We start from the raw sequence: 288,358 nt of genomic DNA, 5'->3' as shown, positions 1-288,358 counted from the left end.
AATAGTGGAGCGATATTGAATGAGAAACAGGATATTTTTCTTAAAATAACTATCCCTAAATCAAAGAGAGAAAATCTTAGTATGCAGTGAAGATACCTAGCAGGTATTAATAGCACCTGTAAGAAGAATAATCATCTTGAATTTCCTGCTAGTGAACTGAGGTCATACAAACTGGATGGCATTCTACCCAACAGGACAGTGCAGTGTATAGGTATTGAACCAATTGTGAGAAAATATTGCATAATCACAAATTGAAGGGCAATTATAAAACACTGACCAGTAATCTTCAAAAGTAGCTAGATCTTGAAAGACAAACTGAGGAACTGTCACAATAAGGAGGAAACTAAGGAATCGCAGCATCTAAATGCAATGTGATATCTGAATTGGATACAGGAATAAAAAATATTAGTGAAAGAAACTGCTAAAATATGACCAAAGGCAATAACAGTTTTCTGGTAGCTATTTTAATTTTTGAAAATAGTTATTGTTATGTTGCTATTGTTTTACATTTTATCGTTATGTATACTTGAATTTTGATATTTATTAGATTATATATCTCATAATTGCATAAAGGCTTTCTCACCTTATTTTCATGTTCTGAACAAATTTTTGTGGAAAATATCATAGCTTTCTATTTAAGGGAACTTGGGATAAAGAACTTCATAAATTTCTGGAGGTACATTTGCTTTTGGCACAATTTGCAGCCAGCAACATAAACCTGCTTGGCCGTTGTTCAAATATATTAATGCCAGCATGCGTATGACTCATGAGACCAAGACATTCTACACACTGGTTACATTCAAACTCCTTAAAAAAGTATGGTAACAAATGTTCAATTGTTTGTGTTACAAATCTAAAACCTTTATTATTGTATTATACAGTGGAAAAGGTTGGTCACAGTTACAGTTTCTTTTGTATACCTTACCACATGCTTTTTTTCCAATATCATGGAAATGTTACAAAATCTGAAACCCATGCTACAATGTAAAATACAGAATATTCTAAGTATTCCCATAATTTTAAATATCCTATGATCTATAAGTTTATAAAATCCAAAATAAAATAAAAAGTGGAATATCCAAATTATGAAAATACACAAGTGCATTCAGAAACACACACACACACACACACACAGGGAGTTCCTGCATACTTCAGTATGATAAAGAAACATGACTAGTAAAAAGGCATGTTATTTTAAAGGAAGCTACGATCATAACTCTGATAAACTATAAAGTGAGCATGTGTTTGGGATTTAATCTAACATATTAATTAATAGTGGAGCTAATAAGTTATTTAAACCATTTCAAAAGAAAATCCAAATAACACATGTATATACTTAGGCAAATATATTGCAGGCAATTTAGTAAACCTACTGCAATGCTGACATGAATTTACAAAGAGATGTAAAACAGATCAATATCCACAGAGTGAAGTTCATTTGATTTTTCTCTGAATACAGAATCATATGCATTGCTATCAGTTTTCTGCACAGAATTATAAATAGCCCAAAGAAAAAAAAGTAGATAGCCAAGAAGGGTGGGTAGACAGGATATAAGTCATCTTTTTGGTTGGTTTCATTCTAATTCACAATTTTATAATACCAGGTGAGTCAACCAAGTGTTCCAGCTTTCAGCGACTGGTTCACTCTTTCATTCATTTAGTACATGTGAGGGACTAGGCCAAGCCATGACCTTAGCAAGTGAGAAGGGTTTAAGTTTTACCCTGCTGCAAGCTAACATGTTAGTCTGACACAGCTTCACCTATATATTGAGAAATACCAGATCCTAGGTCAAAAACACAGCTAGTTTATCACAGAAAAAAAGCAGCTGAAAGAACAGTATCTGTGTCCCAGTTCTCAGTGCTCCTTTCCCAGAACAAGGGGAGAAAAGCAGATGCTTACTCAGGGGAGGGACTCAGCTTTTATAAACTGCTGATGCACATGGCCACCCTGTCCTCCAGAGGGAGAGATTACTCCTTTAACAAATCTCTATGGGAGGAAGAGAAGCTATCTACATAGAAAGAGATTTTTGGAAGACATGATTTCTCTCTTCCAAGGCTTTCAGTTATACAAATATCCTTATCAGCATCTTTTGTTCCAAAGTCCTGGCATGTAATAAAATCATATAGAATCATCTCACATAATAAATGGCGAGAAATATAGATTTTCAATATCTGCATACTATAGTAAAACAATCACAAAAGAGATATACCTTTGGAATCTGTGGTAGATTGGTTCCAGAATCCCCACAAGTACCAAAATCTATGGATGAGCAAGACCCTGAGATGAAATTGTATAGTACCTGCATCTAACAACAAAATCCTCATTGTACTTTAAGTTATCTCTAGATTAATTATAATACTAACATGTAAATACTATGCAAACAGCTGTTGTGCTATAGTATTTAGGGAATAGTGACATGTTGGTATGGTTGCAGCCATCTTAAACGTAATTATATAACACACAACCCTTAGTTGAATATTCAGATGTCTGACAACCTACAGATATGGAAAGCCAACTATACTTACTTCTTTTTTTTTAAAGCTTTTATTTAATGAGTGCATTTTTCATAGGTACAATTTTAGGAATATAGTGGTTCTTTCCCCCATATCCACCCTCCCACCCCGACTCCCATTCCACCACCTACTCCCTTTCCCACCCCCTTCTTCATTATGGTTCATTTTTAGTTTAACTTTAGATACAGAGGACCAACTCTATGTTAAGTATATAGTTCAATAATTTGCACCCACACACCCACACAAAATATATAATACAGTTTGAGAACAAGTTTTGAGTTAATTCTCCTAGTATTACTCATTAAGGATGGAGGTCCTACATGGGGAGTAAGTGCACAGTGACTTCTGTTGTTCCTTTAACAATTAACATTCTTATTTATGACATCAGTGATCACCTGACGCTCTTGCCTTGAGCTTCCATGGCTATGAAAGCCTTTTATGACCGCAGACTCCATCAGTAATTGGACACAGTCATAAGCAAAGTGGAAGTTCTCGCCTCCCTTCAGAGAAAAGTACATCCTTCTTTGATGGACCCTTCTTTCCATTGAGGTCTCACAGAGATCCTTCATATAGGATATTTTTTGCCACAGTGTCTTGGCTTTCCATGCCTGAAATGCTCTCACAGGCCTTTCAGCCAGACCAGGTAGCCTTAAGGGTCAATACTGAGGTCAGAGTGTTATTTACAGCGAATTTCATTCTAGGAGTCTGCTGTGTGGATTTTCATTAAAAAATGAAATTCAGTCATTTGCAACAAAAGGTATCAAGCTGGAAAACTTCATACTAGTGAAATAACCCTGTCCTAAAGAGACAAATTCCATATACTCTCCCTGATCTGTGAGAATTAATAGCAATCCTAAAATGAATACTATAGAAGTGAAATAGACATTTTTAGAAACATTGACTTGAATAACACTCGTCCGGTCAAGGGACAGTTTTTTATTGTTACTTTTTATTTTGTATTTCCTTTTTTATTTGTTTTCTTTCTTTCCTTTTCTTTTCTCTTCTTCATACTAATGTTGAAATCTTTATGTAACACCGAGTTAATCATATGTAAAAAATAAGAGAGGGAGGAGGTAGTATATAACTATAAAGGTGTATAGTTCTGCATACAGTCCTACAGACTTACTTCAAAGGCTACAGCCTAAAAACTTGTCAGGGGACTCCAAAACCATGAAAATCGGTGGTACATATGCCATCTTAACTGTTAAAGTGACCATATTAAATGTTAAAGTCAACATATAGATAGGTTTAAGTGTAAAAGTGACCATATAAATAACATTAAGTGCCTGGAAATAATAACAGACAGAATTAAAAAGTAGGAAATGTCCAATACGGGAAGCAGTCAACTATACTTACTTCTAATGTCCCTTTGTACTGGGGTTATGGGAGCCAAGAAGAAAACAAACACCTAATCTATCAGTGGGAATCAGAGGCTCTCCCAAAGAAGCCAAAACATTTGAGCTGAAATGGAAAGAATGGTTTAAGAAATGGCTAAGCAGTCTCCAAAAGACAAATATCATATATTTTCCCTTGTCTGTGGTAATGAATAGAGTAAAAAATGTAATGCATATGAGCAAATTGACATTTTGAGATTTGATTATTGTTTACAGCCCTCGTCTCTACTGTTGAGGGACGTTTTTATTTTCTTCTTACTGTTTGTTGAATTCCTTACTTAGTAGGGGGTTACACTTATGAAAATAAAGTAAATTGAAAGTGTGTCATTGTAAAAATTAAAAGAAATAAGAAAGGAAGAAAGAAGGAAGGTAGGAGCATGGGCAGGAGGGAGTGTTGGGTGGGAAGAACCACTATGCTTCTAAATCTGTATATATGAAATTTATCCACCTTATATAAATAAAAAATGGAAAAAAATAAATGGCTAAGATGGTCAACACAGAAAACATTACCAGTGCAAGAAACATTATGGTCATTAGAAAAGAATATGGAAAGATCTTGTGAATGAGAAGCAGTTCAATGTCCATTCGTGAAGTACCAGGAGACAGAAAACTGTGGGAGAAGAGTATGAACACAGAAGTGTAATTCATATGGTGAAGTATGTTGTAAAATATGGGAAGTAATAGTGTATTATCACTCTGGCAATGTGCAAACACCAAAGAATATTGGTCAGAAGATAAAAAAAAATCATGTTTTCAGGTGTAAAGAATTTCCTATCAAAAAAAAATCATTGAGATTAGGGGAAGGCAGGCTGGCAAATAGTTCCTTTTTCTGATGAATACTATTAAATCTATAATATATTGGTACTTTGGTTGATGTGTTCTTATTATTTGCACTGATTATATTGAGAAATATCCAATATTCTTAGATTTAAACCTATATTTGATAGAATCATGAACGTTCTTATATTCATATTCTAAGTTATGCCAGCTTCTAGAATTAAAATTTCAGTCTCTTATAGCTGGGAAAATAAATGATATGTATAATAAGTTCATATTTTTATCAGAAATAGATTTGTATACTAAACTCAAGTTTTTTGTCATCTAATGAAAATATTATTTCATTTTCCCCATTGTGAAAAAATATATAAAGAATCAAAGCATGAAAAACATATTCCTGTTTGAACTGGATTATCAGACATGGAGGCCTCCTTTTCAGTGTATGTCTTAATGGAAACTACTGCAACAGATACTTATATTTTGTGATGGAGGAATAATCTCTGGAGAAAATTAAGTTGGACTGATGGTCCTATGTTTCACATAGCAGATAACAATAAGTTTAGGCCAAACCCAAAGCAAAAATCAAGAATATATTTGACTGAGATGAAATGGAAAACGGTATCTTTCAGCAAACTTTAATTCACTATAGTTTTAAGTTAATTTTTAAAATCACCACGCTGAGCAAGGTGGGTTTCATGATCAGATCAAGATGTGTGTGTCTGTGTGTGTGTGTGTGTGTACACACAAACCTTTAATATATTATATATATATTTAATGCTTAACACTGCCTCTCGTTCCACCAAAGTTGTAAGTGTCTTTAATGATTCAGAAGAGAAACGTATTTTCTTGCCTCTTTGAGGAAAGGGTGTATAGACAATAAAGTGTTTTCTCTGCTAAGTGAAGTCTAATAATCAACAAGGTTATATTAAAATGATGATGATTCCCAGAGCACCCCGCTTTGACTATTCTTCCTAACTCACAGGACCCCCTCAATACCATTTATTTCCTTGCAAATATTAACCCTTCTGTGTTGTATGAGTAATGATGCAGGCATACAGGAGCAATTCCTATAATGAATCCAACAGATGCATCCTCATTCCTAATTCCATTGTCTATACCCTAGTAATAATAATGTAGCAGAGAAGTTCCAATTCTCTCTTGCTAAATGCTGGTTCCATGTCTGTGTGCCTATTCTATTGATAAAACTCCATATGCCTGGGCTTTCTCAACCAGTCTATCCTTCAGTCTCAACAAGATCATCTCTGAAGCACAGACTCAAATCCTCCCTGTGGAATGGCAGGTTAAGCTGCCTGCAGCACCAGCATCCATTATAGGTGCTTTTTTGAGACCCAGCAGCTCTATTTCTGATCCAGCTCCCAGCTAATGCACCTGGGAAAGCAACTGAAGATGGTCTAAATGCTTGGGCCCCTGCAGCCACATGAGAGACCCGGAAAATTTTCTGTGCTCCTGGCTACAGCCTGGTATAGCCCTGGGCATTCTGTTATTCCTGTTATTTCTGCTCCTTGTTTGAATCCCATATGGGCTCCAGTTCAAGTCCAGGGTACACCACTTCCAATGTAGCTCCATGCTAATGTGCTTAGGAAAGCCCCTGTTACCCATGTGGGAGACCCAGAAGACGCTCCTGGATCTTGGCTTTGGCTTGGCCCTAGTTGATGCTGCCATTTGGATAGTCAACCAGTGGATGGAAAACGTTCTCTGTCTCTGTAACTCTATTTTTCAAATAAATAAGTAAATCATTTTTAAAAGAATTTATCTTATTTATTTGAGAGATAGAGTTACAGACAGTGAGAGGGAGAGACAGAGAAAAAGGTCTTCCTTCCACTGGTTCACTCCCCAAAGGGCCACAACAGCCAGAGCTGTGTTTACCTGAAGCCAGGAGCCAGGTGCTTCTTCCTGGTCTCCCATGCGGGTACAGGGGCCCAAGCTCTTGGGCCAACTTCTACTGCTTTCCCAGGGCACAGCAGAGAGCTGGATTGGAAGAGGAGCATCTGGGAGTAGAACCTGAGCCCATATGGGATGCCAGCATCACAGGCTAATGATTAACCCACTGCACCAGGGCGCCGGCCCCAGTAAATCATTTTAAAACTAAATACAAACATCAGTTTTAGTCAACAACTGATAACGTTCAAGGAACCTTGTAAATTATGATCAGCATGTTGATACCAAATAGCCATTAGTAGGGAATGCTGTAAGCAAATTGCATTAGAGGGTCTGATTCAGTTTGATACTAAAGTGTTTAACTTTCACTCTTCCCTCTTCTACTTCTGCCCCACGTTTGGACAAGTTGATGGGGGAACACTTGTGTTTCTTCTGTTAGGCCTGGTAAGAAGAAGAAACCACAAAAGCCCCTCTAGAATATGCTCTCAGGCAAATCCATCTGCCTTAATCCACGTGTCAAACCAAAGCTAATCTCATGATCTTGTTGTCTTGAGTCATTATGGACCTGCTTAAGAGATTCTCTGTTTTCCCAAGGACATTTATTTTGTGAGTACTGAACTTTTTCATATCTTGTTGGTGCATGTATAGCAGTGCCAGTATTGACATCTGAACTAAAGGGGGTGTTGGAAAATCTAATTTTGCAGAGTAACCAGGACACAAATTCAAACTTATTTTCCTTCAACTAAAAATAAATTCACAGTCACAACTTGAAAAGTCCTATCAAGAATTATAAACTTCTCTTGTAGCTTTCAGGCAAGATATATATATATATATATATATATATATATATATATATCTTATATATATACACATATATATACATATATCTTAAATAGATATATCTTAAATATGATATATCTATTTAAGATATATGTATATATAAGATATATGTATATCTATCTTATCTATCTATCTATATAAAATAGAATATTTGCCTTTATTTTGAAAGCATGCCCAGAAGCTGTATTCTCCCAGCAAGGAGATTCTACCACCTCAAGACCACTTTATTAAATATTTGTGCCACAGGGATTGAGAAATGACTACATGCACTAGAGAAGTTATTGTTCTAGTATCCATGATGCTATGAAACAACTGGGAGAAAACTAGTGCTAGTGGCAATATTCAGTAGCTAATTGTTCAACTCTCCAGTCCGCATTGCTTGTAGACATTGCATCTGGTTATGGGGTAAATCAAAATGAATAAAGCTCAGCTGGGATTTTCATACTAGCAATGCTTTCTTTTTCCTTTTGTGATGCTTCCTGGAAAATGTTAAAAATAACTCAAAATCCACAAAATGCCAAGGGAAAAACAAAACACCAAAATGAAAACTACACACAAAATAACTCATTTCAGAATGCCTCACATTATGGATATTTTGTTGCACTTTTCAATTGTTAGTTATAATTGACTTTAAAGCAAAAACCTCAGAAGAGAAATAGCATAGAAACCAATCCTCTGATGAGAACCAGACAACAATTTCAGACCTTATAGATAATAAAATATTTTAGTACCTCTTCCATTGTTTTTCAATATATTTTCTTTGCATTAATGGTGGTATAGTAGATTCAAGTGATTCATTTCCATCGTTTCTAACACGGCAAGGCAGCTGTTCAAGTTTTACCATTGAAACCAAATTTTGAATATTAAGCACTAGGGTGTTTGAATGCTATGAAACTCGTATCACAACACAGAGCCTAAATTCTTCAAATAGGCAATATATACTTCCATGAACACCTGGAAACCAGAAACTTAGCACTTGGACTTAGGTTCCACTGAAAAAAATTAGACATCAAATTGTTCTTTCACTCTTTGATTAACTCAAATCATAAAACAGAATATAGTTTGTTTAAAGATAATTTACCTAGGGGCCAGCATTGTGGCATAGCAGGTAAAACTCCCTAACACTCCTGCCTGCTACATTTGATGGAACAAAGACATATGCCTCAGCCATTCTTGCTCATTGCCCAAAAGATAAACACTGGAATGTTTCCTTGCCCTTGAAACTCAATTGGGTCTCACACCCTATTGCCTTCATACCCCACCCCCACAGCCACCTGAAAGACCACTTGCCCTGAACAACTGAAAGATCAGTTCCAGGAATTCCCTTCTACCTGCTGCCCCCTACCCCACCTCCATCCCCAGCCCTCCTAAAATATAAAAGGGCCCAGCCTCTGGGGTCAGGGCCTTCTGCCACGTGTCCCATCAGTGTGCACACCAGCAGTTGGTCACCTACCTTTATGAATTTATTTTCTCTGAATAAATTCGATCTGGCTGTAAACTCATACAACTGCCTCCTCTCTACTCTGGGCCTCTTTTCCTGACATTTTGGTGCCCCATGTGAGGAGGCACCAATCTGCAACTCTTTTCCTAACAACATTGGCATCCCATTTTGGCGCTTGTTCATTATCTGGATGCTCCACTTCTGATCCAGCTTCCTGCTAGAAGCCTGGGAAAAGCAGCAGAAGATGGCTCTAGCATTGAGGCTCCATTCACCAATGTGATAAACTGGGATGAAGCTCCTGGTTCCCGGCTTCTGTCTGACCCAGCGCTGGCCATTGCAGACAACTGGGGAGTCAATCAGCAAATGAAGACTCTCTACCTCCCTTCCACTCTCTCTGTCACTCTGACTTTCAAAATAAATAAGTCTTTTTTTTATTATTTAATAAATGTGAATTTACAAAGTGCAACTTTTGTATTGTTGTGGCTCCTCCCCCAACCTCCCTCCCTCCCACGGCCCTCCCCTCTCCCACTCCCTCTCCCATCCCGCCCTTCATCACGTTTCATTTTCAATTACCTTCATATACAGAAGATCAACTTAGTATACACTAAGCAAGGATTTCAACAGGCTGCACTCACACACCGCACAAGGTATAGGGCATTGTTTGGCTACTAGTGTTGTTTTTAAGTTTCATAGTAAAACACAATAAGGACAGAGAATTTACGTGGGGAGCCTGTACTCAGTGATTCCCGTTGTTGATTTAACAATTGGCACTCTTATTTATGACATCAGCAATCACCCGAGACTCTTGCTATGAGCTATCTAGGCTATGGAAGCCCCTTGAGTTCACCAACTCTGAACTTGTTTAGTCAAGGACATATCACAGTGGAGGTTCCTTCCTCCCTTCAGAGAAAGGCGCCTCCCTCTTTGATGGCCTGTTCCTTCTGCTGGGGTCTTGTTCACCAGGATCTTTTATTTAGATTGTTTTTTGCCACCGTGTCATGGCTTCCCATGCCTGTGAGACTCTCATGGACCTTTTAGTCAGATCCGAATGTCCCCAGGGTTGATTCAGAGGCAGGAGTGCTGTTTTGGGCATTTGCCATTCTATGAGTCTGCTGGTGTCCTGCTTCCCCTGCAGGATCATACTCTCCCTTTTAAATCTATCCTTCATTGTTTGCTTACACTGATCTAAAATAAATAAGTCTTAAAAAGAAATAATTTTTCCAAATGTCTAAGATAAATTCAGTATCAATGAGCTAAAAAAGACAAAATTTTAGATATAACAAAGCTTATATGTTTATAATCAGCAGTATCATTCAGACTGGTTAATTCACGTTTACGTCTAAATTATTCAGAAACTTAAGAAAGAGTCAAGAGAATAAAGTTAGTATAGGAGAGCTCTGTGTCATTGTAAAGAAAAATAGAACTGTGTTTAATCCACCATGTTTATTCTGAAATAGTCCATCAAAAATCAGCTTACAGGAAATTTTTCAGCAAAGGATTAAAGAGTTGAAGTTAGAGAAATGTGAGTGGTAATGATAGAACTATCAAAACCAAAGGATTTCCAGGAAGTAAGGGTGCTTAACAAGAAGAAAAGAGAAGAGAAGCTGCTTCAGAGGGCTCTAAATATTGTTGGAGAAACTATGATGTTTGCTTTAGAAGGAAGCTCTTAATAGATAATAAGCTCCTTAACAATTGCTTGATGTTTGAATATACAAGAAAGTACATACCGACCTAATTTAATAAACATGAAAGAGAAGTAATTTATCTCTCATTTGCTTGATAAGTAAATAAAGTAAGATCTTATTTCAGCATTGCTATCACTGCAGTTGAGACAATTATTATTAGAGGAGACCAAGGAATTACCCTATTTCTTAATTTTTATCATAATAGTCTATACACAAAAGAATATATGAATTACAACTATTTGGATGTTTTATTCTGCCATCTACCTTGCTTCTGTTGAGATGGATGGTTTCTTTGTTTTTCCATTACGTTTATTGGTGTCTGTCTTCTATGCTAGTGTCATTCCTCAAAATGTCAAGTTGTCCTTGGCTTTTGATTCATTTTTAAGAAATTAAGGTACTGTGGAAATTATTGGGAGCTTTTTGTGCAGAGGCTTTTACTGGGAATCATTCAGCAAATAACTCACTATTTTATTGGGTTTCTCTAAATTTCATTGCACTTTTATCTTGGGATTGTAAATTGATTTAAAGAAGTCTTCCACATTTTTTCCCAAGTGCTGAGGAGGAACATACCAGAAATCTTGGAGCTTCACTGGAGAAAGGGATGAGAAGGTGAGTGTAATTTGGTTGTTTGGACAATCCCCTTATTAACTATGTGATTATTCCCATCATTTCTACTGTCTGGCAACCATGGGCATTTTGGGTCTTTGGTTTCATTAACCTCGAGTCACTGGGTGGGCAGTTGACACAGAAGTTAAGGCTGCTTGGGATGCCCACATCCCATATAGGAGTGCCCAGGTTAGAGTCACAGCTTCATCCCCACTCCTGCCTTTCTGCCAATGTGCGCCTGGGAATCAGCCCCTGATACCCCAAGTGGTTGGGTCTCTGACACCCATTTGGGAGACCAGGACAGAGTCCCTTCCTGTTATCCTTTTTAATAAATTAAATGAAATTATTCCAGTTTTTTCTCCACCTCAAATGGGGGAGGAGAGTGGGGAGGCAATGACTTGGAAGGCAAGGGCTTTGGGGGGCGTGGTGGTGGTACCTGAGGCATCCTACTGTTCCTGATTCAGAACTTAATCCAACACTGCAGTGTGAAGCTCCTCTCCTCTAGGTATCTACTCCTCCAACTCCATCTTTAGTATGAGTCAACTTGTTTCTTGTGTTTTCCTAGGGTCAGCAGGCAGATCTTATTTTATCTCCAGTCTGTCCATTCAGAATTTACGGATTCATCTATCTTCTATTTCCAGTTTTCCAATGGCTCTCCCTTCTCCCATTCTCCTTCTCCTTTTAAATTCATATAATTTCAGTTTGGTGAGTTAAAGTACACTAGAAATAAAGATGTGTTCAATTTTCCAAATTAATTATAAATCATCAAATTACCTTTTATTCCTTAGCTTCTATCTCTCCCCTACAGATGTCATTTTTACTCTTTCCTAAACTCATGAAATCCAAACCATGCTTTTATCTCTTAATTTTTGCTACCCACTTTCCTCTGTTCTTCCAGAAAGATCTTTCTTCTTAGAGCTCAATATTCTGTTCATACTTAAAAGCTAAACTACACTGACATTTTGTGACGCTACTAATCTGTCTTGAATTAACTTCTATTTATTCTGTGTTTATCTAGCCTCCAACAGTGCCTGTAATAAAACCACAATTATTTTGTCTAAATACAGGCTTTATTTTCCTTTTAGATTTTATTCTTGAAAACTAAAACCAATTCATCTCAGTCATCTCTATAAAGTTTAAATAGCATAAGTTCTACAATACAGTTATCTAAATGCATTTTTGTTGAATTAAAACAAGTTCAAGAGGCAAATGTGGTTGCAAGCAGGACTAAGTAGCAGCTTGGGATACCTATATCCTATATTGGAGTGCCTGCTGCTTCAAATTCTGCCTCCACTTCCAATCCAGCTTTCTGGAATATGCACCCTGGGAAGCAGCAGATGATGGCCCAAGTACTTGGATCCCTGCCAGGCATGTGTTCTCAAGTTCTGAACTTGGCCTGGCCCAGCCCTGACTGTTGCGAACATTTGGTGAGCAAACTAGAAACAGATTTATTCATTCATTCTCATTCTCTCTCTCACTCTCTCTCTCTCTCTCTCTTTCTCTCTCTCTCTCTCTCTCCTCCCCTCCCTCCCACTCTATGCCTTTCAAATACATAAAAATGACCATTTCAAAAAAATTGAACTCTAAATCTTTACAAGATACAGTATTTTTATAACACACAACATCAAAAAAAAAACAACCCACTTAAGAGATGGGCCAAGGACCTCAATAGACATTTTTCAAAAAAAGGAAATCCAAATGGCCAACAGACACATGAAAAAATATTCAAGATCACTAGCAATCAGGGAAATGCAAATCAAAACCACAAGGAGGTTCCACCTCACCCCAGTTAGAATGGCTCACATTCAGAAATCTACCAAAAATAGATGCTGGAGAGGATGTGGGGAAAAGGGGACATTAACCCACTGTTTGTGGGAATGCAAACTGGTTAAGCCACTATGGAAGTCAGTCTGGAGATTCCTCAGAAACCTGAATATAACCCTACCATCCCACTCCTTGGAATTTACCCAAAGGAAATTAAATTGGCAAACAAAAAAGCAGTCAGCACATTAATGTTTATTGCAGCTCAATTCACAGTAGCTAAGACCTGGAACCAACCCAAATGCCCATCAACAGTAGACTGGATAAAGAGATTATGGAACATGTACTCTATAGAATACTATACAGCAGTCAAAAACAACAAAACCCGGTCATTTGCAACAAGATGGAGGAATTTGGAAAACATCATGCTGAGTGAATTAAGCCAGTCCCAAAGGGACAAATATCATATGTTCTCCCTGATTGGTGACAACTAACTGAGCACCAAAGGGGAAACTTGTTGAAGTGAAATGGACACTATGAGAAACAGTGACTTTATCAGCTCATGTCCTGACGGTTGATGTACAATGTAATACTTTATCCATTTTAGTATTTTTTTTTGTTCTAGTACCATTGGTTGAACTCTGTAATTAACACACAATTATTCTTAGGTGTTTAACTTTTAACTGAAAAGTGATCCCTGTTAGGAATTTGGAAAACATTATGCTGAGTGAAATAAGCCAATCCCAAAGGGACAAATACCACTTGTTCTCCCTGATAGGTGACAACTAACTGAGCACCAAAAAGGAAACCTGTTAAAGTGAAATGAACACTATGAGAAACGGTGACTTGATCAGCCCTCACCCTGACTGTTGATGAGCAACTTAATATGTTATCCCTCTTAGTATTTTTTTTTTGTTTGTTCTACTTAATACTTTTGGTTGAATACTGTAATCAATACACAATTCTTCTTAAGTGCTGAAACTTAACTGAAAAGTGATTGCTGTTAAATATAAGAGTGGGAATAAGAGAGGGAAGAGATGTGCAATTCGGGACATGCTCAAGCTGACTTACCTCAAACAGTAGAGTTAGAAACATACCAGGGGATTCCAATTCAATCCCATCAAGGTGGCATGTACCAATGCCATCTCACTAGTCCCAGTGATCAATTTCTGTTCACAATGGATCATAATGATAGGACTAAGAGCCAAAGGGATCATATAAACAAGAATAGTGTCTGCAAATACTAGCTGATAGAATAAAAAAGGGAGAGAATGATCCAACATGAGAAGTGAGATACACAGCAGACTCGTAGAATGGCAAATGTCCTAACAGCACTCTGGCCTCATAATCAGCCCTTAAGGCATGCGGATCCAGCTGAAATGCCCATGAGAGTATTTCAGGCATGGAAAGCCAAGACACTCTGGGGGAAAAAAAAAAAAAAAAAAACTAAATGAAAGATCTCCACGAGTGAGATCCCAGTGGAAAGAACGGGTCATCAAAGAAGGAGGTACCTTTCTCTGAAGGGAGGAAAGAACTTCCACTTTGACCATGGCCTTGTCTAAATATGATCAGAGTCAGTGAACTCAGGGGGCTTCCATAGCCTTGGCAGCTCATGACAAGAGCCTAGGGTGATTACTGAGGCCATAAACAAGAGTGTCAATTTGTTAAGTCAACAACAGGAGTCACTGTGCACTTACTCCTCATGTAGGATCTTTGTCCTTAGTGTGCTGTACATTGAGATTTAATGCTATAACTAGTACTCCAATAGTATTTTTCACTTTATGTTTCTGTGTGGGAGCAAACTGTTGAAATCTTTACTTAATGTATGCTGAACTGATCTTCTGTATATAAAGAGAATCAAAAATGAATCTTGATGTGAATGGAAGGGGAGAGGGAGTGGATAAGGGGAGGGTTGCAGGTTGGAGGGACGTTATGGGGGGGAAGCCATTGTAATCCATAAGCTGTACTTTGGAAATTTATATTCATTAAATAAAATTTTAAAAAATGAAATAAAAAAAGACTAAGTTTTCCTTTTCTTAAAAGATCATGCCTTATGAATGGCTGATTATCCATACCGTATGAAGCATCCATACAGGCTCTGAGTAAAGCCTGTGTCTGCTTCTCTTACATTTCTACCAGCTCACATATTTGTCTTTTCTTAAAGTTTTACCTTTTGTTTCAGTGAAAATGACCCAGGGGATGTGATATATTTCAATTTGATTTGAACTCAAAATGGCTAAGGGTAAGTAGGTGTTTGGGGAGTGTAGGTTTCAATAGGAGAAATGTGATGAAAATAAAATAAAAATCGGGATTTGGATAGCTGGCACAGGCACCAAGGAAAAAAGGAAAAAAGTATACAAAGCAATAAAGTAGCAGTATTTCTGCCAAAATCTAACTTTCTTCAATTTGCAGTTCCAGGTGGATCCAGTCAGAAGTTAATTACAAGACCAGATACTAGTCCATAATGATGGTAGCATTTTTATAAGGATATCTTCCTGAAACAGGAGATCCACTGCTTGTGTTCTTAACAGTTATGTCCTTTCTCTTACTTCCACTTCAATTTGATAATTTCATGTAAGCCTGCCAGGGACAGCCAGGCTAAATCCCTCCTGACATCGTTCCTGACTCAGAGATCACCATTCCCTGTCTCTGGGATCAGTGGTCTAGGATGACCTGTGATGTTAAAAATGAGACATTGCGCCAATTCCAAAGTTCAAGCAGAGGTTCACCTCTAAATCTATTTCAAAAGAAGCTTTTGATATTGGGGATATGATGTATCCTGAGTCCATTGCTTTTAATAATTACCCCATCTGCCTTAATCTCAATTCCCTTTATCATCATCAGCGAAAAAAGTCACACACTGGAAATGAGATCTGTCAGGTTGGAGGTCATAACCAAGTGAACCCTTATCACATCTTTAGGTTGGAATTACATTTCTTTAAATATTGCTTTAGGGGGGAATCAATAGGTATAAATAGAAAATGCTAAAGTATGAGAGAAACAGACTTTGAGTGAAGTCTTAAAGTATACAGATCATAGAGAAAACCTTTCAAACGGCCTTATTTCTGCTTCTGGGGACTGAAAAATATGAGCCATGAAGTTTAATTTCTTTATAGGAACATTTGCTTACATCTTCTTACATCCATAATTGCTTTAGCTAATGCAAGAGTTAAAATCTTAATGTGATTAGACATTTGTTTGGATGAACTGAAAAATGTGATATAAAGAAATGATAACACAAGGGTGCAAGAAATGTACTAGTTTAGAAATGACATCAAGAGTTATACATTCCAGCAGTGCTGTGATCCTTAATTTGCATATTAATAATTAATATGTATGCCCTAATAAAGCTAGCTTCTATGTACCACATTCAGTATGAATTATGCAGAAATACTTCAAAAATGTCATTAATAGCAAAGGGAATCACCACCCTCCCAAGATCATAGAAAATAAAAGTCATTTGCTTGAAAAATGAAAGAAAAATAGAAGATCTGATTAAAAAGTTCAGGAAAGGAAAGTTTTTTTTTTTTTATCAACTATCTTGTTTTTTGCCTTCTAGGGACAATATTAGCCTTTAAGAATATGAAAATGCGTATCAGTCCATGGAGAAAGAACACTGAGAAATCACACAAGTATCAAGACTGTGGACCAGGAAGTTGTAAGGGGCAAACTCAATGAGTCACACAGCTCCAAACAAGGAACACTTAAAGAAGTTAAGTAAGTACATCAAGAGAGGAAAATGGTCTGGCGTTGTGGCTTAGCAGATAAAATCACTGCCTACCATGCCAGCATCCCATATGGGTACTGGTTCATGTCCCAGCTGCTCCACTTCTGATCTACCTCCCTGCCAATGGCCTAGGAAAAGCAGCAGAAGATGGCCCAAGTTGGGCCCCTGCCAGCCATGTGGGTGACCTAGATAAAGCTCCTGGCTTCCAGCTCCTGGCTGTTGTGGCCATCTGGGAAGTGAACCAGCAGATGGACACTCTCCCTCCCTCTCTCTAACTCTTTCAACTAAATAAAGAAATCTTAGAAAAGATGAAGAGTGTGTCAGATCATAGAGAAAGAGTATTATGGTTTGAATAATGCCTTGGAGTACCCCAAAGGCCCACATATTGAAGGTATGGTCTACAGAGTCTTACATTAATGGCTAATACAATAATGTATTAATGTTTAAAATATCAATATACTTAATTCCATGTTTGCGTCTAGGAAATGAGCCCAGTAAACAATCATTAGGTCATTAAGGGCAAGCCTTTGGAAAGCAGCTGCTGTGAGATGGTTGGCTATAAAGACTCACTTGGCCCTAACAGGTCCCTATCTGCTTCCTGGCTCACATTATGATCATGTGTCCACCACTCTCTAGAATCATCATATGCTGAAACCAATGCGATTACCCAATCTGGACTCAAAATCCTAAGACGATAAACCATTTTATTATATTTATTAGTGAGTTGTATTCATTTTAAGCATGCAGAACTAAATTTTCACAGCAAAAAAAAATAATAATGTTGATCCTGAAGCTTTGCTTTGCATGACCACATGATTTTGGGAAAAATATGTATTTTTATTAATTAAATAAATATGCATGTAAAGAGACACTTAGAAAAAAAGTTATCCTACTGGCACTAACTATGAGTTTGTTTCAAGGGGAGCAAATACCTTGAAAACTCAGACCCTTGACAGACATGCAGAATGCAGAGGTAATCTCTCTACTGTATTGAAGACTGCAGTTAGTCAATCCATAACATTTATGCCTTGATATAACCTGCCAGATAGAGATCAATTTCAACATATGGAGGCAAAATCAAATCAGTTATGGTTCCTCCAGGTTTCATCTAGTGATTTAATGGTAATGGATGAGGTGCCAGTTAGTGATTCATATCAACAAGATTAGCCCCACTATGTTCTCAGCATACGAAAAGTTGCATTAAAGCCAAAAATGCTTATTTAGCACAACAAGATAAAGATGTAGTGCATATTGATTATCCTTTACCCAAAAGACTTAAAACCATGAGTGTTTTGATTTTTTTCAGATTTGGAAATATCTGCATGTACATATTGAGATACCTTGGAGATGAGATCCTTGTTTACATAGAAAATTCATTTATGTTTAGCTTTCATCTTATAAACACAATCTGAATGTAATTCTGTAACCTATTTTAGTGTTTCTGTGTTTTGACAACAATCCATCACATGAGGCCTCTTTGACATTATGTCAATGGTCAAAAAGATTAGGACTTTTAAGCATTTCAGGTTTTGGATTTTTGGGTTAGGGATGCACAACCTGATTAAGATTTCTAGTTTTCATATAAACAATATTACCTTCTGATATCTTCATTATTTTAGTAGATTATACAATGGCAAACACAACTACCCCAGAAGAATAATAGTTTATTCATTATCTTATCACTACCTAACATCTAATCATTACCTAATAGTATATTATTATCTAATAATCACCTAATGGGAAATACTGAAGGGTCATAGAATTGTATGATTGCATCTGTAGTTGATTACTATGTAGGGAAAGATACTAAATAATCTTTTACTCACAACCAGTGTGGACCTCCTACTGTATTGTCATAATCATAATATCATTTCAGCAACTCTCTTCTCATCATGTTTTTGGAAGAACTTTTGCATCAGCCTGGATGACCTGCTTAAACATGCTATGTGCAGTTTCCTATGTTTATGAAGTAATAATATATATTCCCTGTTAGTGCATGATTTGGTTTTTAAATTGAATTTTTTAAAATCAACCCAAAGGCCTCATGTGTATCTCAATTTTCTACATGAGGCTTCTTTCAATAACATCCCATAATTTTTATTCCTCATGGAAACCCATCCAATATTAAATGGTAGAAGATGAATAACATTCAATAATCAAATGACACTTCTACTTCTTTCTTTATCACTGAAAACTGAGGCAAGGGAAAGAGATATCCTTGCCCTTTTTGCTTCTTACATATTAAACCTAAAGGAAAACCCTTTAAAATAGTAGATGGCAAGCATACAGTTACCAGGCAGGAACAAACAACCATCAAAAGACCTCATTTACAATCTCCATCCTGTCTGGCCTGCTAAGGGTGGGAGCTCAGGAGGAGCTCCCTTGCTATTTGCATGGTAAACTGGAGATTCCTAAGGAAGGAGGGCAGCCTATTTGTTCTTGCTAATATTTTACACCCAAGTTCCATCATGATCCCCTGACTATTATGAACCCATCTGACTCTTCACATTCCCTCTTCTAGGAGATGGAAGCCCTAACACCTGTTAGAGGGAACTGGGCAATGATTGCTCTGGCTGCTTCATGTTGAAAAGTGGCATCTGGGAAGGGAAGTCAAGACAGGGTTGCAGCAGGAGGTGGCTTCTTCGCAGGAGGTGGCTTCTCCAGGGGGATATGATATTGATTTTAATAGGCAATTTATTATGTTAAAAGTCAGGAGAAGGTCATGTGCCATGTTTTTTGTTTTGCTCATCTCTGTTCTGAGCACACAAATGAACACACACACACACATACTGCTTCTATGTTTAAACTTCTGTGTTTGACCACCATAGAAAACATCAGCATTTGAGCCTCATTTACTCAATATCATCAAGGAATGAAATAAAGGTAAATGGTCTAGAATGAGGTTAGAAGGTTTGTGAAAGAGGAACCGTATTAAAAGGAAAGATGTTCCTCCCCATACCACACCATCCCCAGCCTATTATGTTCTCAAGTAGAAGAGAGCTGGTATCACCAGGTAGCTAGTGGCCTTCTCTTTTTTTTCTTCTTCTTAAATTAATTAATATATTTGAGATGCAGTGTTATAGAGAGTGAGAGGGAGATAGTGGGGTAGGGGAGAAAGAGGAAGAGAGAAGGAAATGGAAGGAGAGAGAGAGAGAGATCTTCTATCTGCTGGTTCACTTCCCAAATGGCCATAATGGTTGTTTCTGGGCTTGACCAAAGCCAAGAGCTAGGAAATGCAGAACTGTGTCCAGCTGTCTCACATGGGCGGCAGGGGCCCAGTTCCTGGGCCATCTTCTTCTGCTTTCCAGGGAACTTTATCTGGAAGCTGGATCAAAAGTGGAAAAGGGACTAGCATTGTGGCATAGCTGGTAGGACTACTACCTCTGATGCCCGCATCCCATATGGGCACTGATTTGAGCCCCAGCTGCTCCACTTCTGAACCAGCTCCCTGATGGTATGCCTGGGAAGGCAGCGGAGGATGGTCCAGGTCCTGGGACCCCTGCCACCCATCTGGGAGATCCTGATGGAGCAACTGGTTTCAACCTGGCCCAGCCCTGGCTGTTGTGGCCACTAGGAGAATGAACCAGTAGATACAGGATTTCTCTTTGTCTCTCTCTTTCTCTGTAACTTTCAAATAAATAAACATGTTTTTTAAGTGGAACAGCCAGGACTTACACCAGTGCTCACATGGGATGGTGGCATCTGAGGTGGCAACTTAACCCACTGTACTACAATGCTGGCCTTGGACCACTTGTTTCTATTTAGAGGAAATTTCCTGCATCTTAGGACAAATATGCAAAATGGTTTCACTACTAAGAAATCTGCAAAGCAATCTAAAAAGCCTAAAAGTATAAAGAAAAAAACTATCAGAGCATACTGAGATGCAGATAAACAGGGGCAAGTACTTAAACTTCTCAAAGCCATCATTGCCTTACTTGTGAAATCAGGAAAACAACATGTGCCTTGGCAAGTAGATTTGTTACCGGAGAAATTACAGGGTTCAGAGAGTAATGGGAGGTAAAATAGCAAGGTTTATTAGGGAAGGGACATCCATAAGGATGGATGGGCACCTCTCCAGACAGGACCTGAGAGATAGTGTGCAGTCGCTTGGACGGGAGGGGGGGAGCAAGGTTACATGGTTGAGTATAGAGATTACACCTGGCCAGACTGAGCCTACCCTCTGGCTGAGGCGGGGGGGGGGGGGGGGGGGGCGGTACGGAGATGGGTCTTTGTCTTCACACATCTCCTCCTGAAACAAAGGATTTTATGGCTGTAAATATTAAGAAGCTCCTGAGTTTTCCCCTGAAGGTATCAGACAGGAGGAAGCCTAGCTGGTGCCATCCTGGGTTCAGAGGAAGGGTGAGCAGGACCCCCTAGAGAATGGGGATCCGGAGCAGGGTGTTTGAAATGCAGATACTGGGCTGCATCTGGGAGATTGTGGAAGATTTGTCAGGGAGAAGGGGCAGGGACCTCCACCTGGCAGGTTATCAGGTAGAAGGGGGCAGGGCAGGATGTGAAGTCCAGGCTGCCTGTGAAACATTGTCAGGATGACTGAGATGCAGATGTATATGCTGGACACAGATGTCTTCTCTTTAGGCCTTTATGTTACACACACATAAGCTCATAACTGACTTCCTACCTAACAGATTTAATGATATAATACACATTGAATACTTATCCAATACCTGGAGATAAAGCATGGCTGCTTTTGTTATTAAAATAGCAGTATAAACTCATATTTTATAATTACTTGAAAGGGTAAATTTTAAAGACATATTAATTACTTTATTTGGCTTCTTAAATCTTTGAGATCATTAGTATCACATAGTCTGATGCCACTAAGATTTTTGAAAATCCTAAACAAGTGTTTGCCTAACATTTTGGTCCATAGCTCTGTCCAGAAGTGTGAAACTCCCAGAAATCTAACTTCCAAAGTAAGTAACCCTGACTTCGCTTCTTAGTGCTGATCCACATTTAGAGATGGATAAGGCAAAGTAGTTACTATTCTATGGCCTAAGTAGAGGAATATATTTATTCTGATAACTCCAATAAAAGATAAAAAGTGACAACACTGGGAATAGAGAAACAATCATGAGGAAATAATTATAGTGAAAGAAAGAACACTCAAATCCTGAGTTTTAATAAAAATATCGATCAGCCTGGGAAGTAAGAGATAGCCAGCAGCAAGTGACGTTGTTCAGCATATAAGGTTAACTGAAAAAAATAGGGGTCATAGACAAAACATCTGAGTTAAAGGCAGAAGATGTCAACCCTCCAGAAAGCCTTTCAGACAATAGATTTAATAGCTAGAAGGACAATGTATCAGACGGATTCAAAGTTGTTAGAAAGATAAAAGGCCTCAAGTAAAGTATTTTGGGCTCAAACTTGAGAAATTTCTTAGTTTGGGAGAAGAATTTAAACTAAGTGGAGTCAGACAATATCTAGTCATACTAGATAAAACAAACTAATCCTATAGTCTGGTTTCACATGGAGACATCTGGCAGGGAGTTCCCTCTCCTTCCTAATGTCAAGATGATGGAGCCACCAGGAAAGAGGAAAAAGGAAGCTCACATTTCAGTGGGAGGCAAGAGATTAAAAATATCTCAGGGAGTTTTATGCTTCCAACTGTTAGGAAAGAGGGTGGCAGGATTCAGGATAAGGTGAAACTGCAGGACCATTTTCCACAGATCACTGCAACAGGTTAATGCTGTCTGTTTTACCTAGCAAGAAGAGAGTGCTCAATTATCTTTGGAATCTGGTGGCAAAATAACTGTTCCAATGATAAAAACAGAATATGTCTGGCTAACCTAGAGCTTTGTATTAAAAACAACTTGTACCAAATTAACATTGTATTAAAAACAACTTGAAGAAATCCTTAAAAATAATCACAATTAGCATATATGTTACAACGAGTGCCTGGAGACTAAGGTAGAAACAGCATCATGCAAAGCTTGCTTAGAGTTCATGCTGGAGGAAGTGAGGGATCAAGTGAAATCCTCAGGAGTGAAGTGTTCAGGCAATGATTTATAATAATTACAGAGAAGACGAGCTCCTAGTGCTTAAATTATGAGTGTGTCCATCTCCTAGAATCTGTGAAGCAGTTTTCAGATAAAATAAGCCATTTGATTTCTCATTGGCAACACTCTCTTACATTACACAGGAAAGATTCTCTATCAACAGGTATTTCTGCAACATTGTTTATGCACCTGGACCCAAGATAAACAACAGGAGAGGTAAAGGATAACTGAGAAATAATGGCCTCTGAATTTTAATTGCTTATGGTCTGGCTGAGGAGTCAAAACTGGTGTTAGAAAATTATTGGAATACAGTAAAAATAACAAATAAATTCCAGTGGGTAGCAGATTATAAACCCAGAAGAAATTATAAACAAGAGTACATACAGGAGGTAGGAGTAGGCAGAAAGGGAAGACCTGCCTCCATTGAAGGGATAGACTTTGACTTGAGTGTTGTTGGCAGAGATATTCTAGGCAAAAGTGGCGTTGTGTGGAGTGAGAAAATACGTTGGAGAGGCCATAGGCAAAATAGAAGAACCTGACTAGAAATGCTATACAGAGTGATGACATGTAATACAGTCCATAGGCAAAATAAGAATGAAATGAAAATGGAATATATTGGGAAATGATTCTGAGTCTGCTACAGAAATCATTATCGGGAAATGTGCACTCTTAATATTAAAATATAAATTCATTCAAAAAAATGTAGTTAGAGCCAATATTATGTCCAAAACACATCTTTCAAAATCTGTGCTTCGTCTTTACTTTCCTGGTAATTTTCTTAATTCAGGTAGGAGTGGCTGTTCCATTACCGAGGGGCATAGTGAGTGCTTTTTCGCAACAATTTTCCTTTTGAGTTATATGGAAAGGATTTCTGGATCATTGCTTTTTCAAAGTTTCCAGGTAGAGTCAATTCACAAATAGTGAACCGACAGATTCTTGAATAATCATATTCACTCCCTCTTTCTGCCCTCCACACCCCCAGCATCATTTCAACTGTCTGTAGAACACCTGCTCAATAGAGGTGCCTTCCAGAGAGCCAGTCGGTTATCTGTGACCACTGAACTCTTTCAATTGACTGCAGATTATTTACTTTAGCTGTCACTTCTCAGCCTGCCCTCAATTCACATTACAAAAGTTCCGATCTGTTGTCCTCCAGTTAGAATGTCCAGTTCAGTCCTTATAGAGTGTGGTTACAAAGAAGCACTATTAAGTTTACTATTCTTCTAGCTTTGATCCTGAGGGTGTTTTTCTTACATCACACACTCCCCTGATATATTTCTTGGCTATTCAGTTAGGGTGGGCACTACTGGAGAAGAAAAGGAGGCAGAAAGCAGAAGAGGAATGGGAGATGGATGGAGAGGCAAAGAGATGGAAAGAGATCTCAACTGCTAAAATGAACAATTCAGAAAGTGTGCAAGACCACTGAGGCAGCCACATGTTTTACGGCCATCATTGACACATCAGAGTGTGCAAAGAATGGCACAACTCCTAGTTTATGGTCAGGCATTCCAAAACATATCAGGGACAGATATTCTAATAAATAAAATACTTATAAAGTGAGACTATATTTGTACAATTCTAAGCCATTTTACAGAATATTATAATACAAATAATAAGAAATCATTAATGGAAAAATAGTTTAGGAAGCAACTTCAAAAATTACAATTTATAGACTGTATCCAAGTGGCATTAAATTTATTCCAAAAAAAATATTTTCACATGTCAGATGAGATAGAAGGATATTTTCAAGATTGTCTGAGACATTATTCCAAAGACCAATGTCCTTTTGGCTTGGGAATTGTATCAGATCTGTACGAATTTTACATTGATTAAAAATAAATAAATAAAAATAAAAAACTTTTTTTATAATTCTCTCTGCTAGTCCTAATTACATAAAATGTTGAAATAATTTCTACAAAGGTTATACCTTTCTCACTAAATGAATATTTTTATGTCTCAAATATTTACTGAGCATTTGCATTGCTTCAGAAATTGCTATTCAATACCCTAAGATATTTCATTTGACATGAAATGTATGTGGGTAGATCAAGGTAAGTTCCCAGCAAGGTGGATTTCAATCATGTGGATTTTGTCCCAGCTCTATCACAGAGTAGCCTATAATCCTGGACAAGCTACGCAACTTTTAGGAGCCTTTTTCCAAAGGAACATGTAGAGCTAAATGACATTAAGAAAAATCAGTACATGAATCTTTTAAAATTGATTTGATATTTCTACTCAAGTAAACTAACATCTTAGTGCTGCATCATTGTTTTGAAATAAGTTCAATTCTGAATTCTTAAAGGTAACCACAAAATCCATCGAGGAAAAAAATAAGCAAAACATACTAATATTTTTGTATTTAAAAGCACAAAAGAGCACTAAAAGTTCTTTTAAAGTGGGAATATCTATTATATCACACCTGTAATTTGTTCAAAATGCTTACAAGAGATCATGTAAGGTCATGGGAGTAGAGGACAGTGTTCGGAGGTTTAGAAAGTATGTGTTACTCACTGTAAATCTAAAGTGTTCATCAAAATGGTTAATAAATCTGGAAACAATGAAAAGTATAGAAGTTAAAATATTAAAATAAGAAGAATAAGATCCAGAGCAAAAGCCTATATCAGAACAGAAAATGATTAACTTCAAAACAGAGGAATAATTGGGGCCTACACAGGCACATTAATTTAAGATGAGTTGATGAGTGAGCTCACAAAATGCCAGATATGATTTGGCTTGGAAATGCAGGAAGAATATTAATACATGGGAAGAAAAATCATTCCGAAAGGAGATACCATATTCTGTTGACAGTGGGGGAAAAAAATGAGCAACAGTATTTTGGTAGGATATGTAAGTCATTTCTGTTTTCCTCAGGAATTAGAGTCAGTGTACATGAGTGCCTCTCTGTTTACCAACGACGGACCACGTGCTGGAAACAGTCAAGGGGCTCCCGGGTTATCTCAGACCAAGTGAATAAGAGCCATACTCTGCACGCTCCTCCTCTACCACAAAAGGACACAGGGATCGCCTTAAGTGCCAATGGAAATTGCCTGTGAGCCCAGAAAACTGCACCTTTGTTGTTCTCCCTCCACCTGCTGTTTACCAGGAAATCGTTAGCACTCTCAGAATCAGTGCAATATCCAAGCCTCTAGCTCTCCTGAATAGCTCACTGTTGCAAATAAGGGAATGCAGCCTTTTAGGGGCTATCTGCCTGTAAGCTTAGTAAGTTTAACACCCTGGGACTTGCTCTGGGACAGGGTAGGGAGGTAGGTAAATTGACTCGACTTTAACCCCTGGATTTTAACAGAGGCCACAATCCAGGTGATACTCTTCACTTGAGGACTCAACAGCCTGAATACCTTTGTTTTCTTATTAAGATAACACATTAAGGTATTGTGATAACTTAATGGGATTTAGTACACTATTCATTCTAGTGCAGATGCATTTAACTAAACATATCTGCAAATAATTATTTTAAAGGATACATGAGTGTTTTGACAACAATAAGGCAAAGCTTTCCATAGTAGAGCAGCATTAAACTTGGGGTTTATAAAATGACCAAATGGGGCTTTGAAAGTGCCTATGATATTCAAGTCTACTACTGAAAGGCCTGCATGCCAAGTGGATTATTATCACCACTACTGAAGACACAGGGGTCAGATCCGCTCTTGCTTCATACGCTCATTTTAGTGGCATCATCCAGCACTACCACAGCTAATTTCCTGGGCTTATCTCCCTCTAGTCACTGCAGGAATCTCTGTGAGAAATGCCAATTCTTTTAGAAAGTGAAACAGCTATGAATATTTTTATGTGTAGATCCTTGTGTAAATGCCTTTCAAGAAAACAGATAAAAATCAACTCTAAGGAAAAGACATCTCATTCCATGGCCTTTCCAAGGCCAGCTGTGTAGCATGACCCACACAGCAGTTCTGTTACTGAAGAAGATGACTTAGGACAAAATGCATTCTGATAACTATTCTAAGCTAGAAGTAACAAACACAGTGTTGAGATAGTATCCACAAAGAATTATCACTTCTGCTCTTTCCCTCCAGGCAGGCAATGCTTCCTCTCATGCCTGCTGTCCTATAAAACAGTGTCCCTGCCTACTGCAACAACTAAGGGAGGACATGTTTATGAAACTCAGTCCTTTTTTTAGCTCAGTTACCATTTTGGAAAATCTAGGGCAGTCTATGCTTGGAACAGGGCCCATGTTAACTGCTTTTCTGTGACTCACTAGCCAAGATGAAAGGAAAGGATGTACCTTAAATCTTACTATGTCTGTCACAGGATGGGAAAGAATGACAGCCATAACAGTGTTAGCTGTAGAAACACCAGCTCTTATGGTGTTGGGAGATGTTACAGACTGCCTAACTATGCCCTCTTCAAATCCACCATAATATGATGGTCAAAGGTTAAGGCTTCAACATAAGAATTTGGGGCGTATAAATTTGAAGATGTGACCTGTGGGAGGTAACTAGGATTTTACTAGGTTGTGAGGACAAGATCTTCATGATGGGATTACTGACCTTATAGGACAAAGATCTCTATCTCTGTCTCTGTCTCTATCACTGTCTATCCCCCCTCCCATACCCCCACTTTCACCTCTGCACATTGAGGTAAGGCCATGTGAGGACACATGGAGAGGGTAGCCTTATGCAAGTCATGAAGTGACCTTCACCAAGGATAGAACAGGTCAGCAACTTCATCTGGGACTTCAGTCTTCAGAACTGCAAGAAATACATTTCTGCTGTTTAAGCCACCCAGTTTATGGTGATCTTTTTATAGCAGCCCAAGTGGACTAAGACAGGGAAAGAAGAATCCTGGCCTTCATTTTCTAGTAAAGAGGCATCAGCTGATACTTGTGGCCTTTCTCCATGACCTTCATTCCTCCCCAAAGGAAAATCTTTGCTGACTGAAGTCTGGAGAAAGGAACTGAGCAGGTGTGACTGGCAAATACCTGGGCTCTTTTCTTCAGAGCCTGCCCATTCACATAATGAGCACAGTCTCGTTCCATCTCTGCTCTGTGGTAGGAGACTGCCCCTTTGAAGGAAACTCTGGGGTCCACAGTTCTAGGTGGGGAATCAAATTAAATCAGGAATAAAATTTTACCACTATCACTTAGCTACAACTATAAAGCTATGTCTCCAATCAGTGTTTTAATAATACTCACATCTATGTCTGATATGCACACTTACCAAGTAACTGATTCAGAAATCATGAGGAGAACAGGGTTATTATTTATGGACCTGAAAAGGCTTACCAATTATGGCAACCAAGTCTCAAATTTATGACTCGTTTACTACATTATGGATACCATATTGAATTCTCAGTATTATAGCATACTGGTTAATCACCCAAACTCTGAAAACAGAACTTTGGGGTTCAAGTCTGATATTCATATGCTATATAATTTAGGACAAATTACTTAACTTCTCTGCCCCTCACTTTCATTATCTCATACAGGAATTATACTAGCTCCTACATCACAAGATTATTCTCAAAATTAAATGTGTTATAAGTAATATGCTTAAAACATTTTCCATTACACCTTATATACCTGATACATATTAACCATAACTCCTTACTATATGCAATAAAGAATTTATCATAATGATAGAACTTAAACATAGAAAAATTAAGTATATTTTTCAGGAAGTTCTCAGAGTTGGCAAATCACTGAAGCAGGATTTGAATCCAGATCTAGCTGTCTTTTCTTCCCAGATAGGATGTCTATCATGATGGACTTCCAGAGAATTAAAAGAAAAGGGGGAAAAGTAGCTGAAGCCCCTCATCTGCTTGATTCATCCTCACAGGAATAAATGTCCAGTGTATCATATTGTCACAACTTTCCTCCACTCTCTTTAATGAATGCCTCTCCTTTCTTATCATCAGTAAGCAAATACCCATAATTATGTTAGTACTCCCTTCAAGGTTGTCTCTGAAGTTAGATCTGAGTTGCCCTTCAGATATTTACCAAATGTTTCCATTCTTAACATAAAGACCTTTACTCCTCCCTTTCCTGTCAATATGAGATAACTCATACAGGCATTCTTTGTAGTTGGAAATTTTTGAATATGGCATTGCTATTTTTAATGAAAAATTTGAGTAATTTTAAATAAATCTTGGTGAACCCACGTATGGAATTTTCTCTGTGAATTCAAAGATCCTGTTGGGTCAGATTCCTTGGCAATGAGGGCATTTTCTGCCCGGCTTTACTTCTTGGTAGATCATTGTTTTAGTTTAGTGACATGCTTTAAGACTAAAATCAATCCATAGGGAAAGGAAATAACATGGGGATATGAAAAAATGAGGTATGTACACTTTCACTACATATTCCCTGTGTCCAACCCTGATTGACAATTTAATAGTTGGATTTACTATCAGTCTGCCAATTTGTACAACCAATAAAGAAAATTAAGAAAAGCTATATAATGCCTGGCAGCAAATTTGTCACCCAGCAATCAGAGGAAAAAATATATAGGTTGGCCTATGAAAGAAAGTACTGGTCTACTTCAGTCATAAGAAGACTCCTATGGAGTAGAAGGGACCAGGTACATACAGGTTAAGAAAATCAATTCAAAAAGATGAGATACCAGTAATCCCAATAACTCATGAATTGTCTTTGGTCTTGTGGGACATTTTGCCAACCCATTTACCAATGCATGTAAAAGACTTCACTTCCCCTCTTACATTTCCAGTAGTTTTGTGTAGCCCCCTCCAAAACAGAGAAGAATGAGGCCAACAAAGTTGCCTTGCTAAGGAAGGGCTTGGCAGAAAGCAACAGCTCTCCTAATTCTTGATGCTAACTTTCACCTGCATGAAAATTCTGAAGCTATAAGTAGGAGATTGTCACCAAGAGTAGACAGGTAGGTTGTCCAAGGTTATTAAATATGTCTACATGTGACAGTAATTGTTCCTATTATTTATCCTTACCTGAGTGATAAGGACTTCTTAATTAGTGCCTGAGAAAGTAAATGAGGATTTAACTGACAGCAACGGTATACATGGCTTTGCTATAGTGAAGTCAGTCATGTAATGAAGCATAAGCAATTTACTACTTTACTCAAACACAAACTATTAGATTGTTACAACACATACTCAGAATCTCACCCATCACCATTAAAAACAATGTGGGCCATCGGCAGGCATGTGATATATGAAATTTCCTTGGCACATCCTCACTTTCAGCTTATGCTTTCTTTTAATAAAGTTTTATGTAAGGTAACACTAAAAATGTCAATGAATAGGGAAAGAAATGTGCCTGCCTGCATCTAAAATGATTTTAATTCTTGCTAAGGAAATACGGCGGGCAAGACAGGTTATTCTGCAGTTATGAAAGACTATAAGCCATGTTATAGAAGACAGTAAGTGGGAGAAAAATAATGAATGTAAATTAGCAGCTACTAGAGATAAAAATATTTAAATAAAAAACCAACAGTGGGGACCGGCGCTGTGGCATAGAGAGTAAAGCTGCTGCCTATAGTGCCAGCATCCTATATGGGTGACAGCTCAAGTTCAGGCTGTACCACTTCTGATCCAGCTCTCTGCTGTGGCCTGGGAAAGCAGTAGAAGATGGCCCAAGTCCTTGGGCCCCTGCTCCCACGTGGGAGACCCAGAAGAAGCTCCTGGCTCCTGGCTTTGGATTGGCAAAGCTCCAGCAATTGTGGCCATCTGAGGAGTGAACCAGTGGATGGAAGACCTCTCTCTCTCTCTCTCCCTCTCTCTCTCTCTCTGCCTCTCTATAACTCTGCCTTTCAAATAAATAAATCTTAAAAAAAAAGACCAACAACGAAGGTTTTCTGTTTCAGTTCCAAGAAGCTCTCACTTCTTTGACGGAATTGTCTTCTTTCAACCTTCCTGCTCGAAGGCAAATTAAAACCAAACTGTCTCTATCATCTAAATTTCTCCAAACAACAAAGAATAAGATGGGCAGTTTCTCTGTTGATCCTTCTGAATGGAATAAGGAGGAAAATGTCAAGACATCTTAAGTAATCTTGTTATGAAACATAATTTCTTTAAGAAAATGTGTTAAGTAGAACAACTATTTTAACATTGGGATTGGTAGGCATATACCCCATGTGTGTTCCTGAACAATTTTTATTGAGTGATATTACTGGAGGAACAATCATAAAAAGTATCCACTTCAAAAAATATATACTTAATCATTTAAATATTTATCTATATCTTATATTCATGTCATTGAAAGAAAAAAGGCAGAGAGAGAGAGAGAGAGAGAGAGAGAGAGAGAGAGAAAGGAGAGAATTTGATTCCATCTGCTGGTTCACTCCCCAAATGGTTACAACATCCAAGGCTGGGCCAAGCCAAAGTTAGAAGCCTGGGATTCCAAGTGGGTGGCAGGGACCCAAGTAACTTGGCAATCAACTTCTGCCTCTGAGGATGCAGTAGCAAGAAGCTGGATTGGAAGTAGAGTAGCCAGGACTGGAACCAGTATCACAATGCCTGCCACACCACATTTTTTTTTTCCAATATCCACTCCTAAAACTTAATAAATTGACATTTGTTCTTGGGCAGAGAGTAAATGCTTTTATATATTTTTCCTACTTATTGACATAATTAGCCATATTTTTATCCTGTTTGCTCATCTACATCATCGTACAGAATACTATTTTCAACTCTTATTGCATTTATGATTCCTTATTAATCTGGTAGCATGACTTCCTTCTAAATTTATTATAAATTGCTTGTAGAGAAGTCCATATTACATTTATTTTGTACCACCAAGTGGACAGGACGACACTGAGCCCACAGAAGTCCTATTAAAATATCTGTACATTGATTGTCTGATTTATATTCAGAAATCTAGAGCTAAGGGATCACATGATATCTGCTTTATAGATGATTATTGATCTTCCAAGTGCTCTTGTAGAGCAATACATATTTGACACAACTGAATATGAAAGTTTCCACATTTTTACTAATATGATAGCATTCAAAACCTTTATCTGGAGGCCAACTTATAAATTTCTTACACTAAATATCTTAGGCATTTGAAAATCATAGATATTTGGTGACTAGATCAAGATTGCAGATTGCAGATTGCTGGTAGCAGATGCAAAATTGTTTACCTAGGCATCCTTAATCTTGCTACAAATATGAATCTCTGTCATCTTATTCTAATAATATGCCTCCCATATTATAGAAGTTATCACATTTGGAAAACTAAAATTTTTTCAAAAAATAAAACAAAGTTGTCATAATCATCTCCCAGAAGTAGTCAGCATTTCTATATATTGCTGTAGCCTTCTCTTTATATATTAAAATGTTTTTTTAAGTTTCTATTTTGTCTTATTAACATCATTTTTTTCTTGATTATGATAAAACTGAAGATAATAGCAAGACTTTTGCTTATATTGATGTGTTTAAAGTTATTTCTTAAAGGGCAAGTGTTTGGCCCCTTGTAAAATTCTACTTAGGATATCACATCTGATTGAAGAGTGCCTGAGTTTGAGTCCTGTTCTCTACTCCCAAAATGAGCTGCCTGTTAAGGCACATCCTGGCAGGCAGCAAGTAATGACTCAAGTAGTCATGGCAATCCACACGGGAAATCCAGATTGATTTCCCAGCTCCTGGCTTTGACCAAGCCCAGAAAGTTATGGGCATTTGGGGAATAAATCAGCAGATAAGAGATCTCTGTGCCTTTCTCTCTCTCTCTTTCTCTCTCTCTCTCTTTTTTAAGATTGATTTATTTATTTGAAACTCAGAGTTACACAAAGAGAGGAGAGGCGGGGTGGGGGGGGTGTCTTCCATCCACTGGTTCACTCCCTATTTGGCTGCAATGGCCTGAGCTGCGCAGATCAGAAGCCAGGAGCCAGGAGCTTCTTCCAGGTCTCCTATGTGGGTGCAGGGACCCAAGGACTTGGGCCATCTTCCACTGCTTTCCCAGGCCATAGCAGAGAGCTAGATAAGAAGAGGTCTCGAACCAGCACCCATATGGGATGCCGGCGCTTCAGGCCAGGGCATTAACCCACTGCACCACAGTGCTGGCCCCATCTGTGCCTTTCAAATAAATAAATAAATAAAGGAAAAACTTATTTTAAAAGCAATATTACATAAAAATATTCAAATAATGTTGCAATATGGTATTTTCTTAATTGGAAACTGAAGATATTTCATAGATTCAAGAACTGCTGTAACCTGAGCAGAAATGAGAAGTTTTGACCTCCACCCACTGCCACCTCTCACATTGAGCCATCAAAACATTTTAGAGTGACTCTGGGCTGTGGGCACTTGGTTTAAAAGCCTTTTCCTCACAGGGGTCTGTAGCTGATGCACTGTTCTGACCTTCCTCGGAGAGTTTCTCTCTTTCACTAGACTCACTTTGCGTGAAAAGGTGCTGCTAGAGCTGAGTTTGGCCGGTAGCCACAGCGTTCTGTTGCCAAGGACAGTGAGGCAGTTTCTCCCTCAGGGTGTGTGGCAGTGACAGAAAGAGAAAAAAAGAGGTTTCTGTGCAAGTAAGTCCTTCCGAGATAAAAGATGGAAAATTCCACAATTTTACCTGAAGTACTTCGCAATGGCATTCCATAAGAATTATAAAACAAAATGAAACATTTCACAGCCACTTCTGCCTGTCCTTAAAAATGGCATAGCCCTACAATGGATATGACAATTTTTAAAATTGCATAACTAAGTAATTATATCTTAATTAACTATTATAGTATAATTATATATTAAAATACCATAAAAATAAATTGTGTACAAATTATAAATAGTACATTATATATAAAATATAATTATCATATAACTAACTAATTATATCTTTTTTTTAATATTTCTTTTTTTTTATTTTTGATGGTAGGATCTTCCTTCACAAAATATTTAGAATATTTACAAGCAACGAATTATTTTTAAAAATATTTAAATCTTACTCTTGTTCTCTTGTCTTGTTCTCTTGTTCTCATATCTATTTCTTTAACATTTTTTCCATGAACTACTAATGCCTGATCAATACAGTTCAATATATGTAATTAAAAGCAAGAAAGAATTCAAATCTAGGCTGCCAAATTCTTTTCTGGCCATTAATCAAGAGTCATGGCCATTAATCAATTTTAAATTAAATACATTGATAATAAAACATATTTAAATTAAAAATCAATTTATAACTCTATTAGGAAAATAGATTCCATAGAACTGAGAGGTAAATAACATTTTTTAGTGGCTGGCATTGTGGTACAGGTGATTAAGCTACTGCTTTGGAAGTCCACATTGCACTTCTGAGTGCCTGGAGTTGAGTCCTGCCTCTGTTTCCCATCCAGCTTCCTGGGATGCAGCAGATAATGCCCCAAGTTCTTGGGTTCCAACCAACCACAAGGGAGACCTGGATGAATTTTCTAACTCTTGGCTTTGGGCTGGTCCAGCCTTGGCAGCTGTGGACATTTGGACAGTGAACCAGTAGATGAAAGATGCATATTCTCATTCATTCTCCCTCTCTCCCTCTCCCTCTCTTACCACCTCCTCCCTCCCTCTTACATAAATAAATATATATCTTTTAAACAAAACATTATTTAACTATGGAAGTAATCAATCAGTTTAGTTTAATGAAAGAAATTCTATATCTCAGGATGAAGGTACATATCTATATGTAACATTTATGTTAGGAAACAAAGAAAAAAGTATCTCTATAAAGATTCTGTGACTGACTCAACCAGTGTACTGATAATCTGACTTCCTTCTGAGAAAGTAAATACCTTGCTAACTTTATTTTAAACTCACCATCAAACCAAAGAGGAAAGATGCCTCCTAAATGAAGAAATTAGTGACTGCGAAGACTCTAGAATAAAAATCATACATTGTAAATCCAAGTAATTCTTAATAGACTTTTTCACACTACCTAAACCATCTAAACATTTTGAATCAAAAAAAGAAGCTGTTAAAAAGCAATTGAAATTCTCTCTGTCTCTCTCATAACTCTGTCAAAAAAAAAAAAAAGCAATTGAAAGTGGGGGTTGGGCTTAAAAGTCAGATCAACTTGGGACACCAGCATCCTGTATCAGAGTGCCTGGGTTTGAATCGTGGCTCTGTTCCATATTCCAATTGCACCTGAGAGGCAGGTGATGGCTTAAATAATTGCATCTCTGCCACTCAAATGGGAGACCATGATAGAGTACTCAGTTTCTTGTTTTGTCATGGTTCAGTCATGTCTCTCCGGCTGGCTTTGAAATAAGTGATGTAGATTTCAAAATTTAAATTTTAACTGCAAAGTGATCCCTGTTAGGAATTTGGAAAACATTATACTGAGTGAAATAAGCCAATCCCAAAGGGACAAATACCACTTGTTCTCCCTGATAGGTGACAACTAACTGAGCACCAAAAAGGAAACCTGTTAAAGTGAAATGAACACTATGAGAAATGGTGACTTGATCAGCCCTCACCCTGACTGTTGATGAACAACTTAATACGTTATCCCTCTTAGTATTTTTTTTTTGTTTGTTCTACTTAATACTTTTGGTTGAATACTGTAATCAATACACAATTCTTCTTAAGTGCTGAAACTTAACTGAAAAGTGATCGCTGTTAAATGTAAGAGTGGGAATAAGAGAGGGAAGAGATGTGCAATTCGGGACATGTTCAAGCTGACTTACCTCAAACAGTAGAGTTAGAAACATACCAGGGGATTCCAATTCAATCCCATCAAGGTGGCATGTACCAATGCCATCTCACTAGTCCCAGTGATCAATTTCTGTTCACAATTGATCATAATGATAGGACTAAGAACCAAAGGGATCACATAAACAAGAATAGTGTCTGCAAATACTAGCTGATAGAATAAAAAAGGGAGAGATGATCCAACATGGGAAGTGAGATACACAGCAGACCCATAGAATGGCAGATGTCCTAAACAGCCAAAGACACTAAAAAGCCAAGACACTCTGGCAAAAAAAAAAAAAAAAAAAAAAAAAAAAAAAAAAAAAAACACACACACAAACCTAAATGAAAGATCTCCGCGAGTGAGATCCCAGTGGAAAGAACGGGTCATCAAAGAAGGAGGTACCTTTCTCTGAAGGGAGGAGAGAACTTCCACTTTGACCATGGCCTTGTCTAAATATGATCAGAGTCGGTGAACTCAGGGGGCTTCCATAGCCTTGGCAGCTCATGACAAGAGCCTAGGGTGATTACTGATGCCATAAACAGGAGTGTCAATTTGTAAAGTCAACAACTGGAGTCACTGTGCACTTACTCCTCATGTAGGATCTTTGTCCTTAGTGTGCTGTACATTGAGATTTAATGCTATAACTAGTACTCCAACAGTATTTTTCACTTTATGTTTCTGTGTGGGAGCAAGCTGTTGAAATCTTTACTTAATGTATGCTGAACTGATCTTCTGTATATAAAGAGAAACGAAAATGAATCTTGATGTGAATGGAAGGGGAGAGGGAGTGGGAAAGGAGAGGGTTGCGAGTGGGAGGGACGTTATGGGGGGGAGGCCATTGTAATCCATAAGCTGTACTTTGGAAATTTATATTCATTAAATAAAAGTTTAAAAAAAGTATCAATTGGTTCAAAATAATGAGATATGACTTCTATTTTTTAACATGTCTTTCAAAATTAAAAAATCATTTGTATTTGAAACTTTGGAAAAATTTTAAAACTAAAATATAAATTATTGGTAATAATAACCTCTAAAATAACTGTAATCAAAACGGCAAACAAAAACAAATGTTGGCAAGGCTCTGCAGAATTTTTTTTTTTTTTTGACAGGCAGAGTGGACAGTGAGAGAGAGAGAGAGAGAGAGAGAGAGAGAAAGGTATTCCTTTTGCCGTTGGTTCACCCTCCAATGGCCGCCGCGGCCAGCGCACCGCGGCCGGCGCACCATGCTGATCCGATGGCAGGAGCCAGGTACTTCTCCTGGTCTCCCATGGGGTGCAGGGCCCAAGTACTCTGGCCATCCTCCACTGCACTCCCTGGCCACAGCAGAGAGCTGGCCTGGAAGAGGGGCACTGGGACAGAATCCGGTGCCCCGACCGGGACTAGAACCCGGTGTGCTGGCGCCGCAAGGTGGAGGATTAGCCTAGTGAGCCGCGGCGCAGGCTTCTGCAGAAATTTGAATCCTCATATATTGCTGGTAGAATTGAAAATGGTATAGCTGCTTTGGATATCGGTATCTACAAATGTAAAAAGAGAATGAGAGGAAGACTCACCAATCCATTCCAATATATGAGTATACTCAGGAGAAGTGAAAACATACCTTTACATAAAATCTTACACACAAATGTTCAAAGCCACATGATACATACAAAAGAGTGGAGTGCTGAAACATGCCACAACACAGACAAACCTTTGAAATATTCTACTAAGTCAATAAAGACAACATATGTTTCCATTTATGTGATAAGTTCAAAGTAGGAAATTCTGTACGGACAAAATATTAGCATTTGCCTGGGCCTGGAAGAGTTAGGGGAAAATGGAAAGTGATTGCTAATGCATATGGATATATTTTGAGGGAAATAAAAACATCATAAAATGGATTGTCATGGGGCCAGTACTGCAGTGGAGCCAGTAAAGCTGCAGCCAAGACCCTGGCATCCCCTATGGGTGCTGGTCATTTCTCAGCTGTGTCTCTTGTAGCTCCCTGCTGATGGTCTGGGCAAAGCTGTGTGAGATCGCCCATGTGTTTGGGCCCCTGACACCCATGTAGGATAGCAGAGGAAGCTCTGGCTTTGTCCTGGCCTAGCTCTGGCCATTATGGCCATTTGTGAAGTGAACCAGCTGATGGAAGATCAATCAATCTCTCTCTCTCTATCTCTCTCTCTTTCTCAATCTCTCTGTAGCTCTTTCATGTAAATCAATAAATCTTTAAAAAGTGCATAATGGTAATGACTATACTACTCTGAATGACTCCAAAAATCCACTAAAATGCATACTTTGACCAGGGACAATGTACAGAAAATCTAAATTTCATCAATTCTAAAGTCTCTGATAAAACTTTCATGTTCATTACTATGTCCCTAGTTATTGTCAAAACACTTGGAATTAAAAGACACCAATTTTATCAATACATCAGATTGATCCAGAAATTAACATGGTAACTATTTTGTACATAAAATGAAGAAATATACTGAACGATTGCATGGGCAGTTTATATATCCCAATGACTTAATGTCTACTACCATAAGGAATTAACAGGAATATTTTACAGAAATATAATGTGGATTTTTGTTTCTAAACTAGCATCAGAACCTGACATTGTTTGTATGTTATGTAATATTTAGGAGATATTTTTCTTTCCAAAGTCCTTTAAAGGAAATCCAACAAGAAGGAAAACAAAGCTATTTTGTTAGATGCCTGATTGATTTGTTCATAACCTTTAGACAATCTCCAAGGCTACACACTTGTGATTTAAAGTCCAAGTGCTTTGTGATTCAAAAGCCAAGTTTTCTTCTATATCCAGAGTCCATTGTCAATTTCTTTAAATAGCTGGAATATTTGAATTCATTAGGAGTTCTTCACAACAAATTATCACCAAAATCCTTTTGGAAAATGAGTAATTATTGGTTGGAACAACAATACAATAATTATTTTGTGAGTTCTTATCTGACTATTTTAAAATCATAAGTACTCTTATTTGACTTGAAGTTGAAAGTTAGCCACTGGTAAAGATATATTTCATTTTTCTATTGGGTTGAATGAAATAAATTCATGGAATTTTTGAGAGGTCACAAGACTCATATTTTTTAAAAAAGAAGTATAAAAGTAAATAGCACAGGATTTGAATATCAATTTTTGCCTATGCGACCTTGGACAAAGTAATCTTTATCCTAATCTTTACTTAAAAATAGGATTACTTACTGATAGAATGCCAAATGAAACTCAACAATCAATGTTAAATCTCTGTGATGGTCACTGAGACGAGTCCAACCTCCTTCCAGATTACACCAATGGTATCTGAGAAGGTTGGAGCTAATCAAATGGTACCTCGAGGACAGGTGCTTTGACCTGCTGACAGGCCTGTGCACCTACCGCAGGATCAAGCTCCCTCTGACCTTCCCTTATTCCTCCTCCCAGTTCAAGGGGTGGTTTTCTGCAAAGTCCCCTTATCTGCCTAAATGTCAGATCTGCCAAACAATTCATCAGTTACCTCTGGTCCCTCCCCTGAGTTTCCATGAACTAAATCCATATTGCAGGAAGAAGAATGAAGTGTGTCAATACATATAGGAATGTGTTTGTCACATGTCATTGTCCTCTTTTTCAATTTCAAAGAGAATCATTTGGCATTGGTCATTCCGCTGCTCCAACAGACTTTCTCTCAGGCAATTGTATGTTCCCCAAACCCACTGAGTTTCTTCCAAAATCATTTCCTGTTTCCTTAACAGTTGCTATACTTTATTTTATTTTTACTTTATAGCAAAGGAGTTATGTAAGTGTCCGCATAATTTTGGACTGGTGGGTAATCACACGTCAGTGATTTTTCCCTAGTGCTGTGAACCAGCCCCTTTTGCCTGTCAATAAATACATGTGCCTTTTCTCCTACCTGCTCTCTTCATGAGTTTATTCTAGCGAACTTTCCAAAGGTGGAGGGGCCATTTTTCTTTGATCTTTCAAAAGCAATGGTTGGGGACTGGCATTGTGGCATAGCAGATAAAGCTGTCGTCACTTGTGTTGCCAGCATCCTGTATGGAGTCCATGCTGCTCTACTTCCAATCCTGCTCCCTGATAATGGCCTGGAAAAGCAACAAAAGATGTCCCAAGTTTTTAGGACTCCTGCCACCCACGTGGGAGATGTGCAATAACCTTCTGGCTTTGGCCTGGCCCAGTCCTGGCTGTTATGGCCATCTGGGAAGTGAACCAATAGATGGAAGATCTCGGTCTCTCCCTTTCTCTCTGTAACTCATTCAAATAAATAAATAAATCTTTTTTTTTTAAAAAAAAGTTTGCTTTTCTTTTTATTCTAACATTAAAAGTTTGAAATAATAAGCTGAATTAAAAGAAAAATATCACAATTTAGAATAATAAAGACAATCTTAACAGTGTTAGATTAATATGAAAATGCAAAAAGTAGAAATGTTCATATCAATAATGGTCAAAAGTTTGTTGGGATCCATTGGCAGTTCATAATGATGGTAGGTAAACTGGTTCTTTTAAATCCTACTTAGTCCTTAGATACAATTTTTAATGGCAATAGAGTTGTAAAAGGATAACTTAAGGTCAGAGAGAACAGACTTTGAAGAAAGTTAAATTCAAAACCAAGACTGGTATTAAATACATTCACTCAAAATGGACATTTTGATATTCAATGACTGTTATAGCCCTTGTCTCTTCTGTTGGGAAATAGTGTTTTTTTTTCCTTCATACTATTCATTGAACTCTTACTGAGTGTAGGGTTAACCTTCTGATCATTAAACAAAATGAAAATGTACTTTTGTAAAAATTAAGAGCTGGAATAGGAAAGGGAGGAGTAAGAAGAGTTGGAGTGTGGACAGGAAGGTTGGTAGGGTGGGAAGTGTCACTATGTTCATATATATATATATATATATATGAAACACATGAAGCTTATATAACTCAAATAACATTTAAAAAAGAAAAAAGTACATTCACTCAAAACAATATACATTGCCTCCCAATTGTGTGTTTTTCTATCAAATAACATGTACCAACATTTTCATTGTGTAAATGAGGCTTTGGCAAGAATTGTTGATGACCAACAGTAAAAGAAAGACAATAAGATAAATTATAAGACATAAATTATATAAACAAAGTTTTCAAGTGTAGTTTTGCTGAAAAAAATGTACATCATCATCAAAATAAAATTTCAGTTTAGATTGTCAGTTTTTATTTTCTACCTTAGAAAGAGTTGAAAGAAAATGTAAACACATATTAAAGGTATATAAAAATCCTTTCTAAAAAGATAACAATATTTTACAAAAGATATTTTACTAATACATTTTCCATCTCTATAGATGACTCCATCCTGCACTTTCATATGAATAGAATCATGTAAGGTGGAGTCTTACTGTGATGATTTTTTTAGCTAGCATAAGGTTTTCAAGGTTCAACCACTTTGTAGCATGCATCAGTACTTCACTCCTTTTAATGGCAGAATAATATGAATCCTAAGAATATACTGCAGGCCGGCGCCGCGGCTCACTAGGCTAATCCTCCGCCTTGCGGCGCCAGCACACCGGGTTCTAGTCCCTGTCGGGGCGCCGGATTCTGTCCCGGTTGCCCCCCTTCCAGGCCAGCTCTCTGCTGTGGCCAGGGAGTGCAGTGGAGGATGGCCCAAGTGCTTGGGCCCTGCACCCGCATGGGAGACCAGGAGAAGCACCTGGCTCTTGCCATCAGATCAGCGAGGTGCGCCGGCCACAGCGGGCTGGACGCGGCAGCCATTGGAGGGTGAACCAATAGCAAAAGGAAGACCTTTCTCTCTGTCTCTCTCTCATTGTCCACTCTGCCTGTCAAAAAAATAAAAATAAAATAAAAAGAATATACTGCATTCATTTGTTGTGCAATATTTTTGCTGTATTGTCTCCATTAATTCTTTAATCTTTATAGGAATCTCCAATTCATTCATTGGAAAATTAAAATAACTTGATAAATCACAATGGATTATTAAACAGAATCTCTGGGACTTAAATATTGAACCTGTATTCCATAATATTAAGCTCCACTACTTTAAATATGTTTACTATATGTCGAGCAAAAATTTCACTTTCAGGAATTTCTAAGAAATAAGCAGATATTCATGAAAAATAATGGCATGTAATGATTATTTACTATATCATTTACAGAGGTAAAATTTTTAACATAACTTTACTAAACGTTAATTGTGGTTTTGCTAAATAAATTATGGTGCACAAATGTTAGAGAATATTGCAGAAATTACTGCTAGCAATTTGCTGTATGATAACTCTCCTGATGTTGGGAGAAAGATGCAACTCCCAGTCTACCACAAACCCACAAGGAGAAACAACTCATTCTTGAGAGTGCACCATGTTGCTAAGCTACGATGTTCAGAAGGTTAGGTGTATTTGATGAATTGTCAACTCCCAATATTTTCAACTTACAAGGGGTTTTTCTGGGTGTAACTTCACCACAAGCTAAGAAGCAACTGCCTACACACAAATATCAACGTATAGATAGATATACATAAAACTAATGGCAGAAATATTTTGGGTGTTCTTTATACTGTTTCAAAGTTTTCTCTGTATTTTACACCCACCTTACAAGAAAACCAAAAAGGTTAAAGTATGTGGAAATAAATGCTTTAAAAGAAAACAGTGACACAACAACGCAAAGAGGAACGTTTTGTCAAGCTTTATTTCCGTGGGGTTGTGGAGCAGTTGGAATCAGAGTAACCATTTCAGATTTATCCTAGAATGTGAAGCTGGTGACCTAAAAATCATTCTAAAACTCTATCTACTGAGTGTGAAAAAGTGATTTCTGTTTATAGACCTCGGCCTACTTTGAAAAGAAGAAAACCAAAATGATCCTAGAAAGAACCAGATGCTTAGCAATATTGAAATGCGATGGCTGGATATGGGTCAGAATCGTTTTGCCACTTTCAGATACTTATTTAACCTCCTCTCCACACACACACACACCTAGTTGAGCATGTAGTTAGAGTTGGGAAAGTCGGCAAAAACCACTCTCTTCCCAGGAGACAATTAATCAACACATCAGTTGCAAACAGTATTTCAAAATCACTCATATTGCATCTTCTTTGTAATAGCCTATACCTACTTAACAGTTCCTGTCCCCCAACTCTAGACAAAGTGAGACAATTATCAAGAGCTGACTTAACTTTCCATAAGCAATATTTCATTAGAAACTAAAAGCTTCTGGTGGCAAAAATGCCATGTTAATTGTTAAAGTGATCATATTAAGTGCTAAAGTGAACATAAAGATAGGATTGTTAAAATGATCATATAAATAGGATCAAATGCCTGGTAATAATATTAATAAAGAGAATTAAGGAGAGAATGTTCCAACATAGGAAGCAGTCCACACACAGATTCATAGCATGACAATTGCTTTAATAACACTCTGACCTCAGAATCAGTGCTTAAGGCTTCCTGGTCTGGCTGAAAGGCCCATGAGAGCATTACTGGTATGGAAAGCCAAGACACTGTGGCAAAAAGTGTTATACATGAAGGCTCTCTGTGAGTGAGACCCCAGCGGAAAGAAGTGGCCATCAAAGAAGGATGTGGTTTTTTCTAAAGGGAGAATTTCCACTCTGCTTATGGACTTGTCCAAATACTGACGGAGTTTGTGGACTCAAAAGGCTTCCATAACCTAGGCAGCTCATGTCAAGAGCCTTGGGTGGTCACTGACATTATACATAAGAGTGTTAATTGTTAAATTAACAACAGGAGTCACTGTGCACTAACTTCCCATGCAGGATCTCTGTCCTCAATGAGTTGTGTTATGAGAGTTAACCGTAAAACAAGTTCTCAAACTGTTTTGTTTGTGTGCGTGTGCGTGCACAAATTGTTGAAATCTTCACTTAGTATAGAGTTGGTCTTAGGTGTACAAAGTTAATTGAAAATGAATCTTGGCCGGCGCCGCGGCTCACTAGGCTAATCCTCCACCTTGCAGCCCCGGCACACCAGGTTCTAGTCCCGGTCGGGGCGCCGGATTCTGTCCTGGTTGCCCCTCTTCCAGGCCAGCTCTCTGCTGTGGCCAGGGAGTGCAGTGGAGGATGGCCCAAGTACTTGGGCCCTGCACCCCATGGGAGACCAGGAGAAGCACCTGGCTCCTGCCATCGGATCAGCGCGGTGCGCCGGCCGCAGCGCGCCGGCTGCGACGGCCATTGGAGGGTGAACAATGGCAAAGGAAGACCTTTCTCTCTGTCTCTCTCTCACTGTCCACTCTGCCTGTCCAAGAAAAAAAAATGAATCTTAATTGAGAGTGGGACTGGAAAGGGGAGAGGGAGGAAGAGGAGGAGGGGTAGGAGTGTGTCTGGGAGGGCATATAAGGTAGGAAAAATTACCAATTACTAAAGTTGTAGTTAAGAAATTTGTATTCCTTAAAAAATAAATTAAAAAAAGAATGTATTAGACATTAAAAAAGAAACTAAAAGCTTCTATATCTTCTGAATCATGCAGATACAGAAAAAGAGAAAGAACATCTCTAAGACAATTTCATTTTCACTTAGCAACCTCCTTACCAACTGGCATGCCACTGTTAGCAAGGGACTCACTTTAAAGATTCAGAACTAGAGCAACAGAATCCAGTGCTTATAAAGATATATATTATAGAATATCCTACAGATTATAAAATTAACACAATATATGGTTCTTTATCTGAAAATCCAAGAACTGACCCAAATGAAGACATTCTGCAACCACTCCTTTTGTGAGAAAAGCTAACTTGGCCTGAACTGACATGAAGCTGTATTAATAACACTTGTTAGGAACATTCCAGCTAAACAGTATTGTGCTTGCTTTCAGGACACTGTCTCAGATGCCACTGAAGGTGGAACCTGATGTAAAGAATACCTATTATGTAACTTCAAATAGAAAAGTTTTCTAATCCAAAACATAGTCATATTGTTTTTGTTTTAATTCTTACTTTCATTTTACTTGAAAGACAGAAAGACAAATGAAGAGAGATCTTCTATTTGGTGGTTCACTTCCCAAATGCCAGCAGCAGCCAGGTAAGGGCCAGGAGAAAGCCAGAATCACAGAACTCACACTCTCAGTCACCCATATCAGTGGCAGGTACACAAACACTTGATCCATCACCTGCTTCCTCTCAGGGTAAGCATCAGTGGAAAGGTGGATGGGAAGCAGAATAGCCAGGATTCAAACCAGGCACTTCCACATGGGATGTGGGCAACCCGAGTGGTTGTTTATACTGTTGCACCAAATGCCTGTTATGGTCACGTTCGTTTTGGAAAAGGAAATGAAGTACTGGGTATTCTCATTTCAAAAATGCTACACAAAAATATGAAAAATAAAAGTAAGGTGTTATACCACTGACCAGAACTAACAAGGGTGAACATTTTGATGTACAATTTTTACTAATTTTCCTATAGTTACACATGTCTAAAGAATATATAAACATATATAATTTTTTACTTCATTTAAGACTGTATCATGAACCTCTTTAGTTACAAATATAGAGCTACCTTATTATAATGAAATGTAAATTTATGACATATTTAACCAAACCTCTACTTTTTACATATTTAACCAAACCTCTACTTTTTAACATATCAAGGTTGATTCAAAGAAGTCACTGCTATAGACAACCTTGTAATCAACACACTTCTTAAATACAAATTATTTCAGTAGGATAGATTTCAAGTGAGATTGCTAGGAAAGAAAACATGATTGTATTAAATTTCGACACATTTTTTTCAAATTGTATTTCAGAAGCACAAGACCAATTTATATACCATATCCAATATGAAACAGTGTTCATTTCCCCACAGTATCATCAGCACTGATCACTTATCAAATAATTTTTTAATATTTATTTATTTATTTGAAAGTCAGAGTTACACAGAGAGGTCTTCTATCTGCTGGTTCACTCCCCAATTGGCCACAAAGGCCAGAGTTGTGCTGATCTGAAGCCAGGAGCCGGGAGCTTCCTCCAGGTCTCCCATGTGGGTTCAGGGGCCCAAGCATTTGGACCATCTTCCACTGCCTTTCCAGGCCAGAGCAGAGAGCTGGATCAGAAGTAGAGCAGCCATGTCTCGAACTGGTACCCATATAGGATGTTGGCACTGCAGACAGCAGCTTTACCTGCTACACCACAGCGCCAGTCCCCCTATTAAATAATTAACATAAGCCATACACACTGTGAAAAATTCAGCTTTAACTATACTGTTATCTACAGAGCTTAAATATGTTAGAAAACCAAGAAACCCAAGCAAAGAAATTTACTGAGATGACAACATGGCTTATTTCCTATTTCCTATTGTGCCTTTTATTTCCAAACAGAGACCACTTTAACAGATTATTAAAGAGCACATTACTTTCTACTGCCTTTTTTTCAAGTGAGAAAGCACTAAGAAATATTTGTGTGTCTAAACACTTTCAATAGCCAGGCTTCAAAATGAATTAATCTGGAAGTGTTTTATCAGATACAGTAAAAATACCACCTCCCTCGTCAGTCTTTTTAAAATAAAATTAATTTATTTTTTAAGACACAAAAGAATACAAAACTCACAGGAAAGGTACACAGAACTGTGTGTGTTCTGCGAGGAGCTGTAGTGTACTCAAAGGAGGGAGGACCAAGGGGTTAAAGAAACATCTGAAGAAGCTTGGTACCTAATTTTCCTATTATTTGATCTTAGTATATTTGCTTGACTTGTTCTGTGCTTCAGAGCATCTACAAGTAACATCATAGTAATTTAATCACCATCACAATGCGTTGTGAGGATTAAGTGAATCAGATAAGAAAATAATCAGGGGCTGGCACTGTGGGTAAAGCCGCCACCTGCCGTGCTAACATCCCACATGGGTGCTGGTTTGAGTCCCGGCTGTTCCACTTCCCATCCAGCTCTCTCCTATGGCCTGGGAAAGCAATAGAGGATGGCCTAGGTTCTTGGGCTCTTACACCCTCATGGGAGAGCTGGAAAAAGCTCCACAGCACTTAGCTTCAGATAGGCGCAGCTCCAGGCATTGTGGCCATCTGGGGAATGAACCAGCGGACGAAAGACCTCTCTCTCTGCCTCTGTCTCTCTGTAACTCTGCTTTTCAAATAAATAAATAATTATTTTAAAAAATAATCAGGAAGGTCCTAAAAAATACATGATAACTATTAGTTGATTGAGAATAAGGTGAGTTCTAGTGATTTTACCCTAATCTTTCTGTACGTATACTTATTACTGTTGTCGTATTCATCTCATTTGTTTCTGTTCTGCAAAAGCATGTGGACAAAAACAGGTTCTGTTCAAATTGCTGCTCTGTACTTAATGGTCTGTCCATCCTTTAAATTTCTCATGTGTAAAAGGCAGATTTTTCTGTCTACTTCACTGAGTGGTCGTAAGAGTTAAATGATGGAATTTAACATACTGAGCATGGCTCCCAGACCCAGTGTTCACTCTTTTCAGTATTGTTGATGTTGTGCAAAGTTTCTACCCAACTGCCTCACATGCAGCTGAGACCATTCAGTGTCAATTACTGTTTTGCTCTTCCTCACCAGCTCATGGTTACCTTAACTGGTCAGCTACTGCAAGAGGACAAGACCTAGTAGAAATATCAAAGGACAAAGTGGGAATTAGTCAGCCAAACTAGACTACACGCACATACAAACTTTTAAAAAATACATATCCTGGGGCAGGCGTTGTGGGACAGCACACTAAGACACTATCTGTGATGCCAGCATCCCATAGGGCACTGGCTAGAGTCCCAACTTCCAATCCAGCTCCCTGTGAATGTGCCTGGGAAAGCAGAAGAAGGTGACCCAAGCATTCAGACAGCTGCTTCTGGACTGAATTCCAGGCTCCTCTCTTTGGCCTGACCCAGCCCTGGCTGTTGCAGTCAACTGAAGGTCAACCACTGGATGGAAGACCTCTTTCCCCCATCTCTATCTCTCCCAAGAGCTCTTTAAGCCTACTTTTTAGATAAATGAAGAAATCTTTTAAAAAGTGTTTCTGGCCGGTGCTGCGGCTCACTAGGCTAATCCTCCGCCTTGCGGCACCGGCACACCGGGTTCTAGTCCCGGTTGGGGCGTCAGATTCTGTCCCGGTTGCCCCTCTTCCAGGCCAGCTCTCTGCTGTGGCCTGGGAGTGTAGTGGAGGATGGCCCAAGTGCTTGGGCCCTGCACCCCATGGGAGACTAGGATAAGTACCTGGCTCCTGCCATCGGATCAGCACGGTGCGCCGGCCTCAGCGCGCTGGTTGGGGCAGCCATTGGAGGGTGAACCAATGGCAAAAGGAAGACCTTCCTCTCTGTCTCTCTCTCACTGTCCACTCTGCCTGTCAAAAAAAAAAAAAAGAGTTTCTTACTGAGAACAATCTACTCCTAAGATACCTGCTAAACATACAGAATACAGTAGAATATAAATAGACTATTACAGAATTGCCACAATTATCAGGAAACCCCAAACAGAAATCTCACTGGAGTAATAAAGCAATTATTTCCAAATTAGCTAATGTTCACACCTACAAAAAAAGGAATTTTAAAAGTCCATGCTTTCAATAAAGTGCTTTACTCCCCAATGGAAATCTAAGATTCATAATTAAATAGTTATAATCTTGTTACTCTAAGTTCAAACCCATCAATTTCAAACATAACAAATATATAGCAATTTTATGCCTTTGCATCTCTTATGCATAATTACTATATATTTGCCAAACATTATTTGATACTCCAAAAGCACAGCCATTGATATTTAAAGAGCCATGACTGTATCATCAAATAAATCACACTTGTATTTGCTCAATTACCTGGAAAGCTTGAGTGCACAATGACATTCAATCTAAGTCATTACAGCAAAAGAACATTAAAGTGATTCTAGCATTCAAATATCTTTAAAGTTTGGATTAACTGTCTTCATGGAAAGGAAAAACAAAGCTCCAATTTATTTATGGAAATATTGCCCTTGTAAAAGTCAGGGGTAAATCTCTCAGGAATCAGTTTCTTAGCTAGTCCAATAAATCGTTTTCACCCTTTTACTTTCTCATTCTGAATCACAATGGCATGGGTGCATAGGACAAAAAGGCACTAATGAGCACTGTCTGTATGCTTTAGTTGAAGAAAGACAGACGACTGAGCAGAGCAGCAGTGGCATCACGAGCATTAACCAAACTGCACTGTGGGCCATGCTCCTACTTATAAGAATTGTTCCTGAGAAAGAAAGAGGTTTATTTTTCTGAAAGACCTCAGGTTTGCCTTGGTATAGATGGTCTCCCCTGCCCTCTCCTGACATTTTACCATTTGGATTTGCTCCTGTAACAGTGATATGATTTGTATAAAAAAATGCATTCTGAGTAACTGCTGAGTGCGATAAACAGCTTCAGTATTTTAAGACTATTAAGGTAGGAGTACTCAATTATTTCATCTAAGACATCAGTATGCAAAAGAATACCATGTAGTTATTATATTTGCTAAACTGGATAGAATACAAAATAAATTTTTTAGTTTATGAATATGAGGTCAAAACCTCTTTCCAATTTCTGCAGAACAGTTTTGGATCATGTTGTAAATGTAAGGATTCAGGAAGAGTTCAGTTCATCATTAATACTCTATTGTTAAAGGAGGGAATTTAACATAGGCATATAAGCAAAGCTTCATGTTTTCAAAAAATGTTTCCTAATGTGAAGCTGAAAACATTCAGCCCTAACTTCTTTCACCTGGATCACTAGACTTATTCATAACATCCAAATTATTAGGGATTCAGATTAGGGACAAGTGGGTTTACTCTAACTTCTCTGTTATGGTTCTCTTAACACAGCCATACGCAGAAAGCAAGGCAAGGAAATGGACTGGCATGTGAGGTTAGTGCTAGGGGCTATTCAGTGTCTGCATGGGCAAGGCTGAGATCAAGGGCTGAGACAAAAGATCTTCTTGCCTCCAAGTGGAAGGGAATAGTCCAGTACCCTGCATAATACTGGGTGGTAGTGAAAGTAGGGGTGTGGATGAGGTAGCAGGAGTATAAAAATGTGATCCTCAGGCCGGCGCCGCAGCTCACTAGGCTAATTCTCCGCCTTGCGGCGCTGGCACACCGGGTTCTAGTCCCGGTCGGGGCGCTGGATTCTGTCCCGGTTGCCCCTCTTCCAGGCCAGCTCTCTACTATGGCCCGGGAGCGCAGTGGAGGATGGCCCAAGTACTTGGACCCTGCACCTGCATGGGAGACCAGGAGAAGCACTTGGCTCCTGGCTTCAGATCAGTGCAGTGCGCCAGCCGCGGTGGCCATTGGAGGGTGAACCAACGGCAAAGGAAGACCTTTCTCTCTCTCTCTCTCTCTCACTGTCCACTCTGCCTGTCAAAAAAAAAAAAAAAATGTGATCCTCACACTAAAAGGAAAAATCCATTTCTGCTAAGTGCAAAAGACCCACACCCTCATTTTTTTATGTAGCAGAAAATGATTTTTATTATCTTGGAATTTTCTATACTGAATAGGTTTACAAACCTCATTGCTTGGGGCTTTGCAGCTCATTCTTTTTCCTAGGAACTCCAGAATACTATTTGAGAGAAGGGTTCACCTTCCTCTTTACGCTAACACTGATTTTCTAAGAGACATTCTCTCCAGTGTTGAAGTGAGGCACAACTGGGTAAGCTTTGTAATACACCACAAAATAACAGATCTTCTTACAATAGCATAAGAGACTAAAAATCATGATGTAATTGAGAAGAAATTGCATCCCAGTATTAGTAACTAGCCATCCTCCTCCCATCAACATGCTGTCTCTTATGAGCTATCCAAAACAATTGTTTCTAACATATGCTACTGAAGTAGGAAGAACTTCATTACTTCAAATTCAAAAAGATACTTATAACATCAAGGAGCAACTTACTATTATATTCCTTTTAGTATTTTTTGTTCTACTTAATACTATTGGTTGAACTCTTTAACACATAATTATTCTTAGTGAATTATTCTTAGTGAAAAGTGATCCCTGTTAAATATGAGTGGGAATAAGAGAGGGAGGAGATGTACAATTTGGGACATGCTCAGACTTACTCCTAATGGTAAGGGATAGAAATGTGCCAGGGGTTTCCAATTCAATCCCATCAAGGTGGCATGTACCAATGCCATCTCACTAGTCAAAGTGATCAGTTTCAGTTCACAATTGATCATGCTGATAGGTCTAAAAGTCAAAGGGATCACATAAACAAGACTAGTGTCTGCTAAAAATAACTGATAGAATTAAAAAGGAGAGAATGATTCAACAAGGGAAGTGAGATACACAGCAGACTCATAGAATGGCAGATGTTATAAACAGCACTCTGGCCTCAGAATCAGCCCTTAAGGCATTTGGATCTGGCTAAAAAGCCCATAAGAGTATTTGAGAGTATTTCAGGCATGGAAAGCCAAAACACTGGGGCAAAAAAAAAAAAAAAAAAAAAAAAAACAGCAACAAAAACACCTAAATGAAAGATCTCTGTGAGTGAGATCCCAGTGGAAAGAATGGGCCATCAAAGAAGGAGGTACCTTTCTCCGAAGGGAGGAGAGAACTTCCACTTTGATTACAGCCTTGTCTAAATAAGGCCAGAGTTTGTGAACTCAAGAGGCCTTCCACAGCCTTGGCAACTCATGATAAGAGCCTCGGGTGATTACTGACGTCATAAATAAGAGTGTCAATTGTTAAATCAACAATGGGATTCACTGTGCACTTGCCCCCCATGTAGGATCTTTGTCCTTAATGTATTATATTATGGGAATTAATGGTAAAACTAGTCTTCAAACAGTACTTTATACTGTGTTTCTGTGTGGGTGCAAACTCTTGAAATCTTTACTTAGTATATACCAAGTTGATCTTCTGTATATAGAGATAATTGAAAATGAATCTTGATGTGAATGGGATGGGAGAGGGAGTGGGAGATGGGATGGTTGCAGGTAGGAGGGAGGTTATGGGGGGAAAAGCCACTGTAATCCAAAAGTTGTACTTTGGAAATTTATATTTATTAAATAAAAGTTTAAAAAAGCTACATAGCAAAGCTAGATATGAGCCTATAGTTGTGTGACAACATTGCCAGTTTTTCCCCTTGCATTTGTGTTCTTACCAACCCCGTTTGTCATCAACAGTCTGACTTCTGAGCTTTGAGGTAGAATTAAGAAGGTGTTTCCTTTCTTCTTCTTCTTCTTCTTCTTCTTCTTCTTCTTCTTCTTCTTCTTCTTCTTCTTTTTGATAGGCAGAGTGGACAGTGAGAGAGAGACAGAGAGAAAGGTCTTCCTTTGCCGTTGGTTCACCCTCTAATGGATGCCGTGGCCGGCGCACCGCGCTGATCCGATGGCAGGAGCCAGGTACTTATCCTGGTCTCCCATGGGGTGCAGGGCCCAAGCACTTGGGCCATCCTCCACTGCAATCCTGGGCCATAGCAGAGAGCTGGACTGGAAGGGGGCAACTGGGACAGAATCCGGCACCTGGGGGTGCCGACCGGGACTAGAACCCAGTGTGCTGGCGCCACAGGCAGAGGATTAGCCTATTGAGCCACAGTGCCAGCCAAGGTGTTTCTTTCATGAGACATCAAACACATCCAAACACCCAACTCTGGCAATGTGCATGATTTATTTGATTAGATCAGTGTTAGAATTTTTAGGCAGCAAAGGATCCCTGTACCTTCAACTCCCTGGATCAAATGTTCACTCAAAGCACATGATACCTTCTTCATCTGCAGCTGTCGAGTAATAGGGGAGTAGTGAATGATTGGATCACAGGCCGAGAGGGAATTCTGGGATTAGCTGTTGCTACTGTTGGCAACTGATATCAGGGACCAATCATTGGAGGCAGGCAGTTAGAATAACCAAGAAGAGGATGGTCTGTGTAGAGCAAGAGACCTCTTTTGTTACAAATATACCACAAGGAGCAGGGCCCTTTATCTGCTGGCGGATATGTCTCCCCAGTCATTTACAACAAAATAATGGAAAGCTCTTGTATTTCTGCAGCTTCTCAGGTGAGTTTGAAGGAAATTATACTAAGGCAATGCCTGCCAAATCGGAATGATGATTCTAATTCAACTTGATTAACCAGTGATAGTAGGAATTACCAAATTTTACATGATATGACTCTTTGATAGTTTTAACACAGATAGCTTGTTCCTGTAGATGGATATAACAATGCATAGCAGGGGTTATAGCTCACAAGCAGCAATCACTTTAATTCTAGCTCTCTGTTTCCCCATTTCACTGCCCTCAAATCACAGTCTTCCATTCTGAACACGGCATGTTTCTTTTGCCATAAAATATGTCAGAAGCTTTTAGCCCAGTTACTGTTGTAGTATCAAGATCCCTTGCTGCCCACAATCCTTCCTTGTCTTTATTTTTGTAATTTCTCATTAACCAGTCTTCTATTTCATATTTTTAACTGATTACTCTCAATTTGCTTACCTGAGACTTAGATCCCTAGTCATCTGCTTTCATGTCTGACCTTTCCAAGTTAGTCTACTTGGCTGTGCTGCTTCTTTCAAAGAAATTCAATACTCAGTATTTCTACTAATTGAAGGAAGAATAAAGAAGTCTTATCAAGCAGTCCTTTCCCATGATCTACTTCCATCAGTGTTTCAGGAATTTGACACTACTCAAAATGAGATTAAATATTTTAATTTTATTTATTTAAAAATATTTATTTGGGTAGGAGAACATGAGCTTAGTTATTGGTGAAATTTGTCACCTAAACTCCAGAATTTCAAGAAAATAAGAGCTCAGCAAATTCCTGAAATAGTCTATGGCTTTTATACTTTCACAATACCACAAGCATCTAGTCTCCCTATAGTATTATGTAAGTACATGAGAGAGTGTTATCTGAATCTCTGTGTTACCACTTTCTCACAGGCAATTGAAATGGACAGTTAAAAATTATTATAAGAACTCAAGTATTCTTTTAAGTCTTTTTTATTAAAAAGAATGAAAATCTCACTATGGTTTAGGTCAAAAGCTAAAAATTACTTGAGGAAAAATTAGAACAAAGTATCTTTTCTTCTTGTTTAAACAAAATAATTGTTAAACAGACATACATAGACACAAGCAAACATTCATGTGCATCCTTTCTTTAGGGCAAGATGTAACCTGAGATTTTTATGTAACATTTCCATGTAATACCCACACTCCAGGTCCACCCTTTTTCAGTGGAGCTTTCAAGTATTGAATAATCTCATACTAGTACAGATCATTGGCCTGAATCTGCAGAAAAATGTATACCACCACCAGCAGCTAGAAGAACTCCCTAAGCTTCTAGAAGTTGTCCATGGGAGCATACTTCAAAAAGGCATTTGAATGCATCGTTCCAGAGTCTGCACCATCAGCATCCAGTTTGAATGTCAATGTGTTCTATCTGTCACTGTCACCTGTTACCTTCATCTAGGTATCCATTTTCTCCTTCATCAGTATTTTTGTTTTTATTAAACTTAAGTCTTCTTTTGTATGGCCTTCTGGGGACCTTATTTATACATGACTTTTTGTTACTGTTGTTGTAGTACACAAGGTGCAAATAAAGTAAGTGCAAATAGTAAATTATCATACACCCTCATTTATACAAAGTTATGCAAGGTGACAAAAAATCAGCGGACACAAAAATGATTTTATAAACTTTCAAACTCAAAGTTAAAACTGAAAAATGTTCGGTTTATATTCTAGCTCAAAGCTACATATTCCTTTAAACAACTGAGGCTTAGGGAGCTTCTACAGGAACACGCTTTTAATTCTGAAATCAAATATTTCCCTCTCCTCCAAAATCACTTAACTCCTACCCTTTTATGTCTTCTTTCAGTTAAGAACAACATAATTCTCCCAGTCACTCAGGATCGAAAACTACAGACTTAAATTTGAGTGCTAGTTTCTTGCCCCTCAATAGCTTGTCAAGTCCAATCAATTCTACTTATAAGAAATACATCCTACAATGTCTTCCTCTTTATTTCTTCTGCCCTATTTTGGGTTTGCCCAAATCTTAAGAACATGTCTAAAATTTAAGTGGCATCCAATGTTTTCCAGTCCTGCCCTTCCAATCTATTTGGCAAGCAAATGACAGTGTCATTTCTCTCACCTGGGCCTTTGCTTAACCTTGTATCCAGGATAGACTCCCATCTTTTCTGTTTCTGTTTCTCAATCATCCTTCAGATGGGATTACAGATACCACTATGTTGGTAGCCTTCCCCAATTTCCACAAATGACAATCACTTACTCCTCTGAGTTTCTCTGCACTTAATCATCACAGAAGGTTGGTGTCTCCCTCTCTGTCTCTCATTATTCATGTTTTTTTTTTTCCTGATAGACTGTAATACCCCTGAAGGCAAAAACAATGATTAATTCAACTTGGTTTTCCATCATGTTTTGGAATATAAATGGATACCTAATATATTTAAGTTAAAAAAATACATAACAATTTGGCACCAACACTTTAATAGATCAATTTGTCCTTGGTGCGGTCTAAGTAACAAATAGGTCCACATGAATAGGGAATGAATCAGCAGAGCCATGTGAGAGGATTTTTTTTAACCCTATTTTACATTATTGCCATTACCTGGTCACCTTTGTCATAAATGCTCTTGGCTCCACTCTGAATGGATCAGAAAGATGTATTCCCTCTGTTTAAATCCCTCTGTTTAAAAGGGACATTTAAAAGAGTCTGGCCTTGTATGAAATTCTAATAGGGTAAAGTGGCAGGGAAGGAAGCTTATTTCTTGTTCCACAAGTCTAGTCAATATGACAGTCCCATTAATGCAGTAAGTTAGCTTGAAACTGCTTTTTCAAGTGGAATGTTATTCACTACAGACCTTCAAAATCAGTATTCAAGTAGCCTGTTCACACACCTAGTTCACACCTGATGCAGCTTAGAAATAACCAGACAATTTAGCAGTGCATTAATAAACTAAGAGTTTAACAGATTTTTACATTCATTTGCAAGTTCAATGAAATCTGAAAAATCAATTACAGAAAAAGAACTTAAAGCAAAATTGGGGGTGGGAGGAGTACAGAATGGAGCCCTTCATGCTAAGTGCACATGAAAGCAGGGTTTAGGAAGCAAGCCCTTCACGTGGGGCAGGCGCTGCTCCTCTGCTAGCCCTGCGTTCTCAACCACACAACTTCCAATGGTTTGTTGACAAAGAAAAACAGGAAAAGTGGCTTTTTCACGGGAAAAAGCAAAATTTATAAAGCACAGTTTATTAACAAATGTAATTTCCAGATGACTGCCTTAGGCAGAGGAATACAAGTGGTTTAAAAAATAAAACAGAAACCTTGTATAGCGATATAAGACCTTTCTGTGGAGGCAAACTATCAAGAATCAGGGTTCACTTTCTCAAGGAGACAATCTGGAGGAAAACAAGAACCGCAGGAGAATTAAAAATATCAAAGCTCAGTGATTTCAGTGTCAAATACTGGAGGTTTAATGAGTACATGTTTGCGAATAATGAGTCAACATGAATTTCTGAGTCTTGCTTATATTTTTACACTTTTGTTGCCATCCTGCATGAGAACTTTAAATTCAAAGAAAACAACAGTGTTCAGAAAAGATTCTTATTTTCCTGAAAACTAAACACTAAGGAAGAAAGAGGGGAGAATCCATAGTGCAGCCCAAGTGAAAATTCTCTTATAAACTTGTTTGTTCACAGAAGAGGAAAGTGAAAAATGCAGAGTGAAAGTGAACATCTGATGGAAGACACTGAGAAAACTTCAGGTCAAACAAGTTTAAGCGAGTGGTACGGACTGAATTGTGCCCTTCCTCCTCACCTCTCAATTCACAGGATGAAGCTCGAGCTCCCAATGACTGTTTTGGGAGATAGGACTGGTGAGGCAGTGACAAAGATCAAATGAGTTCATACTTGGAGGTCCCTGATCCAACAGGATTCACGACAATGGTGGTTAATTTTCCATGTCAACTTGACTGGCTAAGACAGTCTCAGGTGACTGGTAAACAATATCTCAGAGTATCTGTAAAGACATTTTTAGAAGACTCTGGCATTTGAATTCATGAACTGAGCAGAGCGAAAGCCAACACTTACATGGGTGGAAATTATCCAATCAATTCAGAGTCCAAACAGAACAAAAATGCCGAGAGAGGGGAACTTCCCTTGCTCTGCTGAAGCCGGGATATCCATCATTTCCTACGCTGTGACATCAGCACTCTTGATCTAAAGCATCGTGGTATCAGCCTGTGTCCCCTAGTTTTATGGCCTTTGGCCTGGGAATTATATTGTTGGCTTCTCTGGTTTTCATTTCTTTGGGCTCACACTAAATTACACTGTTGACCTTCCTAGTTTACCAGCTTACAGTTAGCAGTTCATGGGGCTTTTCAGCTTCTATAATCACGTGAGCCATAACCATTATAAAGGTACAATATATTACATATTAAATTATTAAACATATATATCTTCTATTGATACTATTTCTGTGGGGGAATAATAACTGTTATTGTGGCCTTTTAAGAGAGAAGGCATTTGGTACAGTAATTAAGACCCTTCCTGGGACACCCACTTCCTATATCAGAATGTCTGGATTTGAGTCATGGCTATATTCCCGATTCCAGCTTCTTTAAAAAAAAAAAAAAAAGATTTAGTTAGTTATTTGAAAGGTAGAGCTACAGAGATGCAGAGGAAGAGAGAGAGAAGTCTTCCATCCGCTGGTTCACTTCCCAAATGGCCACAACAGCCAGAGGTGGGGTGCCCCAAAGCCAGGAGCAGCCCCTCATTCCAGCTTCATGCTAATGTACATCCTGGAAGGCAGCAGGGATGACTCAAGTACTTGGGTCCCTGGCATCCACATGGAAGACCTGGACTGAGTTCCTGGCTCCTGGCTTTGGCCTGGCCCAGCCTCAACCGTCATGGGCATTTTGGGGGTGACCCAACAGAAAAGATATCTTTCATCATCATCTCTCTGTATTTTAAATAAAGAATTAAAGGAAGAGGAGGAGAGATCCCCCCTACTCTTCCACCATGTGAGGGCACAGTAAAAAGGAAGCCATCTTAAAAGTAGCTACTATCTTCCTCCAGCTTGTATCTTTGACTGCAAATGAGCCATGGCTTGGAGTCTGTAAGTCAGAAATAGAGTCCTCATCAGGAACTGTATAAGCTTGCATGCTGATCTTGGACTTCTTAACTTCTAGAACTGTGAGACATAAATTCATGTTGTTCTAGGCATCCAGCCTATGGAATTGCATTATGGGATATTTTTTTTTTTTTTTTGACAGGCAGAGTTAGACAGTGAGAGAGAGAGAGACAGAAAGAAATGTCTTCCTTCCACTGGTTTACCCCCAAAATAGCTTCTGTGGCCAGCGCTGTGCCAATCTGAAGCCAGGAGCCAGGTGCTTCCTCCTGGTCTCCATGCAGGTGTAGGGCCCAAGCACTTGGGTCATCCTCCACTACCTTCCCGGGCCACAGCTTAGAGCTGGACTGGAAGAGGAGCAATCGAGAATCTGGTGCCCCAACTGGGACTAGAACCCAGGGGATGGCGCCGCAGGTGGAGGATTAGCCAAGTGAGCTGCAGCGCTGGCCGTATTAGGGGATCTCAAGCAGTCTAATGCACCCAGATAAACTGACAATTTGATTCCAGCTTAAGGAGAGAGAAATTAAAGATTCTTCCATTGCTCAAATAAATAAGTATTTATCAAATCTCTTACCTGTCAGTCATTGTGTGAAGTACTAGAATTCAAATGATAAGCCAAGAGCCAGTTTCCTTATCTTTAGGAGGTCAGAGACAGGTTAGGAAAAAATTAACTATTATTTAAGCAATCACAATGCAATACAATTAGCAGCTACAACAAATGTTTTGAAGAAGAATTAAAAAAACTGTGGGCAGATAAAGCCAGTGGGGTCTAATCCAGTGTGAATTCTCAGGCAGGACTCTGAGGAAGGGAAAAAGGAGCAATCAGTATAAACTGATATGGCTAAAGAAATGGAGACAAGCAAGAACAGTGCCAGAGAGAGGGCAAGCTGCTAAATTGGGGAAAAGACACATGTAAAGGTCCTGTGGAGGGAATACTGCACTCCAATCAATTCTCATCATCCAAGATTTTATAATTGACTATCGTGAACCCTAGCACGTGAAACAAAAGCTTCTTGAACCAGCATTTTGGCATAGCAGGTAAAGCTGCCATCTGTGATCCCGGCATCCCATGTGAGTGAAAGTTTGTGTCCTGGCTGTGCCACTTCTGATCCAGCTCTCTGCTAATTGCCTGGGAAAGGCAGTCAAGGATGGCTCAAGTGTTTGGGCTCCTGCCACCCATGTGGGAGACCCAGAGGAAGCACCTGGATTCTGGCTTTGGCATGGGCCAGTCTTGGCTGTTGCAGCCATCTAGGGAGCAAATCAGCTGATGAAAGATCTCTCTGTCTCATCAGCCCTTAAGGCATTCGGATATGGCTAAAGAGCCCATGAGAGTATTTTAGGCATGGAAAGCCAAGACACCCTGGAAAAAAAAAAAAAAAAAAGAAGACCTAAATGAAAGATATCTATGAGTGAGGTCCCAGTGGAAAGAACGGGGCCATCAAAGAAGGAGGTACCTTTCTCTGAAGGGAGGAGAGAACTTCCACTTTGACTATGACCCTGTCGGAATAAGATCAAAGTCGGCGGGGGAGGAGCCAAGATGGCAGAATAGTGAGGACACGCACTGATAGTCCAGGAAAAGATAGGTTGATAAAAGAGGAATTACAGTAATCACAGGGAAAGGCTCAGGGGAAAAATGCAGAGGAAACCCTTCCGGATCTAGTGGATGTGACACAGACAACCAGCGGGGAGAGCAGGGAAGCCCACAGCTCTGAGTACACACATCGGCACTGGAAGGGGAGGTGAGTTCAGTAACCTGAGACATTGGCTGGGAAACGGTGGACAGAGTCTAGAGGGAAGTGAGCATGAGGCGGGAAAGTTCACCAGACTGACTACAGGAGAGAAGAAAAAAAAAATTGTGAGGGGGGTACTGGTATGGGTGAGTTTCTCTCTCCACCGACCTTGCAAAGGCAAGCAAGAGACAAAGAGCAGGCATCATTCTGGATATACATAACAAAAGGGTAGAGCTAATGAACTGAGGCGGGGTGGGGGGAACAGTGGGTGAAAGAACTCACAGAGGTCACATGAGTACTCTCCAGAGACACTACAATTCAGTAACCTAGGCAACCCGGTGGAAGACCACAGGAGAAACTAAGCCTGCACAGATTCTTTGAGTGGTCTGTTGGAAAAAGCAGATGAATGATATACACATATAAGCCAGAGATCAGAAGCTAAATACCATGAATTCTGCTTAGCTGTGCGGTATTACTTCCCTCTTGAATATAGATAAATAAATAAATAAATAAAGAGAGATTTACCACACCTAACCTGAGGGTGTCACCTTTCGCATACCCTTAACCCTGAAGAACCAAGCAGGGCTCTCTGGCCACACCTATCTCAAGCCTCCAAGGCTCCTACAACAGCAGACAGTCCACTTAACACAGACATAGTATAAAAAAAAAAAAAAAAAACTCACAGTGAGGGAAGAAGAATTCACAATGCCAAGCAATAAATAAAAAAACTGAGGGAACAAGATCAACGAAGACACTATGACGCCTCCAAATAAATAAAAAACCTCAAGCCAAGATTATGAAGATGATGAGATAGGAGAAATGCAAGAAGCGGATCTCAAAAAATTTATGATAAGAACATTTAGAAGTTTTCAAAAGCAAATTCTTGAACTAGAGAAATCCTTATTGGACAGGATAGAAAATCTCTCTCATGAAAATGAAATTTTAAGGAAGAATCAAAATAAAATGCAGAAACTAGCAGAACAGGAAAAGTGTGATAGTGAAGCAAAATCAAAATGAAATGAAGAACTCAATAGATCAAATGAAAAACACATTAGAGAGTCTAAAAACAGAGTCAGTGAAGCAGAAGAGAGAATATCGGACTTAGAAGACAGAGCACAGGAAAACATACAGTCAAACCAAAGAAAAGAAGAGGAAATGAGAAATCTAAAAAATATTGTTGGGAATCTACAGGATACTATTAAAAAAACCAACATTCGAGTTCTAGGAGTTCCTGAAGGCATGGAGACAGAGAAAGGATTAGAAGGCCTTTTTAGTGAGATACTAGCAGAGAACTTTCCGGGTTTGGAGAAGGACAGAGACATCCTAGTACAGGAAGCTCATAGAACCCCTAGTAAACATGACCAAAAGAGATCCTCACCACGACACGTGGTAATTAAACTCACCACAGTGAAACATAAAGAAAAGATCCTAAAATGTGCAAGAGAGAAACGTCAGATTACTCTCAGGGGATCTCCAATTAGACTCACAGCAGACTTCTCATCAGAAACACTACAGGCTAGGAGGGAATGGCGAGACATAGCACAGGTGCTAAGAGAGAAAAATTGCTAGCCCAGAATATTATATCTTGCTAAGCTCTCATTTGTGAATGAAGGTTAAATAAAGACCTTTCATAGAAAACAGAAATTGAAAGAGTTTGCCGCCACTCATCCGGCCCTGCAAAAGATGCTTAAAGATGTGCTACGCTCAGAAACAGAGAAACACGGCCATCAATATGAAAGAAGGTAAAGGAAGTAAACCTACCAGTAAAAGAGCATAGGAAGCTCAAAGCATATACTAGAAAATATCTTTGGGAAAATGGCAGAGCAAAGTCATCACATATCAATAGTCACATTAAACGTTAATGGACTTAACTCTCCAGTAAAAAGGTACAGACTGGCTGAATGGATTAAGGAACAAAACCCAACTATTTGCTGCCTACAAGCAACACATCTTTCTAACAAAGATGCATGCAGACTGAAAGTGAAAGGCTGGAAAAAGATATTCCATGCCAACAGAAACCAAAAAAAGCACGTGTAGCCATACTAATATCAGACAAAATAAACTTTAATACAAAAACTGTTACAAGAGACAAAGAGGGACACTATATAATGATTAAGGGTTCAATTCAACAGGAAGATGTAACTATTATAAATGTTTGTGCACCTAATTACAGGGCACCAGTCTATTTAAAAGATTTGTTAAGGGACTTAAAGGGAGACTTAGATTCCAGTACAATAGTACTGGGGGACTTCAATACTCCACTCTCAGAAATAGACAGATCAACAGGACAGAAGATCAACAAGGAAACAGCAGATTTAATTGACACTATTGCCCAAATGGATCTAACAGATATCTACAGAACTTTCAACCCTACATCTAAAGACTTTACATTCTTCTCAGCAGTGCATGGAACCGTCTCTAGGATTGATCACATACTAGGTCATAAAGCAAGTCTCAGCAAATTTAAAAGAATTAGAATCATACGATGCAGCTTCTCAGAACACAGCAGAATGAAGTTGGAAATTAGCAACTCAGGAAACCCTAGAGAGTATGAAAACACATGGAGATTGAACAACATGCTCCTGAATGAACACTGGGTCATAGAAGAAATCAAAAGAGAAATCAAAAAGTTTCTGGAAGTAAATGAGGATAACAACACAACATATCAAAACTTATGGGATACAGCAAAAGCAGTATTAAGAGGCAAGTTTATAGCAATAGGTGCCTATATCAAGAAATTGGAAAGGTACCAAATAAATGAGCTTTAAGCACATCTCAAGGACCTAGAAAAACTGCAGCAAACCAGCCCCCAAAACTTGTAGGAGAAGAGAAATAATTAAAATCAGAGAAGAAATCAACAGGTTTGAATCCAAAAAAAAATTACAAAAAATCAGCCAAGCAAAGAGCTGTTTTTTTTGAAAAAATAAACAAAATTGACACCCCATTGGCCCAACTAATTAAAAAGGAAGAGAAAAGACCCAAATCAATAAAATCAGAGATGAAAAAGGAAATGTAACAACAGACACCACAGAAATAAAAAGAATATTCAGAAACTACTACAAAGAGTTGTATGCCAGCAAACAGGGAAACCTATCAGAAATGGATGGATTCCTGGACACATGCAACTACCTAATTGAACCATGAAGACATAGAAAACCTAAACAGACCCATAACTGAGACAGAAATTGAATCAGTAATGAATGCCCTCCCAAGAGAGAAAAGCCCAGGACCAGATGGATTCACTGCTGAATTCTACCAGACATTTAAAGGAGAACTGACTACAATTCTTCTCAAACTATTCAGAACAATTGAAAAAGATGTAATCCTCCCAAATTCTTTCTATGAAGCCAGCATCACCTTAATCCCTAAGCCAGAGAATGATGCAGCACTGAAAGAAAATTACAGACCAATATCTCTGATGAACATAGATGCAAAAATCCTCAATAAAATTCTTGCCAATAGAATAACAACACATCAGAAAAATCATCCACCCAGACCAAATGAGATTTATCCCTGATATACAGGGATGGTTCAACATTCGCAAATCACTCAATGTGATACACCACATTAACAGACTGCAGAAGGAATACCATATGATTATCTCCATAGATGCAGAGTAAGCATTTGATAAAATTCAACACCCTTTCATGATGAAAACTCTAAGAAAATTGGGTATAGAAGGAACATTCCTCAATATAATCAAAGCAATTTATGAAAAACCCATGGCCAGCATCCTATTGAATGGGAAAAATTGGAAGCATTTCCACTGAGATCTGGTACCAGACAGGGATGCGCACTCTCACCACTGCTATTTAACATAGTTCTGGAAGTTTTAGCCAGAGCCATCAGACAAGAAAAAGAAATTAAAGGGATACAAATTGAGAAGGAAGAACTCAAACTATCCCTCTTTGTAGATGATATGATTCTTTATTTAGGGGATCCAAAGAAACTCTAATAAGAGACTATGGGAACTCATAGAAGAGTTTGGCAAAGTGGTAGGATATAAAATCAATGCACAAAAATCAACAGCCTTTGTATACACAAGCAATGCCATGGCTGAGGAAGAACTTCTAAGATCAATCACATTCACAATAGCTACAAAAACAATCAAATACCTTGGAATAAACTTAACCAAGCACATTAAAGATCTCTACGATGAAAATTACAAAACCTTAAAGAAAGAAATAGAAGAGGATACCAAAAATTGGAAAAATCTTCCATGCTCATGCATTGGAAGAATCAACATCATCAAAATGTCCATTCTCCCAAAAGCAATTTATAGATTCAATGCAATGCCAATCAAGATACCAAAGACATTCTTCTCAGATCTAGAAAAAATGATGCTGAAATTCATATGGAGGCACAAGAGATCTCGAATAGCTAAAGCAATCTTGTACAACAAAAACAAAGCTAGAGGCATCACAATACCGGATTTCAGGACATAGTACAGGGCAGTTGTAATCAAAACAGCATGGTACTGGTACAGAAACAGATGGATAGACCAATGGAACAGAACAGAAACACCAGAAATCAACCCAAACATCTACAGCCAACTCATATTTGATCAAGGATTTAAACCAACGTCTGGAGCAAGGACAGTCTATTCAATAAATGGTTCTGGGAAAACTGGATTTCCACGTGCAGAAGCATGAAGCAAGACCCCTACCTTACACCTTACACAAAAATCCACTCAACATGGATTAAAGACCTAAATCTACGACCTGACAGCATCAAATTATTAGAGAACATTGGGGAAACCCTTCAAGATATTGGCACCAGGAAAGACTTCCTGGAAAAGACCCAAGAGGTGCAGGCAGTCAAAACCAAAATTAACATTTGGGATTGCATCAAATTGAGAAGTTTCTGTATGCAAAAGAAACAGTCAGGAGAATGAAGAGACAACCGACAGAATGGGAAAATATATTTGCAAACTATGCAACAGATAAAGGGTTAGTAACCAGAATCTACAAAGTGATCAAGAAACTCCACAACAACAAAACAAACAACCACTTAAGAGATGGGCCAAGGACCTCAATAGACATTTTTCAAAAGAGGAAATCCAAATGGCCAACAGGCACATGAAAAAATGTTCAAGATCACTAGCAATCAGGGAAATGCAAATCAAAACCACAATGAGGTTTCACCTCACCCCTGTTAGAATGGCACACATTCAGAAATCTACCAACAATAGATGCTGGAGAGGATGTGGGGAAAAGGGGACACTAACCCACTGTTGGCGGGAATGCAAACTGGTTAAGCCACTATGGAAGTCAGTCTGGAGATTCCTCAGAAACCTGAATATAACCCTACCATTCAACCCAGCCATCCCACTCCTTGGAATTTACCCAAAGGAATTTAAATTGGCAAACAAACAAGCTGTCTGCACCTTAATGTTTATTGCAGCTCAATTCACAGTAGCCAAGACCTGGAACCAACCCAAATGCCCATCAACAGTAGACTGGATAAAGAAATTATGGGACATGTACTCTATCGAATACTATACAGCAGTCAAAAACAACGAAACCCAGTCATTTGCAACAAGATGGAGGAATTTGGAAAACATCATGCTGAGTGAATTAAGCCAGTCCCAAAGGGACAAATATCATATGTTCTCCCTGATCGGCGACAACTTACTGAGCACCAAAGGGGAAACCTGTTGAAGTGAAATAGACACTATGAGAAACTGTGACTTGATCAGCCATAGCCCTGACTGTTGATGAACAACTTAATACGTTATCTCTCTTAGTATTTTTTTGTCTGTTCTATTTAATACTATTCATTTAATTCTATAATTAATACACAGTTATTCTTAAGTGTTGAAATTTACTGAAAAATGATCCCTGTTAAATATAACAATGGGAATAAGAGAGGGAAGAGATGTGCAATTTGGGACATGCTCAAGCTGACTTTCTCCAAACAGTAGAGTTAGAAACATACCAGGGTATTCCAATTCAATCCCATCAAGGTGGCATGTACCAATGCCATCTCACTTGTCCAAGTGACCAATTTCTGTTCAGAATTGTCATAATGAAAGGAATAAGAGTCAAAGGGATCACATAAACAAGACTAGTGTCTGCTAATACTAACTGGTAGAATCAAAAAGGGAGAGAACGATCCAACATGGGAAGTGAGATACACAGCAGACTCATAGAATGGCAGATGTCCTAAACAGCATGCTGGCCTCAGAATCAGCCCTTAAGGCATTCGGATCCGGCTGAAAAGCCCATAAGGGTATTTCAGGCATGGAAAGGCAAGACACTCTGGCAAAAAAAAAAAAAAAAATGACCTAAATGAAAGATCTCCGTGAGTGAGATCCCAGTGGAAAGAACAGGTCATCAAAGAAGGAGGTACCTTTCTCTGAAGGGAGGAGAGAACTTCCATTTTGACTATGACCTTGTCTAAATATATTGAGAGTTGGTGAACTTAAAACGCTTCCATAGCCTTGGAAATTCATGACTGGAGCCTAGGGAGATTACTGATGTCATAAACAGGAATGTCAATTTGTTAAGTCAGCAACAGGAGACACTGTGAACCTACTCCTCATGTAGGATCTCTGTCCTTAATGTGCTGTACATTCTGATTTAATGCTATAATGAGTACTCAAACAGTATTTTTCACTTTGTGTTTCTATGTGGTTGCAAACTGTTGAAATCTTAATGTATACTAAACTGATCTTCTGTATATAAAGGGAATTGAAAATGAATCTTGATATGAATGGAAGGGGAGAGAGAGCGGGAAAGGGGAGGGTTGCGGGTGGGAGGGAAGTTATGGGTGGCGGGAAGACATTGTAATCCATAAGCTGTACTTTGGAAATTTATAACCATTAAATAAAAGTTAAAAAAAAGATCTAAGTTGGCGAACTCAAAAGGCTTCCATAACCTTGGCAACTCATGACTAGAGCCTAGGGAGATTAATGATGCCATTAACAAGAGTGTCAAATTGTTAAGTCAACAACAGGAGTCACTGTGTACTTACTTCTCATGTGGGGTCTGTCCTTAGTGTGTTGTCCAATAGAAGTAATGCTATAACTAGTACTGAAACAGTATTTTACACTTTGTGTTTCTGTGTGGGTGCAAACTGATGGAATTTTTACTTAATATATACTAAATCGATCTTTTGTATATAAAGATAATTGAAAATGAATCTTGATGTGAATGGAATGGGAGAGGGAGCGGGAGATGGGAGGGGTGTGAGTGGGAGGAAAATTGTGGAGGGGGGAAGCCATTGTAATCCATAAACTGTACTTTGGAAATTTATATTTACTAAATAAAAAATAAATTAAAAAAAGGAAGATCTCTCTCCCTACCTTTTCTAACTCTTTCAAATAAATAAGTCAATCTTTTTTTGAAAAAAAAAGTAAAAGCTTTTGAGAAAATAGAATGATTTCCTATATCAGGAAAAAAAGTGCCTTTTGTTACCAAAAAAAAAATAAAATTATATTAAAATTTATCAGAGGCATCCCAAAGACTCAAATACTCAAAGCCAGTGTGGCACAGGAGACAGTGACTAGCATCTGAAATAATTACCAAGAGGAGATAAAAGCAAAGTGGACCTCCTCAACTTTTATTGGGGTCCTGAGCTTCCTAACCTAAGTGACTTGTGTTGTCATGGGAACAAATCTAGTGAAATAAATCAAGGAGTTAAAAATAAGCATGAGGATGCTGATAACAAACTTGACTTGCTCAAGAAAGGGACCAGTGTCAGGTTTATCTGGGACAGGTCTCTCTGGGACAGGTCTCTGTATTGCTAGAGGAAGTGAGAGAAGTTTCCTCTCCCAGAAAGCAATCTGCTTGTCTCAGCTCAATCTAGTTCACCAGGCCATATAGTCTGTTGTTGCTGTCAAGCTAATAAATGAAGTCTTGGAGCACTTTCCTTCTCAGGATTCAATTGGCTGTGATTACAGAGTGTAGTGGAATCATTCAATGGTTTCTTTGGTGAATGAAGAAGACGTCACCAGAATAATTTGTCAGGAAAAGCAATGATTCAAGTCCAGCAGTTTTTCACGAAAGCAACCATGTGATTTTCAGGACCTCTTAAAAATTCTGCCAAGTGGTGATTTAAAAATATAGCTCTGACTAGACCACTGAAGCATCATTCACTTAGCCCAAGGTTTTGTCTGTCATTCAAGATCAGACAGACCAAAGGGTTAACATTAAAAATCTGATCAGTCATTTAAACACTGATATAAGTTCTTAGATCCTTTAGTAAAAAGAGATTTTGAAGGGAATGTGGTAATTTGCAGGTCTGTGGCTAATGAGATTTAAAGGTATAAAATAAGAGGAGGCTGATGAGGTGTAGCATATCATACGTTACATGATTATAGATAGTCTTGATTCCATCCCTCAATATTCTCATTTTCTCCCATTTCTCGTCTTTCTTGCATATTCTTTAAAACGCAATCACAAAGCAGTTTTCACAGCAGATTTTTTTTTCAGAGACCGACTTTGAAATGTTAACTTCCTTTATTTTCAGCAGCAGGACTACAGTTCCTTTAAAAAAAAAAAAAATGAAAATCATTCTCATTGGAGACTCCAGTGCCTCTGAATCTGAAGCATCCGAGGAAGTGGTCTGGGAGAGAAATCAGGCTTCAGGAGTTTTGTTTACAGTTTATTGATTAACAGTAAAAAACAGAAGTGAACTGGGACCCTGTCTCTGAAAATGGACACCCAAGGAAAGCCAAGCAGAGGAGCTCCTGTTCACTAACACGGAGCGGCAACTCTGAGTGGAAAATCTGTTCCACGGTCCACTCTTTTCTGCCTGTGCAGCACAGAATGAGAAAATGAACTTTTTTTTTCTCCAACCCAATAGCCAGAAGATATTCACAAAGGCCTCTTCATTAGTACCAATGCTAAAGCTAAAGCAAATCAGCACGTAGAATGGCCTGGCAAACAGACGAGAACTACAAATGCAGATCTTAGACCCGACTTCTTACTAACATAGAGGTAACTCATTTCTTCTGAGAAGCCTTCAGCTGCCTGCTGGAAAAGAGTTAGGAAGAAGCACCTGATCAATGTGCGGGCATCATCCCAGGGCCACTCTCTGCTCTGGGGCTCTGGTTTCCCTTCCTTGCTCTGCGTTAGGCCACCGACATCAGCAGGTGACAGATTTCCTAGCTGTATGGGTCACTGAGCGTCCTATCTTACCTACTTAGCATATGACAATATTCACCTTTTACAAGAGATCATTCCTTAAGGTCTGGCTAATTCTTGACCTAGTAAATAGATCTTGATTTTTATAAACACTCTGAGCTGTCAGTCCTAGAGTTGTTTGTAGACAAACCATCTAAATGCCTTGGGACTCTGTAATCATGAAAGGGGAACAGCATCCATTCAGCCATAATGAGATGGAGATTGTAAGAAGTCCAGAAGCAGCTGATATGTACAGAATGAATACTGGGTTACTGCACCCACCCTGTGAGAGGTGTCCCCTTATTATTCTGGCTTGACAGATGAGAACATGAGGTTCAGATATGTGATTGGTTTATCCACAGTCACAAAACCAGTCAGAGGAAAAGACACAATTTTCTTTTGTCTACTTCTACTGCGTTCCTACAGGAGAATTCCTACAGGGGAACAGGGAATGACTTACTGGAATCAGAGCTGTACTAGAAAGAATAAATTAGGAGTCAGTCATGCAGAGGTGGCTGAAGAAACAGTTTCTCGTTTCACATCAATTTAACATGACGGAAAGCAAATTGGCTTTGGAAATAGGAACTCTTCATTCAAATTTCAGTTCTATAAGAAGCCACTCAAAGCAAAGTTGAAGAGAAGAGAACGGAAAATGTTATTTCCTTTTATCCTTGCCACCCAATATCTAAAGCAGGAGATAGTCAATTAATGTTACACAGGCACTGGAATAAGCACTTGAATTTTCTGAAAAACATAACATTCAGATATATAATGTCTCAGGTCTACTTTACATAAAGTATGGCCAAATTGCCTCTGAATCACAGCAAAGAAGGAAGTAGTAGTTGGTTACTGTCAAGAGTATAGTTTGTGATGCCTAATCTTTTCCTATGTATAAGTACAATTGTTACTATTAGAATCTACTCTAGACCGAGCCTTTATTTTTCTTAATACTTACTAACATCTCAAATGTATTATATATATTTGGTTAATTTGCTTTTGGAACACTAGCTCTAAAATAGTTTTGGGAATTAATTATGATAATCACACGTTGAATCTCCCCACGAACAGCATAAATATTTGCACTTAGCTCACTTTTGCTGTTTTCTTTGATACCGACATCATGAAGGAAAATGAAAGTACACCGAGTTATTAAGAGTTTTTCTGAGGCCTGCGCTGTGGCACAGCAGGTTAAAGCCCTGGCCAGAAGCACTGGCATCCCATATGGGTGCCAGTTCCAGACCCGCCTGCTCCACTTATGATCCAGCTCTCTGCTATGGCCTGGGAAAGCAGTAGAAGATGACCCAAGTCCTTGGGCCCTGCACCAACATGGGAGACCCAGATTAAGCTCCTGGCTCTTAGCTTTGGATTGGTACAGCTCCAGCTGTTGCAGCCAATTGGGGAGTGAACCAGCAGATGGAAGACTTTCTCCCTGCCCCCACCCCGCCTCTCCTCTCCCTCTCTCTGTTACTCTGAATTTCAAATAAATTTTTAAAAAAAGTTTTTTCTTCAGAAAGAATGTTTCTAGTCCATAAAAGAAATTACTCATCAGAAATAAAATTACAGTTTTTGAAGAACGTTTAGAAAGAACGTTATGAGAGCCTATTTTTTTGAAGATTCTATTTTTATTTATTTGAGAAGTAGATTTATAGACAGTGAGGGAGAGACAAGAGAGAGAGATCTTCCATCTGCTGGTTCACTCCCAAATGGCTGCAATGGCTGGAGCTAAGCCTATCAGAGGTCAGGAGCCAGGAGCTTCTTCCTGGTCTCCCACGTGGGTGCAGGGGTCCAAGCACTCAGACGATTTTCTACTTCTTCCCAGGCTATAACAGAGAGCTGGATTGGAAAAGGAGCAGCAGGTACTAGAAACAGAAAGCCTATTTAATCATGCCTATTTTATCAGGACAGAGAGTGGAAGGTAGGGAGGAAAAAGGCAGACATGAATTTATTATTTTTCCAGTAAGTTACTTTGGGAGCTGGTGTTACAGCACAGCAAGTTAAACTGCTGCCTGCCACCACAGCACCATATGACCAGCAGTTTGAGTTCAGGCTGCTCCACTTCTGACCCACATTCTTGCTGATGTGCCTGAGCAGGCACTGGAAGATGGCCCAAGTATTTGGGCCCCTGTCACCCACATGGGAGACCCAAATGGAATTAAGGGCTCTTGGCTTCAGCCTGGCCGTGTCCTGGCCATTGTGGACATTTGGGAAGTGAACCATTGGATGGAAGAACCATGGACTGCTCACTCGCTCTCTCTCTCTCTCTCTCTCTGTTTACATATTTCTATCTTTCAAATAAGTGAGTCTTTTTGAAAAATAAGTTAATTTGTACTTTAAAAGGGTGATTGTACAGTACCCAGGTTAAAAAAGGAAACACAAGTATTATTTTGAAACAATGTTCCAGATCTAAGAGAATAAATGCATACCGTTGCATACATCCAACGGAGGACTCTAAAAAACAAGTGCAGCAGGCAAACTGGGGAAGTAATTCAAAACTCAAAATACAAACATCTGGTGTCATGTCTGTATTTTACTTTTACTTTCATACTTCCAAGGCAATTTTCAAGGGCAATCAATATCTTAGATATATGCATGGACAGTAAGCAGAAGGTCTTAGAGGTGATCTCATCTAGGTCGTAACAAGTGTGTGTTTTGTGTGTAAGTGGTGGGGGAGGGAGCGGCAGTGGAACACAACGTGTAGGGAACATGCATTATTTCTTTTTCCTTTTCTTTCCAGCTCCTGTTACAAGAAGTGCTCGCAGAGTGGGGAGAAAGCTGCAGCGTGGATCTTAGAGATGGGGAGTGTTCAGAGAACAGCAAAGGAGAGGAGACTCAAGAAAGGAAGCCCATGAAGTGATGAAGAATTCATGATCCCACCACTGAGCTAATACACATGAGTCTGATCTTTAGGAGGCACACCGAAGTCTAAGAACAGAACCATGGGATACATAATCCTTCCTGTCTAAGACTTGCCTCGAGCTGCATACATTTTGGAACAGACATCGACAACATGGAAAAAGTTTTGAAAACAACTAACAGTGGAGTCAAAGTTCACAGAATGCAGTTGGGAACTTCTAGCCTGAACCTAACTAGGCCAACTACTTACTATAAAAATAAAATAACTATATCCTCAATAGGACTTAAACAAGATCCACATCTCATAACAAAATATTCAAAGTACCTGGGAAAACCAAGAAAGCCCAACAAATCAAAAAGCAATCCATGAACAAAGAACAAGGAGATACAAACAGAGTCTCACAGGAAATGACACTGACATTAGTCAACCCCAACCAGTTCTCCTAATCATTGTCTATGAATGAATGGTAAACACCCTGGAAACAAAGAGAAAAAAAATTCTATATTAAAGATAATCATTTTAGAACTGAACAATGTGATAAACAATGAAAAAATTCACTGGATGAGCTCAGTGGTAAAACAATTTGTAAATGAACTTGAAGACAGATCTACAAAAATTCCTGAATCTTAACAGGAGAGAAAATGTAATTTAAGAAAAAATTTGTTGCCTGTGGGAAAATATAACCTGGTCTAAATTTTATGTCATGTCAATCCTGGAAGACCAAAGGGAAGTCTGATGAAGAAAAAATTTTCAGTCCTAAAGGTGGTAAACATCTGACATTATAAATAAAGTTAAATTTAGAGATTCAAGATTCAGCATTTCCCAACCAGGAAAAAAAAAGAAATATATAACCAGATACATTGTAATTAGAATCCAAAAAACCAAACTCTAAAAAAATAAACCTTAACAGTGGGCAAAGAAAAATGTCACATTTTATACAGAAGAAATATTAGTACTACTGATTAATTAAAAGGAGCTATGGAGACCAGAAGGTGATGGAGCACTTTAAAAGAGCTAAAATAAAAGAATGTCAACACTGAATAATATAATAGTATAAACATCCTTCAGCAAAAGATGACAAAGAAAAGACACCTTTATCCTCTTATGAAAGAAAACTAAATTTTTCCCAGCTTTGATCCAAAAGAAATATTAAAAGAAGTCTCTCAGATTAAAAGAAGTAGCCCCAGAAAGGTACTTAGGCCTTCGGGCATGCAAGTAAAGTAACAGAAATGTTAAATTCTTGAGTATATTTATTAGACTATCTCCCCACCATAAATTCATTAAGTTAAACATCATAGCACAAAACTAAAATTGGAGTGTTATGTGGTGGGATGTCTAATGTATATAGTTGTAATTCATGTTAAAGGAAGGGAGAGGTAAAGAAACATGATTTTAAGGCATCCACATTCTATTTGAAGTGATAAAACATTAAGTTAAAGTAGACTTTGAAGAGTTCAAGTATGCATTTGGTAATGCCTTGACAAGCCACCTGAAAAACAAAATTATATAAAAACATAGCTCATAAACTTAAACAATATATGCAGAAAAGTTGATTTTACAAATAAAAGCAAGTACATAAAACCACCAGAAAGGTGGCTATAACTCTAAACATGGTTTATTAGTTTCAGATAAATGAAAATATTTAAAATTCTTTTACTTCTGAATTACTAGCTATTCAAATTCTAAACATAATTTCAGTTATGTTTTTGATTTTGAAAATAAATGCAGAATGAATTGTTTTATACCCTTTGTAAAAGCTCCAAAAGTTGGACATGGATTTGTGAGATAATGGGCTAATCTGCCCCTCGGTGATTCTAGCATTCCATATCAGAATGAGTCCCACTGCTATGCTTCTGATCCAGATTCCTGCTAATGCACCTGGGAAAACAGCCTGAGTACTTGGGCCCCTTCCACCCATGTGGGAGACCCTGATGGATTTCCCAACTCCAGGATGTGGTCTGGACCAACTCCATCCTTTTCGGACATTTAGGAAGTGAACCCATGGATGGGGGAGGGGAGGAGGAGTCAAGCAAGCAAGCTCTCTCTCTCATCAGTTTCTCCTGTCACTCTTCCTGTCAAATTAAGTAGTTAATTAATCTATCATCCATCTATCTTAAGAAGCTCCAAAAGTGTTCTTTATCTTCTTTATCTTCATTTTATATGACTTTTCCAGTTAGGAAAGCTAGATCTATTCAAAACAGTTTGAGTACCTAAAAACAGCAAAACAAAATGCTTTGGGTGATGCTTAAACTATTAAATTTTATCCTAATCTTTAGTAGTCTACAATGAATTTCAGATTTATGGTATGTGCATATTAGACATAAAAATAATAATAAAGAATTTCAAACTACAAATAAATAGAATGACATGGACTGCGAGTTTGCGTTTAGCTAGGAAAAATCCGTGAGTTTAGAATGGCGTAACAGAAGAGGCTACAAGGAGTTGTGTGGGCAGAGGCAAAGTGCCAGTGACTACACTGAAGTATTCTGGAGTCTCGGAAGAACTGTGACCAGAACTGAGTGTATAAAGCTTCCCAGACTGACAAAAAAGGAAAGACACCATCCTTTGAGCTTAGCAAAGGGAATCAAAATAATAACATTTGATGCAGCCAAACCATCTTCCATCCACTTCAAAATTGAAACCTGTATACCTTTAACTAAAAGTGATGACAAAGAACCCAAAATAAATTCAAAGATTTTTTATTGGATTCTATTCCATTACTACTATAGCACCTCGGGACTGAAGAAAACCTGTTTGTTGAGGATTTCTTGAAAAAATAAAGGCTCCTTTCTAATGCTACAATGCATAATGCAGGGGATGGGGATTATTTTGGCTTTCTTTCACTCTCAAGTGCAACAAAACAATTCCATGATATTAGCAAATGAATAATTTATTTAATGTAAATGCACACACCTGTTCTCAGAGTAAAGCTGACATTTTCGCTTACTGTGAAGTAAAGGCTTATAAACTAAATCTCCATAGATAACCCTAGCCCATGGGCTTTTTGTTTTGTTTCTGTTTAATTGAAAATGTCTGTTTATTCATCAGTCCACTATGTAAAAATTATTGCTTATATGTAAATTTAAAATGTAATATAATAAGAATAGAGGAAGAAATGGAGTTTCTGAGGGTTGCTCCCTTCCCTTTACCCCAACTCCAAATTAGTACCTTTTTTACCACTGGTTTCTGAACATACTAAGATGTAAAACAGAATGGCATTTGGAGGCCAAGATACTGTTAATTTTAATTTCAGTGCCAAGTTAAGGTTACAGCTTAGCTATGAGAACTAAGCAGACTTCCAACATTGAAACTGAAAATTAGATAAACTGACCCACCCAGTCTCTATTGTGGTCTGGGGAAGCAGAAAATCTCTTTGGAAAAACTGAACATGTGCACTTAGTGGCCAGCTGACTTCAGTCATCAGAGGAGACAAAAGTGATAGATTTTAGCTGAGCGATTCCATTTTTTTCTTCCTAATTTCATCAATCACATATGTTATTCTACTGCCACCAGTAACTGTAAGTGAAGGGACAGCCAGATTTCATAGACAGGAAACATGAAGAGTGAGCATTAAGCTTTCTCCCATAAAATTCTCTCTGTATTTTCTTCAAAACACACATGCTCCTCCACAAAGGCCGAAGTCAAGCAGGAGGAATTCGGTGTCCCATTTGGAAGGCAGAACCCTCAGCCTATCAGGAAATCCTGGACAACGTTCATTAGCCTGCATCCTCACTGCCAACCTCCGCTCTTTGGAAATCATCCTGGAAACACTGGTCGTCACTTTAGATTCTGCTACAATGGACAGGAATAATGTATTTTCCAAATCAGCTCCAAGGTCACTCTGTACCCAAGAGGGAAAATCCATTTCCTAGTCAATTTGCCATCCCAAATTGCAGCCAACCAATTAACCATGTAGTATTGCAGTTATTCTGCTCTGACATTAAACACATTCCAATAATAAAAATACAACGTCCCCAAGGAGGTAAAAAACACACACTTCATTATCCAATTTCAAGGGAAAATGAATACATCCTTTTGCAAGTCAAAGTCCCCAAAACATTAACACTCAAATGCCTAAGGCTTAGACATTAATAAAAACATGAGTTTATATTAATCATTTGAGTAAAAAGTATAAAACTCCAAGTTTGTAAAAGTGCAAACCCCATCTTTTACAGCAAAATTTTGGCCATGTGGAATTGGGGTTCTTCAAGCAACCTCAGAAAGGGGTGTATTTTCTTTGGGATCACAGTTTGCAATGCCTATTCTGATATATTCCAACTTCAAGCATCCCGATGAGGAAATAGGATATGCATGACTATTAAGCACCATTACCACAACTGCCAAATAGACAAAGCCAGTACTCGGGCCATAAGGACATTGTGCCAGGTAGCACCTTGTTCTCAGAACTTAGTGCGGAAAGGCCACATAGCAAAGGGAGATGTGGTCTGTCCAGTTTCAGCCTTTTTGAGATTGTGGGTCGCTATCTAAATGTCTAGACTCCAAAAGTCCCAGGATATAGGTTGGTCAGTGGCAGTGGACCTGGCACTCAGCACCTGCCTCCCTGCTACTTGAAGCCCTAGAGCTGGTCATGATGACCCCATTCCTCCAGGGCTCCACAGCACCACCAAATGCCCCTGAGGAAGCCCCACTCCGCCCCACTCTGCCTGCCCATACAATGCCTTGGCTGCAAGGCTGTGGCTTCCAAGATTCTCTTCCTGCATCTCATGAGAAAAAGGAACATACTGGAAAATCAGCAAAGCTGCAGAACCCAGGAAGTGACTGAATCAGGAAAAAGCAGCCTGCTAGGACAGCTGGCTCACACAGGGCAGTCATGTGAACTGGTACGGTCTCCAGTGTAGGACATGGATGGGGGCTTGCCCTCTTCTTCCGGTAAGTTGAACCAGATCATCTCTTAAAGTTCTGTCATTAGTATAGCACCATTCCTTCAGATGAAATACTTTGCTACCTCACCCTGACCTAAACAAACAGATTGAGAAATATGTAGAATACGATTTATTATTTCCCTATGTGTATGCCATAAGGTGGGCAGGTGGAGAGGGGTGGGATAAGAAAGATGGAGGAATGCTTCTTTCCCATGGAGTATTTATCTTAAATTTCTTAACATCCATTTCTTCGTGGAGTCAGATGACTTCTGAATCCTAGCACTTGAATATGAACATGACATGCTGGTGGACTGTGTTCTGTTTTCTGCTCTGCTTTCTTTTTGTTTTTTGTCACCACTGCTTGTGATAGATATCGAGGCCTAAGGCTTTCTCCTCATTTCCACACTTGATTTAACTGTAAATCACTTTAGTGAACTACAAAAATTACTGTTGTTGCTTCTGAAGCTTGCACCTAGGGAAATGGTTCTCAGAGTGGGGTCCTCATAACGGCAGCACCAGCATCACTGGAACACTGTTAGAAATGCAGAGGATTAGACCCTACTGAGACATCTGGATCAGAAACTTTGGGGATGTGGCCTAATAATTGATATGTTAACAAGCTCTCTAGATAATTCTAATGCATGGGCACGTTTGAGAATCATTATGCACTCTGCAACAGGAGCTGACAAACTTTTCCTATGAAAATCCAGAGGGCCATATGGTCTTTGTCACAACCACTCAAGTATACAACTGTGGAAAGAAAATGACCTTAGACAAATGGGTGTAGCTGTGTTCCAATAAAACTTTATTTACTAAAATAGCCAGCAGGCAGATTTGCTCTGCTGACTCTAGTTTGCTGACCTCCACCCTAGGGAATTAGAATAGAACAATACCTCTGCCTGTGTCACTCAACACACTGTCTTTATTCTACTTTTCAATACCATGAACTTGTGAAACATGTTCTCTCAGGGCAGAGGCATGCCACCGATAATAACTCAATCATCTTGACATAAATCTGTGAATTCTTTCAGAATTATTCATTTTTATTATATAAAAACGCTACATTCAAGATAAGATTAATTCCTTCCACAGTTTTTTCTTGGCTCTGTCACAGAATTTGGAGAAGTCATCTGGCAGTGGCTATTTGTGCCTGGCCCTAAGACTTGAAACTAGATTCTATGAACTATACATCATAGCACTATATGAACTTGGGTTCTATAATGTTTAAATAGTCTTTTTTTTTCTATAGTATAATCTTTGCCACAGATAAAACTGTTATAAAAAGTCCAGCCTATGCATTAAGCTGTGGTTATATACACCTGTTGAAATCCAATGAGGATCCAGTGTTTTGGCCCAGTGCTTATGCCACTGCCTGTAATGCTTATATCACATATCAGAGAGCTGGTTCAAGTCTTAGCTGCATTGTTTCTGATTCAGCTCCCTGCTAATGAGCCTAGAAAGTAGGGGAAGATTGCCCAAGTACTTGGGTCTCTGTCGCCCATTTGGGAGACCAGAATGGAGTTCCTGGCTCTTGACTTTGGCCTGGCCCAGCCCAGGCCATTGTAGCCATTTAGAGAGTGTACCAGAGGATGGAAGATCTCCTTCTCTCTTTGTCTCTTCCTTTATCTCTGTAACTCTGCCTTTCAAAAAATTTAATCTTAAAAAAGAAACCTATTCAACCATTGGTACAACTGAAAAATTTTGTAATTCCTGCACACCTTTGCTGATGCCAGCCATGTGAGTCATGTGCCTCTGCTGGGACTCTTGGTTTTGCTAGATTCTTTCATGTCCTTGTCTGAGGCCTTCATAGCCTTATAAAATTGAGCCACCCCGAGAATACCCTACAACGCAAATCAAGCTATAGCAGTTAAAAACTGTTTGTCTATAAACCTCTAAAAACTCCCAAATCAGAACACCTTGAAAGTCTGAAGTCCAAAACATAGTCATGATACCATCAAAATTGTTTCAATATATCCTTCCCTTTTTGAGAGGTGGAGAGACACAGAGATAAAGACAGACACCTCCCATTCACTAGTTACTCTCCAAATAGCTAAATGGCAGGAGTTGAGCTGGGCTGAAGCAAGGAACAAGGAAATCAGTTTGAGTCTCCCAGATGTGAGGCAGTAACCTGATCACTTCAGCCATTATCTGCTGCCTCCTGGGGTCCACATGAGCAGGAAACTGGGATGGGGAGTGGAGACAGGACTCAATCCCAGGTACTCTGATATGAGACACTGGTGGTCCTATTCAATTTCTTAAACATTAGGCCAAATGCCTGCCCTACTATGAAATTTTTTGCTCTAAAATTCAACTTACTTAATTCTCAGTGGCTGAAGCAATGTACTGAGTATTAAATTCTCTTGAGAGATTTAATAAATGGCTTGCTTCTTTCATATGCATGTTGTAAATGTATTGAAAATTAAAGAGTAGCTATCAATTTTATTGATAGAGTAGCTATCAAGTTTATTACTTATAAATTCCAAATTAGAAGAAATAATTTAAGTGTAAGAACACAGTGGGCTAACAAACCCAAAAATGGGTGGAATTATATAGTCTTAAGACCCAAAGACTCAGACCCTTCTAGACTCACACCAACTCCCTATAAAGGCAGAACCTCCCTTTGCTGGAACATTAGGAGATGTGGTCCCTCCAAAAGCCTCCTCTAAACAGAAGATCAAAGCTAAACTGTGTGTAGCTTGTTTACATCCAAGTTAACCTAACAAGCAAATCATTGCATGCCATTGGGACAGACTGAGTAAATGGATAGAGTAGAAAGAGATAGTATCAGTTGAGCTCCTTCCACATTGGAAAAAAAAAAAAGAATATATTAGGAGTAAGAAGCAATTATCCAGATTTTGTTTATACATTCACCTTTTGGATTTTCTTAAAACATTTTTATTTATACTGTTTATATTTCATATAAACAGTTTTAACAGCATAATGATACTTACCACTCTACCCTCCCTCCCTCCTTCACTCCCACGCCCATCCTCTTTCATTTTTTAGTTTTCTTTTAATTTTTACAATGATGTGCATTCAATTGATTTTATAATCACAAGCTTAACCCTCCACTAAATAAAGAATTCAATAAATAGTAAGTAGAAAAACCCCTGATGAGCATTTTAGTTGGTTTTATTTTTTGTTGCTATTATGACTAAAGCTGCTGTGAACAAATGTCCAATAGTTTTGTGGACACATTCTCTTGTGTAAATAACCAAGAGTAGAGTGTTGGATAATAGCATTAATATTTGTTTAACTTTGTAGAAAAAAATTTTTTAAAAATGATCAACATAATGAAGACATAACTGAGAGAAGAGGAGAAAATTCTGCAAACTGTGCATCTGATAAAGGATTAATATCTGGAATATGTAAGAGGCTGTAGAAATATAACAATCCTGTTAAAGAAACAGGTAAAAGACCTAAACGGACATTTTCACAGGAAATATAAATGATCCACAAGCACATGGACAAATGCTCACTATAAGTAGCCATCAGGGAAATAAATGCCAATCAATACCACAATAAGGTATCATCTAATTCTAGTTAGAATGGCTATTATTAAAGGTCAAAAACAGCAATTTCTGGTAAGAATGTGGAGACAAGGGAACTCTAACCTGTTAGTGAGAAGGCAAATTAGTACAGCCATTTCGAAAAAGAGATGGAGATTCTTCAACAAACTAAAAACAGATCTACCATATGACCCAACTATCTCACTTCTGGGAATATATCGATAGGATGAAGTCACCATACAAAAGAGATATCTGCACTCTCATGTTTATCATAGCATTATTCACAAAGATCAGCCTAGATGCCTATGAGTGGATGAAAGTAGAAAGAAAATGCAGTATAACATACACAGTGGGACACTAGTCAGTCATAGAAAGAATGAAATTCTGATATTTGCAACAAAATAGGTAGAACTGAAGATCATTATGCTGAATAAATTAAGCCAGACACAAAAAGAAAAAAAAATGTTTCCTTTCATATATGGAAGTTAATATCTATATCTGCATATATATACATATAAACCCAACATGATTGTATTATTTTACTCTTTCATTAGAACTGGATACGTGTGCCTTTTATAAATGACTTTGTTTATCCATTTGTCTATTTTTATATTAACAACATACTATCTTGTCATTTTACCAAGTTGTGAAGTAAGCATAGTTTCCCTCACTTCAATCTTTATTTTCAAGCTTGTTCTGGCTATATGAATCCTTTGTATTGACCTATAAATTTTAGAATCAACATCAATTTCTATTGAAACATGGTGTGAGCTTTCTATTGGGGCTTAATAATATTTATAAATCAATTTGAACAAAGCTGACTTTTTAACATTTTTCAGTATTATAAACAACAAACATGGTATTTCACTCCAGTTTTTAGATCTCATTTAATCTCTTGGAAAAAAATGTTTTATGGCTTTCAATGTAGATGTTTGTAGAATTTATACAGAATTTATCTCTCTATGTTTTGTGGCTTTTCCATGTTGGTATAAATCAGATCTCTTTCACCACTTATATAAAAGTCCAATTATCTTTATATATTTGTATTCCAACAATTTGTTAATATAACTAATCATTCTGGTTTTTTAACCAATTGTCTAAGGTTTTCTACATAGACAAGTGTTGTCTCTACAAACAATTGGTTTTAATTTTCCTTTATAGCTTCTATGGCTTATTTTACTTGCATTGTACCTCTAGTACATTGATGAATAAAAGGGATGAGAGTGGTTAAACCTTGCTTATTTTGAAAGTTTACAACTTCAGAGGAAACATGAGTTTTTCCTCTACTGATTTTAATTTAACCTTAAGTTTTACAAATAAATCTTATTTAATTTGTGTAAAATCACTCATATTTCTAGTTTGGTATGACTATGGATCACAAATCCTGACCTTTATGATCATTTTGCTTCTAGTGAAACCAGCTTTTCTACCTGTTTATCTATTTACCTACCTAGCTATCATATGGAGAGTGTTCTTCTTCTAATACCTGCGATACCTGGGAAAGGGCTGGGCCAAAGCCAGAAGTCAAGAACACAATCCAGTCTTCCATAGGAGTGGCAGGAGCCTATCACTTGAACCATCACTGCTCCTTCCAGGTGTCTACATCAGCAGAAACCCAGACTCAGAAGCTGGAGCTGGGATGAAACCCAGGTACTCCGATGCAGGACAGGGGCATCCTAACAAGAGTTTAATCACTAGGACAAACGAACACCGTGAGAGAGCTTTCTTAGCATGGTACATACTGCTCTTAGTATAGATATAAGAAGAATAAATTCAGACTTACTATTTTTATGCATATTTTGATAGACTTTGTTTTCTAAATTGAGTTTTGAGACTTCTTGCATTTAAATGGAACTTGTTGATAACTTAAAGGCCTTAGAATTGGAAAAGCAGTCAAATCAAAAAGAACGAAGCAAAATTGTGAAGTGTTAACACTCTATATGGAACAAATGACTAATCTTTTAAATGACATATTCTTCTTAATGTCAAATTTACATCACTTATTGTCAGTCACTCATTTCTTTACTCATTTTTTTATTGAAGATAAGTCTATCCAGTACTTGTTATATTTTAAGACTCAATAAATTCAGTTGTACATTAATATATACATGTACAGAGAAAGAAAATCCCAGAATATGAAACAAAACAATAATAATTTTCTCTAAATAGTATGATTAGGTATGGCTTATTTTATTCTCTAAATAACTGTGTTTTATGAATTTTCTTCAAGAGACTCTAATATTGTTATAACCCAGGGAAACTATGTTTAAAATCAAGCTAAGATAAAGACAGTATAACCCCTGAGTCGTCACTTGCCTGAGACAGGAGCTCATATACAGTTTGGCACATTGCTCTGGACTGATGCATAGTCTCTGTACTCTCTGGTCCAATATCATCTGGAGCATCATCCATCATGTTTCTGCTGGTTAGCACACAATAGTTTTCTCCCCTTTTTGCATTATACAAAGTAGTAAATTATACTAGGTATAACTATATCATACATAGTACTTCAGCATATGACAAAACACGTTGGGGGAGGGGAATTTGTTTCTACACTTGATCTTAGCCAAAAGGCCGAGAAGCAATTGGGAATTTGTTTCTAAGGATTAAGGCCAATTCCACTGAACACTTATCCTAAAGCACATTCAATCTTATGTATTCCAAAGCCAAAATGACTTCCAGTAGAGAACATCAGAATACCTGTTTACTAATTTCTAATTTTTCTAAACAGATTGCATCTTTCTTCCTTAGCGCCCTGCTCATCAGCTCAGTCCATTGGATCTACTGATGGTATTAGAAGGACCAGGGATATGTGATAATCATACATTCCTTTTTCAAGGATTTAACATCTTCCTGATGATATTCCAAGTACTGAAGATATACTGGGAAATGGCAAAGCAAAGCCTTGCTTTTATAGTTTCCTTTCTAGTTGAGGGGGGAGATAGAAAATAAACAAAGGAATACCTTGTAATTTATTATAAATACCCAAAAGGAAAGCAAACAAACATGTACCAGAAAGTGCTGTCCACCTAAGAAGGGGTAGAGTACTTATACTAAAGTTAAATAATAATTATTAGGAAAACCTGGGCAAGAGAAAGCTGGGCTAATGCAACATTAGGTAAGAAAGCATACTGAGGGGGCTGGCACTATGGCACAGTGGGTTAAAGCCCCAGCCTGCAGAGCCAGCATCCCGTATGGGTGCCGGTTTGAGTCCCGGCTGTTCCACTTCTAACCCAGCTCTCTGCTATGGCCTGGGAAAGCAGTGGAAGATGGCCCAAGTGCTAGGGCCCCGGCACCCACATGGGAGACCTAGAAGAAGCTCCTAGCTCCTGGCTTCAGATCTGTTTAGCTCTGGCAGTTGTGGCCATTTGGGGAGTGAGCCAGCTGTTGGAAGACCTCTCTCTCTCTCTCTCTCTCTCTCTCTCTGTTCTGTCTCTTGGGCTCTACCTCTCTATGTAAATCTGTCTTTCAAATAAATAAATCTCTAAAAAAAAAAAAAAGAAAGCACTGAGATAAGAGCTCAGTGGGTCAAGACACAGAAATCAGCTGGTAGACGGAAACACAATGGCAAAAGAAGAATAAGAGGAAATGTTTCAGAAGTAGACAATGGTGACCTTGTATGACTTGCGAAAATACTGTAGCACTTGGTATATTATTAATTTCCTTTTCCAGCTTTTAACATTCCTTATTGACATATCATCTTACACCTTCTAACTGTAACTCATAATTATGGGAATAAATTTTGGGAATAAGTATACAATTGTGGGAATAAATATACAATAGAATAAAAATATGATGGGGGTTATATTCATTCTAAGGTGGGTTAAAGGGCAAATGACATTTGAGGTTCCAGGAATTTGTTTCATTTCCTCCTGCTCTCAGTTTCAGACTGCACTATGTCTCCACTACTGGGTCATGAGAACAAGCTATTGACTCCTTGTACCCTAATTTGCTCATCAGTTAAATAGCAGGAGTGGACATTTGACCTAGTGGCCAAAATCCTAGTTAAAACGCCCATATCTCCTATGATCTAGGTTAGAAACCTGGCTGACTCCTGACCCCACCTTCCTGCTAATGCAGACCTGAGGAGGCAGTGCTAATGACTCAAGTGTTCGGTTTCTGTCCCCCACATGTGTGACCTGATTGAGTCTGCAGCTTCAGCCCAGATCAGGCCTGGCTGGTAATTGGATATATGTAGGTACTTGAAGAGCGAACCCATGGATGGGAACGGTCTCGGTCTATTTCTCTTTGTTGCTCAGATAAATTTAAATAAATAAATAAATAAATATAGATGGTGACCCATGGAATAGCAACTGGGCAATCATGATGTGAAGCTTTAGTGGAATAAAGGATGTCAAAGAAAGTTAAAGATGTAGAAGTGCTAACATGAGAATGAGGAGCTGGTGCCTACTTAGGCGATGCTAACCTACGAAAGACCTGCTACAAAACAGAAACTTGGGTTCTTTTTTTTTTTTTTTTTTTTTTCCCAGTTAGGAGACTGTCCAAAGTATCAATGATCTTACCACCTTTATTAGTTTTTAATTACCGCTGTGCCAATTACCACAAACTTAGTGACTTAAAATAACACAAACGTTTACTCTGACAGTTCTGGAGGTCACAAGCCAGGCAATCTCAGAGAGTTAAGATGATGGCGTTGGCAGGGCCATGTTTCATCCAGATGCATCAGAGGGCAACTTCCTGCCTTGCTTCTCCCGGCTTCCGGTGACAGGCAGTAGTCCTTGACTAGGATGATTCCTCCACCTTCAAAAGCAGCAGCAGCAGCAGGGTGGAACTTCCCCATGTTCCCAACTCTCTGGATCTCTCTCTGCTGCCTCCTTTATTCACCTGCAAGTATCCTTGTGATTTATACTAGGCACACCCAAATAAACACAGATCACCTTTCCATCTCAAGATTGACTGATAAGCTACCTTAATTCTAGCTCCAGTGTTAACTCCCCCTTTCGATGTCACCTAACACAATCACAAGTTTCAGGGATTGGCATGTAGACATTACTGGGAAGCCATTATTTCACACATCACACCGCACTAGAATGGTTTGTTGAGGAATTCTTACATAGGCACTCATAGATAAAATAGAGCAGCTGAGATTATCATGTCAAAGGAGAGAATATTCCATTTAAGCCTGATACGTATACATAGAGAAATAAATTGCCTCAAGGTGGAAAAGATCTACTCTTTATCTGAGAACAGCACAAACCCTCCAGTATTTAGGACCTCCTGAAAAAGCACACATAAGGTGAGAGTTAAAAACAAGAAAGCCTGAATTCTATCAATTAGAGGTTTTTCTTCATAGGATTTTCCAGTTTCTTGCTCTCCTATAATTGTTCTATAGCCTGAACCCAACCAAGTTCCACTGTTTTAATCTGTTCATTATAAGAAAAATTATTTTGGACCAAATATCTACAGTTGCTTTGCCTATGCTAACATATAGTCATGACAAATAAAAATCACTCCCTAATACCGAGAGTGTGACAGATCAGGGACTTAAGTGTAACGTATGATCTCTGCATAACTAAAATTTATTAAAATCATCAGCATCAAATATTAATCATAAGCACACTACCCACAGGGCTTTCTATTTTAGGCAATGAAGATAAATGGATACAAGACATGGTTTCTGCTTTTAAAGGCCCGACAAGCTCTTTGGGGTGACAGGATCCATACATAAAATGATAAGTAAAAGTGCAAGGCAAAATGCCAAGATAGTGGTTGAGGCAACGAATGCTACAGAGAAGGCACAATTTCAGGGAAGGCAAAAATGTCACTGAAATAGAGGGCATTTATTGCAGGCTTTAGGGAGCTCAAGCTCCGTTTGTATCATACATGTAGAGAGAAGCAAGTAAGTAATTCCAAACAAGAACAGAGTGATGGGCGAAAGGGCAGCTGGGTAAAATAGATTCTTCAGAGGGACGATGAGAAGTAATTGTGGAAACAACTCTTAAAAGACATTGCAAGGGGCCGGCACCATGACTCACTTGGTTAATCCTCTGCTCACTTGGTTAATCCTCTGCCTGTGGCGCCAGCATCCCATATGGGCACTGGGTTCTAGTCCTGGTTGCTCCTCTTCCAGTCCAGCTCTCTGCTGTGGTCTGGGAGGGCAGTGGAGGATGGCCCAAGTGCTTGGGCCCCTGTACCTGCATGGGAGACCAGGAAGAAGTATCTGCTCCTGGCTTTAGATTGTCACAGCTCTGGCGGTAGTGGCCATTTGGGGAATGAAAAACAGAAGGAAGACCTTTCTCTCTCTTTCTCACTGTCTGTAACTCTACCTGTAAAAAAAAAAAAAAAAAAGACATTGCAAGCAAAATAGGTAAAACTGAAGACTTGTGGGAAAGATGGGACCAGACTTGCCATATTACCTGAAACACTGGAAAAACAGAGAAGCCAAAAACAAACAATCAAAATAAGAAGTTGGTGAGTAGGTAACAAAGGGCAAGGATCCTTTAAATAAGGTAAATATCGGGTGAGATCAACTACTATAAAACAAAACAGAGATACACAGGTTACAAATATTAGAGATGGAAGCGGTGATATCAATACAGAGTCTATAAGTCAGCGCCGCGGCTCACTAGGCTAATCCTCCGCCTTGTGGTGCCAGCACACCAGGTTCTAGTCCCGGTCGGGGCACTGGATTCTGTCCAGGTTACCCCTCTTCCAGGCCAGCTCTCTGCTGTGGCCAGGGAGTGCAGTGGAGGATGGCCCAAGTGCTTGGGCCCTGCACCCGCATGGGAGACCAGGATAAGTACCTGGCTCCTGCCATCAGATCAGCGCGGTGCGCCGGCCGCGGCGGCCATTGGAGTGTGAACCAACAGGAAAGGAAGACCTTTCTCTCTGTCTCTCTCTCTCACTGTCTGCCTGTCAAAAAAAAAAAAAAATACAGAGTCTATAGATTACAAGAGGAAACATGAATAAATAATGCCAATAAATTTGACAAATTCCTTGAAAAACAAAATCTACCCAACCTCACTGAAGAAACTATACCTTATACTGTCCTACTAAAAATGAATTTGGGACCAGTGCTGTGATGTAGTCGGTTAAGTCGGCCTGCAGTGCTGGCATCCTATATGGGCACCAGTTCGAGTACATGATGCTCCACTTCTTTTTTTTTTTTTTTTTTTTTTAACAGGCAGAGTGGACAGTGAGAGAGAGAGACAGAGAGAAAGGTCTTCCTTTCCTGTTGGTTCACACTCCAATGGCCGCTGCAGCCAGTGCACTGCGCTGATCCGGAGCCAGGAGCCAGGTGCTTCTCCTGGTCTCCCATGTGGGTGCAGGGCCCAAGGACTTGGGCCATTATCCACTGCACTCCCGGGCCACAGCAGAGAGCTGGCCTGGAAGAAGGACAACCGGGACAGAATCCGGCACCCCGAGCGGGACTAGAACTCGGTGTGCCAGTGCCGCAGGAGGAGGATTAGCCTATGGAGCCACGGTGCCAGCCGATGCTCCACTTCTAATCCAGCTCCCTGCTAATGACCTGGGAAAGCAGTAGTAGATGACCCAAGTGCTTGGGTCCCTGCACCCATACGGGAGACCCAGAAGAAGCTCCTGGGTCCTGGGTCCTGGCTTCGGGTTGGCCCTGCTCTGGCCATTGTGGCCATTTGGGGAGGAAAACAGCAGATCAAAGAACTCTCTGTCTCTTCCTCTGTCTGTAACTCTGCCTCTCAAGTAAATAAATAAATCTTTAAGAAAAAAATTTGTAAGTTAAAAACCTTCCCACAAAGATAACTCCAGACATAATGCTACATTGAAGCATTCTATTAAACATTTAGGGAAGAAATAATAATAATTATATATAGTCTGTATAAGAAAAATTAAGAATAGGAAAATTTTTCAGCTAATTCTGTGGGACCAGACTTTTAAAAGGAAACAGGAAAAGACTGCAAAAATGGTGTAGATCCATAATCCTAATTAAAATGGATGTAAACATTCTACACAAATGTTAACATTACACAAAAATAAGAGAATGAGCAAGCAAGTTTTACCAGAAAAGCAATGTTGATTTAACATTCAAAAATATTAATCACTATAATTTATTACGTTAGCAAATTAAAAAGGTACAACTATATAATCTCAATAGACAAGAAGCATTTATCAAAATTCAACAGGTGGTATTGATAAAAAAATAAAAATGGAACAACATAAAAAACTTCTCAGCAAAACTAGACCTTCTTGACTTGCTAAAGCCCCACACTACAATGATGCTTTAGAGGCAGGCCTGTAGCCTAGAATGCATACAATGTCAGAGTGCCTAGACTTTATTCCTCACTCCAGCTCCCCACTAACACAGACCCTAGGAGAACAGTGGAGATGGCTTTAGTAATTGGGTTCCTACGACCTACAAAGGAGGTCTAAATTGAGTTCCCTAATCCCAAATGCACCCCAATGTAACCCCAGCCCTTGCCAATGTAGGCATTTGGGAATTGAACCAGCATATAAGAACTTTGTCTCTCTGTCTCTGTCTTTGTCTCTATCCTCTCTGTGTTGCAAATAAATTTTAATTTTAAAATATAATTTAAAAATTATATTTTATGGTAGAAAACTGAATTATTTCCCCCAAGAAAATGACAAGGGAGACTGGCATTTTGGCATAGCAGGTTGAACCACCACCTGCAATGTTAACATTACATTCTGGTGCTGTTTCCCATCCCAGCTGCTCTGCTTCTGATCCAGCTCCCTGCTAACTCTATTGGGAAAACAAGGGAAGATGGCCTAAATGTTTGGGTCCCTGATACCCAGGTGGGAGACTTGGAATTAACTCCTGGCTACTGGCTTCAGCCTGACCCAGCTCTGGCTACTGCAGCCATCTGGGGATGGCTCTCCACGTCTCCCTACCCTCTCCCATCCTAACTTTGACTTCAAAAAAATAAATATTTTTTTAAGAATGACAAGGATGTCCAAGAAAATCACAAGAATGTCAAGTCACCCCACTTCTATTCAATATTCTTGTGGAGGATTTATACATCAAAATAAAGAAAGAATAAAGAGCATCCATACAGAAAAGAAAGACACCATAGAGTTTTAATTAACAGACAATATGAAGAAAATCACTTAGGGTCTACAGAAATTACTAGAATTAATGAATTTAACAGTTCACTGCAAAAAAAGAACAAAAATCAATTTTATTTTTCTGTACTTCAAAGAACAATTAGAAATTAAATTTTTAAGTAGTTTTATAGACAACATGAAAACCCATGAAATTTTACATTCATCCAATTTCATCAAATACTTGTAGCTTATTGTCTATCAATTAAACTTCAAAAACTGTAAAAAAAATAAGCTACAGAAATTAAACATGCACATTTAGGTGATAAGACAATAAGCTAAATTATGATCATCTCCATAGAAATCAACATGTTGATTATCCTTACAGGGAGAGAGGAGTTATGATGGGGACATAGTTGATAGCTTCAGGAATTGCTGATAAATTTCTGTTTCCTAACAAAGTGGTGGCTACTAAGGTGTTTGTTTTATTTTTAGTTCATGCAGCTGTGTACTTTTGATGTAACTGTTGGTGCTATAAATATTTTAAAAATTCAAAATATGCAGAAATTGAATAAAACCAAAAGCGTATTTTGGAACTTTGATAGGAATTCAACCTAGGCCTTATTTGTCAGGTATTTTAAGAACACAACTTTCCCTCACAGTTATCTCAATATTTATACTATTCACATCACTAAGGTTTATTAAATTTACCATACTGTGAGGAACTCCTGTATCATGGGATATAATTTGCTTTGTTTAGAAACATGGATTTAGATAAGCTATCTTATTTATTTTTTCTCTATACTGCTTGCAATTTCTTTAATTATGTTTGTTCTACAGTCAATATTTTCTATTTAATTAAAAACTTTACTGTGTCACCAATAGTGGTTGAGTCAAAATAGAACTGTTTTTGATGTAGTATTTTATTTTTTCTTTACAGTTTTCACTGTTAAATTTAAAAATCACAAAAATATCAGTTTTCCTAAAAATTAATTAATTAATAACAAAATAAATCTTTCTTTGTAACTTCGAAATTTTCTACAAAGAGTATAACATTAAAAGCAATATTTTATGGAATCCATAAGGATGGTCACTATGGAATATTATGTAGTTTTCTAAAGACTACCAGTTGCTGACTACAAGTTAGATCTGTGCTATGACAACAAGTGTGCGCTGTGGAAGAAAAGCTTAGTCATTCTTATGGCTCCACATAAAGGAGCAGAGCTGGGGGGATGAAGACAACTCAAAGACACCGTTGGATGTCCAGCACAATACACTTGCCTTTAGTCCATAGCACGGAGCTGAGGCTGTGATATGGCTGAATGTTTTTGCACCAGAACTAATAGCGTCGATAGTGGAGAAGCAAGGAGTACATTCCCCCATAATCTCCAATTCCTCCACATCCAGAAATTTCCCTCAGAGCTTACTAGTAAGTTTCCCACAGCTTCTGTCACCCCAATCATAACCATAACCAATCCTTTCCTGGTCTCTTCAAGGATTTCCTCTTATTAGGAGAATACCCACAAGCTCAACACTGCCACCAAGTCAGTTGAGAAGGGTGTCTGACATAAACAAGACTAGTATCTGAAAATACTAACCGATAGAACAAAAAAGGGAGAGAACAATCCAACCTGGGAAACGAGATACACAGCAGACTCATAGAATGGCAGATGTCCTAAACAGCACTCTGGCCTCAGAATCAGCCCTTAAGGGATTCAGATCCGGCTGAAAAGCCCATGAGAGTATTTCAGGCATGGAAAGCCAAGACACTCTGGCAAAAAAAAAAAAAAAAAACACACAACAACAACAACAACAACAAAAAAAACCCACACCTAAATGAAAGATCTCTGCGAGTGAGATCCCAGTGGAAAGAATGGGTCTTCAAAGAAGGAGGTACCTTTCTCTGAAAGGAGGAGAGACCTTCCACTCTGACTACAACCTTGTCTAAATATGATAAGAGTCGGTGAACTCAAAAGGCTTCCATAGCCTTGGCAACCCATGACTGGAGCCTAGGGAGATTACTGATGTCATAAACAGGAATGTCAATTTGTTAAGTCAACAACAGGAGTCACTGTGCACTTACTCCTCATGTAGGATCTCTGTCCTTAATGTGTTGTACATTGTGATTTAATGCTATAACTAGTACTCAAACAGTATTTTTCACTTTGTGTTTCTATGTGGGTGCAAACTGTTGAAATCTTTACTTATACTAAACTGATCTTCTGTATATAAAAGAAATGAAAATGAATCTTGATGTGAATGGAAGGGGAGAGGGAGCGGGAAAGGGGAGGGTTGCGGGTGGGAGGGAAGTTATGGGGGGGGCAAGCCATTGTAATCCATAAGCTGTACTTTGGAAATTTATATTCATTAAATAAAAGTTTTTTAAAAAAGAGAAGGGTGTCTGAGAAAATAATTTGTGCAGATTGGAGATATTTATGATATTTATGTAAAAGCTGAGATCCGCAGGCCTAACCTGGAATGCTTGTGCTGTAACCCTGGGGTCAGACAGGGGGATGCTATCAGTGTTGTTTGAAGAACCTGACAGATGTTCTCAGAAATTTAGTGTCATATCTGAAGTTACAGTGTGGAACCTATTTCCTATCTGGAGATTTCTAAAGTTGAGAGAGGTTTAAGAAAGCAGCTCGGTGCATAGGGTCAAAAAGAGACTACAGTATTGTGTGTCCTCATATCCCGTGGAGGATATGGAAGATAGCTAAGTCACTCTCATGGCCCCACGTAAACAAGCACAGTGTTTGTGGAGGTGAAGACAATTGGAAGACGCCATTGACATACAGAAAAATATGCCTTCATTCAGTGCATAGCACAAAGCTGAGGCTTCGATATGGCTGACGCATTGCGGCTAGATTTTTCTAACTGCCCCGGAAGTAACCAGATAATCTTGTCAAAAATCTATGCCATAGAAAGAAGTCATAGCAATAAGAAGTATTAGAAATAAGATATAGAAATAAGTCAAAGCAAAGTGTGCAACCTCTGCCCAAGGTCCTTAAGAAATTTCTGAGACTAGTCCACAATTGTGTCCTTCTTGCTAATGATAAAGTGACAATACGCAGAAAAACCTTAGGTCAAATACAGATAAGACATCAATCAACTTGTCTAAATGACTTTGTGGAGTCAATCTATGCGACCTATAAAGCACTACTGGGTAAGAGGTAAATGAATTTTTGTTTGAACTATTTAATTTGGATTTTCCCTCATTAGAGCACATTTTAGCATTTGTCTACTTTAATTCAGACAGCGTAAACTGTAGGTCCAAATTTTGATATGATAATTGTTATTAGCAGGACACCAAAAAGCTATAACCAGTATCTCAAAGTGAGACACACTTCGCTATTCCTAACAAAGTGAAATTAAACCCTAAGATACGCATATCCTTTTGAATATTCAAGTGTGCTTTTGCCTCCAATTGACAAGATCATTATAAAATACATCAAACTCTTTAGAGAAATGCATACCAAGTTCTCACTTGATTTGCTCCACAAGGTTGTGGAAAATTCTAGAGCAGAGCAAGGAGGAGAATGAAAATCTCTAGGGAGGATACCAATCATTAAACTGAGATTTTGTGTTTGCAGAGCCAAGTCATAGCTACAGGGGAATACCACCGAGGAACATTAAAGAAACATCAGGCTGACTAATAATAAGAATTTCCACCGAAATCCATCTACCAAATCAAGTGAATCTGCAATAAATATAAACCCACATGCAGTAGTCTCTCTCCAGGGAAATCTAGCATTTTCCCACCAGACAGGATTGTTCTGCATAGCAGCTCTTTTGCAGGAAGGATGACAGCTTGTCTGTTTTGCCTATTGGGATCAGATCAGAATGTCAGCTGTGCTACCAGTCAAGGTTCCTCTTCAGGATAACTGAGGTGACAATTTGCCAAAAGGGAACATTTGCTCAGCCGTACCATCGAAGGGCTGGTCATTACTGGTCATGTATGGTTTATAATTCGTTGCCTCATGATCCTAGCTAACTTATGACCTACAAGCAATAAGTAATATGTTGATTCCTGAATATGAACTGAGAGAACTGAATGACATGAGCCCTAAAGACTCTGTCCAGTATAAAATAACACAGCTGTCTACTGCAATTCCTCTGTAAAACTATTATTCCATCTCTGAAGTTTCCGTTTTCTCTTTGTATTATTTTGATTGGACTAGCCTAGTGAAATGAGAAATGTGGGGTCTCAGAAACTCAATTGCATAGCATGCAGGGTCCTGTCATTTTCAAGAGAAATGAAGAAATTAAGTAATTCGAGCAGTTCTATTAAGCATATTACACACACACACACACACACACACAACCTGAACAAACTATTTGAACTACCCTTGTACTGACAGAAAGGCCATCCTTCCACTTCCTTGCTTCCAAAGATAGGGTTATCTTCTTTATCTTGGCCAGTGCCACATTTTACTACATGCCCTTTCCTAGCACATATAGAATATATTTTTAACACACTTTAGTTTAATGCAGGTGCTTGGCAGAGGCTGGGAGCTACCAAAGAAAAATTGCATAGGGCAAAGTTAAACAGGCAAGGAATATCTTATTCAAGACTTGTAATAGAGGGGAGATGTGGCCGGCACCATGGGTAAAGCCGCCGCCTGCAGTGCCAGCATCCCCTATGGGCGCTAGTTTGAGTCCTGGCAGCTCCACTTCCGATCCAGCTCTCTACCATGGCCTGGGAAAGCAGCAGCAGATGGCCCAAGTGCTTGGGCCCTTGCACTCATGTGGGAGACCTGGAAGAAGCTCCTGGCTCCTGGCTTTGGATCGGCACAGCTCCGGCCGTTGCGGCCATCTGTGGAGTGAACCAGCAGATGGAAGACTTCTCTTTCCCTTTCCCTTTCTCTGTCTCTGTCTCTCTCTGTCTCTCTGCCTCTGCCTCTGCCTCTCTGTAACTCTGTCTTTCAAGCAAATAAATAAATCTTTAAAAAAAAATAGAGGGGAGAGTTGGAACTGAACTCCATTAGCGGGAAAAAGGACATAAAGATGCTGAAACTCTGGAGTGAACCAATGGCAAGGTCCTGGAAGACACTGGAAAGCCTTGGGAACAGTTGATCAATAGGATGCATTGACTGTATTGCTTTATTCCTACATTCGCAAATGCTTGTCTCTATTATTAGGCCACCTGTGCTTACTAATTACCTCTTATACAGGCTAGACTTTCATCTTCTTTGAGATAATGTCTCTATCTTCCTTGATGATGATGTTTCAAAGGCATGGCTCCCTGGTCCTTGAGAAAAACATTCCTGGGTTGTAAAATTAGCTAGGGGCCTGGAGAAGATTTATATACATTTCAAAGGGTCTTAGAAAACGAATTTACAATTTTAAGTTTTCCAGAATAAATGATCTTAGAAAAAGGAAGTATTAGAATTAAAAAGAAGACTGTTTATTGTTTAGTCAAGCTGAGGAAAATATTAAAGCTCTCTTGACCAAATTATATTTCCACTTATTACTTCATGAGGAGTTATTAGGGCTTAACCATACATGCAATTCTCAGTGCGGAATTTATGTTTGTTACTTATAAAAACAAACAAAATAGCCATGTAACATGCTTTACATGTATTTTACCATAATCCACTGGTGATATTATCATTTCCATTTTTCAGAAGCAAGATGTGAGGAACAAAAGCAAACGTCTCAAACTACAGAGCAAATAAATGGAAAAAGCAAACTTTTAACCAGATATAATTCCATGTCTTCTCTCTTCACTACACTAAGCCATTTCTCATGGTAAAAAAACAATCCTTGTGTTCTTCTAGAAAATAAAAATCATATTATTGTAAAATCGATATTTTCCGGCTCTTCTGAAGAAAATTTAGAACTGTTACGAAAATCATAACTCTGTTGTAGAACTGGGTTTTTCAGGCACGACACTATTGACATTCTGGGGCAGGTAATTTGTGTTACATGGGACTTTCATGGCCTGTGTGTTGAAGGATGTTTAAAGGATCCCTGACCTCTACCAACCATATGCTGATAGCACCCCTAACAAGTGATGAGCAAAAAATATCTCCAGTTAGTGCCAACATCACTTGCAGGGTAAAATAGCCCCTACTGAGAACCAGTGGTTTAAAGGAATGAATTTGTACAATATTCTCAGTGGCAAAACACTCAAAAGAGAAATATTTTATAGGACATGATTTTTAGAACCTGGATGAAGGTCAGCCTTAGGTACTAGAGCTACACCCACTTGATCTTGCCCCCTCATCTATCTCTTCCTTATGCTTATACCAATCTCTAGGATTCCAACATTTCTATGTAGAAATGGCTGCTTAAACAGAACTTAGATCCTTCTCTCCAGATGTTGCCAAACATGGTTTACAATGCATTTCATTTGCCCTTCCTCTCATTAAACATAGACTTCACAGCTGTATTTTTGTCAAGGTAGGTAAGCAGAGCTATTATCAGGGGTTTTTTGTTTGTCTGATTGCTGGCTTGCTTTTGTTTTTAAAACCTCATTCAGGCCAGCAAAGGGACTCCCACAGTTCAGCAAAATGGCTGTTAGATCCACTGGGGTAAATCCAGTAACTCATTTGCCACAGAGCTATCTCCAGCATCCAGCAGTGATGCTCCCAGCATGCAATGGATTTGGCGCAGATTTCATTAATGGCAAGATGGACCCTTGGCTTGACTGTTCCCAAAATTAGTGTGCAGATTGTAATCATGTTAGAAGAAAAAGCTATCTTTTCTTTGGGGTTATTATTCTACAATGAATATTTCTTTTGTTATAATTACAATAGTCCATCACTCCCTGGTTTACAAAGGTAAAAAATTCACAGGGTAGGTTAGTCCCTGCGGAGAGCATGTTTTACATTTCACCATGCTTCAGGAATATTGGCAAAAATTAAATTTCATACTGACTGGCTAAATTCAAAAGATTTGGTTAATTTTTTTTTGTTTATTCACATCAGTACATCCATTTTGAACACTCCTGTTTTAAGAACAGATTACTTTTAAAACCTTGTATATAACAATAAGTGAATATTATTAGTATGTACCCCAGGCAGTGTATACTGCAGAGGATAAAATGCAGTGTATGTTGGTATAACTTGGAGGTTAATGAAATGTCTGTGTTAATCCCCCAAAACAGCTCTTAACTGTCAAAGTACTTGAAACCTCATCATTATTCATTAAGTTTCCTTTCTGGAATACACAATATCCTTAGTCACTAACAATCCATGGAGAATGAATTTATTAGTTTTTTGGTTTGGCTTTAAGTTTATGCAATACCTGAAAGAATACAACAAAGTCTAAAATAGGGTAATTTGTTTGGGGAATAAAGGGACATTATTAAGTTGTTTCAAAGCTTACATGCTTATATTGAATAAAATTTTAAATACTAGAATATTCTCTTCTAAATTCAACAATATTTAAAAGGAAAACTTTGGCCAATTTTCCTTTACCCTTTTCTTTTCATTTAAAAATAATGCCAACTCTTAAAACACAAAAGTTCTCAAGAATTTTTGTTGGTGTTGCTGTTAACATAGAAGAGAGGCAGAGGGAAAAAGAGAATGATGATCACCTGAACTTATGCATATTTATTGGTAAGCTGTTGTTATTATTTCTATTAAATTCCAGATTTGAATTAATCAATGAAATATAATCTGATCATAACTCAATAGAATCAATTACTGTTCTGTTTATATTAGCAAAGCAGATTCCTGGTAAGGTAAATTCAGATTCACAATCAAAATTGTTATTTTTCCTAATGACCTTTACTTCATATTTCAAATTTCAGTTGAATAAACTAAGAGTAACTTGGGTTATAATCATGGCTCTCATACAACTATAAAAGTAACACATCAAAGATTTTGTTTAACCTATGAATTAAGGAGTGAACCAATAAGTTAACTAAGTTCAAACAAGAATTCAAATTCCCACACATATTGGCAGATAAAGAATGAGAAAAAGGAGCATTCAATGGATTTAAAACAGATACATTCCACAGTGGGGCAAGGAAGTTTGTCCATTGTATTTCCATCAAGCATAATTTATTTGTACATCAGTGGACCCAGAGTTCCTGAACCCTGGCTTTGGCCTGGTCCAGCCCAAACTACTGCAAGCATTTGTGGAGTAACCTATGATTGGGAGATTTCTTTCTCTGAGTTCCTCTTACTCTCTGCCTTTCAAAAAGATTAGAAAAAAGTTTGAAAAATTTTAAACCCTAGGTGATAGCTATTGGCTTCAATGTCTATCCAAGTTTAAGAAGCACTGGTCTGAGGTGTCCTGGTGAGCAAAGTCCTCCCATTATTGTACAACATGGATCTGGAGGTGACAGGACCTCACAATCCAGCTCTGGTCAGAGAGATGGAAAGTTAATTCTTCTAAGAGAAAGATTCTGGGGAAACTGTTGCTTTCCTCCAGAAGGATATCAGACATGGCTGGTATTGCTCCTTAATCTCTTTCCTCTGCCTTAAATGCAGATGTAAGGGCTGCAGCTTTTGTAGCCATCTTGTCATTGTGATGAGACAAGCACAAGATAGAAACTAACAATCTAACAATGACAACGTAGTTATACCAAAGAACAGCAGCTTGATCGCAATGTTCAAAAGCCCAATCAGTGCAGAAATAGCTGCCAAAATGCTAATTTTTTCTTCAAGGAAACATTTCATTAAGCTATGTTTCTTTTGAGTTTAAATCACTAAGACCCACAACTTAAAACATTGCTAGGTGATACATGTTTTCTACAATGAATGACTTTTTGTACTCATTCTTACATGATAAAGTAAAAATCTGCAACCCAGTATTCTCTCTCTCTCTCTCTATATATATATATATATATACACACATAGAGATATATGTGTATATATATATATATACATACATAATATATATTTACACACAGGGAAATCATATTGATAAGTCAAATTTTAAGTATTATCCTGCAACTTGTTCTTTTTACCTTACATTTCGTATTTTTCTATAGTTACTTAAATTCTAAAATATAACTCTTTTTTAAAGATTTATTTCATTTATTTGAAGGACAGAGGTGAGAGAGAGAAAGAGGGAGAAAATTTCTTCTCTCTGCTGGTTCACTCCCCAAATGGCTGCAATGGCTTGGGATAGGGCAGGCAGAAGCCAAGAGCCTGGAACTCCATCCAGGTCTCCCATGTGGGTGGCGGGGGCCCCAAGTACTTTGGCCATCTTCTGCTGCCTTCCCTGAAGGCAGTAGCAAGGAGCTGGATCAGTAGTAGAGCAGACAAGACTCAACAAGAACTCACATGGGATGCCAGCATTGGCATCACAGTAAGTGGCTAAACTTGCTGCACCACAAAAAGCTCAAAGTATGCAATTCTTAGATGTCAATTAAAAATGTCAATCACGTGGCCAGTGTTGCAGCATAGCAGGTAAAGTTGCTGCCTATGACACCAGCATCCCATATGGGTGCCAGTTAATGTTCAGCTGCTCCACTTCTGATCTAGCTGGGAAAAGCAGCAGCAGAAGGCCCAAGTGTTTGGGTCCTGCTACCCACGTTAGAGAGATGGAAGAAGCTCCTGGATCCAACATGGCCCATATTTGGCCATTTCAGCCATCTGGGGAGTGAACCAGTGGATGGAAGATCTCTGTGTGTCTTCTCCTCTTTCTGTGACTTTAATTTTCAAATAAATAAACAAATCTTAAAACAAAACCACCAATCGTGAGTATCATGGCCATATCACCAGTCAACACCCTTCATACTCCAGAGATAAAGCCTGAAACCAGGAAAAAGGATGGCCATCTCTCCTCTCAACTGGCCCCTTCTTCCTGTGGAATCCACATCAACAAACTTTGCTTTACCCTTCCCATTTTTGTCTCTGAACTGTAATTCATAATCCATCAGCATAAAAGAATTCAGGCAATCTGGTGGCTGTCAGTGACATCTTTTATCCTTCTGTCTTATTTTATACTTCAGCATAAACTGTGTTTTGACATGAGCACTGATTTCTTCAATACCTTCCTATTTTCAAAAAACAGCCTCAGTTTTCCCTCTGATTGGCAACACAGGAGTTACTCTCCTGAATCCGCTCTCATATCTTACGAGAGAGGATTGATAATATAAATTCAAAATGACTGCACTTGATAGCATTTGTAGACATCACAGTCTCACCAGAAATAACTCTCATCACTGTCTGGTCTTCATGATTTGTCTTCCACTTCTCCTTTGTATTATGAAGCCATTACATTTGAAATATCTTTTAATCAATTTGTTTGCTTGTTTGATCTTTAATAATAATGGGTCTCTACTCCTAAGAATGTGTCCATTTCCTAAGCTCCCTAGATGAAGGTCAATGTCTGATCTTTGTTTTCAGAAATGAGATCTGTCACCAGAGGTTGAGTTGGACATGTTTGTTAACTTATGTTGTACTTCAAATCACTATAAATTTTCAGAAAGTTTGCCTATGTCGAGGCTCTAGTCTCTGTGCCCTTTCCAGAGCTAAGTAGTTTCTTATAATTTAAATTTTATCTTTAACATTATTGATAGAAGTGTTCTCTTACAGCAAACCCTCATGAATATTTAGCATGATTGATATTGTAATGGAAATTGACACTAAGGACTTGTCATCTACTTAACAGAGCTCACTTTAGGGCGTTCCTTTAAGAAAACATTCTCTATTGGCATAAAAATAGGGTAGATACAGAGGTTGATTCATTTGGGATTATTTTGATTTTTGTTTGTTTGTGTTACTGGATTTGAAACTAAAGCAAATATGACTGGGCATTGTGTATTCCCATTTTTGATCTTCCTCTTTATATTTACAGGTAAATGCAACTACAGCTAACACAGAGCAAATATGGAGTCAGCTTTTTGATAGTTGGGAAATAATTTAGCAATTGGTACTTTCCTCAATTTCCGCCATCAATCACCACAGTAAAAGCTGATGGTGATAATTAACTGCCCCATAAGCACCTCTACATTTACAAGACACTTAATAAAGAATTATCTAACTACACTTTGCCTTGCCATATTGCCTTGATTCTGAACACAATGCTTGAAAGCTATACCTTTTCTGGGTAACAAGCCTGCAGTTCAAGATAGATTATCTCTGTCTATGCTAAAGCAAATTGGAAAGAAGTCACATCGGTACTAAGTTTGATAGATGCTAATCAGCTAATTGTTGGTCAAGGTGTTTGCTGATTATCTCTCATGGAGTTTAGGCTCCTGTCCTCTTTCAGAGACTGGGACATAACAGACCCTTTCTTGGTGATCACATTTCAAAGAGATGGCTATCAGGGCTTTGAGAAAGATATTCTTTGTTGGAGATTTATGATTCAAGGGGCAGAGAAGAGATTTACAACCACTTACAAGTTTTTGTTTGTTCTTGTTTTAAATAACTGGGGCAAGGAAAGAATAGAAGCCTATAGTTCCAGAGAACCCTGTTAACTTATTCTAACTGAAGAGAATGTTAAGGCTTTCTTGGACACCCTCATGATTTCTATAATTCATTGTAGTCATATTTTTGACCAAATCAAAGTTGGCAAAGTTGGTAGAGAATAAGCGAGAGAAGTTATGTTAGTGCCCAGAAACAAAACTAAGTGCAATTTGAACCACTATCAATATCCTCCAATGTCAGGACCCTGAATTTCCCTGAGTAAAAGAATGCAAGGAGGAAGACTTAGGAAGCTAGCAGAGATATCTTTATTAAGTGATGGTAATGAACTAGCTTCCAGTTGATAGATCTTTTAATGAATAGCAAGTAATGACTCTGAGGCAAGAGACCTTACCCTATGTTTTCGTACCACTTATACAAGGAAAGCAGTTCATACTTGGCAGAGGCAGGATTGCCCTCAGAACTCACTAGGTCCACATAACAAATTATTCATCGCTTTTAAATGAGTCTGTCACAGATATCAATGGTTTAGTTTCAGTAGTTGGCAAATAGCTGCTCAAGTAATCTTCCCCACAGAGTTACTTTATAGTTAGTTCCTCAAATGCATGATTGCTTTCTATGTAACAAAGACAGTCACCTCAAAGAATGAACAGTCACTGATAAGCCAAAGGCTGCTGTTAGGAATGAGAAGATGAAAAAGATGTCTTAACAACCCTCAATTAACCTACAACTCCTAAAGAAATTGCATGTATTACCTTGGTGAGGCAATATGCAATATATGCCATGTGTTCCCCTGGAATCAGGAATGGGAAAATAGACTCCCTCTGTGTTGATCAGAAAAGTCGTAGAGGCAATCATCCTTGAGAAAAGGAAAGAACTCAAGAAAGATATAAGCAAAGGCCAATAGTCAGAGTTCATTTTGTTCAAGCAAAATTAATGGCGAATTTCCTCAAGTACATCACAGGGTGTTATCTTAGTCAGCTCAGGCTATTGGGACAGAACACCAGATTCCGGGTACCTTAAAAAACAAGAATTTCATACTCACCATTCTGGATGCTGCAAAGGTAAATATCAAGGTGCAGGTGGATCCAGTGTCTGTTGAAGGCCTTTCTTGTTTGAAATACAAATCCCACCAAGATTTAGGGTTGCACACTCATGACATTATTGCTTCCTAAGGATCTTCTCTCCAAATCTTTGGGAATTTAGGCTTCAACCTGTGAATTTTGAGGAGACACAAACATTCAGTCTATAGCAGGTATAGATAGATGGGATGTGCAAGGCAAAGGGTCACAGATTGGTACCTCTACACACAGGGCAGCAAATGCAAGAAAAAATGGGTGCAGAACAGAGAGGAGACAAAAATCAAACTCAAAGCCAGACCGAATTTACTCAGAGAAAATAAGCTTGTAGAGGTTGGACAACTGCCAGCGTGTACACAGATCAACCATGTGGCCAAGGGCTAGACCCCAGAAAGCTGGGCCTTTTTATATCTTAGGTGGGCTAGAGGTGTGGGCAGGGGCAGTAGGCGGAGGTGACCTCCATACTAGGTCTTCAAGTTTGGCCCACTGACTTCCAAACCTGGGGAAGAATGCAGGGGTGGGGTGGGGAACAATTCAGGGTGTGAGACTGAGCTGATCTCTTGAAAGAAGACAGGGGTAAGGAGAACCTAAAATGACTGAGGCTGAGTCCTTGTTCCATAAGGATGTAAGGGAATAAAATTAGAAAAATACATAGAACAAAAATGTTCAAAGATTGTGCTGTCAAGGTAAGAGTTAGGTGGATTTTTTTGTTTGTTTCTTTGTTGAATTATTCTTTGTTTACAAATAATAGGAAGTCTTTGAAGGCTTCTGACTAATGGTGCTAAAATAGTCAACAATGTATTTTTTTAAGACTTATTTATTTATTTGAAAGTCAAAGTCACACAGAGAGACAGGGAGAGGCAAAGAGAGAGAGGCAGAGACAGAGAGAGGTCTTCCATCTGCTGGTTCATTCCCCAATTGGCCGCAATGGCCAGAGCTGCGCCAATCCAAAGCCAGGAGCCAGGAGCTTCTTCCGGGTCTTTCTCATGGATTCAGGGGCACAAGGAATTGGACCATCTTCTACTGCTTTTCCAGGCCATAGCAGAGTTGGACCGGAAGTGTAGCAGCTGGGTCTTGAATCAGCGCCCATATGGGATGCCAGCACTACAGGCAGTGACTTTACCCACTGCATCACAGCGCCGGCCTCAATGATGTATTTCAAATTATCTGTTTGGGGCCAATGCTGTGGCATAGCAGGTAAAGCCATCTCCTATAATGCTGGCATCCAATATGGGAACTTGCTCATAGCCTGGCTAAACATTTCCAGTCCAGACCCCCACTGATGGCCTGGGAAAAGCAGCACAGGATGTTCCAAGTGTTTGGGACCCTGCCATCCATGTAGGAGGCCTGCAAGAAGCTCCTGGCTTTAGCCTAGCCCACCCGTGGCCATTGCAGCCAACTGGGGAGTAAACCAGCAGATGGAAGATCTTTCTCTGTTTCTTTCCCTCTCTTTGTAACTCTGATTTTCAAATAAGTGAATAAATCTTTTAAAATTTATCTGTTTTGCATATGAAAAAATGGATTATATGAGGCAATAAGGACCTTGTAGCATTAAAATTAAAAGGAGTAAACAAGTTATTTGAAAGATAGAATCCTCATGACCAAGGATAATCAAGTAGAAAACAGATCTTGAACTACAGAAAAATTTTATTTCATCATAAATGATTGCTAATAAAAGTTTTTAGTAAATTGAACTGCTTTGAAAAGTGATATAATTAGAACTTTGCATAACAATGTTTCTATAACTTTATGTGAAATAATATTATGACAAATCTTAAAAATCCTGTGTTCTAGATTCCTAACAGATATGGCTCTTTTTATTTACTGTTTTAGAAAATAAGAAAAACTAAGATATTCTTTCAAATAATACCAAGTCTTAAAATAATGAAACAATAATCCACATTTCAAATTTGATGTTTCTATATTTTGAAGACTCTTACAACTAACTTAAATGTCTCCATTTTAATACTGTCATCTGTTAAACTCTCTATATTTTGAACTTTTTCATATTCTGCACAGGAAAGAAAAATGGATTTTGAAAAACATGAACTTTAAGAAGAAAAATGAGACATTAAAGAGTTTGCCATGTGCTCTGCTTGGTGCAACATATTCAAACACAAATATAGATATATACTTTGTCTACATGCAAACATCTCCAAAATTCCAGCAAAGTGGTTTCAAGGAAAAAAATGAGACGAGCAGACCCATCTACTGGAATATCAGTCTATTTACAGCACGCACATGAAAAGTAGCCTGCTGCGGAATATTTTCAGGATATACTTGAACTGGAATAATGAATGACTATGATCAGTCTTTGTCCTTAGAAAGATTGAATCACTATGCTCTGTGAGCTTTTGTTACTTAAAATCAACAATTTTTGCTCTAAATTACATCCTAAAATTATGACACCAATCTATTGTAAAATTCAATTGGTTCAGCTAGCAGAAGTTTTAACAGTTATCTATGTATCAGCTAACGGCTTACAGGGATGTGCAGTAGCTAGAACAATCTTGTGATCAAATCAAGCAATAATCTGCTGAAACCAAAAATAACCAAGTAGGCAATCATATAAATTGCAAAATTGTCTTTCTTTGCACTGTGGCACTGATGCTTTTCCCAAAATGATTTGAAGTCCATGTCCCTCCCACCTCTTGAATCTAGCTTGTTGTTGGCATTTGCATTGGCCTTAAGAATACCGCAGATGTGAAGGTGAACCATTTCTGAGTCTATGATTCTACACAACTTGTATGCATACTCTTTTTACCCTCCACCAATCAAAGATATGCCAGCAATCCCAGCCTGGTTTCAGGAGATAAGAGACCATGTGGAACTAAGGTCAATATGGATCAGCCATTCTTAGTCAGACTGTTAGCTGAATGCTGAAGTTTGAGTTAACTCAAGCAGACACCAGAAGAAATCCATGGCTGGATGTAGCCTAATTCACTAATTTACAGAATTGTGAGATATGTAAATAGTTGTCTTAAATCAATAGGTTTGGGAATAGTTTCTTAGACAGAAATAGCTGAATGTAAAAGATACATTTTTAAGTAAGTATAGATTTTTAAAAATACAGTATTTTAAGATCCAAAATCTTTAACTCCGATAGTAACTAGAACAGCATTATAAATATACCTTGTAAATTTTACTAAGATTTCCTGTAACACCCCCCCAAAAAACACTAGAGCCATCTTGTTAAGTAACCTCAAAGTTATATTCACTGAAAATTATGTTTTTTCTGATTTCTTATTTACATAGAAAAATTTCCACGTAAAACATTTTTTACATCTCAGTAGTGATGGTTATTGATCCTGTATTAGTAGTTTAAGATTAAATAAATTAAGAATATGTATTTTTTTTTTTTTTTTACAGGCAGGGTAGACAGTGAGAGGGAGAGAGAAACAGAGAGAAAGGTCTTCCTTTTCCGTTGGTTCACCCCACAATGGCCACGCTGATCCAAAGCCCGGAGCCAGGTGCTTCTCTTGGTCTCTCATGCGGGTGCAGGGCCCAAGGACCTGGGCCATCCTCCATTGCCCTCCCAGGCCACAGCAGAGAGCTGGACTGGAAGAGGGGCAACCGGGACAGAATCTGGCGCCCCAACCAGGATTAGAACCCAGTGTGCCAGCGCCACAGGTGGAGGATTAGCCTATTGAGCAGCAGCACCGGCCATATTAAGAGTATATTTTTAAAATCACATAAACATGCAGACAGATTTTTTTTCCTTCATGTTAAATTATGTTCAACTTTTGTTTAGAACAAATTACAAATTCTTTCTTCACTTTAGATAACTTCACTTAATCAAATAGTAGATAAGAGAAGTAATATTGGAATAAAATAGCAGGTTGTAATCCTAGCAAGACAAATTTTGAAATAATTATCAACTTACTTCCCTGCTATTGTCCTATACATGAAGGAAAGAGATCAGTGTACCCAACCACTTTTCAGGTTCATAAGGTAAGTCGACAGGTCTGCAAGTATATCACAAAGCATACAGTATTACATAAATACAAGGCAATACCATCATCACATTAGGGGAGAGACTCTCATAAATAGAGAAACAGGACAAAGATGTACCTCCTAGTTAAAATTAATCACTTTGCTTTTTGAGATACAGAAAGCACTTTCTTGCCCTCCCCTGAGAAGCTGAGGGGAGGTCACTGGTGGGCCTTCCAAGTACTGCATTGTCAAGCCCACAGCCCATTAATCAACTATGAGATTTAAAAAGGCCACCTTTCCTCTTCGAGATGTCTTTTAAAATGAACACTGCTGCCCTGGATGACTATTTTCTGGTTAATCTGAATATTTACTGCACTATTTCTTACACTGTCATCAATCTTCCACAAATATATGAAGTCAAGAGAGGTTTATAATTATATTAGGTTCAGTAAAACCAACAAGAAAGAAAGGAGAGAAATGCAAGGGGGAAGAAACGGGGGGTGTGGGGAGAACAGTGAAAGGATAGATAAGTACATGCATTTTTTTTTCTGATAAATTGTGTTTAAGTTTAAAAAAAAAACACAGAATGTAACCCTTTATTAACTTTGTAGACTTATAATTACTGGATTTATTTTATTCTTTAGTAAAAGTATTTTCCTTAGAATAAAGACTGACAAAATCAGAGCTTTGGGTTCTATGTTCACGCTGGTCATTTTTCTCTAGGGTGGTTGTATGCTGAGCCAAGCCTCTAATCCCAACTATCTATAATGAAACTACGTGTTACGTTATGAATCCTAGTAGGAAGGTAGAGAATTAAGCTGTCACATAAACAGCTCAGCAGCCTGCAAGCTCACGAAGTTGCGCTCTCATTCCTACTTTTTCTCACTCCCTGGCTTCCCACAGCCTCCTTTCCCTCCCTCCCAGCTCAATTATGATCAAAACTTTTTCATTTCTTTAATAGAGCTAAACTTTTGAGAAGCAGTTAAAAACAACACTTCAAATTAAAATGCTCAGGGGCTGGTGGTATGACATCACGAGTAAAGTTGTAGCCTGTGATGCTGCCATCCCATGTGGGCACCAGTTCAAGTCCCAGATGCTCCACTTCCAATCCAGCTCTCTGCTAATGTGCCTGGGAAAGCAGTGGAAAATGCACCCATATAGGTAGCTCAGAAGCCTCTGGCTCCTGGCTTTGGCTTGGCCCAACCCTGGACATTGTGGCCATTTGAGGAGTGAACCAGTAGGTGGAAGATCTCTTTTTCTGTTTCCCCCTCTCTCTCTGACTCTTTCAAATAAATAAAATAAATCTTAAAAAAATTAAAATGTCCTTGAAAAAATTCATAGAAATTCTAATGGTTCCTTAAGTGACAGTTAACAAATCCTTTCTGAAAGCAGCATGTCATACACAAGAAGCAAACCGATGAGATCATTAGGCATCTTGATGGATAACTGAGAAGGACTATGATAGTAATATAATGCCACTGGTTTTGATTTCAAAAATGGACTTGATGGACTTCATAGTTTTGGCAAGGAGTTTCCATACTTCCCAGGTAATGTGGTTAAATTAAACAAAACAGTTTGCAATATAGCATCAAGTTCACAACCCAAAAGGAATAAGCTTTTATTAGTAAATTTGTCAACCATTTTGGTGGGGAGTACAATGTGGAGCTTAGTAACTTCTAGAATGTTCTTTATATCCCAGACATTGCATGGCATAGGCCCAGTCCTCAACCTTCAAACCCAATGGATTAAAAGTTTGCCTTCATATACATAGAGTATTGTCAATTTATTTCACAAAGATCAGAATTGGGGAAAGGAAAAGTCAAATTATAAATTGGTCTGAAAGGCTGAATCACCAGCAAAAGATTAAAAGGCAATAGAAAAGAAGGTCCTGGGAGGACAGTTGGTGTGAAATGACCTGGAACAGATCTTCTTACCCACAATAACCAATTACTGTCTACACTGCACTTTTTTCTAGCACATACCACAAGCACTTTCAGTTCTTGATAGATTCAGTCATTTCAGTGAGACACCAGGATGTGCAATGGATGCTGATTATGGCTGGTCTGAGAATGGAACATTATTCTCACACACATATGAAGACAAATTCTACATTCAAGGTCCACAGAAATAAGTCAAAACCAAACAAAAATTTCCATTTCTGTTCAAATTTTGATAGCTCGACCGTACTTATCCTTTTATGCAGCAGCTCTAATAGCAGCCAATTAGAAGCCAACTCTAGCTTCCCTATTGTATCTGAGCAGCAATCCACAGGGTAATTACATGAGCCCTGTGGAGAGAGTTTAGCTAACAAGCTTCTGTAGGGTGAAAACTTTATTATTTTGCTTGTGGCAAGGTCTCAATATGAAATTGAAAAATGTGGTTGAATTAATGTAACCATTTGAAACCATAACTCTGCTATATGAAGGGATTAGACCCATTTAATTCATATTTTGTGATGTTTTGCCAGTTTTTCATTTAAATTCGCACTACAATTTTATGTAAAGCAGAGACTTTATGGTAATATATTGACAGTCATGGCACTTCAAAAAGGAATGTTTAAAACAGTCCTGAAAGAATTAATCATCTCTTTAATAAAACCTTACATATACTATTCGGGGTATAGCTGACATACATTGAACCACAGCAGAGTTCACCAGGCAGAAAATAACAATTCTCATTAAATCAGTTTTTGAAAAACTTCGGGAGATGAAAATGGATTTACTTCATGCTTAGTCACTTTGATTCCATTACTTACTCTTCCTTATAATTCATAGGAAAAAATGGCTTCCCGTTTGATACATGGGTAACACTACTATCTGAACAGTTTTATAGCTGGACTGAAAGGTAAGCCAGAAATTAAATACAAAGTTTTAATTTAAAGTAACACAAGGGGGCCGGTGCCGCGGCTCACTAGGCTAATCCTCCACCTTGTGGCTCCAGCACACCGGGTTCTAGTCCCGGTCGGGGCGCCGGATTCTGTCCCGGTTGCCCCTCTTCCAGGCCAGCTCTCTGCTGTGGCCAGGGAGTGCAGTGGAGGCTGGCCCAAGTACTTGGGCCCTGCACCCCATGGGAGACCAGGAAAAGCACCTGGCTCCTGCCATTGGATCAGCGCAGTGTGCCGGCCGCAACGCACCGGCCACGCCGGTCATTGGAGGGTGAACCAACGGCAAAGGAAGACCTTTCTCTCTGTCTCTCTCTCACAGTCCACTCTGCCTGTCAAAAAAAAAAAAAAAAAAAATTAACACAAGGGGACAGCACTGTGGCATAGTGGGTAAAGCTTCCCTCAGCACCAGCATCCCATATGGGTGCTGGTTCGAGACTTGGCTGCTCCACTTCCGATCCAGCTCTCTGCTGGCCTGGGAAAGCAGTGGAGGATAGCCCAAGTCCTTGGGCCCCTGCACACATGTGGGAGACCTGGAAGAAGCTCCTGGCTCCTGGCTTCAAAAAAACATAGCATATCATAGAACATATCCAAATAAATCTGACTATACAAATTCTGCACTAACCCTTTGTTCGTCATTGATGTGTATCCTTCCTTTCCATATATTTAACAATAATCCCCATAAATTGAGGCAGTGTCACTATTCTTTCCAATCTCCAAATTCCTAGGTTGGTATAAGAGAAACTGGACAGTGACATTCACGTTCCTTAGCTCTGAACATAATTCATTCATAAATGACTCACACATCAGTGCACAGCTTTTCCAAGACTCTTACTTGTCTTTTCAGTTAAATTTAAAAATGTAATTGTAATCTTAACTTTCTTATCTAATAATATTTACTCTCAAATTCAGATTATGGTCCTGGCCCTTATTTTCTTTATTTTTCTATAAATTGAAGCCAGTCTACTATAAAGAGTGGCAGAACCAAACCAAAAGATCTAAGATTAAACCCAATTCCCTGTGCCATCAAGTTGACAATTATTCAGACGTAGTTTTCTTAGGGGCTTGAAATGGGCACCCAGGTAGAGGAAGATCATGGATTGTATCTTTAAGCTATTTTACTGTTTAACCATTCACACACACACACACACACACACACACACCATATATATGCTCACACATGCATTATTTTACCACATTTTAAACCAGCAAAGTGACAAATTGGGTTGCCTTTATTATCTGTTTTCAAATGAAGAAGCCTGAGAAGAGATTTAAGTATTTCTTTCAAGATCCCGGAACAAGGCCGGCGCAGAGGCTCACTAGGCTAATCCTCCGCCTGCGGCACCGGCACACTGGGTTCTAGTCCTGGTTGGGGCACCAGATTCTGTCCCGGTTGTCCCTCTTCCAGGCCAGCTCTCTGCTGTGGCCCGGGTATGCAGTGGAGGATGGCCCAAGTGCTTGGGCCCTGCACCCGCATGGGAGACCAGAAGCACCTGGCTCCTGGCTTTGGATCAGTGTGGTGCGCCAGCCGTGGCATGCCGGCTGCAGTGGCCATTGGGGGGTGAACCAATGGAAAAGGAAGACCTATCTCTCTGTCTCTCTCTCACTGTCCACTCTGCCTGTAAAATATATATATATATATATATATATATATATATATATATATATCCTGGAACAAGTCAGAAGAAGTGAAACTAAAATGTAGGTCTCTGAACTTGCAGTCCATTCCCCTTCATGTGGTAACACATCAGTCATTCCTGTTACAGCCATGAGAGCGTTGGAAGGATTTCAAATGTTAGTAGTGGCAGTATGCTTGGGATTTTGGAAAACAAGTGAGTAGAAACTCAACAGAAGATGTCAGAAAGAATGCTGCTCCCTGGGGAAGGAGATAAAAGGTTGTGGCCCCTTTGTAACACCTATTATGCTGTGGGCTGTCCATTCTTTAACGGATTAACCATCTAATTCTCAAAGGTTGTGGCCTTAATCTCAAGGCAGTTAATTTCTGGGCTAGAAACCCTCCCCTCTCTCCCAGTGCTTGCTTCCCATGGGTAGGAAAAGAAAACACTTTCATTCTCTTAATGAAAAGAGAATGGATGTTTTCTTTTCAAAAAGATATGACTGTGTAGATGTGGAACACTGCCTAGGAATCACAAGTAACTCATGTGAACTCATGATGAGAAATCTTATGAATCAAAATAAAATGCTAAGCTTACCATTCTAGGAGGGAAAAAAAAATCACAGAATAGTTTTTTAAAATAGCCACAATGCATGAATTTTTCATTACTTTTGAAAGCATCTGTATAGATTTTTTTAGCAGAGAAATTCTATTGTGATCATTTTGGTGTTTCAGATACATGAATGCAGTAAAGATTTCATATTTTGTAGCAGAATGGTAAACTCATATGAGATTACTACATGAACATTTGAATTCTAAAGATACCAGATCTTGAAATATTCCTCAAAATCAATGTGTGGTATGATGAACCTTTACTGAAACATATATGATCTTCAAATGTTTGTCCAGTAGAATTGATTGCTCTCCAGATATGCTATAAAGCTAATTTCAATCTTCCTTCATTATCAACTTGAAATTTGCCTTCATCTCTTTGGTATTGGATCTTGGCCCTTTTCTTTCATGGTTATTAACTTTTTAACTAAATAGTTTCTGAAATAAGATTCATAGAAGGTATGTTTTTAGATTTTTCACATCTGACAATAGCTTCTTCCTCTTGGCAACCATTGCTATTGGTAAGCATAGGCTACATATGTTAAGCTGTTACATGACAACAAAGTCTATTTAGATGTGGGCATTTCTACAGTGATTCTCTATTTTTTCTTCTATTTCTTTGCCTTTATTTACTACTTTCTTGGAGATTCCAAATTTATTTTCACACCATTAAATACTGTATGTTTATTAGTCTATTTTTATTCTTTATAGACCTTTTTATTTTCTTGTCAATAGTGTTTATTAGCTGCATATCAACCTATTCTTATTTCATGGATATATTATCTTCATTGCTCTGAGGATATTAATAATTTTTTTCTAAGTCATCTTACCGTATTTCTTTTAACTTATGTACTACTCTTCATGTTTGTTTTGGTATCCATGTGCATTTAATATTCCTTACTATTTTGTGATCCTTGGCTGCCTTGAAATTAAAAAGTTAACTAGAAATCAGTAGTGGCCCATACATTTCATCAACTGTATGTCTTTAGAGAGCAGAATTGAACTTTCAGGTTGGAAAAACATTATATGAGAAAACTTTGAAGTTTGTGGAAGCACAGAATTAAAAGATAAAATATACAAATTTTATTTCTCAACATAAACCATATTGAAGTTTCAGAAACTCTTTTAAAAATAATGGGTATTGCCTATTTAGTCTAGCCCTAATAAAAAGCATGGTCCTGAAAATTAATCATGTTAGTGTAGTCTTTTTGTACATTATTAACCAAAATGAAAAGGATTGCCTTTAAGCACTTTTTTAAGATTAGGAAACCACAAGATGTTAGGAGGAGACAACTCAGGACTCAAGAGTGGATGCCTAATGATTTTGCCATTGTTGACGTCAGAAATAAGCAAGAGCAATGTTGTGGTGGGGGATTTTCCTGGGAAGCTTTCCCAGGTGTTGTGTTGCTAGAGCTTGACGAAGCTGCTCAAACACCTTCGTAACAAACACTTGCTATTCATGTCTGAAAGTCAGTGAGTGACAAGTCTTGTGTATCCCAAAAGCTGTTGCCATGACCTTTGCTTTGACCAGTGTGCTTTCGTTTGGGCTGGATGATTCTACCTCCTGGTATCCATCACTTTCATTGAGATTTGCTTTCAGGATCAAACTGGTAAACACATGTTTACATTCTTGTTACAGTTCTTCACATAAATGCTTCAGGATCTTCATCTCACCAGTTTAAAATTCCCATTGAAAGCTCTTCTGTTTTCTGCAGCTGCTCTGGGTAGAACATTTTCGGCATCCACCAAGCAGAAAGTTTGTTAGATTTTAATTTCTCAGTTGAAATGGCTGTGATATTGGCTATGGCTTTGCAGTTGATATTTAGTTTTCTTTAATTAGGACAGGAATGAATTTTCCCTTGTCAACTAGTATGGATGGAATGTTGCTATGGACTTCATCTTCCTAAAATCTGCTATCCCTTGTAAACTGCCCATTTCTTTGGGGCACTGTCCCCATCAACGATTAGTCAATCATAAATCATTTCACCATTCTTTCACCAAAGCTTCATCATAAATTTGATGTTTTTCCTGTTTCAGTTTTAGCAGAATTCATGTTACTTTGACAAAGGCTCTTATCTTTCTACATGCCTTGAACCAGATCCTGTTCAGTCATGTGTTATAACAAGTTAGAAAGAGCATATTTTGGTGCTAAATTCTTTGAAACCTATGCATTGCTTTTTTTCCTATGAACTTGAAGAACATTCATGCGTATATTTAGGTTCTTTTCCTTGGGCTTATCTGATTAAAAATAATAATAAACATTTATCTAAGGCTTATACCAATAACAGTTGTAAGTACTTAGAAGGTAATATTTTAATTCATCTTTATGACCCCATAAGAAAGGTGTTGTTTTTAAACCTAGTGTTATCAATGAGAAACTGAGTAATTTGTGCTCGTAGTGTGCAAAAGGCTGCCTGGCCCAGGGTTCCCTACATCATGTTGCCTCTTGATTTCCCACGGAGAAGGGAACTTACTCGGACATTTACTGATGAAAGGGCTAGGATTTTAACATTCTCTGAGATTTCTGTGATTTTTACTTAATTTTCCTGCTTTTTTATAAAGTAATCCTGTCTTCACATTGGTTGGAATTATCTCCTGTACTCACCTGGTTCAGAGATCTTATGTTTTATTCTTTCTAGGGAATGGATCTTGAAGTTTCTGTAGGAATACAGAAAGACAGCTGTGCTACTGCTTGGAAAGGAGGGAAGATATCAAATCAAAGGCTCGTTCAATATAGTTTAAAATAACCCTTTCAGGATTACTCCTCTCATCCTCCCTTCCAGGGGTGCTGGTCCCTCCAGTTCATGACAGTTGGTGCATGTGTGTGCACATCATGGTGCTCCCGAGCGTTCATCATTCACAGCTCAGACTTCAGTTTTGTTAAGTCGCTAAAATATTTACCATATGTCATTTTGGTTTACAGTTCCTCAATTTTACTGTTATCATCTCCTTTCCCATTCTTGGCAATTTATGCTTTAAAACAATCTCTACTTTTTAAAATGGAGTTTTAGTAGGGAGAAGGAGCAAATATGATTTCAAATAGTTAATGTCAACTGCATTCAAAAGCACCTATTTTATTTTACTTAATGATTTATGTATGTATTTATTTGAAAGGCAGAGTGATAGAGAAGCACAGAAAGAATACACCACACACCCTCCACACAGATACACACACACACACACACACAGAGGGAGAGGAGGAGGAAGAAGGAGAGGGAGATGGAGGGAGAGGGGGAGGAAGAAGGAGAGGGAGAGGGAGGGACAGGGAAAGGAAGAAGGAGGGAGGGAGGGAGGGAGGAAGGGAGAGGAAGAGGGAGAGAAAAGGAAGAGGGAGAGGGAGAGAGAGAGAGAGAGAGAGAGAGGGACAGAGACAGAGAGATCTTACATCTGCTGGTTTACTCCCCAGATGTGTCAGGGCTGAGCCAGACTGAACCCAGGAGCCAGGAACTGCATGTGGGTCTCCCACAAGGATGCAGCACTTGTGCATTATCTCTGCCTTCCTAGGCACATTAGCAGGGAGCTAGATCAGCAGCAGACCAGCTGGGACCCAAACCAGCACTGGGGTGTGATCATTGCAAGGGGTGGCACAACAGTGGCCCTCCAAATCACCTATTTTAGATGAACTGTATTCCTAAATCAAGCACTGGAACTGATCTTATATAAGGAAAATTTAGCATAAGCTACCACACATGGAATTTAGAAGGGAGAATTTTAGTCACTGAACAGTCATTTCCTACTAGGCAATGGGATAGGCAATTTAATCAAATTCATTTTTTAATTTGTTCACCCAATAAATATTTATATGCCAGTCTTTATGCAAAGGTTCAAATAAGCAGGAGTTTCAATCATGGGAGGTCTTGTTCTCAGGGAGCACTGACAACATTTGGATAAATTTTGATTGTCACACTCGGTGGAAGAGGTGCTCCTGGCATCTAGTGGGTATAGGCTAGAGACGATACCAAACATTCCACAATGCACAGAACAGTCCCTACAACAGAGAGTTATCTAGCTCAAAGTGTCAATAGGACCAATGTTAAGAACAAAGTTTCCCCAAAATGAAAACCCTTTGAAATGATAAAGATCTGGTCTCTCATAGCAGCACTTCTTCAGCTCCTCTGATATTTGATTTCATCAAAAACAGTCTCAAATGCATTCTTTTGAACACTTCTCAATATTTTCTTTGTGTAAGAATATTGTAGATGATAGGAGTGAAGATCCACAAGGACAAGCCAGGTAATCTTCCCCATCCTTGAGAAAGAGTGGTCAGAATGTCTATGGTCAGCTTGCAAAGCAGGAGGCAGCTTATTCCCCTAACAAAAACTAGCTCATCATGGGAACCTGAAAGCCCACTCCATCTTTCCATCTTTTGTGAATTAAAGAACTGGCCTAAGGAGCAGCATCCTGACACTGCAGGCCAGCATCCCCTATCAGAGATCAGTTCCTGGCAGGGCGCTGCGGCTCACTAGGCTAATCCTCCACTTGAGGCGCCGGCACCCTGGGTTCTAGTCCTGGTTGGGGCGCCGGTTCTGTCCCTGCTGCTCCTCTTCCAGTCCAACTCTCTGCTGTGGCCCAGGAGTGCAGTGGAGGATGGCCCAAGTGCTTGGGCTCTGCACCCACATAGGAGACCAGGAGGAAGCACCTGGCTCCTGGCTTCTGATCAGCGCAGTGTGCCAGCTGCAATGCGCCGACCGTAGTAGTGGCCACTTGGGGGGTGAACCAAGAAAGGAAGACCTTTTTCTCTCTCTTTCACTGTCTAACTCTTCCTGTAAAAGAAAAAGGAGAGAAAGAGAGATCAATTCCTGTCCTGACTGCCCTGCCTCTGATCCAGTTCCCTGCTCATGTTCCTGGGAAAATCAGTGGAAGTTGGCCCAAGTGTTTAGGTTCCTGCCATGCATGTGGGAGACACAGATGGGGTTTTGGGTTCCTGACTTTGGCCTGAACCAGCTCTGGCCATTGTGGTCACTTGGGGAGTGAAATAGCAGATGGTGGAACTCTCCCAGCCCCTTCTCTCCCTCCCACACGCCTTCATTCTTTCTCTGTTGCTCTGCCTTTCAAATAAATCAGTCTTACAAAAAGGGCCTCAGTCTCATTATGCTGAAAAAATGCCACAACTGAAGGTTTCTAAAGTTGTGATACTTTCAGAAGAATGTCTCAGAAAAACAAAGTTTATTTAGAGAAGAACATATAGTTTTCTTGAGTCATAAAAGATTTATTGTGTGAGGGATTTGTTATACCAGAGACCAGAAATACTATAACAGAATCCATCTGCCATAAAATTGTACAACTACTTTCAAATATAATGAAAAATTCATAGCTCAGTGTTTTGTGGTGTTTTTTTTTTAGCAGAGTTGGTATCATTCTCAAACAGAGTGAGAAGTCATATGTTCCAACAATTTTTAGGATTAATGTGAACAAAAAGACATTTTATTTTCTTGTGAAACCTATGATTGTGTCATTTCTACCTAGGTATCTTTTACTGCTCATTCCTGACCAGCCTCATCCTCCTAGTTTACGTGAGTCCCAAAAGACTTTCACTGTTTTCCTATTATGCCCTTTAGGTTATGGGTCTTCATCACAAGCCGTGTGTGTGTTGTGTGTGTGTGTATACACACATGCACATGTGCACACATACTGGGGTAGGAAAAGGGATGTATTATTTCTCAGATTTTAAAAGAACCAGGAACTAAGTACTGAATTTCAGCCTTGCCCAAGTTGCCCTATTTCTATTAGATTTTAAAATATAGGCTCATTAAATTGACCAATTTTCACAAAACTGCCAGCAATTTTGAGAATAGTGTGATCACTTTTTTTTAGGAGACCTCAATTAAAGTCAATACTTTTATAATTATGTCATTCGCATTTTGGCCCATTTTCCAACATAACTATAAAAATGAACATGAAATTACCTTCTACTAGCTTGTCTAAATCTTTATCTTTCCCTCCTGAATATTCGATTAATACAGTAAGTCCTATTGCACATCAAAATATGATAAAAAGGAGTCGATTTCTCCTCCTCCAAATAGAAATTCAAAACAATACAATGGATAATTTGTGCAAAACCTGTAATGTTCTCCAAGCTGAACTAGAGTAAGTGTTGCCAGGCCAAGAAGGAAACAAGATTGGTAGGCATTTGTGGCTCACTTCAGAAATACTTAATCATTGCAAAAGTTTTAGCTAATCATTTGAAAAGCAAATCAATTTCCTGGGAAATTTTATAATTCAGGCTGTATACTTTTACTTAAGTCCATTTCATCCTTAAATGAACATGAATCTTTTTCTCAAACATATTGTACATTTCCATAAGATTCATTTAAAACTTTCCATAAAATTAATGAAAATGTGATTCTAAGAGGTCCATCTAATACAATCAAAGTGGTTTGCAGTCAGCTTTGAATGACAAGATATCTCATTTTATCTTTCCCAGAAAGTCTTCATCACTTCTCATCCCCACTCAGGTGGCAAGCACACCAATTGCCTTAAAATTCATAGGGACCATGACATGACAATTGAACTGCTGATCATGGCTTTGGTCTGATTAGTTTTTATAACTCTATTCCTTCTCAAAGTTTTGTGATGTTGAGCTCAGCATTTGTGAATACTTTATTTATTTAAGGGGGATTCTATAACACACTCTTTATGAACTCAGACAAAAACCAAAAAACTGCACAAGTATTCTGAAACAGAAACAAGATTTCAAGCTGAATTTTATCTTTCTCTGGAGATATAGTTCACTAAGTAAAAAGGAGAAGAAAATACATTTCCAAGGGTGATGATTTGAGCTGTCAGCAAAAGCTCTGTGATACAGCCCAGGGCTCTGCAAGAAATAACATGGAAGAAAGAGGGCATGTGCTTTCCTGCTAGCAGTATTGTAATGCTTAGCATTCGGGCTCTGGAACCAGATTTCCAGACTCAAATTCCAGCCCTACCATGCAACTAATTGTATCAAATAAGGTTATTTATTTAATGGCTCTTAGCTCAATTTCCTTATTTGAAATAGAGGAAAATAACTATAACTGCTTCAGAAGTTCTAATGAGAATTAAATGGGTTAAGATGTGTTAAGTGCATAGAATCATGACTGACACAAGCATGTGTCCCGTGGCTGTTTTCTGTCATTATTATATCAGTGAACAAGGCCTAAGCTGAGTGTAAAACACAAAAGGATCAAGTTCCTGGCTTATGCAATCTATACTGGACAGACCTGGGTATTTTAACCATCTGAAAGGTTTTCCAACTATGATGAGGGTAAAACAAAGAAATAAGAGCAGGCGCTGTGGTACAAAAGGTTGAGCCACTGCTTGGGACTCCCATACCCTGCATTAGGGTTCCCACTAATGCACTCAAGTCCCCACCCATGCACATGCAATCCAGCTTCCTGCTAATACATCTGATAAGGAAGTAGATGATGACTCAAATATTTGGGTTCCATGCTGCCCATGTGGGAAGACCCAGATGGAGTTCCTGGGTCCTTGGCTTTGGCCTGGCCCAGCCCCAGTTATTGCAGGCCTGTGGGAAGTAAGCTAGTGGATTGAAACTCTCTCTCTGGAATGTCTCTCTTTCTCTATATATCTATACCGCTATTTATAATATATGGCATATGTATCTATATATATAGATGAATTGTGTCTCTTATTATATATATATATTTTTTCTGTCTTTTAAGTAAATAAATAAATCTTGACAAGAAAGCAACATGAAGCCAATAGAGATTTGGAGAGCTGGAGGTGTGTCCATTGTTGAATCCCATCAAGGAGATGGCTTCTCCAAGAACAACATCCATTTCCAGCAAATCAATACTTCACTTCCTCTGGCTCAAGTCTGCATGTATCTAAATGCCTTACCAACATTCCTTCAACATGTGAGACTCTAGAAACTTGATTAATTTGATTTAGGTAGTGGGCTTTGGGGAATATTTTTGTTATTTATTTAAGCAGCAGATATTAAACAATGCCAATTGAAAAAAAAAATCAGACCATATTGGCCATAATTTCAGATTTGTCCTTGATTTTTGCGACCCAGGATAGCTACTTATCCTTGTTGAATTTCTCTTGCACCTGTGTCATAGTTTTGTTTGTGTACAGGATTAAATGGTTTTCTCCATGTGAAATGCTTACTATGTTTCTTTATAGTGCTCAGCACATGGGAAGTACTCAAATTATTGTTTGGTGTTTTTATTTTTTATCATTGTTGCTGTTGTTTTTCACTTCACTTATATCATGCCACAATGATAAAGGTATGCAAAATATCAACGTGTAGCCACCAGAAATAGTCCCACGACATGACTTGAACTTTTCTTTGGCAGTTCCTCCCCATGAATGAGAAAGATAAGAAAACTTTGGACATTATTTCCTGCACTGTGCTGAGCAGACTATGTCTGCAGGTCTACATATGCTTGATAAACTACGTGATTTTGCATATAGTATCCCACAATGTCTCAGAATAATCTGATGTGACATAGGTATTATTCTTCCCATTTGTGGAGACCAAGAAAAGTCACCTCTCTAAAATCATGGAGCTAGTCAAAGTTAGAACAGAGATTTCAAACTAAGGATCTATGGCCCTCAAATTTATTTTTTTTTAAGGTATAAATTTTGAGGCATTTAAAAACATACTCTCTGGTCAAACCTATTATCATTCATCATATTGTCTAAATTCTTTATACTATACACACATTCACATAACATCTTTGTACATTTACCCAGTTGCTATTTAATTTTTTTAATTTTCTCAAAATTGTCACATAAGCCTCAAAGCAGAAAAGTGAAGGCATTTGTCCACAAATTGTACAAAGATCAGTTTTGAAAAATTTCAGAAATATACCAGATATCAACTTTAGTGATATTTGTATCATCACTCCTCTCAGTACATAAGAGGCACTGAGGTAGCATTTGGAGGAGAGAAAAAAGCAAGAATTACTCTGAAGAAAATTTTCTCATACTAAATACAGAGTTTGTCCCATTTTCCTCATCTTGAACTAAATGACACAGCCCTTAAAATACTCTCCTGAAAAATCTGAGTTGTAATCCCTCAGCTTTGCAAATTACAGCAACCGATTTATGATCTTTATATAAAATGTCTAAAGGAAAGACTTGGGGTTGTCCATGATATCAAAGGCCAGAGATGGATACCTCAGGGGTAGCCTGAGTGTTCAGGATTTAGCATTTGGCATCTGGTAGTTTTCCACAGCCCGGAATAAACAGCATGGAAGTTTGTAAGGTTAGAGTATATCTAAAAAGATTATGCCTAATAGGTCTGCTAGTCAAGGAGATAACAACCACTGGGAGTGTCTTCCAGAGGAATTTCAGAGAAGTTGAAGACTGAGTAGCAAAAATACCCTGCAGAATGTATTTCTGCATCAGACACCATTGCAGTAGGAATTCAGAAATGCATTAGTTTCCAAAATGCCAAAATGACCCATGAAATGCCCTTGGGAGGAAATATAGCATTTTAAATTATTATGATCAAGGGCAGATTATGGTCACCCTCGCCATTAAATGGTTATTGGGAGACAGTTCTTCCAGGGATTCTATCGTGGCTACGTGAACTTTGAGAAGCAACACTGACAAGTTTTTATTCCAAATTAGATTTTCAAGGATACTTACAAAGTGAAAGCATGGAGAGATAGAGAAACTGTTTCTTTGGAGCATAGGACATGTTTATTTACTGCCCAACATGATGGAGATAATCTCTTTGTTCAGAAAATAGGTCAGGCAGGTTTGTTTGTAGCTCATTAGAAAAGATGGAGTTCCATAAAGTCTGCACTTCTTAACTGTGAACCTGCTCCCTGGAACAGCATCCCTTTTATTCCACTCTTTTTCACTCTTCTGGAAATTGGAGGTCAAGGAGAATCACCACAAACATGAAGTTAATGCTCATTGTTGTTCTGGCAATAATATGATACTTTGTTTCCAAAGCAGGCATTTCATGTCTTCTGAGGGTATCCATGAAGCAGTGGCAATCTAACCCCTTAGATCTAACTTAGTGCACAGTCTCTGACCAACCACAGTTCTTGACAACAATCTGCCCCTTTCTTCCCCAGAGCCCATCTGAGAGGAGACTGAAAACAGCTCCCAGTCCCTGAGAGAAGGAAGAAGATAAATAAATGAGGGGGGAGAAAACTGTCTTGTTTACTGTGAAGCTAAAAGCCTGGACCAAGCAGGGAGAAATTTTGGGTAGGGATAAAATATTGAAGTTGTGACATTACATGGAAATTCCTTTTTTTCTTAAATTATTTATATATTTCATTTGAAAAGCAGAGTTACTGAGAGAATAGGAGAGACAGAGAGAGATATTCTATCATTTGGTTCATTTGCCAAATTGCCACAATGATCAGGGCTGGACCAGGTTGAGACCAGGAGCCAGAACACCATCTGATTATTCTACTTGGGTCATCTTCCTCTGCTTTCTGAGGCGCACAAGCAGGAAGTTGGATTAGAAGTAGAGCAGCCAGGTCTCGAAATGATGCTCATATGCAATGTCTGAGTCGTAAGTGGCTTGACCAACTGTGCCACAATAATTTCACTTTTTAATACATTAGAAAATTCAGTACATTAATTTTTAATGTATTACAATTGTCAGGGGAAGCTAGTGAATCTGCCAGATATTCTAAGGGCAATAAAGGGAGATTTGACACATGATCATTGAAATCTATGCCAGGAAGATGAGAGAGCAGGCACATGCCAGCTCTCTATCTAGTTTAGTTTGTTCCAATATTAACACAAACTGATAAGTACAGATACATGTAGAAATATTTAATATTTGTTGAATGAAGAAAATATAGCAGGTACTCTTCTAAGACTTTTATACTTGATGATTCATTTAATGCAACCAAAGAATCTTGGTATCAATGAGGGACAGAGCAGTTAAAATAGGTGATCACAGTTATATAACCAATAGAAAATGGAGTCAGGGTTTGAACAATTCTATTAAAAATATTTTGTTCTACATATGCAACTCTACAATCAAGACATTTTCACTTTAAAGAATTACAACCCATCATCAGCAATGTTTTTATACTTAAAAATACTGTAACATGCATTATCAAATTATAATTTTCACTTCTAATATTTTTTGTCTAACCCATTTCCCAAGGATTTAAAAAAAAGCAATTGACCTGGGAGGGCTCCCCAAAATTCTCCCTGCAAAACTGTCCATAGTATCCTAAATAATACATTACAAAATGCTCAATAAATTGTGGATAAATGAATGAATGTTTCAGTTATCTATTGTTGCCTAACAAATTATTCCAAAGTTGGTGGCCTAACATAATACTTTATGACTATCTTATACAATTCTGACTAGGATAAGTTTGGAGGACTTTCCTTGATTTGTATCATGTGTTTGTGATCAGACAATGGCTAAAGTCACCTGCAGTTTCAATTAGTTTAAGTATTCAAAATAGGTCACACACTGGCTGTCAATTAATGCTAGGTGTTATCTAGAGATCATCTGGGGATGCTGAACAGAATGACCTATCCATGTAGTCTGGATTTTTGCAGCCTGATGGATGAATTCTGAGAGAGAAATGAAACAAGAGCCAGTTTCTCAAAGAGCAGGAAGCAGAAGCTGTCTGGCCAGTTAGAACTAAAACTATTTTACTTCCTCCAGGCCTGAGTTAGTCAGGAGCCCTGGGCACTTCTGCTTTTATGGAACCTTCCTTAATCAAATAAGCGAGTAAATAGATAAGTAAACCCAATAAATACATAAACTTAACTATATATTACGTGATAGTACTGATGCATACATTCAAACATATTTTAAAACAACATTCATTTTTTCTTCTGATTTTAGAATAAATGAGAACATTTTCATGGGTCCCTAAAAATATCACAGGTATTAGGCAAGATGCTAGCTGTATCTGATGGATTAAGTTGGCCCTGATCTTTGCCACAGTCTATTGTTCAAAGCAATCACAGGGTCCACTAGATTCAATAGGGTGGTGAGATAAACTCCAGTTTCTGATGGGAAGAACAAGGGAACCCTGCAAACAGTATATGGATGGGAAATACTGTCATAATCATTTCTGGAAAATAAGCCTATCGAAATGAACATGCTTCTGAGAAACACATGCCCTTTTGCCATCCTCTTGGAATGTAGGTACAGCAACTTAAGACCTACTATACCAAAAGGCACTGAAAATTCTTAAAGTAATATTTATGAGTATTCAGGGTTCTCAGAAACCCTGTAAATCAGACATTCCATTTTCAAAATTCTCATATGCAAAGATATAAACACATAAAACTGCTAAGTTTTTGATTATTAAGCAAATTGAAAGTATGTCCTTGCGAAAATTAAAAGAAAGGAAGGAGGGGAGAGGAGGGAAGTACTATTATATTCTTAAAATTGTGTATAGGAACACATGAAATTTGTTTCCTTTATATAAATAAAAATATTTTAAAATATTGTTATTGAAGCAACCATAACTTTGCAGATATGTTCAAGAAATTTAAATGGGTTCATGAAGAAATATCCACGTCCACGAGCAAGTCAAAAAACAAAGAAATTGATGTTATGCTAGATTGTTTCAATTTCAATGCAACATAGAAACTTAATGGGGTAAACACGTGTTTATACCATCAAAGAAAAGTTTCTGGTAACTATCCATGTTGTTTAATGGACCTGTTTTGTTCTACCTCAAAGACTGAAGACAATCCTTTCCATGTCCTCAGAAATTTAATTCTCTCTCTCTCTCTCTTCCCCCTCCAATACACATGAGTACTGTGTCCAGTTTGAGCTTCAGAAACATTTTCTAAATAATCCAAACTCCAGATGAAGGTGACAAAGTAGAAATTCAGTGCATTAAAGATTCAATACTGTCGCTCCCCCACTCGCGGAGGAACAACACCGGACCGGACGCTGTTTCCTTTCCCCGGTCCTTCCCGGATTTGCTGCCGCTCCCCCGCCTCCGCGGAGGAGCCGGAGGAGCGGCACTGGCAAGCTCTCCAACCCACTCTCTCAGAGGGGCGCGGCCGCGCACGTTGTCTCTCTCCCCCTTTCAAGGGGTTGGGTCAGGAATCAGCTAATTAATGAAGCAGCTGTGTAAGATTTGTTTACTCTCTCTCAGCGCCATATGATGGGAGATCAGATGCATAGAGTTAGTCTTAATAGTCTCAGTGGTCTAGTCTAGTCTCAGTAGTCTCAGTACTTATTTTGCCATGTTGCGGGAGACAGGCCCTGCTCCCCACAAATACCTTAAATGTATTTTTCTCTCTTTTCCTTAGATATACAAGGCCTAATTATTTTTTTTTACTGGTTAATATACTAGACTGTGACGTATCTTATAAGTTTACATACCCGTGTTATTTCAAAAATACCAATTATAATAGCACAGGGTAGATTGGAAGGCTACAAGGAACAAATTGTCTGGTCTGTGGAAGATTGGTTTTACAAGTATGAAACAAAAGCTATGGGGTTGGGTGCAGTGGGTTAAATCCCTGGCCTGTAGCACTGGCATTTCATATAGGTGACAGTTTGAGTCCCAGATGCTCCACTTCCAATCCAGCTCCCTGCTAATGAGCCTGGTTATGTAGCAGAGCATGGCCCAGGTACTTGAGCCCCTGCACCTTCATTGGAGATCCAGAGGAAGCTCCTGACTCCTGGCTTTGGATCGGCTCAGTTCTGGCCATTGTGGCCATTTAAAGAGTCTACCAGTGGATGGAAGACCTATTTCTCTGTCTCTATCTCTTTGTAACTCTTTCCAATAAATAAAATAAGTATTTAAAAAATCTATTTGAGACAAAGGAGACAGCAAAAAAAAAAATCATACAAAATAGTCATTTCCAAATTAGCATAAAAATGGAAGAGGCTCCTAAACAATTTCCAAAACATCACAGAAGTTAGACTAATGCTTAAGATGGTAGCAATGGGCCCTGCACCTGCATGGGAGACCAGGAGGAAGCACCTGGCTCCTGGCTTCGGATCGGTGTAGCTCCGGCCGTAGCAGCATTTTGGGGGGTGAACCAATGGAAGGAAGATGTTTCTCTCTGTCTCTCTCTCTCTCACTGTCTAACTCTGCCTGTCAAAAAAAAAAAAAAAAAAAAAAAGAAAATGGTAGCAAAAATTTCAACACTAATTTTGATATTCCAACTGTAGAAGAATTAGTCTTCTATCCATCTAGGATATATCCTTTCAGAAAACTTATTCCCACCATTGTTTGGGGGAAAATGACATCTCTACCAACTCCCTCACTCTCAAGATATGGTTCAGACTTCCATTTCCATCTTATCATCTTACCTCTACTGTCATAGATTCAATTTGTGTGTGGCTTTCATCAATTGATTAGACTTAGGGATTTTTCTGAAATAACTCTAAGAAAGGGGTAATAACAGCAGACATTTAGTGAGTACTTCATTATGTATCAACTACTTTCTTAGCATTTTGCATATATAAAATCATTTAATTTTCCAAAAATCCCTAAAAAGGAGTAACAGTATTAGCCACATTTTGTATATGAGGCAATTGAGGCACAAAGAGTTTATCTGTTTTATCTACTAAGTATAGTACTCTACTGGAATGAAAGCATTCTAACAACAGAGTCTTTGGACTTAACTACTATGCTTTCCCATCTTTGGGGTATGAAAACACAGAGTCACAGGAAAACTCCAAGAAGATCATCAGAAATGATTACTTTTAATTTGTCTAGGATGGCTAAGTTCATTATCAAAGATACAAACTTAATACTTATTATGATTAAGTCCATATAATTACAAGTATATTAATTGTGAAGTTCATCTTTTCAAATATTTAAAGACACACATTTTACTATTTTGAAGCTATTACCATATGCAAGCCCTAAGAACCTTGAATTAGACATTTATCCACTAAAAACCATCTTTTCATTTTACTGGAATTAGGATAGGGATCAGTTTCTCTCAGCTAATGAGAAATTTGTTTTTTCCTGGTATGAAAGTAACAAAGCAAAACTCACTGTTCATTAGCGGCAGACCTCTCTGTTTCCAGCCCTCACTATGCACTCCAGGATGGGATGCGGGTAACCCAAGAACCTTAACTTGTTGTGCCAAACATTTTGAATTTTGATTGTACCATTTCACATCTTCCATATTTTATAGCATTTATTTAGTTACTACTAGTTTTAATAGTTTTGCTCTTTAATCTTCATACTAAAGACATGAATAGCTTATCCACCACATTCTCTGTATTAAAATGTTCTGAACTGGATTTAGAGAATAGGCATCTTCAGTGATCCTCAAGGTTCTCCAGAGTAGAAGCAAGCTGGTTTTAAAGGTGTCACATTGAGAGTGGCTAAAAACCTATACTTGTTTTGTCAATAAATCAAAAGCTGCAGTCTCTTGGGCTGTCAGTGCTATCCCTTTCTTAGCTACTATATTCACCCTAAATGATAAATCAATAGGCCAATTCAAAAAGGTTTTGGCAGTTACAAAGAGCGATATATTTGTTGGTGCTAAACTTTGTACTTCTTGTGGGCTCTCTGGGCACAAATGCTAGTGCTCTCACCGATCTGTACAGTTAAGAGAGACTACTTTATAAGTGCATATGACACCTCAGGGTCTGTAAACAAAAGTTGCTTCTTGTCTGGAAATCAATCCTAAAACTCAAGTTGTGAAGTCACAGCGTAGAATGGTGTGGATCTTGAAGAGCCCAAGGTTGGTGCCGCCTTTGATCTTTTTATTTCAGAAGGCTACTTATATTTTGTATTTCACCTCCCATTTCCATTAAGGTCAAATTTTTAACTCTCAGGTAAGCTCTAAAGGTACCGACTAGGTTAAAAAAATATTTCATTGACGCATTCCTCTACATAGGCTTGTCACCTTTTAGTCCCTCCATGTATGCACTCCCCTTCTGCAGTCTCTTGCTATCTAAAATTACTAATGTCTCCACAAATACTCTTTTTCCTGGGATATCTCTACATGGAAGAAACCAGGAATTGTTATTCCTGAAAGGAATTGATAGTCACCAGAAACTTTTCTTTGAAGTTTCCTATCTAAATGTTCTGGTTTCCTATCTAAATGTTCACTTCCTTTCTGGCTGTAACATGTAGAGCTAAATACTCAAACCACCATAACAAGTACCAGGAGGATGTAGTGGTGCAGCATCAACGCATAAGCATCTTTGACCAGCATCTTGGCTTTGGATTTACTAATAAATGACAGTTCTTTGCTAACATTTATTTTTCCTCAGCTGTCTTCACACATTTCCTAAGCTTTTTGTAAAAATTGTAGCTTCTGTTGTTCACCCCTTACTAGCGCCAACTTTCAGATTCATTTTTCTAATTATTTGTATGGAGCAATGTGTGTAATTTTTTTTTCTGAATAACATGAGGTTTTGACATCTCAAAATCCTTTCTGAGAAAAGACGCCCAGGCATAGTCAATTGTTAGATGGCAGAGGGAGCATGCCTTTGATATGCAGACAAATCACTCCAGAACCATGCTTCCTCTAGATGGCCCTTGCTGTCCAAGAGGTAGCATTTTTCTACTTAATTATCTCAGCACCAGGTATCTGGCAACTTGGAACAACCCTGTAGCTTAGAGCCTGCTGAAATTCAATGCCGCCAGTTCTACACTGTGTCCTCTGTCCTGCCTCATGTTTCCTGTGGAAACCTAGTAAAAGCTTTGGCCAAGGCTTTCCTGCGTTGCTCCAGCCTCTTCTGCTTCCTGACCACACTGTTCCTTTTGCATGAGGCCCGCTCAGCTTCCTGTGCCTCCTGTGTCTAGGATCTGTGAGTATAATACATTTTTTCCCCAGATCTCTTCTCTTTCCTCTTGTGGTAGAACCTGACTGGTCATCAATTTCCACTGAAACCAACTTTCTCTTAGCTACCAGAAACATTACTTAAAAATAAGTACAGACTTCTATACTAAATGAAACTGACATTGGGGAGAATTGTTGTAATTATGGCAAATAATGCTAAGTACTATAATAAAATTATATTCAAATGGACCTGCGCCGCGGCTCACTAGGCTAATCCTCCACCTTGCGGCGCCGGCACACCGGGTTCTAGTCCAGGTCGGGGCGCCGGATTCTGTCCCGGTTGCCCCTCTTCCAGGCCAGCTCTCTGCTGTGGCCAGGGAGTGCAGTGGAGGCTGGCCCAAGTACTTGGGCCCTGCACCCCATGGGAGACCAGGTAAGTACCTGGCTCCTGCCATCGGATCAGTGCAGTGCGCCGGCCGCAGCGGCCATTGGTGGGTGCACCAATGGAAAAGGAAGACCTTTCTCTCTGTCTCTCTTTCTCACTGTCCACTCTGCCTGCCAAAAAAATTTAAAAAAATAAAAAAAGTATATTCAAATGAAGAAGATCCATTCCTGTGTCGAAAGAAAGCTTCCTGAAACTGATGCTATGTCAAGTTCACAGATTGGACGAAAAGACATTTTACGTAAGGACAACACAATAAGCAAAGCATGGAAACACAAAAGAACGCTTGCATTTGTGGACATTAGTAACTTTAGATGGCAAGAGACTGCAGTGGGGGAGTATATACAAGGAGGGACTAAAAGGTCCGAAGTGTATGTAGAGAAATGCTGTCATTCAAACCTTTGTTTTTTTGTTTTTTGTTTTTGTTTTGTTTTGTTTTTTGTTTGTTTGTTTGTTTTTTAAAGGCAGAATGAGAGGGGTCAGGGGAGGGAGGGAGAAAAAAAGAGACAAAGAGAGATCTTTCATCCACTGGTTCTCTCCCCAGATGGCTGTAACAGTCATGTCAGGGCCAAGCTGAAGCCAGGAGCCAGGAACTTTATCCTGGTCTTTGTCATGGGTGACAAAGATGGTCCAGGTACTTGGGCCATCAATCCATTGCCTTCACAGGCACAATAGCAGGGAGCTGCACTAGAAGTGAGGTAGCTGGGATGTGGGCAGGTACTCCAATATGGAATGCTGGTGTCCCCAGCAGTAACTAAACCCATAGTGCTGCAATGTCAGTCCCTCAAGTCCGTCTCTTGCTTTTTCCATCATAAGGACATGAGTGCTCATACCATGGTGCTCAGTCTTTTTCTGCTGTAACACATATGGTAGATCAAGTTCTCTTGAAAGAAAAAAATCTGGGGGCCAGTGCTGTGGCACAACAGGTAAGCTGTCCCATGAGATGCTAGCAGCCCATATGGGCACTGTTTGCAGCCTGGGTGCTCCACTTCCTATCTGGCTCCCTGTTAATGGCCTGGAAATCAGGGAAAGATGGCCCCTAGACCCATGTGGAAGACTGGGATGAAGCTCCTGGCTCCTGGCTCCAGCCTTACCCAGCCCTGGCTCTTGCAGCCACCTGACGGCGGGGAGGGGAGTGAAGCAGCAAATAGATTTTTTTCTCATGCTCTGTGTCTCTCCCTCTTTTTCTATGACTCTTTCAGATAAATAAATCAATCTTAAAAAAAGGAAAAACATCCCATGGAAATATTTAATACTATTATGATGCTAGCTAAATTTAACCCCTTTCCAATGCATAAAAAAGTACTGTAATGAATGTTGCGAAGCAAAACAGTATTAAAGAATTATTCTAGAATATTTTTTCTTATGCCAAGCATACAAATCATCAAAAAACTTTACACCTTGTCTTGAAATAAAGATCAATAATGCCTAAAAAAAAATGTGGGTTTGGGATAGGCAGCACATTTAAGGTAGACTACCGGCAGAAAATTATTGAAATTGTCCAGCTGAGATTTTATGAATATCAGTGGCAAGGGAGACAGAAAAAGGCTAAACATACTTTGGAGGCTGAGGTTTGTTCATGTGGAAGGAGAAGAACGAAATCATAGGATTATAAAGTTTAAGCTGATGTTTTGATGATTAAGTCATTGTTTCTTTTGAGAAATAGAGTAAATATGAAGGGACTTAGAAAAGTTAATGGGGAAAGTGGAATTAAAAGATAACATACATTTTCCATGAGCTTTTTGAGGACGCTTTACATCAATGGCAGATGTAGAGGTGGAAGAAGACTGTGGTAAAAGGTGGGTAAATGTATCACTTAGGAATGCATTTTGCTGCAACTCATACTCTCCAGACTAACAGTAGGCTAAGAAAATGTGGGTTTCTTTTGCTTTCATAAGTGAAGTCTGGATGCCGGCAGATGCTGGAGTTGGTCCTGCTTCTCAAGGATACCTTCAGAAATGCAGGCTCTTTTCTTTTACTCTTATGATTAAAACTTTTTGAATAACATTCTAATTTATATCACAAACAAAGGCTTAATGCTCCACTGAATAAAAAGCTCAACAAATAAGAAGACCATTGTGTACCAAGAGTGCAGGCAAAGGCAACAAACAATAAATAAAAAGATGGTCAGCTTCATCCATATGATTTTATAATAGTCACAGATCATTACAACTATAGTAATATTTAAGTTTTTTTTAACTTTTATTTAATGAATATAAATTTCCAAAGTACAGCTTATGGATTACAATGGCTTCCCGCCACCCATAACTTCCCTCCCACCCGCAACCCTCCCCTTTCTCTCTCCCTCCCCCCTTCCATTCACATCAAGATTAATTTTCAATTCTCTTTATATACAGAAGATCAGTTTAGCATATATTGAGTAAAGATTTCAACAGTTTGCACCCACATAGAAACACAAAGTGAAAAATGCTGTCTGAGTACTAGTTATAGCATTAAATCACAATGTACAGCACATTAAGGACAGAGATCCTACATGAGGAGTAAGTGCACAGTGACTCCTGTTGTTGACTTAACAAATTGACACTCTTGTTTATGGCATCAGTAATCACCCTAGGCTCTTGTCAAGAGTCGCCAAGGCTATGGAAGCCTTTTGAGTTCACCAACTCTGATCATATTTAGACAAGGTCGTAGTCAAAGTGGAAGTTCTCTCCTCCCTTCAGAGAAAGGTACCTCCTTCTTTGATGACCTGTTCTTTCCACTGGGATCTCACTCACGGATATCTTTCATTTAGTGTTGTGTGTGTGTGTGTGTGGTTTTTTTTTTCCCCAGAGTGTCTTGGCTTTCCATGCCTGAAATACTCTCATGGGCTTTTCAGCCGGATCTGAATGCCTTAAGGGCTGATTCTGAGGCCAGAGTCTTGTTTAGGACATCTGCCATTCTATGGGTCTGCTGTGTATCTCGCTTCCCGTGTTGGATCGTTCTCTCCCTTTTTGATTCTATCAGCTAGTATTTGTAGACACTAGTCTTGTTTATGTGCTCCCTTTGGCTCTTAGTCCTATCATTATGATTGATTGTGAACAGAAATTGATCACTGGGACTAGTGAGATGGCATTGCTACATGCCATCTTGATGGGATTGAATTGGAATCCCCTGGTATGTTTCTAACTCTACCGTTTGACATAAGTCAGCTTGAGCATGTCCTGAATTGCACATCTCTTCCCTCTCTTATTCCCACTCTTATATTTATATTTAACAGCGATCACTTTTCAGTTAAGTTTCAACACTTGAGAATAACTGTGTATTGATTACAATATTCAACCAAAAGTATTAAGTAGAACAAACAAAAAAAAATACTAAGAGGGATAACGAATTAAGTTGTTCATCAACAGTCAGGGCAAGGGCTGATCAAGTAAGTTTTAAGAATTTGACAAAGATTTAAAACAAAACACTGTACTTGCAGCAAAAATGATATACAAAGGCATTTCTTTCTTTTTTATTTTGGGCTTTTAAATTTTTTAAAAATTTTACCTCCCACATACAAGAAGAATATGTGGTATTTAAACCCACTATCCTTATTATGATTGTGTTTGATCAAAATATAGCAACTACATCTCCAGATAATCTTTCCCTTTTCAAAGCAAGAAGAAAGAAAAATGAGTTAGGATGGGTATTTGGGAAAGGAAGCTTAGAATGAACCAAAATAAAAATAACATGTTGGGAACATTAAGCATATTAGCTGTTCATTAAAAATCCACAAAAGAAATGTGCTTTTTCTAAGAGAATTCCAGAATAAAGATGGATGTTGGAGATGAGAACCATGGATGACATCAGTTGGAGTGAGACTCTGGAGATGAGAAAGGTGAAATGAGAGAACAAGAGGATGTACAAATGGATGCTTGCTCAGAAAAGGACCGGAGGTTTGGGGACTGAGGATCAGCGCTGGATGTTTTGGAAGGAGAACTAAAAGAAAGTGGAATCGAGAACCTCAAGGGAAATTTTCTCAGGACAAGTTGGTCAAGAGGATCACAGGCCAATAAGAGGCAAAGTAGGAGAGTGACCAAGAACTTAGCAGCAGTTCTACAGACTGGTAGTTTCATAAGAACAATTTTCATGGAATTTGTAACAGCTACTAGCTTTTTATGTATTGAGACATATATCAGAAGTATTAAATCAAAACCAGAGTTGGTAACAACCTCCAAAACTTGACAGGAAAGCAAAAGAAGAAAAAATTCAGAGATATATGGGCTTTTTAAACATGAAAGAAAAAACTACTGTAGTTGGGATATTAGAGAACTACGGAGGAGAGGGTAAAGGAGTAAAAATCAATGATTGAATCTAGAAAAGAGATTGATTTATCCAAGTCCCATTAGAAGTGACCATTTGGATCAAGAGCACAAGTGGGTTCAGAGTTTCAGAAAAAGCTGATTTTTAAAAAAAAATAATTTCTGAATTAATCTTCCTTAAATGATCACATATCACAATTATAATGGAAAAACCAACTGTCTTTATGTTTAGCTCATGTGAATCTCAGAATCAAGCACAGACAATGCCTGCAAGGAGCCAAGTGTGGTGTCTGGCATGCATTCACTTGCACGGCTCCTCTGAGATAAGAGGTAAGAATACAGGGTTGGGGGTTGATTTAGCTACATTTACAAATCAGCACAAGGAGATCTGAATGAATTCATTCATAAATTATTGTCGTGCTATCTCTCAAAATGACACTAGCTTAAGAATAACTCTAGGTAAAATCAAATAAGAAATTAATGCATGCTCTGATCCCTTTAAAGTGGGGGTGTATCTACAGAGCAACTTAAAGTAATGCGTAATATCTAGATCTTATGAAAGAACAGCTCATTTCAAAACATGAGGTGCTAGAAGTTCTGGCACATGGCTGAAATGGGAGTTTTCATCAAAGCTGCTCAGCCTCCAGCTTTGGAAGCCCAGAAATTACCATTTGAGAAGAGTGGCAAAGGCACTCATTTATTGTTTATTATCCTTCAATAGGACAAAAAAAATGAAAGTAACACTAAAATACTTTTTCTCTAGTGATACCATTTTCCCTGTTAGTCTGAGAGATACCATCTCTGGGTTCCTGGCAGGGAAAAAATAACTTCTAAATTTTCTAACTGTAGGTTTATTAAATTCTAAAAGCAAGCTTACACAAAAGATTTCAGAACATAAAGAATGTCACATATATAGTGCAAAATCCAGCCCAACCATTTCAAAATGACTCAATAGCCTTCCATTATACTTTATACTTTGGACTCCAATTATCATTTCATAGCTGCATGGGATAAGATAAGTGTCCATTTACTTGGGAGGTATGATGCCTTACATTACTCACATAATGCTATCCCTTGAGTGTGCTACAGGATTGCTAGCTGAAAATAGCTTTCTTTTAGCAAAAGAGGAGATAAATTTTCTTTCATTTTTCTACTTTGCAAGTATCTATTAAATAGACCAGGAAGGAAGATCCAAGTTTTGTCTTGGCCTTTTCTATATCAAATCTGTAGAGTACCAGTCCCTAAGTTGCTGGATGATAAGCAATATTTTATGAAAAAAAAATCCAAGTCTGATCTATTGCTTCCCCAGAGGTGATATCTTCACATCCTGGATGAACTGGCCCATACTACTCACACATCCCTCCTGTCTTCCTCTATTTCAAAATAAAAGAACCCCCATCTTTTCAATTAAAACTTAAGCAATTTCCCAAGACATTAAAGACTTTTGACACCACTAATGCGTATGTGATGAAATAAGTCTGAAAACATCACCCATTTCACCTATTCTGGCACTCTGTATTCAAGACCAGCTAGACTCTGGCCTCAGAATCATTCCTTAAGGCATTGGGATCTGGCTGAAGAGCCCATGAGAGTATTTTAGGCATTAAAAGCCAAGACACACTGGCAAAAAAAAAAAAAAAAAAAAAAACCAAAAACTCTAAATGAAAGATTTCCGCGAGTGAGATCCCAGCGGAAAGAACGTGCCATCAAAGAAGGAGGTAACTTTCTCTGAATGGAGGAGAGAACTTCCACTTTGACTATGACCTTGTCTAACTAAGATCAAAGTTGGTGAACTCAAAAGGCTTCCATAGCCTTGGCAACTCATGACAAGAGCCTAGGGTGATTACTGACGCCACAAACAAGTGTCAATTTGTTGAGTCAACAACAGGAGTCACTGTGCACTTACTCCTCATGCAGGATCTCTGTCCTTAATGTGTTGTACCATGTTAATTAATGCTATAGCTAGTACACAAACAGTACTTTACACTTTGTGTTTCTGTGTGGGTGCAACTGTTGAAATCTTTACTCAATATATGCTAAACTGATCTTCTGTATATAAAGAGAATTGAAAATAAATCTTGAGGCCGGCACCGCGGCTCAATAGGCTAATCCTCCGCCTTGCGGCGCCGGCACGCCGGGTTCTACTCCCAGTCGGGGCGCCGGATTCTTTCCCGGTTGCCCCTCTTCCAGGCAGCTCTCTGCTGTAGCCTGGGAAGGCAGTGGAGGATGGCCCAAGTGCTTGGGCCCTGCACCCCATGGGAGACCAGGAGAAGCACCTGGCTCCTGGCTTCGGATCAGCACAGTACGCCGGCTGCAGCATGCCAGCCGTGGCGGCCATTGGAGGGTGAACCAACGGCAAAAGGAAGACCTTTCTCTCTGTCTCTCTCTCTCTCTCTCTCACTATCCACTCTGCCTGTCAAAAAAAAAAAAAAAAAAAAAAAAGAGAGAGAGAGAGAAAATGAATCTCAGTGTGAATGGAATGGGAGAGGGAGCGGGAGATGGGAGGGTTGCGGGTGGGAGGGAAGTTATGGGGGGGGGGGGAAGCCACTGTAATCCAAAAGCTGTACTTTGGAAATTTATATTTATTAAATAAAAGTTAAAAAAAAATAAATAAAAAAAGACCAGCTAGAAAATCCAACAGCAACAGTGAGCTCTACTAGAAAGGATTTCCTGAGAGACACTGAAATGTAAAATAAATATCCACCTGTAACAGAAAGCTTTATGTACTTTTTCTAGTTATAAATATAACCAAAAATACTGATCTAAATATATATATAAAATAAATGGTAGGACAATATAATTGTCTCTTCTCATTGACTATACTGAGAAAAACAGAAGTAGTGACATCTTAATACAGTTATGATAAAGCATAACTGTATTATGCTTTATCACAGGTTCAAGCCGAGCCTTTTGGGTAGCAACTTTAATAAAACCAAATTATTTGTGAAGATAATGAGGAAAACATTATTTGAGAATAACGTGCACATATTTCTCAGGATAGCCATGAGGACATCCCGAAATCCTGTGACCATCCCTGGCCAACCCTGGTGGCTATCCATTTTCATAAACATACCTTTCTTTAAGTAGAATCCCGAGAGTATAATTCCCAGGACTCCTTGAGGTCAGGTGTAGCTTCCAACAGGAATGTTCACGTGCAGGTGACATGAAAACTAGATTGTGTGATGGGGAGTTCTTATGTTCTTTAGGGTGTGGGGTTTGCTGCACCAGTTATAGAAAAAGGGCTAGCTTTTGGTTTTTGACTTCATGGATTCAACTGACTAGCAAAAGCTGCAAGAAGTTTCCACGAAAGCAGTTTGGGGCCTTGATAGGCATTGCTCTTATTTCAAGTTGATATCATCCAGGCTTAGTACTGGATCTTCTCAGGAATTATGTAGGATACCAAATACTCTCTTCCATTTTCCACTCTGTCTGGAATGGATTTTCTTATTTGAACAAAACACTGCTGGTACATCTGTAATTTCTAGATGGAAAAGTGAAGACAAAATTGAGAAGTACTTACTTGATAGACATAGCTTATTACAGAAGTCCTTTACTATTTCAGAATTTATAAATTTGGCAATGAATCTTGCTGTTTTGTCAATGTTATATTGGCATCATTTGATTTGCCAATTGTGAGTAGACTTATTTTCATAATAAAAATGTATTAGTATAAGGCAGGCATTGTGGTATAGTGGGAAAAGATGCCACCTGCAGTACCAGCATCCCACATTGGCTCCAGTTCATGATCCGGTTGCTCCACTTCTTTTTTTTCTTTCTTTTTCTTTTTCTTTCTTTCTTTTTTTTTTTTTTTTTTGACAGGCAGAAGGACAGTGAGAGAGAGAGAGAGAGAGAGAAAAGTTCTTCCTTTTCCGTTGGTTCACCCTCCAATGGCCGCTTCGGCTGGCACACCGTGCTGATCCGAAGCCAGGAGCCAGGTGCTTCTCCTGGTCTCCCATGGGGTGCAGGGCCCAAGCACCTGGGCCATCCTCCACTGCATTCCCAGGCCACAGCAGAGAGCTGGACTGGAAGAGGCGCAACTGGGACAGAAACCGGCGCCCCGACCAGGACTAGAACCCGGTGTGCCGGGTCCGCAGGCAGAGGATTAGCCTAGTGAGCCACGGCGCTGGCCAGGTTGCTCCTCTTCTGACCCTGCTCCTTATTAATGGTCTGGAAAAGCAGCAGATGGCCCAAGTGCTAGGGCCCCATACCACTGGGAGACCTGGATGGAGTGACTGGCTCCTGGCTTGGATATGACTGGAGAGTGAACCTGCAGATTTCTCTCTCTCTCTCTCTCTCTCTCTCTCTGTAACTTTGCCTTTAAAAATAAATAAGTCTTTTAAATATGTATTAGCATACATATCAAAATATGTGATTTTCAATATGTCAATCTATTTTTCTCAGAGATATATTACCTCTGGATAATTTTATTTTTATTAATTTATGTTCAAAGACCTTGTAAGATAACTATACCCATTTCTATAATGATTTTACCATATCTCTAAAATTTTAATATTCTAAGTCTATATGAGCAGTTTCTCTGATTTCACTTCTAACACCACACTACCACCAAATGAAATTAAGAGTATCATAAGTGATAACCCTCGTAAAGAGCTAAATACCCCCTAAAAATTTATAGGGAGAGGCAAAACAGAGAATTCCAAATTACCTTCCTTATTACAATTCTACTTACAATTTGATTTATTACTTATGATGCTTAATTTCTGCCTCAGAAAAATGTTATTGCCACGAGGACGGAAGTCTTTTGTTTTGATCACTGATCTAACCCAAGCCCCTCGAGCAGTACTGGAACACCTTTAAATGAATATTAAGTAAATGAAAATTGTTGGCTGCACCGACCTTCCAAATAAGCGGAGAGCTGCTATCTCTGTGATTTACTTCTAGGTCATAATCCTCCACTTGATAAACCTTTTTTTTTTTTTTTTTCTTTTTGCCAGGCAGAGTTAGACAGTGAGAGAGAGGGACAGAGAGAAATCTTAATAAAAATTGATCTCTGATCCATGTAACATGAACAACGCTGAGCTTTCTCTCATTTTTACCCAATAACTTTTTCTTCCAAAATACTCAAAATAGTAGCTTTTACTATTTATTTCCATTTTAATTTTTACCCATATCCTTCCCCTCCAACTGTAATTCAATTGAACTAGGGGAAAAAGGCCGAGTAAAAAGAGAAAGAAGTCCATACACTCAATAAGCACTTCAGGATATTTTGCCCATCTAAAATATTTTCTGATTGAGAAGTTTCTATTACTAGTGTATGATGCCCCCCTTATCCATTGTGGTGAAGTCTACATAATGCTTGGCTTATTCTGTAGCCTGCAAGGCAAACTGTGGCAGAGTCAGAAGTGGGCTGACACATAAACACATACACACATACAAACACAGACATTTGAAGTGCTTTAGCAGTCCACTGGTATGGGTGTTAAAAGCCAAACTTTAGGAGATACAAATGGCAGCCTATCTTCCATTTTTAGATAACATTTTAAATTATATGTGTTCTAAAAAATAAGACCTTAATAGCAATATGGCATTTTATTTGCACTAAATTTGAATTAACTATCATTCACTGGTTTTGCAATCATAAAGCCAGCTTACAGTATTTCATGTGGCTTCATCAGGATGAACAAACTAGAACAGCTAATGAGAGATGACCCCAGCAAGATGGAATTTTTTTTCTTTGTGAACTTAATCATGGAAGTGGCATTCTATCACTTTTGCCACAATCAATTAATTAGAAGTGAGTCACTAGGTCCTGCTCATGCCCAAGAGAAAACTACACAGAATTTAATATCAGCAGTTGGGGCCACTGGGAGCATTTGGGAAGATCCTAGGACCCGTTGGGTGCTGTAGAGACTTGTGAAGTAGTATTTCAACTGTGGGTAACTATGTTCACAACCTACTTGAATTTCCTGCCTCTTAAAGGGAAATGTAGAAGTGGAACACAAATAAGATCTTCCTATCATGACCTCATGGCATTAACATGAGTCTGTTTCTTATATTTATTCCATTTCTTATTGCTCTACATCTCATTTTTAGGGGGTTAGTGTTGCAGTAGATGCTTCTACTTTGTACTCTACTCTCTACCCCATCTTGGGCCATTTATTCTTGTCTTCCATAGTACTATATTAGGAAACTGAGACACAAGAGAAATACACATTCTTCCACATAGTATTTTTTTTTGTCACGTGTTCTGGAGCTATTATTTAACATGATACTCACAACCTCTAATGGAAGTAGAGGTCAATCTCATTTCACAGACCAGAAAGCTGAGTCTCACAAAATGTAGATGAATGTCAACATCATGCCACTACTGAGTGAAAAAAACTGAATTTAATCTCATACCTATGGGAATTCAAACTCAGGCCCTTAAGTTCAGCCTTCTCAGAAAATCTTGACCTTGATATAATTTTCATATGCTCTTATTACATCTGACACACTGGAACATATGATTCACTTCTCTTATATTAAAAACAATTCCACTTTGGCAATAACTTGTACCAAGATGTGAGTAGTTCTTTATTTCTGACTCTCCATTATATTTGGTGTGGTGAAATCTTTACTCACAAATGAGAGAAAGGAAGACGCAGCATGGATAATCAGTCTCTTTACATAGTCATTTTGAGTAAACTCTCAGACTTTACTCAGACTTTGCTCTTTCCACTAACATATGCTACCTCTTGATTAGTTTCTTCTTGCCCGTGGAATATCTGTAATTAAATGACACAGGATAACTGTGGCAACTCTGATGTGTCACCTTCCAATCCATCCTTCATTCATTATCTCTTTAATTTGCTAAGCAATCACATATTTTCACTTACAACGTGGCAACATAATTCATGCCAATTTCTCTCCTTAGGGCTGATATGACCTCAGTGCTTAATACAGCTTCCATCTGTTACATTTCACCCACTATTCTCCAGACCAAAACCTCCTCAGCTATTACTGCTGACCTCAAGGCTCCTCACACAGGTCGTTTGCCACGTGCATTACCCACAAAGTCAAGGTTTGAAGTCTATGTCCAGTACTGTCCTTCCCCTGTGCTCTAACACGTCACTATTGCCTGGTAGTCAGGGAGCCTCTTATCTCTGAAATGTAAATGTCCAGAACAGAGGGTAAGCCATGCCTTTTCACTCTAGCTAGTCTTCCAGGGCCCAGATTCAAGTCATTAAAAACTCGGGTTCATCTATTGAATCTTTAAGACATAAGACACTGTGGGAGTCTTTAGAGAACATCTCACATTGACTCATCTGCTCCCCAGGCATCCAAAGAACGAGGGCAAAGTTATATATTATCACGGCATTTATTGAGCCTGAATCTGTCCTCTGTTTGTAGGAGAGTATCATCTATGGTTAAGTTGCCATTTATCTTATCCTTTCTCTAAGAATGCTCATTGCTTCTGCTGGAGTTTTGTGAAATTGTTACACTCTTTAAAAATCATTCCCAACTCTCCTGCATCTCCTTTGATTTTACACATCCACTGTTAATCACCAATTAGAACTGCACCCAGCACAACCAGGGCAACTGAGAAACACAGCTACTGCCAACCATGTCGTTCTGCAGCTAGCCATGCACACTTGAAATTCGCATTTATTGTCCTATTATTTCTTTATTCTGCTAACATTGAGCTTTATGTTTTAATAATATTCACGCTATCAATTCAGATAAAAGCTTGTGTAGTCACAGTTTTGTTTTTATTGTCAAGGAACAAATTTATATAGAGCTATATCCTCACATGGCTATTTCTTAGGACAACAAGCAGAGCACATAAACTCCTTTTAAGTAAAAGATTCTGTTTACTTCCATAAAGGAAGAAGCTCATACAATTCAATCATTATCATGTTCACCTGTAAATGCAAACAGCTATGTTTTCCTGAAGTGCAATGTGGAATAACTGGAAAAAGCACATGTTCCCAATAGTGTCTACTGCAAGAGGTCTTCAAAAAATTCACAGGAAATGTAGATTATAAAAAAAGCCAAGCATTTAAAAACATTTGTACCAAAAATAATAAGTTTTATTTTTTTCATGAACTCTTTGAAGTACTCTAATGTTGATTTCCATATACTTTATCAATTGATTTAATTTCATTTTCTCTCTTATTTATTGTCCTTCTATTGATGGGCAGAAGAGTAGATGGGAAGACTGTCTAGGTTTTCATATCTGGAATGGAACATCTTACTTCTTACTAGAAGTCATGGGTAAAATGAATAGTTTTTCTGACCTTCAGTTTACTCATGCAAGAAAACCATACTAATAATAATTTCCTCACATTGTTATTGGGAAGATTAAATGAACCAAATTGAACAAAGTGCCAGATAAAATCTCTAACACTAGAATGTGCCCCTTTGTGGGCCAGCGCTGTGACATAGTAGACTACACCTCCACCTGCGGCGTCTGCATCCCATATGGATACAGGTTGCTGTCCTGGCTGCTTCTCTTCGGGTCCAGATTTCTGCTAGTGCACCTGGACAATCAGTGGAAGATAGTCCAAGTGCCTGGGCCCCGACATCTGCATGGGAGACATAGAAGCTCCTGGTTCCTGACTTTGGATTGGCCCAGCTCCAGCCATTGTGGCCATTTGGGGGGTGAACCAGCAGATGGAAGACATTCTCTCTCTCTCTCCTTTTGTCTGTAACTCTACCTTTCAAATAAATAATTAAATATTTTAGAAAAAAAGAATATTCTCCTGTGGCATTATGATGAGACATCATCTCTACCTGCTCAAGTCTGTCCACAACTTAGAATCTGCCTGTCAGCTTCTTTTTCAGCCATGGGAATAGACCCACAAGTATAGAACAAACTAGAAGAGACTAAGTTAACATCCCTGGATCAGTTCATGACAAATTACAGAGAGGCTATAATGAATAAATCTTCCAGCTTCATCACCATTAGGTGAGTAAGTTCTGAGGCATGTTCTGTACCGAACCCCAGGATGCCTCAGTGGGAGTAAGTTCCATTTGTTCTCAATAGTAACTTTGTGGATGAACAATATCATCTCATTCTTTGTTTCACTTTTTCCCTCCCAAATGGTGTTTTCTGGGATCACCTCCTAAATGGGCAACTGTCACAATATTTGCTACCAGGAAAACCCATATGAAGACAACCACCTGCTATGATGAACAATACCCCCAGAATATACTGCTCTACTGATAGAGGTATGCAAAAATAAGTCTGGAATATCCTGAGATTATAAAGTTAGTTCAAATTCAGTTTCCACAATACCCAGTACCACCAACATTACAACAAATTAAAGCTAGTAAAAAGAAAATTTCCTTGTCAAATTTCTAAGTATCCTCTCAAACTCATGGGTCCTAAAAGAGCATGTAGCCGAGGCTATGTGATAGCAGTGCCACATGTCTGATACTTCTGCTTCTCATGAGTATACCCAGATAGTGGAGGGAGGTTGTAAAGTGAATTACAAGCAAAGTTTTATTGACACACAACATTGTGATCAGAGTGGAAGTCATCAGAGGCAATGACATAAAGACATAAAGATGAGAATAACAATTGTCTCATCTTTTTAACATAGATAATCATATTGAAGACAGCCTTTAATATCACTTATATTCCATTAATGATAACAAGAACCTGATATCAATTATTATAGATAATGACACAGAAGCTATCATTCTGAAGATAAGGACAAAGAAGGGACATTATAACCCACAGGTCACAGAAGTTACTTGGCATGAAGGAATCAATATTGGAAGCACAGTATCAGAGTTAGAAGACTCTGACCAATACTTCCACACTAGGACCTACCCATCCTAAAGCCAGCTTTTGGAGAACATCTGGAGCCATGAAGAGCTCACTGTTTCACTAATTCAGCCAAAATCTGCTTTTCTCCCTCTTCATTGGTTCTTACTCTACACTATAGCTAGAGATACAGTCAGTCATCTTTTATACCACTGCTTCCACATAAACAGGGGAAAGTAGCATCCTTCTATTTTAATAACTTGCTTCAAATTATAATTGCTGACCAAAGAAGCCTAGTTCTGTTCTTATATTAAGACTATTTCCTACTTCCCCCTAAATGAAAAGTAATATTTGATGGATAGCTTATTGTAATTTATGATTGTTGGTAGTATAATTTTAAATTATCATAGTGATTGGCACCCAATTTAAAGATTCCTAGAAAAGACAAAGATATCCTACAAATTCACTTAGTCACAGATTCTTAAGGAACTTAACTGAACTGTAGCAGGGTAAGTTTTCTGTAATTACCTAATTCAATAATTTGAAAATTAGGATTCTAACTAGGATATGGGAATTTTCACTAAGAGCTTATTGGAAATTGAATCTGCATAATGTTAACCAGGCATTTAAAACAGATGAGCTGACCCTCCACAAATTCTTTACTTAATTATGACCTTGATCCTGTAAGTTCCAATATACTAGGAAACATCGGTGCCAAGTATTGTGAGCAGGGGCATGGGAAGATCACCAAAACAGACAGTCAGTGACTCAATGTCCCTGATTCATGGATTTGAGCCAATAGTATATGAAATAAAGAGTATATATTTGGTGGAAAGAATTTAAAGACAGAAAATTTGGTTTCTATTTATAATATTACCCTTCAAAATATAAGTGATTTTGGAAGGAAAAAAGTGTGCATTTCAGTTTCCAGATTTGTAAAATAAAAATCTTTACTTAATATATACTAAATCAATCCTCTGTATATAAAGATAATTGAAAATGAATCTTAATGTGAATGGAATGGGAAAGGGAGCGGGAGATGGGAGGGATGCGAATGGGAGGGAAATTATGTGTGTGGGGGGGGAAGCCATTGTAATCCATAAACTGTACTTTGGAAATTTATATTTACTAAATAAAAAAAAGAAACCTGAAAAAAAAAAATAAAACAAGTCTTAAAAATAATTCTTATCTCAAAGCAATTTTTAATGCCTAAGTCACACAGAATACTTTAAAATCTTTTGCTTTGAAATGCTGTGCAAACTTGAGGTGTCTTCAAAAAATACACAGAATAAACTACACATGGATTTCAAAATGATTTTGCACCAAAATAATCTTACTTTTTAATTTTATATTATAGTAAAGAGACACAAATGTCATAACAATGGAGTAGAGAATGAAGAGGGAACTATTAGTAGAGGATATTTCAACATATTTTCAGATAGTAATGATCAGAAAGGAAAAAGGTAGCTGCTAAAGGAGGTGTAGGAAGATAAGCCTACACAGTACTTGTAGGAAGAATCAGTTAGTGGAAGACATAATCAGACTACTAAAACCATGGAGATGACTGATACTCATAAGTGTAAGGTGATTCGAAAGATTGGAGTAAAAATTGGTTTCTATGGAAAATTTGGTTCTACTGAAAATAAAGTATGCTATTAAAACTGAAAAGAGGGATTGCTATGAATTCAACCACAATTAAATACTTTAATTCTGCAGACATTTCTCACAGCTGTCTTCTTCTAAGTCAGGAAGCAAGGAAGAATAGGAGGAGGGAGGGAACAAAATTTTAAGGCATTGGGATTGGCCTACAAAGGAAACAATCTGGTACTGTTGGGTTTTATATCATAATTAACAGCTCCTAGCTGCACATACACTAAGACAAACTTAGCAAATGTAGAAACAACCTTCAGTCAGCTTCTATTTTTATTGTCTACTTCTAAAATATAAATAGACAAATGAGTATCCTCTGTAATTTGATGAAAGCCTACGTCTTAAAATATTTGGGATGAATAAAAAGAAAAATCCTTTAGAGAACTTAGACATAAAAATATCTAATACAGAGGAGAGCGGTTTGAGAAGATACTTCATCAATAAATTAAGTTCATGTTGCTATGTCCCATAAACAAGAAAATATTAAGAGTCTGAGTAAAAACAAAAATATTCACCAGTATAGCAAATTCATCACAGAGAATCAAGTAAGGCTAATTACTGAAAGGTTTGGAAGTTTTTTAGTTTTGTATTTTTAGGCTTTAAGATTTATTTATTTATTTGAAAATCAGAGTTACATACAGAAAGGACTTGGGCCATCCTCTACTGCTTTCCCAGGCCACAGCAGAGAGCTGGATCAGAAGTAGAGCAGCTGGGCCTCAAACTGGCACCCATATGGGAAGCCAGAGCTTCAGGCCGGGCGTTAACCCGCTGCACCACAGTGCTGGGCCTGGAAGTTTTTTTTTTTTTAAAAAAAAGGTATACAGTAGCATTCTAAGAGTTAACAGTTTCTACTAGAAATTCTAAAAAGGAGAACTAAAAGAAAAATGGAGACGAAAATATTATCATAGAAATAATGAGAGAACATTCTTTTCCAGATTAAAAGATTAGAAATGCCAAACATAATTAAAATATGCATATGTGAAAGACTATAACAATTTGGGTCATCCAAAGAAAAGAGAAACTTAACTTTGAAGGTGGAGAAGGTTAAGGCATAGAAGTTCATTTCTTAAAAGTAAAAATGGTGGTAACAATGTAACCATTTCTTCAAAGTACTAAGGAAGGAAATACTCTCCAACTATAATTTTATTTCTGTTCAAATTATTACTGAGTTGTACTGTTAGGAGATTCTGGAGTAAGTGGATTCAATGCAGAATACAGGGAGAAGAATTGGGAAGACTTTTCTTAGGGAAGAGAATTTTAGGGCAGGTCTAGAGAGAAACCAGGTCATGGCAGGAAGATTAATAGCTCTGGAGCAGTGGTCTCCTGAGTAAAGAGAGGGAAGATAAAGCCATATAGTGGTGTTTGAGGGAGTACGGGGTGTTAAGCAACTAAGGATAAGATGTAAGAAAAAATAAAAGCATATAGATCATCTAGCAAAACAAAAACTAGAAAGAGGAAGGAAGGACAGGAGAGGGGAGAGGAGACAAGAGGGGAGAGAGGAGCGAGGAGAGGAGAGAAGAGCCAGGAGAAGAGAGAGGAGAGTGTGGGGGAGAGGAGAGAGGGGAGGAGAGGAGAGAGGGGAGAGGGGAGAGGAGACAAGAGAGGAGAGAGGAACGATGAGAGAGGAGAGGAGAGGAGAGGAGAGGAGAGGAGAGGAGAGGAGAGGGGAGGGGAGGGGAGAGGGGAAAGGGGAGAGGGGAGAGGAAACAAGAGAGAGAGAGGAGAGAGGAGAGGAGAGAGGGGTGAAGGGTGAGGCAAGGGGAGAGGGGAGGAGAGGAGAGAGGAGAAGGGGAGAGGGGAGGGGAGCAAGGAGAGGGGAGCAAAGAGCGAGGGGAGGAGCGAGGAGAGAGGGGAGGAGCAGGGAGTGGGGAGCAGGGAGAGGAGGGGGAGAGGGGAGAAGAGAGGATAGGAGAGAGGAGCCAGGAGAGAGGAGCCAGGAGAGAGGGGTAAAGGGCGAGGGGAGGGGAGAGGGGAAAAGGGAGAGGGGAGAGGAGCGAGGAGCTAGGAGCAAGGGGAGGAGTGAGGAGAGAGGGGGAGGAGTGGGAGTGGGGAGCTGGGAGGGGGAGAGGGGAGGGGAGAGGAGCGAGGAGAGAGGAGAGAAGAGAGAGGAAAGAGGAGACAAGGGAGGAGAGGAGGGCTCTTGATTTAACCCTGAAGTGAACCACATAATCAGATAATATTCTTACCATGTTCATTGATTGAACTAGACAGGGATTTAATCCTTTTGGAATATAGAGGACGGTATATAAAAAGCTAAAAGAAATCTATTTATCAAGGTAATGAACTGAAAGATCTTTTGTAAAACCACTGCGATAAATATAGCTTAAGTCTTAGTATTTATGGCTAAGAAGGGACTACCTGTAGTAAGTTTAATAATAGTTAAAATGATTACATTTGAAAATAAAATCTAGGAAATCAATGAAACTTAGAGAGGAAGGCTGTTATCTTTTCATGAAAAGTCTGCAGTAGCCTTCAATTTTTAAAAATTATATATATTTTAATCACAGTTTAAAAACTACACTTTTTTTTTTTTTTGACAAGCAGAGTGGACAGTGAGAGAGAAAGAGAGAGAGAGAGAAAGGTCTTCCTTTTTGCAGTTGGTTCACCCTCCAATGGCCGCCACGGCCGGTGCACTGTGGCCAGTGCACTGCGCTGATCCGAAGCCAGGAGCCAGGTGCTTAATCCTGGTCTCCCATGGGGTGCAGGGCCCAAGCACTTGGGCCATCCTCCACTGCACTCCCAGGCTACAGCAGAGAGCTGGCCTGGAAGAGGGGTAACTGGGACAGAATCCGTCGCCCCGACCAGGACTAGAACCCGGTGTGCAGGCACCACAGGCGGAGGATTAGCCTATTGAGCCACGGCGCCGGCCTAAAAACTACACTTTGAGAATATTAAGTATATATGCAAACTCTAAAACAGTAGAGATGTGAAAATGCTTCCAGAAGGTATGCAGGCATAGGATGAATGGAGTTTTGGCATTAACACATGACAGATTTTTAAACATCATTAAAATCACACTTCCTCCCAACATTTTAGAAATATTCATTTTAGTTATACAATATATAATTTCTTTGTTTAGCCATGAAATTTATCTCTTTCTTATTTAGAATAATTTTAGGTTTACAAAAATGATAAAACATACTAGAGTCCCCACATATACTTCACCTAGCTTCTCTATATGTTAACATCTTATTTAACCACCATAAAATCATCAAAACCAGAAAACTAACATTGAATCAATAAAATATAATCCACATATCTTATTTGAGTTTCACCAATCTTCTCACTGATATTTATGTATTTTCATAATTGTGATACATCTAGTTTTCCAGTTACATTCACGTGTCATAGCCCCTTATTCTTTCTTTTTGTTTGAAACTTTCTCAGTCTTTTGTATTTCTTGAGCCTAATTCTCTTGAAAAGTCAACTATTCTCTACAATGTCCCTGAATTTGGGTTTCCTGGAGGTAATTGCAGGACTAGACTGAGATTATGCGTTTTTGGTAAGAGCACCCCCATAGTTATATTTGTTGCCTTTTCAGTGTGTCATATTGCAAGGAATGAGACATCTCTATGTCTGCTGGATAGTGATTTTACTTGGATAGATTAGTATCTGTTAGGTTTTCCACAAAAAGTTATAATTACTCCTTGCGTGATTCATGAATATTTGGAAGACAATGGTCCTCAGCCTTTCTGAAATACAACATTTGAACTGTTATTAAACGTGTGTCATACATAAAATGATATTCAACTATTTCTAAATTGAAGCATTTTGCAATCTTTTCTTAACATTTCTTCATTCACTAAGTATCTTTTCAAACATTTAGGATACTCTCCATAAAATCCTACCTTCAGTACGGTGGTCAATTATGTCGTTAACTGTAGGCTCACCCACGCTAATATAAACTTGACCCCATCCTGCATAATATCTGTAGATAGGAATAGTTAGCTCTAAAGGCCATTTGGCCTTCAACAAAATAGAGGATTTAGTTGATCTTCTTAGTTCTCAGTGGTGACTGTTGGGGAGAAGGGGGAGCATTTTGCTGCCCTCTGAGTGAGTTCTACATTATGAAATCTGTGCACAACAGAGCGGGCCAGAGATGTGCAAACTCTCCTTAGACAAAATATTCTCAGATCAGCCTTCCATGACTGCAAATTGATTGAATTTATTAACATACTTAAAGGAAGACTGTGTCAATCAGAAAGGGTCTAACAGTCTATGGAAGCACAGAGAAGAGTCACTTTGCAAACATTAGCAGCCTCAACCCAAGCAGCATCCAACGGAGAGTCTTGATCTCCTTTAGAATGGCTGCAATAGGCTTGTTACAATCAAAACTCCAAGTACCAGAATTAATTCCTCTTGCTTGAGCCTAGAGGGTAAATTGTGTATTTAGGACACAAATAAAGCAAATTGAAAAAAAAAAAAAAAGGTGTTGAAAGACTACTAGTTTGCTATTTTATGTTTCAGTAAATGTTTAAAAGTATGCAACTTGGGAAAAATAAAAACTGGTTTGGACTTTCATATTTTCATGGCTTTTATTTTTTACATTTTGAGTAAGATAAGGGCAGTTAGGAGGCACTTGAAGATGCTTATGGCCTCTAAAGGTCTTCATGTTGCCCTCCTCTGATCCCATGTTCACTAAGCCATCTTGGTGTTGTAATTTAGCTTGCCACGTAGGAGCTGTTATACGGTACCTGGAATAGAAGTTGACATTAGTATTCTAGTCCATGTTGTAGCTATTTTTCTCATTGTAAATCAATAAACAGGCATTCTGATATTATGCATTGGTCAGTGTGTGTCGCTCCCCCTCTTCGCGGAGGAACGACACAGGACCCTGCGCTGTTCTTTCGTCTGCTCGGCCCTTCCCGGGTTTGCTGCTGGTTCTTCCCAGGTTGGCTGCCGTCCCTCCACCTCCGTGGAGGGGCGGGCCCCCCTGCCACTTTCCCCACTTCCGCGGGGGAGCGGCACACCGCCAGCCGGCTCTCTCGGGGGCTGCTCAGGTGTTCCTTCAGATAGATGTTCCTGGTGCATGTTGTCTCTCTCCTCCTTTATAGTCCTCTTTCACCAATCCCAACTCTGCTACCCACACGCCGAGTACGCTGCTCTCCTCCAATCAGGAGCAGGATCAGCTCCTGCAGGTTATTGGTCGAACTGGAGGCAGCTGTGTCAAAGTTCTTTACTCCTCTCCCAGCGCCATATTGTGGGAGAGCAGATGCATAGAATAAGTCTTAATTCCAGTAACTTAGTCTAGTCCGAGTTGCTCCCCACAAGTGTGCTTGTTTCATTTGAGCCTGCCCCCTGAGAGATGGGGTGCTCTCAGTGAATGGCAATAGCAGGTCTCCAGGTCTGTCAATCTGAAATCCAGAGTCCAGTCAATGTAACAAACAAAGGGAGAATTGCTGCAGAAGTGTCATCTTCTTCCTCTTGGACACACTTTATAATTCAAATTTTATTTTTAGCTTCTATCTATGTTTGAGGATTACCTCTTCAAAATCAAAACTCTTTATCAAGAAAGTACCATATGTTCATCTTTGAGGAAATAGAAGAAATACGAATGCCTAACAAAACAAAATAATGTGGATTTCAAGTCCACATCTGCAAGGATGGATGAAGTCTTAACTAACCTCTTAGGAATAAGCTAAATGAGGAAAATCGGCTTAGAAACAAACAACATAGTTACTAAAGTTAAAACTCAGAATCATTCCCTGAATACCAATATGTAGTGGTCTTTCTGTATTTGATAATCTCTTGTTATAAGGAGTTTAACTTAGAGTGAACCAGATAACCATATGTGCAAAATTCTAACTGCAGAAATATTTTCTTATCCATTATGAACTATAGGCTAGGAGGTGTTAATTTCATGTAAAATAAGTTTCTTAATAGTAATATAGATATAAAGCAGAGTAAAGGTTTTTAAAGAAAGAGAGTTTAGTCAGAAAGAGTGACAGAACAGACTTGGAAAATACAGTTCAGAAGCGGGGTGAAATGTAGAAATGACCAAATGAAATTTGTATGTGAGAAAGCAAGAGATTGCAAACCCGACAATAATCTACAGGTAGATAATGAATAGGCTTGAAGTCACTTTTGTGATCTTGACATTTCTCAGCAGAGGTAAGTAGGGGACCTATAATTTTCAAGATAATGGATGCTTGATGTATCATAGGTACTGCCATCTTTTTCACAATGAAGTGAATGGTTTCTACTGTCTCAGAACAGGAGATTCTGAAGATACAGAGGCAAATTGAAGTTTGGTAGGTTTTAAAAATTTTAATAAGTCTTATTTGTTTTCCTGAGTGTCCCAAATTCCCCTTTAAGGGAAATGTAATCCATTAAAAATAAAGTCACCATGTTAATCAACCTACAATCATATATTGAGAATCAGGGAAATTAGTGAAGATTGGAGAGGGGAAAGTAGAACTCAACAGTCGGTTGGGAGTCAGTCTTTATCCTGGTTATAATCTAGTTCCAGGGACAAGACTTTCTCACATGAAACTCCACCTACAAGTGGATGACAGAAAGCTGAAAGCCCTCAGCTAGAGACTGCATCTCTCCAGGTCCTTTTTTCTTGAACTCTAACCCTAAAGGCTTACATAGAAGTGGAAAGGTTCTGAAGTACGGGAGTGTGTCACACAATTGGAAATTCAAAGAGAAGTCAGTTCCATGTGGGATACTCAGGGAAAACTTGAATGGACTAAGCCCTTAAGAACAAACAAGTGCACCAATGTTAAGGAAAATCAGGTGACCAGCATAGAGTTCAGCACAGTGCGTAACAGTAATCTTTTCTCCTGCTAAAAAAATGCAATGGCTTTTCAGCTTCACTCGTGTCATCTTTTGAACATCCTTTTTAAAGTAAACTTATGTCTACCACCTACTTTTCAAAAGCAGATGGGTCTTCAGGGTCACCTTCTGCAATTTCTCTCTTATCTACTTATTTCCTAAACTTCCTCTGCTCCTGCCATATTAAACTGTTCACTCTGTCTTGAACTCCAGATCTTTTCTGGTGCGTCCATAGCTCTTCCTTTTGTGCTTTGAATGTCTTGTCACTTCACCTTGCTTGTATGGCAAACACTTCAGAATCATCGTTCAGGTGACCAGCTTCCTCTGTGGAGTCTTTAATACCTTTTCTGTGGCTCCTTGGAAGCTTGATTACTCCTTCTTTGGACCATGACCATTTGGTGCACATACATATCTCTGTGGTCACATTTCTCATGCTGCATCCCAATCACTTCCCTGCATAGCTGCTTCTTTGTTTTCCTGTGGGTTTTCTGTGAGTTAGGTTTCTGTGAGTTAGATTTCATTTTTTAATCATTCCACCAGTACTTAGCAAATAATAGATGCTCACCAAAGCAAATAAATACCCACAAGTGAATAAGTAGGTGACTCCATAGGGTGCCTGTTAGGAAACTGGCTCAATTTTAGCCAGGTGGCCGCATTGCCCAGCTACCTGAGCCAGGCTCCACCCCCATCCTAATGGGAGATTCCCTGCTCCTGCTTCCCTGCCCGCCCTCAGGCAAAGTTTTAAAAGGGCCTGTTCCTGAACACGTGCTCTCTTGGCCCTTCTCTCCTGCTCTCTCTCGGTTCCTCTCTCTAGCCTCCTCCTCTGGTCTCTTGGCTCTTGGTTCTCTCTTGGCTCTGCTCTCCTCTCTCCTCTTCTCTGCTCTATCTTCCCTCCTTGCTAGCTCCTCTCCTCTCTGTCTCTCTCTTACAGTCTCCTTCTCTTTTTCCTTCGCTGCCCCTTCACTCCGGTCTGTAGGGTGTCCCCCAATAAGCCCTTTCCCTTACTCCGGTGTTCGGTGTGTTTTGCAACGGCTAACATTAATATATAACAGTGCCTATTATTTATCCCTCTCTCTTGCATTGAAAATTAAGACTGAGGGCTCATACAGAGTGATGCTCTTCTTTTGTTTGCTAAACTTACATATCTAGACACTATATTTGCCTTCAAAAACACGGTTCAATAATAGATTGCTAAGTAGGCATAAATGAAAACAAAATGAGAGCTCCATGAAACCATGGCCTTTTTACAAGAAACACATTTTATGAATCATTGCCATTTTGAATTTCTAGCTTGGCATTTTGTCCTAAGGGCTGTCGCTCACTAATGACTTGGATAAAAACTGCAAAAAGGAAGTTATCAGATCCATCAATTGTGCTTACCATGAAAGCTATTGTCACTCCTGTCCCCCCACTAACGTTAACGTTAAATAAAGGCCAAGTCAGATTGTGATTTTGTTAACATTTTTCCTTTTAGAATAAGCAAACAGTTGCCAAGTAGAGCAGAAAGTATTGCTTTTCACACTACTTAATGGCCTGATGACTGCCTGGGAGGGACAGACCAGCTTTTTGGAATCGACAGCCTTCTCTCTGCCCAGGACATGTCAGGCTTGATGCCATCCCTGCCATTTGAGAATAATGAACCAGCATCATTCGTTGGAAATAAGAAGTCACTTAATGAATAGGAAAGCAGGCAATCATAACCAAGAAAAGTGCTTCTGTAGCATTTCACAACATTAAAACACATCTAACTCGATTCCTTCTTGTCCTTTTGTTATATTCTTGCCATTTCTCTAAAGTTCGTAACTGACACTTCTTATTTCAATAAAAAATTTTTCATTTGCACAGTCATCTCATAGTCTCTCTTGGTCTATTTTAACTTCTCAACCATTATAATATCCATAATTATATGCATATGCACAGTATTCTAAATATTGGAATAAAGGCCATTTCATTCTCCTAAGTGGTCTATGCAATGATCTTAAAATTAATTTGAAAACAGTATTTTAAAATTATTTTACATAAATTCTGTTACCCTTAAAGAAGCAGTATAACTCCAACATTCAGATACTATTTTGAAACTTTTCCCTATTTAATTATCACTACTTACAGATAACAGTACTGACATTTTATCAGGATCTATTCATTAAAATGTTGAACAAAAACTTAAGGTAGGAAACCAAAAAAGAGGGGTTGGGTGGAGAGAAATTAGTATATAACTTAAAGGTTTTGAATTGTGGATTTTAGTATGACTTTATGTAATAACTTTTTGTGATCTAAATGGAATGTGATTGTTTACATAATTATTATTCTAAATGAACAATGCAGCAGCATACTTCCACAGTACTGAAAGAATTGAAATCAAATCCAAGATTCACTACACTTTAGATTCTAGGTTTTAATTTATTCATCTAAGGAAAAGAACAAAATCATTGAAGCCAGTTAGCTATAGTAGGACGTCTCATTTTTTAAAGAAAATTCTCACCCATATTTACCTAAAATAATGCCTTTCCCCTATATATTTTTTCTTTCTGTTACTCAAATATACATACACTGGATATTTTCACTTTATGCTCCATTTGTTTGAATCTGTCTTATATATTTTTTCCCAAAGAAACCTTTTATTTAATAAGTACAAATTTCATAAGTACAACTTTAGGATTATAGTGATCCACCGTACCCACCCTCCCACCCCCATTCCACCCCACCTCCTCCTCCCTCTCCCATTCCCAGTCGCATTCTCCATTAAGGAAAAAACAAACAAAAAACTGTTCATCAACAGTCAAGACAAAGGCTGTTCAACTATCTTTGTGTCCCTCTATGCTTCATTCTAGAGTTCAAACTGAAATTACATGTAAATTACTTATAACCTTGTACTCTGGCCTCAGAATCAGCCTTAAAGGCATTCCGATCTGGCTGAAAAGCCCATGAGAGTATTTCAGGCATGGAAAGCCAAGACACTCTGCGGGAAAAAAAAAAAAAAAAAAAAAAAAACCTAAATGAAAGATCTCCGTGAGTGAGATCCCAGTGGAAAGAACAGGTCTTCAAAGAAGGAGGTACCTTTCTCTGAAGGGAGCAGAGAACCTCCACTTTGGCCATGACCTTGTCTAAACAAGGTAAGAGTCAGAGAACTCAAGGGGCTTCCATAGCCTTGGAAACTCATGACTAGAGCATAGGGAGATTACTGATGCCATAGACAGGAGTGTCAATTGGTAAAGTCAACAACAGGAGTCACTGTGCACTTACTCCTCATGTAGGATCTCTGTCCTTAATGTGCTGTACATTGAGATTTAATGCAATAACGAGTACTCAAACAGTATATTTCACTTTGTGTTTCTATGGGGGTGCAAACTGTTGAAATCTTTACTTAATGTATACTAAACTGATCTTCTGTAAAAAAAAAAAAAAGAAGAAATTATCAATTCCCAACTTGACTCTCACTGGGATTAAACATGACAATAGGTCTGATCTGATTTCATCATCATTTAAAAAAAATCATCTATTATTTTTCACTTTATGTTTCTGTGTGGGAGCAAACTGTTGAAATCTTTACTTAATGTATGCTAAACTGATCTTCTGTATATAAAGAGAATTGAAAATGAATCCTCATGTGAATGGAAGGGGAGAGGGAATGGGAAAGGGGAGTGTTGTGGGTGGGAGGGACGTTATGGGGGGGAAGCCATTGTAATCCATAAGCCGTACTTTGGAAATTTATATTCATTAAATAAAAGTTAAAAAAAATAACCTTGTAAAATATAAATTCTGTCTTAGGTCTGGGTGAGGCCTGAATTTCTGCCTTCTTGACAAAGCCACCCGTTTGTGCTGCTGATCAATGAAAGTCTGAGTAGCAAGATTCTAAGTAACTACCTGATTTGTTTTTCTACTTGCTAAAGCTCTTTTCAGCAGTGTTTAATTTCATGGTAAATCCATCTATTAAGCTCTGGATTTTATCTTTGGGTTTTGGTTTTAGAGCCTCTACTTCATTATTTTCCAAAATTGGTATTTTATTTTTTATAGTTTCATGCAGATACTTAAAAATGTGTTCCTTATTTCTCTAAATGCGTGAGTAACATTATTGGTTTAATGGTTGGCTCATCTTTCCGTTATGTTTCTCTTCTTTTTGTTGCTTATCTTTTTTGTTTGTTATCTTAGTATTTGGAAAATTAAAGGAATAATTTGAGGCAGAATAAATCTCCATTTTAAAAAGCCTGACAGATTTACTGCTTATTTCTATGCTATTTGTCTGCCACTCCTTGCTATTTTCAGAGAATTTCCCAAATGAGCATCCTGGCTACACCCATATAAAAGGAAGTGTACTCCAATTCGTCTCCCCTGGAAGTATAAAGTGCAGTCATTCAATGGCACTTAAGTTTTATCCTCTTAGTCCCATTAAACTACAAAAATGAAGTCTTAATTTCTCAGGCTCCTCTTTACAAAATGGGAAAATGTTCAAATAAGACTTGACCATATCATTCTTTTAGCTGAAAAATTTCGTGCCTTTTTTTTCCTCTCATGATTTTTTTTCAGTTTTCCTGAACAGATGTTATAAATTTCATTATGTAAGAAGCAGAAATTTCAGCTCTATGCACTTTATCTATTTTTTTTAAAAAGTTCAGTATTACCTTCCGCTTAGAAATACACCATATTTTCCGTAAATACGTATCACTGGTGCTTTGCATTCAAAGAAGTAGCAAGCACATTGTAATAGTTAGCTTTTTATCACTACAACAAAATACCTGAAACAACATACTTAACAAAGAAAGAGGTTTAGTTTGGCAATCAATTTTGTAGATTCATGGTTCAAGATCAGGCATTCACTACTGATCCAACTTCTGGCGAAAGCTTGAAGAGTGAGCAAGAACATCCCTGCGACTTCATGATTTGGGCTCCACCCTAACAACCTAATCTAACTGAGTCACTTCCTAAAGTCTTATGTTCAAATATCTTAATTGGCTAAGTTTCTACCCTCTTTGTACCATTAACATGAGACTATAGAAACTGAACCTTTAAAACATCAGCAAAGGCATTCAATAACTACGCCAACATCCAAACCACAGCAGCCTTCCCCCGCACTTCAGTGCCTTCCTTGGCCCTTTTCTAGCTACTCTGCTTTAAAAAAAAAGAAAACCTTCCAGCAACTCTTTCAACTCAGGAAACTGAAAAACATTGATGGCTTTAAGGAGGAAGAGGGCCAGAGGCCTCATGACCTAAAGTCTCCTGAGTGCGAACTTTGGGGAAGCAGGTGAACATCATCAGTGTGACAGCATGCACCTGGACAGTACACCCATTCCCTGGCACCTGGCAGCACTGACGCTGGGTGTACACCTTTCGACTTCTGACTCAGTTCCAATCTTTAGATATTCTCCTCCCTCCCACCAGCACATTTCTCCATGTGTCAGGGAGAAGAGAAGTTGTCATTAATTTGGAGAAATCCAGATACTGAAAAGTTACTTTTATGATCAACCTAGCACTCGGGTTTTGACTCTTCATTTCCCTGGAACACAAAAACAGTAGTACAATTGTTTCTGTTTGCTTAGTTCACAAAAAATATTTAGCCATTTTATCAAGAGTCTATCTCATATTAGATAATTTAATTCCTGCTGTCTTGACTTAAAATAGCATGTTAGTAATACATCTACAAATGGGTTAAAAAGCAAAAGAAGCAGCAGAGCTTATATCCTGAACTTTGTTAGTTGATGATCCACCTTTTTAGATTTCATTTAGCAACTGCTCAAATTTAGGGCAATTTACATATCACATTATACAATCATCACTGATTAAATCAATTGTCCATTGATAAGAACAAAAGAGGAGAGCTAATGAAAATCACCCCAAAAGAAAGAATTAAATCAGTGTCTGAGAAATTTTGAGAATACTATCCAGAGACTTATTAACTAGTCAAATCCATACATTTTTGACCTGTTCATACATGGTCAACTTGCAAGCATACTCGATGCTATTTCACAAGGATTTACTGGACTGTAACACTGTGATCAGAGTACTGGAAATAAAGAAAAACACAAATGCATAGTACTGTCTTTAAAAGGTAAAATATGATTCATCTTGTTGGAAAACCAAGATAGCTATGCAGGTGAAGTGCAGAGAGGTAAGAGGTAGAGTAGATAAGGCAGGAGGGAAAAGGACTGGGAAAATCCATGTGGTGGATATGAGCTCAGTAAAAGCTCGCGGGGAAGACCAACACGACAAAGGCTAGGTGAAAAGGGAGAGCCAATGTTATTAAGGGCTGAACATTTTCAGCTCAGGGACTTGTGATTGATCATATATCTGGAACCATTCCAAATTTCTTAGATAAGAAAAAGGATAACAAAAGTTGGTGGTCATTAGAGATTTTTGGAATATATCGAATAGAAAGTAAAGAATGCATTGGTGTTTAGAAAGTATTAGAAAAGAAAATAAATTAAATAATTTTTTAAAGTATTTTTACTTAAACCACGTAAAAATGAGATGAAGATGTTTTCAGAAAAAGATTGCAAGGACAAATCCTTTGATGTTCAGATTTATTAAGTCAAGTGTAGTACTCGGATTATCAGAGAAACAAGTCTGCAACACACTAGTTGCAAGAGAAAATAAATGCCTAGTCCAGAATAATGACATGAGAAATGGAGAAGAAATTCATGAAAAATGATTTCACAGAAGGAGCCTCAGTAGTCTCTGGATTTTGAACATGGAGAGAGAAAGAGAGTTAGAGAGTGAGAGAGAAAAAGTACCATATTAAATATGACTTTGAAATTGATACCTAGCAAGTAGACAACAAATGCTGATTAACTGAATCAATGTCTTTAACATTTTCAAGTTGAATTAACATTTTCAAGTTGAACCTCAGTAATATAATATAAGGAAGAATTGAAGGAACTCAGGCTATTAGTCCTTCAACATATAGTGAAAATGTGCAAGAACAAAGTTACAATGAAATACCAAACTCCCAATGTCCCCTATGATGACTGGTAACTTAATTATCCCTAGTAATCAACTTCATAGAAAAAAAATACACAATCAGGTAGAAACTAATCACATCTAATTTCCCTAGATGCACAGTTAAAGCAGACATAGCCAGGTAATATTATCAAGTAGAAATTACACCTAGCCTGATTTTTGAAAGGTAATGTTTGCTTTCTAGAGGCAGTCTTTAGCTGTGTTAATCTTCAAAATGGGTCAATTCTGGAAGCAGTGAAAGTAAATAGAAAAATCCATGTGTAGTACATGACCATAATCCAGAGCACTCTGTTTTATTAACTCCTGAGTGAAATCCTTGATTGCAATGAGAAGGAATATATGAATACAACCTCACTGGGTTGCCCCAAGCATGTCTTTTATTCTACCTCAGTCTGTTTCTTTGCCTATAAAGTCAAGAAATTTGATTTAACAATCTCTACATCTATTCTGGTTCTAACCTTGCTGTGTATTTTTTTTTAATGAGATAATCAGTCAGGTGCAGCCAAGAGAAAAAAATCTCCGGAAAACAAAATTTATGATACTCACCAATCCTCCAGACAAGCACAGCAGGCCTCAGAGGCCACGGGGGAATCACTTCGGCAGTCAGGAGGCAGTAGAGATGTGAGGAGGAATTTGATGTAAGAGTTTTTATTTGGGGGCCAGTGCTGTGGCACAGCAGGTTAAGCCATGGCCTGCAGTTCTAGCATCCCATATGGGCACCACTTCATGTCCCTGCTGCACCGCTTCCAATCTAGTTCTCTGCTAACTTGCCTGGGTAAGCAGCTGAACATGGTCCAAGTCTTTGGGCCCCTGCACTTATGTGGGAGACCCAGAAGAAGCTCCTGGCTCCTTACTTTGGTCTGGTCCAGCCCTGGTGTTTGGAGCCTTTTGGGGAGTGAATCAGTAGATGGAAGATTTCTCTCTCTGTTGCTCCTTCTCTCTGTAACTCTCAATTTCAGATAAATAAATAAATCTTTTTTTAAAAGAGTTTTTATTTGGATACTTCTGGAAAGGCAAAGCCAAGAAGGTCAAACAACTTAGAATTGGCTAGTTTGGAAAAATTCAGTGAACTCTAAACCATAAGGGTGGTTCTTAGTTACCTGATACCTGGGGCTGGGATTACTAAAACAGAGAAATACCACCTCTTGGGTGTGAGGGTCACATTGAGGAAGTGTGGCTCTGGGGTAGTTTATTTTGCACATCAAAGGAACACTCCCATCTGAGCCTTTGCTATGTCCAAGAACTGGTTATTCTGGGAGGGGCAGTCTTCCCCAGAAAATTTTCTTTAGATATTGAAATATATTACCTTAAAGAATACACACAACGGGATCTTCAAAAAGTTCAAGGAAGAGGTGTATTATGAAAAATCTATGCATAAATGTACCAAATAAACAACTACAAATTCTATTTTTCATGAAGTTTTATAAAAACGATTTGAAAGACAGAGTTTCCAAGAGAAAGAGAGAGAGTGAGAGAGCGACACCTTCCATCCTTTTGTTCAGTCCCCAAATAGCAGTATTGGTCAGGGTTTGTACAGTCAGAAGCCAGGTCTTCTACATGGGTGCAGGATCCCAAGTACTTGAACCATCCTCTACTGCTTCTCCCAGGAGCATTAGCAGGAAGCTGGTTTAAATATGGTGCCGTTAAATCAACGCTCACATGGCATGCTGGCGTCATAGTTGGCCTAATGATCTCTACCACAATGTGGGCCCCTCCCTAACTTAGAAGCCCCCTTGTATATACAAAATATAACTTATTCATTCAGTGTCTGTACCAAATTATTAGATATTATAGGGAAATTCTATACCTGAGAAATCCCTACATTTCAAGACTTGTTCGTGTTAATGAAACTTACAGTATTTTTATTTTTTTTATTTTTTTATTTTTTTTTATTTTTTTTAAAACTTTTATTTAATGCATATAAATTTCCAAAGTACGACTTATGGATTACAATGGCTTCCCCCCATACCGTCCCTCCCACCCACAACCCTCCCCTTTCCCACTCCCTCTCCCCTTCCATTCACATCAAGATTCATTTTCGATTATCTTAATATACAGAAGATCAGCTTAGTATACATTAAGTATGGATTTCAACAGTTTGCTCCCACACAGAAACATAAAGTGAAAAATAATAGATGATTTTTTTAAATGATGATGAAATCAGAGCAGACCTATTGTCATGTTTAATCCCAGTGAGAGTCAAGTTGGGAATTGATAATTTCTTTTTTTTTTTTTTTTTTTTTTTTTTTTTACAGAGGATCAGTTTAGTATGCATTAAGTAAGGATTTCAACAGTTTGCACCCCCATAGAAACACAAAGTGAAATATATTGTTTGAGTACTCGTTATTGCATTAAATCTCAATGTACAGCACATTAAGGATAGAGATCCTACATGAGGAGTAAGTGCACAGTGACTCCTGTTGTTGACTTTACCAATTGACACTCCTGTCTATGGCATCAGTAATCTCCCTATGCTCCAGTCATGAGTTTCCAAGGCTATGGAAGCCCTCTGAGTTCTCCGACTCTTATCTTGTTTAGACAAGGTCATAGTTAAAGTGGAGGTTCTCTCCTCCCTTCAGAGAAAGGTACCTCCTTCTTTGATGACCTGGAACCAACCTAAATGCCCATCAACGATAGACTGGATAAAGAAATTATGGGATATGTACTCTTTAGAATACTATACCGCAGTAAGAAACAACGAAATCCAGTCATTTGCAACAAAATGGAGGAATCTGGAACACATCATGCTGAGTGTAATAAGCCAGTCCCAAAGGGACAAATACCATATGTTCTCCCTGATCGGTGACGACTGACTGAACACCAAGAGGGAAACCTGTTGGAGTGAGGTGGACACTATGGGAAATGGTGGCTTGATCAGCATAGCCCTGACTGTTAATGAATAACTAAATACATTATCCCTCTTAGTAGTTTTTTTTATCTGTTCTACTTAATATGACTGGTTTAGATCTGTAATTGATGCACAGTTATTCTTAAGTGTTGAAAATTAACTGAAATGTGATCCCTGTTGAACATGGTGGTGGGAATGGGAGAGGGAAGAGAAGTATAATTTGGGACATGCTCAGGCTGACTTGCCCCAAGTGGTGGAGTTGGAAGCATACCAGGGGATTCCAATTCAATCCCATCGAGGTGGCATGTACCAATGCCATCTCACTGTTCCAGGTGATCAGTTTCAGATCACAGTTGGTCATGGTGAAGGGACTGGGAGTCAAAGGGAGCACATAGACAAGTCTAGTACCTGCTAACGCTAACTGATGGAGTAAATAAAGGGGAGAGTGATCCAACATGGGAAGTGAGATACTCAGCAGACTCATAGAATGGCAGATGTCCTAAATAGCACTCTGGCCTCAGAATCAGCCCTAAAGGCATTCGGAGCTGGCTGAAAAGCTCATGAGAGTATTTCAGGCATGGAAAGCCAAGACACTCTGGCAAAAGATCTCTGCGAGTGAGATCCCAGTGGAAAGAACAGTATTTTTATTTTTTTAACTTTAAAAAATATTTATTAATTTTGGAAGTCAGAGTTACAGAAAGAAAGGGAGAGGCAGAGGGAGAGAGCTTCCATCTACTTGTTCTCTCCCCAGGCTGCAACATCCCGCACTGGGCAAAGCTGAAACCAAGATCCAGGAGACAGGAGCTTCTTTTGGGTCTCCCTTTAGGTGGCAGGAGCCCAAGCTATGACCCACCTTCTACTGCTTTCTGCAGGCCAACTCAGAGCAATATGGAACCTGAAATACAAGGAAATAATTTGCCCAAGATCACAAAGTTGCTAAGTGTGGAGATGAGATGTAGATCTACTGCTTTCTGCAGGGAGCTGGATTGGAAGTGGAGCAACTGGGACATGAACTGGCATGCATATGGAATGATGGTTTTGCTGGTTCACTCCCCACATGGCCCCAAGGCCCCAAAGCTTGCAGCTGGACTGCTCTGAAACCAGAAGTCTGGGGCTTCCTTCAGGTCTCCAATGAAGGTGCAGGGACATAAGGACTTGGGCCATTCTCTGCTGCTTTTCCAGGTTCCTTAACAGGAAGCTGGATTAGAAGTGGAGCATTAACCCTGCGGCGCCGGCACACCGGGTTCTAGTCCCGATCGGGGCACCGGATTCTGTCCCGGTTGCCCCTCTTCCAGGCCAGCTCTCTGCTGTGGCCAGGGAGTGCAGTGGAGGATGGCCCAAGTGCTTGGGCCCTGCACCCCATGGGAAACCAGGAGAAGCACCTGGCTCCTGGCTTTGGATCAGCGTGGTGCGCCAGCTGCAGCGCGCCAGCCACGGCGGCCATTGGAGGGTGAACTAACAGAAGGAAGACCTTTCTCTCTGTTTCTCTCTCTCACTGTCCACTCTGCCTGTCAAAAAAAAAAAAAAAGTGGCGCATTTAGGACTCAAACCAATGTCCTTAAGGGATGTTGGCAATGTGGGCAGAGTCTTAACCTGCTGTTCCACAGCGCCAGCCCCATTTTACCTGGATTATTTAATGCAATCTCAAGATTCAGTGTTCTCACTTCTGTGGAATGGGAATTGTCATTATTTTCTCAGGAAGTGTTTTAGTCCATTTAATGCTGCTGTGCCACAGCCCCTGAGACTGCATAATTCATAAAGAAAAGAGATGTGTTTCTTACATCTCTGCAGGCTGGTAAGTGCAATGGTGAGGAGTCTGTATCTGCCAAGGAGTTTCCTATTACATTATCCTATGGCAGAAGGGAGGGCAAAGAGAAAGCAATGGATGAAACTCATAGCCTCCAACCCTTTAAAAATAGCCATTAATCCATTCATGAGGCTGGAGCACTTAGGGCCTAACAACCTTCCATTAAGCCACATCTCCCTATACTGCTGGATGGGAATTAAGTTTCAAACGCTAGCCTTTTGAGGAAAAAATTCAACTCAGAGCAATATGGAACCTGAAATACAAGGAAATAATTTGCCCAAGACCACAAAGTTGCTAAGTGTGGAGATGAGATGTAAACCTGCACATCTTCAAATTATGAGTTATGTATATAATATCATACTGCCTTGACAGTCAATTGTTACCACTTCAAGTGAGAGAAGACATAAGAACTAACCCCCCAAGACCACCACTTTTGTCTGAAGGTCATATAGACCAAAGTAAATGCATTCTTTTATTTTTTTTCCAATTTCTTTTCCTCATTGTCCCTGTTATGTCTGTTCCTCCAATACACAATGAGCGTGATTGTGCATTGTATACTTCAAATGGCTTAGGCAGCAAGGTCAATGCTGGAGAAAGAAAATATACAATTATTTCATTGGAAAAGATTCAAATTGTCCATATTTAACAAGAGTCCTCTGTTTGCCATTATCTATTGCTGTTCCAAGACACCTGGCAGACGTTTTGAACTTGAAAATCACTCTTAATTCCTTCTAAAGGAGCTCTCAGGGCCATGGAATAAAATTGTCTCTTTTACAAGTAGTGTCCTTCTTTTCAAATAGCAGGTAATCCAGGAAGCAGTATGCTATACAATTTTATTCCCCAACTCTTCATCATACACTCACCTAGGCACACTCTTGCCACTATTGCTACCAAGCCAGACTAGAGCAGAAGCTAACATCAAATGACCTAAAAGATGACATAATCCCAGAATATGGCTCTCTGACACCATTTGCCCAAGGCCCAAACCCTTGGCAGAGAGGACACCCCATCATCTCAAGTCTTTTCTACCATACATGACTTTGGTGAGAACCATTGGACCCATCTTTGCTATTGTTACTTTGCCAGTTTCTTTGGATTCATTAAGATTACAGAAGACAAACTTCTACTTTTTGCAGTATATGCAAGTCCTACAGGGAAAAGGAATTAAGGAAATGCAAATCAAACCACAGTATAACGGTTTTCATTTTGCTTCCTCCATTTCTCCTCAGTAAACACTAATACTTTCATCATATATGAAATTTTAATTGAGGTAAGTGGGTGAATTAGAGTGCTATCTGCTACTTTATGTTGAAAATTGCTTCACACTCAGTGTGCATATCAATTATGCTTTAATGAGAATAATGAGCTCCCTGTTTACTTGCAGCAGAACAACATGAAATGTCAGTTTGCAGTTCAGAGGTGGTTTTGCCATTGGCTGCTGCCATATTCTTTTTTTAAGCCTTTTTTTTAAAGATATTTATTTATTTATTTGACAGGCAGAGTTAAAGACAGTGAGAGAAAGAGACAGAGAGAAAGGTCTTCCTTCCGTTGGTTCACTCCCCAAATGGCTGCCATGGCCAGAGCTGGGCCGATCCAAAGCCAGGAGCCAGGTGCTTCTTCCTGGTGTCCCATGCGGGTGCAGGGCCCAAGCACTTGGGCCATCCTCCACTGCCTTCCCAGGCCACAGCAGAGAGCTGGACTGGAAGAGGAGCAACTGGGACTAGAATCCAGTGCCCATATGGGATGCCAGTTCCACAGGCAGATGATTAACCTAGTGCGCTACAGCACTGGCCCTTGTCTGCTGCCATGTTCTTGAGTGGCACTGATGTATTAGAGAAGTTACTGATGCCTTGTTTCATGCCCTTATGTAGCTTTAACATGTGAATTGCATATACGTGTCAGGAAAAACCTCTTAAACACAAGGTAATAAAATTTTTGATATTGTTTTATTTATGATAGGGCAAGGCAATAAGGCTTTTATATTATTTTCCCAAATTCTGTGTTAACTATTCCAACTGTGTATGTTTTAGGTAAAAGACTACTACAGTATTTTCTTTTGAAAGGAATAGTTTCCTGTAAGTTATAGAATAGATCAAGATTTACATTTACCCAAAGGAGGGTGTTTTAAGTGCAATAGTGTTACTATAATCAGTAGCATGCAAATTGTGTACTCCAGGGACCTGAAGGTACAACTCTAACTTTAGAGATTTCCAAGTAAAGGAACAGAGCTATCCATTTGCTAAGGTTTACAGATAATATTACATAAAATTTGGAATAGTCTGTAATAGCACCAAATCCAAACTAGTAGCAAAGATATTGGAACATTGCTTTTCATTGTTAATAGAAAATATGTCTGTCTTAATGAGACAGATATAGTCCAGTATTGCTCACAACAACATATCCCACTCTACATTCTAATTGCACTCATTATATTTTTAGAGCATTTTTTTTGTATTTTTTCCTCTTCTGTCTTTGATATCGCTAAAGTAAATCATTTAGTGGGTGGGCATTTGATCTAATGGTTAGGATACTTGTGTCCCATATCAAGTGCCTGGGTTTGACTCTAAGCTCTGGCTCCTGATTCCAGCTTCTTGCTTATGCACACCATGGGAGGCAATAGTGATGGAGCTCAAGTAATAAAGGCCCTGCCTCCCACATGAGAGACCTGGATTGAGTCCCTGCCTCTCAGTGTCAACTTTTGGCCCAGATATGTTGCAAACATTTGGAGAATGACCTCATGAATGGGAGCATGATCTTTAATAATTTCTTAAAACCTTTTTTAAAAATTTGGATAAATTAAGTTCTCAGGACAATAGAAATCATTCTAATGAATGAGGCTTACAGACCATTTTCATTATATATGCTACAAGACCTTCTATTTTAGGTCTATGGTAATGGGCAGTGCTGAATGCCAGGTAGTGTGCCAGGAGCTTTCCATACTTTTGGTGACGTCTTGAGGTAGATATTATTACCACCCCCATTTAAAAAATTAGGAAACAGAGGCATGGACAAGTAAAATTACTCCTTCACACAGATAGCAAATAGGAAACATTCATTTTGATCCACAGAGTCTAAGGTTAAAGACTGTGTACTTTTAACTATGGTGGCCATATATAATGTAATACTGAAACTAAGATAATTTTAAGAGTTAAAGGGAGCCATTTTCATAATTATATTGGACAATTGGTCATATGAGAAATGATTCGAGACACACTGGAATATATTGTCATTCTTTCTTCTATGCTGACCCAAATTTATTGCCACATTTATTATGTTGCAAGATGGGACATACAAGTAGGGAATTATAACCCTGTAGTAAATATAGACATTTTATCACTTAGAAAAGCAGGATACAGATAATTAATAAGTGCATCCAGTAGTAATGAACCCATTTCTCAGTTTCTACCACAATGCAGAATACAAGACACTGTGATTCATGCCAGGTTAATTCCATATTTTCAAATGTCGCGTAACTTCTTTGTTAGAGAGAATTAGTTATATCCCATACACTTAGAAGCAATTTACTGCTGTGGAAATGAAAATCAGCTTCATAAATTCCTGTGCCATAGTTGCCCATTACAATAAAACGTTAATGGTGACAAGTCAAAACAAATTAAGCAGTGTCAGCTTTGTTACTCTTCCACCATATCAGCATTGTTTCCAGAATGCAGAAAAGGCTAAATGATCTTTAAGGTAACACCACAATGGTTCTTTTGATGAAAATATATCTAAAACTTATTTCTAGCTCATTGAATAGAGTTACATGCTAAGAGACTGATGGAGTTGTTTCCAAGGACAATGAGAATTTAACTGAGAAAAATCTCATTTATAGTGAATAACTAAATCTCAGTTGATGCCTGCAGAATTTAACTACTCAAGAATCAGAGCATTTCTCACACATGGGAAATTTTCTTTAAAGGAAACATATGAAGCAGCCATAAGTCAAATGTAGGGTTATTATGTGTGCAAATGAGCTCTTGTAATAAATGAGCTTAAAGAGACTGAGCTTTAAACAAGCCACTTGTAATAAATAGGAACATGAAAGGGCTGTAAGACTAATCAGAATGAAGGCTCTATACTAACCCACACAAATGCCCCTCTAAAAACCCATGTAAATTCAGTCATCCTTTGAGCTTGCGTGTCATGGACTATTATGTATCCTAGGTGAACTATAAAAAGTAGTCACTTCAGTAACTTTGCCACTTAAAAAAGGGAGGAAGGAAATATTGTTATTTTCTTAAGCAATTATGTGGCACATAGTCCTTTAATTAAAGGTAACTGTTGAAGAATAGTAGAGGATGTCAGAAGGATTGGTAGCATAGAGATCCATTAAAATCTCTCCATGAAATCAAAGGGAAAACTGATTTTTAAAAAATGTCCAAATTAACTGGAGATTGAGATACCCATAACAGGATTTTAAAAGCTCTGAACTAAACTTGGGAGTGTAGAGGACTATATGAAGGGGCAAAAGGGAATGTCCACAAAAAATGAAAGAGTTTACCCTCAACTCTTCCCTAACCATGAGACTTGTGCAAGTGTTGAAATCATGCCCCATTAATGTCCAGGACTTTATGTTCAGATTATCACAAATTACACCTATATAAATCCTCTGTGACTATCAACACAGATTTATAATTATAACCTTAAATAGTTTTATTTTGAATCTATGAGAGAAAAAAGAATTACAACCAAAATATACACTTATGCTGTCTTTTGTAGTACAAATTTAATTTCTATATATTAAGTATTAATTATAATCTTCTAGACAACTGCTAAAGATATAATTATTTCAAATGTAGCAAAATGAACAAGGAAATTTAAATGATGCACTAAAAAGTATGTAACATAAATAAAAGCATTAACAGAGGAGTTCAAAAACAAAACTTCATATTAGCCAACAAGGTCAATGATGCAAGTTCTATCTTATCAATGACTACTTTAAATAGAAATGGATTAAGTACTCCAATAAAAAGGCAAGGATAAGAAGAATGGAGTAAAAATGTATCCAATTGTAAAAGAGTGAAAACTATACCAAATAAATAAATAAAGAGAGCAGGACTGACTATTAGACAAAACAGACCTTGAGATAAAACATTCTACTGGAGATAAAGGATATTTCCTGATTATCAAAGTGTTAATCCATCAAGAAAACCTAATAGTCACAAACACACACAAGCTCCACAACACAGCTTCCAGACACATGCAGCAATATTTGACAGAACTGCAGGGAGAAAAAAAAAATAATTCAATAATAGTATTTTGAGAAGTCAATATATTATATTAACTAATGGATTGAACCACTAACCAGAAGGTCAACAACTTAAACAACAGTATTAGACACATACAGTATTAGACATATAAAGACATCTACACAACATTCCACACACACAAAATATATTTATGTATTTATGAATACATAATGCTTAAATGCATGTGAAATACTTAGATTCTTAGATCCTAAGTTATCCCATGAAATATGTCCAAGTATATTTTAGAATATTTAAATAATAACAAGTGTTGTCTAATAAAAATGCAAAGATTCTAGATATAGTATCAGAAGGAAATCGAACATATCAAAAATTTGTGGAAATGACACAACAGACTCCTAAATAATAAATAGACAAGGAGAAAACTGCCAGGAAAAGTAGAAATTACTTCAAGATAAATGAAAATAAATTGACAATAGTTGCATTTATAAAATATAACAAAAAGCTCCCTGCCCACAAACAGTTTCGATCTCAACAGATGAGACAAACAAAAACACCATCAATTTTTATACAAGCTAGTTCCCTTAGGGGTCACTACTCTTGTGAAAAATGTATTTCATCAGTGATACAAACTGCCTTTCATTACAGTTCAGGACAATTTTTGTATCATCATGTGATACAGTTTGACCAATAAACAATTTTGAGAAAGGAAACGTTCAAAACACTGTCAGCAAAACAATAGATGCTAGTTCTGCAGGCTCTCTCCTATACAGAGACAGACTAGGGCAAGTTTTTATGCTGGGCCTAAAGGATGCACCATATTCTGGGTGAAGAATGCTCCCCCTTGTTGTTGCTGTTGTTGTTGTTGTTATTTAATTTTAATGTGAGGAGACAGAGGGGAAATGAGGAAGAAAGGGAAAGACAGTGCTCCCATTTGCTGGCTTGCTCCCCAAATGCTTTCAATGGAGCAGAGCCAGGTTGGGGTGGAGACGGCGGGCAAGGCTGGGATCTGGAAACTTAAACCCAATATCCCATGTGGATGGTGGGGACTTGAGTACTTGAGCCATCACCTGCTACCTCCCAGGGTCCACACCAACAGGAAGCGAGAATCAGGAGCAGAGCTGGAACCTGAACCCAGGTGCTGTGATATGGGATTTGGGTAGCTTAATTGCTAGGCCAAACACCTGCCTCACAATTCTTTCTTTTCATATATCTGTGTGTGTGCATACGTGTGTGTGTGTGTAAAGTAATTGTTAGTAACTGCTAGAACACTTTGAGCAAAGACAATGTGCTTTGAGCCAAGAAAATCCACGTTTTCATACTTCCTGTACTGGGAACCCGAATCCTTGCCTGGTGCTAGGCCCATGGTCCCAGATAACCAGGATTTCTAACTACACCACTCCTTTCTTCCTTTTCCTATCTGAAAGAGGAAGTAATTTAACCCTGGGAGGCTGACATGGGTATAAAGTCCAAGACTGAATCCTGCTAGCTCATTGTTCAGCCAACATGGTGAGTAACTGTGTGTTTAGCTCGATCCCAGATTTGATTCAAAGGATTTTTATTATTCACCAAATTTATATTCTCCATTTCATTTTTACTTGTATCTATACACTATTCTTTTCAGTGTATAACAAAGACTCTGGGTATTGTATCTTAAAACAAGGGGAAAATGTGGATGAGTGAACCATGTGTGAGGATAAGGAAAGCCCCTGATTGTCTGGAAGTGAGGGGATTGCCCATGATGACGACCACATACTGGCAGGCTAAATAGATGCCATCCTCTGACTCTCAGTCTCTCTGGAAACACTATTTTCATGGTACATTTAGCAAATGCTTTATTATAATTGAACTTCTATGAAACTACATATTATGCAAATAAATTAATTATCATTTGTAGCATTACAATGGCTAGTAAATCAATTCATAATTATATGACACTTAAAATAAATAGAATAACACTCTTTAAATTTCCCTGCTGAAGTGCTAATGCATAATACGCTCAGTAGCACAGCAATAAAGCAGTAAAAGGCGAAGCAGCATCGTACACTGGATTCCGGGTACTGAGCGTAACATGAAGCCACTGTGACTAGAAGCTTTGTTCTCTGTCTCCTTACACAAAAGCCTTTTGAACACGGAGGCACTACCTACAAATCCATCCAATACACTTTTATTTTCATAATCAGTAACTACTATCTGAACACAGAAAGAAAAATCTTTCTTGACATTCATGATTCTCTGGTCTGGAATGTTACTTCCACGAAGCCTGCTGCACTGAGGAGACTGGTTTGCCAAACAAGAATAATTGCTATGGTAAAATAAAAACAACAATAATGGAAAACTCCTATCCTACATTGCACTTCTAAAACACATAAGTGGCATATAATACTGTTAGTGACACTTTCCTAGACATGTCAATGGAGAAAGCCTCTTCAGAAATCAAGAAATAATACAATTCTGTAGATAGATGAATTGGGACCTTTGAGAGATAGATAGCAAAAGCATCAATATGGAACCATTCTCTATTTCATATTTCTTTATTTCCCTGTCAATATCTAAAGATCCTATAACCCAAAGAATTCTTGCAATCCAAATGTCCAGGGAAGCATTTGACCTACCCCAGATGGTCATGAATTTAAAGGCCTTCAATAAGTAAAAGAGCAAGTTTGGTTTATTTTATTTTATTGCTAGAATAGAGATTGCACATGTACACGTACACTAGGAGCAGTGCTCCAAAGAGCAAATGGAATGCGTAGTGAGATGTGGTTTTGTCATGCTTGGTTGGCAATGTTTTCTCTATTCCATAGTAAATCATAAGAATGGCAGCAGCATGCTGTCAGAATGCAAGGTAAATAATATTTTTTCTAAGTCCCAGGCACTCTAAGATGAGAAGAAAACCAATTTAGAAGCAGTTTTATTTTGTAGAATGTGGTCACAAGTGCACAGAACTAACAACAGGGGGTCAGGCTCTTCAAACTGCTTATCTGTGTCCCTGGAAAATTTATTTAAATCTTCCAGTTCTAAAATCTGTGGAATAGAATGTATTGGGAGCCTATTGGTCCACTTCTGACAAAAGTTTGTCAGTTTAACATTAAATATTAAAATAACATAAATAATTATTAAATTTAAAATGCAGTGAAGTTACGAACAGAAATTTTATTTGTGAAATTTCCTATGTGATTTATGCATTTTCTAATTTAGGAGCACCAAAGGGCGGTCATTGCTGACACCTTATAATATTTGTCAAATACCAATCAATAATATGAACACTATGAACACTTTTATGAACTAATACAAAATATACTAGGCAATATAAATTTTCATTCAATCATTCTTTCATTCAACATATTTTGAGGGTCTGGGCTAAACTCTATGCTAAGTATTGGGAAATATAGGAAGGTGTGTATATTGCTTTTTGATAACATATTCTCATTAAGTTATTATAAACCAAAAAAGCAATTTGACTACTTTGCTTTCTAGTATGTCTCTAAATCATATCAGGATGATGTTTAAAATGGGCTTATATTACCAGGAATTGCCATATTCTTCTTTAAAAGATTTACTTATATATTTATTTGAGAGACAGAGCATCAGAGAGAAAGGGAGACAGGGAGACAGGGAGGGAAGGAGAGATACGTCTTCTATCTGCTGATTCACTCCCCAGATGGTCAAAACATCTACAGCTGGGCCAGGCTGAAGCCCCAACACGAGGGTTCCATCCAGATCTCATGGAGTTCTTGGGCCATCTTCCACTGCCTTCCCAGGCATGTTAGAAGGGAGCTAGATTAGAAGTGGAACACACAGGACTTGAACTGGCACTCTGATATGGGATGCCAGCAGCTTAACCCACTGTACTGCAACACTAGTCCCTTACATGAATTTTTATTATTTTAATTTTTATTTTTTTATTTTTTAGCATACAATACTTTTTTTTCATGTTAATGGGGTATTAATACAAACAGAAGAGACTCAACGTAGTTCATAGATACAATGCCAAGAATATAATGATATATTTCCCTATCTCCCTTTCTCTCTCCTGTAACAGAGAAAATCTTAGTGACAGAAATATCTAGAATTTTAGATTCTTGGAATGAGGAGTATATATATTCCATTATTCTGTATTTCTGAGAGTGAGAAGGGGTAAATTATTTAAATAACGAATTGCAGAGAATCCTAGATTTGTCACTGAATTTACTATCCAAAACCATGTCTCCTGGTGAGTAGGCTTTGTTAACATGAATGCTATTTCTCAAATCAGTATCAGTTGCTCCACTTCGGGACAGGGATGAGAAGAGTACATTTTGTTTGGTTCATTTGTTCTGGTGGTTCATAGAGAGCCATGAGGTGATATTGGTGTGTTTAAAGTGTAAAGAAAGGTAAAAATCCTTTGTAAAAAAATAATCTCAGGGTTAACATTTCTTAGTCAGTAGAGTAAAAGTATTATAGAAAGAATATGCTTTCTTCATGTGAAACCAGATAATGGTCTTTGGGGTGAATTGTGTTTGGCCTTAGAAATATAGGAGAGAGCTATCTCAGTACTGCCTGAAGGAGAAACTGACCTAAAATTAAAGTGCTCATCATATTTGTGATTTCTCTGATAGCTGGAGTCCATTCCTTTCTTCTTTAGAGGAAAACGTCTAACATAGTCATTTTAATCGAAAGGCAAAAAGGTGAGCAAAATAACGAAGGACCATGGACTAATCATTGTATGAAAAATGGCAGAGTTTCCAAAGGAAGAGGCACATGTTCATGTAAGAGGGGACAAGGATTAAAAGAAAATTTGAGGTCGGCACCACGGATCACTTGGCTAATCCTCCGCCTGCAGTGCCAGAACATTGTGTCTAGGTGCCGGATTCTATCCCGGTTGCTCCTCTTCCAGTCCAGCTCTCTGCTGTGGCCCAGAAAGGCAGTGGAGGATGGCCCAAGTGCTTGGGCCCTGCACCCGCATGGGAGACCAGGAAGAAGCACCTGGCTCCTGGCTTCGGATCAGTGCAGCACGCTGGCCGTGGCAGCCATTTGTGGGGTGAATCAGTGGAAGGAAGACCTTTCTCTTTGTCTCTCTCTCTCTGTCTAATTCTGCCTGTTAAAAAGAAAAAAAAGAAAAAAAAAAGAAAGAAAAAAAGAAAATTTGAAAGAAAAATAGCAGATGATTAAGGAGATTGACTGACAGCATAGAAGAGGTCCATATGAGGCACACAGAAGACTTACCATTCCCTGTAAGTGAGTTAGACCCAGGGTATACACACTCTTTATTATTTCTTTATTATTTTGTGGATATTGACATGGACATCATGTACCATCTGAGGAAGTCAGGCACATACATTCTTAGAAAGTTTGAAGCTCTGATCTCCAGGTAGTACATTTGGGGGAAATGAGCCTGGACAATCCCTGGCCGTCATCTAATGGAATATTAAGCATGGAAGTCAAAACACCAGAAGAAAATTCTAACAACATGGTAGAAACATCAATTGAAAGGGCAACTCTTCCCATCTCTGACTAGTGAGATTTCACTTTCACTTACCCTGGCCTAAAGGGGAAGGCTTAATGGCAGAACTGGGAAAATAGCACTAAAATATCTATCCAAGAACCTAGTTGTGAAGAACCTTTTATGTTTTTAAAGGTTATTCACTGAAGTGACTAGAGCCTATTTTAAGAATACTGCCTAGGGAACTACGCCAAGGAAAACCTGATAAAAGAGCCTACATGGGCTCAGGAGGGGGAAAAAAAAGGATTTTAAAAAATGTAATCTCAGAAAACTGGATTTCCACATGCAGAAGCATGAAGCAAGACTCCTACCTTACACCTTACACAAAAATCCACTCAACATGTATTAAAGATCTAAATCTATGACCCGACACCATCAAATTATTAGAGAACATCAGAGAAACCCTGCAAGATATAAGCACAGGCAATGACTTCTTGGAAAAGACCCCAGAGGTACAGGCAGTCAAAGCCAAAATTAACATCTGGGATTGCATCAAATTGAGACGTTTATGTAGGCAAAAGAAACAGTAAGGAAAGTGAAGAGGCAACTGACAGAATGGGAAAAAATATTTGCAAAGTATGCAACTGATAAAGGACTAGTAACCAGAATCTGCAAAGAGATCAAGAAACTCCACAACAACAAAACAAAAAACCCACTTAAGAGATGGGCCAAGGACCTCAATAGACATTTTTCAAAAGAGGAAATCCAAATGGACAACAGACACATGAAACAATGTTCAGGATCACTAGCCATCAGGGAAATGCAAATCAAAACCACAATGAGGTTTCACCTCACCCCGGTTAGAATGGCTCACATTCAGAAATCTACCAATAACAGATGCTGGCGAGGATGCGGGGAAAAAGGGACACTAATCCACTGTTGGTGGGAATGCAAACTGGTAATACCACTATGGAAGTCAGTCTGGAGATTCCTCAGAAACCTGAATATAACCCTACCATACAACCCAGCCATCCCATTACTTGGAATTTACCCAAAGGAAATAAATTTGCAAACAAAAAAGCTGTCTGTACCTCAATGTTTATTGCAGCTCAATTCACAATAGCTAAGACATGAAATCAACTTAATGACCATCAACAGAAGACTGGATAATGAAATTATGGGGTATGTACTCTATAGAATACAATACATCAGTAAAAAGCAATGAATTCTGTTCATTTGCAACAAAATGGAGGAATCTGGAACACATCATGCTGAGTGAAATAAGCCAGTCCCAAAGGGACAAATACATATGTTCTCTCTGATGGGTGATAACTAACTGAGCACCTGAAAGGAAACCTGTTGAAGCGAAATGGACACTACGAGAAACAATGACTTGATTGGGACTGTCCTGACTGTCGAGGAACAACTTACTACTTTATTCCTTTTAGTATTTTTTTGTACTTAATACTATTGGTTGAACACTTTAATTAACACACAATTATTCTTAGGTATTTAAATTTAACTGAAAAGTGATCCTTGTTAAATATAAGAGTTGGAATTAGAGAGGGATGTGATGTACAGTTCTGCACATGCTCACTCAGACTTATCCCTAATGGTAGAGCTAGAAATGTACAAGGGGATTCCAATTCAATTCCATCAAGATGGCATGTACCAATACCATCTTACTTGTTAAAGTGATCAGTTTATGTTCATAATTGATCAAAAAGATAGGATTAAGTGTCAAAGGGATTACATAAACAAGACCAGTGTCTGCAAATAATAATTGATGGAAGTAAAAAGTAGAGAATGATCCTTCATGGGAAGTAGAATATGCAGCAGACTCATAGAATGCCAAATGCTCTAAACAACACTCTGGCCTCAGAATCAGCCCTTAAGGCATTCTGATCTGGTTAAAAAGCCCATGAGAGTTTCTCAGGCATGGAAAGCCAAGACACTCTGGCAAAAAAAAAAAAAAAAAAAAAAAACCCTAAATGAAAGATCTCTGTGAGATCCCAGCGGGAAGAATGGGCCATCAAAGAAGGCAGTACTTTTCTCTGAAGGGAGGAGAGAACTTCCACTTTGACTATGGCCTTGTCTAAACAAGATTGGAGTTGGTGAACTCAAGAGGCTTCCATAGCCTTGGCAGCTCATGACAAGAGCCTCAGGTGGTTACTGATGTCATCAATGAGTTTCAATTGTTAAATCAGCAACAGGAGTAACTGTGCAGCTGCTCCCCTTGTAGGACCTCTGTCCTTAATGTGTTGTACTATGCGAATTATTGGTAAAACTACTACCCAAACAGTACTCTATACTTTGTATGTCTTTGTGGGTGCAGTCTGTTGAAATCGCTACTTAGTATATACTAAGTTGATCTTCTGTATATAAAGATAGTTGAAAATGAATCGTGATGAAGAATGGGATATGAGAGGGAGTGGGAGATTGGATCATTGTGGGTGGGAGGGAAGTTATTGGGGGAAAAGCCAGTATAATTAAAAAGTTGTACTTTGGAAATTTATATTTATTAAATAAAAGTTTAAAATTGTAGACTCAAAAAGATAATGTTCAAGGAACTTAATGGGTCAAGGAATCACCTGTCAATACCCAATCCCCTTCACAAGCAATGCCAGGTAGAATGGCCAAAAAGAATAAGTAGAAAAGATGCTGTCTATGGAGTAAAACAAGAGTTCCTGCACTCCCAGCTACTGTTTCCATTACCTTGACTTCTTGGGCAAGGTAATTTGAGCTTACTGTATCCAATGTAAACAATTATCCAGGTTATTTCTGTTTGGTCTATAACTTCTCCTCTGGGACAATCTATTTAATATTTAAGTTAGTTATAAAAACATTTTTAAAGTTTCATTTATAAACGGGTGAGCAAGGATCAAAAGATCATTTATTTTATTTTTATTGTTACTTTTTGACAGGCAGAGTGGACAGTGAGAGAGAGAAACAGATTTTAAACTTAAGTGTTTTGTTTGATAAAATGCAACTGACTTTGTTAAAAGGTGATACCATGTTTTCTAACCTAATCTTAGAGTTAGAGGATTATTGGCATGTGGTAAGGTGACAGAGTCACAAGCCTTAAAGTCAATCAGGTAAATATATAGAACTCAGTCTCCTTGTAAGTTGTGAATACATTATTTTCTCTAAGTCACAATACTCAACTTCTATTAGAAATAAAGAATGTCTTCTCAGATAAACCTCTGGTGTTTTACTCACCTCTCCATTTATAGGGCACTAGTCTTCATTCCTGCTTTTAAGCTAGAATATCGATGTAAATGCCAAGGCCTGTGGCTAACTGACCACTTGGCAGTCATTTGTGAGGGGCAGTGACTTTCTAACATTATTCTCAATGGACAGAATACTAAGCAAACAAATATAGCCAAAGCTCTGTTCCAATTGAACTCAAGAGCTTGAACATGTTCCAGTGGCTCAACTTTCAGGAATCTCATCCATCTATCTATTCTTTCTTTCTTCAAGGGGCAATTTCAAATGGGTCACATTTTTGTTGGTTTTATATATTATTCTCCCAGGAAAGGGTTCAATATTACTAACAGCTGCTTATTTATTATTTTTTTATTTGACAGATAGAGTTAGACAGTGAGAGAGAGAGACAGAGAGAAAGATCTTCCTTCCATTGGTTCACCCTCAAAATGGCCATTATGGCTGGAGCTACACCGATCTGAAGCCAGGAGCCAGGTGCTTCCTCCCAGTCTCCCATGCAGGTGCAGGGGCCCAAGCACTTGGGCCATCCTCCACTGCCTTCCCAGGCCACAGCAGAGAGCTGGACTGGAAGAGGAGCAACCTGGATTAGAACCTGGCACCCATATGGGATGCCGGCGCTAGACGTGGAGGATTAACCAGGTGAGCCAGGGCGCCGGCCCCAACAGCTGTTTATTTAATGGAGGTAGGACCACCACTTGTTCAACTAACCGTTGGATGTGGTCACAAGAGAGTAAGTAAATAGCCAATAATTGTGTTCAGGACAAGTTGTCATATCTGCCTCTTTACAAACATTCTCACTTTTTGCCCTTAGAGGTGAATTTTACTTTTCAGCACATCAACTTGCTCCTGGATCCAAAATAAATAAACAAATCTAGTGTAATAAATCGTTTAACAATATTATAGAGAATACCATACTATCCAGGAAACCCTGTGTGTTTTCTCTCTATCAGAGAGAGACTCTAATGAAGACTGATATTCTGGGTGTTTTTTTTTTTTCTTTGCTAGTCTGGCTACAGGTTTATCTATTTTTATCTTCTCAAAAAGCATTTTGTTTGCTTTATCTTTTCTATTTTTTTAGCTTTAATTCCATTTACTTATGCTCAAGATACTTAATATTTCCCATCTATTGATTTTGGTTTGTTCTTTCTCTAAGTCTTTAAGTTGTGTCATTACATCTTTAATCTGAGATAGTTCTCTTTTATATGTAAGAACTTTAAGCTATAAACTCTCTTATTACTACTATTTTGCTGCATCCCACAGTTTTGTTAAGTTGTGTTTTCATTCTCCCTTATTTCAAGAAAGATTTTGATTCCCATTTCCATTTCTTCAACGACCCATTGACCATTCAGTAGCATGTTGTTTAATTTCCAAGTATGTATTAATGTTCTACTGTTATTCTTGTTTACTTCGTTTTATTCCTTTATATTCTGAGAAGATTCATAGTATAGTTTCAATCTTTTTAAATTTACTGAGACTTGGGGACAGTTCTGTGGCTCACTTGGTTAATCCTCCACCTTTGGCACCAGCATTCCATTTGGGTGCTGGGTTCTAATCCCGGTTGCTCCTCGTACAGTCCAGCTCTCCACTGTGGCCTGGGAGGGCAGTGGAGGATGACCCAAGTGCTTGGGCACCTGCACCCACATAAGAGACCAGGAAGAAACACCCGGCTTCTGGCTTCAGATTGGCTTGCTCCATAGCTATCCGAGCACCAAAAAGGAAACCTTTTGAAGTGAAAGGGACACTATGAGAAACAGTGACTTGATCCCTTATCCCTTTTAGTATTTTTTTTGTTCTACTTAATGTTATTGGTTGAACTCTTTAATTAACAATTATTCTTAGGTGTTTAAATTTAACTGAAAAGTGACCACTGTTAAATATAAGAGTGGGAATAAGAGAGGGAGGAGATGTACAATTTGGGACATGCTCAATTGGACTTGCCCCAAACAGTAGAGTTAGAAATGTGCCAGGGGATTCCAATTCAATCCCATCAAGGTGGCATGTACCAATGCCATCTCACTAGTCAAAGTGATCAGTTACAGTTCACAATTGATCATAATGATAGGATTAAGAACCAAAGGGATCACATAAACAAGACTAGTGTCTGCAAATACTATCTGAAAGAAGTAAAAAGGAGAGAATGATTCAACAAGGGAAGTGGGATACACAGCAGACTCATAGAATGGCAGATGTCCTAAATAGCACTCTGGCCTCGGAATCTGCTCTTAAGGCTTCAGCTATAGCTGAAGAGCCCATGAGAGTATTTCAGGCATGGAAAGCCAAGACACTCTGGCAAAAAAAAAAAAAAATACCTAAACGAATAATCTCTGCAGTTGAGAACCCAGTGGAAAGAACGGGCCATTAAAGAAGGAGGTACCTTTCTCTGAAGGGAGGAGAGAACTTACACTTTGACTATGACCGTGTCTAAATAAGATTGGAATTGGCAAACTCCAAAGGCTTGCATAGCCTTGGCAACTAATGACTAGAGCCTAGGGTGTTACTGACGCCATAAACAAGAGTGTCAAATTGTTAAGTCAACAACAGGAGTCACTGTGCACTTACTCCTCATGTAGGATCTCTGCCCTTAATGTGTTGTACATTGTAAATTAATGCTATAACCAGTACTCAAACAGTATTTTACACTTTGTGTTTCTGTGTGGGTGCAAGCTGTTGAAATCTTTACTTAATATATGCTAAAGTGATCTTCTGTATATAAAGAGAATTGAAAATGAATCTTGATGTGAATGGAAGTGGAGAGGGAGCAGGAAAGGGGAGGGTTGCGGGTGGGAGGGAAGTTATGTGTGTGTGGGGGAAGCCATGTAATCCATAAGCTGTACTTTGGAAATTTATATTTTTTAAATAAAAGTTAAAAAAAAAGACTTGGGAAACTTTCAACTACCATTTCATTTAGTAGGTTTTCAATGGCTTTTTTTTTTTTCTTCTTTAGGAACACTGATGACATGAATGTTTGGTCATTTAATATTATCCTGTATTTCACATATACCTTCTTCTTATTTGCAATTCTTTTCTCTTTATATTTGTCTGATTGGTTTATTTCAAAAGGCTTTTCCTTGAAGTCAGAATTCTTTCTTCCATTTGGTCTATTTTGTTGTTAAAGGCCTCCTTCATAATTTTATTTAATTGACTGAATATTACCTCCAAAGATTCTATTTCGTTCTTCTTAGTGATTTCTGTTTCCTTAATAACATTTTCATTTATGTCACTCATTGATTTCCTCATTTCTTTATTCTGTTTTCTCTTGCCTCTCATTGAGTTTCCTTACAATTATTATTTTGAATTCTTTTTGTTAAACTTTTATTTAGTAAATATAATTTTCCAAAGTACAGTTTATGGATTACAATGGCTTCCCCCCCCATAACTTCCCTCCCACCCGCAACCCTCCCATCTCCCACTCCCTCTCCCATTCCATTCACATCAAGATTCATTTTCAATTATCTTTATATACTGAAGATCGATTTAGTATATATTAAGTAAAGATTTCATCAGTTTGCACCCACACAGAAACACAAACTGTAAAATACTGTTTCGGTACTAGTTATAGCATTACTTCACATTGGACAACACACTAAGGACAGATCCCACATGAGAAGTAAGTACACAGTGACTCCTGTTGTTGACTTAACAATTTGACACTCTTGTTTATGGCGTCAGTAACACCCTAGGCTCTAGTCATTAGTTGCCAAGGCTATGCAAGCCTTTGGAGTTTGCCAACTCCGATCTTATTCCGACAGGGTCATAGTCAAAGTGTAAGTTCTCTCCTCCCTTCAGAGAAAGGTACCTCCTTCTTTGATGGCCCCATTCTTTCCACTGGGATCTCACTAACACAGATCTTTCATTTAGCTCTTTTTTTTTTTCCAGGGTGTCTTGGCTTTCCATGCCTAAAATACTCTCATGGGCTCTTCAGCCATATCCAAATGCCTTAAGGGCTGATTCTGAGGCCAGCGTGCTATTTAGGACATTTGCCATTCTATGAGTCTGCTGTGTATCCTGCTTCCTATGATGGATTGTTCTCTCCCTTTTGATTCTATCAGTTAGTCTTAGCAGACACTAGTCTTGTTTGTGTGATCCCTTTGACTCTTCGACCTATCAGTGTGATCAATTATGAACTGAAACTGATCACTTTGACTAGTGAGATGGCATTGGTACATGCCACCTTGATGGAATTGAATTGGAATCCCCTGGCACATTTCTAACTCTACTGTTTGGGGCAAGTCCAATTGAGCATGTCCCAAATTGTACATCTCCTCCCTCTCTTATTATTTTGAATTCTATGACTTTCATTTCATACATTTCATTCAGCTCATGATCTAATTCTGGAGAAACATGTTCTTTTGGAGGCATCATGTTATCTTGCTTCTTCAAGTCTCCTGTGTCCCTATGTTGATGTCTGCCCATCTCTTGCAATCATCCCTTCTTTAAGGAGTTGATTTAATTGGAAAAGAGTTTATGATTTAGTTTGAAAGCAGGCTATCACTTGGATTGTTGCATTGGCTTTGATTCTAGGTGAATTCAGGAGTGAACTCTGAGTGATTTATTTTGTCTTAATCAATGTCATTTTTGTCTAAATGTGACATGTTGGCCAAGTCTGCTGCAGTTCAAAGGGATAGAAGTGTGACTTTGAGATGAATATAGGTATGCTAGATCCACAGAGCATTTGGTTTCAGTATCCCTGAGGGTTTTTTAAAACATTTTTCAAAGAGTCCTGAGCCTATTACTACAATGCTTAAATATTTCTGTTGATTTCTCATTTGTTCTTAAAACACCAGCCTGAAATCTCCACCACAGTCTACAAGAATGGCCTTGCCTGGAATGTTTCTTCTGTTACCTTCTCACTTTAATTTCAGGCCTCAATCTCCCTGGTTTGCTGCAGCTCAGGGGCACAGCTTTCTTTTGTTTTACAAAAATGTCAGGCACTTGTAATCCTTCAAGGCTCTCTGCATACTTTCTTTGGTTCCAATCATCTCCTTCACTTCGTTTACATTCTTCTGATGTGAGGTTAAAGGGCCCTTTCTCAAAGACCTTCCCATTGTTCAAATTAAAGTTATCCACATCGCCTTGTTGTGCTGTAAACATCATGGCATGTAACATAATCATTAATTAATTTGTATAATATGCACTTACATGTTTATCTTTTTATCCACTCTATTTGTTACCACCTTGAGATCAGGGATCTTATCGTTTCAGGTAACACTGAATCTGAGAATCTAGAATAAAACTTGGCACACAGAAGACTAAATATTTGTTCCATGAATGGAGTTTCCCTAAACTCTGTAATGCTTTTAGTACTGAAGTCACATTAATGAGAGGGCTACGCATGTCACAGAGTTTAAAGACAGAAAGACCTTTGTGACCTAATCTTATTTCAGTAGGGAAAAAAACTGAGACTTGATGTGTACGAGAAATCTGACTAAAGCTGCCTACATCACAGTTACATGGATGTCCCTGGGCAAAATTACAAGTCCCCGTGGACTTCTGAGCTAAGCAATTTGTCAGTGTGTTAAGTTTTTTGTATCATATTTATTTTCGAAAGTTAAGCATGATCTGAATTGAAAATTAGCTTAGGGTCTGTATTCTTTCCAGAAACAGAATAATTTTTTTCAAAGGGTATCAACGATTAGATAAGAAGGTCACATTTGTTACCAAATCACCCCTGGAAGAATTATCCAAGAAACCACCAGCCTCCAGAGCAACTATGAAACAACAGAAGACTTGGCATATCTTGTGAGGTATATACATCTACGGTTTTCTATATATTTTCTACATTTACCAGGTAGAAAGAAGTAACCTGGGGTAAACATTTACAAGCCTATAATTCTGGGAGCATGAGTAGAGAATAGAATTGTCATCCTGATGTAATTCTGCATGCCATAAATATTCAGAGTTTGATATTTACCTTTGGTAACATAGGACTAAAATTCTCAGTTGAATTTCCATCTTTTCCTAAGAATTCTTCTGAGAAAGGCCCAGAATAGGAAGAATGAATGAGGATATTATATACTGTCTATGTATTTTATAGTATATTATTTACAAGCACAAAAAATTTACATGGCACAAAAACAATTCACCATTAAGCCATATCAGTATTTCTGGATCATCAACATACTTTAGTCAAATACAGATATACTTATGGTTTATCAATAATCTCCTCTTATCCCTTTATTTTTATAATCTGTCATTGAATTTTTTCATTATGGCTTCATAATGCATTTCTCAGTTCACAATACTAGGAGGGATTTTGTTTATATTAACATCCAACAGGGAAAATACTATTATACAATCTAATATTTTGTTGAAATTAAATTTAATCACTTTCTTCATCAAAATAACTATTTGCTGCATAATGAAATTACACAAATGCCACCTCAGCTGCATGATAAAGACAAGCATAAATCAAGAAAATGACATCAAATTTGTGCAGATTAAAATAATTATTGTGAAAATTTTGAAGTACTTAATGTTATTAGAGCACAATCAGGTTTTTCTTAGAAACATTTTTCAGCAGAAAGACATGTCTGGAGGTGAGCTAAGCCATCTTGTTGCCTCAGATAACATTTCAGAGATCACAACATCCATCAAAAAAGTCAAGAGATGTGCCTGGAAACTTAAAGAGAAGCCAAAGGAACATAAGTTTATTTAAACCATAACCTTCTAGAATAGTCAAGCCTCAATTTCTGCCTATCTAGCCCTTCTTTGAGGTTGTTTCTATTTTGGTTGTTGGTTGTATCGAGAACCTTTCAATCACTAACATCACATAAATTATGAATTGAAATCAGGAAGGGAAATCAAGTCTTTAAACTTTAAAAGAGGGGAATTGAATTATAAGAACAAAAAAAGAGAAAAATCTGTGTTCATGGATTGGAAGAATTGATATCATCAAAATGTCCATACTATCAAAAATAATTTACAGGTTCAAAGCAATCTCAATTAAGACAATAATGGCATTCTTCTCAGACATGGACAAAAGGTTGCTAAAATTCATATGGAGACACAAGAGACCCTGAATACCTAAAGCAATTTAAACAACAAAAACAAAGCTGGAGGCATCACAATACTAGACTTTAACATATACTACAGAGCAGTAACAATAAAAACAGCATTGTACTGGCACAAAAATATACATAACCAATAGAACAGAATAGAAACCCTAGAAATTAATCCATGTATCTACAAATCAAGTCATCTTTGACAAAGGAACTAAAGTCAAATCCCTGAAGAAAGGATAGTTTCTTCAATAAACGATGCTGGAAAAACTGGATGTATACATGTAGAAGTATGAAACAAGACCCTTACCTTACACCTTATACAAAAATCCACTTAAAATGGATCAAGGAACTACATCTATGACCTGTTACTATCAAATTACTACAATAAAACTTCAGGGAAACTCTGTAAGACATTGGCATAAGCAAAGACTTCTTGGCTAAGATACCAGAAACACATCCACTTAAAGCAAAAATAGACAAATAGAATTATATCAAGATAAGATACTTCTTTACTGCAAAGAAAACATTCCACAAAATGGAGAGACAACTGAAAGAATGGGAGAAAATACTTGCAAACTATAAATCTGATAAAGGCTTACAGTTATCCAGGATAAATAAGAAGCTCAAAAAACTCATACAACAACAAAAAATCCAGTCATGAAATGGGCAAAGGATATGAATAGGCATTTTTTCAAAGGATGAAATCCAAATGGCCAACAGACACATGAAAAAATGCTCAGGATCACTAGCAATCAGGGAAATGCAAATAAAAACCACAATGAGATTTCACTTCACCCAATTTAGCATGGCTACCATTCAAAAAATCACAAAAAATAAATGGTGGTGAGGATCTGGGGGAAAAAGTATCTTAATCCAATGTTGGTGGGTATGTAAAGTAGTGCAATCATTATGGAAGACAATATGGACATTTCTCAGAAATCTGAAAGTAGATCTACCATTTCACACAGTCATTTTGCTTCTGGGAATCTACCCAAAGGAAATGAAAGCAGCATGTGAAAAAGTCATCTGTACCATCATGTTTATTGCAGCTCAAGTTACAATAGCTAAGATGTAATCAAACCAGATGTCAATCATTTGATTAATAAAGAAAATGTGGTGTATACATACACTATGAAATACTACTCAGCCAAAAAAATGAGATCCGTATTTTGCAACAAAATGAATGCAAATGGAAACCATTATGTTCAGTGCAATAAGCCAGTGCCCAAAAGAAAAATAGTATAGCTTTTCCCTAATTTGTAATAACTAATATACAGTGTAGAAAAAATGTAATATATATAAGTAAAATTAACATTTGGATATCTGACTATTGTTTATAACCCTTGGCTATACTCTTGAGGAACAGAAGTTTTTCTAGTTACTACTTGCTGAATTCTCTATTTAGTGGAGGTTTAAGCTTGTGATCATAAAATAAATTCAGAGTATGTCATTGTAAAAATTAAAAGAAAAAATAAGAAACGGAGACTGCAAGCATCATTGGGTAGGAGGATGGGGCAGGAAGCATCATTGTGCTCTTAAATCTATCTATCTATCTATCTATCTATCTATCTATCTATCTATAAATACATGAGATGTATTTATAAGAGAAATAAGACATTCAATAAATATTAACTATTTAAAACATTATAAGCACTGCTGAAAAATAAAGGTATCAAATGATATTCTGAATAAAGGAAAACTTTTATAACGTAAAGTGGGAAATTAATGAATCTAAACAGAAAAAGTAAATAAAGTACCAATGAATTCTATGCACTTGGTTGCTGCCCAACAGTTAGTGTTCTAGCCCACTGTTTGATATTCTATAAAACTGTCTCCACATAAATAAATATGCTCAGTGGAAGAATTTCAAACAGAGCAGAGATCTTGAGAGGAACAAGCAATTTAGCATACCAATTACTCACTGACACAAAATGGCTGATAAATTTTCATATCTGTGTGTGTGCTTATGTGTATAATACAAAATGACAAATAATTTTAACTTGTTTTAATTTATAAATCATTTTGCAGCATTAATGATAGATAAAAGTCATGTCACAGTGGGCACTACAGTGCAGCAGCATAAGCTGCTACATGGGACACCTGCATCCAGTGTCAAAGTGTCTGGTGTCAGCTATTCCACACCTCTAATCCACCTTCCTGCTAATCACTTGGCGTGTAATGAATGCCAGCCCAATACATGGTTTCCTGTAACCCATGTATAAGACTTGGATGGAGTTCCTAGTTCTAGTCTTTTGCATAGCCTAATCCTGACAGTTTTGGTCATTTGTGAAATGAATCATAGAATGAAAGATATTTTGGAAGATTCTCTCTTTCTCTTTCTCTCTGTTTCTAACTTTAAATTATAAATAAATATAAATGTCATGTCTGCGATAGCATCATCATTGAGGTCATAGAGAAAAACCTGCACTATTTTGCAAGGTTATTCTGAACTTGAATGACAAATAGGTAGGATCTAGTCCTCCCCTTGGTCATTAAAGTAATACTTTGACCTTTGTCAATAAATCACAATGTATTTTATTTTGAACCATCTCTCTACCATCATTAGCACTTTAGCCTGCGATGAACATTTGGCCACAGTGTTTTCAAAAGGCTAGTCTACATTGAAGTATGCCAAAATCTATATTCTTTCCTACTTATTATTCATAAGAGTGATGATAAAAAAAAGATTGAGAATAAATATCTACAATTCCCACTCTCCACTTTAATGTGAACTCTACAATTCAGAATGTAGCCAATAACATTTGAGAGAATCAAGCCAATGTTCACATTTTTCTCTCACTATTTGGCTATCCAAATGAGATGAAAAGAACTATTTGCCTTGGGAGAAGTCCACTGAGAGCATGGACAATGTGGTTGTTCCAAATATATTTTCAGCTGCTAAACATATCATTACTCAGCTTCAATATAAAAATGTCTACAGGGAAATGTGGTTCCAGCAGTTGCTGATAGACAGAATAGAGAACAAAACCAACTTTGTATTTCAGAGGAAAAAGTAAAAGGGGTTGAAGTCGAGAACATTTATTGGTATCAGGTTGCATAAACAGAGCTGAATTTCAGGAACTGATTCCAGGCATTTCTCATCTCTGGAGGCTCTTTACCTTCAATTCTTCACTTTTTGCTTCAAAGAAGACTGCTCCCAGTAGTCTAATGTGAGAAATTCTCACTTACTAGCCCAGATTTCTAATCTCCCCTCCCTCAATGTTCCTTTTCACTCAATTCTCCTCCCTAAAGAAATCCCCTTTATTGTTATTACTGCAGTTTATTTGGGTTTATAAGACATTTTTTAGAATGTATTTTATTACAAAGAGATAGAGATGCAATAAACCCTTAGCCATTGTGGTAAATGACTGTTATACTCCCTGTATGGTCAATTTTGTCAGCATGCAACTCAAGATAACAGTGTCAAAGGAGCACTCTGTTTTTAAAGACATTGATTAGAAATTAGCAAAGTCATCATTTCACTTCTAATAAATCCAGATGCTGCTCTGTGTCATCCTTTTTCTTCCAAAATGCCAAACTCCCCTAAAAGAAAAAGAATTTTTCTTCCCTTTAAAAATTTCAATCTCACTTGCTATATAAGCCAGTTAGCCCTGAGAATATGCTGTCTTAATCCAGTTCATCTTTTTAAAATTGTTCTTATTTGATGTTTCCAATTAAATTATAAGTACTTGATGGTAGATATTTTCTGTACTCCTTACAGCATCTTTCAGCATAAACTTGATGACTTTAACTATTAATTAAAAACTACAAATAACTAATTAATTACTATTAATTAATTACACTATTAACTGGTTTATGCCACTAAACTCTATTGTCTTACTCTCATTCCAAGTTTGAGGTAACTGATGTCCTTCTTTCCATTTATGGTGGGAAACTGAAGCTTTGAGGTTTCGCTACTCAGAGCTGGTACCAGCCAACAATCAACAGCATGGCTGTCAGCTGCATCACTGTGATGATCTTTAGCTCATTATAAATTCACTTTAAAAAGTTCCATTGCTGACTCAACTACTTCTATTGCACAAGTGATATCAGGATACTTCTGAGTTTAAAAAAAAAAAAAAAGGCAAGGAAAGGGCAGTACTCAAGTCCCGCCCAACACTCAGCTTATTAAACCCTGTCACAAACTCCACCCCCTATACCTTAAAAATAGACAGGGGGACTTAAACTCTACCGAGTGCAGTTTTCTCTCTTAAACATGCCCACACTCTTTTATGAGTGTACACTTTCATTTTGCACACAAATAAATCTTGTTTCTCTGCTGATGTTTACCCATATCTTGTCTTTGAATTCCTTCTGGAATGGGAGAAAAGAACCTGGACCAAGTAACTCCATGACAACACCATCTTAAACCAATTAGTATTTCCTTATTAGCACAAATAAAGCAGATTGAGCTTGTATCAAACCTAGAATAAGTGGGAGGGGACTACACACTAATTGAAGAAAACTATCTGATGAAAATAGGATTTCTATAAAAATAGGATTCCTTCAATTACAAAAGATCATTTGATTGGACATCAAGTTGTATAATTGAGTAGCTTATGTGTTATCATTTTGCCAAACTATTATGTTAAAAATAAGTCCAGGGTTAGAAACAAGGATGCACAGTGAAAGAAAGTGCTGAGAGTTCAGTCCTTAGTGGCAGACTGTCTGACTTTAAATACTATATCCCTCCCTTGTCACCCACATGACCTTGGATGCCACGTAGTCTTTCTGTACCATGCTTCACATCTGAAAAACAGGGAAAATCATAGTACTTACCTTGTAGAGTCATTGTAATGTTATAATAAATTAATGTGAATAAAGTGCTTATCAAAGTGTCCAACACATAGCAGATAATAATATTCATGTTTCCCAGCATCATTAAAACCGGATTCAACTAGAAACAAAATGGTTACCTCTGGAAGATCAAATTGTCATGTAACGTTAGCTACCCAACATAAACTGAGTGTTATCTGATACACCTAAATGCTAAAGCCAGTTCAACAGCACTCCATCAGCAGGTGGCTACAGTACACCCACAATCAGTTTCAATCAGCCCTAAAAAAGGCACCTCCAAGTGTTAATTTGTATTCCTGGTAAACCTACTCTTGCTGCATTGATAAAAAAAACACTGAACTGAAATTGGCATATTTGACCCTGTTTCAAAGAAAAGTGCTCATGATAATCTGGTGCTACCTGGAAGTGGGGGGTGTAATGTGTTTCACTCTTTTCTTTGACAAAGGTTATTCAAGGACTTGAAATGCATAAGGTAGAAGATATTATGGAAAGGTGATCTTGAAAAGAGACTTGGGTTTTACATAATTGTCTCAGAGTATACGTCTATCTATATCTCGTATGAATGTTCATCAAAGGATATCAACTGTAGAAGAGGCTCTCAATCAGGTAAACAACCCATTATGTGGATTTAAATCTCTATACCTGGGTTTTTATATCATCTCTCAAAGGCCTTTAACCAAAGAGGTCATGTTAGTAAAAAAAAAAAATGAATGTTATATAAGCACACATTAAAATGGAATCCTCCATTACAATAAGGTGACCTGACTACTATTACTGCTGAGCAGCAGTCTTAAAAAGGGAGATTGATTTTAAATCCTATATGGCAACATGTCACAAGGGAATCTGATCATGATTCCTTACTTTTTGACTACAACTACCAGGATTTGTCTTTCTTGAACTACATATCATGTGCGCGCACGCATGTGTGTGTGTGCGTGTGTGTGTGTATGTGTGCGTATCTCTATCTCTGCCTACCATGCTTCTGCCAGCAAAATATATGTAATGTTAGGTTATCTCAGGTAATTTAATAACAAAAGAAGTAATGCAACAGGTTTATATTCATGGAATTTATCAATTTGGGTAGCAATCCTTATAAAAAAGGGAAAATGGCTCCCAGAAGACCCACTAATGGTGCCAGCTGTGAAGTAATACCCTCCATGGTTGAACTCAACTCCTCTGAGAGCAAGAGGTGCCACGAATTAGGGATCTACATTTTTTAAGACAATTTCTACTAAATGAAACCACTAACGTGAAAAATTATTAACCTTGATGCCAGTGAACTCTTGATTGTGGCAAAAATCACAAGTATCTCTTATATACTATGCAAAATTTTATTGCAAAGTGTGTTTCATACGTCACTGTTCCCTCACAATTTAATAAATTGTAAAATTATTTTGGAAAATTTGGGAATAAACAAGGTTAAGTAGGTTTCTTTATTATAGAACTTTTCAAAGTCTACAATACATTGGGGTGCTTTCTGAATTTCCAAAAGGACTATGTAGCAACAGCATATCCCAAATTTATTTGATCATGAAAACCTATGCATTTTGTATGAATTACTTTTCTTTTATTATTGTGCTACAGGGAAACATTCAATGGAAAATTTGAGCAGATGTTTTGAATACAAGTATCTAGACAGGAATCAATCATGTAACTAGTGATGATAAAACTGTTGCTATTATGGTTATAAAGAAATTGAAAATTTTTAAATCAAAGAAGTCCCTGGATAAATAGATTTGTTAGCTTTGATGTAAATATATTGTTTGTTAGAATCCTTAGCTTCAGGAGAGCTAGTTTATAGAGGAAACAAATTATCAACCAAAGAGTACTTATTTCCCATATTCCCAGTATCTCCATTTACTAGTGTACAGTTCAAAGCAGTGAAAAAAACATGCTGTTTGCTGGACACATAGTTCTAAGGAAATAGTGAGTCTATTCCGTCTTACAGTCAGGCATATGAATATGCCATTAACTTATTCTAAATTTTATGAAAAGTAACAGTTTTATCAAATACACTACATATATGAATATCTGCAAAGTAAAGGCACATTTGTTTTTGTTTTCAGAACATTTTAAACAAGGAGATGGCATTTAGTTCGTAGAGAGTGACAAGTTACCAGGTAAAGAAATGGAACTGTCAATCTGTAACCTGTACCTGAAGATACAAAAGTAACTAATTGAACAGTCTTGATTGATTTGGTTTGCTTCCATAGTTTTAAGGTTAGGGGAAAACAGGGAAATCTGAATGATAGGCATGGCATATTACTTACAAATAAGCAAGTGCTTTGGATCTAGGCAATGATGGGACATTAGATTTTTTCTTCAGAAGAAAATCATTAAACTGTTAACTATATTATTTCAGAGCTCACAAAATCTGCCATTTTAACAAGTAGTTCTTGTGTAGTCTATCCTATGACAAAAGTATTACTTATTTCATACTTCTAGTATCTCCTCTCCTTTGTCTGTGCATGTCTTTCTAAATAGTACCAGAGATATCTTCTTTTTTTTGACAGGTAGAGTTAGACAGTGAGAGAGAGAGACAGAGAGAAATGTCTTCCTTTTCCGTTAGTTCAGCCCCCAAATGGCCGCCACGGCCAGCACACTGTGCCAATCCAAAGCCAAGAACCAGGTACTTCCTCCTGGTCTTCCATGTGGGTGCAGGGCCCAAGCACTTGGGCCATCCTCCACTGCCTTTCTGGGTCACAGCAGAGAGCTGGACTGGAAGAGGAGCAACCAGGACAGAATTCAGTGACCCAACCAGGACTAGAACCCGGGGTGCCGGCACCACAGAGGGAGGATTAGCCAAGTGAGCTGCGGTGCTGGCCACCAGAGATATCTTAAGAATTAAAAATCATACTCTCCAAACTAAGCTTTCACAAAAGGAAAGAAAATAAACTTCTGGACTGAAAGAGATATCCTTTAAAATAGGCTAAAAGGGCCATCACTTAGTCTAAAAATTAGGGAATTGGTTGAGATACCAACATCCCATATTGGAATAGCTCAATTTGATATGCAGTTCCAACTCCTGACTCTTTCTACCAATGCAGACCCCTGGAGTCAGTAGTGATAGCTGAAGCCATGGGTCCCTGACACCCAAATGAGAGACCCAGATTGAGTTGTGAGCTTCTGGCTTTGGTGCAGCCTAACCCCAGTGATCACACACATGTAGAAAGTAAAGTGAACTAGAAAGTGGTATCCCTGTTTCTCTCTCACACTATTATTCTGATTTTCAAATGAACAAATAAAATTGTAAAAGACCATAAGCTAGTAAAAACATTTTTTTAACAGCCAACATTGTTGTCTGATACAGGCAGTTATATGAGGTTTCTTGTCCCAATACTAAACTTAAGTTTTTGATCAGCCTACAGCTGTTCATCTGTTACTGGTTAAATGACCATTATAGACCACGCTCAGCAAAGATTAAAAAATGTATTTGCTCAATGGATATAGTAAAAGTGGAACCATATAGCTTCTAAAATTTTAACTTTGTGTTTGCTACATTAAAGAAATTTATGCAATCACTTCACTATTTAGGCATTATAGGTAGCAAACCTGCAAATTCCAGCTACAGGAAAGGGAGTCACATAATCAGATTATACTCAGCACCTCATAAACCAGGAAGTCAACCTTCTGATTCATACAGAAACTTTTATTTTTAGAACTTTTTATAATTAAGAACTGTAAACACACCAATGGGCCAAAGTTTTGCATATGAGTGCTATAACATCAGAATGATTATAGACACTGTTAACATAAAGAGTAATACTTCATTGATCAACATCAGTGAAAACCAGAAATCCATGTATACAAGTACACATAAACAAGCACACTACATACATACACAACCATGTGTGCCTTAATAATGAGAATATGTTCTGAAAATGCAAAACTAGGCAATTTTATTATGTGAATACTGTACAATGTATTCACATAAAGTAAGGCTACATGATATAACCTACTACATACCTAGGCTATAAATTTACACAGCATGTTACTATTCTGAATACTGTAGGCAACTGAATACAATACTAAACATGGTGTATCTAAATATAGAAAAATTATGAAAGATACCAGCTGATGGGAATTTTTTAGCTCCATTATTATCTTTTGAAAACACTGTCTTACATGTGGCCCATTGTTAACCAAACCACTGTAGTGCAGCACATGATAATGACTTTTTATTTTCAGTCAAAAATCGTTAAACCTGAAATAGTAGAACACATTGGTAGAATTTCTTGATGGAAATATTCAGTGCTCACAATAATAAACACATACAACAATGCTTAGCCAAGGCAAATATTCAAAATATGCTAGCTCTTGATGGTAATAATAATTGCTTTCATTTACTAAGTTCTTGTTTTCAGTCAGTGTCAATGCTAAGTACTTTAGGTAATTTTATCAACCCTCACAGCAAATCCTTAAGATGCACATAACAATTATTACAAACAAAACTTAAACTCCACAGCTTGTCCTTGGTTAACAAAGCATGGTTAACAAGATGGCAGAGCGAGGATGAAAACACTCTTTTCTTAGGCACCAGTTTTTTAATCTTTATACTCTATTGCTAAGAGAACACTGATTTGTGCCTTCCTAATAGTACTTGTCACAAATACACATCAATATAAAATTACTCATGAATAAGTCATCATAACATATCAAAAATGCCTTAAAAGAAATCAGGAAAAATATCTTTTTCTTTATAATTTCTGCCACAGATCTGCAGAGTACCCCTTTTCTATAGTTAATACTCTAATGATGAATAAATTAATGTTTGTTCCAAAAGTGTTTCAAATGATTTTACAATTTCTCAGTCAGATAAAAATGATGGAGACTAAAAAAAATATAGAATTATAGAATGAATTCACTATTCATTTCCTTCACTTTCCATCCTGTTGACCTTAAAATTTTAGGGCTTCTTTGAATTATTAAGTGACTGAGATTATAAATCAAAATAAAATGAGTTCAGAAAGAAGAAACAGAGAAAGGGAGTTACATGATAATCTGTTAAAGATTTTAAACACATTGTCTTATTTTATAGTTTTTATATGCTCACTTTATATTAATTCTGTACTCTCTTAGGTTTGCAAAAGATATAAAAATTAATATCTTCTTTTCCTCCTCCACGTGACATTTTAAGAATCATTCCACAGTACGTATCACATTGTTATTGGAGACACCTGCCTAATTTTCTGCCTCTGGAGCTCTTTGAGTGCAGATCTCTGCTGTATCTGTGTATAACTTCAATATAAAACAGTCACTATATAAGAGTACGTGAATTAATGAATCAATAAATGAATAAATTTATTTTTATTGTGCTAAGTAGCATGAACAAAAAATACAGTCTCAGCTATTGATGACTTTATAATCCACTATGAAAATGTAAGATAAAAAGAAATAATGATTTTAAAAATAGCTATAATCCTAGAGCCATGTAAATAGGAACACAGAGAAGGAATACGTAATAATAAAATGGCATCCTTATGAAGTTTTTGTGTGTGGGGTGGGGAGTCTTGAGAGACTTCCTGTTGAAAATTGTCTGAGTAGACCTTTGATAGATAAAGGAGAGAGTGTGGTGACAAAAAGTACACTTACAGAAGAAAACAGGAGCTGGCCATAAACTTGAGAAATGATATTTCTCAACATATTTGGTGGTATTGCATATGGCAAATTATAAATAGTCATGCTTTTTGGAACATTAGAGAAAAGTGTACTTAGAAAAGAGGTTGGACAAAGGACCAGGTTGACCTCTTGAACAGGAGCTCACATTTCACCATTTCAGTGATAGGAAATCACTCAACCATTGAAGACATTGTCAGATTCATGTGTGAGTGAGCTATTGTTGAATGAAATTCCTTTACTAATTTTAGTAACAGATGTTGACAGCCTACACTAGGGTAAACATAGGAAAGAAGAGGTGAAAGCCATATAAAAGAAAAGTCATTCAATTCTGTGAGACATAATCTTACAGTTATTTTAGAATATTTATCACATCGCACTACAGTCAACCACACTGTGACTCGAGTAAACATAAAATTTGGTCAAGTGTGGGAGCTGTATGAACAGGAAAAGCAAGCAGGAACATATGCCAGGTTTGTGGTTTGGCTTATTGGGAGGATAGTGATACTGACAGAGAAAATAGAGAGGGATAAAGACATTTGGACAAGGAAAAGGTTCATATTCTAACAGTTTTTTTTTTTTTTTAATTCTTACTTATTAGGAGGGCACATAAAAAGAGAGAAAGATCTTCCATCTGCTGCTTTACTCTCCAAATTCCCACAAAGGCCGGGGCCAGAGCCAGGAACCAGAATTGCATTCTAATTCTCCCACGTTAGAGGCAAAAATCCAATTACTTGAGCCATCGCTATTGCCTCCCATGATTTTCATTGTCAGGAAGCTGGAGTCAGGAGCTGGTGGTGGGAGCTGAACCCAGGCACATGGATGAGGGTCACAAGCATTGTAACTGTTGGGCTAAATCCTATTCTTAGTCAGTGCTTATTGATCGATTTTTTTTTAAATGTTGACTTCTAGATATCTACACCACATAAAGATAGTGATGTTCCACAAGTAGCTGGTTATGAAGCTCAGCATGAGTGTGAAATACAGCCCAGATGTCTGGAAGCAAGATAAAGTTCCTACTGGCATCTGGGTGTTGAAATTCCAGTAGATGAGAAAATGCAATGGAGTATAGGACAAGAACAAAAGCAGTTTGAGGAGGTAGCCTTGAGGAATAACTAGTTACTAGGGGACACAAGTAGAGCTCATGAAGAAGATACACATGAAAAGATATGATGGCCAGCGCCATGGCTCAATGGGCTAATCCTCCACCTTGCGGCGCCGGCACAACGGGTTCTAGTCCCAGTTGGGGCTCCAGATTCTGTCCCGGTTGCCCGGGAGTGCAGTGGAGGATGGCCCAAGTCCTTGGGCCCTGCACCCACATGGGAGACCAGGAAAAGCACCTGGCTCCTGGCTTCAGATCAGCGCGATGCGCCGACTGCAGCGCGCCAGCCGCGGCGGCCATGGGAGGGTGAACCAACGGCAAAAGGAAGACATTTCTCTCTGTCTCTCTCTGTCACTGTCCACTCTGCCTGTCAGAAAAAAAAAAAAAAAAAAAAAAAAAGATATGATAAGGGGCCGGTGCTGTGGCGCAGTGGGTAAAGTTGCCTCCTGCAATGCCGGCATCCCAAATGGGTGCTGGTTCAGGTCACAGCTGCTGCACTTCTGATCCAGCTCTCTGCTGTGGCCTGGAAAAGTGGTAGAGGATGGCTCAAGTCCTTGGGGCTTTGCACTCGTGCAGGAGTCCCAGAGGAAGCTCTTGGCTCCTGGCTTTGGAGCCAGCCAGCTCTGGCCATTACAGCCATCTGGGGAGTGAATTAGTGGATGAAAAATCTCTCTATCTCTCTCTGCCTCTGCCTCTCTGTAACTCTGCCTTTCAAATAAATAAACAAATCTTTAAAAAATATAAGACCTGGTATGGTAATATATGCACCAGAATCAGAAGAGTTTTATGAACCAATAGAGTAGAAACTTTTAATATTAGAGAATATCAAATGGTGTCAAATTAAATAGAAATCCAATAATGTTATCTTAAAAATTTTGCTCCAGATTTAAAAGGTTAAGAACCACAGATGGCCTTACCAAGAACAGTTTCAGGAGAAAGCGTAGGCAAAGTCAGGTTGCCATGGTAAGGAGATAAACCTCTTGAAGATTCTTACTATAGTCTAGGACATCAAAGTCTCAAGAAGTACTGTAAGTGAAAATTATGTTTATACACTTTTTTATTTAATAAATGTGAATTTACAAAGTGCAACTTTTGTATTGTTGTGCCCCCCCCCCAACCTCCCTCCCTCCCGCGGCCCTCCCCTCTCCCACTTCCTCTCCCATCCTGCCCTTCATTGAGTTTCATTTTCAATTACCTTCATATACAGAAGATCAACTTAGTATACACTAAGCAAGGCTTTCAACAGGCTGCACTCACACAACCGCACAAGGTATAGGGCATTGTTCGACTACTAGTGTTGTTTTTAAGTTTCATAGTAAAACACATTAAGGACAGAGAATTTACGTGGGGAGCCTGTACCCAGTGACTCCCGTTGTTGATTTAACAACTGGCACTCTTATTTATGACATCAGCAATCACCCGAGACTCTTGCTATGAGCTGTCTAGGCTATGGAAGCCCCTTGAGTTCACCGACTCTGAACTTGTTTAGTCAAGGCCATATCACAGTGGGGGTTCTTTCCTTCAGAGAAAGGTGCCTCCCTCCTTGATGGCCTGTTCCTTCTGCTGGGGTCTTGTTCACCAGGATCTTTCATTTAGATCGTTTTTTGCTTCCCATGCCTGTGAGACTCTCATGGAACTTTTAGCCAGATCCGAATGTCCCAAGGGTTGATTCTGAGGCAGGAGTGCTGTTTTGGGCATTTGCCATTCTATGAGTCTGCTGTGTGTCCTGTTTCCCCCGCAGGATCATTCTCTCCCTTTTAATTCTATCCTTCATTGTTTGCTTACACTGGTCTTATTTATGAAATCTTTTCGACTCTTACCCTATCTTTTGGATTGGTTGTGTATTTATACTTATCACTTTATCAAGTGCACTGGCATTGGTACCTGCTTCCTTGGTAAGATTGAGCTGAAATCCCCTGGCACATTTCTAGGTAAGTCCGAGTGAGCATGTACTGACCTATATATCTCCTCCCTCTCTTATTCCCACTCCTATGTTTCACAGAGATCACTTTTCTGTTAAACACCTAAGAATGATTGTGCATTGATTACAGAGTTCAACCAGTGGTCTTATGTAGAACAAACAGAGCAACAACAACAACAAAAATACTAAAAGGAATAAAATAGTAAGTTGTTCCTCAACAGTCTAGACAAGGGCTGATCATGTCATTGTCTCTCATAGTGTCCATTTCACTTCAATGGGTATCATTTTAGATGCTCGTTTAGTTGCCATCGATCAGGGAGAACATGTGATATTTGTCCCTTTTGGACTGGCTTATTTCACTCAGCATGATGTTTTCCAGATTCCTCCATTTTGTTGTAAATGCCCGGATTTCATTGTTTTTTTTTACTGCTGTATAGTGTTCCATAGAGTACATATCCCATAGTTTCTTTATCCAGTCATCCGTTGATGGACATTTAGGTTGATTCCATGTCTCAGCTATTGTGAATTGAGCTGCAACAAATATGGAGGTGCAAATGGCTCTTTTTTTCTCCCCTTTAATTCCATTTGGGTAAATTCCAAGGAGTGGGATGGCTGGGTCCTGTGGTACTGCTGTATTCTGAGGACTCTCCAAACTGTCTTCCATAGTGGCTTCACCAGTTTGCATTCCCACCAGCAGTGGATTAGTGTCCCTTTTTCCCCACATCCTCGCCAGCATCTGTTGTTGGTTGATTTCTGTATGTAAGCCAGTCTAACCAGAGTGAGGTGAAACCTCATTGTGGTTTTGATTTGCATTTCCCTGATGGCTAGGGATCCTGAGCATTTTTTCATGTATCTGTTGGCCATTTGGATTTCCTCTTTTGAAAAATGTCTGTTAAGGCAGGCGCCACGGCTCAATAGGCTAATCCTCCACCTAGTGGCGGGGGCACAATGGGTTCTAGTCCCGGGCAGGGCACCGGATTCTTTCCCGGTTGCCCCTCTTCCAAGCCAGCTCTCTGCTGTGGCCAGGGAGTACAGTGAAGGATGGCCCAAGTCCTTGGGCCCTGCACCTGCATGGGAGACCAGGAGAAGCACCTGGCTCCTGGCTTTGGATCAGCACAGTGCACCTGCCGCAGTGTGCAAGCTGCAGCAGCCATTGGGGATGAACCGATGGCAAAAGGAAGACCTTTCACTCTGTCTCTCTCTCTCTCACTATCCACTCTGCCCGTCTAAAAAAAAAAAAATGTCTGTTAAGGTCCTTGGCCCATCTTTTTATTGGGTTGTTTGTTTTGATTCTGTGGTGTTTTTTGAACATTTTATAGATTCTAGTTTTTAATCCTTTATCTGTTGTGTAGTTTGCAAATAACGTCTCCCATTCTGTTGGTTGCCTCTTCGCTTTCCTGACTGTTTCCTTTGCTGTTAAGAAACTCTTCAATTTGAGGTAATCCCATTTGTTTATTTTATCTTTTCTTACCCGTGCCTTTGGGGTCTTCTCCAGGAATTCTTCACCTGTTCCAATATCTTGAAGGGTTTCCTCTATGCTCTCAATTAGTTTCATGGTGTCGTGGCGCATCTCTAGTTCTTTGATCCATGTTGAGTGGATTTTTGTATAAGGTGTAAGGTAGGGGTCTTGCTTCATACTGCGGCATGTGGACATCCAGTTTTCCCAGCACCTTTTGTTAAGAGGCTGTCCTTGTTCCAGGGGTTGGTTTTAGGTCCTTTGTTGAATATGAGTTGGTTATAGATGTTTGGATTGATCTCTGGTGTTTCTATTCTGTTCCATTGGTCTATCCATCTGTTCTTGTACCAGTACCAGGCTGTTTTGATTATAACTGCCCTGTAGTATGTCTTGATGTCTGGAATTGTGATGCCTCCGGCCTTGTTTTTATTGTAAAGGATTGCTTTAGCTATTCTAGGTCTCCTGTTTCTCCATATGAATTTCAGAATCATTTTTTCTAGGTCTTTGAAGAATGACTTTGGTATTTTGATTGGTATTGCATTAAACTTGTAAATTGTTTTTGGGAAAATGGACATTTTGATGATATTGATTCTTCCAATCCATGAGCATGGCAAGTTTTTCCATTTTTTTGTGCCGTCTTCTATTTCTTTCTTTAGTGTTTTGTAATTTTCATCATAGAGGTCTTTGACATCCTTGGTTAAATTTATTACAAGGTACTTTATTGTTTTTGTGGCTATCATGAATGGAATTGATCTTAGAAGTTCTTCCTCGGCCCTGGCTATACACATTTGTTAATCTGGCCCTTTACACATCACTGATATACATTGTTTTAAAATTCCATGAATTAATATAATGAGATATGTGTTCATTAGAACACTTTTTAAAAAAATATGGATTATATACACATTTAACTATACCTAAAATTAAAATGACAGGTGGAAAGAAATCATCTTAAAGGGAAGGTAATGGAGATTTTTGTAATGAAGAATAAATTATTCCCAAAAATTAATCAGTGACAACTTTGACATTTCTCTAATTTGCAATGATGCCTTGACAATTGGTTCAAATGTATATAGCAAAAAAAAATCACTGAAAAGAGGATTAAAACAATATTTCTTTGGGGGGAACATTTAGATTCACTTACTGTTATGGTTTGGCTATTAGTTTAGGTGTTTCCCAAAGGCCTAAGCATTAAATTCTTCATTCCCAAAGTCTTATGTTAATGTTTAATGGATTAATGTTAATGATTAATGAAACAGGCATAGAAACTTAATCCAATAATGAAGTATGGAGTTAGGGCCTTTAGGGAAGTGTTCAGATGGGACTAGGTTGCAGAAGTGGAGCCCAAGATCACGTCATGGTGACTTTATGAGGAAAGACCACATAGGAATACTTGAGTCTTCGCCCTGTCCCTGGTTCACTCTGTGAATCTTCTTCCACATATTCTCCACTGTCTACTACATATATCAGATGCCTGATCAATGGGCCTGCCAACTTTTGAACTGCAGACCTACAAAAGCATTATCCAAAATGAATTTCTTTCATAATTAACCTGTGTTGGGTGTTATAGTAACCAAAAGGTGAGTAATACACTTATCTAAATTTAAGTAGAAATTAAATAACATCATATTCTATTACTATGAGCCATACAATGAAAACTTTGATGTAAGAAATGCAAAACACTTTTATCATTCATTGATAGCCTACTACAACTTGCTGGAAACAGCTGTTTTTTCTTGTGAAACATCTTTTATTGGACTAGAAAATACAATATCACTAATTATCTAGATACCAGTGCACTTAGAGTCCATTAGTTAACAAGAATATTAGTCACTTTTCATCTCAACTCTCTTTTCCTCCAATTATAAATGTATTTATGTGTGTTTGCATGTGGGATACAAAGTAATTTTGTTTTTCTTATTCAGGAGCAAAATAATTTGCTGGGATGAGAAAAATATGGGAAAATACAACACACATCAGAACAAAACAGATGATATTAGAAACACCTAAATAACATGAATTAATCCATCACTAAAAGGCATTTTTTAATGTTATCAGACACTACAGACTCTCCATGAACCACCATTGTCCATTTTGTCATAAAGAACATTAAATCTAAATAATTTTCTATTACTTCCTGGGAGAACTTAAAGCACCAGTTTGGAAACCTCTGAAACAAGACTGGATTCTTTTCTTATAATTTGCACTTATCAGTTCCTAGACACTGATTTAATCCATCCTTACTCATAATTAAAGCCAGAAAACACAAGACATAAATGAGCCAATGTGACTTCTTTAGCTAACTGATAAAATGGTGATTAAAAAGGTTGTTTAACTTCCACCTACATCTCCAGAGGTGCACACCCCTGGAAATTAGCTACCTTGTTGTGGAGAAGTCAAGTGGCCAGATGAAAAGTAACAGTTGTGGGTGTTTTGGCCACAGCCTCATCTAAGGTGATAGCTACCTTCTAGCATTGGCCCTCAGAGTAATAAATGAGTATGATTACATTCCCTGGCATTTGAGTTGTCCCAGATGATGAGTTTTATCATCATATGTTAAACAGATATTAAAACAGAGAGGGCAAGACAGAGATCTCCTGTCCAGTTGTTCACTCCCCAGATACCCTCAGTAGTCATGGTTGAACCTGGTGAAAATCGAAAGCCAGCAGCTCAGTCTAGGTCTCCTGTGTGGGTAGCAGGTACCTAAGTACTTAAACCATCACCTGCTGCCTCCCAGAGTATGCATTATCAGGAAGCTGGAATTTTGAATGGATCTGGGACTTGAAACTAGACATTCCAGCATGGGATTCAGGATCCCAGGAATGTTCTAACCACTAAGCCAATGCCTGCCCCTTAGAAGATATTTGATGGATCCCAAACTACCTCTACTAAACCGTGTTCAAATCTCAGATCTGCAAGTGAAACAATTATGTCAATACTTTAAGTCATTAAATTTGGGGTATTTTCCACAGCAATAGACAGCCATAACATCTGTTTTACTTCACAATATTACATGCTACAAGAGAGATAACACATTAAAAATACTGCAAAAAGGGACCAGTATCGTGGTATAGCTCGTAAGCCCTCCCCCTGCAGTGCCTGCATCCCACATAGGTGCTGGTTCATGTCCAGGTTGCTCTACTTTTGATCCAGATCCCTGCTCATGTTCCTGGGAAAAGCAATGAAAGATGGCCCAAGTGTTTAGGCCCCTGCACCCATGTGGGAGATCAGATAAAGCTTCTGGTTCTTGGCTTCTGCCAGACCTGACTTGGCCATTGTTGTCATCTGGGTTGTGAACCGGTGGGTAGAAAATCTCTCTGAGTCTCTCCCTCTAACTCTTTAAAAATAAATAACTATGAGAAACAGTGACTTGATCAGCCCTTGTCCTGACTGTCAATGAACAACTTAATACTTTATCCCTTTTAGTATTTTTTTGTTCTAGTTAATACTATTGGTTGAACTCTTAAATTAACACACAATTATTCTTAGGTGTTTAAATTTAAGTGAAAAGTGATCCCTGTTAAATATAAGAGTGGGAATAAGAGAGGGAGGAGATGTACAATTTGGGACATGCTCAATTGGACTTGCCCCAAACGATAGAGTTAGAAATGTGCCAGGGAATTCCAATTCAATCCCATCAAGGTGGCATGTACCAATGCCATCTCACTAGTCCAAGTGATCAATTTCTGTTCACGATTGATCATAATGAAAGGATTAAGAGTGAAAGGGATCACATAAACAAGACTAGTGTCTACTAATACTATCTGAAAGAATTAAAAAGGAGAGAACGATCCAACATGGGAAGCAGGATACACAACAGACTCATAGAATGGCAGATGTCCTAAACAGCACTCTGGCTTCAGAATCAGCCCTTAGGGCATTTGGATCTGGCTAAAAAGCCATGAGAGTATTTCAGGCATGGAAAGCCAAGACACTCTGGCAAAAAAAAAAAAAAAAAAAAAAAAAAAAAAAAAAAAAAAAAAAAACCTAAATGAAAGATCTGTGTTAGTGAGATCCCAGTGGGAAGAATGGGCCATCAAAGAAGGAGGTACTTTTCTCTGAAGGGAGGAGAGAACTTCCACTTTGACTATGACCTTGTCTAAATAAGATTGGAATTGGGGAACTCAAAAGGCTTCCATAGCTCTGGCAACTCATGACAAGAGCCTTGGTTGACTACTGACACCATACACAAGAGTGTCAATTGTTAAATCAACAACAGGTGCACTTACTCCCCATGTAGGATCTCTGTACTTAATGTGTTATACTATGGGAATTAACGGTAAAACTACTACTCAAACAGTACTTTACACTTTGTGTTTCTGTGTGGGTGCAAACTGTTGAAATCTTTACTTAGTATATACTAAATTGATCTTCTGTACATAAAGAGAATTGAAAATGAATCTTGATGTGGATGGGATGGGAGAGAGAGCAGGAGATGTGAGGGATGCAGGTGGGAGGGAAGTTATGGGGGTGGGGGATGCCACTGTAATCCAAAAGCTGTACTTTGGAAATTTATATTTATTAAATAAAAGTTAAAAATAAAATATTTTAAAATATATACTTCAAAAAAATAAAAGTAAATATTTTTTAAAAAATACTGCAAAGAGTTAAAAATAATTATATGATTATTGTTACTTTTTCTTACAGTGACAGAGCAAGCACTCCAAATAATTTGTTACCATATCCTCAATCCTTGCTACAAGAATAAGGTCCACAAACCTGCAGCATCAGTTTTACCTCAGAGATTATTTGAAATGTAGAACCTGAAATCCTACCACAGACCTAAGAAATCAGAATCCATACTCTAACAAGTTCTCTAGGTGATTCTTCAGCATATTAAAGTTTGAGAAGCATTACAGAGCAGCACCTGAAGAGGTCCATGATTGTTTTACAGTACTGGTAGGTCCATTATCAGTAATATCCATTTGGTTAGCCTAAGGAGGTTACCATCTGTGGATAGACACTAGCTTCTAGTCTTTTACAGACATAATTGTTGACCCAATAAGAAACTCTGCATTCTCATGGGGGCAATTTGTGAGAAATGAAAGCCTTCAAAAGCTCTGTCTCTCTTTCAAGATGAGTGGAAGACTGACAGAGGCGACCCAGCATGATCTGACAGATGGTATATGTCAGATGGATGAGTGAAAAAGGAGAAAAGGAGCCTTTCATAGTACCTGATTGTAGTTTTACCAAAAAGCTGTCTTTCAAGCAATTTACCAGAGTCTGCCAGCCTCCAAATATTTTGGATCAAAGGTTCACAATTCCACTATTTTGCCCATAATTGGTTAGCTGCATTGCCAAATGCTGGCATGGTTAAAAGTGAGCATCCCTATATATACGTGTCCCTAAATAAAATGGCTGGTTTCAGAAATGAAAACAAACCACAAATAAGGTACTGTAAGATCAGAGGCTCTTCAAGTTCAAGTTAACCTTGTATGCACAGCTCAAGATTACTAATTAAATATTAATTTTTAACTCTGGCCCTTACCCTTAATCTAAATAATAGTTTAAATAGTTTTACTTGGAAAAGTAAATTGAATAGGTTTGTGCCATTGTTTAGATACTCTAAACATTAATAAAGTTTTTACAAATATGATTAGGATTTTATAATATACACACACACGTATATTTATATGGTAACTAGAAGTCAGGTGTGGTTATTAAATGCTTGGAATATAGCTATTGTGATGAAGAAACTGAAATTTGGGGTTTATTCAATTTTATGTATTTAAGTTAAATTTAACTTTGCTTCAAAGAGTGTAAGCATGATGGCCTGAGAGTCTGGAAAATCCCCCTTCCAATAAGGATGTTTAGGCATCTTCTTTCCCAGGGCACCTTATTCCCACCTGCAGATACACCAGGACAAAACACAAGGTGATGGAGTGTCTAGAGGCCAATGAGAAGTCAGGGAAGCCAGATTAGGATCTTGAACACTGATCTCTCATCTGAAAAAATAGAACATTGACATTGACAAATTCTAAAGCATGTTCCAGTTATAAAATTGTGATTTTGCCCTTTTCTGCACCTTATTTTTTTCTCAATTTAGTAGCATCTTGAAGATTCTTTTAACCTTGCCAAATTCAAAAACACCATTTCCAATCTGCAATTTCGTGTTCCCTCTCATAAGCCAATTAAGGATAATTTTCTTGTAGTTGTCATTTCTCTTTAAGAGAGACACGTAGAATACTTTTCAAGTTGCTGATATTAATTGTAAAATTAATTGCAAAATCAATTAACTCAAAGCATAACTCTGTTCTTTGTATTCTAATGTTCTTTCATTCATGAACATTTTTCCTTAGGATGTTCCAATCTTTTTTTTTTTTTTTTTAAATAATAGTCGCTTCCACAGCTATACTAACAAATGCTCTCTATGCCGCAGGCAGCTCTCCTTGCTACTTCACATTGCATGTGAGTGGGAAATAGTGATGTAAAATCCTCCAGTTTCTGATAATTTATCTTTAATTCTCTACCCTCAATTTTACTAAGGCTACATTTATGTGTGGTACAAATACACTTGCAATATCTTTTTTTTTTTTTTTAGTAAGAATCATGTCTGAATGACATATATTTCTTTCCCATTCCTAATTATCCTTTTAACATGTTTCCATTCACTCTCAGTCTCTTTTAATATTAAGCTTCTTAGATTAAAAATAAGACAGTTATTCATCAATTTACTTTGGATTATTTTAGTTCTCCATGCTCTTCTGCTAACATTCAGATTAAACCCAATTTAAGAAAATTTGTATCCCTTCCAGTTTAAGAAATGTGCTTAGGGATTTAAGTGATTTGAAGATGTTTCAATTTTTGAAACAGATTTCCTACAAGGTATCAAATGAACTGAAACACATTTAGAGCATTAATTTTCTGAAAGTCAATACTAATCTGCTTCCTATAAATATTGTATTTTAAAAATCTTGGTCTAAAAATAGGGAGCAGAAAAGAAAATATCAAGAATCATACTCAGGATCCTGATAATAAGTAATAGAATAAAAGCATCTAAGTTCAACCTACTGTTTTGATCTGAATGTTTGTTTCCCCCCAGAAATTTATATGTTGAAACCTAAAATCCAAATAAATAATATTCAATTGTGAAGCTCTTTGAAGAGGATGAGATCACGAGGGCTTCCGTCTCCTGGATGGAATTAGTATCCTTTAAAAAGAACTCATGCCTGGGTGTTTCTCGAGACCCTCCACATCCCTTATCAGTGAGTATCAGCTTCTCAGCTTCCAATTGAGCTTCCTGCAAATGCACTCCCTGAGAGGCAGTAGGTGATGGTTCAAGTACTTGGATTCTTGCCGTCCATGGGAGAGACCTGGATTAAATTCCCAGCTCCTTGCTTCACCCTGCTTCCTTCCTGAGTATTTCAGGCATTTGGGTAGTGAATCAGACAATGAATATCTTTCTTTCTCTTTGCCTGTCTGCCTTTCAACTAAAAGTAAGAAAAGGGCTACAGGAGCTTAACCTGTTTGTTTCTTCCACCAAACGGAACCACATCCATAAGGTGCAATCTGTGAAACGAAGTATGATTTCCCACCAAACACTAGCCTGCCAGAGCCTTTATTTTGGATTTCCAAGCTTCAAGAACCATGTACAATAAATTTCTGTTATTTTTTATAACAGCTCAAGTGGAGGATGGCCCAAGTACTTGAGCCTCTGCACACACATGAGGGACCCAGAAGAAGCTCTTGGCTCTTGGCTTAAGTCTGGCCCAGCCCTGGCTGTTTCAGCCATTTGTCAAGTGAATCAGTGAATGGAAGATTCATTCATTTATTCTCTCTCTCTTTCTCCCCTCTTCTCTCTCTCCCCTTCTCTGTATCTCGACTTTTCAAATAAATAAATAAATCTTTTAAAAAAAGAACATAATGATACTTCCCACCCTTCTTCCTCCTTTTGATATTTTTCTTCTAATTTTTGTAATGACACACTTTCATTTACTTTATAATCACAAGCTTAATCCTCCACTAAATAAAGAATTCAGTAAGTAGAAAATGGAAAGACCACTATTCTTCAGAAGTATAGCCAAAGGCTATAAACAATAATCCAATTTCAAGATGTCAAGTTCACTCATGTACCTTACTTTTTTTTGTATTCTATATATTAGTTACCACAAATCATAATTCTACATATTGTTTACCACAAATCATAGAAAAATAAGATTTTTTTGTCTTTTGGGGAATGGATTATTTCATTGAGCATAATAGTCTCCAATTGTATCCATTTTGTTGTGAAAGACAGGATTTCATTCTTTTTTTATGGCCGAGTAGCATTCCTTCATGTCTATATACCACAGTTTTTGAGTCATTAGTTGATGGACATCTGGGCTGATTCCGTATCTTAGCTATCATTACCTAAGTTGCTATAAACCCAGAGAATTTAGTTCAAAATGCTGGGGAGCTCAGAAATCCTATGAAAACTGTTTTAAGCTTGAGTAAGCCACATCTATGTTGCTACGCTCTCCTACCTCACCCTCACAAAAATTCTAGCTGTATCAGGACTTTTTTTCATTCTGTTTATCAACCTTGCTCTCATTCTTTCTGAATAATTAACAAACCTGTGTACTCTTGTTTGCTCTTATTATTTTTTTTTTCAAGCGATAGTATCTGCCACTAGTGTGAACAGCTGCCTTTTTTTTTGGACAGGCAGAGTGGACAGTGAGAGAGAGACAGAGAGAAAGGTCTTCCTTTTTCCATTGGTTCACCCCCTAATGGCCGCTGTGGCTGGTGCGCCACGCTGATCCAAGCCAGGAGCCAGGTGCTTCTCCTGGTCTCCCATGGGGTGCAGGGCCCAAGTACTTGGGCCATCCTCCACTGCACTCCCGGGCCACAGCAGAGAGCTGGATGAACAGCTGCTTTTACGGTTTTACCTGTAGTTCAGCTCTTCTTAGTCAGACAAAATGTATGCATCCCTTTAACTCTGCCCTTTCAATATTTGATTTTTCAAAGTTATCACCTTACCATCCTCCACGCAGAACCTGTGGGAGTAGCCAGAGTTCCCATTGCATTAAGCTTAAGGAATCTAGCTGCTTCCATCTCACTGAACACAGGAGTCTGGATCCACTCTCCAGGAGCAACTGTCCACTCTGCTTCAAGTTCTTCTAATTATTCCCCTCATACCACAACAATCTGTTTTCATGAATCACCATACAATGACCACATTGCATGGGTCATGCAGTGTCCTCCAAACTCATCCTATGCTGATTCTTATGCCACCTAACCAGAGCCAACCCCTTACACTCGCCTACCTCACTCCCAGATGTCTTATTCAGGCTTCAGGAACTCATTTTCCCTGATCAGTGACCTTTGGTACAATTTCATGATTTTTCCTCAATTTACTGTTCATTATGAACTCTCAAGAGAAAGCTGTCTAAGCTCTGAAAATGTTTCCTGTTTTACATTTTAGGTGAGTACTGGTTTTGCTTCTAGGCAGTTGACAAGATTTCATCCTTTAACTCCATCCGATCATTGCTCTTTTTGCCTCTTGCCACATCATCTGTGAAACATTCTGCTACAAGGTCCAGCTCCAAAGTCCAACTGCAGTGGTTCAAATGTCAACTCAACCCCTTTTCTAGCATTTCACCCTTGAACACTTATTTTAACTCATTCTGCTCAGCTCACTGCTTAATTTTTAGAAATAAAATGTCAAAAGCATCTTATTTAGAATGATGTTAAACCATCAATAAAGATAAATAAATTAATATACACAAGGTACTTAGCAGTGTTACAGATATCAAGTTTTAGAAATCTAATTTTATTACTGATTTAAGTTTTAAAAAAGAACTGAAATTGAATGAGAACATAATTTTCTTTTACTTATTCCTTAAAATTTTTTCCTTTCATTTTCAATTGTTAAATAAAATGTATATGTATTAATTGTGTACATGTATTAAGAAATATGTATATAGTATGGCTAAACTGAGCTTACTATCAGACATGTAACACCAGATTCTTAATCTTTGTTTTCATGGTGAGGACATATAAAATCTACTTTTAGCATTTTTTAAAAATATACTATATGAGCTTATTTTGAGTCACCATGTTGTACAATAGTTCTCAAATTTATTTTTGCTATCTGAAATGTTATAACCTTTGACCAACACCTTCAAATGTATTTCACTCCAAAGCACTCCTTCTCTTTTTGTCAAAGTAACTACATCTTCTTAATATTCCTGTTGCATAGAACTCTCCTTGGGAAACCCTGATCCTGAATTTTTCATAAAAACAAAAGTTCAAGAAAAGTGAAATGCACTAAGATTACCACGGCTAGTAGAGAAAATCCTAAAAAGAATTCAGGTCTCCTAGGACATGAGGATACTAGAATTTGATACATAAAAATGAAACTCATTTTTTTGTTATATGGCCTAAGTGAAAGCTCCTTCCAAATTAATCAATGTTCCACAAACGCTATTTCATATCATTGTTCAAGAAAGCAATAATTGACTACTGTTTGCTTTCTCTGGTTTAAGTTTTTAGCCTTTTGTATTGCACCTAATATTTAAGCCTATAACATGTAAATAGTAAATGACATTGGACAGACACACATACCTGTAAGTATAATACATATCCCTGTCAAAATATAGGGCATATTAATCACTCATACCATTTTCCTGTCAATTTTCCAACCCAGAGGAGCAACAATTTTCCTAATTTTTGCTTATTTGAATATAGTTTAGTTTTCCTCTTATAAAACTTTCTACAAAAGACATCAGTTTTATACATATTTTCAGCTTCTTTCAATCAGAATATCATGAAATTTACTCACATTATAGCCAACATCAGTACTTTATTTCATTTTATGGGTGAGCAGTATCCCATGATATGAATATGTCATGATTTTTTAACAAATTCTGTCAATAGTTCTTTGAATTTTTGCAGGGTATCATCGTAGGTTCTTCAGAGAAACAGAACCAGTAGAAGAGTGTGTGTGTATATGCATGTGTGTGTACACGTGTGCATGTGTGTAGAGAGATTTATGATTTATTATATAGAACTGCCTCTTGTTCACGCAGTTAGAGAGCCTGAGAAGTCCCACCATCTACTATCAGGGAAGTGGAGACTAAGCAGACTGCTAGCCATGTCTGAAAGTTTATACTCCCCACACCACCAAATTCATATGTTGAAATTTCAATGTCCAAGGTGACGGTATTAAGAGGCAAGGCTTGTGGGAAGCGATTACATCATAAAGGTCAACCTTCATGAATGGGATGAGTTGAGGCCTCACAGAGGTCATATAAAAGATGTGTGGCCAATTCTCCCATGTAAATACTTATAAAAGAGACTTAGATCATTCTCCTATATAAGGACACAACCAGACATCATCATCATCTATGTATCAGAGAGCAGGTCCCCACAAGACATATCTGTAGGCACCTTGATCTAGAACTTCCCAGATCCTTAAACTCAGAAATAAATATATGCTGTGAGTGTGCTACTTGGTTTAGGATTATTCTGTTATATTGGCCCAAATACACAGCACAGTGATAGTGTAGTTACACTTCTAAATCCAAAGCCCGAGAAACTGAAGAGTTGATGGTATAAGTTTCAGTCTAAATTCAAGCCCAAAGGCAGGACAAGACCAATGTCCTAGCCTGGAGACAATCATAGAAAGTGAACTACTCTCTACTGAGACTTTTGTTCTACTTGGGCCTACAACAAACTGGATAAAGGCTTCTCATGTTAGGGAGGGGAATTTGATTTGTTGAGTTTACAGATTCAAACATTGGTATCATTTGAAAATTCCCTTACTGGGATCTGCATTGTGGCCCAGCAGTAAAGCTGCTACCTGTGGACACCAGTATCTTCTTTAGGTACCAGTTAACCTCCTAGTTGCTCCACTTCAAATCAAGTTCCCTGCTAATGGCCTGAGAAAATCAGCAGACGATGGCCCAAGTGTTTGGGCTCCTGTGTCCCACATTCAAGATCCAGTTAAAGCTACTGACTTTGGCCTGGCCCAGCCCTGGCCATTGCAGCCATCTGGGGAGTGAATTAGCTGATGAAAGCTCTCTCTTTCTCCCCTTCTCTCTCCTCCCCTACCCCCGCCCTGCAAATGAATCGATCAATCTTTAAAAAAAATGCCATCATCACCACACTCAAATAATGTTTAACTTATTACCTAGGTACCCTGTGAGTCTGTCAATTGACGTAACAATAAACCATCAAATTTGAAGCTACTATAAATTGCACTGCTTTAAAATGCTGTCAAAGTATTTTTATTGATATAAAAATTTACTGGTGAGAAATGAAAACATATAAGGGAAATTGCTAGGTTGACTCCCTTTCTACTTTTAGATGTTATAATGCACATTTACTCTTACTTATTGTGATTTTAATCTTAACTTTATTAAATTTCATTTTCTTGATGTCAATGCAGATGAACTTTTTTTAATAAATGGATTGGCCATTCAAATATGCTGATTTATGAAGTATTTCCTCCAGTTTTTATTTTTCACTGGGTTATGTTTTTCATTTTAATTAAATGTGTTTTATTTAAAACACTGCGTTTTATTTCATTTTATATTCTGGGTACAAATATAAAAATAAAGGTTTTGCCAATATAATCTACCATAGCTTGCCTATTTATTATTTAATGATGTCTTTTGATGGGGACACATTTTAAAAATTTACATGAACTCTAATTTTTTCCCCTGAGTTTTGTATTTTCTGAGTCTTGTTTAAAAATCTTTGCCTACTCTCAGGTCCTAACAATATTCTCCTCTATGTTCTTCAATGAACTAAAGAGTTTAGTTTTTTAATTTAGCATTATAATACATATCAAATTGATTTTTCCATATGGGATGAAGTACAGGTAAAAATTTTTTTCCGTATGACTAGCTCATTCAGCACCATTTGTTGAAAATTCTTTCCCTATTTGATTGTTTTATCTTGATGAGAATTTGTCTATCAATTAATTATAAAGTTAAGAAAATATTCAATGGTACTTGTGGATTTATTTATTTAGCTTTAAAGATTATTTTTACTTGAAAGACACAGGGGCTGATGCCATGCATAGTGGGTAAAGCTGCTGCCTGTGGTGCCAGCAACCCCTTTGGGCACCAGTTCAAGTCCTGGCTGCTTCACTTCCAATCCAGGTCCCTGCTAATGTGCCTGGGAAAGTGGTTGCAAATGGCCCAAGTGCTTGGGCCCCTGCATCCAGGTCGGAGACTTAGAGGAAGCCCCTGGCTACTGGCTTCAGACTGGCCCAGCTCTGGCTGCAACAGCCATTTGGGAAGTGAACCAGTGGATGGAAGACCTCCCTTTCTCTCTGCCTTCCCTTATAACTCTTTCAAATAAATAAATATTTTTTAAAAGGTGGGGGGGAGTTGGGGTAGTCCTAGCTAGAGAGAGAGATTTTCCATCTGTTGGTTCACTCCCCAAATGGCCACAATGACCAGGGCTAGATGAGGCTGAAGACAGGAGCCAGGAGATTTATCCAGGTCTCCCACATGGGTGGCAGGGGCTCAAGCACTTGAGTCAGCTTCTGCTGCTTTCCCCAGCCATTAGCAGGGAGGTGGATCAGAAATGGAACAGATGGGACACAAACCAGTGCCCATATGGCATGCTCATGTTGCAGGTGGCAGCTTTTCCTGGCTGCACCACAATGCCAGCTCCTCTCTTAGTTTTTACATGTATTTTGCAGCAAGTATTTATTTTCTAAATTTATTTTTATCTATTTAAAAGACAGAACATAGAGATAAAGAGAGTGCACAAGCACATGAGTACTGTCTTCCACTTTCTAGTCTACTCCTCAAATACATGCAACAACTAAGGCTGTGCCAAGATAAAGCCAGGAGACAGGAATTCCATTTGGGTCTTCCAAATAGATGGCAGGAACTCAAGGACTTGAGCCTTTATCGGCTGCTTCTGAGGGTATACAATGGCAGGAAGTCAGACTGGAAACAGAGGCATGACTTGATCTCTATCATTCTTATATGGGATGATGTGGGCATTGCAGAGGTTTAACCCATTGCACCACAATGTCTACTTCCTTTTGACTTCTTGAAGTCCAATGTTCCTTTCGGCATTGTAAAATGTACTATTTCTGATAATGCCCCTTACCTTGAAGATTATTAGTTTGACATGAATATAGTCAGCTGGCTTATTACTAATCTTTGTATGGACCACGCATTTCATCCATTTAGTTTTAACATATGTGTGACTCTTTATATGTAAAGTGAATTTCCTTAACAAACACTTAATAATATCTTGGGTTTTCCAAACCAGCTTGACAAATTTCCCATTATTTACTTTTAATTGTGACTTTTTATTTCAGAATATTTTCTGTTTAGAAAATGAAATTATAGAGTTGCACAGTGTTCTCATATACCACCCACCCAGCTTCTCTTATTATTAACATCGCATCTTAATATACTTGTCAGAATCTAGAAATCACAAACAATGTTCCCTTTAACTGGGGTGTTTTTTTCTTAATATTTTAAGAAATATTCTTTAAGAAGCCTTTTTTGGGGTGCAAATATTTTAGTGATTCATTTTTTTTTGATATTCCAAACTTTGGAAAGTTTTAGGAAATACTTTCTGCTATTTCTAAAACAGTCACTGCAGAAATTGGAGTAAGCATCCTTATTGTAACACCTTAGGGAAAATACAAAAATTTTCAAACCATGCTTCCTTTTATCCATTGTCTTTTATTCTACTGCTATGTCTAAATACCTTACAAATCCAAAAAGACTCTATTAGTAGTAGTATTAATTTAAATATTTATATATATTAGGAGAAAATTAACAAAGTCTCATGAATTCAATTTTCTCCCAGTTCACCACCTCTGCCAAGGGTCACCTTCTTTGCAGTGTACGTCCATTTTCAGTTTTTGTCTACTACTTTCAGGCCAACTGTTTCTAAATGCTTTCCCAGAGTATGAAAATTTTATCTTCAGGGGAATACATTTAATATAAGCTCTTCTGCCATTACTAAAATTAGAATATTTCTTTATTTTAAAAGTTGAGTATTTGTGCTTAAAAAGTTAGTCAACTGAAATATTTTTCTCCTTTGTTTCATATATATAGTGTGTGTTTGTGAGTAGTACAAGAAATAATATCAATGTTACCAGTGAACAAAACTACTGTATTGTCTATCGGTGATGTTAGAATTGCTTGGAAACTGTGCTGAGGTTCCTTGCGTGCTGCCACTGTTGGATCAACAAATGATCCTATTACCAGAGGCAGTAACTCTTCATAGATATTCTTTTGTTAGTTTTCACATTAATGAAGTTTCTTGGTTAGCCCTATGACTTAAATAAAAAAGATACACCAGTGAATCTTTGGAACCCAAATACATTGTAGATTTCCTTTAACAGATACCAATTGTCCAGCTAGCCTCCCCTTTTTCTTTATAGTTTCATGGTTTTCCTTTATTCAATATAAAAACTAGTGAATCGTGTATATGCATTTATATGATGGCTCCCAGAAAGTTGATTAATTAGCAGTGAAATGATCAGATATCCTTGAGTCCCTAGAAGGAGAATCACTGGGCCAGTGTACAGTAAAATGACTCCATACAAAATGTACAATTATTTCTGACTCTTTCCTGCATTTACTTTTCCTTTATTATTTAGCTATGGAAACATGACATTTTTATTTCCTCATTTTATGAACTGTAAATATGCAGCCCTGCTAGAGCTCCAGATAGACTAGAAAACTCTTACCCATCACAAGAGTTTATCAGCTACTTCCCTGTATACTCACTGTTCTGCCCTTTACATTAAGTCTCCCACATTGTGTTAGCCAATCAAAGTTTGTCATGCCTATATGTTGACCACTGGTATAAGCTTCCAAGATACCTATGTGCTTTATGTAATGTCTATGCACACGTGTACTGCTTGCCCTCTGTATAAACACTTGCCTGACTATTGACCTTTCCTAGCAATATTATTTTTTTCTTTAGGGATGTCATTCCCAATGTTACGGAACTAAAGTATAATCCAGTGCAAACAAGAAGTGTGTGATATTTTCCCAACCAACAAATGAATCACCAAACATGGTTCAGAGTCACAGCATCAGATATATTCACTTGGATATTGTAATAGTTTACCTTGTGTCCTCATGTGTTTCTCTATTGATGTACATCCTTGATGTCTTTTTGTATTTCAGATTTCCTCTATTTATAGGTAGACCAATGACATTGGATTAAGGCTCAACCCAAGGGTCTAATTTAATCATTTTTCAAGGCGCTATCTTCAAATATAGTCATATTGTAAGATACTGATGGTTAGAACGTCAAGATATGAATTTAAGAGGACACAACTGAGAGAATAGAAGATATCATTGAACCTAAGCAAAATATCATCTCCTTTTTTTAAGCCTTAATTTTCAGAGTAATTGTGTTAGTTCAAGAATGAAGAACCTTCTGTAAAGATGGAGTGCAGGCATAGAGTATAACAAAGCAGCATGATTAACTATGATTACATATAAGAATCAAATTGATGTTGTATTTATCATTTCTGTTTAGTAGAAGAAGAGGCTACATTTCCAAGTCACCACTGGCCAGAAGTGGAGAACCAATGTGGTCTTTGCAAATGTCTTTGTGACTGATGTTCTTCACATTTTTAAGGGCCAGAATCTTCATACTTTTCTTGTATTTAGATAATTTATCATATGACTTTTGGCAAAACACAGAGTCTGCCTGTAATCACAAATGTTGAAATGAGCCAGAATTTCAAAGGCATGAGCACAATGCCTAAAATCTATTTACTCTGAAGTTAGAACTGGGAGATGGTAAGCAGGAGAACCAACCAGGGAGAGTACATTTGATCAGGTGACAATAGCATCAGCCATACCAAGCAAGTTTCCAGGGGCAGTAGTGGCAGCTTGCAGAGCTAAGCATTAACATATGGCAACTCTACAAGCTGAGTCTTAGGTTAAACAGCAGCAGTGTGCATCTCAAACTGGCTTTCAACATGATTTCGACTTTATTCTCGTTATTGCATATCTCTTTCCCCCCACCTATTCTACAAGTCAGCTTTAGCCATCTTTGTGACAATTATTTAAGTAAATTCCTTGTTTTAAATTAACCAAATTAGTTTCTGTTACTTAACAATAACAATTCAAATAAAGCTCAGTCTTAAATGAGTCAACACCTTACAACAGTGGAATGTGTGAAGATGGAGAGAAAGAAGACCTTCTAAAGTCTTTGAAATAAGTCTTTAAGGCATATTGCTGCATAAAATGCTCACAGAAAAGTGACTTTATCAGCTCTTGTCCTGACTGTTGATGTACAATTTAATACTTTATCCATTTTAGTATTTTTTTTTGTTCTAGTACTATTGGTTGAACTCTGTAATTAACACACAATTATTCTTAGGTGTTTAAATTTTAACTGAAAAAGTGATCCCTGTTAAATATAAGAGTGGGAATAAGAGAGGGAGGAAATGTACAGTTTGGGACATGCTCAATTGGACTTGCCCCAAATGGCGGAGTTAGAAATGTGCCAAGGGATTCCAATACAATCCCATCAAGGTGGCATGTACCAATGCCATCTCACTAGTCCAAGTGATCAATTTCAGTTCACAACTGATCACACTGATAGGTCTAAGAGTCAAAGGGATCACATAAACAAGACTAGTGTCTGCTAATACTAGCTGATAGAATAAAAAAGGGAGAGAACGATCCAACATGGGAAACAGGATACACAGCAGACTCAGAATAACAGATGTCCTAAATAGCACTCTGGCCTCAGAATCAGCCCTTAAGGCATTCGGATCTGGCTGAAGAGCCCATGAGAGTATTTCAGGCATGCAAAGCCAAGACACTCTGGCAAAAAAAAAAAAAAAAAAAAAAAAAAAAAAAAAAAAAAAAACCTAAATGAAAGATCTCTGCGAGTGAGATCCCAGCGGAAAGAACGGGGCCAGCAAAGAAAGAGGTACCTTTCTCTGAAGGGAGGAGGGAAATTCCACTTTGAGTAAGACCCTGTCTGAATAAGATCAAAGTCAGCGAACTCAAAAGGATTCCATAGCCTTGGCAACTCATGACTAGAGCCTAGGGAGATTACTGACACCATAAACAAGAGTGTCAAATTGTTAAGTCAACAACAGGAGTCACTGTGCACTTACTTCTCATGTGGGATCTGTCCTTAATGTGTTGTCCAATGTGAAGTAATGCTATAACTAGTACTAAAACAGTATTTTACACTCTGTGTTTCCGTGTGGGTGCAAACTGATGAAATTTTTACTTAATATATACTGAATTGATCTTCTGTATATAAAGATAATTGAAAATGAATCTTGATGTGAATGGAATGGGAGAGGGAGCGGGAGATGGGAGGGGTATGAGTGGGAGGGAAGTTATGGGGGGGGGGAAGCCATTGTAATCCATAAACTGTACTTTGGAAATTTATATTTACTAAATAAAAGTTAAAAAAAATAAAATAAAATGCTCACAAAAAACAAGCCCAAATTCACCACTGTTGCTTAAAATGGCAGAATTTCTTCCATTTTTAAGACTACATAGTACTCCACTGTGGCCGGCGCCGCGGCTCACTAGGCTAATCCTCCGCCTAGCGGCGCCGGCACACCGGGTTCTAGTCCCAGTCGGGGCGCCGGATTCTGTCCCGGTTGCCCCTCTTCCAGGCCAGCCCTCTGCTGTGGCCAGGGAGTGCAGTGGAGGATGGCCCAGGTGCTTGGGCCCTGCACCCCATGGGAGACCAGGAAAAGCACCTGGCTCCTGGCTCCTGCCATCGGATCAGCGCGATGCGCCGGCCACAGTGCGCCAGCCGCGGCGGCCATTGGAGGGTGAACCAACGGCAAAGGAAGACCTTTCTCTCTGTCTCTCTCTCTCTCACTGTCCACTCTGCCTGTCAAAAAAAAAAAAAAAAAAAAAAAAGACTACATAGTACTCCACTGTGCTTATATACTACATGTTCTTTACCTATACATCTGTTTATAAATGATTAGGTTGATTTCATATCATGGCTATTGAGAATAATGCTACAATGAATATGATAGTGAATTTATCACTTCAGTTTATTGAATTTTGTTCATTTACACACACAGACACATACACACACACACCCAGAAGTGGGATTATTTGACAAAAGTGCATGATGTCATTTAAGTGTGGAACCTAATAAGGCTGAACTCACAGATGTACAGAGTAGAAGCCACAGGGAGCAAGAGTTAGGGAACAGAGAGTGTTTGATCAAAGGATACAAAATTTCAGATAGACAGGAGAGAAAGGTTTTGAAATCTTTTGAAAAACAGTGCAATCAAAGTCAATAAATGTATTGTACATTTCAAAATAACTGAAAGAACATATTTCAGATTTTACCTTATAATGATAGATTATCAATTCAATGATATAATGAACTTGATTTAATCATCTCACACTCTATACATATATCAAAAAATAAAAAAACACCACACTGTACCCCATAAATGCATACAATCATGATTCATCCATTAAAATTGATTAGATATCAACCATAATTTAAAATTTTTAAAAAGCTAAAACAATAAATTATTTGTAGGTTGAAAAATTGTTATTAATGTCTTCATTCTAAAAATAAAAGACAGGCTACAGCTTTTTCATGGCTATTTTTAGTTCAGATTAAACTCTGCATTTTTCTAGTAGGACTCAAAATCAGCTATCTTCAGTCTACAGTGCATCTACTTTTCAGTACATACCAAAAATTTCCAGAAAATATGAGAACAAACAGTTTTAAGGTAATTCAATTTATAAAATATGGTAAATCCAAAAGTATGTGGAAAATATAATTAAAAGAACTTTAATGTGGTGCAAAAATTTTTGGAATGCATACCAAGGGTTTCTCGATATGCAGTTTTTGAAAACTCCTAAGATACAGGGTTAAAAATTTTTACACCAAATCAATTTTCTTTAATTCCATTACAGTAAATGTAAAGTACACAGACACACACACACACATACTTCCACAGAAATATATACATATATAAAATGCCTATAAATTATTTTAACTTAATACTGTATATATTTTATTTATTATTTTTGAGATAATATTTTAATGTTCCACTAAATGGAGTCCAACAAATAGGAAGTTAAAGAATAGTTTTATTTCAGCAGAAATGTAGGCAAGGGCTATGAACAGTAATCAAATTAACATATGTTCAACTTTATTCATACACAGTGCTTGAAGATTTTTGAAAAGTAAAGTTCCTTAGTAAAACTGATTACCAGTATCATCCTTTCTACTCAGCATCTCCATCAGAATTCTCTGTGTTCTTTGACTTTGGAGTAGTCACAGGTGCTTTTGTGATCTGGTTATAAGAAAGTTCAATAAATGATAGAGAGATACTTTTGCTTCGGATTTAACGGGATATGTTTTTGTGGTGTGAAGCCATGTTATTATACAGTGAAGTTATTACTGGTAGTTACATTATTGTTTGGGACATGAGAAGTGCCTGTACCTACAATGGATTAACTCATCTGGTATTGGGACTGGGAGGTGCAAGGCTAGTGGTCATTCTACAATAAGAAAGCCATGACAGTGTTTGGCAACAAAAGCATATATTTATTTGAGCAGAAAAAGATTTTAAATTGATAAGCATAGGAACTTACATTCTATGGGGGAGTTTTTCTTGTAATCAGATGTGTGAAACTGGAAGGAAATATCCAAAGTATCTCTCCAGTACTCCTCATCAATATCCAGTCAAAATTGGAATTCTCTTCTGTTATATAAGCAAAATTTAGCAAAGGCAATTTTAATGTACCACTTTCCTTTTTGATTTTTTTTTCAGAATTCCTGATTTTAAGGGTCACAAAGCCATATCAATAAGTCTGCATTAGCAAAATGCCATAGGTCTGCATTAGGTAATATATGAATAACATTTGAGTATTTTTTCTTCAAACCTTGCCAACTAATCTAAAATATGGGAGTAATTAGATATGAGGTTCAAATAAATTATTTTTCACTATCAATACAACTGTCTTGATTAAAGCGCTTTACATTTTCCCTGTGTAAAGTAGAATTACAAAATTGTAATCATATGGAAAGGAGATGAAAAGAACAGCCACTGAGGAAAACAATGTTTCCTCAAAAAACTAAATATAGAACTACTGTGTCATCCAGCCATTCTACTTCTGGGTATTTATCTAAGGGAAATGAAATCGGTCTATTGACAAGACATCTACACTGTCTACTGCAGCATGATTCAAAGTAGCCAAGAAATGGAAGCAATTTTAGTGTTTGTTCACTGCTGAATAAAGAGAACGTGGTACATATACACACAGGAATACTCCTCAGCTGTAACAGAAAACCATCCTTTTGTCATCTGCAACATCACAAATGGAACTGGAGGTCATTGTGTTAAGTGAAATAATCCAAGCACACAAAGGCAAATGCCAGATGATTTTACTCACATGAGGAGTCAAAAAAGGGGTGGGGGTACGTCATAGAAGTTAAAAGTCCAAAGGTAGATAGCAGAAATGGGAGGGAAGGTTGATGGAGGAAGATGAAAGGTTGATTAGCAGGTGCTATGTTATAGACAGATGGGATTAAATGTCTTGGGCTTCTGTTGTACAGTACCGTGACTATAATTCACTGTGTATCTATAACAAACAAGCAAAACAAAATCAAGAATTTGGGATGTTTTCACCATAAAAACATGCTAAATGCTTGAAGAGGTATTTACCCTGACACAACACTACACAAAATACATTTATTAAACATCACATGATTCCCCATTAATATGTACAATTCTCATATATTTGTAAAAAAATTTTAAATTTTTAAAGAGTATCAGGCAAATATGTAAGGAAAAACAAATCATGTCAGATAGTTAAGAAATAATTGTATTCTGATAGGTGGTAGACACTGGACACAATGGTTGGGGTGCCATTTGGGGCACTTGCATTCCTGGTTCTAGTCTAGGCTCCTCTGCTTCTGATCTGGCTTCCTGCTAATGCACACTCTAGGAGGCAACAGGTGATGACTCAAGTGCTTGTGTCCCTGTCTCCCTTATGAGAGACCCAGATTGTGTTCCACTTTGTGCTCTGGGCTTTGGCCTAGCCTAAGCTTGGCTGCTCAGGCATTTGGGGCATGCACCAGCAGATGGAAGACCTCTCTCTACCTCCTTCCTTATTCCTCTCTATATATTTCTCTAAGTCCCTCTGCCTTTAAAAATAGTATAAAATTAATTTTCAAATATCCGAATTATTTTTGATTTTGTAATACCTGTGCTATTTCTCAGTTTCATTTTAATTTTTTTGGGTAATAACTGAAGTATAATCAAGTATAATATAAAATGTAATAAAGTGTCATCAGTTTTGGAATACTATACACCATAAAATAATAATCACCACAGCCAAAATAATAAACATTTCCATGATGCTCAATGTTTTCTTAATGATCGTTTTCAATTCAGTAGCTGACCAGGCAGCTACTGGTCAGACATTATCAATTAGTTCATATTATCTAAAATTTTGAGTAGAGATAGTCCTCAAACAATTTAGCTTGACTTAATGATTTTCAGCTTTAAACAGTAATAAAATGACGTGCATTCAGTAGAAATCTCACTTCGAATGCTGATCTTTTCCCCAGTATAGTGACACGCAGCATGAGATTCTCATGAATCTGAGGAATAGCAATGAGCAGCAGCTCCCGGTCAGGCACACAACCACAAAGTTAAACAATTAATGCTCTGAGTTTTGATCAGTAAGTTAGAGATATAAAGTGCACTTCAACTTAGGATGAGTTTATGGGGATGCAAATGCATTGTAAGTAATGAAGCTTCTGTAAATGCAGTTTATATCTTTTTTGCATGGTTTCTTTCATTTAGCATAATGACTTTGAACTTGCATGGTTTCGCCTGGATCAATGGTTGGTTCTTTATTGTTGCAGAGTGGTATCCTATTACACAAATAGACCACATTTCATTTCCCTACTTATCCATTCACTTACTGACGGACATCCAGATATTCAGGTTTTTGGATTTGCAAATGAAACTACTCTGAACTTTCATGTATGGTAAGTGTGTGAAAATACATTTTAATTTCAATTGGAGAGCCACTTAAAAGCAGAATGGATGAACTGTGTGTGATTTACAAACTTTTTTATTTACAAGGTATTTACAAACTGAACTGGAATATTTATACCATTTTCCATTCCCACTAGCAGTAAATGTCAATGTCAGCCACTCCACCTTCTCAACAGCACTTGGTATAGGCAGATTTTCTTGAATTTTGACAGATTGAATTAGTGTGTAACACACTTTAGCAGGGTTTTATTTTGAATTTTCCTGTTGATTAGTGATTTGAGCATTGTTTCATGTGCTTGTTATCCACATATTTTCATTTTCAAATTGCATGTTCAGGTCTCCTAAATTTTTATAAAGTGGGCTGTTTTTATTTACACTATATATTCTGAGTGCAAGTTTTATTTGATATATAAATACTAGCCTCATGATTCCTTCCCCTCACTGTGGGGACTAATGGAGTCCTAGATAGGAGTGTTCCTCCTTTGAGAACTGTAACCTCTATATGACTGGAGCACAGATATCGCCTTCTCACATCCTTTGTAATCCGAGGGAGCAATCCTACAGTGATATGGGGGTGGACACATGGCAATCTGTGCTACGTATTCATGTAACTATGTTATATTGGACATGTTCAATCCCAAATGTATCACTTTTATTTTATAATGGATTTTTCCTGGATCCAACTGGCATTATGAATTGGTAGTTCTGACAAACACAATTTGTAACAGACAGCTGTGAATGCCAGGCCTCTTGATGGACCCAGATCAGGAATTTCATCCCTAGCAGGACTATGATTCTCTTCTGTACATGGCATTGTCTGTGTTGTGATTCTTTCAGTTATAAGCTCACTTTAAATGGGGCTGGCATTTGTGAAATGGTGAGTAAAGTCACCACCTTCTGGACCTTGGTTTGTGTCCTGGTTGCTCAACTTCAGATGCAGCCCCTGCTAATGGCCAGAGAAAAGCAGCAGAAGATGGCCCAAGTGCTTGACACTCTGCCACCCCAATGCAAGACTCAGATGAAGCTCCTAGCTTCATTTGGCTCAATCCTGGATATTGTAGACATTTGGGGATTGAACCAGCAGACAGAAGACTTCTTTTTCTCTCTGTGTCTGTCCTGTATCTCTGTAATTTCAAGTTTCAATCAAATAAATAAATCTTTAAGTTTTGGTTTTTATTTTGGAAAAAAAAAGCCAATCTTGACCTCTTTTCCCATCGCTGACACTATCAATATTATCATGTCTGTTTGGTCTTTTTTCCCATGAAGCCAGGGTATTGCATCACAAATCTGGCCTTATCAAAGTGATTTCATTTTATGCAACCAAGGAAACTTTGGGACAATAATTCTTGATGTGAATTTTCTCCCTGCATTATAGAAGAGGCCACAAGACATTATGCTTTCCTTGTTGTGATTTGAAGTAAAATATGAAATAATGTCCTTCACTTGGGATAGGACATTCCAGGATGCTCTTGATGACTGGCCAAGGGAGCCTTATTAGGTTTATCATCCATTCTTTGAAGAACTGTGTGTTTTATGAAGACTTGCAAAATGGAAACCACTTATTGATCATTCCACTTGAAACGGTGATATACTGAATCCATGGGTTGTTCTACAGGGTAACAGGAGAGCACAATGCCTCTTTAGTGTCTATTTTGAAACAGAGAGATTGAGTTACAGTTTTTTGGAAAACCTATGAAGGGATATTCTCCATTCCAAGTGAATGTCACTAACTTATGATTCTCTTTTCTGATAAGAAAGCAAAACTGGATTCATCAAGTCAGAGGTAGCATATTACATGCTGATAACTATGTTACTATGTTTGATGAAAGCATATCTTACATGGGGACTACAATTAGGGCCACTAGCTGATTGATTTGTGGAAATCCACAACCACTCTCCAGAATCCATTAACTTTATTCAAAGGTTAAAGTGGTAAATTAAACAGAGTTCTGATGAGCAGCACCAGACCTGAACCCTTTAGGTCTGTAGGAATGGTACTAATTTCTGCCATCTTCTTATGCCAATTTACTGTTGTTGTTGTTATTTCTCTTGTCTTTCTTGGGAGAAAAGGACAGCAGGGGAGAAATTTCACTTGATCTTTGCTACTAGAGCAATTTCTGTTCCAAAGACCAAGGATCCTATGTAAGGCTGAGAAACTATTAAATATGCCCATATTCATTATACATTCAGAGAACAGAGAAACAATACCTGCTAGGACTCCGTTTGTTCATTACTCCACTCTGTAATCCCCTGCTCTAATTGAGAGTCATAATGTCACATCAGTCTTCTAAGTAACAATATTAACATGGACCTTGTATCCAAGAATCTTTGAATGTTTAGAGATTTCCCTTTACTTTGTGCGTATTTATTGGGGAGTATCTCTAAAACTTTATTAGGCCAAGGACCAGAGGAAGCCATTGCTGTGTATAGCTACTGCAGTGTTGCTATGTACTTCTACTGAGGACCTGGACCCTTTGATCAATATATTTCATATGGGGCCAGTGCTGTGGCGCAGCCAGTAAAGCCACTGCCCGCAGTGCTGGCATACCATATGGCGCTGGTTCGAGTCCCAGCTTTTCCATTTCAGATCCAGCTCTCTGCTATGGCCTGGGAAGCAGTAAAAGATGGCTCAAGTCCTTGGGCCCCTCCATCCATGTGGGAGACCCAGAAGAAGCTCCCGGACCCTGGATTTGGATTGGCACAGCTCTGGCTGTTGCAGCCAATTGGGGAATGAACCAGCGGATCAAAGACCTCTCTCTCTCTCTTTCTCTCTCTGCCTCCTCTTGCTCTCTCTGTATAACTCTGAATTCCAAATAAATAAATCTTAAAAAAAAACTTAAGACCTTATTTCCCAATGCAGTAACAGTGGGGTTTAGGGATTCAAAATAAGAATTTAAAACATTATATATATATACACACACACACATATATATATACACACACACACATATATATATATATTCTATATATACACATATATATATTCTATATATACTATATGCAAAAACTAGAAACTGGTTCAGTTACCTTGGAGAAGGAAATATTTTTAATTGGATTAAGTTCATTCAAATATTTAATCATCCACTACAGGTTTTTTTTTTTGATGGTACAAGTAAAAGGATTACTTTTTTGAATGCCTTTCTATTTTGATAAAAAATTTCTTCATAATGCAGATACTTCTTTCCCTAGCCCATCAATGATGGCATCTCGACTTCTTTTACTGTCAGTCACCACTTTTCCATGCTTCTAAATCCTTGCTAGTAGAGTTTTTAACATTTACAGAGGCTCTTATTAGGAAATTAAATCTTTATGCCTAAGAAAATGCTCCCTAATTGATAAATTGTCTTTCAGTCAAACTTTGATCAAAGCACTTTCAATATCCAATCTCACAAGTATGTACTGGCTATATCTGGTAACACCTTTGAGTGTAGTACTTTCTTTCCTAAAGCACATGCAGAATGTCTCAGCTGTGTTTTTTTTGTTACATACTTTAGTTAATAATAAAGAAATATATATAAAGACACACTCCTAAAAGACAGATACATTTTAAAAGTTTTGTTTAGTTTTGGAGTATGCATGTGTGTGTGTGTGTGTGTGTGTGTATGAAAAAGAGAACAAGTGGACCTCTACCTTGTCTCCAAGCTGTTGGTAGGGAATAAAAAGTGGAAGAATTAAACAGACAGTAGGATTTAATATTTTCAAGGGAATCAACTTAGATAACCCTCATTCCATATATCATGGCCATTATTTTTCTAAATCAAGATTCTGATCTTAGCATATCAGATTGGCTTTTGTTGGAGTTTTATATTTTTGAACCCAATTACTCTTACATTTAGGTCCTGGGCTTGATGCTTAGCTCTCCCTACCTATCTGAAGCAGATGTTAGATAAGCTATGTTCTCGATTACACAGTTTTTAATTAAAGATTAAATCTTCACAGATTTTCCTAATTTATTGCAAATACTCAAATGAATGCAGAAAATCCACTAAATTCTACTCCATTTATATTTACTATTCTCCTCATATTTCTAAAATTCCTGAAACATCACAGTTCCTTTCTTACAGAGTATTATCCCAATGTACTATTCATTTACAGGCTAATTTTACCACACCTTCATCAGTAACTATACACCACCAATAATCAGCTGAGGAGAACTTAATTTCAAACACAGGAGTGATAGAGTTCCCAGCCCCCCATCTTAGCACATACTTTCTCAGAATACATCTGAGACCACCTATTACAAATTTAATCATCCAGGAAGCAGATTATGAGATAAATTGAGTAAAGAGGACATTAAGAATAACCCTTAAGAGTGATACTTATGGTACAGAGAAGGAGGAGCATCAAGGATCTAAATTTAAAACGAGATACCATCAAATTACTAGAGGAACACATTGAGGAAACTATGCAAGTCATTGGCATAGGCAAAGACTTCTTGCAGAAGACCCCCAAAGCACACACAATTAAAGCAAAAATAGACAAATGGGATTACATAAAGATAAGAAGCTTCTGAACTGCAAAGGAATCACTTAACAAAGTTAAGAGGCAACTGACAGAAAAGGAGAAAATATTTGTAAGGATTAACAGCTAGAACCTATAAAGAACTCATGAAATCCCACAACAAAACAAGTGATTCAGTCAAGAAATGGACAAAAGAAATGAACAGATGTTTTTCAAAGGATGAAATTCAAATGACCAACAGATACATGAAAAAATGCTTAGGACCACTAGCCATCAGGGCAATGCAAATAGAAACCACAATGAAGATTCATCTCACCCTAGATTGGCTATTATTGAAAAATCAAGAAACAATAGATCCTGGTGAGGATGTGGGGGAAAGGTACCATGATACACTGCTCGTGTGAATATAAACTAGTACAGCCTTTATGAAAGACAGCACAGAGAATCTGAAAATAGATCTACCATGTGATCCGGCATTCCCACTCTGAGAATGTAACTAAATGAGATGAAATAAGCGTATGAGCTATTTGTACTCTCATGTTTATTTCAGGTCAATTCACAAGAGCTAAGATATAGATTTGAACCGGATGTCCATCAACTAATGATTGGATAAAGATAGTGTGATGTATTTATACTATGGAATACCACTCAGCCATAAAAAGGAATGAAATCCTGGATTTTGGAAAAAAAAATGAATACAAATCTAAACTATTATGCTTAGTGAAATAAGCCAGTCCCCAAAAGAGAAATTTCACATATTTTCCCTGATTTGTGGTAAAATACAGAGCACAAAATGCAATGCTTATGGCAAAATTGACATTCTGAGATTTGATCATTGATTACAGCCCCTTTCCATACTTTTAAGAAACAGTGGTTTTTCAACTTACTTCTTATTAAATTATTTATTTGGTGGAGAGTTAAAATTGTGATTATAAAATAAAACTGAAATTATGTCACTGCAAATTTTTTAAAAAATTATTCAGTTCATCTCAAATAATCTACTTAAAAGATAGAAGAATAAAATTGTTGTTTAATTCTTAAAAAAGATAATTTACAAAAATAAAAATATTATTCAAACTTTACCAAAACATATTTTTTTATAAATCGACTTAGTATCTGCATAAACCAAAGGATTTTTTTGGATGAAGATTATGTACTTATAAATTAAATGTCTTAAGATTGGTTAAGTACTCCTTCAGATATTAGATGCCAAATTCCATGCAATAAAATATCATGTCCTATATTCCTATGTTTATGAAAATTACTGGCCGGCGCCGTGGCTCAATAGGCTAATCCTCCGCCTGCGGCGCTGGCACACCGGGTTCTAGTCCCAGTTGGGGCGCCGGATTCTGTCCCGGTTGCCCCTCTTCCAGGCCAGTTCTCTGCTGTGGCCAGGGAGTGCAGTGGAGGATGGCCCAAGTCCTTGGGCCCTGCACCTGCATGGGAGACCAGGTAAGGCACCTGGCTCCTGGCTTCTGATCGGTGCGATGCACCAGCCACAGTGGCCATTGGAGGGTGAACCAACGGCAAAAAGGAAGACCTTTCTCTCTTTCTCACTATCCACTCTGCCTGTAAAAAAAAAAAAAAAAAAAAAAAAAGTTACTCAGATACTTCATATCATAGATGGTTGCTAAGAAATAGATTTACTTATATTTAGCTATCATTTATTAAGTGTATTCCATATTCTAGAGATAATACTTTGTATACATCATCTTATTCAATCCTGAAAACATAAGTTAAAAACAGTGTCAATTAATTATCAATGTTTCGTCGTGGTAAATGTGTCTGCTTTACTCTGTGATTCTGGGCATGGGACTCGGTGAATCACATTTCAGACTCACTTTCTAGTTGGATTGTGATTAGGTTTTGCCATTAGGGGGCACGAGAGAGAGACCACAAGATAGGAAAAGGAAAGGAGTATGAATTTCTCAAGAGTACGAATTTCAAAATTTCCAAAATGAGCCTCCGAATACTCTCTTGGAAATATCAGAGGGGGCAACCACCTGTGCCATGTCCTCCATGTTTTTAGCACTAACCCTATAGGGACCTTTGATGCTTTTAGCACTAGCTCTATAGGGATCCTCATCTAAGCTCCAAAGATGTGCTTTGTAAATATGCATGTCAAGATACTTAACAAATACATGATGTACTACAGGTAAACTTCAATTTCTTCTCTTTCCAGTAAAGATTCTTGCCCTCCAAAGGAATCCCTTCCATAAGGTTAGTAGACATTTTTTATTTAAAAGCTATTATTAAAGCCTACTTTATCAAAAATTATATATAAATATTGATAAAGGCATCATAATGCACCAGGTTTGTCCAATGATTTAGCTGGCTCATTGTATCCACAATTTCTCTCATCATCTTAAAACTATCAGTTAGAATGTAAACTTATGAACTGTTTCTTTTATCTGATATATAGAATCCCATTATATATATATATGTGCATATATATATACACACATGTGCATATATATAGATATATATTCAGCTTATTGCTTCTGCTGGTTTTCGTTTCAGAAATCCTGTCATTTACTAGGTTGAAGAAAAATAATTCACTTTTCTGAGACCAATGTTTTTATTTAATTGAAAAATACATTTTTCTGTTTTCTTTTTGCTATGCAATCATTTTCTAGAAGTGATAAGAAACTGTCATAGCCAAAGGTTCCAAAATGTCAAGTTTCCATTAAAGCAAAACATATATCCCCAAAAGAAGACCTTCCTGTACAGTGCCCTGAGGATTTTGTGTCTTGAGGTCACTATGCCGTCTCTAAAGTCACTGGCTCAGATAGAACAAGAAAAGTGTTCAACAAAAACTGAAAATTTCATCTCTGAAACAGATATGTCAATTGATTGCTTGCAGTGTCTTTGCCAGCCTTGGCTAATAACACTTTAATTACCCTAAATAGAAACCATACAAAACATCTTAACTCTATCGATTACAAGATCTCCTGGTACCAAATTCTACCTCTTTTGAGAAGGAATAACTACAAAATGGTTGCATTGGATTGAAATATAACAAGCAACTTTCAATATTGATCAAGTTCTAAATATTGGCAGAAGTAAATGAACACGGCCAGCGCCGCGGCTCACTAGGCGAATCCTCCGCCTTGTGGCGCCAGCACACCGGGTTCTAGTCCCTGTCGGGGCGGCAGATTTTGTCCCGGTTGCCCCTCTTCCAGGCCAGCTCTCTGCTGTGGCCCGGGAGTGCAGTGGAGGATGGCCCAAGTGCTTGGGCCCTGCACCCCATGGGAGACCAGGAGAAGTACCTGGCTCCTGGCTCCTGCCATCGGATCAGCGCGGTGCGCAGGCCGCAGTGCGCCGACGCGGCAGCCATTGGAGGGTTAACCAACAGCAAAGGAAGACCTTTCTCTCTGTCTCTCTCTCTCATTGTCCACTCTGCCTGTCAAAAAAATAAAAATTAAAAAAAAAGAAGTAAATGAACACGCTAATCACAGCAAATGTATTTCCTTTCAGTAGCTATTTAGCCCAGTTTGTCCATGACAATCATAGTTCCCTTGGGCTTTGACTTTGGAAGTGTGACAAGAAAATAAAATCCAAATTGGAATAATGAATTAAAATATTGTTTCAGCACAAATTATTTAATCCCAGTGTTACAATGTATTACACAGTTGCCTTCTCTATGTCATGGTAAAAAAAACTATTGAGTAGTTGACTACAGCAGCATTCCCATAAAACTTATAAAAAGCTTTATAGTTCACTGATACTGCAAAGTGATCACAAAATCATTTGTTCAAATCAGGGCATTTTGATAGTGATAGGAAATACTAGAAATAATTGCACCAAGAAAATGAAAATGTAATGTACTTCTTAAACAGATAGCTTGAAAATGTTGACATTCTGTGCTAGAACAAGTTTATACTGTGCATTAATGTAAGTCAATTAATCCTCACAAGAGCACTATGTTGTTGATGCCATCATTTCCATTTTACAAAAACTGAATAGCAAAGAGGTTGAATAGCTTAAATAAACCACATTCCTGATCATTAATGTTTGTGGTTTAAATCTAAAGTTTCTAATTCTTGATCATAAGCTTTAACTGCTACATTCTATTTTCACTCAAGATCAATAACATATCCTATCAAAGAATAAATAACAAAGCACTTACAGGAAGATTTTAGTGGTTTTAAGGGATTTAGCAACTAAAAAACTTTTCTCCCACGTGTTTAAAATGGTGCAATCTCCATTTTGCTTAGAGAAAATTTTAAAGGAAGTAAAAACAACAACAAACTGGGAGGAAGAGAAAACACAAGTACTTTCTCCAAAGTGGTTCAATTAAAAATGTATTTATTTAACAACAGTAATCCCTCATAATTCAAGATTATATATTTACAAATTTTCCTAGTAGATAAACATATTTGTAAACCTCAAACTATTTGGGGAGCCCAGCACTGTGGCACAGCAGGTAAAGCCGCCTCCTGCAGTACTGGCCTCCCACATGGGCGCTGGCTTAAGTCCTGGCTGCTCCATTTCTGATCCAGCACTCTGCTATGGCCTGGGATAGCAGTAGAAGTTGGCTCAAGTCCTTGGGCTCCTGCACCTATGTGGGAGACCTGGAGGAAGCTCCTGGCTTCTGGCTTCTGGCTTCTGGCTTCAGATCTGCGCAGCTCTGGCCATTGTGGCCATCTGGGGAGCAAACCAGCAGAAGGAAGGCCTTTCTCTCTCTGCCTCTCCTTCTCTGTGTAACTCTTTCAAAAAAATAATAAATCTTTAAAGATAAATATTGGTGCACATTTGTAGTCATTTGTGGAAATGGACTGAGCAGTGAAAAATGTGTTGCTTGATATGCATGTTCCCAGAGGAGATCAAATCAAGTAGCAATGGTCTCTTCTTGTTTCATCTGTCAGTGCACACGTCCTTCCTGTGGTCTGTGTAGTGTGCAGCATTCTCACACTGTCATATTTGGTCGGTGATTTTGCTGTTTAAAATGGCTGCAAAGTATAGTGTGGAAGTGCTGTCCTGTGCTTCTAAGTACAGGAAGGAAGGCTAGGATATGCTTCATGGAAAACATGCACAAGTGAGATAAGCTTCACTCACGCATGACTTAAAGTGCTACTCGCCATGAGTTCAACATTCATAAATTAACAGTGTATGAAAGAATGTGTCTTCAAATAAACACACACTTAAAATGTATGTACTTTGCAGTTGATGGAAATATTATAACTGTAATCTTGCAGGAATTCAACCCATATTTCCCCTAGGAGCAATAGTTCAATACTTACACTGATGTTTTCAGGCATGGAAAGCCAAGACACTCTGGGGGAAAAAAAAAAACCTAAATGAAAGATCTCCGCGAGTGAGATCCCAGTGGAAAGAATGGACCATCAAAGAAGGAGGTACCTTTCTCTGAAGGGAGGAGAGAACTTCCACTTTGACCATGGCCTTGTCTAAAGATGATCAGAGTCAGTGAACTCAGGGGGCTTCCATAGCCTTGGCAGCTCATGACAAGAGCCTAGGGTGATTACTGATGCCATAAACAAGAGTGTCAATTTGTTAAGTCAACAACAGGAGTCACTGTGCACTTACTCCTCATGTAGGATCTTTGTCCTTAGTGTGCTGTACATTGAGATTTAATGCTATAACTAGTACTCAAACAGTATTTTTCCCTTTATGTTTCTGTGTGGGAGCAAACTGTTGAAATCTTTACTTAATGTATGCTAAACTGATCTTCTGTATATAAAGAGAATCGAAAATGAATCTTGATGTGAATGGAAGGGGAGAGGAAGTGGATAAGGGGAGGGTTGCGGGTGGGAGGGATGTTATTGGGGGGAAGCCATTGTAATCCATATTCTGTACTTTGGAAATTTATATTCATTAAATAAAAGTTAAAAAATAAAAAAATAAGTAACTACAACAAATGAGAATTGACTATATTTACCTATTTACTTAATTATCATTCATTGCCTTTAAGGAAAAGGATCAACTTTTCCCATGTTTATATTATGTAAGGAGGTATTTGATTCCATTTGTTTTTATAGTGTTTTCTGATGGTATTTAAGTCTTAGACCTTCTTTCCCCTGTGCCCAACATCTAGGAAGTCAATATGGCCCAGTGTTCTCTCCTTTTCCACAACTGGGTGATTCAGCCCTTGCAAGGTCCTTCTCACAGTAAAAACCAAGAGTAGTTCCATTCCCTGCTGGCTCAAATCATTCCGGACCTGCTTAAGAGGGTTTCCCTGCTCTTCCCTGATACTTCAGTGGTATAAATAATGAACCTCTATAAACTCTCTAGGTTTTGGTTTGTGGTATAATCTGTTCTAATACCCAAGTCAGTTTTTTTAGTGGGAGTTTCATCTGTCTCTGCAGGTAGTCCTAACATTAATATACATTTTGTCCTTCACTGATATTACGCACTTTATATAGCAGATCTACCCTAATTTTGAGGAATAAGGTACACAAAAGACACATTTCAGAAAAGGAATAAGAATGGTGTGTGATGAGCTAAGGCTCTGAGCTAAAGATTGTACTGTGCCCTTTAGCTGGTTGAGGTATATTTACCCAACATGCTAATAAAACATTTTGTACATAACATTAGAATGATAGGCTGCATTTTACTTCCGTCTTTAACTACTGCCCTGTATCTCTTCAGTCTCTGATTCCTTTCTTTTTCCTGCTGAGAAGATAGGTAGAATTTATAGACATTTTGCAACTTTTCCAGAACAACAAGAATTTATCAAAACAAAAACCTGGCATATAGCCAGAGAGCTTCTTTCAAACCACAAAACATCCAAATCTGCAGGGGTTAGAATCTAAACTCTTGATCTGAACACATGCAGGTCTTTGTAATGCTCTTTAAGTAACACATTGTTAACTAGCCCTAGGCATGGATTTTTACCAGGCCTAAAAACACACACAGATACACAGAGGCATCAGTCATCTGTAACTCTTTCTAGTTTATAGGTCAATCCCTTATGTCTCTCCAGAACATTAAGGCAAGTCTAACACATTACAAAACCACCCACTACAAAATGGAACAGATGCCATGATCAGAATGTGTGTAAATCCCCCAATATCATCCAGAATTTTTCTACAGTTTCTATTTTGATCAAAAAAGCTGGCACATGCCCTTGCTTCCATTATAAAGAGTTTGTTAAATGGGGTTTGAAAAAAAACACCTTTCTAGATACTAACTTAAAATGCTTGAATTAAGAGCATCATTACCCAATATTTTTAGAAAGAAGACTTGCTCAGATTCAGTATTCAATTCAATACTGCTCATAGAAGTAGGTAGAGAGGCCTCCATTGCCATTTTACATGGCATGGTTTGGTTCCTGGCTAATAATAGTATTTTGCCTACAACATTCACTTTGCATGTATTACTCAAGTTGATTTTTGAGCCATCATTCAGGTGTTATAAATAAAAAACTTACACACTGAAGCTGAACTTAGACAAGAAGTATGATGTGTGTTTCTCTTCTTCTATCTTTCATATTAAATGAATAATTAAAATGAATATTCCTCTCTGAAGTTGAAACAAAATAAGGAGACTTTTTTTTTTCCTTTAAAGGAATATTGAATAAGACACAAGTATGAGGCTGGGTCAGAGATATGGGACCCAGAGGGGTTTTTTATTCTTTTGCACTGAATATATAAAGTAAAAATTATAAAAAGTTTAATATAGCTTCATAACTATAGTATCATCTATATGTATTTGTTCACCTGACTCATGCTGTATTCGGCAAGGCAAGTACTTCTATTCCTGTAAAGACTATGGTATGGAGAGATTGATTCATTTATGGAGTTCAAAAACATCTGTCTACAATAGCCTTACAATATTAATATATTATGGTTTCTAGAACATATATTTTGTGATTCATCTTAAGCATGATAAGCTATCATATTTTTTAAAAAAAGAATTTATTGATTCATTTGAAAACAGAGTAATAGAAGAGGAGAGACACCACACAGAAAGGTCTTCCAACCACAGGTTCATTCCGCAAATGGTCATATGGCCAGTATTGGGCCAGGACAGAACCAAGAGTCCGGAGTCAGAAGCCAGGAATTTTATCCAGGTCTGCTATGTGGGTGCAGGGGCCCAAGTTCTTGGGCTATTATGCACTGGTTTCCCAGGCTCATCAACAGAGGGCTGAATAGGAAATGGAACAGCTGGGACGTGAACCAGCAACCAGTGCTGGGGATGCCAATGTCGTAGGCAGGTACTTAATTCGTTTCACCACAACAGCAGCCCTAAACTACCGTACTTCTTTGCTGCAATATATTCACATCATTCTTTTTTTTTTTTTTTTTTTTTTTTTCAGAGTGGATACTGAGAGAGAAAGAGAGAGAAAGGTCTTCCTTTTTGCCATTGGTTCACCCTCCAATGGCCGCTGTGGCCGGCGCATCGCGCTGATCCGAAGCCAGGAGCCAGGTGCTTCTCCTGGTTTCCCATGGGGTGCAGGGCCCAAGCACTTGGGCCATCCTCCACTGCACTCCCCGGGCCACAGCAGAGAGCTGGCCTGGAAGAGGGGCAACCGGGACAGAATCCGGAGCCCCGACCAGGACTAGAACCCCATGTGCTGGCGCCACAGGCGGAGGATTAGCTATTGAGCTGCAGCGCCGTCCACACATCATTCTTAATAAGAGAAATTCATAACAGAAATCTATCCTCTCATTTCTTCCCGGTTAACAGAATCCTGATTGCTTTTGGTATAGCCCTGGGTTATGAATCAGATTAGGTCTAAACAAGTTGTGACAATGGGTTTTCAGTTATCATAATCTCTTGCTTTCAAATTAACAACTTCATCTGGGGAATTTGAAGAAAACTTTTCAAATCTGTCAAAGGAAGGATAACTGCTGACCCCCATTTCTCCTGCCTAAACGCGGGTAAGAATGATGGGAGCTGTCTCACTCATTTTCTAACCATGAAGGAAAGGCCAAAATCATTGCAAAGAATGTGAATTAACTCTAATAATTCATTTCTCAAAAGCTTTTCATATGAAAAAAAATCAATATATTTAAAACACAATAGGTTAGGTTTTTCATTTCTTCATAAATACAGGGGGTTTTTTTGTTTTTTTTGTTTGTTTGTTTGTTTGTTTGTTTTTTTTTTTTTGATAGGCACAGTTAGACAGTGAGACAGAGAGAGAGACAGAGACAGAGAGAAAGGTCTTCCTTTTTCTGTTGGTTCACCCCCCAAGTGGTCACTATGGCTGGCACATTGCAGCTGGCGTGCTGCACTGATCCGAAGCCAGGAGCCAGGTGCTTCCTCCTGGTCTCCCATTTGGGTGCAGGGCCCAAGGTCCTGGGTCATCCTCCACTGCACTCCTGGGCCACAGCAGAGAGTTGGACTGGAAGAGGAGCAACCGGGACAGAATCCAGCACCCCAACCGGGACTAGAACCCATTAGCCTAGTGAGCCGTGGCGCCGGCCCATGTATTTCATATATACTTGATATAGTGATACTTCTCCCCTACTCTCCATCCCACCCATACTCCAACCCTACTTCCTTCTTCCCTCTCACATTCCTACTTTTAATTTTATGAAAGATCTATTTTGAGTTTACTTAATGATTGCAAAGTTAACCTTACACTAAGTAAAGGAGTTCAACAAATGAAGGAAAAAAAAATAAAAACACTGTTCCTCAATGAAAGAGATAAGGGCTACAAACAATCATCAAATCTCAGAATATCTATTTCACTCCAATACATTACATTTCAGGTAAAGCTGAAAAAATCCCAACCGAGGAAACAGTCATTCAGTAACTATTTTTTAATATAAGATTATAGGTAGACATCCTACCAGGATACACTATAGTCTTTGTGATACACTGAAAGACGCCATATCAGTACTTTAAAATACTGTTTATGTATAATAAGGCATAGATTTATTTTCTGTAGCTGTCTTCACAGAAAGTTTAGCTTGTTAAATATAAAGGGCTTAACATTAAATATGCATTCATGATATTTTTGGTTTCTTTATGTAAGTAGCAACAGAGAAAAGCAAAAACAAATGTGATATATGAGATAAGAAATATCAAATGAGTACTTTAATTTTTGATATTTGAAATACTAAATCAGACAAGTTACAGAATTTAAAAGCAAAAACAGAGGATTCATTACAATTTATATTGGTAGGTGACCTTGGGCAAGTTGCTAAGGATTTCTAAGTTTTGACTTCCTCATCTGTAAGATAGGATACTAATAACAGTATGCACCTTATTGAATACAGAATATTTCTAATATGATGCATAGTGTCATATACATGAACAATCTTCAATAAAGAAGAAATTTTGTTATCATCATTCAATAATGATAATAATCCCAAAATGTCAAAATATCCTGGTAAAGACACTGTGTGAATCCTTGAAGTGATAAAGGTAGATGACTGTTTTCTCTATTTTGTGTGAAAGCTATATGATAGGAGAATTAGTCACTGGATTCATTCATTTACTTGACTACTTCTAATTTTAAGATTACTTCAACTTTAAACTACCTTTTAACTTTAATAAATGAGAAAAACAATGTGTAACTTATGGCCTGAGCTAGTAATGTGAATCTTAAAAAAAAAGTCTACTCTCTCCCAAAAGTTAAAGTATATGGCAACAATTCTACTAGGAAAAAAATCCAGTGCATGTAAGTTGCAAACTTTCAAAAGAAATTAGGATCTACAGAGAATATTTGTTCTTTGTACAAACTACTTTTAATTCCATGTCTTATCCTGCTAAAATAAGGGTTATTCTAACCCTAATGGAGTACAAGAAGATTCAGATGGTTTTACCATCTCTTTTAAATTATCTTTCTCTGCTTTTATACAATGGGATAAAATTTGCTCCTTAAATGAATAGACATCAAATTGGAACTTGATAAAATAGTTTGAGCCATTGGATACAAACTATATAAAATAATTTAACCCTTGTCTTTTTTTTTAGCTTATTTTAGTTTCAGTAGTATTTTACATTCCTTGTGTTTCAAATCAGGTATTTTTTTGCAACTTCAAAATTTATATAGAGAAATTCTCCTAATGCTCTTATGATACGTTGCTAATTTTAAGGTAGGATCAAGTCTATATCTAATTCTTATTTTGAATCTGCATAATTTAGTGCACTGGGCACTTAGAAATCCAGCTTTAATGCCAGACATAACCTCCCACACCCATCACTGCCATAAATCACAGTTTTTATTTACAATTGTTGTTGTCATGTGGGAAGTGCTAATGTCATTGAATTGAAAGACAATGAGTTTGGATTTAGAAAGATTAAGCCTCAATCCCAACACAAGACTGTATTTTTTATGTTAACTTCATTGTCCCAATTAGTAAAGGTGGAAATGCCTTTCTTACATAACTGTTACCATTATGAAGTAATGTTATCAATGCAAAGTGAGTCTTGCTAAACTGAACATATTTTTAAATTCTCCAGAATTTCAGTATATTTTCTATCTTTACTTATATATATTAACCACATAGATTTAGATAAAAAATTATCTTCCACATGAAAGTTTTCATTAAAATATAATATTAGTGAAATCTAAATAAAAATATATTATTCAAGGGTAAATTAAACCACACTGGTACAACTAATGTGCTCAATAATATGTTATGAATATTAACTGATAAATGACATCTTTATATTGTTCTAGACTTCTTCATTGAATTCCTTTCTGGTAGAGCTTAATATTGCTTATTTCTCTTGTGGTCAAGTAATATATTTTTCTTCTTTTGAATACTTAAAGTATCTGGTTCAGTATGGGGAATAACAAGAGAATAGGCATTAATTAAGTAGTTCAAATTCTAACACTCCTATTAAACTCAAAATGTTAGATTTAACATAAAACTTATATAATTATTATACTTGGTGAAATAAGCCAGTCCCAAAAAGGCAGATACCCTATGTTTTCCCTGATCTGAGGTAACTGATACAGAATACCAGAAATGTAAATAATGGAATGAAACATATTTTAAGATCATCTCTTCCATTGGCGAACAATGTCTTTTTTTTTAATTTCTTCATACTATTTGTTGAACTCTTTTATTTAATGTAGGGTTAACTAAAAATAGATATTTGTAAAAATTAGGAGTGAGAATGTGAGAGGGAGGAGGAGGAAGGATTGGAGTGTGAGCAGGAGGGGAGGAAGGGGGCGAAGTGTCACTATGCTCCTAAAGCTGTATATATTTAACACATGAAACTTGTGTGACTGAATAAAAATCTTAAAAAAGCAGGAATTAAAAAACATAATAATTTCTTTCTTTCTTGGAAATATTCTACACATAAGATGCCAGTTTTTATACTGTAAAGGTTGAACTGCGATGCAATTTCCTTCTCTAAGTTATCTTACTATGCCTTTTCTTGAACTTCTGACATTAACTGTCACTCACTGTCTGAAGAGCTGACTCTAGGAATGAACCAATCTTTCAGCTCAAGATAAATATAAGTTGTGTTGCACAAGGTAATGTGGCTCTTTACCTCCAAAAAGGTTACCTTTCCATGAGCTCACTCTTTAGGAGAAGAGAGATTTCCCTGAAAGAGCATTTTACTAGTCAATACCATTTTGCATTTCAGTTTTCAATACACTGAAAATTCATGTAGTCACACCAGAAAGCATAAAACTGCTTCTCTTGGAATTTCAAATACAGCAGTGAAAAACAAAAGTGTTATTCCAGGTTTGAACTTCTTGTGAGAAAAGGGAAAAAGGAAAAGTGAAAAATGAAGAATTTTAAAAGATGACATCAAGAGAAAGAGGAATTATTATAAAACTTGAGGAAATAGCATATTTCCAGAATTTAAAGCACAACTGTTAATAGCCTTAATGATAGGATTTTTCAGAGTTGCCTGAGAATGTCTAATATTGACAAAGTATATATTAAATGAGTCCTTTTAAGTCAGGGAATCACAGTCATATAGAATTTATTAGTCTTAAAGCAATCTATTCTACCTATGGAAGTAAGAAAGTGGGACCTAGACGTCCTAACTGAAATGCGCCTGCTAGATCCTCTCCATGTTCTCTTTCCTTTTAACCAATACACAACTGAGTCACATATTCATTGGGATGGTGAGGCTAATCATAAGCTTTTGTCAAAAAATATGGATTATATGTAAAAAAATCAACAAAAATCACCTGTTGTGCAATAAAAACAAATAATTAAGCCACTTACTTTTAGCCTTGAAAATTCCATAATTCCCAATGCTGAATATTCTACCAGAATTGACTAAATCTAACCCAACTGGACTAAAGTAAACCATAACTTCCACCTTCTCAGAATAAAAGAAATAGTGACTTTCTAGAGTATTCCATCTGAGTAAGATAGATTTCTGCTGAACAGTTACCTAGAAGCAGGGGATGGAATACAACTATAAGCGGGTGAGAGTGAAATTAGAGTGATCTCCACCTGAGAACAGACAACCATGCACACAGTTGGATAAGAGGTAGAAGGAAAATTATGGAAGGCAGGACAATTCCTTCTACATCTTGGTAAACTCTTAAACTTTACTTCACATCTCTTCTTGTTGAATTACTGTATGCTGTATATCTCCCTGTGAAAAATGAAGATCCTTTTGTTTAATTTGCAGTGGACTAGAAGGGAGCATTCAATTCTTACTAACCAATGAACCAGTGCAGAAACTTAAGTCCATCATGCTTTTTCAACATTTAAAAGATCATCAGTTCAGTTTTAGCCTAATATTTATAAGAGCAATCTGAAAATGGAGTATCTTCACAGGACAACGTAGAGGAAAGAGATGAGGCTCTCACAGAGAGAAAACTGAGGTTTTTTATTTTCATAAAAATAATATTATCTTCATTAATACAATATTGTAAGTAGTAAACTGAATAAAATTTGAATTCTTTTAAAAGTTTGCATTCAAGGGCCAGAGTGGTGGCATAGCAGATAAAGTCACCATCTATGATGCCAGCATCTGTTCATGTCCTGGCTGCTCTACTTCTAGTCCAGCTCCCTGCTATTATCCTGGGAAAAGCAGCAGAAATAGGTCCAAGTGCTTGGGTCCTTGCCATACATGTGGGAGACCCAGATGAAGCTCTTGAATCCTGGCTTCGATCTAGCTCAGCTCTGACCATTGCAACCATCTAGGGAGTGAACCAGCAGATGGAAGCTCTCCCTGTATCTCCCTCTCTCTGTGTAACTTTTACTTTCAAATAAATAAATGAGTCTTTTAAAAATTTTGCATTTGGAAGTCATTCAAAATGTGTAGGAAATTTTCAATAGTTGAGGCAGAGTTGATACAGACACAGAACAGACAAAATATCTAGCCTGAGACTTTAGCATATGTTTTGTTTTTGAAATCTTTTAACCATCTGGATCTCATCTATGTAGCACAAGTGACTTGGGAAAATTAATACTATATAAATTCAACCTCTAACATGTTCCATTTTTGAGCTTTACATCATTTAACAGAGTCCTAAATTTTAGGTAAAAAAAATCCTTGTCAAAAAGTTGAATATGAATATGCATTATAAGTTTTTGTTCGCCCCCTGGTATCTATCTGCCTTCCTGATGTGTAATCACATCTCCTCCAAGGAACAAAATTGGCAATACGTTCTGCTGAAAACTTCATTTCCCTTGATTTATGACTAGTAAGGCAACCTGCCATTGGCAGCTAAGGTTAGTGTCCTCACTGATATTCAAATGAGACATAGTGGGCAGCAAATGCAGATGAAGACTGAGATGGAGGCAGGGAACTAAAAAGGGATAAAGTAAAGGCTGGAAAGAGAGAACATAGAGATAGACGGAAGGAATGAATAAATAAAGAGAAAATAAAACAAGAAGTTTGGTGTAACAGGAAAGAAACCCACAGGCTCTCTGCTCCTCACCTCAGGATAATTTAGCAATAACATTTAATCTCATTTCCCTCATGTGTGATACCAAGATTAGACCCTACCTGACCAACTTCCTAGGATTGCTCTAAGAACCAAATGTGTCAAAACACCATAAACATACATACTCAAACATTTTAATCTCTATTACATTCAATTTCTTTTGAGTCTCAGACTGGATTCCAGTTTATTAATCAATTTGCTTTCACGAAACCATGCTGGTAAGTAAATATATGCATAGATATACAGATGAATATGAAAATAAGGCGTCAACATCTTCACTCTGATTTCCAAGGAGCAGGTAGGAAGAAATAAGAATCTTAAAAAAAGACATAGCCTAGCTCTTAACCACTGAAGTCCATTCTGTATATGCCCCCCTTGCAGAAATTCTCCTAAGCTGTGAGTTTCAGAGAGGACTTCCAATGCCCTTAGAGTAAAAGACAAACTGAAGGCAATGGCAGAATTTAGTAGAGAAATAATTATCTGGACAGTGAATGTCTCTAAGCAGGTGTGCATCCATTCAGCTGACACCAGCCTATTAACGTCTTTCACCCATCTACCACAAATGTCTGAACTCCAAAACAATCAGGTTTTGGATGCTGGTCACAAGAATATTCCAAATGACTGTACTGCACAGCTGGATAGCCTGAGTATTTTTTTTAAACTTTTATTTAATGAATATAAATTTCCAAAGTACAGCTTATGGATTACAATGGCTTCCCCCCCCATACCGTCCCTCCCACCCACAACCCTCCCCTTTCCCACTCCCTCTCCCCTTCCATTCACATCAAGATTCATTTTCAATTATCTTAATATACAGAAGATCAGCTTAGTATACATTAAGTAAGGATTTCAACAGTTTGCTCCCACACAGAAACATAAAGTGAAAAATAATAGATGATTTTTTTAATGATGATGAAATCAGATCAGACCTATTGTCATGTTTAATCCCAGTGAGAGTCAAGTTGGGAGTTGATAATTTCTTTTTTTTTTATTACAGAGGATCAGTTTAGTATGCATTAAGTAAAGATTTCAACAGTTTGCACCCCCATAGAAACACAAAGTGAAATATATTGTTTGAGTACTCGTTATAGCATTAAATCTCAATGCACAGCACATTAAGGACAGAGATCCCACATGAGGAGTAAGTGCACAGTGACTCCTGTTGTTGACTTTACCAATTGACACTCCTGTCTATGGCATCAGTAATCTCCCTATGCTCCAGTCATGAGTTTCCAAGGCTATGGAAGCCCTCTGAGTTCTCCGACTCTTATCTTGTTTAGACAAGGTCATAGTCAAAGTGGAGGATCTCTCCTCCCTTCAGAGAAAGTTACCTCCTTCTTTGAAGACCTGTTCTTTCCACTGAGATCTCACTCACAGAGATCTTTTGCCAGAGTGTCTTGGCTTTCCATGCCTGAAATACTCTCATGGGCTTTTCAGCCAGATCCGAAGGCCTTTAGGGCTGATTCTGAGGCCAGAGTGCTATTTAGGACATCTGCCATTCTATGAGCAGAAGCCTGAGTATTTTTTATGTTTGACTAAAGCAAGGTAAGAATGTTTCAACATCACAGTTGTATTGCTGACTTGAATTTCATGGCTGGTCCCACTCTCCACTCAGTTGAAGGATGGCCATTGAGAAAATGTAATTTCTTTCACTTGGTGCAGAAAACTATGAAAGGATACATGTGGCATCATAAAAGTAAAAAAATGGCATATCAAAAACAAATTTTACCTACTTGGAATCTCCATCCCTCTTGTTCCAGAGCTTCTTGTCCAGGGGTGACGAACCTGGAAGAGAACATGAGGGATTATACATGGATTATAAAAGAAAAAAACCAATGTCTACACCTTCCCACTCCTTGTAATTTATTTCAAGTTTAGCCTTCAGTTCAATATATGGAAATTACAGGTTTTTTAGAGTACATTGTCTTTGAGCTTTCTAAGTTGGAGAAAAACTAGAGAATAAAACATTTGTAAAATTTCTAGGACTACATTAATTCAGATTAGACAATGTTGGCATAAATAGAAACAGACATATCCCTAGTTATATACAGCTCTTAATTTTGGGGGGGTTTAATGTTTGATAGAAAAATCACTTTATAATAATTGGCATTTTAAAAAATCATTGAGTAACAAAGTCTTTTTACCTGCATTCATTTTGTTTATCCAACAATTCTTTCTCTAAGGCTGAATTGATTTTATATTTGAATTGATTATTATATAAAGGGGTTATATTTCAAATCCTATTTTCTCAATAACTTGTCTCACTTATTAGAATACAATTATATGTGTATTATGTGTGAGAAAATTATAAAACTGAAATTTAAACAAATATTATCATTGCTAGATTTTCACTAGGTCAGTCTGAACTTCCCAATTAAGGAAGATCCAAATCCTTAACACATAATTTGTTGGACTTTCAGAGAACTTTCATTATCTGGCTACAAGAAAAATACTTTAGGCCACTACTTTTCTCTAGAGCTGTACTGTTAACTATAGGTGTGCAATGAACAAAGAGTTTTGACAACTCCATGACCTTGCATAGCCTGTTTCTTGGCCTGGAATGCTGGACTCCAAATCCTTGTCTTTTCCAGTAAGGCTATTGCTCATTTTCTTCTCTCCAGTGGCAGCAACTTTTCCTTTGAAGCCTTGCCCAGTCTCTGAAAGAAAGTGAGCTGTCAGTATCCTGTCACACACCACATCTGTCTATTATAGTACTCTGTATGGTTCCCTGTGATTAGTTTCCCTGTGTCTGTTCCTCACAGTAACTGAGCTTAACAAGGACAAACAGACTCTCCAGCTTTTTAGCCTATGACAAACACCAAGACTAAACTCCCTATAGTATACTTTGGGGAATTATGATTTTTAGATTTTTAAATTGAAACCTCAATTACAATGTCATTCATTTCTCTAAAATGTAGATGACTAGTGAGGATGAATGCTATATCCACATTTTACACAAAGATGGTTGGATTCTGAAGAAGAGTTCAAAATAGTAGGGATTTCTCTATAGTGAGAATCTACACATTAGAAGTGCCCCATGGCTAGCTATCTGTGCCCTTCCAATTTTACCTCCACCAACGGTAGCATTTGACAAAGGACTACATTAATTGGAAAAATAAATTAGGAGGAAGAACAGAATTTTGAGATCAAAAGAGAAATATCTAATGGGAAAATTTACTGTATATTACCATTTCCAAAGATAGTCTATAATAGGATAAAAACCTTCTGAAGTGATATATTTAGAGGGTGAAATAAAATGCTTGGGGCATTAAAGATAAATGTTTTAATAGGAAGCAGAGAGACTATGTAAAATAGTTTAGAGATTAAGCATATATTAAAACTCCTTTTGTGGACAATAGAAGCAAAACACAAACCACAGAGTCTAATTAGATGGAAGTCAACAGAGATTCTAGTTCTTGAATCACCAAAGCCTCTTGAATCTTCCAATGCTATCCATTGGAGCATTACTTTTTTTTTTTAATCAAAAATGGCTCAAAATGCTCAGCCTGGCTGAAAACCCTGGGTTTCTAGGCAGGTTGCCAAATCTGTCTTTCATCTCAGCCACACACATACATCCCACTTTTGGTTTCCCATCTCTTGCTGTTGATGCTGTTTTCTTTGACTAGCCCCTCATTTTTTAATCAAAGCTAAAGTGGCACTGTAGTTCCAAAATTCAGCTTTCAAAACCATTATAGAGATAAAAACACATACACAGCTGGGCTGTCAGATTTCTCAAGAGGAATCTTTTGTACTCTTCAATGAAATGATGCTGGCTTGCCACTCTTTTTTCCTTCCACAGTTAATTGATGAAAAGGTTTGACTAATTATAGAGAGTCATATAACTGAATACTCACTGTTCATCTGTTCATCACAAAACCTAATCAGTCATTGGGAAATGCTGACCTACCCACCATCTTATTAAATTGACTGTATTTACTTACAAACCATTATCACGCTATATCATATACCTGAATTAAGAAATAATTCATTAATTCTGTCCTTGATCATGAGTCTATACATAAATGATAATCAGCACCACTCCACAGCAAGTGCTGGGTTTTAATTTTGGACTCCAAAATCTTCCCAAGATTCTTATAATCTTGTATTCAGATTATTTTTATAATCTAGATTTTTATAATCTAGTATTCAGAAGCTATTGAAGAATCTTAAGTCACAGATATGAAAAAATCTTTTATAAAGATAAAACTTTGCCTGAAAAATGAAACACACCAACTAAAGCGAATTAAATCATTTAAAATATAAACAATGATTCCGGTGGTAAATTTAAAACCAAAATCTGTTATTTAAGAATATGAAATATGAGACTTTTTCACTAGCATTATATAATAAGAATTGATTTAGAACATATAATTAAATATTCTTGGGGCTTTACAAACAATGTGATCACTTGTAAAACAGGACACACTTTTATTAAGTGTTAAAATAAAGGAATGAGTATACAAAAGCCCGACAATAATTTCTTTAGGTATTTCCTCAAAATAAAATTCAATATACATACACTAAAAGCACTTGCAGTTATATCTATGCTATCTAAAAACACTTGACATACGCACTTCTTAAAACAATGTGTTTTGGGCATCAGACAAGAGGCAATGATGCCTTCAGTGTTTAAAGCAATAGAATATGAAGATGAAAGGAAATCCTCTAAACAAGAGGTTAATTTCTTCACTCAGGAACTTAATTGAGTTCAGGATGGGAAGTGCTTCAGTCAAAGCGTACCCCTCTTAGTAGACTGAAAGAGAGGGGAGAAAAGTAACTAGGAACGATAATTGACTAGCAGCTATGTGCCAGAAATGGGACCCAGGTAGACCTTCTACCGCCTCTGGTTTTATGTGATACTCCAGCCACATTACCCTGGCTATCGTAGACTGAGCACACCGTGCTACTCTGTGAACACATGACATTTGCATACTAGTTTATCTAGCCACCTTTCCCCCGGCTTCCTCTGTCTGATTGGTTAGCTTATCGTTAATACACAGATCAGTCTTCATCTTTTGTAGAAAGTTTTCCAGGTGCTCCTGAGCGTTTGGCCACTCTCCGTGCAGGTATTTCTCCCACCACACTCTCAATGTGGGTCATGTGCCCATCTCTCCCAAGAGACTGTGATCTCCTTGGTAGCAGAATCTACATTATTTATTGCCAATTACTAGACTCATTAAGTGACATTCACAAAAAATTAGCATACAAGAAAAACTCTGGTTTAGTTTTCATCTGCGAATGTCACCTCAGAATGCCTAGGATCTACCCTCAAGGCTAACTTAGTATATTATTTTCTAAAATGTCAGATACTTAGAAGTACAGATTTTGCACATCAATCAAAACATTCTAGCTTTGGAATGGTATTTTTTTTCGTTTTCAATACTGTGGTGTCTTGTAAGAAAATTAACAACTAAAATTAATGTAAGAGCCACATATTTCTCTTTAAGAGGAAGAGAGTAACAGGATTCATCTCATGTCAAGCCTTTCCTCTAGCCCTTCACATACAAGTTCTCATTTCATCTTTGTAACCACTTTTCATTTATCCAACACATATTATTAACTTCTCCACAACAATACAATTTTCTTCGACAATAGAGCTATATGTACAAGATATTTAATGTCCCAGGGCCGGTGCTGTGGCATAGCAGGTAAACCTACTGCCTGCAGTGCCAGCATCCCATATTGGCACTGGTTCGAGTCCCAGCTGCTCCACTTCTGATCCAGCTCTCTGCTAATGCACCAGGGAAACCAGCAGAGGATGGTCTGAGTGCTTGGGCCACTGCACCCACATGGAAGACTCAGAAGAAGCTCCTGGCTCCTGGCTTCAGATTGGCTCAGCTCTGACCATTCTGGTCATTTGGGAAGTGACCCAGAGGATGGAAGATATCGCTCTCTATAACTCCCTCTCTCTGTCTGTAACTCTACTTTTCAAAATAAATAAATAAATAGTAAGAAAAAAATTTTAATGTACTGAACATTACAATGTTTATATTAATGTAGTCTACACATATTTAAGTACAAATATTTTTAAAAATTGTGTAAGTAGGCCGGTGCTGTGGCTGAATAGGCTAATCCTCCTCCTTGCGGCGCCGGCACACTGGGTTCTAGTCCTGATCGGGGCGCCGGATTCTGTCCCGGTTGCCCCTCTTCCAGTCCAGCTCTCTGCTGTGGCCAGGGAGTGCAGTGGAGGATGGCCCAAGTGCTTGGGCCCTGCATCCCATGGGAGACCAGGAGAAGCACCTGGCTCCTGGCTTCAGATCAGCGTGATGCGCCGGCTGCAGCGCACCGGCCGCAGCGGCCATTGGAGGGTGAACCAACGGCAAAGGAAGACCTTTCTCTCTGTCTCTCTCTCACTGTCCACTCTGCCTTTCAAAAATAAAAAAAAAATTACAAAAAGAAAAAAAATTGTGTAAGTAATGCTAAGTACCATTAAGAGTAGAAAGCAGTGTTGGGAGATAGACACAAAGAAGTTCCTTTTTATATAACGTCGTCAAGAAAATGTCTCCAGATTGGATAACATTTGATTATACCTGAATCCTAAGAAGGGTATAAGTATAAAAGCATATTAGTGAAGGATATGACAGGTTGAGAAACCACTGTAACGGCTCACTGTGTTGAAAAAATAATGAAGAGCATAGTTACAAATAGAATGACATGGGAAAAGTAGATAAGGACCAGATCATGGAGGCCCTTGTAGATAATTATACAGTGTTTGATAAAACTTATATTTTCAAAGTCAATTCCTGCTGCAGAGTGGAAAGAAGGCTTTATGGGGATAAGGGTGGAAACATTAGGCAGTGAAGCTGTTACATAAACAAACAAGAGGTTATGGAGCCACTAATTAAAATCAAAGATTCTGCAGCCAGTGCTATGGCATAGTGGATAAAGCCACGCCTGCAGTGCCAGCATCTCATATGAGTGCCGGTTCGAATCCTGGCTGCTCCACTTCCAATCCACATCTCTGCTGTGGCCTGGGAAAGCAGAAGACAGCCCAAGTCCTTGGACCCCTGTACTTGTGTGGGAGACCTGGAAGAAGCTCCTGGCTCCTGGCTCCTGGCTTCAGATTGGCCCAGCTCTGGCTGTTGCAGCCATCTGGGAAGTGAACCAGCGGATGGAAGAACCCTCACTTCCTCTCTGTCTCTCTGCCTCTGCCTCTCTGTAGCTCTGCCTTTCAAATAAATAAATAATTTTTTTTTTAAATGAAAGGTTCAAGGTATTTGAGAGATGCTGAAAGATTATACTGGAAGTTGGAGCTAACCTGTTAATGAATTGGATATGAGGAGTGGAATGGAACATGTTAGGGAAAACCAAGGATAACTCCCAGTACTTTGGCCTGCTAACTGGTAGGATCATAAATTGACTTTACAAACCAGAGAAAGAAAATGTTAATGAGGAGAGCCAAGAACAGAGTGGCCAAGTTGTTGGATGGATGACCTGTGCTAAGTAACTAATACTAAAAAGAGATTCTGGGCAGCCAGTGCCTTGAACAGCATTGGGGAGGCTTGTACAGACATGCAGCTGTGAGTATGACCAGTACTTCAGTCACTGGTTTGCTGAGAATTTCCTCAAGGAGGGCAGCTCTGGGGATCCATGTACCAACCTCTTCAACTGTTACCGGCAGTGCATTCACAAAGCAATAAAGGAGAAAGAGATTCTTAATGATGGACTGGAGTTCATGTGCCATAGCAAAGAACAGCCTGAAAACCCTTCTTGACCTTGCAGTGGTACCCCTCCAATCAGGAAACTGAGGGCCCTGCAGTGTGTCCAGTTAGACTGTGAAATAGCCACTGGATTTGATGCAGAGTTTAGGAAATGGTGCTTTCCTCCTTCTGTTGCCTTCCTCACTTGTAAAATACGATGAACCAACCACCACTCTGCTTTGAGATGATCTTTCACTTGCAGGAACTCACTGTGCTAAGAGATTCACAATTTATTGGGACTATGGGAGCAATAGTTGGTCTAGCATCATCTTTAAATGTACCTTGTAGGTAAATAATGATAAATTAGTCAGATGCTCAAGGTTGCCTGCCCTCTTGAGTTTTGTTGTGAATGATATGACATACCCTGTACTGGGGTCACTCTTCACCAGAGCAATTGGCTAGGGTATCTCTTTCTCTCAGAAAGCTAGTACTCTAACAAGCAATCTGGGCACAATGGTTTGATCAATGCTTTGGGTGTAGAGGAACACTTCCCTGCCTTAACAAAAGATGTCCGATTAGAGGTGAAACCTTCAGGAATGTGACAGTGATCGCCATTCCAGAGCTCACACTGTATCTCAGAAACAATACCTGGAGTAGTCATGAAAGAGGAATCTAACCTGCACATGTGCTCTGGCCAGCGTTCAACCCGAGTCATTAAATTAAGCCAACTACAGATCCTAAAAATGCCACATGCTGCTTCTGGTTATATAAGGGGAAAAGGTTTTTGCTTTTTTTTGGCCTTGTTTACTTGCGCTGCGCTGTAAGGTCTGTAATCATTAAGGTGGAATAAATTGTAACACGTAGTATCTCAAAAAGAGAGAGAGCGAGAGAGATACTGGTAGAGACCAAAAGGCAAGCATTTGCTCAATTTTAAATAATGGCAGGTTTTGCGCAAGTGGTCAGTATACCGCAACAATGAGGAGGCCTATTAAATAGTAGAATGCAAACTCAGCAGCTCAGAGAAGCTGGGGATTTCACGTACAAGGAAGAAAATTTGTTGGAAAAAGCCACTTGGGGCCAGGAGCAAAATTACCCTTCTAGAGTGTTGTGGATGATGCACAGCTAAGAAACAGACAGACCAAAACCATTTTGACTTAAACAGGTTACAGGGGAAAGCTGGCACACACGGCACATTTTCAAAGTTCTGGGTCAAGGGAGTTTTCTGGTGGTAAATTTCAAAGAGCACTGTAAAACGTCTGTGGGTGCAGGGTGAGCCTTGTGGAATAGCACCTTAAGCCATCCCATATCAGATTTCCTGGGCTTGCATCCCAGCTTCACTTTCCATCCAGCTTCCTGCTGCTGCACACACTGGGAGACAGCAGGTGGTGGCTCAAGTAACTGCATCCCTGCCAACTACGCAAGAGACCCAGAGGGAATTCCAGGTTTTTGTCTTTTGTCTGACTTTGCCCCAGCTGTTGAGGAATTTGGGGAGTGAAACAGTAAAAAGAAGATTCTCTACCCCCCTGCTGTTCTGCCTTTCAACTAAATGAAAATAAATATATTATTTGAAATTTTGGGAGTAACTGGGGCCAGCATTGTGATGTATTCAGTCAAGTTTCTCTCTTTGTTGCCAGGTATCCCACATCCAATGGTTTGTTTCCTGGCTGCCCCACTTAAATCCAGCTTCCTGCTAATAGCCTGGGACAAACAGAGGAAGATGGCCTAAGTTTTTGGGTCCTTGCCACAGACAGGGGAGACCCAGATGAAGCTCCCGGCTTCAGCCTGGCCCAGTGCTGATTGTTGTGGCCATCTGGAGAACAAACCAGCAGATAGAAGATCTCTAACTATCTTTCCCTCTCTGTAGTTCCAACTTTCAAATAAATACATAATTTTTTTAAAACTTTGGGAGTGGGAGAGGATCAAGAAATGAGGTCAGATTAAATTATATACAAATTCATGTGATGATAAAAATTTGATTATTAGAAATAGTTTGCAAGACATGTTTTTGGTATGGCCTTTCAGAATGCTCATCCTAATTGCTAACAGGCTGGAATAGTTCCACATTTTGTAAACAGTCATTACCCTGAGCTCCCACAGTGTCCTCCTTAGAATCTCGGACACTCTGGCCCCTTTTCTCACACTCTCGGCCCCCCCCCCCACGATTTTCCCTGAGACTTCATTACCTTTTGGATTCAGCAACCATAAAGGGGCATCATGAGGCACAACAGGCTTCCAGGACTCCTTCCAGGACAATGTCTGACATCTCTCTTGATTTATTTGTACATGTAGGCTTAATATTTTGAATACCTCACTTTTTACCTGGCACACTCATTATGGCGTCTGGGTGGTAACTGAGGTGTACTGTATTATGATTAATGATAGCATTAATCTTAATGTTCTCTTAAGTGAAGGAACATAGTCTTTTCACATCAGAACATCTACAAAAGGTTTTTTCTTTCAGCCAAAGAGATGAGGGTAATAGTATGGAAAACAAGAGGAAGCATACTCATTTGTTTTTTAGAGAAAGAAATGGCAAGAGAGAGGGTACAGGGAGAGAGAGAGAGAGATCTTCCATCTTCTGGTTCACTCCCCCAATGGCCACAATGCTGGGGCAGAGCTGGGCCAAAGCCAGGAGACAGGAGCTTCCTCTAGGTCTCCTACATTGAGTTGGGCCATCCTCTGCTGCTTTCCCAGGCCATTAGCATTAGCAGAGAGCTGGATTAGAAGTGGAGCAACAGGGGCTCTAACCAATACCTACATAACATGTGGGCACAGCAGGCAGAGGCATAGCTTTCTACACCATAGCACCGACACTGGAAACACACTGTTAATGAAAGCTCTGGAAGAATTATATTCCTTCATGGTAACAGGAACCACAACGTATAATAACTAAATCCCAAAAGATGAGGTAATTTCATTGAGATAACCAATGCTTACTACCAAGACTCCATAGTACAAGTGTTAATAGCTCTTGTCAGACACAAGGGCCCAAGAGCTTATGTGCTAACTCACAAAATTCATAGAAAATTGAGTTAAAATGTTTAATTACAAAATACTTTTGAAATTCACATATATAAATCATCTGTAAAAACTTCAAAAATATGTATTAAAAAAAAACTACCCATGGCTTTTAAAAGATTTTGAACCAAAATAAATTTAATTTTTAAAATTTCATTTTACACAAACTTTCATAGCCCTTTGTGTTGTATTGAGGAATTGATCTGAAGTACCAATGTAAAACCTTTGAATTTCCTTCAACAAGCACAGCAAGGCTGCATGTTCAAAAGCATGGTACTATAACATGAATATTCACTAAAATTATAGACTACAAAGGAACCTTAAAAACACCATATATGACAACCTTGCAAAACAGTGGTATCCCACAGATAGATTGCAATAGAGAATTTGCAAACTGAAATGAAAGAGAAACAAATTTAATAAATCCCACAGTACACGTAAACACTCAATATAATAAACACAAGGTTATTAACATGCTATGAGGTGGTCAAACAGATTTTATAAGCTTCACTTGTTATGACTTTCTTGTAGGAAATAGAACCTGATTTTGCAAAATAACTACCTGCATTAAGCAAATTACCTATATACTGGATTACAGCACAAAATGGAAATTTTCCCAAAATATCTTCCTCACTCAATTGAGTTTGATTCAAAATATGAAGAAAAAAAGGCAGTGGAATAAATCCATGGAAAGAGATAATGATACTTAATGGTAGATTTTTTAGCAAGTGCTCTAACCACAAAACATACAAGTCAAAATACATTTTAAAAAACATAATTAATGCTTTGGCCTTCTTAAAGCTATTTCAAGGGATCAGAGTCATTTCATATAGACAGCTTCAAGTATTAGTTAAAGTGGAGCCTTCAAGATGAGACTAAGGTGATAAAAGAGATTGAGCCACATGGTTTCTGTGAAAGGTTCTAATTAATTCTCAACACAAGTTTTTTGGGCCAGTCAGGAACACTAGTTATGTAAAAGATGGATGCTTGTGTTCACAGATCTTATGAATAATGTCTATTTCTCCTAGACAAAATATTCCTTGAAGTTCCAAACTCACTAAAATCAATCGTCCCAATTGAATCTTTATCATATTATATACATGTAACAGCTTTGGGTTTTAGAATTTAAGCAAGCAGTTTTGAACTCTACTGTTTGGGGAAAGTCCGAATCAGCATGTCCCAAACTGTACATCTCCTCCCTCTCTTATTCCCACTCTTATATTTAACATAGATCACTTTTCAGTTACATTTAAACACCTGAAAATAATTGTGTGTTAATTAAATAGTTCAACCAATAGAATTAAGTAGAACAAAAAAATTTTAAAAAGTACTAAAAGGGATAAATTATTAAACAAGAATAGTGTCTGCAAATACTAGCTGATAGAATAAAAAAGGGAGAGAATGATCCAACATGGGAAGTGAGATACACAGCAGACCCATAGAATGAAAGATGTCCTGAACAGCACTCTGGCCTCAGAATCAACCCTTAAGGCATGTGGATCTGGCTGAAAAGCCCATGAGAGTATTTCAGGCATGGAAAGCCAAGACACTCTGAGGGGGGCGGGGACCTAAATGAAAGATCTCCGCGAGTGAGATCCCAGTGGAAAGAATGGGCCATCAAAGAAGGAGGTACCTTTCTCTGAAGGGAGGAGAGAACGCCCACTTTGACCATGGCCTTGTCTAAATATGATCAGAGTCGGTGAACTCAGGGGGCTTCCATAGCCTTGACAGCTCATGACAAGAGCCTAGGGTGATTACTGATGCCATAAACAAGAGTGTCAATTTGTAAAGTCAATAACAGGATTCACTGTGCACTTACTCCTCATGTAGGATCTTTGTCCTTAGTGTGCTGTGCATTGAGATTTAATACTATAACGAGTACTCAAACAGTATTTTTCAATTTATGTTTCTGTGTGGGAGCAAACTGTTGAAATCTTTACTTAATATATGCTAAACTGATCTTGTGTATATAAAGAGAATCGAAAATGAATCTTAATGTGAATGGAAGAGGAGAGGGAGTGGGAAAGGGGAGGGTTGCGGGTGGGAGGGACGTTATGGGGGGGAAGCCATTGTAATCCATAAGCTGTACTTTGGAAATTTATATTCATTAAATAAAAGTTAAAAAAAAAAAGTTGTTCCTGGACAGTCAGGACAAGGGCTGATCAAGTCATTGTTTCTCATAATGTCCATTTCACTACAACAGGTTTCCTTTTAGGTGCTCAGTTAGTTGTCACCAATGAGCGAGAACATATGATATTTGTCCCTCTGGGACTGGCTTAATTCACTCAGCATGATGTTTTCCAGATTCCTCCATTTTGTTGCAAATGGCCAGGCTTCATTTTTTGTTACTGCTGTATAGTATTATATAGAGTCTACTGTTGATGGGCATTTAGGTGGATTCCAGGTCTTAGCTATTGTGAATTGAAATGCAATAAGCATTGAGGTCCAGACAGCTCTTTTATTTGCCAATTTAATTTTCTTTGGGTAAATTCCAAGGAGTGGGATGGCTGGGTTATATGGTAGGGTTATCTTCAGGTTTCTGAGGAATCTCCAGACTGACTTCCATAGTGGCTTTACCAGTTTGCATTCCCACAAACAGTGGGTTCATGTCCCTTTCTCCCCACATCCTCTCCAGCATCTGTTGTTGGTAGATTTCTGAATGTGAGCCATTCTAACTGGGGTGAGGTGAAACCTCATTGTGGTTTTGATTTGCATTTCCCTGATGGCTAGTGATCATGAACATTTTTTCATGTGTCTGTTGTGCATTTGGATTTCTTCTTTTGAAAAATGTCTATTGAGGCCCTTGGTCCATCTCTTTTTTTTTTAATTTTTTGACAGCAGAGTGGACAGTGAGAGGATAGAGACAGAGATAAAGGTCTTCTTTTGCCGTTGGTTCACCCTCCAATGGAGGCCGCAGCCAGCACGCTGAGGCTGGCACACTGTGCTGATCCAATGGCAGGAGCCAGGTACTTATCCTGGTCTCCCATGGGGTGCAGGGCCCAAGCACTTGGGCCATCCTCCACTGTACTCCCTGGCCACAGCAGAGAGCTGGCCTGGAAGAGGGGCAACCGGGACAGAATTCGGCGCCCCAACCAGGACTAGAACCCAGTGTGCCGGTGCCGCAGGCAGAGGATTAGCCTAGTGAACCGCGACGCCGGCCGCGGTCCTTGGTTCATCTCTTAAGTATGTTGTTTGTTTTGGAGTTTCTTGATCTCTTTTTAGATTCTGATTATTATTCCTTTATCAGTTGCATAGAGTTAGAAATGTGCCAGGGGATTCCAATTCAATCCCTTCAAGGTGGCATGTACCAATGCCATCTCACTAGTCAAAGTGATCAGTTTCAGTTCATAATTGATCATGATAGGAATAAAAGTCAAAGGGATCACATCAACAAGACTAGTGTCTGCTAATACTAACTGATAAAATTAAAAAGGAGAGAACAATACAACACGAGAAGCAGGATACACAGCAGATTCATAGAATGGCAGATGTCCTAAACAGTACTCTGGCCTCAGAAACAGCCCTTAAGGCATTCGGATCTGGCTAAAAAGCCCATGAGAGTATTTCAGGCATAGAAAGCCAAGACACTCTGAAAAAAAAAAAAAAAAAAAAAAAAAAAAAAAAAAAAAAAAACACCTACATGAAAGGTTTCTGTGAGTGAGATCCCAATGGAAAGAATGGGCCATCAAAGAAGGAGGTACCTTTCTCTGAAGGGAGGAGAAAACTTCCACTTTGACTATGACCTTGTCTAATTAAGTCGGAGTTGGCATACTCAAAAGGCTTCCATAGCCTTGGCAACTTTTGACAAGAGCCTCGGGTGATTACTGACACCATAAACAAGAGTTTCAATTGTTGAATCAACCACCGGAGTCACTGTGCACTTACTCCACATGTAGGATCGCTGTCCTTAATGTGTTATACTATGTGAATTAATGGTATAACTAGTTCTCAAGCTGTACTTTATACTTTGTGTTTCTGTGTGGGTGCAAACTGTTGAAATCTTTACTTAGTATATATTAAATTGATCTTCTGTATATAAAGATAATTGAAAATGAATCTTGATGTGGATGGGATGGGAGTGGGAGCAGGAGATGGGATGGTTGCATTTGGGAGGGAGGTTATGGGGGAAAAGCCACTGTAATCCAAAAGTTGTACTTTGAAAATTTAGATTTATTAAATAAAAGTTAAAAAAAGAATTTAAGCAAACTGTGATTGAGGCAGTCTTGACTTATTTCATTTTAGTTTAATTTGCACTAATGTGCTCTGTTTTGCTTTCAAAATTGCCCTGATTTGGAAAATAAAGTACACAGATAGGCCAATTAAAAATGATATGTGGATCACCTTGCCAATTAAAGACAAAGAATCAACTTTTGAATAAAAAATGAAGGCATCTCAAATGCCAAAAAATACATCAGCACAGAGAATTTAATATGATTCTTCTGAATATGTACTTACTTTCTAAATAAGAAAAAGAACCTGGAAAAACCAAACATCATTTCTTTTATCTCTCAGGGATGAGGATGCTTTCCAACTGCCCTTTCTACCTGTATGGTTGACTCGTGATGGGTGAAGCATTTTAGTGATTAAGGCACAGGCAATAACATCAGGGAGATCAGAGTTCAAAACCATGGCTATTTGAAATCAGACAATTCAGTTAACCTCTTCTAGGCCTCAGTTTCCCATTTGCAAGTTGGGAATGATAGTATCTTCTCCTTACAAGTGATTGAATAGAGTTCCACAAATGAGAAATGATACCATAATTATCATTATCATATTGGCATCATCATCCCACCCAAACCAACTAGTGCATGCTGTCCCTGTAGTTACTCTCTCCCCTATTTAAATCAACTACTTCTCATTCATACCTAGATCTTTTGTTATTTCTAATCTAAGCCCAAAACAACACAGCAAAATAAAAATAGATACAATCTTATAGACTTTCCCTCTACCAGCAGTAAATCAACCATAGAAGACGGTCATCTCAGGATTTCAAGATGGCTGAATAGGGGAAAGTTAGGACAAATTTTAGGAGAGGAAGACAGCAGGAAAAAAAGTGAGGGAACTGTATTTCCAGAGAAGAAATTGAGAGAAGTTCGAGGTAGAAATTCTATAGAAAAAAGAGCAGGAGCAAGGTGGAAAGTATGGATGTGCAGCAGCAAGCAAGGATTCCACACAGGAACCCCCACAGCAGGGGCTGGAGGAGATACCAGGTTCTGAGGGGGAGGTGAGGGCAGCCTGAAGTAGCCCATGCCGGTCATGATATTGCATGAAGAAGAACCTAGCAGACCAAGCTGACACTGAGTCCAGCCTGTAGCCCTAGCAGGAGGCGGATTCCCAACTAATCCAGAGAAGGAAAAGCACCTTTCTTCCGCCCACTTCCCCAGAAAAGGGCACCTGGCAACAGACAATAAGAAGGCATCATCTTGGTGCTGGAACAGGCTGTAGTAGCACTCCTGTGCTTGACCTGGGGATCTTACCAACAGAAAAAACAGTGTTTTCGATTGACATTGAGTCTGACTGGGAGGGCTGAAGGGGACTGGGTACTCAGGCAGGATTGAGAGCTGCCCTCATACTTTCAACCTACCACAGGTTCCAGGTATCCAACTGCCAAGGTGGAGCACCCACAGGCAGCCAGCTCTGGAAATGACTCTGCTTTCTCTGTGGATGGGGCGGGCTCATGGGGTGGAGAGAGGATCCTCTGCACCCGACGACTGTTGAAGCCGAGTGTTGTGACTGTGGGACACCTGTGACTATATGATAGGGCATGTGGTGCAGTATCTGGGCAGTCACTGTGTCTAGCTCCAGAGGCTCTTAGTTGCCTCTGCCTTTAAACTCCTTTCAGTTGAGAATATCAACTATTTCAACAAATACCTAAAAATAAATCTGAAATATAGGAATAAGAACAAGGAAGACTACATGACTCCCTCAAAAGAACACAACAATACGTCAATATTAGAGTGTGAAGATGAAGAGATTGATAAAATGCCTGAAGAAAATTAAAAAGAGTGATCATAGGGCTACTTAGAAGCAATGAGATGCAAATCATGAGTTAAAGAAACCCGTACGTGACATTGATGACAAACGTTCCTGTGGGACAGGCATTTTGATGAGAATACAAACTGAAATATCACAAATGAAGAATTCAATCTGTCAACTAAAAAATACAGTAGGAAGCCTTAACAACAGATTTGATGAAGCAGAAGAAAGAATATCCAATTAAAAGACAAATATTTGGAAGTATTTCAGTCAGACAAAAGAAGAAATTAGAAAATTAAAGTGTTGGATATTTATGGAGTACATTAAAAAGACCCAACATACATATTTTAAGAATTCCTGAAGGTGTGGAAAGAGTGGATTAGAAGGCCTACTCGGTTAAATAACAGAAAACTTCCCTAATTCAGAGAAACACTAAGACATCCAAGTCTAGGAGGTAGAAAGAACTAATAGAAATGACCAGAAAAGATCTTCACCACAATACATTGTAGTCAAATTTTCCATAGTAAAACAAAGAAAATATTATAAAATGTGCATGAGAGAAACTCCAGATTACCTTCAGAAAATCTTCAGTTAGACAGTCAGTTAGACTGACATCTGATTTCACATCAGAAACCCTTAGGCTAGGAGAGAATGGAGAGATGTGGTCCAAGTCTTAAAAGAAAAAAAAATAAAAAAACTGTCAACCCAGAATTCTTACCCTGCAATGTTTTAATTTATGAATGAAGGTGAAACAAGAGCTCCCATTACAAACAGAAACTGAAAGAATTTTTCATCAGTAGTCCAGCCTTAGAAATGATTTTTAAGGATATGCTACACAAAGAAAAACAGTCATCATTATGAATGAATGTTAGAGTGGAAAACCTCCTGGTAAAAATACAAAGGATGGGCTCTTGATGTGGTGTAGTAGGTTAAGCCACTGGTTGTGGTGCCATCATCCAATATGGGCACCAAATGCCATCCAAGTGCCAACTGCTTTGCTTCTGATCCAGCTCCTTGCAAATGCACCTGGGAAACCAGTCAAAGATGTCCATAGAACTTGGGCTCCTGCAACCGCATAGAAGACCTAGAATCTCCTGGCTCCTGAAGCCCAAATTCAGCCATCATGGTCCTTTGGGGATTGAACTAGCAAATGGAAGATCTCTCTCTTTTTTGCTCTCTCTCTCTCTCTCTTACTCTAATTAAGCCTTTTAAATAAATAAATAAATAGTGTAAAAATTCAAAGGAAATCCAAAACAAATAATAGGATTATTTACAGAAAAATGGCAGGGGCAAGTCATTACATATCAATAGTAAACTTCAATGTAAATGGCCTAAATTCTCCAATTAAAACATACAAACTGGTTGGATGGATGGAAAAACAAGACCCACCTATTTGCTGCCAAAAAGAAACACATCTCATCATCAAAGATACACGAAACTTGAAATGAAAGGATGGAAAAAATATCCCATGCTAGTGAAAAGCAAAAGCAAGCAGGTGTATCCTTCCTAATATCAGACAAAATAGATTTTAACACAAAAACTGTTAGATCATACAAAGAAGGGCATTATGTAATGATTAAGTGGTCAATACAATAAAATGTGATTATAATAAATGTATATGCACCCAATACCAGGGCACCTGGCTATTTAAAACAAATGTTAATCGGAGAATTCAATACCCCCAATTTCATTAATGGACAGATCAACTAAACAGAAAGTCAACAAAGAAACAACAAAACCAATTGACACTATGGACCAAGTGGACTTAATGGATATCTACAGAACTTTTCATTCCCCAGTTGAAAAATACATCCTTTCATCAGTGCATGGAACTTTCTCTAAGATAGATCATATGCAGAGACATAAAGCAAGTCTTAGCAATTTCAAAAAACTCAAAATCATGCCATGTATCATTTCTGAAATAATGGAATTAAACTGGAATTTAACAACTCAAGAATTTCTAGAAACTATGCAAACACATTAAGACTGAACAACAGGCCAGCGCTGCGGCTCACTAGGCTAATCCTCCACCTTGAGGCGCCGGCACACGGGTTCTAGACCCGGTTGGGGTGCTGGATTCTGTTCCGGTTGCCCCTCTTCCAGGCCAGCTCTCTGCTGTGGCTAGGGAGTGCAGTGGAGGATGGCCCAAGTGCTTGGGCCCTGCACCCCATGGGAGACCAAGATAAGTACCTGGCTCCTGCCATTGGATAAGCACGGTGCGCCAGCCGCAGCATGCCAGCCACGGCGGCCATTGGAGGGTGAACCAACGGCAAAGGAATACCTTTCTCCCTGTCTCTCACTGTCCACTCTGCCTGTCAAAAAACAAAAATTAAAAAAAAAATTTTAAAAAGACTGAACAACATGTTCCTGAATGAAAAGTGAGTCATAGAAGAAATCAAAAGGGAAATAAAAAACATTTCTGATATCAAATGAGATGACAATACAGCATATTAAAAATATGAGATATAGCACAAGCGATGTTAAGAGGGAAGTTTGTAACCGTGCCTACATCAATAAAATGGAAATGCCCCAAATAAATGAGCTGTCAATGTATTTTAAGGAACTAGCAAGACAGTTAACTCACATCAAAATTAGGAGTAAAGAAAATTAAAATCAGAGAAGAATTAAATCTGAAACAAAAAATACAAAATATCAGTGAAATAAAATTGATTTTTTGAAAAAATAAAATTTATAAACTATTGGCCCAAGTAAGCAAGGAAAAGAGGGAGAAGACCAAAATCAAAAAATTCAAAGATGAAAAAAGGAGCTGTAACAACCTATACCACAGAAATAAAAAGAATCATCAGGAATTACTACAAACAACTATAAGCCAACAAATTAGAGAATCTAGAGGAAATAGATAGATTTGTGGATGCACATAATATACCAAAATCAAGGCATGAAGACATTGTATGCCTAAACAATTAAATAACCAAGACCAAGATTGAATCATTAATGGAGACCCTGCCAGCAAAAAAAGTCCAGTATCAGATGGCTTCACTGTTGAATTCCATCAGACTTATAAAGCACTAATTCCAATTCTTTTCAAACTATTTAAAACATTTGAAAGGGAGGGAATCCTTCTAAATCCTTCTATGAGACCAGAATCTCCTTAATTCCTAAACCAGAAAAACACACAAAAAAGAAATAGAACTATAGACCATTATTTCTTATAAACACAGATGCAAAAATTCTCAAAAAAAACTAGGTAATCAAATCCAACAACATATCAGGAAGATCATTCAACACAATCAAGTTGGATTTATATCTGGTAGGTAGGGATTGTTCAATATTTGCAAATCAATAAATGTGATACACCACATTAACAAATGGAAGAACAAAACCCATATGATTGTCTCCATAGATGCAAAGAAAGCATCTGATAAAATGCAAGATCCTTTCAAGATGAAAACTTTAAGCAAGTTTGTGTGAAAAGAACATTTCTCAGTACAATCAAGGCAGTTTATGACAAACCCATGGCCAGCATCCTATTGAATAGGGAAAAGTTGGATGCATTCCCACCCAGATCTGAAACCAGACAGGTATGTTTACTCTCACCATTGCTATTCAGTATAGTCCTGGAAGTTTTAGCCAGAGCCATTAGACAAGAAAAAGAAATCTAAGGGATATAAACTGGAAAGGAAAAAGTCAAACTATCCCTATTTGCAGATGACATGATTCTATATATAGGGGATCCATAAGACTCCACTGGGAGAATATCAGAACTCAGAAGAGGGTTTCAAAAAGTTGGAGGATATAAAATTAACACTCAAAATCAACAACATTTGTACACAAACAATGCCATGGCTGAGAAAGAACTTGGAATATTAGCTCCATTTACAATACTTTCAAAAAAATTTAAATAAATTGAAATAAATTTAAGCAAGGAGGTGAACAACTTATATGGTGAAAATTATAAAACATTAAGGAAAGAAATAGAAGACAAAAATAAATGTAAAAATGTTTCATGTTTGTGGATTCGAAGAATTAATGTCATCAAAATATCCATACTACTGAAAGCAATTTACAGATTCAATGCAATCCCAATAAAAACACCAATGACACTCTCCTCAGATATAGAAAAAATATGGTAAAATTCTTATGGAAATACAGGAGACCCAGATAGCTAAAGGAATCATAAAAATAACAAAAACAAAGCCAGAGGTATCACAATATCAGATTTCAAGGCATACTACAGGGCAATTATAATCAAAACAACCCAGTACTGGCACAAAAGTAGACACATAGACCCATGGAATAGAACATAATCCCCCCAAAATCAATCCACACATGTATAATCAAGTAATCTCTGATTAAGGAGCTAAAATCAATCCCTGGAGAATGGACAGTCTTCAAAAAACAGTGTTGTGAGTATTGAATGGCTGTATATAGAAGTAGGAAACCATATCCCTATCTTATGGCTTAAATAAATCAACTCAAAATGATCAAGGATCAAAATCTATGACCTGATATGATCAAATTTCTAGAAGGGTGTCGTGGAGAAACTGTATGACATTTACAGAGGCAAAGACTTCCTGGAAAACACCCCAGAAGCAAAGGCAAATGAAGAAAAAATCAAATGGGATTACAGCATGCTAAGAAGCTTCTGCACCACAAAGGAAATACTTAATAAAGTGAAGAGGCAATTGACAGAATGGGAGAAAATACCTGCAAGCTATGCAACTGATAAAAGACTAATATCCAGAAACTATAAAGAGCTCAAGAAGCTCAACAACAAAATAAACAATCCAGTTAAGAAATGGGCAAATACTTGCATAGGCATTTTTCAAAAGATGAAATTCAATGGCTGACACATGAAAAAATGCTTGGGATTACTAACCAGACTAATGCAAATCAAAACCATAATGACATTTCACTTCACTCCAGTTAGAATGGTTCTTATACAGTAATTATAACAATAAATACCATCAAGGTTGCACAAAAAAAAGTTTCCTAATTCACTGTTGGTGGCAATGCAGACTAATACATTGCAGTATGGAGATTTCTCAAGAAATCTGAAAATAGATCTACCACATGACCCAGGCATCCTACTCTTATGAATTTACCCAACAGAAATGTAATCAGCCTAAGAAAGAGTAATTTGTACCCCCATGTTTATTGCTATTGAATTCACAATAACTAAGATATGAAATAAACCCAGATTTCCATCAACTGAAACTGGATCAAGAAAATATGACATATACACACTATAAAATATTACTCAGCCAAGAAAATAATTAAACCTTGTCTGTTTCCAACAATATGGATGCAACTAGAAACCATTATATTTAGTGAAATAAGCCAATCCCAAAAAGACAAATATCATATGATGTCCCTGATCTGCAGTATTTAATAGAGTACAAAAATGTAATGTGTAGTTATTTGCATTACAGTCTGCAAAAATGTATTCCTGTACATAAACATTTGAGAGTTCATGTCTTCATGCCTAAATTAACTTATTAGCTTGTAAAAACACAGGAAATATTTAGATGCTACATTGTCATGGGTAATGTTTCATCCAAATATATTTTGAATGACAAATTGACATAAAGCCCTGTATATGCTTCAAATGGTAATTTTTCCATTCAACTATAGTTTATAGACATTGTCTATGTTCCCACTAACCTAGGGTCTTTTTTCTTTTTACTTGTTAAACGTATTTGGTGAAGTATTAAACCTTATGCTGCAATGTAAGTTTGCAATACATTATCTCAGAAACAAAAACAAATAGAAATAAAGGCATAAAGGAGGGTGAGAGGGGGGTAAGGAAGTATGGAGGAAGGGAATATCCTTATGTTCTTAGACCTGTATCTACAAATAACATTGAATCTGTTAAAAATTTCTAAAATTAAAAAAATGAAAAAAGAACATAACCATGCCTTATTACCTCCTCTTTTCCATCAATTCCCCACCAAGTGAAAATTTTTATTCCTTCTATTACATTGCAACAGTTCCTGAAATAACCAACTTTTTCAAAACTTAGAAGCCAGTTCAAAAATCTTTGCACACCCTCCAAGAAGAGCTGTCATTGATTACAGAGAGGTTTGGAAAAGACTGACCTTCCTGATTTTTTTAAAAGGATATTCATGTTTAATAGCCAGATCAAACCTATGCTTTGACTCTTAGGAATCAAGAGGAGCCTGCTTAAATAATGTTCCTTTCTGGGCCGTGAACTTTCCAGAGGAGCTTTTTAGAATCCTAAGTAGCAGCAGTTAGGAACACATGCACACATATATTCACATACTCTTCTGCTCCCATCCCCAGTTTGGATACCAACAAGCATACTACTTAGCAATCCCAACATTCCATACACAACCCTATGCACTGTCCTGTAGATAAGATGATTGCATAAGATTTGTGGAAGAGAAATCAGGCATCCAAGAATGACTGAGTGAATTAAACCAGCTCTTTGCTGTGGCCCAGGAGAGCAGTGGAGGATGGCCCAAGTGCATGGGCCCTGCACCCCATGGGAGACCAGGAGGAAGCACTTGGCTCCTGGCTTCGGATCGGCACAGCACTAGCCTTGGCGACCATTTGGGGGGGTGAACCAGTGGAAGGAAGACCTCTCTCTGTCTAACTCTGCCGCTCAAAAAAAAAAATCTCCCTTTTTTAATGAATGCACTTACTGTTATGAACATTATTCTTCATAATTCCTTCCCTATATCACAGGTTTTCCCTGTACCACAGATTTTCATATGTTGCATTTTCATTTTTATTAAATATTTTTAACTTATTTATTAATTGATTCAGGGGTCAATTGGTCATGAGCATGTGGCTTAATTTCTATTTTTTTATATTTTCGATTGTTGATGCCAATTTATAGCTTAATGCTGTCATGGTTTGAGAAGATATTTTCAATTTTTTAAAAAATTTTATTTGTTTTGTTGCATAATATATTACCTATTCTCAAAAATATTCTATGTGGTGTTGAGAAGTATGTGTATTCTGCAGGGGTTGGATGAAATGTCATATAAATGTCTGTTAGGTACAAATAACCTATAGTATCTTCTAAGAATATTTGTTGATTTTCTGTATGGAAAATCTATCTGTCAATAACAGTGGTGGCTGAAGCTCATGACTGTTTTTGTATGGGAGTCTACCTCTCCCTTTAGACATAGTAATGTTTACTTTATATATGTGGGTACTTTGATGTTGGGTGCATATGTATTTATAACTGCTACATATTCTCTTACAGAATCAATCTTTTTATCAATATATAATGGCCTTCATTATCTCTTTTTATAGTTGTTTCTTTAAAATAAATTTTATCTGATGTTAGTATAGTAGCTCTTACTCATTTTGCATTTCCATTCAATCTTTTCCATATCCTCACTTTCAGCCCATGTAGATTTTTACCTCTGAAATGAATTTCTTGTAGGCAGCATATAGTTGGGTCTTTTACTTCATAATCCACTTAGCCAGCCAATTTCTTGACTGGGGGATTTGATCCATTTACATTCAAGGTTAATTTATTTCTCATGCACCAAATTACTATTTTTATGGATTTTAAATTAATATAAAGAGAATATATTTCATGTATTCTATAGATATGATTCTAAGCATATAAAGGTATTTTCTTCTCTCCTTCCCTTTCTTTTTGCTTGTAATTTTTTACAATAACATGCTTTCAATTTACTTTAAAGTAAATTCAAAATTAATATTCCTAGGTAAGAACTAACTCCTAGCATTTGTTACTTGCTTACTGATTATTTTACATATTTTTTGTTTCTATCTGCTTTTTATTATTATTCTTAGTATCTTGGTAATTATCTGTCATGATAAGTTTAATTGTTTTCTCTATCTTTTGTGTATCTGATCTCAGTGATTTTTCTAACTTTTGTGTGTTTTTGTAATGGTTGTTATGATCCTTGTACTTCTATTCCAGAAGTCCCTGAAGGATTCCTCACAGGACAGGCCTGGTAATGATAAGCTCCCTCAGTTTTTGCCTATCTGAAAAGGCATTATTTATTCTTTGTTTGTACGACAGTGTCATTATATATACCTTAAATAAAAATTGCATTCTCTTCTCCATAGAAAGGTAAGGTTTCTATGGAGAAGTCTGCTATGTATCTAATGTGTTTTCCTTTATATGTCACTTGATGCTTTTCTGCATCTTTAGAATACTCTCAACTTCTGAGTTTTCTCATGCTGTACCTTGGAGAAGGACTTTCTTCACTGCAGAGGTCCTTTGAGCTTCCTGAATCTGGACGTCCATCTCTCTTTCAAAAGTTAGGAATTTATTATCAGTTATCATCTTATTAAACAGATTCTCGGCGTGTTTTCCATCTCTTCACCTTTCTTTGTTTCCAGAATATGAATATTTGCTTGCCTAATGGTATGCCATATGTTTCTCAGTCTCTTTTCTTCTTATTTTTCTCTGACTGGCTTATGTCAAAAGATTTGTCCTCAAAGAATTTCTCCCTTCTTCTTGGCGAAATCTATTGTTGAAGTTCTCAATCATATTTCTATTTCATTCATTGAAGTCTTCAGCTCCAAAATTTGTAATACATTGTAATGATTTCTAGCTCTCTGTTGAATTTCTCATTCATACTGTGCATTGTTTTCCTTTTTCTTTGAACTAAATATTAAATTCTCTCGCACTTCATTGAGTTCTCTTAGCATATTGTTTTGAATTCTTTTTCTGTCCTCTCAAATTCCTTTAAATCAAGATTTACCTCTAGAGAAATATTCACCTTGGGAGTCATGTTTTATTGTTTCTTCATGTTTCCTGTGCCCCTCATAGCTGTCTGCACATCTGCTATAGGGGTTGCTTCTAGTAATGGGCGTGCTTCACTGCAAAGTTTTTTTTTTTTTTTTTTTTCATTTACAGGATGTGAGACGTCAGCTGGGTAGTTTCTTTGGCTTTCGTTCTAGCTGTACTCAGACAGGTAGTCTCAGTGTCCTCTATTTAGCTGTTACCAACAATAGCACTTTCTATGACTGTCACAATTATCTAGTCTGCAGCAATTTTCGGCAGAAGTGATATGACCCTGTAGTCAATGTAGGTTCCAGAAATGGCTTTTCTCAGGGCATATGGAGTTACATTTCATGCTGAAATTTGTGATGGATATAGTCCCATTAATGACACTATGGGACAGAGAGGGTACCATTCCTGGGTTCTGGTAGTGTGTATACAAGATATCAGGGCTATAGCATTAATAGCCATGGCTTGGGACTGTGTGCTCTGGATATGACCTACCCGACATGCTATTATGTTAGGATGAGTGATTCTGAGTCTTATAACACCAATATCTGGCCAGCGCTGCTGCTCACTAGGCTAATCCTCCGCCTGCAGCGCCAGTACCCGGAGTTCTAGTCCTGGTTGGGGCGCCGGATTCTGTCCTGGCTGCTCCTCTTCCAGGCCAGCTCTCTGCTGTGGCCAGGGAGTGCAGTGGAGGATGGCCCAAGTGCTTGGGCCCTGCACCTGCATGGGAGACCAGGAGACGCACCTGGCTCCTGGCTTCGGATCAACGCAGCGCACCAGCCGTAGTGGCCATTTGAGGGGTGAACCAACGAAAGGAAGACCTTTCTCTCTGTCTCTCTCTTTCACTGTCTAACTCTGCCTGTCAAAAACACACACACAAACAAATAACACCAATAGCCATTGTTCCAGTACAGGGGAATACGGAGAGGACCTCACACCGCCCTCGTAGTGTAAACAAACTTACACTTGGGTCTATGCACTGTATGTGATCTTGGAGCACTGAAACCAAGACCGTCCTTTCTTTAAGTCCTGTGAAGTGAGCTCAGGTGCCCCGGGCCTTATAGAATCAACAGTCAGAATCCTAGAGATTCAGGATGTAGTGGGGGCAGTTTCCAAGGCTCCAAGTGCAGCCCATGCTGGGGATTATGCACTAGGAGGTGTATTTACAGAGCACAGAAAAGCAGATAGGGCCCCCTAATGTCCTACAGGCTATGCTCAGGTGACTGAGGACTACAGCACCACCAATCACATTCAGAAATTCTGGGTGCAGTGGCCACTTTACCAAGATTTTATGCAGTGAGCACCAGTTATGCTGGGGACTGACCTGGCTATTATAGGCCTGGGGCAGTGGAACACAGAAAGGACCTTTGCCAGATCACATGAGCCAAGCAGGGATATCAAAAGGCTTATGGACTCAACAGTCAGAGTCCCTGAAATGCAGGACATGGCAGGGTCCTTATGTAGCTCCCATGGTATAGGTGTGGGTTACCCTGCAGATTGTGCATTGGCAGAATAGCAGAACAGATACAGCATTTCCTGTGGGGAGCAACTGAGACTACACTAAATTACTGGAACTGCTAAGGCTAACACTATGCATCTGATCTCCCACAATATGGCGCTGAGAGAGACCGCAAACAACTTCTACGCAGCTGCCTCGCCAATTCGACTGATGAGCTGCAGGAGCTGATCCTGCTCCTGATTGGAGGAGAGCAGCGTGCTCAGCGTGTGGGCAGCAGAGCATGGATTGGTGGAAGAGGACTATAAAGGAGGAGAGAGACAATATGCACCAGGAACATCTGAGGAACATCTGAGCAGCCCCTGAGGGAGCCGGCCAGCGGTGTGCCGCTCCTCCACGGAAGTGGGGAAAGTGGCGGGGGGTGCCGCGCCTCCACAGAGGCGGGGGTGGGGGCAGCTAACCCGGGAAGGGGCCGGGCAAAGAGAACAGTGCAGGGTCTGGTGTCGTTCCTCCGCGAATGGTGGAGCGACAATTTCCCAGTATGCCTTGGAAGTGAGCTCAGATGACCCCATTGAATATAGCTCCAACTGTCAGAATCCCTGAGCTGCAGACTTGGAAATACGTTACTTAGCTCCCACAGGATGAACACAGGCAATGCTGGGGATTGTGCACTGACATCCTTCAGTCTGGAGTAGAGGAATATGGAAAGGGTTTCCCCAGGTTCCCCTATTTAGTGCAGGCACTTCAGGAATAGTTATTACCAGTAACTACAGACCCAGGGACCTAGACATGCAGAACACAGAAAGACATCACAGAGGCATGCAAGCATAATATTGGGGTTTATACCCTGACCTCCCAGAGCCCTAAGGGACTCTGTCAGGTCCTACCTGGGCTTGTGTACTTGTATTGACAGCTACAGGTAATGGACCCCATGAAGCAAAGCAGAACTATCCTAGACATCATGCAGCAAACAGGATTCAGGGGTTTGCACACAGCCATCCCACCTGCAGGATTCAGAGGAGGCCTCCCTCTGCCATGTGCAGTGCACTGGTTCCAGTGGGGCTGCCTACTGGCAATGAAGACAGAAAGGAATTCAGCAGTGGCTTTACTGTAGCAGCCCTAGTCCAGGGCTTACAGAAGGGTGGAGATAGCGATATGGGTTCTCTTTTTGGAGCAAAGCAGTTGCTTGGCCCCAGCCAGCTTCCAGACTTGATTTGAAGCCGATGGAGACTTTTCCTACAGTTTGAGCTGCCTGTCTACAGCGGTAGGGAGTCACTGAGCTTTCCCATTTACCTGCGCAGCCAGGTGAGGTACCCGCTCCTATCCCACCAGGAGCTAGGGTAGGAGTGGCAGTGTGCTTTATTCCTCTCTCAGCGTTTTTTGTTTGTTTGTTTGTTTGTTTTTTGGTTTTTGGTTTTTTGTTTTTGTTTTTGTTTTTGTTTTTTTTTGACAGATAGAGCTCTCATGCTGGTGCAGGGCCCAAGCACTTGGGCCATCCTCCACTACCTTCCCGGGGCATAGCAGAGAGCTGGACTGGAAGATGAGCAACCGGGACTAGAACCCGGCACCTGTATGGGATGGTGGTACCACAGGCAGAGGATTAACCAAGCGAGCCATGGCCCCGGCCCCATCATCTCTCAGTGCTTTCTGAGTCTCGGTGCCATTTAGGGTTCCATAAGATTTTTAACTTTTTATTTTACTTATTATTTAAAGGCAGAGGCCAAGGCAGAGAAACAGAGACAGAGACAGAGACCTTGCATTCACTCTTTAAATGCCCACATCAGCTGGGTCTGGACCTGGCTGAAGTTCTCTTCCACATGGGTGGCGGGGACCCAAGTACTTGAGTCGTCACTGGCTTCCTCCCAGAGTGTGCACTGGCAGAAAGGTGGATGGGAAGCAGATGTGGAACATGAATCCAGGGGCTCTAGTACGGGATTCGGTGTCCTGAGTAGTGACTTCACCATAGTGCCAAATACCCATCGCCCCCTCTTCAGTTCTTTACTGAAGTTTTCCTTCAGTCAACATTCTGGAAACCTGTTCCGTCCTTTCTTCCTCTGGTTCTTCTCTGTGGCGATGCAGAGTGCAGACGCCTCTCTTCAGCAACCCTGAAACTCTCTCTCCTCCACTTTTTATTAATGTACTTCCTCTCTCAGAGCAGTTTAAGCTCACAGCACAGCAGAGAACAAAGTCCAGAGATTTCCCATATATCTGTTGCCCCACATATGAACAGTTTCTTTCACAATCAAAATCCTGCACCAGAGTGGTACATATGTTACAAGGGATGTTGTCAGTTTTTAATTTATGCATTTTGGTGTAAACATTTCAAACTGTTTTTGATTTTTTTTTGAGGCTATGATTTTATCTGTTTCCTGACCACTTTACATGCTCTTTTGTGACATACCTATTCAATTCTCTTGCTCAAAGCATTAATTGAGTGATTTTTCCATATTGGTTTATGGAAATTATTTCTATTATCTGGGTATGGATTTTTAAAATATATGTAGTGGAAATATTTTCTCCAGTCTATACATGTTATCCCATAATCCAAAGCACATGGCTCATCTGCAGGCTATTACTATAATATATGCTTTTTGTGTTTGTTTTATGTATCATCTGGCCTTTGATGGTATGGCTAATAACTCTTTATTGAAGGCTGTATACTATGTATGAAAAAATATAGCAACTCTATGGTTGTTAGCATTCTCTAGAGAAGGCTTAATTTTCTCCTCAATTGCAGACAGAAAATGAGCAGATCACTTTGATTTTGGGAAACCCGAACTATTTCTGTTTTGTATTTTGTTTTCTACTGGAGCATGGTACTTTGGGGATTTTAATTGAATGCTTCGGGTGTTTATACCAGAGTTTTTGCCCCTGATAGGTCCCCTCTCTGCTTCATTTTTTGCCTCCCCAGCTCAATGAGACTGGTAAATTCTCTGCTTACATATTTAGCCTCTTAGCAATTGCTTTCTACTCAATTTCTCTGAGTCTCATTCTGTGCATGTGTAACCTTGGAGTATAAAATTGCCTTGAGAAGAAATTGCCTGCTGAACTTTAGGCTCACTTTTCACTCTGTCCTTTTCTATAGGATTGTGTCTTCTTAAATCCTGGCTATGTGAGAGTCATACACTATTTTTTTAAATCTCTTCAGTACAAGAAAAAGCTGCAATTCCTAGGGCTGTACATACAGTTCAGTATCTGGCCATGCAACAAATTAGCAAATATCCTTCAGGGAAATATGAAAAAAGTTATAGCACACTGCTTATCATGCACATCACCTTCTTGATTAAGAAGCTGAATTATATTTAATGTTTCTACATCTTAAAAGTAAAGGAATTAAAAACATGAAAGATTTTTTAATGTGCTTGATGTGTTTAACATGGAAGCATAATCTAATACATGTGAAACACTTCTACACAGTCTGCCCTTCCCTTAACTCAGTTTATATTCTCCCCTTAATTTTTTTTTGACAGGCAGAGTCAGACAGTGAGAGAGAGAGAAGGAGTTAGAGAAAGGTCTTCCTTCTGTTGGTTCACCCCCCAAAATAGCTGCTAAGGCCAGTGCACTGTGCCGATCCGAAGCCAGGAGCCAGGTGCTTCTTCTGGTCTTCCATGAGAGTGCAGAGCCCAAGCACTTGGGCCATCCTCCACTGCCCTCCCGGGCCACACCAGAGAGCTGAACTGTAAGAGGAGCAAGCAGGACAGAATCTGGCACCCCAACTGGGACTAGAACCCGGGGTACTGGTGCCGCAGGCGGAGGATTAGCCTAGTGAGCTGCAGCGCCGTCCTCCCCTTCATTTTAGCTTCAAATCAAATGCCACTTTTTCAATAATTTCCTTTCACATACCAGTAGTCAGAATTAGACATTCTGTTCTCCCTGTTCATTATTATTCTGGATATAGACCTATGAAATAAAAGACATCCTCCTCTAGGGGCACATGCCCTCCCCATCTTTTAAATTATACTCTTTATATATACTCTGATATACTCTGTATATCCCAGGACACAAAATTCTCATGTTCCAAGAGTCCCAAGACCATCCTAGGACTTGCATGGTCCTTTGATGTTAATCTTCCCAAGGGGTGGGGTGGTGAGGGGAACAGTAAACAGAATGTGCACCAGTGACCCTGAACTTTGGCTAATAGGCAAATATTTGTAGGTAGGGTTGACAGGGTAAATAAAGGATACCAAGTTACATTTTCAATTTCAGCTAAACAAGAAAATGGTGCATAGGCTATGTTTTTACAAAAAAAAAAAAAAAAAAACTTGTTTTATACCTGAAATTAATATTTAACTGGGCATCTGTTGTTTTATTTGCTCAATCAGGCAATCCTACTTGCAAGAGATATCAACAAAATATACTGGCCAGTGCCGCAGCTCACTAAGCTAATCCTCCGCCTGCAACGCTGGCAGCCTGGGTTCTAGTTCCAGATGGGGTGACAGATTCTATCCCGGTTGCTCCTCTTCCAGGCCAGCTCTCTGCTGTGGCCCGGGAGTGCAGTGGAGGATGGCCCAAGTGCTTGGGCCCAGCACCCGCATGGGAGACCAGGAGAAGCACCTGGCTCCTGGCTTCGGATCAATGCAGTGTGCTGGCCACAGCGCGCTGGCCACAGCACGCTGGCCACGGCGGCCATTGGAGGGTGAACCAACGGCAAAAGGAAGACCTTTCTCTCTGTCTCTCTCTCTCACTGTCCACTCTGCCTGTCAAAAAACATAATAAAATAAAATAAAAATAAATAAATAAATAAAAAAGAAAAGAAAAGTAGGTCAACCTTGGAACCATGGCATGGGTGAAGAACTCAGGAACCCAGGTTGTCCTTCGTTACCCATGCTTGACATTAAACTAAGAGGTCTGAGCATCTAATATTGAGTTTGTTCCCCTTAATTGTTACAGAAGTACATCAGGATAGCAGAATAAACTAAACTTTAATCATTTCGAACCATAAATCTTAGCACATACAGTCTAGATTTGTGATGTTTGCCTCCAGTTTTATTTTTGTCCAACCCTGAGAATATGAGACCAAGGCTATTGCCTCTATTACAGGATTTAATCCATATTAATTTATGTTAGTTTATTATTTAGTTGTGTTTTCTTTATGAAATCATATAGAAACATTAAATTCCTCGACGGCAAAATGGCACTTTTCTTTCTATACAGTGAGATGCCTGGAATTTTATACTCAGGAAATTGAGGGCAGGGAAATGAAATAGTTGGGGACACCTGTCATGTGTTACCAGCCCACTTCAAGGTGAAGAGTACACAGCAGATTCTAGAGGGATTTTATACATCATTCCTATGCCTCAGTTTCCTAATCTGTAAAATCAGAGTAGTACAGGACATCTTCTCAGTTAGCAAAAAGATCAAATGAGTTAATGCATATAGAGCAATGAGAAAATTGTTTGAATTCATTTAGTAGAGGATAAAACTTAGTTACAGTTCAACCTCTGGCCTTTGGGAGTAACACAGACCCCCTGCTGAGGTCATCCTGACTTGCTGGTACAGCTCCTACTGTCAAAAATGTTGATCATTCAAATCCAGGCCCCTTTCTGTGAAAGTCTGGAATTCCTTATCTGTGAGTCTGCAAATGTGTTGTGTTCACCAACACCTCAGAAACATTTCTTGGTTTCTAGTTCTAAACCGAGAACTGCCTGAAAGCAAGTTAGAAGCACAAAGTTTCACAGCAAGTGAATACAAAGAAGTTTGCAAAGTTTGCATTGCTATAATGTAGCTGAGGAATGTGACAAGGGAATTTAAAAGTAAGAAATATGCCTGCTTCATAGAAAATCACTTGCTACCCCAGGCTGTGTTCTTGCTTATAATAACTACATAGACTTCCTAATAGGCTTCTTTGTACCTTGGCTAGAGCAGATTTCTAAATAGATAAAGCACTCATTTAAAGAGACAAATGGAAATTACTCTTTTAATAGTTTCTCCAAAGACACTGATAAAAGTCCTGGGGCGGCTGCTCTCTGCCGGGTCTGAGACTCCTCATTCAGCTGGCATCTGGACCAACTTCAGCCCTGTTCTTATCTAGTCTTCTGTCACTCAGGATGCCTCTTTGACCCTGGCAGCCATCTACCCAATTCCCCGAGGCTGTAACTATTTTGCAGATTCCAGTTATTCTGAGACTACTATCCATGGGGAATTTGCCTTTTCTAAAATCTGCTGCCCTCCTTGTGGCCAGCACTATCTTATATTGCAAGCAATGAGAATGGGAGATAAAAGAGTATAGGAAACGGTATTGTCCTCAGGGACCTTATGGTCTAAATCAAGACTCAAAATATTTACACTTGAAAACAATTTCAGCTGAAAGTATGAAGCTCTATACCATCAGTCTTCAGTGTGAAAAAAGCAGTATCAAAGTAGTAATAACGATGGTGACAGTGCTACATAGCGAAGCCTAACACTTTCAGCACTTACGACATGCCAGGGATTACTGCAAGCATTTTGCATGCATCAAGGCCAAGGAAGGTCTATCAGCTTCCTAGGGTCACTGTAACAAATTACCACAAACCTGGTGGTTTGAAACAACAGACACGTATTCTCTCATTGTTCTGGAGGGTAGGCACTGAAATCCAGGATTTACAAGTCCATGCTTTTGAGAGCTCCAGAGAAGAATTACTCCTTGCCTCTTCATAGCTTATGGGACCTCCTGTAATCCTCGGCTTCCCCCTGACTTGTAGTTGTGCTACTCCAGTCTCTGGCCTAGATACCTTCTTCCTACCACTTTCTCCCACCTTATTATACAGAGACACCAATTATAAGATTTAGGGTCTTCCTTAAACCACTATGACCTTGTCTTATCTAATTCACCTCTGTACAAAGTCCTATTTCAAAATAAGGTCATATTCTGAGGTGCTGGGTAGGTGTGAGTTTTGCAGGGATAATACTCAACTCTTCACAGAAGCTTAGACTGAGCCTAATTAGAAAAAATGATTATAAACTTTTCTGAAGATATTGATCCTGAGACACGAGTGCTTTTAATGGAGCCAATACTCTGTGCCATGCACCCTGCCAGGGGCCAAGGGAGATTCAGTACTCCATTTGCATTAGTATTTGTTAGACATGGCATTATAGATATGAAAAAGGGCAAGTATTAAGAGGCTTAAGTAAGATAGACTTTTATTGTTTTCTTTCCCTTTTAATTAAAAGCGGCTTTCAGGAGGAGGCTATTGAGGGTAGAGCTAGTGGCTCTGCAGCTCCATCCAAGCACCTATCTCTGAAGACAGTCATCGTCAGAGCTGGCTGAGTGCAGGTGGCTGAGAAAGCGCCACTAATCCAGTAGCATAAAGGGGCAGAAGACACTTAAGGGTCACTTTTCTCAGGGGAGTTCTCCCATAGCACTTCCCTTTTGTAACTTAGTTATGGGGCCATAGCTAACTAAAAGGGAAGTGAGGCGTACTGCAATGCCTAAGACAATGTTGGGATTATGTCAACAAGAAGGGTGGTAGTGCAGGTTGGAGGGCGGGCAGGATGGGAAGAATCACTTTGTTCCTAAATTAGTATGTACGAAATGCATGAAGTTTGTACACCTTAAATATAAGGTTTCTAGGTAAAAATAAAAATTAAAAAAAAGACAAGAAGTAGAAGGAATATTAGAACTCTACTCATAAGTACTGACTTCAAGGAACGAAAACTCCATTTGAGAAAGAAACAAAGTTAATGGAGGTACTAGCTTCCTATTGCAGCTTTAATAAATTACAGTAAACTTAACCAAGGATGTTAAAGACCTCTACGATGAGAATTACAAAATCTTAAAGAAAGAAATAGAAAAGGATACCAAGAAATGGAAAAATCTTCCTTGCTCATGGATTGGAAGAATCAATATCATCAAAATGTCCATTCTCCCAAAAGCAATTTACAGATTCAATGCAATACCAATCAAAATACCGAAGATATTCTTCTCAGATCTGGAAAAAATGATGCTGACATTCATATGGAGGCACAAGAGACCTCGAATTGCTAAAGCAATCTTGTACAACAATAACAAAGCCGGAGGCATCACAATACCAGATTTCAGGACATACTACAGGGCAGTTGTAATCAAAACAGCATGGTAGTGGTACAGAAACAGATGGATAGACCAATGGAATAGAATTGAAACACCAGAAATCAATCCAAACATCTACAGTCAGCTTACATTTGATCAAGGATCCAAAACCAATCCCTGGAGTAAGGACAGTCTATTCAATAAATGGTGCTGGGAAAACTGGATTTCCACGTACAGAAGCATGAAGCAAGACCCCTACCTTTCACGTTACACAAAAATCCACTCAACATGGATTAAAGACTTAAATCTACGCCCTGACACCATCGAATTATTAGAGAGCACTGGAGAAACCCTGCAAGATATATGTACGGGCAAAGACTTCCTAGAAAAGACCCCAGAGGTACAGGCAGTCAAAGCCAAAATCAAAATTTGGGATTGCATCAAATTGAGAAGTTTCTATACTGCAAAAGAAACAGTAAGGAGAGTGAAGAGGCAACTGACAGAATGGAAAAACATATTTGCAAACTACGCAACAGATGAAGGGTAGATAACCAGAATCTACAAAGAAATCAAGAAACTCCACAACATCAAAACAAACAACCCACTTAAGAGATGGACCAAGAACCTCAATAGACATTTTTCAAAAGAGGAAATCCAAATGGACAACAGACACATGAAACAATATTCAGGATCACTAGCAATCAAGGAAATGCAAATCAAAACCACAGTGAGGTTTCACCTCACCCCGTTAGAATGGCTCACATTCAGAAATCTACCAACAGTAGATGCTGGAGAGGATGTGGGGAGAAAGGGACACTAACCCACTGTTGGTGGGAATGCAAACTGGTTATGCCACTATTGAGGTCAGTCTGGAGATTCCTCAGAAACCTGAATATAATATAACCCTACCATTCAACCCAGCTATACCAGTCCTTGGAATTTACCCAAAGGAAATTAAATTGGCAAACAAACAAGCTGTCTGCACCTTAATGTTTACTGCAGCTCAATTCACAATAGTTAAGACCTGGAAACAACCCAAATGCCCATCAACAGTAGACTGGATAAAGAAATTATGGGACATGTACTCTTTAGAACACTATACAGCAGTGAAAAACAATGAAATCCGGTCATTTGCAACAAGATGGAGGAATCTGGAAAACATTATGCTGTGTGAATTAAGCCAGTCCCAAAGGGACAAATATCATATGTTCTCCCTGATCTGCGACAATTAACTGAGCACCAAAGGGGAAACCTGTTGAAGTGAAATGGACACTATGAGAAACAGTGACTTGATCAGCTCTTGTCCTGACGGTTGATGTACAATGTAATACTTTATACATTTTAGTATTTTTGTTTTGTTTTGTTCTAGTACTATTGGTTGAACTCTGTAATTAACACACAATTATTCTTAGGTGTTTAAATTTTAACTGAAAAGTGATCCCTGTTAAATATAAGAGTTGGAATAAGAGAGGGAGGAGATGTACAATTTGGGACATGCTCAATCGGACTTGCCCCAAATGGTGGAGTTAGAAACGTGCTAGAGGATCCCAATACAATTCCATCAAGGTGGCATGTACCAATGCCATCTCACTAGTCCAAGTGATCAATTTCAGTTCACAATTGATCACACTGATAGACCTAAGAGTCAAAGGGATCACATCAACAAGACTAGTGCCTGCTAATACTAGCCGATAGAATAAAAAAGGGAGAGAACGATCCAACATGGGAAGCAGGATACACAGCAGACTCATAGAATGGCAGATGTCCTAAATAGCACTCTGGCCTCAGAATCAGCTCTTAAGGCATTTGGATATGGCTGAAGAGACCATGAGAGTATTTTAGGCATGCAAAGCCAAGACACTCTGGAAAAAAAAAAGAAGGCCTAAATGAAAGATCTCTGCGAGTGAGATCCCAGTGCAAAGAATGGGCCGTCAAAGAATGAGGTACCTTTCTCTGAAGGGAGGAGAGAACTTCCACTTTGACTATGACCCTATTGGAATAAGATTGAAGTCGGCAAACTCAAAAGGCTTCCATCGCCTTGGCAACTCATGACTAGAGCCTATGGAGATTACTGACACCATAAACAAGAGTGTCAAATTGTTAAGTCAACAATAGGAGTCACTGTTTACTTACTTCTCATGTGGGATCTTGTCCTTAATGTGTTGTCCAATGTGAAGTAATGCTATAACTAGTACTGAAACAGTATTTTACACTTTGTGTTTCTGTGTGGGTGCAAACTAATGAAATCTTTACTTAATATATAGTAAATCGATCTTCTGTATATAAAGTTAATTGAAAATGAATCTTGATGTGAATGGAATGGGAGAGGGAGTGGGAGATGGAAGGGGTGTGAGTGGGAGGGAAATTATGGGGGGGGATCCATTGTAATCCATAAACTATACTTTCTAAATTTATATTTACTAAATAAAAAAATAAAAAAATACTATGAATTTATCACCTTACAGGTCTGGTGTCCAGATCCTGAAATGAATCCCCCTAGGTTAAATCAATATGTCAGCAGGGCTGCATCCCTTCTGGGAGCTCAAGAAGGAACCCTCTTCATTACCTCTTCAGCATCTGGGGTTTGCCTGCATTCCTTCCCTTTTGGCCCCTGTCTTCCTCCTTTAGGCCAGAAAGCTTGCATCTCTGACATTGCTCCATAGTCACATCTGCTTCTGACTTCAGCTAGCAAGAGTTCTCTTTCAAGGACCCATATGATTATTTTGCATTCACTTGGATAACGCACCCATCTCAAGGTTCATAACATAACCACATCTTTTGCCATATAAAGTAGCATCCAAACAAGTTCCAAGAATTAGGCTATGGACATATATGGGAGAGTATTTTTCAGTCCACTACAATAGTCAATTTAAATATCATAAAATAAGAAAAAAGTTGAAGTAAGTATAGGTAGATATGCAATGGAATCCAGCTTCATCAATAAGCATGATCAGTTTGGGTAGAAATACTCCAATATAGAATAGAAACTTCATAAAAGGATTTAAAACAAATTTATATTTGAAGGGAAGAGAAGGGAAACTTAAGTTCTTAAGCATCAGACCTACATATTAGACATTCACTTATACCCAATAGAGAAGTATAGGCGATTCTTGATTGAAGGATTAGCAATCAATCTAGGGATAGATAAAGTTAAATCTGCAAAAGAGATTATAAAAGAGAACAGTTGACAGATTAGCAGGCTACTATAGGATTTATGCTTAAATGAGAGCACAACCAATTAGGCTAGAGAGAAGAAAGAGACTTTTCTTCCTTTCACAATAAAATAGATGCAATTCAAAACCATTATACTCAGTGAAAACAGCCAGCCCCTAAAAGACAAATACCATATATTCTCCCTGATCAGTAGTATATAATAGAGTACAAAAGATGTAATGTATGTGAGCAAAATTAACATTTTTGAGAAATGAGTATTATTTATAGCCCTCATCTCTATTGTTGTAAAAAAAGTGTTTTTTTTTTCTCTTCTATTTGTTGAATTTTTTACTTAGTGGAGGATTAATCTTATGATTACAAATTAAACTGAAAGTATGCCACTGTAAAAATGCAAAGAAAAAGAAAGGAAGGAGGCGAGTGGGAGGGAGCATGGGTGGGAAGTATCATTACACTCCTAAATCTGTATATGTGAAATACATTGAATTTGTTGACCTTATACAAAAAATTATTTAAAAAGATTAAACAACATTTTACAATTTATCTAAATGGTAGAATAAAAAAGGAGGTAACAGATAAAAAAAAGTAAGGCAATTCAAAATGACTATGAGGTCTTAAACATATGCAAACAGGGAGAACTGCATTGAGAAATAGTTCACAAGAAAAGAGGGGAGGCAACTTGGTATCATGAACAACCATTTCCTCATCAGCTAAGCTTTATATTAAAGAGCAGTCAGAGATATTTGTAAGTGGAAACCAAAGCTTTGTCTTTTCACACCTAGATAATCGAGAACAGTTATAGTTTGTATTTTGGTTTGTTATTTGAGTTTGCTTCACTCCTCATATTGGGTTCCTTGCTTTCTTTTTTCCTTAAGATGAGTCTTCCCATCAACAACAAAGATATATTGCTATGGACTGGATGCATTTTGTCTCCAAAGCGACCATGTGTTAGATGCTTGGCTTTTAATGGGGTGGCATTGAGATGGTGTAGAATTTAAGCAGTGGGGCTTAGAACAATATAATTAGGCTATTGGGCATTGCTGGCCCTGGAATGGGATTAACATAGTCTTCATGTAACCCCAGTTAGTTCCTGGAAGAGAAGATTACAAAATAATGAGCCTGAACCTCTATCTGGCTTCTTGTCTTGCTATCTGATCTCACATTCTCTCACATGTTCCTGCCATTGTCATACCATCTACTACAGGTCCTCACTACAGCTGAGACAGTGATAGCACCACGACCTTGAACCCCCTAAACTGTCAGCTAAATAAACCTCTTTTCTTTACTCATTACTCAGCCTCCAGTGGTTTGTTTTAGCAATGGAAAAGGGACTAATACATATATTAAGGCCCTGTCAGCATACCTATCCCATGAACATACTGAAACCCTCATTTGGCACATGATAAAATGCAGGTAAAGCAGGAAATAATTGCAAAATCTGGCCTATAAAATAATGTATGGCTAGAATAATTGTTGAGACTATCATTAAAATAGTTTTTAAAGATATATTCTATTTATTTTTAAAGAGTTACAGAGATAAAGAGAGGGGGACACAGAGAGGTTCTCGATCTGCAGGTTCACTTCCCAAATGGCCACAACATCTGGGGATGGGACAGGCTGAAGCTAGGAGCTTCTTCTGGGTCTCCCACATGGGTAGAGGGGCCCAAGGACTTGGGGATCTTCTGCTGCTTTCCCAAGTGCATTAGCAAGGAGCTGGATTAGAAGTGGAGGAGCTGGAACTCAAACTGGTACCATAGGGATGCAGGCACTATAGACTTATCTTAACCCTCTATGCCACAGTGCTGGCTCCAAAATACTTTCTCTTTGGCTACAGAATATTAATAACTCAACTGCAAGAAGCATTTCTATCAAGGATAAACCACAAATTCTTTATTGGATAAGCCCTTGAAAAAAATTACTAATTTAAACTGCACTTTGTGAAAAATGTTGTTTCCAGAAAGAATTTTAATATAATCAAATTTTTGTGATTTTTTTGAAGTTAATTATTTCCATAATTATCTTAAAAACATGCTGCATCTGTCATGTTTTAAACTTTATGTGGATCTTCAGACACATTTAAGGGAACGTGCCTAAGAATATCTTTTAGTGTTGACACAAAGGCATTGATTTTAGGTTCACAACTACAGAATAAACAAGGACTCTGATTCTCTAACAGCTTCTCTTTTTTCCTAACTTTGCAGGGTGAAAGTGCTCATGGTGGCACCTAAGGAATATGCAATGATTAGCAGAAAGCATGTGAGGTGTTTACAGTGCAAAGAGAAAATTATTTACCTGGAGGCATGTTGGTGAGCTCACCTGAAACATCAAGGACTTCTAGAACAGTTGAGAAGAAATTGGCATGAAACTAAAGTCTGTTTTACATAGATAGAGATCACAAGCCTGAAGAATTTATTTGACCTATTACCTTTAACATAGAGTCGTTTACACTCTAGGATAACATACTATGAAAAAATTAAGTATTTGTGCACAAATGACAATAAAATATTATGAGTTATGTCTTTAGGGCATGCTACCTATGGGCTTTTGAATGTGCAAGCTGAGCTTCCCGCACCCACTCCAACAAGATGGCTTCTTTTCTATTTTAAATGGAAAGCTCTAGAATGAGACATTTCTGCTTCAAACACAAGCTCTTCTATTAGAATCATAAATTTGGGCAAGTTATTATACTTCTTTTGGTCTCAGTGTCCTCATTTTTAAATTTAAAATGATAAGAATATGTTCTCCATGGGATTTGGGGAAGACTTAAAGAGATAATACATACAAAACATTTGGTAGAAGCTTCAAAGACAGTACTCAACAAATGCTGGGGAATTATGACACGGAACCTTAAGACAAAGCTTACCAAAGTCACCACCTCCTACTATCCCAACATTTAAAAAGAGAGCGAGAGGTAGAGACTTATAGAGAAACACACAGAAGAAGGTAAAAATAAACTAAATTTCTGTTCTCCTTTTAAAGCATTATTTCATTCAACAGAAATATCTCCATGCCCAGGCAGGAGCCTTCAGCATTCTAACAGTTTACCACCAGGCTGACAGCTGGGCGACTGCGGATATAGAGATCTGTGAAAAATGTTTTTGCTGTCAGTGTAAATTAATATTTACCAGCTTATGTCTGTGGCAGCCCTTTGGCAGGGGGCGTGCAGGGGTAAATATTGGTTTTACGTTCTAAAACCAGAGGCTTTAATTATAAACCAAGAACCCACATACCTTAAATGAGTAGATTAATTAATCATAGAGCCTTGTTAAGAGTCAAGCTATCCATTAGTTTAAATAGCTATCATATGAACTCCTAATTTATCAGAGCTCAGTCATTCTAACAGGACTTTTTTTTTTTTCAAAGTTACAATCAAATGACTAATTACTACCTAAGTCCAGATTATTCATTCAGGCTCTTAAACATTAGACAATTTGCCACTGGTCAAGAAGAGGAGAGTGAATGCTTTATTCTTATGATCAGTGTCATGTTATATATCCAACATCTCCTCAGTGTTGGTAACCACAAAATCCCATCACAATGAATCATTTTTATTTTTAATGAACCACTAGAACATTAAGAATTTTATGATCAGTGAAGTATTCCAAAAAGTGAGGCCAAGGTCCTTTATCTTTGGTCAAATGAAAAAATGTGGGATTTCAGTGATCCAAAAGCCATGCAAAAAAGATATTGGAAAGTCTAATAAGCTAGCAAGTCAAAGCATTAACTGAATAGAAGCATAGAAGGAGAGCCAGCAAGAATCTCAAAACACTGTAGCATGCAATTTATTTATTTATTTGACAGATAGAATTAGACAGTGAGAGACAGAGAGAGAGGTCTTCCTTCCGTTGGTTCACTCCCCAAATGGGCATGCTATGCTTATCTGAAGCCAGGAGGCAGGTGCTTCCTCCTGGTCTCCACGCGGGTGCGGGCCCCCAAGCACTTGGGCCATCCTCCACTGCCTTCCTGGGCCACAGCAGAGAGCTGGATTGGAAAAGCAGCAACAGGGACTGGAACCCGGCGCCCATATGGGATGCTGACACCTCAGGCAGAGGCTTAGCCAAGTGAGCCACAGCGCCAGCCCCAATGTAACATGCAGTTACCAACCTTTAAGGAAGGAATGGTCATTTGGACAATCTGGAGAAAAAAAAATCTAGTGTGCTTTTGGAAGACTTATTCTGTCTGTCCTAAAGGAGTGAACTGTAATGGAACATAGACATAGCTATCTTCAACAATCACAACAAGATGGAAAGGTAAGAGCTGAAAATAGTAAAGGATGGGGGCCAGTGCTGTGGCATAGCCAGTTAAAGCCCCAGCCTGCAGTGCCAGCATCCCATATGGGCACCAGTTCAAGTCCTGGCTGTTCCACTTCTGATCTAGCTGTTATGGCCTGGGAAAGCAGTAGAAAATGGCCCAGATCCTTGGGCCCCTGCACCTGCATCGGAGATCCAGGAGAAGCTCCTGGTTCCTGGTTTTGAATCAGCTCAGCTCTGGCCATTGTCATCATTTGGAGAGTGAACTAGTGGATGGAAGACCTCTCTCTACTTCTCTCTCTCTCTCTCTGGCTCTCTTTGTAACTCTTTCAAATAAATAAAATAAGTCTTTTAAAAAAATAGTAAAGGATGTCCATCTCATTCCATGGGAAGCTACTTGGAGGCAGGTCATCAAGATGCATTTCTTGAATCAAAGATTTCATTTTGATAAATATTTATAAATGTAAAAACTACAATAAATCAAAAAAGTTAGTCAAAGGTGTAGGTGAATTGGCCAATATATAAACCTTGCCTATTACTCTAACAAATTATTTCTTAAAAAGTGGTTTGAACAATAATTATTGATAATTCTAGTCATTTGGGGAGTTGGAAATCTGAGTAAGGCACAACTGAGTGCTTCTTCCTCACAGTCTCTTCACAAGATGCAGCAAAACTGTTGGCCAAGGTTATGGTCTCATCTGAAGTCCTTGTTGTGGGGTATCTGTAATGCTGATAGTTAAGGCTCTGATGTTTTAGCCTACAAGCCATTTTGTATTCATGGTTGCATTTGGTAGGTTAACTTAAAGGCTAATTTTTTTTTTTTTTTTTGTACATGGCTATCTCATGATGTCATCAAAACTAACGAGAGAGAGAGAGAGAGAGAGAGAGAGAGAGATATTAGGCATTCCCTAGGGACTTATTTTAGTAATGTTATTGAAAATAAATTGACAATGTTTGCGATGCGAGGTCTCTTCTTAGACCCTCTTATTTTTTACCATTCATATGCACTTTATCTTCAAATCTTCACCACACTGCTTTGATTCTGCAGCTTTGAAACTAAATTATTGAAAAGTCTTGAAATAATTGATATAAGTTCTGTGACTGTTCTTTTTTTAAAACTGTTTTAGTTATTCTATGTCCTTTGCATTCTGATCTTTTAAGTTTAGCTTGTCAATTACTGCAAAAACTGTCGAGGTCCTACATGGAATTGAATTGTACCACTAAATTACTTGATGTTTAACTCATTTTAACTGCATTAACTATTCCTATCCATGAACATAGTGCACCTCTGTATTTATTTAGGTCTCTCTTAAATTCTTTCAGTTATATTTAATCACTTCAGTCTATAGTTCTTGAACACCACTTATTAAATATATTCCTACAGATTTCATAATTCTGATGTTTAATTTTTAATAAAGTCTCAATTTCTATCCAATTGTCTAATGTTTGAGTGTAGAAATAAAATTTGTGCTTTGATTGATATTCTCTGAAATGGTTCCTGGGTCTGGTGTTGAGGTCTAGTGGATTAAGATGCTGCCTGGAATATCAACATACCATGTGAGTAGCAGTTCAGTCTCCGCTGCTCCACTTTCTGTCCAGCTACCTGGTGATACACATGGGAAAGCAGCAGAAAGTGACCCAAGTACTCTAGCCCCTGCCACCCAAGAGAGAGATCCAAATAAATTTACTTCTTCCTGGCTTCAGCCTGATGTAGTTCCAGTCTTTGTGTCCATTTGGGGATTGAACCAGTGGATGAAAATCTGTTTCTATTTGCCTTCCTCTCTCTGTAACTCTGCCTTTTGAATAAATGAATCTGTAAAAAAAGATAAAAGAATTATAAATTATTCTAATGTCCAGGTATTCATGATTTTGTGTTTAGCTGGTTACAGAAGCTTAGTTCTAAAGAACAGAAAGTGGAAAAAATTAACTACGCTTTACCCAGATTCCTAGCTCACTGAATGATTAGCTAACAAATGTTTGTTGTTCAAACCACTATATTTTGAAATAACTTGCTATACAATAATAGCTTATGTTTATATATTGGCCAATTAACCTCTTGTTCTAGATACTTTGTAGAGTCCTGATAATTTTCTGCCTGTGTGATGATGGCATTTATAAATACATACTATTCCATTTCTTTCCAATTTGTATGAGTTTTATTTTTCTTGCTCTATTGTACTGGATAACACAGTGAAACTGACACCACAGTCACTTGTATAACCCTTCATCACCTCAAGAAGAAAACTCATGTTCTTTTTTACCCTAATCTTTCTGTTCATTCCTAACCACTAATCTACTCTCTTTCTCTATAAATTTACAAATTATGGACTTCACTATTAATGTAATCATATAATAAGTGATCTTTGGTTAAGTGTCTTTTCACAGCACAATATTTTCAATGTTAGTTCATGTTGTAGCATGTATCAGTGCTTTATTCATTTTAATGGTTCAGTAATATTCCATCCTAAGGACACAACATGTTTTGTTTAACCATTAATCTGTTGATGTATATTTCAGTTTTCTCTTCCCTTTGGCTATCATGGCTAATGCTGCTATGAATCTCTGGGCACAAGTTGTTATATAGTATATTTTTGGTTCTTTTGGATATACACTTAGGAATAGAACTTCTGGGCCATATATCAACTCTGTCTAATCATTTATGGAATTACCAGGTTTCCAAAATATCTAGACAATTTTTCATTTCTATCAGTAGTGTATGAGAGTTTTGATTTCTCCACATCCTAGACCAGACTTGTTATTCAGCCCTGTATTGTGGACTATCCAGAGAACATGAACACCTTAGAATTCTGGGCAGGCAGTTGTTGAGGACTGCACTTTCTCAGCTCAGCCTCTTTATTTTCATACATGTGTTCTCATCACCCATTTTTCCAGAGTAGCTGGTGCTACATTGTTAAGTGTGTAGTAAGTACTGTGCATTATGACCACTTTTTAATACTTCTATCTGAAATGTAGCTGTCAAAAGTCTGCTTTCCAGATCACAGTATTTTGTTGGTGATGTCACTTTGCTTGTTAGAAAATGTCGCATCACAAAATTAGGCCTTTCTTATAAAAAAATTATTTGTTCAAAAGGTAGAGTGACAGAGAGAGAGAGAGATCTTTCATATGCTAGTTTATTCCCCTAAATGGCCACAACAACCAAAGGTAGGCCAGACCAAAGTCAGGAGCAAAGAATTTCAGCAGGGTCTCCTACATGGATCACAGGAACTCAAGCACCTGGGCCAATACCCACTGTGTCCCAGGCATATTAATGGAAATCTAGTTAGGAAGTAGAGAGTGTCAAGGAGTTTAGGCACTTGAGTATGGGATGCTGGCAACTCAAGCAGTGGCTAAACCCACTAAGCAATGCACCTATACCATTTTTTCTTTAAAAATCTATCTATTCACTTTGGTTTGATATATAGTCAAATTGGCATATGTATGCAAATAATTTAATTTAGCACAAATTTTTCTTCATAATATCAATTCAAATCTATAAATCAGAGTACTAAGGAAAAAATTAACCAAATATATTTTCATGTTCATCAGGGCCAATACTTAAAACACTAATATTATTGGGTTAGAAATTAGACTATGTATGGTTTCTTATTTTACAGATAACGAAACTCAAGACCAAGGATGTGGAGAAAAAATACCATGGTATAGGAATGTAATCTAGTACAAATGTTGTGGAAGACAGCATATGGAGGTTTTTCAGAAATCTGACAATAGATATGCTGTATGATCTAGCCACCCCACTACTGGGATTTTTACACAAAGGTAATGAAATCAGCACATTAAATAGTTATTTGTGCCCACATGTTTATAGCAGCTCAATTTACAATAGCTAAGACATGGAATCAACACAGATGTGTCTCAACAACTGAATAAAGAAAATGTGATACACACACACACACTAATGCACGATGGAGTACAACTCAGCCATAAACAATGAAATGCTGTCTTTTGCAACAAAGTGAATGCAACTGGAGACCTTTATGCTTAGTGAAAAAGCCATTCCCAAAATAACATTTTTCATGTTTTTTCTGATATGTGGTAGTTTATATGGAACATACAGAAAGATTGAAACTGATAGCTTATGATTTGATTATTTCTTACAGCCCTTGTCTATATTCCTGTAGAACAGTGGTCTTGCTACTATTTAATTGTTGTACATTATGCTTAATGCATTAAGCCTGTGATTGTCAAGTAAACTGAAAATATGTTATTGTAAAAATAAAAGAAAAAAGGAAAGAAAGGCAGGAGGTGGTCCCAGCAGGAATGGGGCTAGAGAAGTGTTGTTATCTTCTTGGAATTTTGTCTGAAATACATGAAATGTGCTCTCTTGATGTAATAAAAATTTAAAACAAATAAATACATAGCAACAAAATTACACTGCCATGGAAAACCCACAACAACAACAAAAAAATGTGTGGATGTGTTTTCATGGGGTTTGTGCTACAAACCCCTGGAACTGATGAGTCCTTGGCAGAATATAGCAATACACATGCAGACATGTGTAGGTTGAAGGAGAGTTAGCCATGTCTATATGCAGACAAGCGCATAGGCAGCAGATAAAAACATGCTAAAAACAATAAATGAAAGAGCTTTTAAATTTTTAGCAAGATATTTTCCCCCGTTGGGGGAAAAGGAGTAAGAAAATGGAGATACGTGCTCCCAGTGACCCTAGTTAAGCCACAATTTATGCTGATCTGCACATTTTAAGCATCAGGATCATGACTACACATATAGGAAAAACACTTTTCATTATGGACCCTTCAAGTATCTACAAAATTGCTAGTAAGAAAGTAAAATTAAATTATTACTTCTTAAATATCTTTGCTCTTCAAGGTACTACATTACATCTTTTCATTGTCCACAAAATATTTTCAAGAGTAAACAAAAGGAAATTACATCTAACACATCCATTTATAGAGCAAAACACACAGGGAAGAAATGACTATTTTATGGAACTGTTAATCTATTTTGTTGTAGAAACTGTCATATTAAATTGTGGGATACTGTCCCAGATACTACAGGAGTCATTATGTAATATGTAGCTTATGCCCATAAGTGATTCAAAATTGAAAATTTCTGATTTTTGAATGTATTTGGACCCAAAAGTTTAAGATGAAGGATTTTGCATTAATAGTACACATGACTGGGGACTCTTGAACTCCATTTAATTAATAACAATTTCTAAAAATGCAAGTGTTCAGAAAAAATGTTGAACAAAATCCATGTTAGATTTTAAATTCTCTTTGTTAAACAAGCTGTATTTCAGAGACAATTTATCCTGTCAAATCTTTTATAATTTCTTGTCAATCTATCAAAATATTATTCACAAATTCAGACCACATCATGTTCTTAATAGTAATTTGTAGTTTCCGATTTCAGATGGCATGTGTTGAACTGGTTTATTATCAATAGCTAATTGCTTTTTGTTATGTGGCATATAGTCATTTTGTAGAATTGTTATTTATTTTCTCAGGGATGTAGGCACACAGGAACCAGAAGCTAAATGATTCTTAGACCAGGAATTATACTTCTCCCTTAGACACTTTGACAATGAGACAGTCTCTGATGCAGTATTACAGACTGGCTCTGTGGGCTTTGAAGAAAGCAAATGAATATCGACTGTGGTGATGGAAATGACACATTTCAGGAGAAGCCCCAGTGTTCACAGAAGACAGAAACTGAGCAGGGATGACATTGGCATCACGCTGTGAATACAAAAGGAGCTGCGAGCTGTCAGGGAGAACAGGAGTTTTAATTCTCAAATACTCTTAGTGACTGACTTTTTCAGACATAGCATGGCTCATTTTGCAACTGCAACTTAGGTAAAAAGACAATACAGGTCTCTGTTTTCCTGTGCATCCTTTCCTTGAAGTGTCAATAGCAATTACTATTCTCCATACCGAACTGATGAAATGTGAATCTCGTGGCATAGCTGGTAAAGCCACCACCTGAAGCACGGGCATCCCACATGAGCGCCGAATTGGAGTCCCAGGGCTCCACTTCCAATCCAGCTCCCTGATAATGCACCTGCGATAGTGGTGCAAGATGGCCCAAGTGCTTGGACCCCTGCACCTATGTGGAAAACCAGGAAGAATCTCCTGGCTTCAGACTGGCACACCTCCGTTGGTTGCAGCCATTTAGAGAGTAAAGCAGTGGATGGACAATCTCCCCCCTCCCTCATTGCCACCATCAACCTCTCTAAGTCTTCAAATAAAATAAATGAATCTTTTAAAAAAATCTGAGTCCCAATAAAGTAGGTCACTAGAACTGATACTTCTATTCTTTGACAGCAGCCCTGTAGATACTGCATAAAAGAAATGAGAAAAACTTAAATTTCCCAGAAGCACTGTTTGTGTTGAACAAAAGAACTGAATACCATAACAGAATTATCTCTACATTATAATATTGGATGCTAATATTTTCAAATAGCTTGATATTTCTGTTTATGTTGCCTAAGTAAATCTATTTTTCAATCAAAATCTTCAAGACAGTTGGAAAGTCCCAGTGATGACACTCTATTGCAAACTCAATAAAGAAATGAATTACTTTTTGTGATTTCTTGTGTGGGTCTTAAATTAGCTACAGTAGCAGTGCCTGGGAATTTGATAGAACTGCCCAGTTCTATCAGACTCACCCCTATCTGGGGGGACATGGATTTTTGAGATGGACAAGCCCCTGCAGGTGAATGTAGCAAGCTGAAGTTCAACAACCATTGACTTGTACTATCAAGGTATGGAGGAGGAACTCAACTGGACTGAGAATTCTTGGCTAGATTGGAGTTCTCTCTGTGTAACAATGCGCAATGTATTGATACATAAACTGAAGCTACAACGCCATCCTGGCTGGACCCTTTCAGTGAAAAGGAACAGAGCCCTCACAGAACCTCCTGGCTATACTTCTCAAAATGATAATTGGAAGACAAGTTTCAGAAAGGACAAGAACTCTGGAGAAGTGCTCCATGGCATTAGGAAACAGATGACCCATTTTTAGGGGGAATCAAGTCTCTTTAATTTGCAAAGTAGGTAATTATCATCTGTGTTAATTTTACATGTACCTCCATGACAGAGTACATTGGCACTTACAATATTATTTTGAAAGTTTTAGCCAGTCTTTAGCATGTCAAGGGGAACCAAGAACCACAATATAATAGGGATTCTCACTACCTGGGGCCAGCATGGTAGTCAAAGGCAAACAGTGTCACTAAACCTCAAGATTAAGTAAAATTCAAGATGGCAGGTGTCACCAAGTGAGTGACCCTGGTTATTGGATATTTAATCCTGTGT

The 288,358-nt window shown here is 38.2% G+C and overlaps 1 pseudogene; it reads left to right on the top strand.

Moving 5' to 3' along the window:
- Positions 1-55,848: 55,848 nt before the first annotated feature.
- Positions 55,849-246,572, top strand: LOC100341762 (TP53-regulated inhibitor of apoptosis 1 pseudogene; annotated as a pseudogene).
- The last annotated feature ends 41,786 nt before the right edge of the window (positions 246,573-288,358 follow it).

Source organism: Oryctolagus cuniculus, chromosome 2 (genome assembly GCF_051225735.1).
Source record: "Oryctolagus cuniculus isolate XC-2025 breed Fujian yellow rabbit chromosome 2, ASM5122573v1, whole genome shotgun sequence".
Classification (NCBI taxonomy): domain Eukaryota; kingdom Metazoa; phylum Chordata; class Mammalia; order Lagomorpha; family Leporidae; genus Oryctolagus; species Oryctolagus cuniculus.
The sequence above is the reverse complement of the archived record's forward strand: the minus strand, read 5'-3'. Positions and strand labels throughout refer to the sequence as shown.